Below are 219,908 nucleotides of genomic sequence, written 5' to 3' on the forward strand. Positions count from 1 at the left end.
AAATTTATGACTATGGATTTATAACTCTGCGTATCAGGTTTGGTATAGAAGTGTCACTTGGTATCATGTTGACAGAGAAACTAAACTTGGATGACATACTTTCGTTGTCCAAACCACAAAGAGAGTTTTTGGAATATTCCATGACATTAAAATTGCATGATGTACATTAAATTTAACTGATACACTATACACAATTGTTGTCATTAGACAAGCACTGAAAGAAAGTTGTTTTTTTTTAAAAGGCAAAACCCCATATCCAAGCTCTTTCCCCTGTCAGCAAGAGCAGATACATGCTTTATATTCACTGTTTTAAAAAAAAAAAAAAAGGTCACATTTCTTTGTGCACTTTGGTGTAGCAGGAAACTCCCTCTTATCTGGGCTCCTCCTGACAATAGCAGCGCTGTTTTCCATGTCACTGTGAAGCAAGACCTGCAGACAAACAGCACTGTCGCCATGAGCCATACAGGTAAGCCGTCCCTTTGCATTATTTATTCATTCTTTCATTATTACATAGATTTTTCTTTGGAAGTGCTTTCAGATATGAGTCTTGTTCATTTGTGGTTGTTGCACTGCTCGCAGTGACACTCTGGAGTTTGAGATTTTAAAAACAGGGTAACTTGTAGCTGTATCACTTGGTTGGCACACTTTTCATGTGTCAAATTCATATGTTTTGCCTGTTTTTGTATATTTCAAGGCATTTCACTGCACCCTTTACAAAAAAAACACAAAAAGTTACAACTTTATATGCTACACTGACAGTAACAGCAGAATCATTTTTTCACTTTGTGGACCAGTTGCAAAAGTCTGGAAACTCTTTTGCTATAATTATATGTTATGCAGCCCAACTATGTTTAGGTAGATTAATAATGACAAGGGAAATATGTTGTTTTCCTAAAAAATACTGAATAGTGAAATTACAGAAATGTATTGTTGACTTTCTGGGCATTTTTGAGCAGAGTATGTTTTTCTTTTTGTAGCTGAGGAGCTGTTAATCATTTATGAGACGGAGGCAGAGCAGTGGGCAACCTACCTACAGTCAGTCTTCACTGGACCCATCTCAAAGGATGGGATCTGCTGCTATGACATCGCTACAGTATCCAGCAGGCGGGACGACTTCCTGAGGCTGGCCGGGTATGCCTGCAAACTCCTGATCCTTTCCAAAGGCATGCTGGAGGGTCTATGCCAGATGCAACGCTTCTTCCTGGCCCGCGTGTTGAGTCCTGCAGCTCATGTGGTGGTGCTGCTGTGTGGGGTGGAAAGTCTGACCCCGCTGCTGGAACTGGTGCCTCTGAACGACGACGAGTGTCTGCAGATCTCCAGTGAACAAGATGCTCATGAATACCTGTCTACTGTCACTGATATAGTGAGAAAAGGTATGGCACCGGCTCAGAAATGTTTTTTAATTTGACTTTTCTGGGGACCCCTAAAGACTACCTGTTGATTACATTTTATAATTGGAGTTGGATGACAGTGACTGGCCAATATCTGTTTTTTTTTTTACAAAGTAATGTATCAGTCTCTATTTAACACCATGAACAAAACATGAGAATAAAACAGACAATTTAGTCACAGTGTGCATCCCAGTCTTGCAAACCCAGAACACAATCATTCTCTTCAACATGTCTCTCAGGAGAAATTTGGCCCTGCTGTTCCCCTGCCATAGAGTAAATGCGAGAGCAAAAGAATGCTCATTATTTGTGAGAATGCCTGAGCAGCAGCTTGGAAACCTGTTTACTGATTTTGTTTTTTTCCCTGAGAATTATGTGTGCTAAAGATTGACATTCTATATTTTTTTAGCAACAGCTGCAGAGACATCTCCGGTGAAACTGTGCGAATATCAAGCATGTCCTCATCTGCACTGCCAATTATCCTCTGCCGCCTTCCCTGTTTTTCCTAATTGCACTATTTGTATAAAATCATAATGCGGAGGAGGGGGCTTGTATTTATACAGGTGTGTGTGCAGGAGGAACATCTGATGCAAATAGCCAGTCTTTCCTCTTTGGCCGCCACTGATTACTCATCGCAAGCCATGCAAATTCAAGTGCACTCTGCATCACTTCATTGCACTGATACAGTGAAGTGGTTCAGGCCAGGATCCCACGAACAGTTATATTTTAACCCAGAAGTACCTTTCATTTTCATACAGGACAGTGCTGTTTGTTAGTTGCTAGTAAATGCGACACAGCAAACATGTAGGTGTTGGACGTGGAGTTTTAGTGTACAGCCTAGGTGAAGTCTAATACATTTCTATTTCTATTTGAATCAACAAAGTCAGTAGTCTTCATCCTCTGGAGACCGACCACGCATGTCTATACAAAATTTTATGGCGATGCATCCAATAGTTGTTTCCTGTGCATAATTCAGTATGTAGTTCAATGTCCCATCTTTTATAGGTGCTTCAGCCGCAGCAGCAAATGTCAATCCCTTGACACGTAAATCATCAGGATCAGAGCAAAAGCCGGAACAAATGCAGTCAACTGGAGCCCAGGGTGTCAGATCCAGCATTGTGGTTGTTCCTTCCAGAGTTCCCTGTGGGGTGGGACACACTCATCTTTTCAGTAATAAGTCATTTCTTTTTTTTTTTTCATAAAGCATCCTGTTTACTCTACTGTCTTTTTGGCAGAGATCTGAGGAGGTTTTCATTCTTTTGAAAAATTATACGACTGGCAACGAGTCTGAGGTTGAGTTCGCTGGTGAGAATCAGATGTTAAGAGTGAAGCCTGTCCGCTGGAATGACCAGATCCTCTGTGTCAATGCACCAGGTGAGCAAAAATAATAAATGTTGAATGATTTAAGAAAAAAAATTATAAAATGAAATCGAAGTTGGCCCTGTCCACACAGTTTCTGTATCTTTTCTGTTGTAGATTTTCCAGCTGGGAATGTAAGCATGACTGTGTATAATGATGGAGTGCCTCTGGGCAAGGCACAGTTGCAGTACTACAGCAACATGGAGGAAATCACGTGCCTTCTGTCGAGGGTGGCAGACCCTGTAGACTTCATGTGTCAGGTAGAGCCATTAAATGTGTGTTTCTTTCACAAAATATCCACATTTTAGTTGTATCTCATCTGTATCTCAAGGGGACCTAGTATGCTTTTCCTTATTTTCAGTCCTTTATATAATGTTATAATGTCAGATGTTCATTAAACGTGGCCAAATGTCAAATAATGAGGTAAACATATGTAGAAGTAATCCCTGTGAGCAAAAAGCATTGGCTTCAGACTGCTCTGAATGCTCGGTTTCCAACAGTTTTTTCTACTTTCAGCCTGAGCTGACTTCAACTCATGATGGATTTCTTTATATGGTCATCTGCTCCACGCACAGTGCACAAGTGCACTGCTCCGCTTTTCTAAAATGATGGCATTTTTACATTGTAGTAGTCACGCTCAGCCATGACTCCATTACACAGCACAGCAAAATAAAATAAGTAGTTTACCTGTTGGAGGTGTGCTGGTCATCTGCGGCTCTTCATCAAACACCATCATCACTGTGGCTGTTTCTTCTTGTACTATTCCTTCCTGCATTATTTCTAACCGATCCGCTCCAAATATCTCCATATCTTGTTGTGTTGCCCGTTTTTTAGTGCCGTTAACAAAGCTCTGTAACTTAAGCTCAGAAGCCTTAAGTTTCTGCTTAAGCTCTGACTCTCAGTAACTTAACATGACTCTGATACGTGCTGCCCTTCGGCAGGCTTCAGGAAAGCTTGCCAACCAGAACAGAGTGGGCTCATCGGGAGGGGGGCCTTAAAGAGACAGGAGCTAAGACTGCCTGTTAGAGACAGACGCTGAACTGAGGGGCTGCATAAAGGGCCAATATAAGATGAATAAGTAGTAAATAATTGTTTGAACTATGAATCATATAATATAGAGCTGGAAATAAGCATAATAGGTCCCCTTTAATGAATTGAAGGGGAAATCCATATATGCATAAAGTTCAGTTGATAATCACAGGGAGTGCTACTATTTGTCAAATCTTGCCTCTAAAACTGGGCACATGGAGTTTGAATGACATAGATATTTACTAAAAAGGTGCTAATGATTGCATTATGATAAATGTAGGATCATAGGTGTTTGGAGTTTGACCCTGTTGCTTTGTTTTTTCCTGCTTCTTGACAGTCTCACAATTTTATGAAAGTCCAATACGAAACACTGGAGTACCACTTTAATAATGGGGTTTTATTATACTATTTTGTATGAAATCTTTGTCTTTCTTCCATAAAGTTGGGGGAAATTGAAGCAGCAGGAGATGACATATCATTACATTTAATTCCTAGAATAATCTTTCCCTAAACCTAACCAAGCGGTTACCTAACCCAAACCTAATCAGACCGTAACCACAGCGTTATCACATTCCCTCCAAATTATGTTGCCCTGTCAGTTACTGGTGATAAGGGGGCCAGATGAAAATGCTCTTTTGTGTTGAGTACACATGGTCAAACCACTTATTTGGTCATTTAATTTGGAGGACTTATTGGTCAAGCTCCAAAAACACATGATGCTACATTTCCCATAATGTAACTCAATAGCATCTTTAATGAAACCCCACCTTCTTTCTAAATGCATCCATGTCTTTCAAAACCTAAAACTTGAGTTTGTAATGCAGGTTTTCTGTTGAAATTTTTTAGTTTCAATTGCAAAAATAACCCTGATGACATCATTAGGGTTATACACCTTTCAAAGACAACAAAGCTACAAAGATGTTGATTAATGTTTCTTAACTTTGTTCATTCGATGGAGAATAAAAACAGAGCAGTACATCACATTATGAATTTATTTATAGAGAATGGACAGTAAGTATATTTCGAACTTTGAGCTCTCAACACTTGCAAATATATTCAAATAACTCTAGTCAATCATTGATTTAGTAATGTAGGAAATCCATTTGAATGCTGTGCTGTTCTCTCTCTCTCCTCAATAAAAGTAACTCTTCTGAGGCACTTTGAATGTGTTATGTTACTTAGTGACTCATCGTTATGTAACTCAGTTATAGAAATTAGCCAATTGCCGCTCCAAAACTCTGCTTATAATCGATCCACTTCAAGCCATTAGAAAGATGTGGAAAAACAGAAGATAAATTGAATCAACATATTTCTGCTGATGTTTATGTGTGCCACTATTTACCGTCTCCTCTGTGGAAATAAAGAGACGGCAGGTTTCAGCCTTCTTTCAGACATGAACACTTGATTTAATTAGTTCTCTTTTGCTGAGGAGGCAAACCTGAGCAATGCCAAAAGAGGAATTTGCCAAGAGAGTTTCAAACTGAAACTCTGGACTGGCAAGACTCTTTTGTGTGGCACTGGTAACAATTGCCCATCATACACATACACACGCCTCCTCAACTTAAACTCAAATTGGCCTCTTTATTGTGCTTCTATATACTTCACTTTATAATCCAAACACTCCCACTGTTTTTGTTCATCAAATTCAAAGTTTAGTTAGTAATTTGCTTGTGTTGGTGCTAAAAAAAAGGTTTCTAATTTCTCTTTTGCAGCCACGCCTCGACAAATTATCTCAAATTAGGTTTGCTTCTGTGTCTGGATTGCAGGCGTTTCAGGTGTCCTCTGTGGACAGGTTGGATCAGAAGTTGTCCTCCATGCTGTTGGAGGGAATGCCCACTGGAGGCTTTCGGGGACTCCAGTGTGAAAACACACCTGAAAGAGGTACAGCGTTATACTGCAGGAGTGCTTACTCTGAACTTTACATTGAAAAGCATCTGCTGAGTAATCTTTCTGTAAACCATAAGGGAAAACCCAAATCTGGTGCAACTTTAATTAAATTTTATTTGGACTTTTGCCAGTGTATAAGCAAAGATACCATCTAAAACTATTTGCTGACTGTGGTTTTAATCTCAAATCACTTGTACTGGACAGGAAATCTATAAATGTTGCATTGCAGTATAAATGGACACAAGGAATAACAGTACAGTCCCTAATTATCTGAAAAACATTGCTATAAATATCACATGTTGTAACAGGTGAACATTAATGTAAATGATGCAGACACGCCTTGTTTTAAATATAAGACATCAGCAGTATTTATGCTAATGCCTCACTATAACAGAATATCCATTTTATTCACTCTCTCCCTCTGAGCATGTGTTTATGCAATGATGTGGATTATACATACAGCTCACAGTTGGAATGCGTTCCTGTAGCAAGATGCATATTATCCACCATGAAAAAAACCTTCCATTATTTCTTGGCTCATTATGTGGCAGATTGATGGCTTCATCAGCTACTGAGATTGATCCTTAACTCTGCTAAAAAGGTCACAGGGAAGTGTTTCCATGACAAACAGGTCAATATGTGCCTCTGAGCTGCCTTTCTTCGACTCTCCTGGATGTGTTATATTGCCCACATTGCATCCGGTCAACTTCAGGATGTCACCTGCGAGAGGAAGTAATATAATTGGTGTAATCTAAGAATATTATGTGTACAAATAAGCAGCCGACCATTCAGGTTCAAATGGAATTGTTAGTGCTGTCAATTTTGAAATATCCCTTTTCCCGCCTAATCAAAACTGGCAAATATCCACAGCAGAGCTCCACCATGCAGATATACCATCACTCCTCCACTTTGCTGCCCAGTATGGATTCAAAAGTGTCTCCAGCCTGCTCCTGCAGTGTCCAGGTGCTGAGCGAGCGCTGCACACAGCCAATCGCCACGGACAGACTCCCACCGAGATTGCCAAGAGTCACGGCCATACAGAGCTCCATGTCTTACTGAAGGAAACACTGGTAACTACTTCCTCATTATCTATTTGCAGCTCTCACCCTAGCTACAGTATCTGTTTTGAAGCCGTTCATATCTTGTAGTTGATTTTCACCTTGCTCCAGTTGTAATTCACCTTTAGAATATATTGCTTTAGCTTTATTGACACTCCATACAATGAAGACATTTTTCAAAATGCCAATATCTGATGACAGCTTTTCATGTCCGGTGATTTGTGAGCTAATTAAAACTACCCGAAGACATTATTAGTCCATCAAGAGCTGGCAGAGTGTAATGTCAACTAAATGGAATTCAGTTTCCTTCCTGACAGCTGAGGAAAACAACACAATACACCTTCGCACTTGAGATCTCACAGCCAAGAGATGCAGTGCTGCACTCAAGAATGCTTTTACTAAGGCCAATGTTGTGTGGATTGAGTAGTCCTTTATCAATAATGAACAGAATGGAGAGAATAGAAAGGTGGAAAGCAGAGAGAGTGACCTGTGTGTCAGGGGCAACCTCATTCTCTCCAGACCAGTGTCTTTACATCCAGCTCGTGGCACAGAGAGTGGATAGATGGTAACCCACTTCCTCTCATCCTGAATGAGTTTGGCCCGCGAGGTTCCTAATGGAACACTCCCACAGAGACTAGAAAGGCTGTGTTTGTTCATGCATGCACAATGGCTCTGAGCGCAGGTCGTCTGCATACATTCAGACAATTAATGCAGCCACTGATGTTGAGATTTTCTTGCATAATGGGTGCCATTTTCTCATGTTAATATGGAGAGGCTCTTCCTGTTCAACCTCCAATTTCGCAGCGAAGGTACAGTAACACAAGAGCCTTGCCACTCACTCGCTAATGAGTGGCAATCCAAATGTAATAGATCCTTCGTATGCATGCACATCCCTTTATTTGATAAAGCTGGACGGTACTAGCATCATAATGTTCTTTCCAATGCTAATTTCATTAGGCAGTGAGGACATTATCATTAAAAAAAGACAAGACGTGGTACAGCCAAAATGGCAGGTTGGAAAACACCACGTCCTTTCTGGTGCATCCTGCAAATATTTAATGGAAAAATATTATCTAATATTACAGATTCACACATTGCATGAAACATTTTCACTTGAGCACAATTCCTGTTAATTAAAAAAAGAGATACTTATAGTATTTTAGATCCTTCTTGTATGCATTTGTGATTGACTCGGATTATGCAAAAAAGTCAAGTTAGGCATAGATGACACTGTGTAAGTGTTTAGAAACGTTTCTGCTGTCACTGTTCCTCACCAGTGTTTCAAAAGATATTTAGTTTTTGAAGAGTGTTTCATCTCTTGTACATGACAGCGGTGGTTGTGTTGTTCTGCTGTTTAGGCCTAGGGGTTGTTGCTTATGTCACCTCGCATCTTACTCTGTGTATCTCAAGTATGATATGAACTACTTTATGTACTGATGGAAATTGTAAAATTTGGTTGGTTAATGCACATTACAGAACAACAACAACAAAAACTTACTTACTGACTGTGGTACATCAAGCCATGCAAATAGTCTCAGTTCTTTCTGGTTGACTACTTTCTTTCTAAGAAATAAGCCCTGTATTGACAGTAAGTGTTTTTCAAGGTGACACTGACGGTGGTGGAGGAAGCATTTAGATCTATACTTGAAGATGCTACAATAGATATTTTTGTATTAACACAAGGTCAAACAATTATGTGTAAGAGAAAAAGGGTTGCTTGTAGTGACCAACACACAGAGAATTATTACACAACTGTGCAGTTCCGTGCAACTCAGCAGAGCGTTTCTGCATCTTTCAGCTCGCTGTTTTGGTTTTCCAGTTGACTTTACTATTTTGGTTCAGTCTCACTTCAGACAGCTGTTTTCAGAGAAAATAGCCCAAAAACCCAACTGTATGCTACATGCCCAGCAGCAAACGTCAGACAGACAAAGTCAGCAACTAGCTGAACATAGTGGAGCATTTACCAGCTACGAAGCCCAGAGATTTTCCCTCAGGAGTTATTGTCGAACAATACAGAGCTAAAAGGAGAGTGAATATTGGATTTGTATTCATCAGGTGGACAGAAACACAACTCAAATACTAATGCTACTGTTTGTCTGTAAGCAACAGTTTGCTACAGTAGCAAATTCAACTTAAAAGTGATAAAATGTCAGTGTTGTGTTTATAGCTTTTTTCTTCCATACTCAATTACAAGTAAATGTTGTGCATTCAAAGTGTTACTTACAGTAACTAAAAGCACAAAAGTTCATACAGCAAAATGTACTTCAGTGTGAAAATAGAAGTTCTCACTATGCAGAATGGTCCTTTCAAAGTGTTATATTATTATACATGCATGATATTATTAGATTGTCATCACTGATGCTTTACATAAGCAGCATTTAAGTGTTGTAGAAGGTCAAGGCGGTGTACATTTCAACTACTTTATATACTGTCAAGTAGCAATGCATCATATTTTGTAAATTGATCATATGTTTTGGATATAGATTCTTATTCTGCAGAGTAACTAAAAACTAGAGTATTGTCGTCATATAAATGTAGAGAGGCAGAAGTATAAAGTAGCATAAAATGGAAATGCTCAAATAAAATACAAGTACCTCAAAATTGCTATTGAGTAAATGTTCTTAGTTACTTTCCACCTCTGGATAGTGATTCTGGAAAGAGATGCTGCTGTTGAATTTCTTGAATATCATTTTTCAATGGTGTGAGTACCCCATACAGGCTAAGTGAGAAAATGTAATTTGGGTGAACTGATCCTTTAAAGCTTTTATCAGCTGTTGAATTCCTAATGTGTTACATCAATTTGTAACAGACAGCAGCATGACGCTCATCCATTCACATGAAAATCACGTCTTTTATCTCTCGTCTTCCCTTATAATACTAACAACTTTTAACTTTCTCTGACGCCTCAGATCAACCTATGGAGAATTCCCCCTCAAGGGAAATTTAGACACTCCAACAGCTGTTGCAAATGTATTTACCCCCCTTAGCAACACTGCTAATTGAGAGTGACTGCAGATGGAGCAAGGTTTGTTCAGATTGCTCTGGTGAGTCAAAGTGCTCGCTGTGAGCCTGCAGTGAGTCAACGGAGCTGACTGGGGAGCAGCGGAGTCAAACAGAGGTCTCCCCACAGGGACTTCAACAAGCCTATAGATTTAACATACCAGACAGATTTGACATGCACAAGCAACTGACAATTCTTTGTGGTTTTCTTGGAAGGTAATTAAAACTCAAGCTGACAGCTACAGTAAAAACAACACATATTGTGTTTGTGTGGCGTATTATAGTTAGTGTGTATAGGCGGCATCACTGCGGGGTGGGGTTTTGCTCTTGCTCCTTTTTTTGCACAGCGGTTTCATTAACTCATCGGCAGTGTTTCCCTCTCCTCCAATTAATCAACCCATGATGCATCAGTGATTTGGGCGTCAGTGTAGCAGCGCTCTGTCAATAAATCCAAGATGGATAGGTCCCCTGCTTCATACACAAGCTGAATCACTCACAGGGCATGCGTCAGATCCACTAGTCTGCCCTGGCACCACACTTCTTTGTTAATTAGCTGTGAACTGCTCCAGAGGGGAAAGCTAAATTATTCAAGGAGAGCATAACTAGAATACAAACATAGAAAATGTTCCACTGTTCTACGATGTTTATGTCTTCAGACTGCAATATTGTGCTCGCTCGTGGTAATTACCGATACAAACACACATTGTCCTTATTTGTTAATTCTGGGTCACAAATTTGGCTGAGTTTCACCTGGCAATTAAATGGACTCTGCACTCCTACCAAGATTTCACTGTGTACTCTCAGATGTAGAACAGAGCTCGGTAAATACAAATTAGCTTGCAACTGTAAGGCCCTCCAAACACTACAAAGAGCTATTTGTGTTGCGTGCTGTGTTGGTGTACATTGTATTCCTATCCAAATGCAGGAAAGCCAAATTAGGTGACACCTACACTCTAATCCAGGGATTTTTTGGTCCCACTGACTTGTTTTGCATATATGTTCCAGAGATTTGAATGTTTCGGTTGTCTTCAGGCTGAAAAACAAATGATTTGTATCCCTCAGGTTATATGTGTAATGCAGGATTGCTGAAAAAATTTTACATTTAACCAACCACTGTTATTTGGACAAGACTGAAATATCTCAACTGCTGTTGGATGAATTTCCATTAAATTTTGGATAGACATTCACAGTCCCTAGATTATGAAACCTACTGATTTTGGTGATTCTGTGACTTTACTTCAAGTGCCACGAGCAGTTCAAAATTTTAATGTGACCAATACTTTAGTTTATGACTAAACACCTGCAAAACTAATGGCATTAGTGCTAATTAGCAAATGTTAGCATGCTGAACTTAGATAAGCAACATGGTAAACATTATACCTGCTAAACAGCAGCATGTTAGCATTGACATCAAGAGCATGTTAGCATGCAGACTTCAGATTCTAGCTCAAAGCACTGCTGTATCTGTGTAGTATAGCCTCACAGAGCTGCTAGCATGGCCGTAGACTCTTGATCTCATCAAAATAGCTGACTGTAATACATGTTTTGTTTCATTTTGAAAGAACTCTATGAAGACAACACTGAATAAATATAGTTTTACAGAAGTGTGAAATGTTCCTTTGCCTGCTGAGCTAACAACTTCTTATTTTCCCCTGCCAAAAGATAAGTTTGACAGATTTTGTCTGCATGGCACTGAAGTTATGGGTTCAGTGTTACACTGCAATCTGCCATGCATCAAACAGCCTTATCCTGGAGCTACTATGTCAAAAGACAGCAAGTATGCTGGTAGTGAGAACCAAGACTAGCCGGCTGGTGAACTGACCACTTCAGCAGCTGAAAACAGATTTACACTCCTTATCATATGCTAAATTCAATTGAGATGTGTCCTCCCTCTAACAAAATCATGCCTGCTGTTTTGTCTGAAGCACTGCTGCTTGGATTGCGGCGGTGAAACTGAATTTCTCTGGAATGCCTGGGGTTCCTGCAGTTTCAGACATCTGTAAAATGATTTAGCGTTCGCGGTTAGTAAATAAATATCTCTCCCCTATCCAGAAATTACCTCTGAAAATACCACACTGTGCTTAAGCACTGCATCTTACTATTATAATTCAATGTTCAAGCTGCAGTGGTAATTAACCCATCCTGTTGGGCCAGTTATCAACCTCTACTGTTAAGTAATGAATTCAAGGCAGACTATAAGTAATTTGCAGTACTAGGAACAGTGTAATATTGTAATTGAGTCATGAGTGGCTGTGTTGCTTGGAAACTGCACACAGAAAGTGGTGGGTTATATCAAGGATATCTTGATCAAAGTGAGCTGTATCTCGTATATTCTGTGAAGATTTATATTATTGACTGGGATTTTTGTTATTGAATACAGAATATATCTTCTTAGATTGACAAAGGATTCAAATGTAATCCTCAGGCATTATCATGTGTATTATGATAACGTCATTTGTTGCCATAATCTGTTTGGATGCCAAACCTACAATAGAGCACAACAGCTGTTTTCACACACACTAAAACACAGTTTATTTGATTTAAAATACACAGAAGTCCATGCAGATTTGAGAAAGTCTTAACACTGTCAAACAGTATTTTTTTGCTGTTCCTTTAGTTTTTTTCTCTGTCAAATTAAACACTCTTAAAATGAATGATGTAACTTTTCAGTTCTTCACATTTCTATCAAAAGTTGAAAATGGCAGTAAATCAATATCTGTATCTCAGTCTAATTACTGACGCAGTCAAAAATATCAAGCCAAGGGTCTTGAATTGCTCACTAAATGATATGTTTGGACTGGAAGGGGAAGATTGTCTGATTTCATAATTACCCTGATCATACCCCTGTCTGTCCCTCAGCATGCTATTAGCAAATAGGCCGACTCCGCAGCTCTGCTGTCAGATAGAAAGCTGCTTTCTTTTAGCCAGTAGGCAGGGTGCACACCTCTTTAATTCCTGTTATAGCCCTAAAATTGCTTTTCCACAGGTGATGTCCTAACAGATGCAGTGAGAAACCTCAATTAATAATCTGGACGTTTGCCACATCTGACGTGAAAACACTGAATATTAAAGCACAGGGCATGAAGGCAGATATCAGCCTGTAAAGTGACAGAGTTTAGAAAGTGATTAGTGGATAGTCATCTTAGCTTCCATTTTTATGCCTTGGAAGTAGGACACAGGTGAGAAAATAAGATGACAGCCAAGGAGAGATTCACAGTCTTACCAAAACCAAGATCTGAGATGCATGAATACTGACACACAGAAATCCACTCTTTGATAGCGAAGCCTCACCATAACAGATTAAACATTGCTTTCCTTGAATTCTGAATTGCATCTATTGAGCAGCTTCTTTGTGATTTTGATGCTGCATAAATAGCATCTCTTCATGCTCTGTTGTTGCAGAATATGTTCAACTCAGATGAGGACAATGGTGATGCCAGTGTATACGAAATGATGTGCACCGCAGGTGAGTGAGGGACTGATGGGAAGTGGAAGGAGGACAAAGGGAAGCCGGTAATGGAATTGTTTTTTCCCCAGCATATCATTATGCTGGGTTGGTTGCTGTTCATTTCCGACCACTGAATATTTTCCTCTTGCTGATGGGAACACCATGTAGCGTTGCTTCCGATTAGCTGTGAAATGACAGTAGAGAAAACAGCATGCAGAACTTTTATCGTGGCACTCAAGCAACGCTGCAGTAAACACTTTCTGCATTAGGGAATCCTTCCACCTCAGACGCACAGAAGGAGCAAGACGGGGAGGAGGAAGAGGATCCCTATGCGCCGCTGGGGGTAAATGATGAATATGACACCATCCTGACCTCCAAAAAAGCAGTTGTTATTGCCAATCGCCCACCAGCACCCACACCTCGGCCTAAGACCAGCCAAACAAAGGAGGATCGAACCCCTTACATCGCCCAAGGTAACTTTTGTGTGGCATCCTTTGCCAACTTTTTCTTTGAAATCACAGATATGACAGAGCTGATTTGGTGTAAAAACAGCAGAGTTATGCACAGTATGCGAAAGGGAGTTTGGGATATCATGTGGGAGGGAGGAAGTGCCTGGAATGTGCATTGCCATTGTCAGTGGAGTGCTGCTGAACAGAGCAGAGAGGCTTTTTTTTTTTTTTTTTGTGAAGCAGTTTGTTTTCATCCCATAAACCACAAAAACATGGTCATTCCCCCATTACAAAACAAACAAAAGCGAGAAGGAGAAAGACCCATTTGCCTGCATCAAGAGCCCACAGTTCCTAACTGTTCAATTTCAGAGGCGTGAATATTTCATGAAGATGAAACCTCCAAAAGTGACTGGTATTATTAAGGCTTATGAATCATTAAAATGGCCGAGACTTCTCCTTCTCAGTTCGCTAATGCAAACACGCACACATGCATCCACAATTAATTTGTTATTTCCACAGACAATATTATACTCGATCCTCGCTAACCATTTCCTATGCATTCAAAACACACAAAAATGAATGTGATTGTGCAACAGGCACCCCCTCTCCATTATGCAGCTTTTTTATTGAGCTTGCTTATATCCAAGTGAGCCAACTTGCTGCCCAGTGGGACTTACAAAGCAAAAAAGAAATTGAGTGCACCAGTGAACTCACCCAATCCACTCTACTCTCTGCATCCCGACCATCTCCTCAGTAACAGAGAGGGAACTACTGGGCTGCCATCTGCAACCAATCTTGGCCAGACCAAGGCCAAGTCAGCCAGAATAAGTCATTACACATGTTTTCCATCGTCCTTGTCCCCAGAGCGCACGAGAGAAAGGAGAGGGATTTTGAGGTTTCCATCTATTGAGACAGTGGAGCTTCAAACCACACAAGGATCACATTTTGCTCCTCATTCCCGCTGCTGCAGTGAGAGATGTGAGAGGAGAGATGAGGCTTGGTGGAGGATTAGGCGAGGAGCCAGTTATTGGAGAACACTGCACAAGTGGAAATAATGAGGAGTTTTTCTTTTGTTAGCAGCAACGTCTCGAGCTCAATGAGACTGAAATGCTGAGATGTGAATGAAATTCTGTCCTGTAGGGAGGAATTACTGGGCATGTAAACTACAATACATACAGAGAGAGCATTGCATGCACTCTACGGCAAGGGAAAGTAATATCTACAGTCACGTGACAGCTCCACAGCAGCACTCCACTCCACAGTATCATTCTGAATTGAGCCATGAAGTGTATTTATGAAGAAGGCAGGAGAGAGCGGCTGTGTTTGAACATGAAGTGGGAAAGAGAGATGCTGTCATGGAAGGAGTAGGCAGAGGTGGGATTATTTTTCAGGGTGTGGATGTTGAATTTTAATCCAGTGTTGGTCACACAGCCGCAGCGCCACCGCCTCTGACAGCAAAACAGTGTAGCCTTTCATTCTGAGCGCTTACTACCAAACCAAAAGCATCATTCAGGATGTGTAATTCAATCCAGAACTGAATATGTGTGTCTCTCTCTAAGAAGAACCAAGATTAATGCTCTGGAACTGGATGCCCCCTATTGTACAGATATTTACTGTAGATTCCATTATATTGGTGTTTTCTGAAACATTAATAGGATTTTTTTTTTTTGCTACTGGCTTTTCACACTAAGTCCACCCAGAGCTTAATGCATTTTAGCATATAGATTTAGCATATAGCACCATCTTGTGGAGGAATTGTTAAAATGCAGGTGTGAAAAACATTTTTAGAAATCTGCAGCAGCAGCTCTGGCTTGCAGCAGAGTTAAAATATTGATTTAATATGATATGCTTGCAGAAAAGTAGCTAGAGGCTAACTTTAACAGAATATACAATAGATAAAATTGAATACTATATTATCATAATAATGACTGTAAGTTCCTCTGTGTTCACAGTGTTCCAGAAGAAGAAGACACAACAGGGTGATGCTGATTTGTATTCACTTCCTACTAAACAAGGTGAGTGTCAGGTAATACAAGACTCAGTGGGAAAAGGGTTGATCAATTAATGTCACACTTAACTAATCCAGAGGTTTAGTATTGCAATACTATGAAGTTGGGGGATTAACAAGAGACAGATAACCAAAAATGGTCAAAGCAGCAGAGGCTGAGATATTCAGACTTTTAGTCTCTAATATAGTTTAAGCTTCCAAAACAGTTCCATTGTGATAGCATGGTGTTTGTCTTATAAGCCACCAGGACAAAAGGAGTTTGTCTTTGTCATTCAGACACTTGCAGTCATCTTTTTTTTTTACTTAGAACAGCAGGAATTTTACTGTGTTGATTATTTCTGCTGATCACACTTTCATGATTTCCATTTGAAATGACCTGCTGGATGCTATTAATTAATTATGGCATACTTAGATAATTTGGTGTTTTGTTACAATAATTAAAACTGCAGTGATCACTGGAGGGAAATGTGTTACTGCAGCAATAATGGGCACACAAATGGTAAAAAAAAGCAATAAAATAATCAACTAGTACATTTAAACACAGTTTGGTGCCAAGATGATTAAAAAGATAAATAAAGGACTGCAAAAGACAGCAAGAAGCAGTGAACTGAGCACCCACAGAGATACAAAGCCATTTGTCTGCTTTGCTGTAGTGTTGGTGACACTGAGTGACAGGTCCATAGATCATCACAGTCACCCAGAAAATTACTTACCATCTTCATGACTCACTGACATTACAGATGTGCTGGGTAAAATCACATTACCAGCCAATCCTCTCTGTGAATGCCATCTGGACTGAGTTTATACCCTGTCTTTTCTTGTTTCCTTCTTATTCAAAGCAGAAATGAACAGTTTAATTTATTATATTACATACGAACTGCAGCTTGTTAACTTGTCACCACATGTGTGATGATTATTTTGTGCTGGCTGGCAGTAAAAATGTATTTCTGTTGGTTTTTTTGCCAAATGTTCTGCTTGCTGGAAGCGGCAGATGTTTTCATTAAGTTGTTGTTCATTGCAGCACGACAGCGAGAAGACAGCGTCTCCTCTACCTATGACACCTTTGTGCCCAACAAGATAGACAGGCTTCAGCAGCTCATTGAGCTCCAGCAGAGAGTGAAGTCAGGCTCGCTCACTGTGGACGAGGCCCTGGAGCGCTTTAGCGACTGGCAGGGAGTTCAGAAGGGCATGGATGCCACCCAACAGGTAGCACTATCATACTATCTGACAGTCACACTAGACCCGACCCTAATAAAAACTATAACCATCTGTTGCTCATGCTATGCCAGTTTGCAATAGAAAGAAGAAAACTAAGAGCCATTTTCTTCAGTGTGAGGACAATGTGACAGTTTAAGGTTCTTCAGTTTGGAGGGAGATAGGTGAAGGGCTATTCACTGCAAATTCACAATGATGTGATTACTTGTCTTACCTTGTCTGCAAATCATGTGAGTGACACACACTTCTTTAGCATTACAAAAAGAGATAATGTGATTGCGGATTAGCAGATGTCAAAATTGACCAGTCACTTGTCAACTCGTGTCTGTCTGTGTCTTTTGCCTTCCAATGACTCAAATGTTGATTTTACTATCGTAACTGATTGATTGATGGAGGCTTATGATTGACTTCAGATCAGACGCATTTTTGTCTCTGAATGGGAAAAAAAAACACAAAACAAAAAACAAAAGTAGGTCACAGAAGCTTACATATTTGAAAAATAAAAGTTATGAATTGTAACAGTTTAATGTGAGGTTAATTTGTAAAACGTAGGCAGTGACATAGAGTGTTTGATAAATGTTGTTAGGACTAAAAAGGACGACACATACAGCAAGTTAAAAGAAGGTTTACTTGATCAATGTTAAAAGCAAAATTGAACTTAAAGTTTATATATACACTAAGGTGCTGATTAGGAGAAATGGGAGACAGGTGTGCAGGCAGGTGATGATGAGGTGATTAGGGAAGAGCTGGAAGGAGATTGAATGAGGAGATATTACAACAGACCAGTACGGGAAATGTCAGAAAAAGTTACAAAAATAAACTGCCTTTCACATAGAATACATTTTGACAAGCACAGGTGTAATTAATCAAATTAATGACGGCTTTTTTTATTTAGCTGCTTCAGTTTGAGGGTCCTGGTATATTGCATGCTGGCTCACTGTCACACTATCATGACTAACTGGGACACTTGAGTAGAACAGAGCCATCGTTAATGATATTAGTAACACCTGTGCTTTTCTTACTATGAGGAGTTAAAATGTCTGCTGTGAAAATGGCCTATACTGCTCAGTGTATACAACAGGTTTACCATGAAGAAGCAGTCTGATTTGAATTTTTTAAAAATATAGATATTACACTATGTTCACAATAACCACATATATAAAGTGAGACTAGTGGAAGTATTCAGATACTTTCATTAAACATATCAATACAACTATCTAAATTACTCCATTGCAAGTGAAAGTCTTGCATTCCAAATTGTATTTAAATGTACTGAGATATTATCACCAAAATGTACTTTAAGTATCAAACATAAACATACTCATGCTGAAAAATGGGTGACAATACAAATCTGAGGGGCTTGGAGTAAATAATGGAGTAGGAAAGAAGAAAAAAAAAAGTTCTGCTACAAAAATTTGTATTGATATTTTTTTTGGTGAAATATTGGATCATTTGACCTCTTTGGATGAGTTATTTAAATGAAACCATCTGATAAGTTTCGAAGGGAAATCCCTCTTTGTTGTAACTGCTAAGAGCTCCTCTTATATGTGACAAGGGGCCCCATCTGACACTCCTTTTATGTACGGGGTCACAAGAGAAAAAACACTGATTTGATCTTTAACAATACAATAAATATTATAAGCTTATCACATGTTTGTTTTAATGCAAATTAACTATAGCTGACAGATAAATGTAGTGAAGTATAAATTACAATATTTCCCTCTGAGATGTAGTGGAGTGGAAGCAGAAAGTAATACTCAAGCAAAGTACCTCAGAATTGTATTTAAGGGCAGTACTTGGCTAAATGCACTTAGTTACATGTACTTTCCACCACTGGATGAGACCCATTAATCAGAGATGTTGGTCTGTTGTGGAGTTGTTTGGCAGCCAGGAGAGAAAATAACAAATGTTGTTGCTTTTTTTGTGTGTGTGAAAGGGAAGATATAACAAAACTGGAACTTTATTCATCATCATCTGTCAATGCTGCATATTTTGATATTATTTGCTGACAGTTTTCCAGTGGACCTCCATGAAGGCGCCATAGATTTATGACCCAACTGCAAAGCCTCAATCTTTTCCTTTTCTCAATCCGCAAACACATAACACAGATTATTAATGGAAATCTCATAATGTGTAAATACATTTTTTTTTTTGCTTTATGTCAGTGTAATATTAATGCACTGATCTTTGTCTCCACAGGAGAAGTTGAGTCAGCTCAGAGCCAGTATCATCAACAACAGAGACGATGATGATAGTGTCTATGGTAAATATTCCTCCATCCCTGAATATGTAGGCTAAACTTTGCTGTCATCACAGAGAAACACCAGAGTTTCCCCAGAAATGTAAGACTTGATATGCATTACAGTTAAACTTACACTGAAACAAGTAGCTGACTTACAAATGACTGTATTAAACTGTATACTGTAAATGGCTTAGCAACTCTTCTCTCCCCTCTAGATAAAATCAACATCGTTCATCACATGCCAAGTGAGTCTTTAAAAACCTATCTCAGTGTGCGCAGAGAAAACCTGTATTTGCATGCCTGTGTAGTTTCTCCAGTCTCAGTTGCAGTGGTGGGGAATTAATCCTTGGGGAAGTGTTGTTTAATCAAATCCCCAGTGCTGTGTTTTGATCTAGTGAGTTTCACTTGCACTAAATGGGAGTCTTTTTTATTTCTTTTACTGAACAATTCTCTGTTCATCTGTGCATATTGGATAATTTCCCTCCAGATACTACAATGAGTGAGAGTCGAAGAGGAAGCCAAGCGGTGGAGTCTGATTTTTACAGCAAACCACTTAAAGGACATCATGTACGTAAGCTTGGCAGAACTGAGTGTGAATGTGTAAAATTTTCATGATACTGTGTATTATTGGAGTTGAAATAGACGTTAAGTTTAAGTCCAATGATAAATACCCCACTGACATGTTTTGCAGTCGAATTTCTTCTGGAAAGCTGAGAAACGATGAACAATTGGTTGGTATGAATCGACTTTTCTGCTGATTTCAACTTTATTTACTGATTTGTACAGTATATTTAATCGAGCTCATGACTTAAGTCACTTTTTCCATATTTGCAGGCTCCACCACTCAACAAGGACTCTGTTCTTCCACCAATCACATCACATTTATTGTTTAAATACACAAATCTGTGCTTTTATTTGTATATTATCTTAGTTTTGTATAATTTAGAGAAGTAAGAAAAGATATGACTGATTTTTTTATATATATCATCCACTGCCTCTTCAGCTCTCTTAAGATATTACTGAAGTAAATTCAGATTTAAGGAAAGATATGATTAGATATAATGTGTAATATTACTTTTGAAAGTGAGTTTAAATGTTCAGTATGATTTTAATCTTAAATTTGTAAAAAACAAAATAAAAAAAGTCTCTCATGAAAGCTTTCCATGTCAAGAGCTACTTTGTTAATTTTGAAAATTAAACAACCAAAATAAAGACTAGTTCTTATGCTAGATTGAGCTCAATGTGACCATCTTTGCAATTAATGTAAACGATTGTTAATGAAGTTTTCACACAGCATAAAATTACAGTAAATCAAAAAGCTGTGATAGGTTTTCATGAGTCGGTATTCCAGAGAAAAGGAATTTCCCAGCAAGTCTTGGCCTGAAAAGCCCATTAACACCTTTGCCTCTAGAGGGCGCTGTATCTCTAGATATACCCAATACACTCTCTGTTTGAAGCAACCAAAGACATCTGGTGAGCACAGAAGCACCTGCTGACCTCCTGATGGCTTGGAGGCAATCTATGGAAAAAAAATGTATCCATACGTGTTTATGACTTTAAACGGGAAGTAAAAACACTTATGCAGCAGGTGTGAACATCAATGAGCTGCTTCGCGCCGTTCCCTACTTTGCCTGCTTGCAAAGAGGAAGCGTGTGTTTAATCTTGGTTTGCATCAGTCAGGACATGTCAGAATGAATCTATAAATGAGGCACAATTCAAATGAAATGGAAATTACATTTCTTTTACAAGAGCTCACCAGGATGAAAAGAAATGTCCGCAGAGTCAGGCGTCTGTGTGTGTGAAAAACAGCTTTACAATAATCCAGTAGATAAAGAAAATAAAAAGGCCTTTAAAAATCACATCCATCGAATTCCTGAATAATAAACATTTATTGTATATACTTGTCAAAACTCTGAATTTGCTGTGATTTACAAAACTATTCAGGACTTGGCACAAATACACACACTCTGTCTCAAACACACACAGATACCAGTTTGTTGGTACAGCCCAGCCTGTGCCTGAATGAATGAATAAGAGCTGCATGGGGAATTCAGTGAATGCATAGCTAAATCCAAGCTCAGTCTTGAAACCCAGGCAGAGGCTGAGCTGTGTGCCAACAAAGCAGCTGGGTACACGCCGGGCACATTTTTCTGTTCAATCATGCTCTTTGTGAATAATATGTATTAATGCCGTCCCTACTTAGACCTGCCAGTTAGCCTTTGGAGATGATCCGGCTTCGGGACCCCATGGCATTTGAGGCATATGTTTGCCTGTCACCTGCTGAGTATATTTCAGTCCGTGCGTCAGGCATGGCCACCGAGATAGGCCTCGATTCATCGTGTATGCAAATATCTGAGCGCCGCCACAAGGAATGATTCCCCAGTCACAGAGAGACAAGCAGATAGAGAACTTCAGTGGCATGTGTCGCCCACACCAAACATGCTTCTATACATATGTGGGCAACACTACATCAAAGACCAGGGATCAAAGATTCACTGCTTTTGAAAACCCCATACTGTATATCCACTGTAAGAAAAAAATATGGAAATGGAAATGATCCAAAGCTCCAATTACGATATAATTCTGTTGACCAAATTGACACTTTCTATCCTGTAAATGTGTCCCTGAATATTTTAATTTTGTGAGACTTCATATTTCTTACATTAATATTTTCTGATTTATATATATATATATATATATATATAATATATATATATATATTCTGAAATTCTTGTTTAAGTAAACCAAGCTTACTACTTTTGGTGATTTAAACCATTGTAGTACTGCAACTTTATCTTAAAAGTCCCCTCCACATGTTTTAAGACATAAAAAAACTGCTTTGAATAAGCGATATGTTTTTTTTCCCCATAATTTAAGTTCAATGATCTATAAAGGAATTCTTGAAATTACATCTATTCCTTCCCCTTATTGAAAAATACTGAATTTATGCATATGCAAATATGTTTCATTTCAAAAGTTGAACTTTTGAATGCAAGATGTCTCTGTTCTCAACATGCACTGGAGGCTTCAAGTTTCCACATCACACATGTGTAAGTTGTGAACTGGACCATGATTGACCTCCAAACTATTTGTGATGTCACAAATCATGCTCGTACATGCCTTAAACTCAGATTTAAGGATAGATTGTACACATTCAGCAGATTAAGTTATAACAGCCTTCTAGTGTCAAACTCTTCACATACATACATCACTCTGCACACTTACATATACTTTAAGTGAGGGATTTTAATACTTTTTACATACAGTATATGAATCAATATGGATGACTCAGTTTGGTGCTGAATTTCTTCAATCACATGAAGTAAATGATCTTTTTAGCCACTTAGAGTCAGTGTAGCAAGCTGTAAACACATATTATCACCTTATAACATTGGCAAATGTGTTGGCAACAAGTTGTTTATTTACACATCCAGCAATTACAGAGCACCATTAGCATTATTTTGTGTTTCTGGAATATTGAATTTAAGACCAATATTCACTCTCCCGTTAGCTGTTTCGGTTTCCACCAACACCTAGGGGACTATCTGGATCTTTAGCTGCTACAAGGTCCACTGTGTTCACCAGCTAGTCGCTACCTAGTCAGCTGTTTAATGCTGAGCAGGCAGTTTATCAGAGCTTTTTTTTTTTTTTTTTGCTGGAAACAGCTGCCTGCTGCATCTGGAAACAATGCTGATGAGAGTGGCCTAAACCGTAAAGTTGCGGGCAGGAAAACCAAAACAATGAGAAAAATGCTAAAAAGCTCTGTAGAACTGAGGGAAACTGCAAAGTTGGGTGATAATTGCCTGTGGGTTCGTCACTAAAAGTAACTCCTCTCACATTATGCCCCAATTGTTAATATAAACACACTGATTAGTGCAGCTTTAAGTTTCCCCTCATGGAAGTTTTATGTATTCACTGTTATTCTGCATGAATTGAAAATGCTGCAAAAATCTTTAGAAACTTCACAATTGGATTTCCTCTTCCTCTCTATTCCAGCAGCAGGCTTGGTCAGATAGTGAAGAGACAGGATTATACAGTCAACGCATCAATAATATTGTTATGACACAGCTCTTAACCGGTGATGGCCTCTACCAATTGAAACATGAAAAGCCAAGCTGTCGCCTCAGTCGTCTGCTGAATCCTTCCGGCATCCCAGCGACACTGCCGGTTCCACGCTGCTGCCAAAACACTCACGAGAGCACAAACACTGGGATAACTTATCAGGGATAAGTTACATAAACACAAGCGTTCAGAACTTCTCCATTATACACCTTGCATGCAACACACACAGAGGGAAAGACACACATGCACACCTCCCCTCCTAGCTAGGTCCTCTCTCCGGCCCCAGGATTAGGGCAGAGGATTGTGCACAGCTGCTCCCCAACATCCCCGATAAAAATCAGGCAATTTCACAGTCAGTGGCATTCTTTCATCCCCTAATCCACACCCTGCATACAGTATAGATGAACCTCACTGCAATGAGAACAAGCTGCTCTGAGCTGACCCCCCCCCAAGTCAATGTGGACACCTTCGATTGGCTATAGAGACATTGAGCAGCTGAACTGTAGGGTGCAGGAGCAAGAGGAGTCAGGTCCAGTACTGCATATTGACCCTCACTTCCGTTGCAGCTCCTAATTAGATGATTTTGTTCTGACCTACAGCCAGTAGTCTTGAAAAAGCAGGGACTGTACTGTAGCTAACAGAGAGGTAAAATAAGGAAACTGAGTATTAGTGCATTTATTCATGTTTTTTTAATTCACAAAATATATTTCAGAACTCATAACCAATGATTGCAAGATATAAACCAATGTAAACCACTTTAAGAATGAGTGAAAAGCACATTGCAACTATACAAACCTCCCACTTGGAGTAAAGACCTTGACAGGAGTAGCCATTGTTTATAAAGACTTTATTTAAAGCATTTCCTTAGTCATGGCAAGCCTTTATTCTTCATAGTTTTTTCCTTTCTCAAGTGATTCACATCGCCCATTTTGTCTAACCCCAACCTCCATTCACAGAGTGATTCTTCACTGAAGTTCAAACAGAGGACAAAAAGGTACTTCAGAGGGAAAAAAGAAGAAAAAAGTATGAATCAAAAGGCAAGGAAATGGTATTCACTGTACAAATGTCGGGGGAATTTCAATGTCCGCTGAGGCACAGTAGAGCTCTGTTTAGCCTCGCAGGCTGTGTGGTGAAAAGAGCAGCAGCCACAGCAGGGTACATCTATTCTGACAAGTCCTTACACATGCTGAAAATGCCTGAGCAAGGTCTATTTGTATAAGAGGCAATAGAGCCAGCTGAAGGATGCTGGAGCTTTAACATGATAACAGGATCATTTTATGGTTTTGCTTTTGGACGATGTGAAATTAATGGGAAAAAAAGGACTGTATCCTGTTTGTGCATTAACAGTTCAGGAAACTCGATTATAGTTTTTGATTAAAAAACAGACTTGTGAAAACAAACTCTTTTTAAGACTTATTTCACCGGAAATAAAGGGGATTTTATCAAACTAGATTTGAAAAAGGACAAAAGTACAGTACAACAGCACAGTGCTCTTCTCAAACTCTGCTGATAAATTATTTTAAATTACTGAGCTGCTGTCCTCTCCCTTCTTTTAATTCTGATTTATGCAGAGAGTTTGTAAGTTTGTCTCAAAGAGGGCGGTCCTATCTACATACATTGCTTTGAAATGGTTAATGGATGTACATTATAATAACAAAGTGATTTCTTTTTGATCTCCAACATGAAATTCTGGTTTCCTTTAACCCTCTTCACAGAGGTCAATGTCAGGTTCAAACTGCACCCTTGAGACTTGCAAGGAACTAGTCTTAGTCAAAGACACCTCATGAAAACATCAGATTATATTATTATTATGGTACTAATTATAAAACAAGCAGCGAAATGGGATTATGTGATGAAAAGAATCCTTTTCAGTCATGCATATGTGATACATTTATTGTGTACATGAAAAGCAGCTCCACTCTGTCTTCTGCGATTCTGGAGCCTCCAATAATCTTTCTAGTCTGTGTGAATTGTGTCTAGATGATGTTACTGTGCTTTAAGCAGGGCAGAAGAATGTGTCTGCCTATAGAAAAATTTGCATTGTTCTTCAGAAAGTTTAAAAGATAAGGCGTGTGTAATTCAAAATGTTTCTTATTGTCAACAAATCTCAATCACAGGCCAAAATATAATCCATCTCTTTATATTTTTCGACTTCCTAAGATCTCTGTGACACTCATTCCTACTGAATGCATAAAAGTTTAAAAACAGGTCATAAATATAATTTTTTCTAAAAAGGCTCAGTAATTCCCTTAAACAGGTGGGCACTGCAGTTTTTAGCAAACTCCCTTTACTCAAACAGGAGTAGATAGTACATTTGTGAGGGACTATTTTCAGCTGTGGATTAATACACATCTGGTGTGTTTGTGAGTATTAATGGCAATAGAATAGTAACAAACTACAGTGCCCCTGTTCATCAAGTATTTGTAACAGTTTTTGGACAACAATGTTACTAGTTTAACTACATTTCTCTGTGGTGTGGTGGTAGCATCATTGTTTTCTGAATCAAATAGCTTTTCAGTAGCAAAGCTCTTTTATTGATCAAGTAGTGTGGTGGTGTCCACACATGCTACATTTTCCCTAGCATTTCTGAAGCTCAAGCACAGCAGATCTTTCTGTTGCGATCTGGAAATAAATCTGCTAAGGATAAGTATGTGCTACCACCATACACGGACAATTGTGTATGTGTAGCTGACAGAGGCACTTCCGTATGACGGTGACATTGCTTACCAATCCCTGGGCTGATGCCTACGCTGACTCTGCTGCAGGGGAATACGGGGTCCATCCAAATACCCACACTTCCATTCTTGAACACTTCAGCATGTGCGCACATACTGTCAGGTAGTAGGCAGGTGTGTCCCACTTTTGAAACATACCAACACACACTACACTTAAATGTGCAGTGTGTAAGGTTTAGTGGCATCTAGTGGTGAGGTTGCAGATTGCAACCAACTGAATAACCCTCCCTCTTCCCATCCAAGCATGTAGGAGAACCTACTGTGGCCATGAAAAAAATGCAAAAGGCCCTCCCCAGAGCCAGTATTTGGTTTGTTCATTCTGGGCTACTGTAGAAGCATGGCGGTGCAACATGGCGGGCTCCATGGAAAAGGATCCGCTTCCTATGAAGATATAAAGGGCTCATTCTAAGCTAATGAAAACACAATGATTCTTATTTACAGGTCATTATACACTAATTAAAACATACTTATGAATATTATATTCCATTACTGCCAAGTCCATTATGCTAGATGCCACTACATTCTACACACTGCACCTTTAACCCACACTGAGGCACAGTTGGCTCTGAATATCAGAGGAAAGGTTTAGATTCCTCTCAAATATTACTTTTGTAGTTTCTAACATTGACCAGTAGACGGTACAACAAAAATGCAACTCTACAAAACCAAAGTATGGTGGTTAGTCAAAATTATTTGCTTGAAATTTATGTAGATATAGCTACCAGTACAGAGTGGGCCTAATAAAAACACTACTTTTTAAACTGCCAATCATATAAAATATAACAACAACAACAATAATGATAATGATAATAATAATAAATATAAAAGTAGCTTTGATGTAGCAAGGCAAGGCAAGTTTATTTGTATAGCACATTTCAACAACAAATCAATTCATTCAAATTATTATATGTTAATATTCAATAAAAGCATTAATACAATGTGCAAAAGAAATACACTATAAAAGGACATTTAAATGCAATTAAAAATAGTTTTTAAAGAGTTAAGAGAATAGAAAATAAAAATAAGCTTAAATATAATAAGAGAGAATAAAAGTTACAGTGCAGTGCAAGAAATTAATCAAAAGCCTAAAATTTGATTTAATCAAAGACAGTGGCAAACAGAAAAGTCTTTGTAATTGACTTAATGTGATGGTTGAAATTCAGGTCTGAGTCCATGACTATGCCAAGATTTCTGGCTTGGTTTGTGGTTTTTAACATTATCGATTGAAGCTGGGAACTGACTTTTAATCATTCTTCCTTGGCTCCATAAACAATTACTTAAGTTTCGTCTTTGTTTAATTGATGAAAATTCTGGCACATCCAATTGTTGATTTGTTCAATGCACTTACTCAGCATTTGTATTGGACCATAGTCCCCTGTTGATATAGTTATATAAATCTATGTGTTGTCTGCATAATTATGGTAACATATTTTGTTGTTTTCCATAATCTGAGCCACTGGGAGTATATAGACCTTGAACAGAAGAGGCTCCAGAATGGAGCCTTGGGGAACTCCGGATGTAATTTTTGTCAACTCAGATTATTTTATTATTAATTACCTATAGACACAAAGTAGTCCCTGTCCTTTAAGTAGGATTCAAACCAGTTTAGAACTGTGCCAGAGAGTCCGACCCAGTTTTCCATTTGGTCTACTAATATATAGTGGTTGATTGTGTTGAATGCAGCACTAAGATCAAATAATACTAAGACTGAAATTATGCCATCCTGACTGGAAGACATCAAAACATTTGTTTAGTGCCAAGAAGTTGTTCAGCTGTTGAAAAACAGCTTTTTCAATGATTTTACTTAAAAACAGGAGGTTTGATATAGGTCTATTATTTTTCATTAGTGAGGTGTCGAGATTGTTTTTTTTTAAGTGGCTTGATGACGGCAGTTTTCAGGGCCTGTGGGAAGAAACCTGAGAGAAGAGATGTGTTGACAATTTGTAGAAGACTTGAGGCCATGCGGTTAGAAACATTTTTGAAAAAGTCTGTTGGCAGAATATCAAGGCAGCAGGAGGAGGATTTCAGATGTTGTATAATGCCCTCCAGGTTTTTATGGTTGATCCGATAAAATTGTGTCATGGTATTTGAATGGATTTTAAGTGGACACAGGAACGACACATATGCTGACTGCTTGTCTAATTTTCAGTGAAGGAGGTAAATTGCAGGCCCTGGTGGATAGAAGTTCATAGGCTACTGACAGAGGAGGGTTTGCTAGCCTGTCAACAGTAGCAAACAAGGCACGTGCATTATTATTGTTTTTGGCAATGATGTCAGAGAAGAAGGACCACCATGCATTTCTCAGTTCCAAATTATAAACGCGATGTTAGATGTCATAATGAACGTGGAGAACTGTTTTTCGTCACTTGCATTCAGCTTTTCAACACTCTCTTTTTTCTATTCCCTCTAGTGTGGCATTTCTCCATGGAGATCTTTTCTTACCAGAGACCGTCTTCACCTTAGTGGGTACAATGGCATCAATAGCATTTGTGATTTTAGAATTTAAATTATCTACAAGTTCATTGACTGAGACCCAAGAGAGAGTGGGGTGTGGAAGGTGTGGAAGAGAAAGCCTGAATAAATTTTTCACCGGTGTTTTCAGTGATGTACCGTTTTGTAATTACCTCTGTTTGAACATTTGTGTGCACAGAGATAGCACTTGCAAAGAAAACACAGGAATGATCAGAGAGAGCAACATCAGTCACCACAACCTTAGAAATGTTCAGACCCCTGGAGATGAAGTCCAGAGTGTGCCCCTTGTTGTGTGTGGGCTCCGTCATATGCTGAGTCAAAGTCAATGCAGATTATAGACAGCAGTTCAGCAAAGTCATCAAAAAGGTTGCACAGTATTTAGGTGGCCTGTAGATGTTTAGGAACATAGCTTGAGAAGAGGAATTCAACTGAAGAGCAACATATTCAAAAGAAGCAAAATTTCCATAAGATATCTGCTTGCATTGGAGAGAATCATTAAATAAAACGGCAACTCCACCTCCTTTCTTATGCACTCTAGCTTCACTCATAAAACTGAAGTTGGGAGGGGTTGACTGGATACTAACAGCTGCACTGTTATCTTGGTCTAACCAAGTTTCAGTTAAAAACATAAAATCAAATTTGTGCTTGATAATAAAATCATTGAGCACATTTTTTTCAGATTTTTCCTGCCAAAGACCTGACGTTTCATAAAGCTAGATTTAGTGCATTAAAAGCATTATCTGACCAGTTTTTTGGGACAGGCTGTGACTGATGAGGGATGGCTGCTAAATTTGATACATTTACAGAATTGTTTGGGTGCTTCCTGTTACTTAACAGATTCACTATTCTTTTTCTATTACCCATCAAGACAGGAATTGAGGAGGCTACTGGCACACCGGGTCCCGACTTTTCCTGGGAATACTCATGAGTGCCATCAGCCTTGTAGCCTGGACCCAGTACATATCAGTTAGAGTCCGCTGTATTTTATATACAAATAACTGGACATGCTGTACTTTTATCACAGCGTTGTAACTGTGATGATTGTGTCAAAGCTGGCTGAGGACTTAAAGCCAATGGTGGAGATGGACGCCAAGGGGGATTTAGGGGAGAGAAAATGGGAGCACGGCTGGGGAGGGGGCGGGGTGTAAGTTTGGTCCCAGTAGTGACCAGCTCTTTCATCTAGTCAGTGAACTCCAAGAGGGGTGAGGAAGGGAAAAGGGTGACTGGAGAGGAGGGTGACATGGATGGGGTTTGAGGGGGTGAAAAGGTGAATCCTCACAGATGGTTGTTGATGAGGGGAGTAGAGAATCTTCCTCTCATTTAAAGCTCTCTTCAGGTGGGGTCTGAGGTGGCTCTCTTTCAAGGTTTCTGCCATGTTGTGTTAGGTCTTCTTGTTTTGATTCCTCTTGTCTCTTTTCCCTGGCAGAGGGAGATGATGGGTGATGCAGGAAGTAAAATAGTTTAGAGAGAAAAAACATTTTTACTCCTGACTTGTTAAGGCAAAGTCCATCTGCCTTAAAAAGCTGTCTGTGGTCCCAGAAAAAGTTGAAATTGTCAATAGGAGTAGTAATAGCAGTAAATGAACTGTACATGCAGTTGAAAGAAATGTGTTCAGTGCCAACAATCTGCTGAATCTCTCAACTCTTCTTCTGACTGGCAGTAGAGGGCCACTGAAAAAACATCTCAGCATTCAAGGAGCCGACTGTGTTCAACAGATCAATAATGTCTTGTTTCAGTACTTCAGACTGTTGTTTCACAACATCATTATCCATATTTGCACCATGAAATTTTCACAGTTGGGTGTACAGTCATGATATGCAGGATTCTTTCTGTCATGTCAGAGACCATATCCTTAGGAAAACAGAATATTTCGGTGTTCGTACTGTACATGCTTCTTACATTATTTACAGCAAAGTTGTCCACAATCAGAGTTTCAAGCCCAGTCGTTAGCTGTCCCTGTAGCCTTTTACTTTCTGTTACTGTCAGTCCTTACCCTACGGTGTGAAGATGAGAGGTTATCCAGGTCATGAGACAGAGAATCAGGGTCCTGCCATAGTGCAAATCTGTTCTCCAGTTGCACACTTGGTTGTTGGGGAGGTTTGTTGCTAATTCTCCCTTTTGCAGCTGTCCACGGCTGTGTCCTACTAAGAACAGGGGTTGAAGAGGCGCTCTGTCTGGATGATAATGCAGGCCAGCCGGTCGCATCACAAATCTCAGGGCACTGGGCTCTGCCTGTTACTCGTCCTCTCATTTCCCAGGGAAATGATTTACTCTTAGGCTTTGCTCCAAGAGAGTTCTAGGGAGGACTACCACTTGTAGATTTATTACCTGGTACACAGACCTCCTGTTTCTTGGTTGTCTTGTTGGTGCTAATTAGCCATGTGTTAGCACTGTTTTGAATCCACAGTAAAGTGATGTTGTTCCCACATATTCCATTCACTTCCACATTCATTTCTAACCACTGAATTTTGGTTTCTAGCACTGTACTCTTCTGTTAAAGTTTGTGGTTTGTCAGTCATCTGTGGAGAAGAGGGGCATCTTGCTGCTGATTAGCTTTAGCTAAGTCCCACGTTTCCAGTCACTGCAGTCAGTTATGGGTGGACCTATATGTAGCTTATAACTTGGCAGTGCAGCTATAGCCTATTTTGTGATTTTATACTATTATCCTCAATCAGAAAGTGGCCCATATTTAACCAATTAACCTGCTTTGTCATTGAGTAGAAAAAGTAAAAGTAGAGTTTGTGGCTAAATATTGTGTTAACTGTGTGGTGACCTGGTTTGACCAGCCTACTGTCTGTTTAACTTGTGTGAAAAGTGAAAAGTGAAAAGTGAAAGTCACCAGTTAACACGGTCACCGGTTTAACCGAAACACTGGCCAGCATGCTAACCTCAGCTAACTGCTTTCAAACTTCGCACTCCGGTGTCACACGCCAACAAACAGCCGCTGGACGATTAAAAACTCTGAATAACAGTTACTATTGAGAACTGAACTGAAGCTCGAGGGTTAAACAAGCTTTTTAGAAACAGAAAGAGATGACAGAAGGATTCGAAAAAGAGTAGAGATATTAACAAGAACTCTTCACTCTAAATCCAGATTCCACAAATGGACAAAAAATATACAAACAAGGCAGGAGTTTTTTTTCCCTCCTTGTCAATTTTATTTTATTTTTTTTCCCCCAGGCCTCGAGGGCCCTTTTACATCGTCAGGCTTAGCCTGTGCATTAAAACTGCTGATTTCTCCTGGTAGGGCCAAATTCCTGGATGGGCAGACACAGCCCCCTGGGGTCCATCCATAACACCAGGACTGAAGTACAGGCTAATGCTGTTGGTAGGCCTTGCTCATGTAATACAGGAGGTCATAAAAATGTTGAAATATGGCAGTAGCCTACTATATCTACAAAAAATGACAGTGCCAGTGATTTAATAGTATCCAGGAGCTACTGCTCGTAATTTCTTGCTGAAAAAAACCCAAACAAGAATATCAGTAAAGAATGTAAGCAGAGGTGAGAGCAAGCAGCAAAGCGTCTGCACTGTAAGAAAGTAGGAAGCAAGTAGCAAACTACTTTTGCCATGTTGCTGTAGCTTAGCTTGCTACATTTCTCTGGGGGATAGCTTCAGTGTAGTGGAGCTTCATTTAATGTACACTTTCCAAGTAGCTTTCCCAACACTGGTAATAAGATACATTATTGTTGGTAATTGTTGGTTTTGGTCTTTCTTTCCCTCTTTTCTTTCATGGGGTTTGTTGACAATAAGAAACATGTAGAATATCTCCAGATATGTGCTTCAAGCACTTGCTAGATATTTCATTGAAAGTCACCAGTTAGTGAAGTACAACTGATTTGTTACCTATAAGGCCTTGTGATTGTTTGTCATTACTATATATGTATTTTTGTATGTGGAAATTCTGGGAAGTAATTACTTTGTCCTATTCACATCTCATAAAACACCTAAGAGGCCTATTGTGCGTCAATATTTACTCAGAAAATGAGCAAACAAATTATTTATACCCACAATTTACTTGTTGTGCTGTCAGGTATTATCACTTTATGTATCAAGAGATCAAAATAGATAGTAAATGTATGTCTCCACATAATCATTTAAACAAACACAAAAGTGAGGGCAGAAGTGGTGCCACAGGTGTTGCATCCATGTAGGGCTTTAAACACAAGAGAGAAAAGCTGCAGCTTGTTCAGATTACCTTCCATCTATCTCTTTAATGATGGAGAAACAGCAGCTACAGTCCTGATTGATGTTGGTGAAGGCCAGCAGCACCAGGATCCTCTCACCACTCCCCGGAGCACACCTCAGCCTGGCATCTGCTAAAGGGCACAGGTACACCGTCCTGTGCCCTTGTCTCGCCCCGGCCTATTTAATCAGAGGCCAAGAGTGACCCCATGGAGCTTGCCAAGGACCCCTGTCTGTGGGCCCCAGGCACCAGACTCAGGGGCCCACACGGGCTCTTCTGCTTTTTGAGGCTTTGGGAAGATTAATAGGCCTCCTCTGTAGAGCGCCTTTGTGAGGCAGCGCCCAGGCGTGTTCAAGCTGTTGGGTTTGCAGGAGACGAAAGGAGCAGTGGCTAATTCCTCTGCAGGTCAGTTTGTCTGTTGCTACTCTGCATTTTCAATGACTCGGAAAGGTCACATCCGCACTGGATAAGCCAATGCAGGAACCTCACAAACAGAACCAACTTAATTTAGACATCTTGACATCAGAATAGTTAGCATTTTTACTTTCTCTGTTAGGGCAAAACTAAGAATTCTCTGCCAGAAAATGTGCCAGAATTTCTTGAATTCATCTTTATCTATGCTGAGATCTCGACCCAAAGCTTGTTTTTGCAGATATTAACCCACCGGTCGATCCTGCAACCACAGCTGAACAATCAAGCACACATCCACACAGAACTGTTTACCACCAGCTTAGTTTGGATTATGGATTAATGGTCAAATGAATGACAACAAACATGCAAATGTACATATCATATTTGCACAGCCGTTTTCAGCAGGGGGTGCTAATCATACGCAAATACGTGGGTCAGCATGGCGAGTGGTGAGCATCACTACAGCTTTGTCTGTTTCACACAAACTTGGGCTGTGCAGAATTTAGACGAGGACGTTTTTCTTCTCACATATTCCCTCACACACCTGCTACAAATACCAAAACCCAAGCCAAGAATTTCTTTCAATGTACTTTGAACTTTGAATTTAACACCAAGAAAAAAAAAATTTAAACTAAAAGTTTCTGGATTTTATGCAAAGGCTTTTGGCCTGAAACCATTTTAATGATTTTTCTTCTCACTTGGTTGCAGGTGAGGGCCTTTGATTCTCATCATGTCACGCCTCCAATAGTGCAGCCACCAATAGCAGTCTCTCTCACCCTCACCCTCACCCTCACCCACACACACACACACACACACATACACACACACACACTTCTGGCTGCTCCAGGTGCCAGGGTGTGAAGGGATCAGCCAATCCCAGTACTCGTCTGAAGCTGGATGGTGGCCATCGTGTTATTAAAAGCTACGGGTGAGCTTTGCTGCTCGCCTCTCCTCAGCACTCCAAACACTTGAAAAAATAACTTATGAAACAACAGTGATGGGTAGCGGGTAAGCTTCCCAGAGGGAAAAAAATAAATGTGAGTTTTCTGTTAGTTGTTTAATAAGCCAATGCACTTAATCACTCTTACTGTGCATTTGCATGAGCTGATAAGGAATCAATTTATGGGTCATCATTACATGATTGATGTCTCCATCTCACTGCTCTCTGTGTCCAATGATAATCTTCCGTGATATTATTTCCATAAACATCATTATCAGATAGAGGCATACTAGCTCCTCACTCAGGACTACTGGGAGAAATGAAGTGCCTTTGATGAGATGAGATCACATTTTAGAGGGAGCTGCCTGCTCTTTGCCTGTAGCCAAAAACAGCCTAATTGTGTTTTGTCCCATATGTGAATTATTATTACGACGATTCATTTACTACACTTCCTTTGCCAATTTCCTAAATTAAAAAAATACCATGTTGAGATTTACAGCGCGCCCCCCCATTTTCAGTGTCGGCTTCCAGCATCACCATGGCAACTTCCAATCAGCAAGGATGGTAGAGCCTGCCGGCCGTGTGTTTGGCGCGAGGCTCTGAGAGGCGCAGGTGGAGCACATATGGAACAATGGCCTAGCGAAAAAAAAAAAGAAACACCCTGCCCGCCTGTATGTGCCAGCAGTGCCCATTTTAATCCCACCGTTACCTTCTAGTGCTCTCTGATGGAGACGTTCTGCTGCAATCACAGCCTCAGACTGCTGCTGGGCCCATGCCAAACTTCACTTGACAAAGCCAGGCCCAGTGTGCTTTTGTAAAACAATGTCTCCAAGACTCGTGGATCCACCATCTCTTGATCATTTAGTGTAATTGTTCCTCGCTGTCCTTCACTGAAACATCTGTGACCTTGGTTCATCTTGGTGCAGAGAGATTTTTCTTCCTGATTCCAGTTCCATGTAGCTTTGTCATGTTTTCGGTAGCTAATCCTCCCTAACAGATGTTTTACTGTATGTTGGTACATTCATGGCCATCCATACATTGAGGCTGGCTGTTAATGACTTTTGTGCCTCATATGGCTAGTAATTGGGGTAGTAATGTTATGGAAATCACTAGCATGTGCAGTAAATAGATCAATCATCCAAGGGGCCTTATCTATCACTGCACATTTAACCAGTCAGCTCCTATGTAGGTTAATTAAGGCACAATGGCCGAGGAGAGGACCTGGCACCCGTCCTGCTTATGTTTAAGCCTTCTCTAGGCCCGCTGGGCTGGAGCTTTCTACAGCCAGATGAAATTTGCCCATTTTATCCGCCCCCATCCCCAGCTGAATACATAAATCATCTGTAAGGGCCTCAGCTTCGACCCTAAATTCCATGAACAATGGCGTTTGTCCGCAAATACCACACATAATTGCTGGATACTCTTCAAAGCAAAAATCGTGTTTCTTTGCACTTATCTAGGGGCATATAGCGCAGATTTTTGTGAGTCACTTCATCTGGTTTTGGAACAAATCAATTTAGATGTTGTGCCACATCCAGCATGGATATTGGGTAACGTGTGCCACCACTGATTTGCTTTTATGTTTGGTCTGAGCTGTGAGATAAGAGTGAATGGCATTTTGTGTGTAGGGGGAGGTTAGTTGGGTAACATAGACAAGTCAAAGTTCAAATAAAGGTATATTTCAGATCAAAACTTCTTATACTGTACTCAGTGTTGGGCAGTATCAACGTATTAACATGATGCAATTAACACGATAATGTGTGTAATGTCTTTTTCCAGCAACGAGTAGTGTAAGGGATTACAATTTGAAATTCAGTGATTACATTGCCTCAGAAATGTTTCACTACTTCAACATTTTGGGCGTCGGCTTGTTGCTGTCTTATCAGGAGTTTGATGGAGGGTTGACATCAATTTCCTCTCTACATGTTAGCTTGGCAGGGGCTGGAGGACTAGGGAAGCCTAAATGAGGAGAAATGCATGCTCCCACGTTTATTAACAAGACGTCTTTTAAGTTAGCTTTTAGCTAGCCATTGGTAGCTTTATCCATATTTGGTTGGTAAGCCTTCAGTCAGGAATCACCAGGTTTTGTTTAGAGTTGAGGGGTGTTTGAACCCTTTGGCTTCATGGTAAAGACAGGACCCCAGGAGTTGGTGAGAGCTGTCACCAAGGCTTATCTAACATTAGCTGTCAATAAATACCTCCAAATCGTAGGCTGGCAGCTTGTTAAACCACAATGTCTCATTTTCTATTTCTATACATGTTAAAAAAAAAGAAGAGGAGGCTTGTGGGTGTGGAGACTTTGGAGTTGTTTACTTTCACAGAGCCTGAGTAACAAAAGCAATGTAACTTATTACTTTGCTGTTGAGTAAATTGATTTAATGGCTTTTTCAGTGAGTAATGTTATACAAATCTTGAGCTCATTAATTCAGAAACTCCAGGAGATATGGTTGTCTTATGCAAAAAGCGTCACATCCTACCTGGACTTTGTGTGTTTTTTGGACTCTGTGACTTTGTGTTCTTTGGGGTTTCCTGTGTTGCACTTCTGTTTAGTCCTTCTGGTCATATGTTTTACTTGTTGTGTTGTGTACTTGGGTTTTTGTTTGTGGGTAGTCTTGGATGGGTTAGTGTAGGTTGCATTGAGAGTTTGTATTTTCTGGGTTTTGGTTTTCTGTTGCTCTGTTTCCCTTGTGTGTTCATATACTCCTCCACACCTGCCCTGCTGTTTTCCCCACACCTGCCCTGTGTTAGCCTCATCAGCCCTGCCCTGCTCCCTGTGTTTCCCCAGCCTATCGGCTCCCTGTCTGTTCACTCTCCTCTCCTTAGTTCTCCACTCATCTCCCCACCTGCACCTCATCTCCTCGTTATTTCAGTTACTTTTTAAGTCCTGGTTTTCTGTTCAGTCTTTGCTGAATCATTTGTTCTGCTTGTTTTGTTCTGCCCTGTTCTGTTCTGTCCTGACCACTGCAAGATTAAAGACAGTTTTTGTCTACCCTGCATTCCGGTCTCTGCATTTGGGTCCGTTCCTGCTACACTTCCACATGACAAAAAGATTTATTGACAAACACAAAGTTGTTCAACCAAGGAGACAACAGTTACAATTCAAAGTACCAGTGTAGACTCAGTGAAATGCCACATCAAGTCTGAAGGAAAAGTGCTGAACCACTCTGTTATTCAGGCGGCGCCCAGGTGACCTTGTCCCTAGTCACAACATCGCTATAAGATTGTTTACTTTAGCGCTAGTCTCTATGGCAGCAATCATAAAGCCATGTCTGCTCGACTGGGAAGAAGACAGCTGTCTGTCCCTTACTGTCTGCTTGTCTAAGGAGCATTTCATACAAGGCACATATATGAAAATAGGAGTGTTTCATATATGACACATGAAAAATCCTTCACAATATGTATGAAATTGTTAAAAAATTGTCAAGTAACTTTCCCAATACTGCTCATGCTTTACATTTAACAACTGCTACTGTGAGTGTCATTGTAGGCCTGTTTAATTAGCAACCAAATCAAAAATGAGAGTCCCGGAAGGTTTCTCACTTCCTCCCTGACCAACTGGATCAACTGATTACAATCATTTCATATTTCCTGTTTAGAAACATTTATTTTTTTAAAAATAACACAGCTAAGATGTGTGGCTTTCTACTAAGAAGCAATTAGAAGGGGTTTCGAGCCAATGCTAGCGTCATCTCAATCTCTTCTCTCACCCTGGGAGGATCAGAGTAGAGGCACCAGGCCGATACAACTCCTCGTGGCCCTCGGCTGTCACTGATAACAACTGTATCTCATTATCCTCCTTGTGGGGGCCACGGAGGTACTGGCGACCATAAACACCATCCTCCTATCCTTTCACAATGGGCTGTTCACCGACAAAAGGCACTCTCGAAAGCTTGAACCCAAGCCAACAACTCTATTCATGTTGCCATGTACGGCAGATGTCTCGGTGAGCCTATGGAAGGTTGCAGATCTATGTTGTTCGTACTGAAAACTGCAACACGAGTCGGTGTCTTGAGGCATCCGCAGTGTGTGAGGAGTAGAGGTATTTTATTTTTTGGTAGGTTTTTCAGTTCATTTAATCAGCAAATGTCTTGTTTGAGTAGGAGTTAAAAGAGGGAATCCAAGACAGTAAAAACCTGAGCGTCGGAAAAAATCAATGTGTCTTTCAGTCTATAATATCCGTGTTTTGGCCGACTCACACACCTTTGGAAGGGCAATGAGTTTATTCTCATCATTAATTATCTTTTTTCTCTGCTTCCCATTGATTTCCTTTGCACTTTAGTTGGTCACTCTGTGGTCAAAGACAAATTGTAAGATCATTACAGATCTTTGATCCCAGCTGAGTGACTAAATATAAATGGAAAAAGAGCTGAAGTGATGAGTCCAACTCCATTAGCTGATTCAGAGAAAATTAATTAACAACAATTTTGATAATTTACCGATCATTAAAGTAATCTGTAAAGAAAATATACCAAATATTTGCTAGTTTCAGCTTCTGATAATTTTCTGCTCTCTCTGTTTGATATTGTTGTGAAGTGAAAATCTTTGATTTTTTTCTACTGTTGGCCAGACAAAACAAGCAATTTGAAGACGTAACCTTTGGTTCAAGGAACTCATGATGGGTATTTCTGAGTGAGTGGTAGAGAGGAAGTTGTATCTGGGGGCCCAAGTCCCTCCAGTGCTTGGCGTTACCTGGAAGCTGCTCGATGTCTTCCCGGATCTTTATATATTTTTGAACCCTAATTTTCATTTTGCGTCTCCATAGTTTAAATTTACTTTAATTGTAATGTCCCTTGGGGAAAATTTGTGATCCGTGGTTTCAGGCTATATAAAGAACATTGACTTTCCTTGACTTGGCTATTTCTCACTATTATGTGATACTTTATAGACTAAACAGATAATTGATTATTATAAAAAAAAAATCAAGAGAATAATCGTAATGGAAATTATTATTATTATTATTATTATTATTATTAGTTTCAACCTAAAAAGCTTTTTTTTGTTGTTGTTGCAAATAGGAAACATGTATATCTGTGATTCTCTATCCATCCATTTATTTTCTTTAAATGCTTATTGCTGCTCTGGGTCACAGGGAGCAGAAATGCTTCCCAGCATGCACTAGGTGACAGACAGAGAAACACTCCGGAGAGTGTGTCAGTCTATTGCAGCGCACATACTGTGTACGTAGAAACACTGCAACACTTCTATTCATCCAAATAAGCAATGTAGAGTCACCAGTTCACCTAATCTGCATATCTTTTGACTGCACCTGGGGGAAACTCACACAGAAACTCACACGTATGTTCTCACATATTGGGAGAAAATGCTAATTCCATACTGTGGTATGTTATGTCTGTAATGTTTAGAAACAAAACAAAGGGAAGGATAATCTACTTGCCATATCAAATGCTAAACTACAAATAATTAGCATCACTTAGTGTTGAATGACAATGTTTTAACCCTCCCAACAGGATATATGACTACAAGCATAAGTGCAACCCTCAATAAGACATTCATATTAAAAAGTAGCACTTTATGAAATTCATAAAACAATAGCATAATAACTTGCACACATTTAAACATCTCTGGCAACAACCTGAGCCATTATTAAAAAAGCGAACAAATCAGTCATTACTGAGTGTGGCACCCCTACTTTCATTAGAAAATCATATAGATTAAATGTTAATCATAGCTAACTCTATACCAGTAGGCTTCTGCCAAGATGACAGATGGACCATTAATGAAAATAACGAGGGGATCTTAGTCTATACACGGATATGGAGATGCAACAACAAGCATAACACCACACTTGGCTTCCAAAAAACTGTTATTTAGACAGAAATAGAGGTAGATAATCAGTATGCACATACAGAATTGCTTCTTTTGCTAAAGTCAAAGAGTATGTGTAAAAAAAAAAAAAAAAAAAAAAAATGGGTGAGATCACTGCATTGTGGATGCAGACGTGTTTTAAAATGTTTTCATAGTGGGCACTGCCACAGGAGACTGAGGGAAATTGGTGGTAACACCTGTCACACACATTCAGCATCAGATATTAGCATCCGTCTCTTTTACTGGTCTGTGAACGATGAATAATTACTCTTGTTTAAAAACCTGCCTATTAGCGCTAACCAGGTTATATTGGACATCTGTCTCAGAAAGCTGACTGATATAATTGGCTGCCATCATATCGTGCTTCACTCTATAGCAAAGCACACTGGCATGACAGGCATTGAGAAGCGTTGTTGCTGTTCACTCCGGCTTCGTGACGTAGCTCCCACATGTCAGTTTCACAAGCGAGTCAAATGAAATTGTACGAGATGAAAGTTGTGGCAAAAACAGAACACATATGTCCATGCGTGGCGCTCTGTGGCATGTTATTGGCACAGTGTTTTCATCAGGTCTGATAACATATGTTTAGAACTCAGGAGGCTTTGGGCAGGAGGGAATAGTGCAGCTTTTGAAGTCAACTGCCGCATTAAGCAGAGAAGCGGCACAGTTGTGTGGAGATGCTCTCTTGTTCAAAGGGATGGAAGGAACCGCTCCGGGGAGCGTCCAACATCAAGAGCTGACCCCGGCACTGTTTCCCGCTACCTTCTGCCATGCGTCCCGCCGCCGTATGCTGTGATTCCCAAAGACCGGCAGGCCTGTGCCATCTGGCCTCACTTCGGATTCCCCGGACACATATTGGGAATCCAAACTATGCCACCTCCCCGTTTCTCCTTTCCCTCTGCGCTCTCTCCCTCTGGGTTGTCTCTGCGCCTCCACTTCATCCCTGCTTGAGTGTTGGCTCAAGTGGAAGGGGTCTGCTCTCCAAGTGATCCCAGTTGCCCTTTTCCTCTTTAATCCCCTTGTGATGGGATCCAGTAGGAGCCCTTTAAATTCAGAGGGAAACGGTCGATAGTTTTTAAGATGAAGGAAAATCCCCTGAGGGTTATCAACCTAGTGTATTCTGTCTCTGTTGTAGGGTGCTTAGTTCATTACATGACCTTCAGACTGCTTTTTTCTGAACTGCTGCTCTTTAAACAAGCTTAAAATTTCACTACACCTCAGCCAGAAAGCAAAGATTCTAATACTTTAACACCTCAGATTAAGAATCATTGGTTTCCTGTTGCAAATCTTTACCCACTTTCCAGTTTTAGAGTGCTGAGTGTGGTGTAGACATGTTTACAGACACACACAAAGAGAGAAGAGGCTCCAGGAAGAGAGCGGCGGTGGGCTGTACAGTATGTTCTGTAGCACTGCCACAGATTTCACACTCTTTTTGTGTGTCTCTTTCTCTTCCTCTCCTCTGGCCGCCGCCTCAGTGGGGAATTCGATTCCCTAATAACTGGGGAATCAAAGTTGGACAGCACCACTGCTGAGCATCATAAAGGAAGCAGTGGAGTGGCTGGCCATTCATTCATCCAGGCCCATTACAATGTATACCAGATGGACACTGCACGTCACCGGGTGACATCTCAAGACAGCCGCGGCCGCCTGCCTGCCCGGCTTGGAAAAGATGAAAGTTATGAGGGAGACGGGAGGTAGGTTGCGTCAAACAGAGACAGATTTGATCAACAACTGCACAGAGATGAAATCAAAGTGGTTGAAGCATGTGGCGTGAGGCATCTGGTATTCTAGCAAACAGAAGCTAGCGTAGCTGCCAACGCTTTCAGGGGAGAGTTGCCTCCCCCGCTCGGCAGCCTCAAGCCAGTGGAAATGCTACTAGGTTGTGTTTTAAATCCACAAGAGGTGTATTATTTGGCTGCATTGTCCTTAGGTTATTTTGGGATTTGGGAGAATTTTTGCACGTGTTAGAGCAAAGTAGAGTGACACAAGACGGACATGTGGCAAAGGTCCTGTACTGGATTCAAACCAGGAATTCATGTTGACAGTACATACCTTTTTAGACCACCAAGTTGCCAGGACACCCCCTGTGCTAAGTTCCTAACAAAACAACTCTAAACAGTAGCTTATTTATTCGAAGTAAATCAATAGCAAAGGTGACATTAGGAATTTGTGCCTGCTGGAAAGACGCCAGTACATCTGCTCAAATCCTGGACCACTTTTCTTATCTGTGGAGCGTGCCAAGATCTGATAACAGATTTTTTAAATGGTCTTTTGGTTTGTTTTACATCAGCAAATATTGCATTTTCATTTGAGATACTGAATTCTTACCAAAAGGAAATTACGGTTCAAGCCATGTATACTAACACATTAAAACAGAGTTGATGTAATGTGGTTTTATGTGCTGTATAACAACATTATGTATGGTGTATCTGTGTACATCTGTACGTCAAGTGTAAAGAACCTGTCAAGCCCTCCTGGCATTGATTTTACATTTCATACTACTTCCTGCATAGAGCACTGTGAGCATCTGATCCTCTAATCTCAGAATGCCAGCTTTCACTCAATGTCATCTGCCAATGAGCTGCAACCAGGCGCCCATCCTGCCTCTGGCACCAGAACTGCACCCATCCAGCTTGTGTGCGCTAATACCCACCGTTGCTAGGCTACAACGAGAGGAATCAAATTTAGGTGGCTTCCACAGCTGCGCTGTACTGTTGTGCACCAACATGGCAATGTTCCCAGTTTGCACCTGGATGGAATGAAACAGGAAGAAGTCTAATCTACTAGGTACAGTAGTGGCTGTCTGTCCTGCGTTTGTCTCGAAAGTATGTGCGAAAACAAGAGGAAATCATATTTCATATTATGGATTTTTTGATTTTTTTTTAGAGCCTCGCACTGTTGACTAGGTAAATGTGTGTTACGTGTTTTACTGACAGCAGGAAGGTCAGTGGGGGGAGCACATGTATTGGGAAAAGTGGGATTATATCTGGAAACTGTTAGCTTCTGGTCTTATGGCAAGACCTTCTTAAAATGGTGCCAAGAGGTGCTTAACTCAGCCATGTAATAAACAGAAACATATGTGTTTTAGCAAAAGTTGGAGGAATCTTGTGATAACACACAAATCTAAAACAGTCAGGATTTCTCTGTGGAGTCACAGCCTTCCTATTTGCAAGCTTTCACTTATCATACTTCACAAACGCTATGATCTGTTCCTCTTTGCATCAGTGAACGCTCTTTGCTTAGATCCCTGAAACAACAGAGTTTTGAGCAATTGGCTGCAAACAGTCTCTCCATCATGCCAAAAGCCATAAAGGGCTTCTCCACAGCTGACTTCCTGCATCTTAGTTTCAATATAATCAGTGAGCCGCGCCGCTCAGACATTGTTAATTTCACAGGGTTCACGCAACTGTATCAACATCTTAACAATCGTGTTTCGAAAGAGTTGTGTGCCAAAGGCTGAATTATTAGATCTTGGAAAACATGCCAGGCTGACATTAACATGACAGTTATGAAACAGTCATCAAAAAGCAGGCCTTAGTTGAAAGGGAGAGGTTAAAAATCTCACATTTCGGGGCTTAGAGAACTGTGAAACCTGGTGAGTATGAAGGATGGAGAAAGTCTTAATATTCCATTCCCAGTATTCCCAATATCTATCTGATGTTTTGTACCCTGAAACTTTCCTGTGGCTCAAAAACTTACAAAATTAAGGAATAACTTGCCATTTTTGGGAAAACACAAGGTGTCACTTCCTGTCCAAGAAATAGTCTGGCACACAACCCTCCGTAAAACCACAAATTGTTGTTTTTACACTTTACATGAACAAACGAGATGTAACATGCTTATTAGTGAGCATTTAAGTGGCTGGTAGGTGGATTTTGTTACCTTCTGAGAGAGCCAGGCTAGCTGTTTCCCCCTGTTGATGGTCTTTATGCTAAGCTAAGCTAACCGTCTGCTGGATTTAGCTTCATATTTAGTTTACAGACATGAGGGTGGTATCAGTCTTCTCTCTGCGAGAAAGGGAATAAGTGTATATCCTAAAATGTCAAACTATAATCTTAACAAAGTGAAGTGCAAAATTGCAATAAATAGATGCCTCTAGATGTACATCTAAACTTAGGAAGTTCAACATAATTTAATTGATGATTAGATGGTCCATCTCTGTCTACAAACCTAAAACTAATTTCCATTAAATTCCTTGTAAAAGCCAACATCACTCAAGGCGCTTGTTTGACTGGAAGAAAGAATGAAAGTGATTGTAATCATTGAGAGTGTATCCCATTTTTTAAAACTTTGCCTTTGCATACGTGGCCACAATTGGTAATCCTTCTATGCGGGACTTCAAAGCTGGACTTAACTGGTGGGTGGAGAGCAATCGTTTAACACAGGCTGTCAATGCACACATACACTTTCATTTGAAAAAGGGCCAAGTTTCTGGACTTTGGGATCCACCCTTCTTGGATAGATGCACATCTCCTCTGGCTGCATTTACTGCACTAACACGCTTTTACCTTCCAAAAACCTGTATTGTGATACCAAATAAGAACAAGTATCTTTTCTGTCATCTCCAATGTTCTTTAGGAGCCGTTTGAAGCATCATATCTGAGGAATATTTTGTGGATTTATCCAAAAGGTGCAAAATAAATCCTTTCCCTCCTCTGGCTCCTCCTTGCCACTGAGAGCCAGAAACAGATGCTGGTGCCACCATGTTGCCAGCTCTCCCAATGGCAGAGAAGATGACAGGAGCTGCCAAAAAATTCAGCCTCCTTCGCTCCTTTATGTGAAATGACTGGAATATTAATGTGGAAATAATACTACTTCTAATAATACTTCAACACCTTTGGCATCATCATCAAATAAATATGAAGCAAGAACACAGGTGCAATTCATTTCCTGTCCTGTGTTTCTTCTCTCCTCACCTCTCCCCTTTTTCCTCGTTTCTTTGCTCCAACGTACTTCCACGTAGAAGATGAGTTGTCGTGACCGAGGAGGAGTAAGTATGAAATTATTTCAGACCTTCGTGTGACCTTTCCTATCATCTGCACTCGTAAGTGGGAGTGGGTTCTTTTTTGGCATTTTGAATGGGATGGGTGAAATGGGCAGGTGAAGGAGAGTTGGCAGAGGGAGGCAGTGGGCTGATAGTGTTTTTTTTTTATCGACGTGGCAAAAACGTGATTTCCATATTCGGGTGTTATGGAATCAGTGCAGTTCTAACCGTAACCTAGAACTTTCTAACTTTCTATTACTTTTAGCCCCAGCTCATTCCGTCTTACTAATGTCTACTAATTTTCTTCATACATTAATACAAACACTCTCTGATTGTAAACCTTATGTACAATCAGAAATCATTACCTCAAGTACTCAACAAGACTCATTTCCAAACAATACAAACATAAATACATTTTTTCAAACAGCAGCACTGTAGCACTGAACATGCGTCTAGCAGCTTGTTTGGGATGCACTTTTAATTTTTGAGGACAACTAGCATCTGGTAGTAATTATTCCTCACTTTTATTCTGCTTTGACATGTGCTAATGAGATTTCATATTTAATCAGAAGAAAATTCATATTTTTTGTCTGCAGTTTAAAATAGGTGTTTTTCTTTTATTCTCTGATTGAAACAATTTTAAACTAACTGTACATCAGCACAACTGTCCCTAGCTCATACAGTTTTACACTAAATTACAGGCTGTTGAAACATAGATATTAACTGAAATAAATGAAACATGACAGCAACTCAGCTTTTGTGGAGTCTAAAGCTGTAACATCACTAACAAATTATTTCCTCATGTTGTACTATTGAAAGACGGAAAGATTGGGAAAGATGCTGAAATGCTGTCGCATATTGTTTTATGGCATGTCTGCAACAAGAGTTAAAAAGAAATCATGTCTATTCATGTCTTTAATTTAATAGTATGACATTTGATGTTGACTACCAATAAAAACAACTCCAACTTAATGAAACTGGCTTTACGAGGATTACTGTAGATAAATAAAATGACATGCATACATTTTAAATATTAAAAAGTACATTTAACTCGACTGAATATTGCTTGCAGGGTGGAAGCATATATTTAGCATACAATGACTACTGTTGGAAGGCTTATGAAATCAAATAGCTATATATTGCCTGAGGGAACTGGCATGTCTGAAGACCTCCAGGATTCTTTTTCTCACACACATACACACACTCGCGCACTCTGTCTCACGCCCCATGTGAACACTCATCTTTAACGAGGGGAGAGCTGAAACCATGCGTGATTGTTTTAGAGAGGCTGCCCTAAAGGCACGTTATCGCTCAATGCGGGGCTGCTTCTCCCAGTCATATGTCCTCTCTTGTTGATTGTGCAGCGTAGATCAGCAGCAACAAAGGCATCATTAGTGGGGCTTTGGTCCCCACCAGGCCCGGGCTAATTATGAATGGGGGGCCCAGTAATAATTCAAGGGCCCATCGGTGCAGCTTGAAACTGAAGAGAGAACTTCACAGATTCAGTGGTGGCGTACTCAGCCCATCTGCCTCCATTTCCCAGCCACCTGCCTGAAGATCTGACCCACGTCAGCCACGAGGATGGAGCACCATTACACATAAGAGAGAGGCAGAGGAAACATATGGGATTTATACATCGCTTTAATTAATGATTTGCAGTGGTCATTAAAAGCTTTGGACAATTACCTGATTAGTCCATGATGGCCTGCCTGGTAAATTGTTTAACAATTGTTAATTTTGTGTTTATCTCAGGTTGTAGAGCTGAATTATCTCCCATCCCTCAGATGCTGGAACTACTGTTCATGCCATCATGGACACACGCATATGTGCAATTAAAATGATAAATTTTATAGAAAAAAAATATAGATAGAATACTTTCTGTATAAATCTGTACTTCCTGTAAACAATATGATAAACAGCTGAAATAAAGATTTTACATAATCTATTCAGCTGTAAATCAGTGGTTTTGAATTGCAGATATGACTGTAGTGCTTGTGTATTTTATGGATTCAAAGAAAAGTGATGATTGTTTCTGCCAGAAGAGGGCAGTATCCATTTTCTTAATCACATCTCAAGTGATTTCCCCCTTGGCCAAAGCAAGCACAAACATTGCTCCAATTCCAAACCCACAAAAGAGGGAATTTGAAAGTAAACAAATGAGCCCGATGGGATGATCAGCATTCTCAGACTCGCAGCATAAACTCTTTTCCCATGGAGCTGGCTCATAATTTCAACACAGACCTCGGATTTATCTCCCAGCGCCTGATTCATTTGGTGACGAAGCTCTAATTTATAACAGCTCTCAGATTTGACATCTTTTTTTTTTTTTTTTGAAATCCAAAGAGGAGTGAGATTAAAATGCAATTTAGGAAGTGGCTGCAGGGCTGTGAGGAGCCACAGTTGCTTGCATTATTTATAGATGCTGAGAGTGTATATTATATATCATTTTACTGCCAGGTCAGATACTCTAGTAAGTTCAACTAATTTGAAATCTGACCCCATATGGACAAACCAGAGCTGTAAAGTATTCATGAAATCATGAGGTGTAGCATAAAGTTGGGTGGCTGGAATGCAAATCAAGGATGTGTTTTTTTCTTCCAGATGCTGATGAATAACATGGTCAAGCACACAGCATGTTCAGTGTTTCTATAGTATGCTGATATAAGACCTGATAAAAACTCAAAATGTTATTTTTTTATAAAGTTATCTTACGCGAAATCTTCCAGAATTATCTGCAACGCCATGTGGTTTGGTGATCATAAGTGCTGATGGGAAGACGTCCAGCTCAGTTTTAACTATATGTTCTAAATCAAACGTGAATATGTTAAGTATTACCAGTCTGTCCAGGTCAGTCATTAATATGCAAGCTCTAATTTGGGCCTCCACATATAGAAGTCCGTTCTGAATAGAGCAGCTAATTTGAAAATAATCTAGAGTGGCACACAGCTTTTGTCGGCGATGACATCACCCAGTGGATTATTCACGCAGCTTGCAAAGAAGGTTTCCCAACGATGGGTTACCAGTTACAAGTGTTGCCTCGGGGCAATGAATCCTTTCTTTTTGTTTTCTTTTCTTTGTTTTTTTTTTTTTTATTATTATTCTTACTCCAAAGCACATGGTCCAAATTTTTCTTAAACTGCTGCTCCACACACACATATTTTACAAGGAGAAGTCGACATTATTGTAAAATTTAAGACTTGAATGCGCACTGTTAAGATGTCATGTTTTGTATAAGACTAGTGGCGACTTTCTGCCTTGAGAGAACGGGTCATATTTGTGGCTTATAATGCAGAGCTGTGGTGAGGATTTGCCTCCTGTCTCAGTTCCAGAAGCAGTGTGGGACTGATTGTGAAGAAAAGGGGAGCTGAACACTGAGTCACAAAAACACAGGCTGGTTTTGATCTGGATTCAATGGCCTGGAATAACTGGCCCCTGAAGAGCTCTTGTGTCAAATGGTATCTGTGACAGGGAACAGAGAAGGGGGATAAACATGCTGCATTTAACATGTGGACATAACACCACCCCCTCACACCATCTGGAAGAAAACAACCTCATCTTCAACCACTATAGACGATCTACAACTGTTACTCACATGGTTTCTTAATTTGCAATAAAGCTGCCGAAGCTACAATGCGAGCGTCAAAATGTTCCCTTTAAACAACAGGCAGGCTAATGTGCTCACAGAGAAGACACATCGACAAGTTGGCTGACTCCCTTCTCCCTTTGAATCATCCTCTGCTTTGTAATGTGAGGGTGTTTGGAGGCAGGTCAAAAGGCCCTTTCAACCCAAGGCCTCACCTACTTCCTAATGAATTCCCAGGGTCCATCAACCTGCAGGCGCTCCCATACAAGCTAACCAATGATTACACCTTGAGGGGGAGAGGGGGCGGGTGGTGGAGGAGGAGAGGCTGGTGAGATAGAGCATCCCCAGTACACACACACAAACACACACACACAACCACCACCACCACTACCATCACCCCCCAGATTGGAGGCAGGTGCAGCAGCAAATCAAGCCTCATTAGCTGCACCTTCTGCTAGCATATACCGCGGACAGATGGAAGCTCGCCCTCACATGTTACCTCACATCAGATGGCAGTTGGAGGAGGGTGGCTAGGGGGTAACAGGGAGGTACACTTGCCCCCTTCTGCCGGCATTACTTCCTCCGAGCTACAAGATGCCCCTAAGCGCAGATCTAGCAACAGAATGCTCCTTAACCTTAATCCTGCTGGCAACTACTAGTTTCCAGAGAATATCTGACATCAGATCAGTTGTAACTTATTCCCAGTCAGGCCTGGCTCTGGTTAGAGAGGTGCATTCCTGGCTCAAGGAGGAATCGAGGACCTGCAGAGGCCCCTATGGCTGCGTTTTTGCCGAATACATGTAAAAAGAGCTTGGAGCATGTGTGCATTAGCGTACGCAGGCACATGATATGCTAAAACACACTATGGGGCCACCAGGTAAGTGGCACAGCCTCAACTGCAGGGTATCACATCGCCCCCTTGTCCTCATGGCTCTGACACAAGATCCTGAGCAGCTAATTGAGGCAACGGTGCAATTCATTGGTGCCGGGCCCAGTGTCAACACCTTCTTCGAGGTAACAGCGGATTTATTCCCATCCCGCTAGGGACGTGGGCACAAAGTGTCAAGGGGAGGCCATGTGCAAATTGATGCTGTCTGTGTGATAAGAAATATTGCACATGTGCTTTTTAACACAGAGAAAGGCTGTCAGAATGGGATGGGTTTAGGATGCTGGAATTTCCTGCTGGGCCCCTAGAGGTGTCGTGGGTCTAATTCAATGAAACATCTGTGAAGAAAGATGCCCACTTGATGAAAGACAGCAGCCAAATGTAACACCAGATTTCCTGAAATATCAGATGAGAGGGTTTTCTGATTTAAAAAGTCCAACAAAGCTGTACAGACAAAGAAAAATAAAAGCATGTTGCCTACAGAAACTCCATCAACAGACATTCCAAGGAGAAAGAAGTCACAGGACATTGATTGGAAAGTCCAGTGCATTAACAGCACAGGTAACTTTTAAGTGCTTTATCCAGATAATGAGGTCAGGCACAATTTTATGACTCAGATAAGTGGTGTTTTGGCAAGTCGTTATATGTAATTAATCAAAAATACATAATCTCAGATTTAGATTCGGGCCTATATGACTACATTTAGGTCTAGGTTGGCAGGGGTGGGGATAGGGAAATTCTTAAAAGGGTGTTGGTGGTGTTGCAGAAAGAATGAGGGCAGTGGTACAATGGGTACTTTGTCTAGACTTGGTAGCTAGCGGAGGGAGGGGTCACTGTGGTGGGAATGGAGCTGCGGCATTAATGGATTGAACTTAAGTACCGGTAGTTGGCTTGGAAGTACTGTACACAGAATCCTCAGGTTTTGGGGTTTTTACTGTAAAAATCACAGTGGGTTATTTATTCCTTAAAATGCTGAGTCTTGTACAGGACAATTGCACTGAAGAATTTTAAAATGTCCTGGCAGCAAATGAGCCTTAAGGCTGTTCTAATCAATATTTTATATAAACAAGGGATCAAATGAGCATGCACAATGTAAATGATGTCATTTGTAGTGACAAACTCACAGAGGAATTATCAGCAACTCTGTAGTTCCCCTCAGCTAAACAGAGCACTTTAGTGTCTTTCAGCTTATTGTTTTGGTTTTATGACCTGCAAATTTACTGTTTATCGTTCATGCTCAGCTTTGCTTTTTAGCAGTAGGAGGCAGAAGTTTTCAGCAAAAATCTTTAATAAATCCAATGTATACTGCCTGCCCAGCACCAAACAGACAAAGACAGATATTTTCCTCAAGCAAAAACAGAGCAAAGAGGCAAGTGAATATTGGACTTACATTCACCAGGTGGGCAGTAACATGACTCCAAATAATGTTGCTTCGTAACTGCTGGATGTGTAAATAAGCAACTGTGCTTTGCTAACATGTGCACAAGTGCAACATATCTGCTAAAAAGGTGATGATATGTCAGTGTTGTTACAACTTGTTCCACTGCCCCCAAGTGGCCAAAAAAATCAGTTAATGCAGGTTAAAGGTATCATGTAAAAAAAAACTGAAATATTTAAATATTTTGTACAAAATGGACATAAACACCAGGAATAATCTGTAAGAAGCTGCAGTAAAAATTGTGAAGGTCGTGTCAGGTTAATTCCACATGGTGCTCATGAATGACAGAAAGCCAAGTTGTTCGACTGGTCTCCTTCGACACTCCTTCCTTCATCTTTTACCAACCAACGATAGATGGGAAAGGATATTAAGGTGGATATTTCAATCGGCATTTAAACATCACATATATTTCATAAATTTAAGTCTTTTTGGAGGCAAAATGTCAAAATCTTTGAGAACACTCACGTTTGTGATGTCAAGTCCTTGTCTAAATGAGCTGCGTCCGTTTCGACATTTTAACAACATTAATTTCAATCAAGCTGCTGAGGAGGTACTTCTGTTTGGCTGGGAGCTAATGAAGAGAAACAGACACACATATGGGACTTTTTGTTTTGTCTCATCCTTCGATCCGCACCCAGATCCACATGCCATATGGGAAAGTGTGGATGAGAAGATCCGAGAGCTCGATGCATGTTCAGTCTCTCTCCGAATGCAGCTGAAAGAATCAAAAAAGTCCCCCTCTCTTGTCTTGCTCACTCCCATGGGCACATGAAAGTCAAGGTTACACTTGCAACCCTTTTAATGACGGTCCCTTTTTGAGGGGTTTTGTTTCATTTAGAGGAAATCTCCATTGTTAATCCATCGCCTGTTGCCAGGTTTGAACATGCAGTGCCATATGTTGTACGCTGCCTCGCTACCTTACTTCTGAACCAAGGATTTCATATTTGTCATTTTGATATGCTTCACAACCAGACAGCCTGTTTCAGGTGAGCTGATGTTCTTTGTTAATGTGAAGTTGCTGACATATATAATTTAAAACCAGAATATACTGTATCCTACTTATTCTTGAAACACTGTCTTGATCCTGAAAGAAAAAGCCTTTTGAAAGGTTTGACTTTCCGGCCCAGTGGTTTCATGGTGTCACTTCTACCAGAAAGGGTTTGATCTGTAACTGCTCACCATGTCTGTAACTAAGAATATTGCATTGTATCAGTCTTACTTACTCAAGTAGAAGTCAAACTGCAGAGGAGAAAATTCTCGCTCAATCACAACGCCATGCTTCAGCCAAGATGAAGTCTGGAAGCCATTAACAGAGAGTATAGCAGGGCTTCAACAGAAAGTACAGTAAATTTTAAGCAGGTGAGGGATTCGAAAGCCATAACGATGTGAATTTTACTCATCAATCTTGTACAGAAAAAAAAAAAAGCTGGAAAAAAGATTTTGTAAGGTCTGCAACTTTATTTTCAGGCTTGGCACTAATTTTTCTTTAATCTCACAAACTGGAAAATATCTTTTGTCACTCTTAAGATGTGAATTGACATCTGCTGCAGGAATTATATCTTATGCAGCAGCAGTAGATTGTAGCAGTGTGTGTGTACGTGTGTGTGTGTGTGTGTGTGTTTGCGGGGGGGGGGGGGGGGTTACATAAGGCAGATGTTTATGGATACCATACTTAAGATACTAACACGACACTGCCTGCATTATATAAATAAAGTAGCCTTCCCCTAAAATAAACAATTATTCCAGCTAGTATTTTCACAGGTGGGAGTGCAATATTACTGTGCCAGAGTCTATACATTGCACCATTCATCACATAATTAGATTTTCATGAAGTGGATTGCCTCCTTATTGGCTGTCACTTCGACTCTATGCTGTCAATGAGAGAAGCCCCTCCTGTGGTCTGCTCCAACGGCCCATCTTTACTTTGCATACCTGCCAACACAGCTATAAAGAAATTACCCTAATCATCATGGTAATTAACATCAATAATTATTGACAGTGCCACAGACGGGAGGGAACGATGGACAAAAGAGTTTGTTTCTTTGTTGAGCACTTTGAAGCCAATTTCCTGGAATAAGCGTTGCTTCCGCTGTTAAAAAATCGAGTGAACGTGTTATATAGATGGAGGTATAGGAGCCAGGTTGACGTCATATACGTGCTAATGTAGAATGCCAACCGGTAACAGCAGGTGACCCCCCAACACACACACACACACACACACACAAACACAAACACTCCAGCAGTGCCAGCCCCCCCCCACCAACCCCCACCACCCTCCTCCATCTCCTCCTTGTTTGCCAGGAGTGCACCTGCAGCTTATTATCCAAGCCTTTAGGTTTATAATGTAGCGCAGGTGCCAAAGTGCCACAGCACCATTGTAACACACAGACGCACACGCACACACATAGAGTCAACAAACATAACAGGCACCAAAATGGGCATACACACTTACAGATGTGCAATGATTAATTAATACTATGGTGGGTAAATCCTAAACATTGTTCCCTCCTGGTGTTGGAAAACACTGGGAGCACATATGGGTAGAGTCAGATTAAAGGAGAACAATTCACATGTGTTGGTAGAGTAGCCTTGAAACAAAATATATGAAATATTGTGACGCTAAAGTTTAGAGATTCAAGTCTCAGATGTGATGTTTTAGTCTTTAAACGGGTAGATTTGCTTTCAGAAAACCATGCTTGTTGTTTTTGTACCCAGATGAGGTCTTTTCATTCTGTATTGTGCAGTCATGAGTATTTTTTGTTTGAAATCTTGTACCTCAGAAATTCATACACAAGAGAAAGAAGCTTGTGTATACTTTACACAAATAAGCCTGCACACCCTGAGGCCATTGTTTATAAAATATCAAATGAGAAGTTATGGTTAATGCTGAATTTGGTGTCATTACACTTTATCTGGTTTTAAGGTCACAGCATAGAATCACTACAGACATTACTATAAACCACTGGAAAACATATACAATACAATATGTTGATCCCTAAAGGAAACCTTGCTTTAATAATAGTGTCGCACAAGCTGCAAAGAAGTGGGTGAGTGAACCTTCCCAAAATGTCTCGTTTTAAAATGACAAATCAAGGCTTTTGTTCTGATGTTGCATTTATGTTTTGTCCAAAAACAGAATGCAACAATGATATTTAGTCAAAAACACATGACAGAAGACACTTGTGACAAGACGACTGTACCATCTACCATAGCGGCCCTGCCCTGGTGCTTTCTACACCTCTGTTGACCAGGGAAGTGTTGTTTTGTTGATTTTCATACCTGAAAGTGTCTGGTGCAGCCCTTGATGTATTTTCATTATGCTAAACTAACAGTAACTATGCAATAATACTGTAGCACAAATAGCAACACTGTTCCTGGTCCACCAAATAAACTGACTTCACAACTAAGCAAATTTTTCATTACAGGCTGCATTATTGTGCAGACAACATCTGTCTTTCACTTCATATCATCTGTTTGTACAGTCTTTACCCTGCTGTACACTAATATTGCATATGTTCAGAGAAATAGACACATACATTGATTTAAAAAAAAAAAACAACTTCGGCATTGTATTTTTACCCACTTTGTTTGGCAATGATTTTGTGCACTGAATTGATGGGAAACCACAGGGAGCCACAGGCGGGCTGAGATACTGACCACAGGCACCCCGATCCAGACTCAGTGACAGACCTTGTGGTGACATCTGCTTTTACTCAGAGAGAGCACTTCAGCACTTAATAAAGCATGTAATCACACTGTTGTAACTTGGGAGCAGACAAAGCAATGCAGGCGCACAGTGAACGCTTCTTACACTGACTTTTCCTTTTTCAGAAATGTCTGTTTCTGCTTATCTGATTTGAGTTCATCAGCAATTGTGTATTAAGACCCAAATGAAGACAAACAGCCAATTGAAGCCTTTATGATTGATTACAGGTCTTTACTGCAGAGGTAAGAAAGCCATTTACAATTAAATACTACTGTAAAGGTGTAGGTTTCTTTCCTACATACACCTGCATGCAATTTTCTACATATAAGTGGACAGGAAAAGGGAAGGAGATGTAGTTAACTTTTTTTTTTTTTAATTTTTTTTTGTAAGCTGCAACCAACAAAAGGGTGCTCTGTGGGCTCCATGACAGCTGGGTTACAGTACTTTTTTTTTCTTTTGTTATCACCCACCACGACATGCTGATGAGGCAGACACACCATGCCACATTGCTGAAATATTTTGTCATCTAAAGATAAAACACTCCCAGGTTGTCTCTCAGGTTTTGCACAGACCAAATTTTAAGACTGCACCAGCTTTGCAGGCTAAACTGAAACGCACTTTGAGTGTGTTCTCTGTATCTCTTCTCATATTTCAGCTAAACTGCCTCCTCGCCAGGGCCAAGGAATGCATCAAGCGCCATAAATCAGGGGCTTGATAGGAACTTGGCAGCTGAACAGCAGTGCAGAGAGCTGTGTTATGTAGCTACAGTACAGTAAAGATGTTTTAAGGTGAACATTACCATCTTGGAGGAAGAGAAAAACGAGGGGGAGGATGGTTTGATTCAGGGGAGTTTTGTCCAAATGACAGAGCAATGAAAGCCCTTTCACCTCCTTCGGCCCTTTGCATTCCTTTACTTGTGAATCACTATGATCACCAGGAGGACTACAGGCCTAAAATCCTGCCTTTAATTTTATGTATACTGTACAGTTTGGACTCAAGAAACAGATTATTTATAGTGAAAAGTGTGTGCAGGTGCTTGAGCTCTATCTTGTGTCTCTTTCATGTCATGGCGAGAAAGAGGGAAAGAGTTCATGTAAAGGAGGCGGCCGGCGCTGTGTGTGCCAGGTTTGTTTGTCACATCTCCGCCTGTCTGCGCCTTATGCAAATGGGCAGGGGGCTGGGAGGGACGGCTCCATGGGAAACTGCTGGTGCTAATCCAGCATGTTGAACAGGGGAGGAGAGGAGTACTTTTCAATAAAGCACCCCCTCCCCTCTGTCAAGTCATACACACACAAACACACACATGTACACACAGACACGCACAGATGAACAGCGTGTTCTCATCCTATGTGCGTGTATGCCTGCGCACAAACATCACAGGCCGAATCAGGGAAAACAAAAAGATGCACACATGAGTTCTCTCCCTCTCTCACACACAAACACTGAACACCTGTTTCTTTTCTGCACATCCAAACAGACATGCTTTAATATGTGAACAAATCCCACGATCTTAAGACCCACTCTCAATCCGCCGGGTGTAATACCAGGGTGCTTTCAATGAGATAACAACAACCCTCAGTGTGATCGGCCTATACTACCACCTAAAGATAGACTAATAACACACTCCAGCCACAGTCCATGACTTAGACTATGAAATTTATGCAAATTTGTGTGGGAATACACAGAGCTGAGGGTACTATTTAAGACTAGTACATTTCAGACAACCCTCTTTTATTCCCTGAGCTCTCTTCAACTACATTTTTGCAAACAAACAGAGGCTGTTGTCTGAGGTCTTGAGTGTCTCTTTATTAAGGCTAAAATTCTTCATCGAAAGAGGGTGTCTCTTGAGAAATATTTTGCCAAAGAAATCTCATTTAGTGCATTTTAGCATTTTAGTGAAGCACACACTAGGTCATCTTTCTTGCAAAGACTTAGATTAGAAGGTTGATACCACTGTTGTGTCTGTACGCTAAATATTAAGCTACAAACAGCAGCCGTTGGGTTAGCATAGCATATAGAATGGAAACACGGGGTACCAGCTAGCTTTCCAAAGGTAAAAAACTTTGCCTACCAGCACCTATAACACGCACTAATTAACTCTTAATAGTTTAGTTTAGTTTAGATTAGTCTCTTTAATCCGTACAACAACAAAATAAGTTGTGGTTTTACAGTGGGTTTCTTGAGTGGGTGAAATTACTTCCTAGAATAACGCTAACGATGTAGCAACTGCACCCAGCCAAGAAATAGTCTGGCACATAATCTCCTGTAAAGTCACAGCTTGTCTTTTTTACACTTAGACAAACGAGATATACCTAACCAGGCTAGCTGTTTCCCTCTTTTTATAGTCTTTATGCTAAGTTAGCTCTTGGTGCTGGCTTCATACTTAAGAGATAGTTATGAGTGTGGTGTCGATCTTCTCATCTAACTCTTACCAAGAAAGCGAATAACTGCACTTCCCAAAATGTCAACAGTAGTATGCTAGCTAACATTAGCCTCAATGGCTAGAATGTTTGCCGTTGCGTGGCAACACCGTCTCCTTGTAGACTTGTCTTTCTCATTGGCTATTGTGGTCCCGCTCGGAAAGCAGTGATTTAATCATCCAGATTTTAACTCCTAAATATCAAACGTTTGAAATTATTGGAGCGGCCCTGATGAGTCTGCAAGCAGTTCTGGAGGTTTAAGATTGGATCTGTAAACCCCTCACATTACCAGATAAAGACCAAGGTCCCATAGCAGATTTCTCCTCCGATTGTCAGGAATAAATAGCCCCCATAAACCCTGGCAAGGAGGAAGGCAGGAGGCTCACAGAGCTCTGAGTAGAGCTGGGTGTACACCACCATGGTGAGAGGTCAAGCCAGGAGGAGGGCTTTATTTTCAAATTCTGGTGTGTGACTTTTTTTGCCTTTTCCAGAAAACTGCCTACCCAAGCTTTAATGTTTGGTTTCCTTTTCGTATTGAAATCATGAGTCCTGCATTGTCTGCGTCAAACACTAACAATATAAATCCTCATTTTAGTCATACACCAATCAAAAATCTCCCCAAATCTGCCTTTATGACTTCCGTCTAGATAAACTGCATTACGCTCACACTTTGATGCCAAAAGACGAAAGGATCAGATTAATTCATTACCTGATTCCAACAGCACACAAGATGAATATTATATGCCTCTCATAAAACTTGGGGATGTGACAGAGTTCTTTGTGCTGGCATTGGCTCGTGTCCAACAGCCCAGTCCAGCTTCTGCACTCACAGGTTTGTGTGAGAGAACTCGCTGTGCTTTCCCTTCCCCATCCTCTCTTTGGTACACAGTCAGACGTACGTTGGAGAACCACAAGGCGCCGTTACCTCTCCTGGATCCATAGGGGTGGAGGAAGGGGGGAAAAAAATGGACAAACACAAAGGCAATCAACAAATCCCCTTTGCTTGAGCCCTGCGAAACATAATAGGGCCAAATCATCATCTATTTAGCTTCATCAAATCACTGACAGCAGGCCTTGATAAAAGAGAGTGGAAAATATGTAGGGTACAAGACGCTGCCAAGACCCTCACCGACTCGAGCCCCCTATTGAAGCCAGATGTTGACTCAACTGGCCAATTTTGATAAATGGCATAATGATTACCATTATAGATCGGGTAATTTTATATCAGCGTGCCACATTGTTGGTCCTCTTTAATGATAGCCAAATGAACTCTGGTTTGTGCCCAAGGCCAGGTGGGCTTTTCTGTGATTGGTGTGAAGCATGCAGTGCCTCGCCTGGCCATTAGGAGGGCGCCCCTGCTGCGGACAGGGCGCCAGGTCTTGTGGGCACCACTGACAGTCCCTGTTGTTGTCATTAAGTGTCCAGCTGAGCCCTGAGCCCATCACGTAGGCCTGTAATGAGACTTAATTGGCACTTTAGCCTGACTTTTGCCTCCTTCAATGTCCTCAATCCCATTAGGAAAGCTTACTAGATCAGAGCTTCATGTACTTGACACAGTGACCCAGATGGATGTTACCTCGCATGACCCTCCGAGGTCCCAGCAGACTGATTCTGCTGTGGTCCAAACACTGTAGTCTGTCTCCCATTCCTCGGGGATTGGCGTATTACAGTAGATTAGCTGGAGTAATACCACAGTGGTGCATGTGGGGTCATGGGATCGCTCCAGGACATGAAAACTAATGTTTGCTCTTAGGGAAAACTGTCACAGACACACTTCTGAGAATCAATGAAATCCAATTAGTTTAATACTTAAATCAAATAGTCGTCTTTCCTCTGATCTGACACTGTCCTTATTCCACCCCTGCGGCAATTACTAAACTTGTTTTCTTCTCTCAGCCTGGTTTTAGAGATTTTCCTGAGAGGTGATCCTGAGTTATTTTGCACTGTAATCCAGATCAGACTGTTTCCCTCGTCTATATAAGGCGCTGTAAGTAAATTATTGGGGTGGTGAGGGGGGTTGAATCTTATATATCTATATATATTCCTTAAAGCAAAACCCTTTCAAGCATTTTTAATATTTTCTTGGATTCTACCCTTGACTTAGAAAAAAAAATCTATTTTATGCATCATATATATATAGATCTGATGATGCTATAGCCTGATATGTATGAGATTAGATGTCTGACTGTCATATCAATTAATGATGCCCGGATCACATGGCCTGGTGTGTTGGAGGCATTTGTTCAAGACAGCCTCCAGAGAGTGCAGTGTTAAATATAAAACTCAAAACTATGTTTGTCATGTAATTTGTTTTTTGGAAAATAATCTCCCAATGGACTGCTCCCCACCACCCCAAAAACTTCCCTTCAGCAAAAAAAAACAAACTACAAAACCATTCACCTTCTCTGACCCCTTCTCCTCCCTAATACTTTTCATGCAGTCCCTAAAAACAAGGGACATTTCAATGCTTTTTGTGTTTCCCCGCAATGTCCAGCCAACTGGCTCAAACACAGAAATCAATCAGATGTGGCAATTTAGCTGTCTATCAATTAACAAACATGGATTGAGTCTGATGTCAGACCTCAAACAGGAACGTTTTTATTTAGGGCAAATTGCAATCACTCAGAGTCAAATCTAATGAAACAAACGAAAAAAAAAAAAAACACAAGAAAAAGCCAAAACACAGAGGTCTTTTTTGTAGCATAGCTCATTTTATTGTTTAAACAGTTTTGCATAGGAAATATATCCACTTCCAGTAATTGACTGCAGTAAAAACAGCTGCTAGCAGTATAGGCTGGATATAACAGGAACAATCACAAAAAGTTGAGCCTTTATTTACACTGATTTTAATCTTGTGGCAATTTTAGCCCCTGCACCAAATGTAACCAGCTTGAAGGCATCGCCTAATGCTCGGCGTTTCTAAAATCAATAAAAGAAGGGATATCAAGGCCTTTGCTATACAGTTCACAATGGACACCTGTGGCTCCTAAACTGTAAATGAAAAGATAAAAAACAAAAAAAAAAAAAAAAAGTTTTCCAAAAAGTCCTCTAAAACGTACATTCAGATACATACATAGACCTTTGCACACACTTGCAGTGTAACTACGATCACTACTGGAGACTGTTTACATATTGTTTTGTTGGTGTTGTTGTTGTTGTTCGTTATATAATTCCACCATGATTTATAAAGTAGAAATGTGTGCGCAGAGGGAAGTAAAAGTGCCACAAGACCCAAAAAGAAATCAGCCCTGCAGAGAAAACTGGTGACTAATCTTAAGAAAAGACATTATTTCATTCTTTCACTGCGCTTAATGTAGCACTGACCCCTCCCCACCCCCCCTTCCCACCTCCCCGCTCCCCCCCTCCCAGAAAAAAAAAAAAGAAAGGAAAAAAAGAAGAATGAACATTTCCTCTCAAATTGTGAGCAAGCTTGATGTGGGCATTGTGTGCTGACATAATTAGAAAATTAATAAATCACACAAAAAAAAAAGCTCCAAAAAACATCAAAGAAGTAATAAAGAGCATATTTCCAGATGAGAATGATGAGCCACATTCTGTTCTGCGTGATGCCGTTTTTCTTGTCACATATGAAAGTAAGTCTATCACATTTTACAATTATATACAACAGACACTTGGACAGCTTGAACAGGCACTGCATTGCTATCTTTTTGTCTTCTTTTGGTGAATGTTACATCCTGTATAAATGCTGGTTTTCATGTTTAATAACAACCTGATGCCAAGTGACTAGCAGCTAGCCAACGTATGGAAGGTGAGTATTGCTCATGTAGGATGAAAAATAAGTCTGAATGTTTCCTTAGTCTGCATGTATATGCCCTCTCAGTCCCAACAGAATGCGTGACATTCAACGTAAAGGAAAATCACACATATTGCATGAGTGCCACAGGTCCTCCTTGCATAAAGTTGTCCTGTTCTCGATGATCGCGGTGATCGATGCAATAATACTTTCTAAAAATAAGGTCGTTGCGAGTGTCAAAATCTGCCTTGAGTAAGGCTTTTGAAGCTGCTGATGGGTGGAACACTGATTAAATTTTTATAAAGTTTCAAGAGCTTTTTGACAGGCTACATTCACACCCCGCGTAGCAACACACAGAACCATGCCCAAATACATTTAGTCTACCTATTATCAGCTGGAAGGTACAGTACCTTGTTGTGAAGCACCTGCAATCAATGTAGTTCTTTTTTTTTTTTTTTTGTAGTGTGAATGAAGGGTTTCCTACATCAAATCAGGCATTGACATCATGTAGAAAGTGCAAAATGAGCGATGCCTTGATGCGTTTACTGATCTTTAAAGAGATTTTTTTTTTAGAGAGTCGCCTGCATATGAACCAAGTAGACAGCTCAAAAAAATGGCCAGCCGAATCAGAAATATGGCGAGACGTAGCACCAGTCGTCTCGCAACATTTCCTCTGAAAAGAAACTAAAAAAAAAAAAACTAAAAAAAAAAACGAAACTATCTGATAGATTCATTGGAGGACGTTTTGTCAGATTTTACCCTGCTTCTCACGTTAGGTCAGGTGCCTTTTCTGGGGCTTTTTCTACTGGTTAAGTGACATCACCTCCCAGCTGCTACAAGAACACACACACACTGATCATGATCTTGTTGGACAAGAATTCACACCCATTTCCAAAAAAAAAAAAAAAAAAAAAAAAGAGATAAATCACATCACACTCGCTATGGCCACACTAATGATAGAACAACAATTCATATATTTATGAAGTGTTTCCCAAATGGAAATATCTAAGCACTAGCCAAGTTCAGAAATAATAATATTAATAACAAAAAAGCCTTCATTGTTGTTGTTTTTTTTATATTTGTGGATCTTTATAGAATATTTCCCCCCTTTTTTTTGACTTTACATACAGGAATACAACAACCGATGAAACACTTTAGATTCTATTAATCGGGGGAAACCTGGAGAGTTCTAACTCAAATCCAGCCTCCAAAAAACAAATAAACAAAACCCAAATTAATTTTTTTTTTCCTAAAATGGAATTGACTCATTTTCCCCAGAAGTGAAGATTTACAAATAAGGGCTTTAGAGAAGAACTCTCGAGAAAGTTTACAGTGTACAAACTCCTGTCCTATGGCAGGCTTTTTATCGATAGAAAGACCCTCATCTTCTCTCACTGTGTAGTGTCAGAGGCACTCTATCACACCCACAAACATCCAGCTCACAAATTCACATACACACACACATGCACGCCCATGCACAAAAACACTCAAGCTGCCAAAGCAGAGTTCAACCCCACAGACTACTGCTATCGACGCAATCAGGATATTTACCTTTATGTACAGTCTCCTATTCAAATAAACACCAACAGCACAGTGACCCTGACACATTTTTTCCTCACACACACACACACACACACACACACCCACTCACACACACACACACACACTTGGGGACAATGCACTTCAGTGGGGTCTCCAATGGCCAAAGGCTGCAAAGCACTTATAGTTTTTTTTCTTTTAAAAGAAAAAAAAAAAAAAAAAAGAATAAAACAAACAAACAAAAAAGACAGAACAGTGCACATAGAACGGGGTGACTTTTCAATTTTTTTTCTGCATAAGAAATCTGGGTGAAGACGGAGAGATTGAGCTTGACTTGAGGATTATTATTTTTTTTAAAAACATTGTCTGCTTCTTGGCCCTCACGCTTACGCCGGAAGAGCTCTCGGTAGTGCCGACTCTCCGAGGGGAAAGATTTCAGGATTCTTTCGCGATTGTAGGGAAAGAGTGCAAAAAGGTGTCCGAGCAACATCCGGGATGCTGCTCTCTCTCTCTGTGTGAGTTTTTACATCAAAAATGGTAAGATGATGACTGATATAAATAATGCCCTGTAATACGCCTGAGAGATTTAGTTTGAGACTAGGTTCAAAACACTGTGAGGGGGAGAAGACGATTGCCTATGTGCTATTTAAGTGCTATATTTTTCTTCTAGTGGATTCTATTTAAGCTTCTACTGGGCCACTGAACTTTTCAGGAGCGACGGTTAGAAAACGACATGCTCCTGTGGTTCAGTATTTAATTCAACATACTCTACGGGGCTCTCTGCTGGGGAAGTATCTCAATAATTGACATATGTGCATATCGTATATACATTTATACAAATCTACTACTTATAAAATACTTTCTAAAGGCTTGCTTGAGCCTGTCGGAAACTGATTTGGACAGGTCTCACTAGCATTAGTCGGTGTGTGATTGTTGCGCAGGTCACAGGCCACTTCATTGATGTGTTTAAGGCATCTACTTGGGAAAATTGCATTCGGTGACGTCGAGAATAGTACGGCATATTTGATAAAAGCACGCAACTTGCTGTTAAGTACGCGGGATTTGCTGGAATCCCACAATACGTCCTCAGTCGCAGCTTTTTAGGGATCTATGACAGAATGGGATTTTACGCAAAATGATTTCTTAAAATGATTGTCATACTCAAGTCAAGCCGTCTCTCATGTGAAAAAATGAGCTCCTTCAAGGTCACATGCTAGCACCCCAGGTGGAAAGTTAAAAGTAAGAGTCACAGTAGACCAATCAGTGACTTTGCAGCCGTAAAAAAGACCAAGGGTGCATTTTTTTTTTTTTATAAGTACTTCTAGAAAAATACCGGCCCTCCCAATAAAACTCCCAAATTCAAAATACACTGGAACATGTTTCACCGTCTTTCGGTAGGCCTATATGCTAAAGAAAGAAAAAAAAAAAAAAAAAAAAAAAAAAAACCTTGTCATACACTGCATAGAAAGCAGTCCCCACTTTGGTCGATAACAAAGGAAAACACCCACAACAACAACAACATCATCAACAACAACAACAACGACAAACAACGATATCAACAAAATAAATGCATTACAATATTGTCTATCTCCAAACTAGCCTCTAATAATTGACACATCTATAAGCACTACCTACATAGGCAAAACTTGGTATTGCATAATTTTCATAATTCTGAATTCCACCCTCCACAATAGTAACTGGAAGATGAACACAATGAGCATTGAAAAATAAGCAAAACAAAAGATGACAGGTTATTAGAAAAACCACCAAAATACTGAGAAAACAAAAAAAAAAAAGAAAAAAAGAAAAAAAAAAAACGCTGGTTGATTACAAACTTTAAAACGGCAACTATACACAGCCTTGATATGCAATGTAACTGTGAGATAGAGTAGTACATGAAGTTAAAAATCAACAATTTCATTCAGAGTACAAAACAATTATTATCATAAAAATGTTATTTTTTTCCTATAATGATAAATGCAGCAAAAACAAGTGTAGTGATGTCTCTATATTCAAAGGCAAGGCACGTAATGTGGACTATATGTCATCGTGCAAATTAAGAGTATTGGAGAGATTTTCCTTGTATAAATATGTCTGGACTGGAGAGGCAATGGCTGTGAACATGCCGTGCACAATTCTAGATTTCAGGGATTTGCCACCACCTGGATTCATAATTTCAGTTTTCAAACTCTTCCACTGCAGAGTTAACCTTGCACAAACTGTAGCTTTACACATAAGCCTACTGTACATTTGCATGAATTGTACATTTCCATGAATTAACACTTTGCATTCCTTTTTTTTTTTTTTTGTAAACATAAGCTTTAGAAGCTGATGGCCAAATGCATTATGCTCTTGATCTTATCGTGAACATTTTCAACTGAAATGCCATTTTTACACACTATGTGCGTCTCATTTCTTTACTTATGTTCGGTTATTTTTCTTTTTTTTTTTTTTATCCCCCCAAAATAAATAAAAAAAAAAAATCTCCCCATTTAAAGTTGGGAAGGGCTCAAAAGAAGTGCTGGTTTTGCTCAGCGCTGCACAGGTAGCTTAGTGCTTTTCTTCAACTGCCTTTCACGCTTGATGTTTTTTCTCATGTGAGGAGACGGATATGTGACTGAAATCAAATTCAAATGTTTCCTTAAACATTTTTTTTTTTTTTTTACCCATAAAACCATTTAATATTTATCCCCCTTCCTTTAGAGTCCTAGGGCTGACAGACTGATAGCTTCCCTTCAAAAATTAAATTGCACTTGCCTCTATCGAGATTTTCTTATTCTCCGTCTTTTTTTTTTTAAAAATCCTTTTGTAAAGGAGTTGCAAATTCTTTAATGAGGGGTCCAATCTCAAGTCTAACATTTAGTGTTTTTTGAAAACCGCATCAAGAGTTCTCAACTCTTACCGTAAGTGTTTACATTAATTCTTGAAGTAAGTAAGCAGTAAAGAATAAACAAAGTCAACACATTTTCTGAACAAAGAGTCGTATCACAGTAAACTGAAATCAAACGGAAGAAGAAACACTCTGAATTCACAATTTTTGTTCCTATGGTGTACACAGTGAATCGTTTGACGTGGGGGAGCCTCTTTTCAAGAGGTTGGAGAGCTTTAGAGTCTCGGAGCCATCCACCAGGCAGAGGTTGTTGATACGCAGACCTCTTCACTTGTGTATATGTGTATGTGTGTTTGTGTGTGTGTGTGTGTGTGTAAATCGTGATTTTACATCTTCCCCCGGTATGGAAAAATAGTAGGAATTGCCGCTAAGAGACTAGAGTGTCATGCAATAAAACATTAAGGCATCTATACATCACAGTAATGGATCGAGAAGTTCTGCAAACACAACAACTGACTGGTGGGTGGTGGATGTGTGGGCTGGGCTGGGCGAGGACACAGCAGACCTGAAGCTTTTTCTTTTTTCTTTCCTCTGAGCCAACCCTCGTCTTCACGGCCAGTGTCCATCGTGGGGAGGGACGGGAAGCGGGGAGGGACATGTGGAAGGGGCGAGATTGAAGGGTTGAGGGGGGGGGGGGGACGAGTGGAGATTGTGCAGCTCGTGCTGCTTTGCTGGTTTCATCCATGGCTGCGGACACCTGCAGTGCTAGCTCTGCACCACCAACACCCCCACCCACCCATCCACCCAGGGGGGGGGGTCATCCGGTCCTCTCTGGGTTCAGTTCCCTGTCTCAGCGGGGACCAGGGGCTCACCAATGATGTTTATGCTGTAGTTCTGGTGGACATTTGTTGGCAGAATCGGAGTCCCGTTCGACACTTGGAATGGAACTAAGCTCGCCCAGGTACCAGGACTGTGGAGAGAGAAGAAGAAGAAGAAGGAAAAAAAAAAACCAGACACAGGGAGACGGAGAGAGAGATTAGTCACATGCCATTAACTTGTTTGTGCAGCATGCAGTCAAAATCAGATTCTTTCTTTCAATTATCCAGAACACTGCTTCGCTAATGACCAGCGTCACTGCTCTGCTGACAGTCATCAAAGTTTAAGGTCTTCTTTTTTTTTTTTCTCTTCGTTTTGTTTTGTTCAGACAGAGATGAAAAAAAAAACCGGCAGCGCTAGCTCATTAATCTAAGCTGAGGTGATTCCACTTGATTCCCAGAGAAGGACATCATGTGAGAGTGCCGTGACGCAGTGCCTCTTCTCTGCATTGACGGCAGTATAGAAAAGCATGAGGGGGGAGAGTGTGATTGGTGGTGGTGGTTGTGGGGGGAGGGGGGAGTTGTGGGTATAAGTGGGGAGGGGGGGGGAGTCCCTACACAAAGCTGTCCCATCCCTATTCATCTCACGCTAATGGCAAAACAACACAGTGATTGTTCCTAGGGAGCAACGGTGCTAACTGAAAACGCAAGTGGGAACAAACAGCATGTTGTTCCCGTGGGGTGCTGCGCTACGTAGATGTCAGATAATTAGCCCCCGTCCCCCCCCCCCCCCCTCCCCATCCCTCCTGCCCGCCCACCCCTTCTCCTCCACAGGCCCCCAGTGTGTACTCATCTAACACCCCCTCCACCTTCCACATCACCCCCACTAAGTCTGAGAATACCTGTGTCGCACGTTTGCTACCCGATTCACCGACAGAAAAAGTTTTACAACATGCTAAAATACAGTGAGGCAGCGGCTAAAACCTGGATGAAGACGACTGAAGATCAGGAAAGAAGGGTGAACAAACAAAGTGTGGAAAAAAAATAAAGCAAGAGGGGGGAAAAAAGTAGACGAGAACAAACGTTTGGGGGAGAAAGGAGAAGATGGATGAGAAAGAGGAGAGTGGCTCAACTCTGAAGATGCTGGTTCGCAGAGGTGGAACACACTTGTTTCTTTGTGAAGCTTCACGATTAGACAACGCTGTCTGCATTCATAAAAGCAACTGATCACCCAGTCTGCATTTTATACAAATCACTAGTCACCACTGACTTTTGCTTTCATTTAAAACAATGGAGGTGCAAATTCAATTCACCTCCCGGCCTAAAAAGAGCCAGACTCTAATACATTGTGGACGAAAGACAGACAGAGATGTATTGAAAATAAAAACATCTTTAGAGATTGTGTTTCAGTGAGCAAAGAGTTAAAAAGAAACCTCAAGGCTAATCCTCTCTAGCAGTTTTTTTCCTGTCCAACCCGTCCTCATGTTATCCTCTCTCCTGCTTTCTTCCCTCCCTCCTTCTCTCTTTCGCCCTGCCAAAAATCATCGGACAGGAAACGGGGGATTAAGTTTTTCCTACCTTGCTGAACAAAGAGCGCACAGAGCGGCCAAGGGCTGCAGCGTTCTCTTTTCCCGTTCTTTCTTTCTTTCTTTCTTTCTCCCTCCCTCCTTCCATCTCTCTGTGTTTCTCTTTCCTTATGAAACTCCTCTCAGGTAATGGCTTACATTAAGGGGGGACCACACAGCTACAAAAGCGGACTCGCGGGCCTTTGTGCGCACTAAACCCAGCAGATCGGTTTTAATCTTGTTAAAAATCGATGGCTGTCAGTCCATATCTGCATCCCATAACCTAAAGCTGAGCTGTGTGGGTCTTTTTATGTAAAGAAAACCTCTCCTATCAGTCTGGATCGCAAAGTGGGGGCCTGAAATCCTCCCATCACTGCTAATTGAGACCTGCAGATTTGCCTTATTAGTAGGACTCAACTTCAAATACAAACTGTGCAGTACTTGAGGGCTCAATCCAGAGCAAGCTAGATCCTTTACCCTGTCTAGCACTTAAATCACATACAGAAAAAGCTGGAAATGCATTTATTTGGCGCCGTGTTACAGGGATTCTGGGTTTTGTTGTTCAAATGTATCAAACATTTCCCTTTCGCTGCAATTTGGAGCCACCAACCTTTAAAATGCCTCTATTTGTCTAAATTTTGTCTCCATATATGTTGTTTCTTCATATTACTGCACTCCAAGCAGCCCTGGACACAAGTAAAACCTGACCTCCACTGATGCATCTCCTTAGGTAACCTTCAAGATGGCTTCCCTCTGCCCTGTCCAGCTCCCAAACCTCACTAATTCTACTCCCTGCAAGCACAGCCTGGGCATACAGCGTGCTTCGTTTAAGGATTAGCTCCCTAAATTAGATTATCTAATGGCATCTTAATGGATTGCTGACCCATTTCCTGCACAATGGCAACATGCGAGTCTGGCAGCCTTTTAATTTGGGGCTAGCACTGAAGAGGCATAGCAGAGCTCTCCGTTAAAGGGCAAGCAAGATAAAAGAGAAATCCGACTGATTCCATCTATACGTTAAAACGGTTTTGCGTGAATAATCCATCAAAGAGAGAGAAAAAAATATAATAGAATTACCATCCCATCCTCAAAACAGAATAAACTAATAACTAAATTCAGTTGGGATCTATTTTATCTGCACTCATTACTGTACACTCGCATGGAGAAAAGAGGTGGAGTTGGCCGGTGTGTGAGTGCTGCAGGGGACATTTTACTCTGCTACCTCCACTGGCCTATTAGGAGGCCTGTTGAAGGGGTTCTGCTGTGTGCATGTGTGTTTGTAACTTCAGCGGGGTGCAAAATGAACTGTACACACACTCACACACACACACACGCACACACACACAAACGTAGATGCACACTACACTTCCAGGGAAAAACTGGAAAAGGGAGACGTAACAGGAAAAGGCTTAGCTCAGCTTGCTTGCTCTGCCATGGTGAAATGGTTCAGGTTTTTTCCCCCAAGAGAGGGAGAGATACAGTGCGGAGGTAAGGGGGAGATGAAGGGGGTGGGGAGGGGGGGGGCTGAAGGTTGGCTTTCTGTTACTTTAAGTTAAAGAGAGTAAAGCATGACTTCAGCATAAAGTAAAACAAAGCTAGGCTTGTTAAAATGTGGAAAGAAAAACACGCTACATGGCTAAAAAAGGTGACCTGAAATGACTTCTTTCATTCTACACAGTTTGCAGACTTCATTTGTGTAATTAGCTCGTAACTTTGTGTTATGAAATGTTGTTTTTGTTGGGTGTGAATCCAAGGAAGGAGGAAGTCTATGTTTCAAAATCGGTTTTTTGCAGCATTTGTCATCTTTCAGTGAAGAATAACAGCAAAGAAACAAATCTGCAAGAAACAAAAGCCCTGAAATTTGTTTCTTTAACTCGATGTGACGAAAAACTGTGGTTTCTACTTTTTCAAGACTAGGATTTCATTTATTTGGATGTGTATTTAAAGAAAATGCAATTCAGAGATCTTCTCTTTGAAGCGCTGATACAATCTTACAAAAAATATCCAGATTGTTACCTAAGAAATTGGGTAAAAGGAGACAAATCAATCCTACAATATCCCTCAGCCGATTCAAGCCTCTCTGAAAGCTCGACAGCAATGATTTAAAAAAGAACTAGTAAGTACTGGGACAGGTGGAAAATAATGCACACAGATGAAGGAACAGAAAGGAAAGGAAAAAACAGGAGAGAGACACAAGGAAATGTGTGTTAGTAAAGTATGACCTCATTCCAAAAGTCCAAAGGGTTAACTCCTGTGACAGACTATCCTACTGCAATAACAGTCACAGCTACTGACCAGATAAATTACATTTATATCGGAATTTTTATGTAAAATATGTGAATTTCTCAAATGTGAGGAGCAGACAATCAAGAAAATCATACATTATATGTCATTACTGATTTTAAATGTGTGTGTGTGTGTGTGTGTGTGTGTGTGTGTGGTGTGAGAGAGACAAAGAGACGGCATGAAAGAATGAAAAGGTTACCTTTGCCAAGTAATCCCCAAAGTGTCGTCAGTGGCACTGGGGCCATAATGCCTGCCGTTTTGAGTCACGCTCCAGTCACACTTCCTCAGCTGTCAATTGAAACCTAGCAGTCAGATCACTGGGCCAAGACAACTTCCACTTCAGATTACACTACAACTCAGAACTGTATACACAAAATGCATGCAGAAGAGCCTAAAGCAAGAGCAGCAGAAATAAAAAAATAAAAAAAAAAGATTCCAAAAATGAGTCCTAATTGTTACTGGCAATATGAAAATGGAATCAGTGTATTCATTATTTGTTGGGGCAGAAAAAATAACAGTTAAATCAAAGCTATGGATAAAATAGACAGAAAGAAAAAGCATGCAATCACAGTTAGTGGTGACAGCTAACCTGGAAGTAAAAAAAAACTGAGTTAGTTAGTTACAAAATGTGAGTGGCATCATATTGGTAGTTCATCTGTGAGGTGGTTACTGCTTTTCTTTTTTTTTTTTTTTTTTTTTTTTTTAGCTGGTTAGCCAATGAAGCCATGCAATCCACTGGATGCATGCACCCTGTCGATAATCATTGCTTCAATGTAAGTGCATCCGATTCAGGACGGAGTACGCATGCCCTCAAGCATGCAGAGTTTTTTTTTTTCATTAGCTAACTGTTTTTATTGATTAGGGGTCAAAATTACAATGGAGTTAAACAGGCACACACACACACACACACGCATACACACACATGCACGCGCGCACAAACCCCCTTTTTCCCCCCTCTTAAGACATGCCAACCTTACATACAGATTACAAATTACTGCGAGAGAGAAAAGCCACACACAAACTGTGTCTCCTTTGCATGCATTATGCGAGTGCACGTGTCTGCAATCCAGCTGAGAGCTATCTCTGCCAATACCAACCTAACCTTGCCCTGTGGTCAACACATTCATTTAGTAATGCATCGGGATAAAACTGCACTGTTAGCACTCTGCGTGCAGTGGCAGACGTTTTGCAGAGGCTCTTAAGAGGGATTTAATCAGATATACGCATACGCTGAATATTCAAAGCCATTTCCAGCGGTCAAGAAATGTGTTCTTTTTCCTCTGAGCACCTGGACGAACACATCAGGAGATGATGATGGTTTCCTACTTAAGCCATACTTAAATTCAGTCATGTGTTTTTATTATGTTCCCTCTTTTTTTTTCTTTTTTATCTTAGAACAAATGTGAAAAATGACCAGAAACGGAATTTCTGGAGCTAATCTTAGAAGCCTTTGAATGACGTAAAACTCATCCATTATATTACAATTCACAATTATTAGTTTTATTTGATCAATTGCTTTGAATAGCTGCTAAATAAAACTCAATAGGCAATTCATCTTGTTCCATCTAGTGTGTTTTCTCTCTGTGTTTATCGCATGTTGGGAGAATGAACCCCCCCATGCCGCTCCCGCACCCTCCAGCATGACAAAAGCTTGGAGAGAATGTGCGGGTTGGGCCAGACGCTCGGTGCCACGGCTCCTCAAGGGGCTCGCCATCTGTCCACTGGCACCGGCACATCAGAGTGGCACAGGCAGCGGGGAAAGGGGGACGGAGCCGGGGAACGTTAGCAAACAGATGCAGGCAGATTGTGGATTAGGATCCTTCCTTAGATAATACCAAATGACATCTGATCACGGATCTTTCCCTGCGGAATGCTAGATGGTGGCATTCCCTCGAGGGGTTAACCAAGGCGAGAGATGAATGGAGGGTTTTCACACATTCGCTGCCTGGGAATCCTAGAGCAGGTGTGGGAGCGTGTGGTGGTGTTGTTTTGTTTTGTTTTGTTTTTTTCATTTTTGAAATCTACTGCGTGTGTGTGTGTGTGTGTGTGTGTGTGTGTGTGTTGTATGACTTCTATTTTAGTGGTGCCACATTTTAAAATAGGCACTCCTCTGAAATGTAAGTTGTTTTAACCTTTATTACCAAGTTATCAGATGACAATCAAGTTATTTTATAGTAATGAAATTATCTAATTATCAGTCATAGTTTGGAATTAACACCGTAGTGGCAGTTTGAACAAGGATCCAGGAGATCTCCAGTATGTTCATGATATATTATTAAAACAAAGACTCCTTTATTCCAAAAATTAAAATGCTTCCTGACTTCTGTTTTTCCTTTTTATTAAAAAAAGAGAAGAAAATCAAAAGGTAGTTCTGACAGCAGCAGATGCAGTGCAAGTCATGGCCGCTATCCATCATACAGACAGACAGACAGACAAAGAACAGTGCACCTCTAAGATCCTGCTCCAATGCTGACCACACTTCAGAAACACAGAACTTCAACTACGGTGACTCTCACGCATCTCTGTAGGCATTTGTGTGTGATGCGTTCCCCTTTTCCTACCCAGCTTTGCGACAAAAACTAAACTAAAAAGTGTCACTAAGCCTCATGGATCCCACACAATAAACATCCCATCACCAGATGAGGACAATGACAGAGCATTCAGTGAAAGTGTTTAGTCCTGAGGGAGTGGCTCGGTGTCTGCCCGCTCTGCGAGGCCAGATCCCGGGCCGTTAAATCATACCACAGAAAACAAAAACAACTGTGACAAGCAGAAGCATGATGAATCAATGTGAAGACTGTTTAGAGTTCCTTAAGCCGACAAGTACATTTATTCATCTGGATGTAGCATGTAATAACCTCCCAGAAAGTTGTCACTGCTTACAAATCTTTCATTCTTATTTCACATTTTAAGCCATGATGTGACTCCAACATGAGCTGATCAAAATAAATTATGTTTGCTGCTGTCATTGCAACATCACAAAAACATGCTTTAGGATAATTCAATTTTGGATAATTACTAATTATCAAATAAAAATAAGAGTAAAATGTTATCTTTTCACTACATCCCCATTCTGTATTTCTTAAGAGGATAGAACTATAAATATCAGGCTGATTTACACTTCAAAATCTGGAACAAAAAGGGCTTATAGCCTCTCGGGGCAAGGCTTTTGGACAAAATTCAGCAGATCAAGCAGCTACGCTCTGACTGCCGCTGTCTTGTGTAGTCACTTTGTGCCCCACTGAAAGAAGTAGCAGGGCTACTAGAAAATGTGGAAGACAAACTGCGCAACATCAGCCAAGTGAATCCTCCTTCTCCTCCTCCTTCTCCTCCCAAGTGAAATAAAAGCGACTGCTGACAAACTCAACATCTTTTTTCTTTCTTCTTCCCTACCCCGATTTTAGGGAAAAACGGGGAGAAAGAAAAGGCAGAGAGACAGAAAAGAAAGAAAGAAATGCAAAGAGAAAGAGGAGCGAGGAAACAGAGGCCAGCTTTGTCATTTTTACTGAACATTAAAAAAAAAAAAAAAAAAAAAAGCGAGCTGAGGAGAAACCTAGCGATCATTATGTAGCCGCGTGCAGATGCATTCAATTAGTTGTGGTTGGAAAAGCCTTGGCCTCAGACCAGCACTTTCAATAAGATGGGGTGGGGGAGAGCACTCTCTCCCGTCCGACAACACCGCAACACTCCTAACCTCACAGACACACACAAACACACACGCGCACACAGACACACACCAGGTCACCACATCTGTCATAGGACCGCTGCTGGGGCAACCGCGTGACGCCAACGCTAAATATTCGGCTTGTGTACTGTAAATGAGAGAGTGTACTGATTACATCTGGTATGTGTGTGTGTGTACAGTGTGTGTGTGTGTGTGTGTGTGTGTGTGTGTGTGTGAGCTCACACAGTAATGTCTGAAGGAAATAGAGTTGAGCACATTACACTCTAAAAGACACCCACATGTCCCATCCATCTTCAGAGTAGTGGCCACACAATGACAGTGAATTTCCTGACACCTTCATTTCTTTCTTTAAAATGACCTACAGAAATAGACGTGTTTTTCTGTTCTACACTGAGAGATTTAAACTCAAACTAACTCATCTTTAACATCAATAATTTAATAGAAAATGCAGTCATTGCTGACATAAAGTTAATTGTTAATTGTTCACTGTTTACATAAAATTTAAAAGAAATGTATAACATTTTTGCTATATAAAATAGATAACACACTCAAATTCAGACATACTGAAGATAGTTAATTGTAGGTCATTCAATGAGCTTTAAAGGGTCTTTCAGAATAAAAATAAAAGCTTTTTTCTCAAAAGTGAATCAAAAGTGTTAGTAACACTAAATTGTGTGCTAAGATTAACACAGCAGTAAGTAGAGAACAGCATGGTATAATTTAAAGGAAAAAGATTTGACTATAAGAAGGACCTGCTATCTTTAGCTGTGTTAAGCCTCAATCCCTTTGAGGTCTGAAAAAAAACTTGATATGTTGTTAATTTTTTATGCCAACAGTGACTGCTATGCCTGACCTCAGCCTACAAGCGCTCAGATCGGATCTAGAAGCGCTCTGATCTGACAAGACAATTTAATGCTTTCTACAAATCAAACTCAAGAGTGCAGGGCAGGGATTTCACATCTGATGTGCGGGGGAGATGTGGGACAGAAAATGAACGGATAAAGAGGAGCAGGTGAGCTGACTGCTGAAGGGGGGGGGAGATCTCACCTGTTGCTGGTGGAGGAAAGCGGGATCTCTGGGGCTCAGGCCTACAAAGCGATTAGCCGTCGGGGTGCCAGGGGCTGAGTAGCCTGGGTAATACACCATCACAAAAACACAAATACATGCTTGCGTTACAATTAGCATTTTGAGAATTTACATGTAGCTGTTGCTTTTATCCACAGTGACTTACACTAAGTGCACTATAAATTGAAAGTCAGTCAACAACATTGCAAACACGATAGTAGGAAGGGGCAGGTGGAGTCCCACAGGGTTATATTTTGGGCCCACTCTAATTCTTCAGTTATACATTTGGACGTTTTGTCAACAAGCATGACAAATTTCCACAAATACAATTTTGCTATTGCCATAATGGTTTTTATTATTTGAAAATCTTTTTATAAATGTTTTAGTTTTAGAATTAATAATAATAACAACGTATCACTGGCTGAAAAATATTGTTTTTGTTGAGTTTAACTTCTCACTGCACTTCAGTGATGTAGAAGTGTACTTAAGGGTGTGTCAGTGCACCGTGACATCAATGTTGGGTGTAGTTACGGGTGCAACAAATCACAGTTTTGACCAGCCAAATAGATGCAAACAGAGTTGCAATAGACTTGAAGCTTTCGATTTGAGAGGGCATGGTAACACTGACATACAGCTTTTCAACTGCTTGTAATTTTTAGTGTTGCAAGCTCAGAACTATGATCGATAATGGGTGTCAGCAATGGGCGGTAGGCACTGGGACTCACCTTCTGTAGATGTGGTGATGGGCTTGGTGTCGGGCATGGAGAGCGAGACGGGTCGCACAGCGCCGTGGTGTGGGGAGGGAGCCAGGACTGGGGTGAAGTGGCCCGGGACCTTTCCTACCACCTGACCACTGCTGTTGGGCTGTAGATGGGGCACAGACAACCAGAAAACATGATTCAAAACAAGTATTTTATTTCAAAGGATCATTTATTTTGCTCAGATTTGAGGGATATTCATGCCAAATATGGGTGGAGGGGTTTAACTCCATTTATGGATTTGATCATCTTTTGCTCTGGTTTGTTTGTTTTTTGCTCAAAAAACAAAACAAAGCAAGAAATCTGAATTAAGGCAAAAAGCAGACAACCATGTGGTAAACAAGCAAATGTAGTTACAGTATCTGCTAAACATGTATATACTGAAACTGCATTTGTTTGTCTACCACCGAAACCTCTTCACCTTTTGAGAGAACCAACAAACTGTGTCCAGTGACTTATGTTTACAAGCTCTTGTTCGCATGTAAATGTGCAGTTGGGCAGATCTCAATAAACCAATACAAGCATGTAACAAACTGCACTTTCCCAAAAAGGTTTGTGCCAAACAAGACGAATGACCTATCACACCCTTCCGTGCCTCCGTTTCCGAAGAACTTAACTCCTCTTAACTGCTCTGTTTGCCCTCACAGACCTAAAATCAACAACAAAAGGTGACTGGACTGCTCACTCTCACATTTAAAGCTCCGCCTGAAGAAAAGATTTTAGTACTTTCAGTCGCTGTGTTGTCACAGTTATTACTAATACTCTGGGGGGGCACAAGCAACAATAGATCCTCAGTCACTGAGGATGGATTTCCTACATGATTTTACACAATGATTTTAATGGCGCTCATAAATGGAATTTAGGAGGACCCGGGCGTGAAAAGACAGAGAGAGCTGCGTAGTGACCTGTTACAATGGTGTGAATGTGCGAGTATAGAGAGCAAGGCAGAGAGACTATATATATAGAGAAAGAAATAAAGGAAGCTAGTGGGAGCTACTCTTTCAGACGGCTGGAGACTGTCTGGGGCGTTCATTTCAGGGCCGCCCTAAGTTCAAAACTCAAACAGGCCTTTTTGGAAAAGAATTGTGTCCACAGGGTTCCCTTCCGATGTGAATAGAATGTTTAATTAGAGTGTAATATAATCTGCGTTAAAGCAAGCATAAAAACATTCTGGCACTCATCCATGGGATTATAAGCGCTGTGTTATTTGCTGAGCCTCCCTCCCTCCCTTCCTCCCCCAACTGGTCTTCTAGCGCTCTCTCTTCCCTACCGGACCCCACCTCACTAGCCCGCCACCCCCTTCCCCCCCACCTCCCCCCCTTCTCTCATTTCTCCAGCACCCCAGCAGAGGGCCAGTTAATTCTGCACAAGAGCCGGGCCCCGGCAACGGCAAATATTTACAACCTTTATCATTCCCCGCGGTTTTTCTCTAGAGTAACAGTACCCCCCTCCCCTCCTTCAGCTCCCCCCCCCCCACCAACCCGCTCCCTGCTCCGGAGATGGAGCCGTCTACGAGGCCTTTGTTTACAGTGAGAACAGCGGGGATATAAAACTCACATAAATATCACACAGCTCTCTCATCTATAGAGACGCCTGCTCTCTCTCTCTCTCTCTCTCTCTCTCCAACACACTGGACACAGTGTGTACACTGAATGTATAAAAGCTATTTGATTTACTACAATGTCTTGATACAGTTTTGTATGTCACGTGTGACTGCAATTCCAATAGTTTGGTTGACTTTTTTATGGAGTTGTCGGAGTGTTTTTTTTTTTTAGCACGCCTACAAACATGAGGCTGGGAGTGTACTATAACCTTTGCCATGAACATTATATCAAACAGACAATATACACTTCTTTGTCACAATAAGTGGTCTGCAAAGTTCAGTCTGGGGTTGCCTGCAAAATGAAAAGTGGTTTAATTTTACAATGATTTAAATCACTGTAAAATATCATACTTAGCTCTCTAGGATGACAATTGTAATTACAGGTTAGTCTCGGACCAGTATGGTCATATAATATAATACAATAATGTCCCCACATAAGGGCAGGCAGCCCAGTACTAAAACAAGAACGATATATCCATTTAGGGGTTCCCAGGACAAAATCCTATCAAATACTGGTCAGCTTAAGGGCTTAATTTGGGGTCTAATTTGGAGTTTGTAATATGATTTTTAAGACTTTCTGGACAGCATTGAGAATGTGCTTTTTTTATAAAGATATCAACATTTCATTCTAACCCTTCCCTTAAGTAATGAGAATGATCAGGAGCAGGTTTTGTATATTAAAGACAAAACAAGCAAAACAGGATGATATTTCTCTACTTGCAAATGCACCAATGAGGCAGTAATGAAATAATGACAAATGCATGCTATAATTTATCTTATCTTTAATCTCTTTAGGTCAGATGGGAGTAGAGCCGAACCAGATAACAAAGACCTACTCGAGGCCATAAAAGCCGTGCCAAACCAGCCTCCAACTTTTGGCCAGCAAACCGACTTGTTTCCTTCTTTAAAAAAAAAAAAGAATAAAAAGGAAGACTGACCTGGCTGCTCTGCGGGCTGGACGGGTCGTATGACGGCACGTAGCTCTTGAGGGGATCAGCAGGGTTGAGGTGGGGCGGGTAGCGGATGGTGGTGTGCGAGAAGTAGGGTGATGGCGCCGGGGGCAAGATAGCCGAGGCTGAGAACTGCAAGGGCGAGTGTGGAGGGGGGCTCCTCGTTGATATAACTGCAAGACACACAGAAGAGAGGAGATAAAGACTTGAGTGTGTGAGAGGGAGTTCAGATAAAGCGATCATCATTGATCGGAGAGGGTAAATTGACTATCGACATAGATTTTTCAACTGTGTTTATGAGGAAAACTGTCGATTAGAGCTCCTGATGTCGCAGGAGAGCTGGTGGAACTCACCACTGTGTCCTACACCTGTTAGGCCTGGGTGATGAGTCTGAGGGAAAGTGCTGAGTCGTGGTGAGGAGTCCTGTGGGGAGGTGGGACTGAACAGCGGCTTCTCTGGCTTCTTCATGGTGGGAGAGGACATGTCTGCTAGTAGGAAAAAAGGCACGCACAAGCACACAAATGCCTTACTAAATCTTCATGATTCTTAAAAGTCATTTATTTTGGCTAATTTGCACAGGACTGAATGGGAGAAAGTGAAGAAAAACAGATTCTTACAGGAAAATGACTTCATTGCTGCACAAGAATAAACATTGCAAGATTAACCTTTTTAAGAATAAACTTTGGGGTTTGTTGCTGAAAATTGATTACAACATCTCCCCATAGCTTAAAGGAATGAAGTGTCAAAATGAAATACGATTCAAATTAACTAGAATTTGATCTGCGTGGGATCAGTATTCTCAGGGGACCTAGTTTTTCAGCAAAATTTTACTTTACAAATTACAGACATGCAAAATGCGCATGAGTCAAAATCTCTGGAATCATTGCTAATCGCTGGACATCCCCAAAAAATAGAAAGTCCTGTGAAAATTCGGCTTTCGACGTGTCTGAGCAGACAATTAAATCCAGTGAACTGACGCTCACTTGTAAAGCAGCCGGTCCCTCAAATAGGATTTAAGAATTTCAAGACCCTCACGTAATCTTAAATAGAATATTAAACTGTAACATCTGCTCTCCTCGGCCTTACACGGTGTCTGACAAGCTACTGTAATTCCCCATGAATAATCCCGAAGGCTCAGCAGAAGACATGAAGTTTGTTTAGAAAATTTGTGCACTTCTTTAAGCTAAAGTATCTGCAAAAAAACTCGTACAAGTCGCTCATTATTGCTGCTCTACACTTTCGTGAGCAACGTTCCGCTGTCACGGCGGTGTGGTTTTCAATTTTCCATGGTAAGACACAGTGTCTGAAGGAAACGTGATAACAAATAGATGCGAGAGGCAATGGCCTATGTCTGCTTCTTCTATGAACATTCATCAAGTGCTTTTCTGGTCTGTCACAGTTTCTTGAGGTGTATAACTTTCAAATCATCCATCTCTTACCACCCCCCCCCAAAAAATAAGCTACACAAACCATGTTTGTTGAGGCATTTCTATAATATTAGTGCCCTCCCTCTCTTTTCCTACAACAGAGAAGGATCCACCCGAGTGACGGGAAGAATCACTCATCTCCAGAGAAGAGAGCGACAAAGGTGGCTGGAATTCAGGGGGATTTCCCAGTCTGAGGTTGCAAAAGGATACAGGCTTAAGTGCTTTCATTTTTTTTTGTCAGAGGCAGAAATACCTTTGAGAAGATTGATATCACTGCTTAATGTTTCCATGTTAAAAAAAAATAAGAGGAACTATTTTCTGCAGTGGAGGTATTCAGCTTTTCCTCTCTTCTGCTAATTAAATCCTTCAGAGAACTGAGTGGACTGCCGCGGGAAATTAATTTGGACAATTAATTACAAGTAATTAAGCACATTAAATAGTTTAAATAAAATACTCCTTGCATTTGGACTAGATTAGCTGTCTTCCGTTATCTGATATCTTTTGTATTAAAAGGGTAAACGTGTACTTATGCATAAAAAAAATCCATAAAAAAATACATTTTTTGAAGTGTACAGTACTTTCCCAGAGAAAAACGAGAGAGAAACAGTTTCTCCCGCTACATGGTGGTTTTGTCGAACGACATCCATGTGCGAGAAATGACCGCTTGGCACTTGGGAGGCCTCATATGGGTTTAATATCACCCCACTTCTCATTTATTCTCTCCTGACAGAATAATGGCTGTCTTTGGAGAGTTTCCTACCCACTGCTTTCCCTTTCTCCTCGCCCCGAGTGTCTAAGTTTACGCAGAGCAATACTCTCAGACCTTGTGCAAAGGGATGGTCTGAAATTTCATGTACCCACATTGGGCTGTGGTTAAATCCCACCAGTGCTGTGTCTCCTCTGCATCATCTGATGTTTTTCTCTCTCAGCCTTCCTACTTATTATGTTAGAATTTCAAAACAATACATAAGGAGATTGGACAGGAAAACAAAAAGAGGAGGTGTACAGAGTTAAAACAGAAGTTAAAACCATAATAGGCTTCGCTGAGGAAAAGGTGGGACATTTTATTTCCAATCATTTTGTCTGTGAGACAAATCGTTTCCTACGACCTCTGTTAGTTAAATCCAGAGGCAGTGCGGGCGCCAGAGTGTGGAAAGAAGTCAGCGGAGAGTGAGAATGATCCGGAAACACGGGACAGTGAGGCCTTAATTAAAAGGGGCGACGGGCTCTGCTCTGCACCAGGAGACAACGTAATGAGACATGCAAGCTGTCCCGTGAGGGTCTCGCTTTCTCTCTCACACTGAAACGAGCATACACGAGAGCACGCTCGTTTTTCCCTGTTACACACATCTCTACTTTTTCAATAAGCCACAAGTGTGAGATTATTGGGCGAATTTATTTTTTTAATTCCCTCCTAAACAGTCCTCCATAATACAGCTGGCACATGATCGTTAAAACTCTACTGATGGGGAATTTCTCTCAAGTTCAGCCAAGATGTATGTCCCGATTTCCTGGTGAGAGATTTGCCCTGCAGGTCTAATAGCTCTACATGAGGTTTATAAACAGGAATCCTATCAGAACCACAATTCGGAAGGTATTTTTGTTGTCTGTATGAGTAGAAAATGAGATTTCTACCATGTAAAAATGTAAATTTGTTACTATAATTTTCCTTGTATGGAAGATAAACTCATTATGAAGTTATACGTAATGTCAATAACCAGATTATCCTTGTTTTTTTTAGATACCACGTCGTGAATTTCAGCTGGAACAGTTTGTTCTTATAACGGACAGTCTGGATTTCGGAATCCCATGTTTCCTTTGTGTAGGCGACAGGTGTGAGAGAATACAGATTTACATTCAGACAGCGGTTCAAATGGGTTTAAACATTTATATGACTGACGATGCCTGAGGCTATCTCTGTCATGGTATGTATTTTAAGAGGGTTGAACAGGTTCATGGTCAAAGAAACCAGATGCAGTTCATCCGCAATGGGTGGCGGCATTGAACGGGTGGCGGCACTGAAGTACTTAGTAGTTTATGACAAGCTTGAGAGTTAAAGAGAGTTCAACTGCCGTCTCAAAAAAAAAAACGCGGGGAATTCACTTTAATCAAATCTGTTTCCATGCGATGAGGATGGAAGAGGATGAAAGAGTTACGCTCTCCTATCTTTCACCGAATTACGTCAACATTCTCCCCGTGCAAGTCTGTGGCTTTCAGTGTTTGTGTAACTGTATGAACGTGACGCAGGGTGTTACTGACAAAGTGCATCCATGCCTGACAAACCTCCCATAGATAAATAAAGGAGGTCAAATTAAAACAGGAAAATCACCTCCGTCTCTATCGTGCCAGTTTGCCCGACTGCTGGCTGGTGAGCTGGGTGACGAGTAGAAGTCGGGTCCGGTCGGGCTGGTGTCCATGTTCTCCTCCATGTTGACGGTTTTGGGCCTTTTGCTTTGGGACATGAAGAATTGTATTTTAGTATCATGACTTTCAAGGTGGCTAGATTGAGAGAGCACAGGTTTGGAGCAGTCAGAGTGGATGTTTAGCACTGATTATCTTGGACTGTGTGAGGATTTAGTTACAAAAATTGACGATAAGATCTGATAAAAAATGTATATAAACATAAAAAGAAGGTCTTGCACACAGGGCATGCACTGCCCCTGACTAATCCTCGCTGAGAAATTTTTGTATTAATAACAATATTACAAAAGAAAACAATGTGACTGATCTGATGTTACTATAGAAGCACTTTTCCCTCCAACTTTATCCTGTTTTTCTGCCGCAACTTACGCTGACCTGCCGGGAGGGGAGGACAGGGAGCGATGCAGCCCCACGCTGGAGTTCAGGTCGTGATAGTAAGGTTGGCTGGGCATATCTGCCATGGAGAAGTTTACCGCCGCACCGTGGGTGATGGGCACTGTAGAGGACACAGAGAAAACAAAGAGAGACGGTTATACGCTGCAATCACAGCAAAAGACAGAGCTCAATGTCAGCAGTGTTGTCTGATTGTGCACTGCGTCTTTCCATCCATCTAGAGACGCGCAATTAATTGTACGATAGCTTGACTGACTGTTATTGACGCTTTGCGTTTAGAGGGCCTGTGTATCAAATTAAACGCTCCCTACTCACAGGTTAACTGTCTGACCATCATAGGCATTTCTGCCTGGCACTCTAATTAACAAGTCACTGATTCCCACATGGTTATTTCTGCAGGCAGGAACATTTTCAAGCAACCTGCAACTGCACTTTCAATGTAATAATGACTCTTCTTTGGTGATTTCTGATTTGCTGAGGTGATATTTCCTCAATAGTAGTATGCATTATTTTTATTTCTTGCTTTAAATGGCTTTAATTCAATGCCTTTTGGTGCAAGATAGAATAATTTATTATGTCTTAAATTTGTACGAGCTCCGTATCTAAAGCAAAGCTCAGTAAACTTTAAACTTAATCCAAAAGCATCTAAATTTTCTTCACTTCTCTGTGGTTCAGTGTAGCACTAGCAGTTTCCTCACAAAGTGATTTATAGTGGAAAAGGTGTTGTTTTCCTCACTGCGGTCAAGGTGAGGGATATTGTTTCAAAGGAGGACGGGCTAGTGTTTACAGAACAAAAGGAGTTCACCACCCATCCTCACACTCTCTCTCTCTCACACACTCCCTCTGTCTCTCTCTCTCTCTCTCTCTTCAGTGTGTGGCCCGCGAGGCAGCCTGCAGCTCAAGCGGTTGGTTGGTTTGGAGTCGATGAGAGGAAGGAGTGTGTGGCGCCGTCTGTTGTGGTCTGAGGTTCACCACTGGCACGATCCCTCCGCCAGCCTCCGCCCTGGCAGCCCACTGTAGCCCTGGCAAAGGCCCCTACCCGCTGCTACCCATACTGAGCTGTCTGTGGAGGAATGCATCCGGCCCGCGGACGCTGAATACAAGTCCATTGTTTTTTTTTATTTCATTCATGGCTGAGGATACCCCCAACCATCTCCCTCTCTGCTGGTTTCTCTCTTTCTCTCTTCTTGGCTCGGCACGTTATTTGTGATGCCACTTGGCCGCCCTGCCAATCATCTCATTTAATAACATGGGCTTTGACTTCTAAGTTGAAAAAAAAACAACAACGGCGAATTAAACAATGATGCTGCAAAATATATAATCATTTTCCACACATTGCTTCTTCCAGCAGCTTTGAATAGATGTTACTTGTTTTTCTTGTACGTATGGATTACAGAAAATGTACTACCTTCATAAATTCATATCCACGGTTTCATTTGCTTTCGCCTGCCCACATTTTCTGTTGACAAAATATCTTTACACTCGCAGTCTAGGCTCCTGTTGCATTAATGAGAGTCCTCGTCGAAATGCTGGATTGCAAGTCAGCCTTGAACTCCGCAGCTCCCTTTGATGGACTTCAAAGAATGTCTCGACAGCCTGGAGAGTCGGGAGAGAAGCGCGATGACGGACGAGCGGCTGCTTAGATATCTTCCCAGGGAGTGACCGGCTGAGTGAGTGACAATTCCTGCGCGTCCGTCGACCTTTTTAAAATTCCAGCTCGAGTTCAGTGGGCTTTAGTGAAACCAGGCTCGGTCACATGAGAGCAAACACACCAGCGCAGCGGCCATCTGGTCAGGGGGCAAATTAAACACTAAACAAAAACACAATCTTTCAAAGGTTGTTTAGTCTCTGAGCAGTGAACTGAATAAGTTCTGCCTTTCAAAGCGTGATGTATGAGACGAGTAAGACAGCCTGGTCCATGCTTCTACACTGTGAGCACTTTGATACAGCAGGTAAACAAGGTCGGCATTAAAATACTATTTGTTGTTTCTAATTTATTCACATGAAATTATCCTTATTAGCATCACTTCAAGGCCAAAATAAGTTGAGACTATTTTTCTGACAGTTTAAAGAATTTTAACACATATAAAACTGCAACTAACAATTATTTTTATTATCGATTAATCTGTCAATTATTTGATTAGATGTTTCGTCCATAAAATGTCAGAAAATGGTGAAAAATGTCAGTCACCATTTCCTAAAATGATAAATCAGTTATAAAAAATAGTTTTAATAAAAGAAAATTGATACATTTTCTGTCAAACGACGTTACAATCAAGAGACACATGTTTTATGTTGTTTACTCTCTTGTTTGACGGAACCGGGTTCAAATGAAACCCCGTCTAGACCTCGTTCCGACTCAGAATCAGCTAGTCGTGGACTTGACTTTAACCGCGTTCCTCGCTGTCAGTCTAAACACGGCGCTGGAATTGACTGTAACATCCCACAACACACAGACGGAACAGGTATGTTGCTTTTAAACACGGGTTGTTGGGGGGTTGACTGGAGTCTACGTTCCCTCCTGAGCTACAGTGTCAGCTCAGAGGCAGTAAAGGTAAACGGTGCCTCGGGGTAACCTTCTCTATCAGAAGCAGAGGAGCTCCTGGAAGAACAACCGTCAACGGCTTTGTGGAGGGCAGACATGTCTATACAAATGCGCGCAGGCTCATACAGACATCTGTGCTTGACTGTTTCTCTTATTGCAAAGCAGACTGGCCAAACTGGATTTACCGCACTACAGTTGTATGGTGGATTTCAGTAAATATACAGATGTTGGGATTCGTAGAAAAGCGGAAAGTTACAGAATTGTTTGTGACAGTTGCAAGTAAATGCACGTTTATTCTTCTGAATCAGAGAATCTGTTGTTCAAAGACCTGAGGGCGAAACACAACCATGTTTTCGGTTATTCTACCTGTCCGACCTCTCTGCAGGACTGTGTGGGCATGTACAGACTGACATCTCTCTGACACTCCTGATAACTTAGTTGCACCTGTTATGGCAGGAAAACTAACACCTTCACCATTTTTTTTTTACGTACACAGACTTTGGAGTCCTTGTGTGATTCCCAGCATAGGCCCGCCCCACCCCCCTTCAACCTGAGCAGAGGTCTAACCACTGATAGGTGAAAGAGTGTTTACAAGTGCACATAAATAAAGATAAAACAGTTACAGTATGTACTTACTTCTGGACACTCGCACCAGTTCTGAAACACTGAAGACTCCTGATTTGATGAAGCTGTCTTCCAAGTAGACTGTAGATACAAGAACAGATAGATACTCATTAGCAAAAAAAATCTCTCTATATATATATCATCACTGTAATTGTGATTTTCAACTTAACACATTAGAAATGACTGTTATTTACTAGATACAGTTACAGTTTACAGTGGACTCATTCAAGCTCCTCCAATCTCTCTTTTAATGTATCTTATTTTATATTTAGAAGAGAACATGAGATGCAGAAAGAAAATAGTATGCCAAGGATGAGGTCACAAATACAGAGGTACAGATCATAAGACGGGGATATAACGTAGAGAAAAATACTTAAAAAAAGCACATCCGGTATCTTTCACCTTTGTCTTTCTGTTGTTGAAGCATCTTTATTTTGTCTTATTTCCACAAGATTTAAGCTGTGGATCGTTGACTTGAAAATGAGCGTATCATGTAAAAAGGAACCAGCGGTTATAGTGTTTATTTTCCAGGTGTAGTGTTTAAACTAACAGCTTTTTTTGCAGTTACAGTTAAGAGTGACAGGACAAACGTGTGAGGAGGAGGCTCATACTCCTGCTGCCGTTAGGACAACAAATGAGCCTGTGCTGAACTCAGTGTGTTTGATCAAATACACCAGTAAAAACTCCAAAACTGTCAATATTGACAGTGCTGTGCATAGATACAGTATCGCAGCTAGAAATATCCACCTTAGAAAGTCATTTCCAGTAGTATTGATATTAAGATTATTTGGGAACTGTAAGATTTGCTCACTCTTTCCAATGTAAATAAACTGTTTTAAGACTTGTTTGAAATCATGACGCTGCTCTGCAAACAGACCGTTTTGACACAGCCAAATTTTTTTCCCCCCCTGTTCTTAAAAAAAAAAACCTTTAGACTGAACGTTACAACAGATGATTTATTATAATGTATATTTTTTGCAGTGTTGAAACATCCGGTGCGTTCTGTACAGTGTATGACCTGCCCGGGACTTGGCAACACTAATCAGAGGCCGTCAGTCAAGTAAAACAGCCAGACAAGTTATTGACACCCAAATGACTCTGGCTTGACTTTGATGCCATGCCAAGGGCACTCGGGCCGTGCCAGAAAGATAGGCGGGCGGCTCCATTGGCACCTACAAAGCCTAATGCCTCCAGTGAGCCTACGGCTTTTGCGGGGAACTGTGCCACTGCCGAGGGCCTCCCAGGCCTGAGTCATTGGCTCACTAGCATGTTTTCCTTGGCACCCGTATCGGCAGAACCTGCTCTTGAGGTAGAAAACTAATTATACTTCTCAAACTATTTTCATTCCAACATTGTGACGACACAGCGCAGGTCAGTCCAGGGGAACAACAGCGCTGTCAGAGAATAAGACTCTCCACACCTCTGCTTTGCTGGCGCACCTTGACTCACTCAGCTACCAGCCAAAAGGTGCAATCTGCATTTTCACTCCAGGTCTTTAGTGTCTCTGTCGACTTTTTTTTTCTTACATTGTGTTTGACGCTGCCACTGCGATGATGACAATTCAAATTTTATGAGCTAATCAAATTTTATTCCTGCACAGTCCATGCAAAGTTAAAAACTACGGCCTCAGCTAGCAGATGTCATACAGAAGTGGAATAATAAACGTGTCTAGCTTGTATTGATAGTCCCTTTTTATGCAGCTGAAGTACTGAGGTATTCACTTTTTAAAAATCGAATTAAGCTCAACATCCCGTGTTTTTGTCCCCTGCTTTTTACGTATTTGTCAGCGGATCACGTGGGACAAAAAAAACTTTCTTTCTTTTTTTACAGTGAAGGCATTACAGTATAGCCTGAATGTCACAGAGTTCACTGCAGATCAACACTATTTAAACTAGGTAAATTATGGTGTACATAAGCCGCTGTACAGTGGGCGAGCAGCAGGCGAACAATAGAGTGATGACAGGAGGGAGGAGGGAGGATGACTGGTACTGTACATACCTGGAAGAGGGTTCTTGCCTGGCTCATTGTTACTGGGACTTCCTGACTGCTGCGAGTCTGCGAACACACAGAGAGAGGGGAGGGGGAGGGTGGGGGCCTTAGTACAGCAAGAGCACAACAACATACCATCTTACTGTAACGCTGCTTTCTTGTCAGTATTGATAATTCCCATAATACTCTGTAACTTAGATAAAAAAAGAAAGTAAATCAAAACTTTTTACTTTTACAGGCACTTATTTACCCTGACTCATTGTTTGTCTCACACCTTTAGCCTTCCCCAGTTAACTCCTGTCAGGACACTCGACATGACAAAGTGCATTTCAGGACCCACGTATTTCCTTCCTGGGTGCCTAAATGTTCTCCTTATCTACCGGTCAAGGAGAGCGTACCTGCTATGCATTAAACAAGACAGTTTTGTTTGAACAACATTATCATTAATGGGAGAGAGCGAACCCAAGGTAAAAGCTGCATCTGACACAGGATAGCCTAAAAGTTTTTTAGCGGCAGACCGCTGTGTAATTTTTCAAAGGGGCTGGGGGAGTGTTGAGGGGGTGGGGGGTACAGAATGTGTTCGGTCCTGCTGTGCAAGGTACGAGCACAGAACAAAACGTGGAGAGAGGAGAGAGGAGGGGCGGGGAAATACAAGGAAACATGAGTGGAATTCTTTCCACCGGCAGGCTTCAGTATGAGACGGCCCGGGCTGACGTCTTTTACCTCCAAGCCTCACTAGGAGGGAAATCTATCATTCCTCAGCTATGGTTGATCACTAACAACTTTTTTTTTTTTTTTTTAACATCATGCAACACGGACTGTTGTGAAACATCAAAATAAACGGTAGAAATCACTGTCAGATTTTAATCCGAGCATACAGTTTTGGAACATATGTTTTGGTGCGTGTTAGAAAGAGAAAAAAACACAACTTAGCAAGGCCTTGCAACTGTACATGCTGCAACACTGCAACTGCTGCCGTGCCAAGCAGTGAGCGGCAGCGTCTGAGTGGACCCCCATAATGATTCAAACGGGCCCGAGCCCACACATGCCCTGAGACAGAAAGAGCCCAATGAGAACCAGCAGGGAGATTATCATCTACGCCTTTAACAAGAGAAAGCCGAGACAAGAAGCGAGAGACAGTGAACTCAGATACCCTCGCCTTGCAACAACACCCCTTTTCCTGCCGCAGCTCTCATGAGCTGTGTTACAGAGGCAACGCGGAGAGGGAAAGAGAAGGAAAGGGGGGGGGGGGTGGGTGGGAAGGGGGGGGGGGGGGGGGGAGAGAGAGAGAAAAGAAAAAAAGTTGAAAGATTTATCCCTTTCTTGTTCTCTCTCTGTGTCTCTCTCCCTCTCTCTCTTGTTCCCCCTCTCCTAAATTTGACTATTAAACAGCACTGCAAAAACAGAATGTTCTTGGCCGAAGCTCAACAATGACAAAGTAGGGAGGGAAGAGGACCATACGTTAAGCAGAAAAAAAAAAAATCCCCTCTTTCAGTATGCTTGGCCCTAAAAATGTACGAGCAACACGCAAGTTACGGTCTTATAGTATATCTCTGTTCTGCTTCCCAAAAATGTAAAAACATAAGCTTGACTTATGTTTTCTCATCATGTAGTCCTACAGGTTTAGGAGGCTCTCTATTAAATCTCTCCTATTCATGCACAGAACAGTTTGAAGATATTTGAAGCAGTTAGGGCTGTAACTAACAATTATTTTCATTGCTGATTGCTTCTGACTGACTGAAATGCCAAAAAATAATGAAAAAAAAAATGCCAATTACAGTTACACAGAACTTGAGATGTTGTCTTCAAATTTCAAAATTGCTTCTTTCAGCTTAGAAACAGTCCGTAAACCCCAAATATATTCAACTTATAAAACGTAGATATAGAACGGAGAAAAGCGGCAAATCTTTCATCTTTAAAATTTTTAGCGTTTGTCTTCACCTGGACAAAGAATCAATTATCAAATTTGCTGCAGATTAAGTGTCTATTAATCGTTTCAATACTAAAATCCGCATTTTACTATAAGTTGAACCCTCAGCAAAATATAAGTTTCCTTTTCCATGCACCAAATGGCAGTGAGTCCCTTTAGTTGCCCCCTACACACACACACACACACACACACACACACTTACACATAAACAGAGTGTGTTAAGCAGCTTTTGTGGGCGAGTGGAGGTTTGTGTGGATTTGGCACAGCACATGTCCATAAAGTGATTGCGGGGAGCTCAGTGGCCTTGTCTCCCCGTCTTCCCCCCCCCTCCTCCCCTCCCTGCCACTTTCAGAATCATCCATCAGTCTAGTTACAACTGCCAACTCTACGCTCACTCCCTGAGAACTGCTGAGAGGGGAAGAACGGGCAGGGGGAGTGAAAAGAGCACCGGAGTAGAGATGAGGTAAACATTGAAAAAAAAAAAGGCGCTGAGGGGAGGAAAAGGAGCGAGGAGGTGGAGGTGGGAGAGGTGTGCCGATTCATTTAGATCGGATCACAGTTTTGTGTTTTTGTTTCTTTTTTTTTTTTTCTTCGTCTTCCAGGGCTGAACAGGCAACCATGACAAAAAGAGCAGATGGTCGTGGCAATTAGAGATCCCAGGCAGCATCTTCCAGCATGAGGCCTCACTGTAGCACCAGGAGAGACCACCTGGATGACTCAAGGTGGGATGCAAGCATATGGCGCATCTGCCAGGCCTGCACCGGAGCTGGAAACACCTCCCCTATTGCATTACATTTTACCTTTGACCCAAGAAGGGCAGCTTCAGGCTCCTTCTTCCAGGGTGATTATATTGTTTAGAACAGCGCATATTTGTCAGGCTGTAGGTGTGCTGGTTTTATCTAGTAAACAGTTTATTTACAATCCAGCCCATTTTGTCACTCAACAGGTATCTAAATACAGCTTATTTTTATTTTTTAAAACAGATAACTCTGGACTATAAAAGGTTGGATATGAGTGTTGGTATTTTACAGTGAATTTTTAAAAAAATATAAGTTCAGAAAGTGGTTGAAACAGAAGTGAGATGTTAGGGGCTTGGGTCTGGTATCTGCATCTACAGTGCATTCAGAAAGTATCATCTATCTACTCTCTATACCCCATAATGATAAAGTGAACATTTTTGCAATTTTATTCCAAAACTGATCATTTCACATTGACATAAGTATTCAGAGCCTTTGCTATGACACTTAAATGTTTAGCTCAAGTGTCTCCCATTTCTCTTGATCATCTTTGAGATGTTTCTACACCTTGATTGGAGTCCACCTGCGGTAAATTCAATTGATTGGACATGATTTGGAAAGGCACACACCTGTCTATATGAGGTCTCACAGCTGACAACGCGTATCAGAGCAAAAACCAAGCCATGAGGTCAAAGGAACTGCCTGCGGAGCTCAGAGACAGGATTGTGTCGAGACATCTAGTGTATTTCTACTGCATTTAAGGTTCCCGAGAGCACAGTGGCCTCCGTAATTCTTAAATGGAAGAAGTCTGGAGCAACAAGGATTTGTCTCTGGTCTGATGAAACAAGGATTGAACTGTTTTGCCTCAATTCTAAGTGTCATATCTGGAAGAAACCAGGCACCGCTCATCACCTGTCCAATACCGTCCCAACAGTGAAGCATGATGGTGGCAGCATCATGCAGGGACTGGGAGACTGGTCAAGGTTGAGGGGAAAGCTGAATGAAGCAAAGTACAGAGATATCCTTAAAGAAAAGTGGGTCCAGAGTGCTCAGGACCTGCCCAGGACCGGGCTGAAGGTTCACCTTCCAACAGGATGATAATTACTAAAAACACAGCCAGGACAAGGCTTCGGGACAACTCTATGAATGTCCTCGAGTGGCCCAGCCAGAGCCCTGACTTGAACCCAATCGAACATCTCTGGAAAGGCCTGAAATAAATAAATTTGCAAAAATTTTGAAAATTCGGTTTGTCATTATGGGGTATTGAGTGTAAGCTGATGAGGGGAAAAAATGAATTTAAGCGAGTTTTTAGCATAAGGCTGCAACATAAACTGTGAAAAAAGTGCAGGGGTCTGAATACTTATTGAATGCACTAAAAGGTGTCCTGTGCAGAGGCCCGTCCAATCCGATAGTCTTCAAATAAACAGTAGTGTAACCTGTAAATAAACAGTTGTGGTCGAGGAGGCTGGGCTTTGCCCTGGGAGCTTGGCAGGGCTTGATCACAGGGCCAGACACCACACACACACACACACACACACACACATAAACACGCACGTACACACACACAGCCCTTTTCCAAAAACAACATTTCTTGGCACCCTCCGTCCCTGCCACTTGTTTAAATAAACAAACCAGTTCATGAAGGAAGTGAAAAAACAGTACCACGTATGAATCAGATTATCTACTGTTACTCAGCAAAAAAAAAAAAAAAGCAGGGGAAAAAAAGTAGCAGAGGGGGCTTGTGGGTATTTTGGATGTGTCCATGAGTTCTTACACCTTCTTGTCCGGTGGGATACTTATCATACCACTGTAACGATTAGGGCAATTAGGGGTAATGGCAACAGAAATCTGGCTCGGCAAGAAAGTTTCTCAGTGCTTGTGAGGTTTCTCCACGCCCAAGTCTGTTACTCGCCTGGATTTTATAATCACTAAAACACTCACACACACTCTCCCTAACCCACCCTCTCATTTTTTGGCATGATACCCATTCTGTTCCCACTAAATTGCGGAACACACATGCACATACACACACAGTGTGGATTAAATTAGCCACATAGTTTGGGAAACTTTTTTTTTTTTTTTTTTTTTGACAGCGGCGGTGCACGTTTACTAGCCCGCAAACACTTGCAGACACGTACAGATATCCTCCACAAAAAAACAGTGCGCACGCGCGACACGCACACCCTGCAGATGCATACCGCTGTCGACATTTCAGGAGGAGAAGCCTGTCTGGCAGCCATTTTATGCCGAGCGGGGTTCTGTGCACATGTATAGCACTCTGGCTGCCAGAGGCATGGGTCCCGAGCCAAGACGCATTTCAGCAGCCTGGGGAGGCGAGGGGAGGGGAGTGTGGAGGAGAGGTGGAGAGGGGTGGACTCCCGGAGAAGTAGGGAAACAGAGAGAGGGAGAGGGGCAGAAAATATCAACCTAATTACGGAGCAGCTCCGATGCGTAATGTTTCGACAATACAGCTGCTCCTGAGTAAATATTTGATGTGGCCGAGCTCAGTGTCCTCCTGCTTTTCTTTCCTGTTCTGCTGCAGGAGACTCCAGTTGGTCCTTCCTTGAAAATGCACAGCCGAAATATGTGTGTGTGTGTGTGTGTGTGTGTGTGTGTGTGAGTGTGTTTGTGTGAGCACCACGGGGTCATGCAAGTCTTGACAGTATACATAAATGACTGTACATGCATTGGTATGTAATGTGTGTGTGTCCGCGTCCTCCCCGCTCCTGGTTTCTATCATTCACAGCTTTGTCGATGACCTCACACTACTCGGGCTGGCTTCCAGCAGCCAGCAGAACCTGCTCTCTTCTCCAAATCTCTTTCTTTCTTGTCCTCGCTATCTGTCTATCTCTGTCCCTGTGCCTGCAACAGTATCCGTCCTCTATTGTATCTTTTCATACCCGCCTCTGTGTATATCTACTATTCGGTGTATCCGTGGCGATATCTTATCCAGTGAAAAGTGCACACTGTATCTATTTTCAAATTTCTTGATTTTTTTTTTTCTTATTTCTTTGCCAATATCTCGCCTTTCTTTCGCTTTCCTCCTGCTTTTTCTTTTAACGTTTCCATCTGTGTTGGCGCTCCCCCCCCTTTTGCCACCTATTTTAATGCCCTCTCTCTCCCTCTCTCTCTCTTTTTTATCTCTTTGTCTCTCTATCTCTCTCCTCTCTCCCTCCCTCACGCTTTGTTGTCTAAACAAAGTGGCCTTTATCAGGATGAGCCGCAACCCAAACAAGCCAAACAAAAGATATGGGCGAGGAAATCTGCCCGCAGAAGAGGGAGGATCTTATCGTGCCAGCCATTGTGTGCCAGCCTGCCAACTGGCGATGCCCCCCGCCGCCGACCCCCTCCTCACACACACACACACACACACACAGAGCAAATTCTAGCATCTCAGGCCCCCCCACCCTCCACCCCCTTCCACCCGGACTCATGCATGGCATTCTGCAAAGGGCTGGCACCTGACCTGGCCTAAAGGAGAGTGATATTGACGCCGTGAGTGAAAGGAAGACAAATGCTGCAGCCAAATGAGGCGCCATCTTGGGGTGTCTCACAGGGAGGATGAGCTCTGACAGAACAGCAAATTAAAAATGTAATAATACAAAATAAGCACCTGGTCTAAGCGTTTACCTGTATGTGGGAGGGCTGGGTGTTGAACTTCAACAGTTTTTGAGTACCAGATATTGAAAAATTGGTCCAAAAATGCTTGGTCATCTTCATTGTCCAGTTTATTAATTCATTGATTAGCTATTTCCTCATTTATATCTGCTCATTTCGGACTGTATTTTATTCTGAAGAGTGGTTGTACGGCTATGTTGTGTTGAGACAAAATGAAATATGTGAATTTGAGAGGTTTGGCTTATTTTGTTAAATAAAAAAGGAGAGTTTCTAGTATTGATACCGAAACTCAGGTACTGTATTTGTACTGGCATCAAAAATGTTCATACGATACCAAACCTGAGTAAGTACTACTTTACAAGTCAGCCACAGAGTCAACATCTTGTCTTATAATGTTTATCCAGATTACTGGACTTTCTAATAATTCACAGCCTCTTTCATGCATTATTGTCGGATTTATAATCAGCGATACCTCTGCACAGACAGAAATGCATTGTATTGTGTTCCCTTTGACAAACTACGACTATGTTCCCCTGATGGTGCCTATACACTGTGTGACACTGTAATGATTATCTCATAATTGGAACAAGGCAAGTATTTCTTATTGGCTTGAAGGAGCACCTGGTAATCCAGATAGCTACCCTATCAAATGACTGCCTCTGATGGGGAATGCAGGTACAGTAGGATGAGTTACACACACATGCACACACACACACATACACACACAGACGAAAGAGAGAGAGAGAAAGGCACACAGAAAGTGAGAGGGGCAAAGTTGAAACGTCTGTGAGAACAATGACATTTTGCCTTCTTTTCTCTAAGACAGACACCACAGACTTGTTCAATAGAGCAGAAGGGGAGACACACACACACATACACACACACACACACACACACACACACACACAGTAGGACTGTCAGGGTTTTGAGACTTATGGAATCAAGTGGGATCCCAGCCCAGACAGGAACAATGAGAAGCCATATAGTGTGTGTGTTTGACTGTGTGTGACCCAGCTCACTTGTATCTTTCTGTGTAAGTGTACATCTCTCGATGCGAGCGTGCACATGTCTGCCGCCGCCTAAGTGTGTATGGGCGTGCGCGCGTGCGTGGATCATCAGTGTGTGTTTGTTTCTAATCGGTGCATACTAATGCCGGTGAAGAGCGGGCCCTCTTTCTCTCCACCGAGTCTCTGTGCCTTCTCCTCCGTAAACTCTCACGGCAGTGAAAAGAGGAGAGCATTTTAACCGAGCCGGGAGGACAACAGGCTCCTCATTGAGGTCACCAAACAGTGTGGACGGGGAGGGAACGCATTCAGTGGCGAGTGGGCCTTGAACAAGGGACTGAATGGCCTGACGGATCATTAGCCACACCGGCCCGGGAGAGGAGAAGGAAGAACCTGGCAGGCACAAAGGGATACACAGCCACAAAACCAAGGATGCAGCTGAGGGTTAACCCATCCAAATTCAACTTCCGCACCTTTTAATTTGTGCAATAAAGTTTACCCACCTCCCCGCGGATGCACACATCAAACGCGAGCACGTAAGCAGTCGGCTTGGCGCAGCACACAGCAGCCTCCATTCATGTAGTCATGCTACATGTGCACACACACATTGAGTTCACACACACGCTGACATGCATGCATGCACAAACAGGGGCACACACCCAGCGTCCCGCGGCGAGCTGATCTGTGCTGTACATGTGCGATGCAGTCAGCGGCCGAGCTGCAGACAAACTACACAACACAATGTGACACAGTGGCTCATCTGTCCCATGAAAAATGAGCAAGCTGGCCTCCAGTCAGCACACTGCGCCCCACTTAATGTTTCCACCTCCTCCCACTCTCTCTCTGTTTGTCCTTTTCTCACAATGTGGCCTTTCCTTTCGCTTTTTTATTACATTCCTATTTTTTTTTTCTTTTCCTCTTTCTGTATCCCTTTTTATTCTTTCCATTCTTGTCACTTTCCTCACAGCTAGCAGAGCAAACTTTTTATCTCCTTCGCGGCACCTGGAAGCCTCCATTGCATTAAGTGAAGTTTAGCGGTGAAATTACGTGATTAATTTGGTGGATTTAAATAAATTAGTTGATAGGCAGAAAATGTGATCATTTTGATTATCTTATTTATAGTTTAAGTCATTTATTATGTGAAAAAGGCCAAATGTTTGCTGGTCTCGAATGTGAAGATTTGCAGCTTTTCTCTGTTTTGTAAATTGAATATCTTTTTGGTTTGGGAGTGTTGATTGGTCAGAACAAGCAATTTGAAAGCTCACTTTGGGTTCTGGGAAATTGTGATGGGCATTTTTGACTCTTTTTCTGACATTTTATAAACTAAACAATGAATTGACTAATCAAAAAAAGATGAATTGATAATGAAAATAATTGTTGGTTACAGGCTTAAAACTGTTTACACTTGTAACACGAATTCGATGATTCTCCATAAGTGTGGTCTCATCATTAACAAGTTTAATCAGCATCAAGTCTAGCCTGTGAGAAAAAAGAACTTTGCATCTGTGTTGAAACAATGGGCCCATCAATGGCCAACCTCGGCATCTTTTTGGTATGCACCAAACAAACAATTAGCTTTGTTGCGGCGTAATTGACTGGCAGGACCGGGTGGCATTTACATTCGCCCGCTGTTGCCACCCTGCCATTCAGCGGGCTGGGGTAAAAAAGAATAGGTCCATACGAGGGTGGAAGGTTGGCCACATCTCTGTGGTTCGAAGACACCGCTTTTTTTTTTTTTTTTTTTCTCCACCGTGGCAAACTTCCAAGCAGGAGCGTTTTTTTTTTTTTTTTTTGTTGTTTTTTTTTTTAAATGCACGGCTGTGGAGGAAGGAGGGAAGGGAGGGTGGAGTGAGGACGAGACTATAGATTTAATTATGCATGCGTGTTTTCTCATTCATTGTAGTGGTGGGAAGGGGAGAGGGAGAGGGTAAGGGGTGTGTGGTGGGAGGGTTGGGGGGCGGGGGGGTGGTGGGATGGGGGGGACAGACCAATGACATTCCGTCGTTGTAGTCCTCCTCCTACGCACACACACAAACACACACACACACACACACATACACACACACACAAGGAGCAGTCTGGGAGCGAGCCGCTATGAGGTGACACTCACCGTCTGGAGACTAGCCAAAACAGTCCATTAACTCCTAGCCAGTAGTTAAGAGGAGAAGAAGGAGAAAGGTGGTGGTGGGGAGGGTGGAGAGGAGAAAAGAGGAGGCGGATGAGGGATGGGGAGGGTGTGGGAGGGGGGGGGGGGGGGGGGGGTGTAAGCGGGTGAGGTGGCTAGCCGATGGGTTGGTGGGCGGAGCATGTGAGGGGGGAGAAAAAAAAAAAGGAGAGAGTCTGAAGTCTTTCAGGATGTGAGGGTGGGGGGTATTTCTGCAGTTTTGTAGTTGTGAATGAATCAGCGGGGTGGCTGGTTGAGGGGGGGGTTGTGCACGAGCGTTCACTGTCGGCGATTATGCTCTGTGGAGGCAGCTCTTGAGGAAAAGTAAGACTGCGTGCGTGCGTGTGTGTGTGATGGAGTAGAGGTGGTGGGGTGGGCGGTGGATGCAGCGAAAGAGAGAGGACAAGGGAGATAGATCCAAAACCCCCCAGTCAGGCAGACAGACCTTTGACAGAGGAGCTCTGTGATTCGCCTCTTTCATCTTCAGAACCCCCCTATCCAGTCGGATAATTATGAGACAAATGCACCGGACCCCTGCTGCTTGAGTGGCAATGGGCATGGGAGGCCAGAAACACAGAGAGAGGGTTCAAACCTGCACGTCTCGACTGGTCCGGAGGGAGGGGGGACAGAGGGAATGAGAGATGGAGGGGGGTGTTAAGGGGTCTGGGAAATTCCCCACTCTCCCAAGAGAGGCAAGTTGGCCCACAGATCATAGTTCAGGGACAGCCTGGTTGTGATACTAGCGAGGCTTAACTGGTTTTAGCCGCCAACTTCCTTTCAACCTCCACACATGTACACACACACACACACACACACACACACACACAAGCATGCAGTTTAGAAAATTTTGCATTGTTTGGTTTTCAAACGTACCTTTCTGAAAAACATCTGAAACACACTCCCCGCTTTCTGACTTGCAGCTGGCGGAGTTTTCTCGTGACTGAACCAGTTCACAACATGTTGTTTTATTAATGTATTTGATGGTGCTCTGGTTTGCACTGATAAGGGGGCACAGTTAGGAACTGCAGTGATACCTACATCTTTATCTCACACCAACCACGCTTCTACCCTACCAACACCCTAAAGCAAACATGCATGCAAAATTCAATTATATTTCCCTACAAATTCCACTGAAAATCAATTTGCAAATCTGTAAAACTACTTTGAATTCAGAAGTGATTTATGTGAAAATAGTGTAAAATAAAGAAAAAGAACAAGCAAAATAAGCTCTTATTTTATGTCAATAGTTTTTTTGGGGTTTTGATATTTATAGATGAAAATAACATCTATCAGTTTCAGAAGCAAAGTCACTTGATTTTAACTCAAGCCTGTGTAATGTGTGTCTGTGAGGTCTGTGCCAGTGATGTGTCAGTGATTGTCAGCGCTTACGACGGCGTCGGGCCACAGCCAAGAGGAGTTCCCACTGGCGAGAGCAGCAGGCCGAGCCAGGGCGACTGGGTGCTCCCTCGCAGGGCAAAATGGCTCTCCTCCAGCTGGGCGAGAGGCCACCGAGGATCCCTGCCACCCATTGCCACTGTTTGCACTCCCTGAGCTCTGCCAGGCGAGCAGCGGTAAACGCACACAAACACACGCACACACTCACACACACGCGTACACACACCTTAAAACTGAGGACGTGAAAGGAATTATCCGATCATAGAATGCCACCACATCTAAGACCAGATCTTGGCCCAAAACAGACAAAGAAAACAAAGCGCGCACTCAGTCAGACGATTTTGCTGGCACTGCTCCCCTGGAACGGGACATAGGGTGGAGAAGGGGGGAATCAACCACAGAGTTTAATGTGTCATTACAAGCATAAAAACAGACTACTGACATTGCCAACAGATGTCGAGCCAGTTTATTTTTGCCATTACAACTCCAGTAGGGAATGAAGCGGCAGGTGCAAATGAGCAGTCTTATAGCTTTCGTCTTTACTATCCAGGCTACTGTTGTTGCATCATCATTTCTCCTGATCTGTTTTTCAGACATGCATCATGGGGATAAGGCCGGGTATCGAACCTCAATACTTTTTTGTTTCTGACTCAAATGTTTCTATAGCGCAGTGTCAAAAGTATCAAAAACTGTCTGGTACTGAAAGCTGGCATCGAATCTCTGGTCAGATTTGTAAACTTTTTACATTTTTTATATTTGATCTAACAGTTCCAGGTTCAAATCTAAAATTTGCTGGGTTTTGACTGTTTTATTAAGGCAAAGTTCTCATACGGCTCCTCGTCTTTAGACAACATTTGAGAACTTTGGCTTCTATTGTTGAATTTTTAAAAAGTGTTTTGTAGAAAATACGTCAAAGGCTTCAAAAAAAAGTACTGTTTTGGTATGGCGCCAACAGTCAGGTACTGTTCTGGCGCTTGTATCTCAAAATGATACCCTGCTCTACATGCGGATTAGTGCAACACATGTAAAACAGTACCTTCGGGCAAGGTGCAGGCCAATTTTTTAAGAGTGGTAGTTCTAATAATGCCCACACCTTTCTAGACTTCATACTTCCAATAGTGTAGTAATGACTTGAGGTTTTAACTCTTAAGGTTGTACATTGGTGGGGTTTGTGTTGGTGGTTAAAAAGCCGGCTGCCTGCCGCATGGCCTGTAAAACTCCTCCTTCCCTGTTAATGAGCCTGGAGACGGGGCTTTCGGAGGCCCCCAGTCAGAGCTGGCCTGAATCAAAGCATCCGTGGGGATCGAGGCTCGGGGGCAAGGGGGTTTGTTGAGAGAGTGGGGTTCGGGTGTCTCCACTGGCACAAGACCAGGGAGAGAAGCTATAATGCAACGAGGGAAATTACAGGCGTAATTAACCAAAAACCACTGGTCTTATAAAGAATAGTGTCGGTGGGATCACTGCGTCAAGTAAGTGCTCATCTGGTGAGCCACAGTCAGATCCAGAGCAGTGGTTTAAAAAAACAGCATCATAAAACAGGTTCTCACATAACTCAAGAGGGAGTGACAGTGGCTGTGCCCGCCACAAGGTCAGAGTGTTGGCAGCCATCCAGAGACAGAGGAGCTCCTCTGCTCTTCATGGACCCTCCAACTGTCTGGAGATATCCAGCTAAGAGCAGTTAAGGTGCGAGCCATCTTTGCTCTTTGTGGTTGTAGGTCCCAGATGTACAATTCAAACACAAACATCCAGAGACTCAATACAGTCAACAGCCCGTCACTTACCACAACAAAGCACCATATAATCATGACAAAACATCTTGGTCTTACAGGAGATCAAAATGCAAATCTAATCTCTCAGGTTTAACGGAGTAGTCCCTTTGCCACACCACAAGCGTATGATTTATAAATCATACTTAAGTGCATACTAAGCGAGATCTTCACAGCCAGAAAGAGAGAGAGAACTCTATTCCACATTCCTGGCAAAAAAACAGAGAGCAAATCTGTTCTGTGCTACTAAGGCCTGCTGGGGCAGCCCTCTCTGCCACTGCAGCAATAACAACATGTGGTTTGGCTGCACAGCGCCAGTTTACAGTGGGAAGAGGAGAGGCGCTAAATTAATTTCAGATTCTGTTGTTTGAGAGTCATAAACAATGTAACAGCGGAGCATGGCATTGAGAGAGGAGGCCACAGTGTTTGGTCACATGCTTACAACACATTACATCAGTAGCCTCTCATGGTTTTGGGAATATATCATTATGTACAACACATTGGAAGAGAGCGCACGGTACGGAGGATTGAGATATTACAAATCAAATTTGCATAGCAAACTGTGGTCATATTAAACACACTGTATGAAACACAGGTGTGTAGCAGACACGCAGGCACACATGCTGTGTCCTCAGGCCTGGCAAGCCTGGTCGAGAATGTAAAGGGCCTTTGTTTCAAAATGATTTCTGGTTTATTGCCAAAATGCTAGGATGATGCACTTAACAAAGACATATTCATTATTATTATTTCTCTTTATTAAACAAGGAACATGCACAAAAACACATTCATCTCAAAATGAGAAGAGATTATTTATGTCAGATTTTGGTTTTTAAGCTAATTTCCATCTGCAGTCCCTGGACACGAGAACAATCACCAAATACTAAAAACATTCATTTATATGCAACACCATAGTTTCATAGTCTCTATCACACTGACAATTATACAGACAAATCTACAAGCACACATCAATATATCCGGTACAAATTCCAGTTCATTACAATTAAAAATATGTCGTCAGGCTTCACCTGGCAGGTTTCTGTTTGTTTGCAGGTACATTGAATATGGTGGTTTCGTGATTTCATTCTTGCTCTGATAAGGTTAAGAAGGGAAGGCTTTCTGTTAAAGCGTGTTTAATTCGGGCTGTCCTAGCAGTGCTGTTCTAGCCTTTCCCACGAGGCTCCCAAACCATAATCTCTTGAAATATTTGCACAGATGACGGCAGCGCTCGGCTGTTTTGACATGGAGCGGCATGAGCGAGATCTAGCAGTCACTTTTTCCATCACTTTTCACTTCAGGAACAGGAATTCCCCTTTTGCCGCTATTCCCTGAAACCCGCCCGCACGCCTCCCACCAGCCCGTATAACCCTCCCTGCACCGCTTCCTCCACTTCCTCAGCCTGCTACGATTTGTCCACTCAGGGCCACACCACAGGGGCCTTTACACCCGTCTCACAGCCAGCTCCCATAGCCTTTGCTTTCCACTCATCCAAGCATGTTGTTTTCACTTTATCTGGGATGCCAAAAGTTCATTCACTCTGATCAGGGGTGGGTTGGAGGGCAAACAGGGTTGGGGTAAATGCTGCAGGAGGGAGGTAGAAAAAAAAAAAAAAAAAAAGAGGTAAGTGCCGTTCTGTTCTGGTTCAGCTCAGGAGGGCAAACACAGCGGGGCAAGCAGGGCTGTTGTGTTTGTGTTTCATGTTTCTGGCAGGATCGTCACTGAGCTGCGAGCAACAAACAGTAGAAAAAGTGTCCGCATGGTTCGCATTCTGAGCCCTGACTTGATTCCCTTGTTTATCACAACTGCTCATTCGCAACCCCATAGATACGAGTTCATATACATGTTACACTCTCACACAGATTCTCCATTTTTATCTCTCTTAAACTCTTAGCGATGCCTCCCAGGCGGTCAAATGTTAATAGAAATATAATACTGCTGTCAAATGCATTGATTGAGTTTGCCTCCAGGAGTTTTTCTATTGTCCAAAGTCCTCAAAACTCCATAACTACCCAGTCCTATAAAATGATGTTTTGCTGTGCCCTTTTTATTAACCTTTATTAAGCTAAATATTTATACTGCTGTCATTTCTTGAAAACCGATCACACAGGATACGTATGATTCTAAGTCTGTATATTCTTTCTGCAAAAGCAAAAGCTAAAACAAACACAAGCCACCAATGATACCTTTTGCAACCTGAAATATTCAAGGTTCTCGGTTATTTTACATTAAACTAACATTTAATTTGGTGTGGAATCTTTCCAAAGGCCATAAAAACATAATCTCCTGATACTAGCCACAGTGTTGCATCATGGGAACTGGAAGGAATATCAAAGGGCCACCACTGGAGCAAACTCTATAATCCCCCTCTTGGCAAGCATCTACATATATACATCTCTCCGTGCCTACGTTTTTTTTTGGTTTTTTTTCTCTTGAGGGCCTTTTTGAACGTGCACGTAGAAAACACTATCTCTGACGGCACAACAGGCTTGTAACAGTCGCCGCTCTTGCAAGGTTGGCAGCCCTGCAGAAACACTTCCCATTTGCGGTGCGGGGCTTGGTCCAAGCCACTTGAACTTGGCAGGGCTTACCTGGAACAGCCTACCCGTAGGACTGCCACAGACTCTCCCCCTCAGCCAAGGCAGGAGGCCTCACTGTAAGCCACAACAGCTGATGTCAGCCACACCTCCAGAAAACTGGCTAAAACTGACTTCCAAGTATTTATCAAGGAAGGAGGAAGTGATACGTTTTTATCATCATTTCCCTGCTGAGCTGGTTAAACTGTTTGTTTTTGGTGTGTTTTTTTTTTAAAATTAATTAAAGCACTATTTCATGTGAAGTGTAATAGCTTAGCTGGAACATCAAAACATCAGTGGCAGTATAATGTATCATAACTGCAGGAAAATCTGTTTGTAACAGGTTGGAAAAAAAAGTTGACTAACTGTTGGAGGGCAGTACATACAGTACAGAGGCTACAGTCCTTTTACAAAGGACAGAATTGTGCATACAGGGTGACTTTTTTTTATCAATTGAGAGAGAATTACACAGATCGTATGACACCATATGGAATTCTTTTTACACATAATGTATTTCCTTTGCAGGCGCTGTGAAAGGCAAGGCCTACAGGGAGTCCTCTTTAGGAGGAGGGGGAAAAAAAGCTGTATGTATGGTGAGGAGGGAGGGGGGGGTGGGGGGTCGAGGGGTTTAGTGGGGCGGTCCAAGCACGCTCAGCGAAAATATGCCTCATGCACTCGTTGAACTTGGGGCCTGCGCGGGCTTCTCTCAAGGTTACAGGAGAGGCCTGTGCGGAGAGGAGCAGGAGAAAGAAACCATGCAGCAGCAGTCCACACGCAACAAGGTTTCCACTGGACTCTTTTTTTTTTTTTTTTTTTGCTGTACTCACTTTGAAAAAAATAGTTTATTTTCAGTTCCCCCTGACTGCTTAATTATGTGTAATAATTTAAAAAAAATCTGACATAACACTTGATACATCTAGTTAATATCAACCTCAACCACACATTTAGTCTCTGGCTGTCACTGTGAGTCTTACTGCGAGTGTCTGTTGCTCAGATAACAGAAGCAGCAAGCAATCGCCTTTGACACCAGGTTTCCTTCCCTCCTCGGAGCCTGCCGGGACTCGGGCCATGTATCCGCTGCCGCACCCCTGAGCCCTCGACCACACAAAGGTAGGAAGCGGCCGCCAGAGCAGGGCGCATTGTGATGAGGCCACTAAATCACCTCTCGTTTTATCCGCCGCTATTTACGCACGTTTCGCCAGAGGAAACCATAAAGACAACAAGGCCTAGTAAATACATCTGAAGAGACTCGCTGGAAAGAAGGGAGGACAGGCCATTAGCTAATTGAATGATATAGATAGTTTGGGCTTTTGATGTGATACATGTACGCATAAAGTTTAAGAGAATGATACATACACCCCACCTGCACGGCACAATCTGATGTGATCTAGTACAACAGCACTGCAATAAATACAACTTAACTAGTAAACATTAACTTTTAGATGTTGAAACGGTGTCACAAAGGTGCTGATTCATCCGTATAACGCTTGAGGTCATAGTAGTCAGCATTACACCATGACAAAAAACATATCAAATGTTGAAGCAAAACAGAAAAAGTAACTTTAAAACTATACACAACAGCCTTAAAAAGTCCAATCTCTCTGACACTGTCTCACAAAAGTGTAACAACAGTACATTGCAGTTGAACTGTATTAGATCATACTTTTTATTAAACTGTGGCAACCTTCTTTATGATACAGATAAGATCATTGTACAATCGTTGCAATGCACAGGAATACATACATGCACGCATACATGACGGCAAACAGCATTTAGGACGGTAAAATCAACATGTCAGAGAAGAATGTAAACATAGCGCTGGTGCTGGAGCAACTTGCATTTAACTTCACTCTGACAGAAAGAGGTCAAAGGGCAATAGGTAGTAAACACTCAGCTGAATGAATTGGTCACTTTGCCTTTCCTCAAGAATTAGCAGGCCATTAGCACCTCGTAAAAAGGACCACTTTTCTGCTTTACAACAGATTAGGCCTGCTTTCATACAAACAGCCAAGCAAAGTGATTCAATGCTATCACATGAGAGTATGGAAAACAGAGTTCCAGTATATGTAAAAGGAAAAAAAAAAAAAAAAGCCACAGAGGAATAACATCTACATAGCCTACTTCAATACACAGATATCACTTTGATATGAGTTTATTAAAGGGACAAAAAACATTTCTTCAGAGTCAATCCCAGTTAATTTTCCAAAAGAACAAATTAGCATAAGATGAAGTGGGTCATTCTCTTGTCTTGATTAAAGTAGGCCTCAGCTTTGCCCATGTGGCCAAGAAGCAGACTGCAAGTTCAGCTTTGCGCACTGAAGGCCTTATCGGGGGCTTTTTTTTTCCGTAAACAAGAGGAGGAGGGGAATAAAGTAGCCCCATCGAACATAATAAAGGGAGCATCAAAGCAGCTATAGAGGAGAATCAGTCGGAGTATTAGAAGCCACTTGGGGTTGTCAACGTGATGGCTTAGATGTCACTGGAGAACATCTTCATGGACGTAAAAGCGGGCAAACAAATTAAGAGGGATGAGCCCGCACTTGGTGGATTAGTTTTAGATTTATTGAGGCAACTTAGAGCTAATGCAGAGCAGAGAGAAAACAAGTCTGTCAAAGCTGAAAAGACATCCTCGTGGTTTCAGTGACTAAAGCACCTTTTTCATATTTATTGATAAATTACTGAAGTTTAAGCATGTAACACTATATAAGACTTATCTTATTGTAGAGTTATTTGACTGTGGAGTTCTAGCAAACAGGATCTGGGGTACATTACAAACCGGCTCAACTTGACGGAGTGCCTCTCATTAATGAAGATTACAACCTCATTTCCCTTAGTTAACCTTGGCAAGTGTAGTACAGTGTGTTCTGTAAACTCAGCTGTAAGAGAATGCATGTGTGTGTGTGTACGTGTGTGTGTGTGTGTGTGTGTATAGTGTGTGTGTGTGTGTGTGTGTGTATAGTGTGTCCTGATAGCAGGTTAGGGTAGGATAGCAGTAGCCCTGCGGCAAGCACTCGCTCTCATAAGCACTTCATAAAACATGGGTGTGGTGCAGGTGCTATGTGAGGAGTGAGGAGGAACCTATAGACTAGACTCCAACTGTAAAGGCCGCAGGAGTAGATTTATGTCAACGAGGGACAATTTACAAATGTTTAAACCGAATGGCGGAAGGTGTGGCCTCTAAAATTCATCATTTCTGAGTAAAGATGGGAACAATCTTCCAACAACAGTTTGATGATTTCAGCAGTTGGATTTCATTCCTGGCTGCCGGGACTAATACAGCGCCGTGTCCTGAGCGGCCCAAGATACTCAGCAACCCAAATGTGAGACGATGGGAAACGCACATGCAAGGGTATTTTTAGGCCAGCGTAATTTCCCTGTGACACATTTACTGCGGAGGACCTCAAGAGTGATAACATGCACAAACCGCAGCGTGCGGAGCGGAGTGACAGCAATACTCGGAGCCACAGGAGAGACAGGCCAATTAATGCCATGAAGTCCTCCAAGTGTAGCCCTGTGTATAATCCCACAACCTACTTTATGGGGTACGCTCCCCCGGTTTCGCTGATGTGTGGATCATTAATCACATTTCATATCAAACGTCTATCCCCTGCCACAAACGTTCGGTCCCTAAACTCCGAGCTATGTGTGTCAAATATTCCGTTTCAACAGCAAGCAACTTAAACTTTCCACAATCAGTTATTAACAGAGGAGCTGGTTAAAGTGTATATAATGTATGTTTTTTAAAAAAAATCATCTGAATTTAAGGTGTAATACTTTTCAGCTGAAGTGCCTAAACACTATTTCTGTGCTACCATGTGAAACGACTGAGGAAAAAAAAAACACTTATTAAAAGAGCTCGCCAACGTCATTAAAAGAAGAAAAAGTATGATGGTTTAAACTTCAATTTAACCAATTCCACTTAAATCCGAGCTCTCAAAATTCTCGCTCTGCACGCATAACTGGCACTTGAGACATAAAAAGGCAGCTGCGACGTTTGGTTTACATTATATCTTAGTGGTTGTGGCCAGGGGATAAGCATCAGGAGAGGTTTATCTCTGTCACAGTGCTCTATGGAATATGTAAACACTACGTGTAATCAGTGCTGCAGTGAAATGGAGTGCAGGGGTAAGGGGGGGGGGGGGGGGTGTGGGAAAGTGAAGTGCTTTAGGAATAAGCCGCCATCTTACTCCTTCAGCTCGAGGAAAGATAAGACATTGGAGGCAAAGCTATAGAACCTCTTAGTCTAAATGTTGGTTTTTTACAGTAGATGGGGTGTTTTTTCAGTTAGAAATCCACAGATTTGTTTCCTAATGAACCAAATCAGTGAGTCTTATGCAAGTAGGATTCACAGTGACTGAGGTGTTAACTTTCACTCCGCTGAAGACCTTCACTCTCATCTGTCCTCATCTCTCCCGTCTCTTCTTGGCTTAACTCTGTCAGCATGTCTTTGTCCCCCCCCCCCCTCGCCATCCGCCCTGTGAGGCAGCGCCGCTCCTTTTTTTGTGGAGGACGGGTACTCGTTTTTAGTGGAAGAGCCTCTCTCTCTCCCCGTCTAGAGCCCAAGTTTTTAATATGGTGTCCAATCAAAAGTGATTAAGCATCGCAGAGCACAAACAATGCTGGCCCTTAAATCTCTGTGAACCCTCTTTCACTGGAGCGAATGAAAGAGCACTCTGTCTGCAGCAGCAGATGACAGACGCGCGCTTGAAGATAAGTCTTCTCCATGAGCCCTTATCCCGCAAACACCCACCGTCCGCCCCAAATAAAGAAATAAATAAATAGATTACAAAACGCCACATACAAGAGAATGGGGATCCCACCTTTGCTGTTGGGGTTATAACTCACAAAAGGCATCAATGGGGAAGTGAAGGGTGTATTTTGCCGGTAAATGTTCCCATTTACAGCAAAGTGCCTTGAGATGATACCTAAAACCAGCGGCACCAGAGTGAGAAACCGTCGATCAGCTGAAAGGAATAAAGTCGAGAATAGAAGACAAACACAGGGTCGAACATACGAGCACGTACAAAGACGGCACGGCGAACAAAAAGCCTGTTAACGTACGAGCATGAACGCAACCACCAATAATAAATCACTAATAAAACCAGCTGCCTCAAGTACACTATCTTTCACATGAGAAAGAATTATCCCAAAAACAGTAAACTTGGTGAAATTTCCCACAAATCATCGTCGACTCTCACATAAATTACAATCACAATGCATGATGTACGCTGCATGTAACAAAATACCCTGAACTAATGCATTAGATGCAAGCGGTTCCTACAAGACATTCGGCAGCAGGAAGATTTAAGGAAAGCTGAATACAAGGGGTAGCGAACTAACGCCAAGAGGATACTGTTCTTTTAAAATGCCAAGAGCGAGAGTAGTGTTGCAGCTTACAATGACACAGCGGTTGGACGAATGTTTCATCATTAATATAATATGAACATGAGACAGGGTTGCCTAAATGCGTGTTTTCGGCGCATGTAATGCAATCTTACATCTGGTAAGCTTCCATTTGTAGTTGAAGTGACGGCAGAAAAATACAGTGAGGTTTAAAAAAAGGTTTAAAAACAACTGTTTTAGCTCAGTTCAGCAGACAATCACTCAGAGAAGAACTCAAATTAGATGTGATACTTCATAAAATTCAACAATCTTCTAACTTTTGCTGCCAAATTATTGAAATTATTACAGCATCCAAAAAGGAAGTGTTAGAGATCTATGAGCCTATATGAGGCATTCAATAACAACATACCACATGCAGACACACTTGCAAACTTTAAGCAAAGAGAGGCAGACAAGCATCGTCACCAAGAGGTCATGAGAGGGAGGAGCTGGCGCTATGACAACAAGACATCAGCCGTCTGCAGTCTGCTGCCGTCAACAAGTCAGCGTGAGCACTACCATCTGACTGGGCTTTCCCTAACACTGCCCCCATACACTCAGCCAAAACTAGCTATTGCTGCTGCTGTTACTGGCTCCTGCTTTCAATTTCACTAGAGTGGGCCGAGTAATGGCTTCAGCATTTTGTGGTCTGCTGACACATATGGTCCGTGGAGCGAGCTGGTCCTGTCCCCCCCCAAACCCCCCACTCCCCCCCCATCGATTGTTTTGGGACGTGCATGGAGATGTAGGCAGAGGGAGACAGACACACAGCTCCAGGGGTTGGCTACAGTTATGGGGGTGGGGGTTGGGGTTGGGGGGGGGGTTGGAGGGGGTCGATGGAGGGGTGGTGGGGGGGGGGGCGTGCATGGGTCTTGTTATGACTGCCATGAGAACTGGGCTCCGTCGGGCCAGCACTGTAATCAGTGTGTTACCACAGAGTGTGGACTCAACCAAATAATACTTGTTCATGTGTACCAGCAAGTTTCAGGCCTTTTGGAAATAAAATATGAAGGAGGTGCTTTACTAAAACTCCTGTTATCTTCAAAAAGGGCCCCCAGCTGCACAAGTCTTACACTTTCATTTGATCTGATATCTCTTGTGATACAACTATTTTTTTTTCCATTCACTGCTTGGGTGCAGGGTGAAAAGGATTAAGCATCTTTCTGAAGGATACGCTGGCAGGGATTGAACCCAGAACTTCCAAGTAATGGAGGGAAGCTCACTCATAATTAGGCTAGCCTCCCATTAATCCTGACAGCCCTCAGGAAATAGTGTTTACATTAAAAACAAAAGGATACTTTTTCGACTAGTCATAGGAATGACCACATTAACCTTCTCTTTATCACTTACGTCACCACTAATGCCGTTGCTGGTAGTAGGGCTACTGCTGCAGCTGCCCCTATCTGGCTGCATGACCTAGATTAAAGGTTATTTGCTCAAGTCGCAGAGGCAGCTCCTTCGGCTCGCCCTTGTTGGGTTTCCTTATCTGGGTTTGTCTGGACAAATCTCGGACACAAAGCGCCCATTTTGTGCTCCTCTCTGGAGATCCTGTTACAATGTTCCAGACACGACGCGGTCCACCAGCGGTGCCTCTGGGAGCACAGTGTTTGGTGGGGGCAGTTAGCTGCTTCCTTACTTTAAGCATATGATACATGTGCACTCCTCTTACGTCTCAGAGCGCGCTTTTGTGCCGTGATGGGGTAAAATGATCAGCGAGGGGGTTCAAATGATGTCATGCTGGAAGAATTCAGATATAACAACCTCCCCATCCCCGTTACCAACCAAAGAAAATATACAAGAGAATCCAACAGCATCAGAACTCCCCAATGTGCATGTTCTGATTGTTTCAATAATCGCTTTATTGCTCAAGGACCTTCTGATTTTTACTGCTTGAGATATACCGAATCATTTTCATGTCAATGTCCTGGACAGTTCAAGATGAGGTTCACAATGTGATACAAAAATAACAATCAAAAGTTGAAAAAACGGCTCTTGGACTTTACAGTACAGGAAGACACTTTTGGAGACTACAAGAAAAATAACAAGTTGTTGCCTCTCAGTGGTATTAAAGGAAATAAATACAGCTCTCCACCCAACGACGCACATGCACAGTGAGAGTGGATACAGATGCAAATAAAGGCTTGAGGTTGATCTAGTGGCCTTATTCGTCTTGTGCTCTGGAAGGACAAAGTACAACTGCGGGAGTGAATGCAAGAGGCAGAGAGACGGAGGGAAAATGAGAGAGTGAGAGAGAAAAGAGTAGTGTTAGCTGACCTCATTCTGACAACAAGCCCGGGAAGAGCCTTTCCCTGGAACCGTTTCGCAATAGCACTGTTGTTTATACAGGTGGTGGGTGAGTCGAGCAAGATATGCAGAGAGCATGCATTTTGCAACACCTCATTATGAATACTAAACACATGCAGCATGTCAAATCAGAGAGACACACACATACACAAGCACTTCATCCCCGGGCCCGAAGTGTGGCTTGAGTTTCGTTTTAGTTGTGACATTTGCAGGGAAGGCGTCATTTTGTAGGCTTCAGCCAATTCATCCCTCTCTGTTTGAATTTCAAAGTCAAGTTCCTTTACGCGTTCCAAGGGCTGTCAAACACTACTATCCTCGGGTATCGTCCAGTGAGTGCTCGCCTCCTGGAACGGAGGCCTCTGGTTGGCTCGTGTGTTTGGCTGCGGGGCCGTCTCCGGCAACAACATCCACTTGGCCACAGTTCAGGCCTGTGGAAGGCTACAATAGCCCAAAGGTGGCTGCCCAGACCATTGTTTATGCAACAGCACACTACTGCCAGGTTAAAGGGAAAAGAGTAAGACAGCGGAGAAACATGGAGGGCTCCTGCCTGTAACAGAGTTATGTAGTAGATTTCTTTCACTCTTGCATAAGATATTTTTTTAAGATTATTTTACCATCACAGCATTTAAACTATATTCATAAAATTGCCGCTGATTACAGTTTAACATGTTGCTATGTAATAATAACGCTAATGATAAATATTGTACCATTATATTATAAGTTTGAGCTATGATTAGGCATTGTGTTTGTTTTGTAGAGGAGGTGACACAAATGTTGCAAAGATACAAAATGGAAATCTGGTACCTTAACCATTTAAGCCATTTAACTTTAATGAAATCTTACCCAAACTAAATTGATTTTTACGCTGTTATTTCTGTAACAGCTGAAGCCTGAATACAAACCCATGCATAAGTTAATGTAGCGCCTATCTTATTTTCCTACTAACCAGCGAGGTGAACCAAATCCATTACATCTTTGAGAGATGTGAGAAAAAAAGGATCCACACAACAGCTGTTTGGTAAACATACCAAAGTAATTGTTCCAAATGCCTTACTTTAACACAGATTAAATGCAATTAGAGGCTGTTTATCTAACCACAACAAGTCTCTCTGCCAAGAGAAAAACCTCTGTCATTGTTTCTAGCAGTTCTGCTCAGAGGGATTACAGCTGGGAATAGGATGGCTTTTTTAAAACGTAATTTCCTTATGTACAGGAAGGAACTTTTATACACAAACAAAGCGTATGTTCGTTGCATAGGAAGCACTATAGGGATGGGAAAAAACGATTGGTTGGCTAAGGCAAGGGTCTTCTGAGGTGAATATGAAGAATTTAGGTCAGTGCAGCCGAGACGTTTAACCAGCTCAAGCCGCTGCAGCCCGGGTGGAAATAGCATGGGAGGCCAGGGAGAGGGGAAACCAGTGCGTCACAGCTCCCGGCCTGACTCCAGGCTCCCCCCGACGCAAACAAGAGCCATAACTTCCCTAATGATCCCGGATCATGTACGCCTCACACACGTTCCACCAATAGGGAACGCTTCCTCTTCACCTCTGACCTTAAAGTGGGTGTGCCCACCTTTGACTCCGCATGAAGTTCAGAACATGTAGGCACAGTGCTAGTATGGTGGGATGAATAGTTTGGAAAAAAAAAATCGGGTTTGAATGTCCCATTGTGGAAGAAAGTTTAATCCAAGTACAGTCAAAAGTTTGGACACACCTTCCCATTAGCTTGAATGAGGAAGTGTGTCCAAACTTATGACTTCTCCTGTGTGTACAAAATCTTTTTGCAATCTGGAAAAATCATATTTTAACACTTAACAAATCTCTTAATATCTTTACTATTTGCCAAAACTTGATAATCTAACACTCTCCTCCTTTCATTTTCAGTCTCCTTGTCACACACACTTGCACTGTGGTTCAGAAGTCCAACACACACACACACACACTCACGCACACACACACACACATTGTAAACAGTCTTTATTGAGACGTGAGTGCTTGTATAAACATAGACAAGCCCTATTGAGGGTCCAGGGCTGGGCTGAACAATAAGGGGGGAAAGTTGCTGGACGTTCCTCACAGACGGTGTGTACAAAATCCAATTATCAGAGCCACGGCATTAACATTCCAGCAGTCTGGCAGGTGACGGCTCCGTCTTTTCAGCCCCCCCTCCTACACCGCCAGCATGGGATAGAGTCGCCCGGCAGCACCTCGACAATACACACACACACACGCACACACATGCAGCCCTCTTCAGCTCCCCCCCCACCACCCCACCCCTTCTAAGATCCCCCAAGTATTGAGACATACGTATATAGAGGGAAGAAGGCAAAGAGTGGGGAGGCAGTTGGGGGGAGTGGGGGTCCACCAGCGACACTGGTCTTTTCTTCAGGAGATCAGCGCGACCAGCCTCGCAGGCAGTATCAGTCAATGGGGCATTCTTCTCCTCTCTGTCTCTGGGTGAGAATATGTTGATCGCTGATAACGTTGCTTTGATTGCCATAATGGGGAAACCACTTTTTGTTTTGAGCGTTAGCCTCCACACAGTGTGCGCTTTGTCAGCACCGGGTGATGTTCGTAGCATACAAGATGCCGATTAAGAAAAGGTTTAATGGTAAAACAAAAACAATGTTGTTGTTCTTGGCTACGGGGCGAGCTGATAATGGATTAAAATAAAGTCTGCCCATACAAGTCCTTAAGGGACAAAAAGAAATGCAACTAACCCAGAGACCAGCACACTGCGAGTTTAACCCCGCATGCATGTCAAAACTTACAATACTAAAAATACTTTTTGGAATTTTAGTCTGTTTTGTTTAATTATAACCCCCCCTAACTCCTGTAATTAGCTTCTTCTCACAGCATTAATTCCTCTGGTGTCATCATGCTGAGGCCATCGCGCATCATTAACAGTTGTTCTTTTCTTTGCTTTACTTACAGTACATATAGTCCTTATCACTATGGGATGTGGTGTACGTGATAGGGTGCATGTGATATGCAAACGCCTCTGCTTGGTGTACTGCCCTGTACCCGTGTCAGGTCCTATATATAAACTTACATCTGGGCCCCATTCTGCTCTTTCCATCATATCACCCTGCCTACATAAGACAAGGCTGTAAGTAATACATACAGTACAGGACAGTATGTTTCACTACAGTAAAATAGGGCTGCAACTAATGATAAGTTGCATGACTGATTCATCTGTTGATTATTTTTTGACTAATTTATAATTAAGTCTATAAAATGTATAAGAAAATAGTGAAAAACATCCATCATAATTTCCCAGAACCCCAGAAGACAACTTCAAGTAGCTTATTTTGTTCAAGTAACAGTCCAAAACCCAAAGATTTTGAGTTTATAAATACATAAAAGAGGCAGCAAATCCTCACATCTGAGAAGCTGAAACCACCAAATGTTGGCATTTTTGCTTTTAGTTCAACAATCACTTGATTATAAAAACAAAACTGAAATCATTTCCTGTTGACTGGCTACCATGCCTGTCTAATGGAATGAAAAAGTTAAATGTCATATCTAATCTGCAATCAATGAATTTGTAACACCATTAAGTCTTTTTGGCCCCAGTGTGGCTATGTTTTTTTTTTTAAAATAAAGAAAATAAGAAAAATGCCTCTTAACATTTTTCAGTTTTAACTACTATTGGCTTCACCTGCCCCCTTTTCATAGCTGCATGCCCCCCTCTCTGTCTTTCACTGTCCTCCTCTGCGGTGAGATGTTAGTCAAGTGTCTTGTGCCTTTCTCCACCCTCACCAGAAGGCCTGCGCGCAGTTAATTATTCTTGGATGGCGGATGAAAAAAAGTCAGTTTTTTCTTTCTTTTTTTTTCATTAGCTCAGCAGCGGTTTCCCATTCATAATAGTTGGCACTGGTTTCACGCTGCCTGCCAGAGATCACACCCCAACCATTTTCATTTTCCTTCATCCATTTGTTTCATTCATGTCATAGATTTGGCAGGGGCCCGCATCGTTTTCCTGATGGCCGTCGACCCTTCAACACCCTCCTTTTAAGTCTCAAACTCCCGTTTGTGGCTTTGTTTTGCATCAGAGTAAGGAAAATGTGGAAACAACAATGCATGTTGGTTTGCATCCAAATGACGCAGTCTTGAAAATCACAGTATTTCACTTTTGGAATAATTAATTGTAATTTAAAGCTCAGTATTTCAGCAAGGCCATGTAAAGCACTGCTGACATGCTCTTGGACAGAGGAAGACTTCACAAATTGAAACTTTTCCTGGGAAAGTAAATGGATATTGTTTATGTATGTGAGTAGCTGTGCTAGGATAAATCCCAAGTTGAAAAGAACCATTAAATAAAGAGTGTAGGCTAACACCCTGCCTTCATAAAGTATATTATCCTCTAAGATTGCGGAGGTAGTGAATGCACTCTCCCTCCACACTTTAAGTGCATTACATAGTGCATACAGCTATCTGAGGCCCCAAGAAACAGCAGTTTATCACCATACAACTACTGGAAATATGCCCACTGACAGGAAAGCTATATCACACATACACACACACACACTGAAACACGCTGCTCCCACCCACTGGTTCAGCAACCACTTTGCGAAATCTATCAGCTGCAGCTGCGTGCATGTGTTTAAACGCGAGCGCCCACAAGCAGAATACACGTGAGTTCATATGTGCATGTGAGCATCTGAGTTCAAACACTCGTATGTGCGTGTACAGTAGCCTGCAGATCCCCGAGCTGCAACCCAATCCCAGAGAACTCCAAAGTGACAAATAAAACCCAGGCTCTTTAGCGTCATGAACCAGGATTCCCAACATGGAAACAAACAAGATGGCTACTGTATCTCCAACTCAAGCAGGCCTAGCAGTGTTCTCCAACTCCCATCTGAATGGAGTTAGAGGCTGGCTAGCAGGAGTGCTGTGGAGAAGAGTCTCCTGGGGCAGTTGGCTCAGCAAGCGGGACTAGAGGATGGCTGCACCGTGGATTAGGGCCCCACAGTGGTCCATTGTTAATTGGGCGCCATGTGTGAAAGCTACAGAGAGATTAGTTTGTACAGCTGCTGCCATTTGTCATAACTGCCCTTAACAAGACACACATGGCAACCCAAGTTACAGCCAGAGGTTTTACAGAAAAAGGGAGAAAAAAATGTCTGGTGAGCGTCTAATAGTTTGTGAAACAGACCTGCATAAGCAGATGAAGATGTTCCTGGGAAACACCATGCAGACTCAGCTGGAATCCCGAAAGAGATGATGAGCTTGAGCATTACTCATTTAGCCATCTGTAGGTCAACTAGGGTCATTATCATAACTACTCCAAAAAGCTATGTTAAGTCTGTAGAAACCCCAGAGCACAGGTTGCAAACAATGAGGGAAGATCAGCCATTGCATCATCGCCCTGTTGGGCAAAGCTCAAATTAGAAAGGGTCTGTGTTTTATTAGACAGGCAAGGGTTGGACGCCACAGAGATAACAAGAGGGGTTAGTGACTATTATGGCCCGGTGACCTCTTGTTACCCAAATTTCCTTGGTAATGTAGGCTGCGTCATGAGAGTTATTTTTTGGTAAGAATCCGCAGTGTAATTGTGGGTTGTAGGTTTGCGCACATGTTAGAGGTCTAATTACAATTTTGACATGGTAAATCTGGAACAAGTTTTTAAAGTGCTCTCACTTTAAATTTTTGCCCAACAGACGCTAGAGGACTGTTGTTATTGAGGAGCTGCGGTCCACTGAATCTAAAAGCAGTCTTTTCAGCTGGAGTGCATGTTAGCAATAATCAGACGTGTGTGCAGTAAATAAGTTCATGATTTTCTGCATGCGCATGCATATCAGTGCCAGAGTGTGTCTCCTTGTGTGCATTTTTTGTGTTTGCATATAGAAATTTTTGGAAGGATTTTCTGAAAGTCAGTGCAGTTTAACTACCAGCTGGAGCCTTGTGCCAGTAGAGAGAGCACAGGCCAATTTGAGAAGAATCCAAGCTATCTGGAGCCAGATCATATAGGCTTTCAGAAGGCACCATGGTAACAAGCCCCGTTCCTTCCCAGTAAAAATAACGGGCTTCATTAACCATCCTGTTAGTGCTGCAGGGGGCATTTATCACAGGGTCCAGACAGGACTGGACTCCTAAGACAAGTAGAAGTTGCACAGTGGCCAAATAATTTCATCATTACTAAACTGAGAGCATTTCCAACTGGTTAAAAGATGATCCAACTATCTAAATTCATATCTAATCAAATTTTGAAAAAGTCATGGCAAAAGGGAATACTCTGAATAAATTGTAATTGATAGTTCAGCTTTAAAGCTAAGTCCTTTGCAGAAATTGGCAAAGGCAGAGTTTTGTTTTGGAGTTTCTGATTAAAGTTACAAGTTGTGAATGCTGTACTTTTGCCACATCTAAACTGAATTCTAACATACTTATGTGGATATCTCCAAAGAAAATATGCAGGGAACAGGCATTTATCTATTTTTGTTTTTATTCTGTCTACCAGTTTGTTGTTTTATTACCTTGATGTAAAGAGGCAATGTGAAAACCAACCAACAAGGTGTCCATATTTCCTCTCTTCCTGTCATTACTTCTATATGGCTTACTTTAATCACATACAGCCCCCGCTGCTCAAAGATCCTGTCTTTCATAAAAGTCAGCATGTTTATGTAAGTGCTAAAAATGTAAATGACTTATTTTCCTACTCTCCTTGCCTTTTATGCTGTTCTATAACTTTTCTTGATGTATAGGTCAATAAAAACAAACAACCATATTGAGGGTTTGGGTTGTTTACTACATTGAATATATGGCATCTTCTGCTGATCGAGAGTTGATTTCTAAATTTGGGAGCTTTTCGAGTGAACCTGACATATGTGAGGGAGGAGTGGAGGCTTTTGGCTAGCTTTGACAACTCAATGGGGCGCTGATGAATCCGTCCCAAGCAGGCCATTCCCAAGCCCCAGACGCCATATCCCCTCTTTGACCCACTGCACTGACATTAGAAAGAAATCCTCTGGGGATTCGCCCCCCCACCCCAAACAGCAACATGCCCACCCAAAAGTACATTTTGCACAGCACTGCAATGGCAAGCCTTTCTTTTTCTGTGCCGCTCAGGTCTTGTCGAGCCGTCACAGTGATGGGCTGTACTGTACCGCCAGACAAAAGAAGAGACAACCATCACTCTGGGCCACTGATCGGCCCTGTCTGGACTGAAAAGACTTTGATGGGGCAAAGCAGGGTGGGGGGGTTGAGGGAGGGGGGGCGGGGGGGGGGGGGGTGCACAGAGAAGTTAGTGTCTCCTGGGCAACCACTCTGATTGTCTGTCCCTGTCCAAAGTTCCCCATCACACCCCACCTACTACCCCTTCTCATTTTTTCTTCCCTTCATTGGTTGTTCACAAGGCTCCTTCCTGGGTGAAAGGGATTGGCTTTTGCAAGAAAGTCTCAGTCTGGTACTTGAGGGGTTCTTTTCTCCTTGCTGACTTGAAAAAAATGTGAGGTCAAAAAACATCTTCACATGAATTCTCTATCTAAGACTTTTGTTTCTCCCCTCTCTACATTCTTACTCCTCTTTCCACTACAGACAGTGCTGTCTCACATGACCAGTCTAGCAGGCAGATGGGACGATAGTATGTTTTTCTAGCAGTTATGCTAGTATGATGGCAAAGAAGAGAGGGCAGCCATTGGATGGAGAAGCTCAGGCAGTAGGGAGGGCCTTTGTAAGGCAGGACAGTGAGGTACAGTGTAGTTGCTGGGATAGGGGGTGAATGTACCTATTTGTCTTCATTTGGGAGGACCGGCAGACAGGGTGGGGGTGGGGAATCTATCCGGGAGGAGTGGGAGGTGCCGGTCCTCCAGTCAAGTGGCCTCGGGGGGATTTGAAATGCATTTGGGGTCCTCCCCAAAAGCCTGGGAAAGTGTGGTGAAGCTGAGATCTTAACCATAGACTAATGACACAAACTGCAGTCCTTAACCAAGTGTAGCCACAAACGCAAAACTGAGTCTCCTGCTGAAATAGACAAAAAAAGCACAATGCCTGTGCCTTAGAGTGCCAGAAGAAAGACTTTGCCCCATTTTTTTGACGGATGCATCAGCGCAAACTGTGACACAAGCAAATTAAACACACTGTTGCAGAGCAAAAGAGAGAGTTGTAAATTTTGTTGAGAAAGAAGGCATCCACATTTCTCTGTGGCCTCTGCTCCGAGTTGCCTTGTTTCCATGGAGATTTATGTACACATGGCACACAAAAGAGGGCTAAGGAGGTAACACGGCCTGTTTAAGCCTTGAGGTATTTGCTCGAGCAAAACCCCGCTGCTAATAACACAAGCTTCATACTGAGCCAGGCAACCTGGCTACACTGCACCCAGGTTAGTGTTTGACAAAGAGCAGGAAGGGAAAGAAGGCAGAGGAAAGTCAGATGAAGATCACAAACCACCGAGGATCCCAGAGAGGGACTGAAGTCATTAAGAAAGAAAGAAGGAAAGAAAGTAATCCAGAAAGAAAGAAAAATAAAGAGAGCAAGACGCAAGAAAGAAAACAAAGAAAGCAAGCAAACATACACAACACTGCAAAACATAAATAGCTCCTGGGTTAAGAGAAAAAGGATCGGGAAGACATTTAGTGGGAAGCGGAAATCAATAAGGCAAGCGGTGAAGCTGGGAGGGAGTTCTAAGTGGATTAGATTGAGAGAATGTGTTCGATAGGTTATGGCTCTGAGAGAGAGGTAGCCAGACACCGCAGGCTCTATTGCATACTAATAAGGAAGCCAGAATAGAAGCTAAGCACAGGGTTGTGTGGTTCACTCTGTAGAGTTTTACTATATGCTTCTGGAGTCATCAGTGAAGGTTTTTCCCAGGATTTGGATTTTACTGTCTTGTTGATTTTGCTTTGAATGTTCACCATTAGAATTTATGTCCAAGAATAAAATTCCACTCAACTTCCTAAACACCCATTTCTGAGACTTTTTCCAATACCATCACCACCAGACTTGACAATGAAAGGGAGCTGAATAACTTGACTTAACCCAAAATAGGGAAGACAAACAGTAGTGTCCTTAATGCTGTCTGTTTTACAACAAGTTTTGTTTCACACTTCTGGCATAAACCCAGCCACCCTTTCTCTGGCCGAGCGCCTGGGCCTGGGACAGCTGTCATGGTCGGAGTCTCTGGCTTGAGGGAAAGCCAGAGAGTGAGAAAAGAAAAGAGACTGGGAGAGAGAGGAGTGAGAGAGTCATTTGGCTGGGCTGTGTGCCGCAGGGGTGATTCCTGATGGTAGAGGAGGATAAGGGGATGCAGGGAGGGAGGAATAGATGTTGTGCTTAGTCACAGACCTCCACTGTGACCCAGAAGGTCAGGCCTCCGCTCTGGCCGCCTGACCAAAGCCTCCGAGGCAGCCGGGCGGAAAACAAGATGCAAACAGCGAAGTGAGCAGGCAATGGCCAGTCTTGAAGACAGAGACCAGCCAGGCTACCCAGCCTGAGGGATCAGATAGGGGGGTGAGGAGGTGTGGAGGTGGGGGGGGGGGGGGGGGGGGGGGAGTCAGTGGTGCCTACTCCCCCTCACTTAGGCCAGTGAACCAAGGGACCACCAGCCAGACCAGAAGGAGTGGCGGGGGAGTGGAGACAAACAGTTGCCAAGAGACCACCGGTGATCCTGCGACCGCCGCGGTTTGACCCCGATTGAGGAGGTCAACAAGGGGGGCTTACAAGCAGCTCCCCTACCTCCTCCCCTGACCACCCCCCTCCCTCCCCCCCCCCCCAGGCAAAAAGTCTTCCTCCTCCATGTGCCCTGGGCCTACAACGGCGCGTTTTCACTGATCTGTTTTGCTCAATTAAACTTCAGAGGACACCCTGTCACATCTCTTTGCAAAGGTCATGACCCCAGGGGCAGAGGTTAAGTCTGGCGCTCGTAAAACAAGGTCTCCATTAACATGGCAGCATGTATTCGGAGGTAATCCATCCATTTCCACAAACTATCATGACGGTGTGAAAAAAAAAGTTACGTTACTAGAGGGGGAAAAAAAGTCAAGGTAATGATGTTTTATGATCGTGTTAACTTTCAGCGGCAGAGTAATGGGAAAGCTGCTTGACCTTGACTTCTTTAGTCTCCCACTGGCCTACCTCAGCAATCCTTTTCTGTAACCCGTTATGAGGGAATCCACTGATAACTTTTGGAAATGTTCAGAATTCTTTGGAGTAATTTCTCATTTCTACTACCATCCCCGCTTTATTCCACTTAAAACTACTTCTTGCTGAATTCATTTTATAATTGAGGTATCTTAGGAAAATGAACGTCAGACCATTTCCAGAGTATTTTCCAAGATTCCTTTTAATTCTTCACTTGGATTGCTTGTGTATCTTACTCACATTTCTTTTAAAATTGTTTTATTTGCCTATTTTATTAATTACATACATGTGTAAAGAGAACAAGACATATAAAAACCCAGGGCCAAGTACTTCCAGTGAATACAATTACTACATTCCAACATTTGTTGAGAAAGTAGTGATGAGCACCTTAACAAAACCAAATACAAACGAGCCCTACAGTATTCTAACATGTCCTAACATGACTATTATCTACATGCTCTGTTACGACTATTCCTTCAAGTTGTCAAACTGGATATGCAAAATATGGATCCAGGTGGGGAGAGGCAATGATTTGAAGAAAAAGAAAAAAGAATTGCACTTATTGTTTTATCAGATTAAGATAAAATAGTGCATTGGAGTACAACTGCAGTGTGTGCGTGTGAAAAGCCAGGGCCCTGTATTGAACACAGCCTGCCAGTTGGCACAATGGATGCCACAACCCCCACTCCCAGCCCCCAGCCTACTTCCCAGCGGGCATTCATCTGGGCATGCACATGGGTGCTACAGCCCTGCCTGGCTAAATGCGTCTGTGCCCCAGAACAAGGGGGCTGAGTGCCCTCTCTAAATTCAACCAGCACACTCGCTTGCCAACCCGCCGACCTTTCTCAGGCAGCGACCCACCAGAATCAAAAAACAAATACACGCTGAACTTATTGATTTTTTGACACGAAAAATAACAAGAAAAAAATACGGTTGAGTTAATTATGGCAGCAAAATATTTTAGGGAATACAACAGTGAGCCATTGCCACATAGAAGCACGGAGTACAATATTAAAAGCAGAGTATGGACCCATTTTTTTCTAGCAGTTCGCACAAATACCAGATTCTGTTTCAGACAGAGAGGCGTTTGCTAGTTTCTTTGTATTTGATTGTATGTTTGTTTGTTTCGTGCAGTTGCAGCAGAACAAAGGCAGCGGCTTCCATTCTGCCACTGTCAAAAAACTTTCCAACGTGCCCGCTGCATTGCGGATGCCAACCAACGAATCAAAGGCATGCTGCAAGCAGACAAAGAGGGTTTGATGCCAACCTCCAAACCTCTAACAACCATTACTGGTGATTTGCCTGCCTCCCTGGCACAGTGCAAAACAAAATGGCGCCGTGCCGCACGCTACCACAATATGGCTGCATTGTCTGGAGGTGGGCACTGCTTGGTAACTTGAAGAAAAGGAAAAGCCGCTTTAGCTTGCAAATACGAAAAAGGGAAAAAAAAAAAAAAAAAAAAAGCATAGGCGTCTCTGTGATCCCGGTAAAAGAATGCTATTTTGTATTTGCCAAAGTTTCGACCAACAGAAATTTTGGGGACAACAGTAAATAATCGCATCTGATCCGCAATGCGATGTCGAATCAGAGTGAACTTATTCACCGGCGAACGAGAACATTATGTTCACCTTTTTCAACCACTAAAATGAATCTTCCTGCCGATATGTTGCTCTTTCTCCATAGCGGACATGTTTTTTCCTAAAATAATATCCGGTGAAATACCGTCCATAATGTATAATACAAGCACTTGTTTATAATTCAAATGTTGTATATTATGAAAAAGCAGCACTATAGAGCCATTTTCAAGTTGGTACTGAACAGTTAAAAATGCAGCAGATGTAAACTAGAGAAGCGGTGGCATCCTACAAAAGACACAAAAGAGGGTCTGATGCCAACTCCGGTGCCAGTGGCAACCATTATTGTCTCTGTGCTGTGCCTTCTGCTTTCCCTGGCACTTATCAAACACAAAATGGTGCTCAGGGTTTGATGATAATGAGCTAGCTATACAACCATTTCTCCCTCAACAGCAAAGTATTGGTGGGTATTCGGTGCTGCTGCAATAGATTTAATACAGGGAAATTTCAACAGGGAATAGTATAGAGGGATTCCTATGGTGGGAGAAGAAAGAGTTGGTGTTTCCCTTAAATTCAGCAAAAAAAAAAGAAGAATGGATCAGGTGACCAAATAAGAATAAAATTTTAAATTTATGACATCGATCTAAGCAATGTTTCTAGCAGAGCTTGTGCAATGTCTATTCTTAACTGCTCTTCCCCTCTCTTTAAACTTATCATGGACTATCAGATTCAAAAGTGATGTTTCAGTCATTAAATAGTGGGTGAAAATTCAAAGTTTCTTTCTTCCAATTAACTTTTAGAAGACACTTCAAAACTGCTTTTCAAAAAGAATTTCCTTTAATAAATGTTGGCTTAAATTGTCAATGCTGGAGATCATCTCAAAATGTTTCAGTAAAAGCCATTATTTTATTAGTATGCGACATTCTTTTGGTTGTATATGTCTACAACAACAACAAAAAAAAAAGTCTGAAAAAAAAGAGGTTTTAACACATCCGTTCAAAAAATGTACATGTCAAAACCTATTCCAGTACGTGGCAAAAGAATTTTTCAACCTCGCGTTTCACACTGAAAAAAAAAACACACAGCACACGATTCAGTCTTCACATTGAGCACATCACTGTGTCCGCAAAAGGCTTTCATCTAAAAGAAACCAGCTTTTCAGGAATTAAGAAAAGAAAGTGGTTTCCATTTCAGCTTAAACACGACCACACATTCATCACACACTTGATTTACAGCAGATAAAATATGTCATACAGTATATACTTAAATATTAGCAACTGAAATTTATTGCCAAATATTAAAAAGGCCTAAAGCTTACTCATATCAACAATGCTAAGAAGAGATGTGACTTACTGTCAGCAATATGTTTATATCGGTATTACCTTTATTTAATGGTGGAAATCTCATTTTAAAAACAAAAATGTTCAAATATGATTTTTTAAATTGAGTTTTAAAATTACATCATGTTACATTATGTCATAGGGACTGTGGGGACGAAGGCCACGATTTTTAACATATTAAAAACAACATCTGTTTTTAAAAATGTGGTGATGAATAACACGAAACTGAAAAAAAAGGTTTTACAAGAATCCAGAGTTACTGTTGTATAGACACAGTATTAAACAAATACTGCTGTTGGCTTTGTTTTAATTTAAGCAGTCTTTACTGAAACTTCCTACAAATGTCACTACTTAAGATTTGAACAAATAGAAGAGGTGTGTGTGTGTGTGTGTGTGTTTAGTTACACGTGTCTGTATGGCTGTGTGTGTGTATGAGATAATACACAGCCTGTCCAAATTTTAGTAACTGAATAATCATTGAACATGAGTAGGAGCTGCTGCTGGAATACAGCAATACAAAAACACATTTAAAACATGTCTTAGATTTAATGTTTGATTAGACACTGTATTTTTGTGTAGTAATCTGCTCTACTTGAGACATGTAAATATGTATTCTGTCTGTATACAGTACTGACTATCATATTTCTTCTGTTTATTTGTCTGGCCATCGTAGCGGTGATCTCGGCCAATCTCAGCGAGACTGCCAAAAAGTAACACATGTGACCCTTGACCTTGCCAAGACATCATTCACGCATGCGTGTTAGCTCACACACACAGTAACACAAACACACACAGTATGAGCTTGTCCCTACCTTGGTCCTGGACATAGTATGCTAGAAACAAGTCCAGCTCCTTGACCGATACTGTTATGTGGTGTGGCTGGACACAAAGTGCTGGGTTGGTGCAATGTGGAGACTTGACAAGGCGCTCGCCATCTGTACTTTCCAGAGGGATGCCTTTGAAGAGGATGACCATCACCAGGTCCAGACGCCAAACTTTGTCGGCCTGCCGCAAACAGTCGATCCGGCGGATCTTGCCCTTCTGGTCCGGGTTGGATAGCACACAGCACGGGTGCTTCTTGCCCGTCACACTGAGGACAAAGTCCTCCCGGTACTCCTGCCGAATGTCCTTACGGAGCTTGGCCAGCAGCCTGGATGCCCACTTCTGCTTAACCTCAGGTTTCTCGCTCAGAAGCTCGTCCTTCACCGCGCGCTCCTCATCCTTGGACATCCGCTTCTCGTGCTTCTTGAAGTACTTGCGTTTTCTGGCCTGGAGGTTGAACCATGTGTAGGCAATGGCACGGACGTGAGGAAGAAGTGCCTCGATGAAGGGATGAAATTCATCCTGGAGAATCCAAGGGACACAGTGAGGAAGAGGAGAGAGAGGAGAGAAATGTAATCAGAAACTCACGTTAAGAATCATGGGTTTAGTCAACTGATAATCACAGGCAGAAGGGAAGTTAGACACCAAATAAACCATTCCTCATAATCAGTCAAATACTATCTTATTGGCAGTTAAGTCAAGACATTTCTCTTCACATAACAACACTGATTTTACCATCCTAGATGTATCTGGACATACTGCAGGTATGACAAGGAAATTCCACTGTTTATATCAACTGCCAACACTACAATAGCACCAAGCCCGGTGACTGAATGCACTCGCGTCTCCGCTCTCATTTCCCGAGCATGCTCTGAGCTGGACTCCTGTGCTGCTGCTGCTGCTGCTGCTGCTGCTACAGAGAGCATGCGCCCCTCGCAGTTGCATTTCTCTTATCAAATTATCCACATTCCGATGCGAACTTATGCCATGTTCATGAAGGATGGTGGATAAGCTGGAAGGGCAAAGTGGGATGCAGTTACAATATAGAAAAGTTAAAGAGATTCCCCCCTTTTTTTCTCCCCGGCAAACAGCCTCAATACGCAGGCTGCATGTTTAAAATGGATTAAATACACAGAAAGAGGAGAAAGTCGGCATCTTAAATGAAGCAGTCGTGTGAGAGGTATTTGCAAAAAGGTTGAGTTAGGACTTGATTAGAAGTTCATGCCAAGTGTTGAGGTTAACACACAGAATGATACTTGCCCAGCTTCATTCCAAAAACCTGAGGTTAGCCTTTGATATTGAGACTGTGAATCACTTTGTTCATCTCTTTTAATTACAAAACAATTGCGTAACGTTATTTTTCAAATAACTCATCAGAGATCCAATTTAAATATTTGTGAAAATATTTTCAGCACAAATTTGACTTTTCCATCTAGTTCGTCTGCTGTTGTGTCTTGTATTCAGCATTGTGCCGTTTTACTTTATATCGTAATATCTTTAATTCTCCACTTAAAAATATTGCAAATACGAGTCAAAAAGAGAACGTAAATGTTTATTCATTTTACAATCCGCATTTGACATAATTTATCCTGATATCTTCAAACTAAAAAAAAGCTAAATTCACACATTTCTACAGCAACCCGACAGTTTACTGATCTACAGGCTTTTCCATTAACAATACTCGAGTAATTCTTAAACAAATTGTAATAATCTCTTAGTGTTTGTTCTGTGTTGGTGTAGGAATGTACAGGATAGGGTGCATGATTTAAGAGTAGTCCGAAATTACAGCAGCGGTGACTAAGAAGTGGAAACATTAACTTATCTTTGTTTTAGGTCATTAAAATGTCAGATTTAGACAGTATAAGCAGCTCCTTTGGAGCAGGCTTTTGAAGAGTTTTGCTCTTTTAGTAGGCACGCAGGCACGCCGGCTGTAGGCAACCACAGAAATCCACTCCTTATCTGTGCCTGCCGCTGGTGCTCCTCTGAGAAGCCACATTTCTGCTCTGTACTCTCAGGCCAATAAAACTCTGCTCCAGTACACTAATGTCAAATTATAACCATATCACACATTGTAAATACAACTTTTTTATTCTCTACCGATTCTAGTTTTGAAATGTAGTATATTTACTAAGGATACAACACTTATCTGTAGTCTTTTCGAGAGGTAAAAAAAATAATAATTCAGATCTCCTTTTAATGTCATCCCCTCGCTATAAAGTTGTCAATTAAACTGACAAAAGTAAGCAGTAAATGCTAGTAAATTTGCTCCGAAGCAACTGTCTCTGAAATCCTTCTCACATCTGGTTTCCTGTTTAAAAAACACTTTAAATATTCCGTTAATTTTTTCAACCAGTCTAAAGCCAAATGCTGTAAAGATAAATGACTTGGCCAGGGCCTACGCAGTGCACTTCAGCTGGGGCCATAAAAGCACAATCCTCTTAAGTACAAACTAAACCACATCTCAGTCAATCACTTACTTATGCCAAGTAAAATATAAACAGTAAAACTGAGTCAGCCAAAACAGGCAGCTACTCTGTCCAACCTGAATCAACCTTATCATGCGTTTGATCTTCCTACAGTGAAAGTGGCTTTATCTTCTTCCAGTACACTTCACTAAAGTATAGGGGTTTTGCTCTAAATAAAAAATATACACGTGTAAAAAAAAATATAAACACGCTCCAGCGAGGCTGGGAAGTGTGTGTGAGGTTATTGGAGGACGCAAATAACCTAATTAAACCTGAGAGAAAATGAGAATACCTGTGCCAACTATACGGGATTATCAAGATGACAGTCTATCTTAAAAAATCATCTTTACGCACAACTTTACGCACACAAAGACGCAGAGAGATTGGCACAGTGGCGACTTTTTAAGCGCCTGTAGCGCTATTAAAATGATTTTTCGTTACAGTTTTCATTAGAATCGAAGACCTTAAAAGTAAAAATCACAATAATTGTGGCACAAACGCAAGAAATTTAGAACAAGAACTTAATTTTTAGTTAGTTTTTACGCTGTATTATTCATTCACAAGAAAAAAATGCATTATTGGTATGAATTATAAAAGCATTTCCAACGCAGGGGATGAAACTACACAATCCTGACTCGTACACAGAACTTTCTACCCCCTGACTACAGCCTATAACAGTTTTACTAAAAAATACGAAAAGCATTTTATATGTGTATAAAAAAAGACACAAATACCTGAGTAAGACAAATCGGAGAATACATGACGAGACGGCTACACAGAAAGTGAATGTATTTGGACTGATTCCTTTGATCACTTTATCGCGCCATTCCTGGACCGATGTGCACCGTGCGAGACTGTGGAGCAGCTATCCGCGTAAAACAAAAAGAGGTTATCCAAGAACATCCATGAATTTTTGCGATCCAAAGATTGTCGTGTCCGCAGAGGAAAAAGAAGCTATAGGCAGGAGATTTTTGAGGAGGAGCTGACATGCACGGTAAGCACTTGATGTACTTCTACTCGTAGAGCCGGTGCTGCGTACTCCTCTACTACATGGGCTCTTTGCGCGTGTCGGTGCAGTGATATCTCGTTCATAAAAGCATTGTGGGGAGCTTCAGTGTGTGATGTTCACCCCTGCTTTAACCAAACTTGATATGAAATCGACCGGTGCACCTTCGGTGCTGCGCGATTCCAGCAAATCAGACCCAACTTTTTTTCCTTTTTTTTTTTTTTTTTCACCCACGTAATTACACAGTCACACTCCTCCTCCTCCTCCAAACACACAACCCCTATCCACCATCCAGCACCTTCTCCTCCTCGGCTATGTGAAAACACAGCAGACAATTAATTTAGCCCTCACTCCATCTGAATTGTTTTATGAGCTTCAGAGGACTTTGGACCACAGCTTCAGTCACACAGAAAAGGAAGAGGAACATTTCCCTCCGCAGCTCTGGCACCTTTTTTTTTTAACCCCGCGTCAACAACAAGCGCTAAAACTGCTTTTCCAGTTTTTAGATAATCAAACTCAGTGTCTGCTGCTCACAGTGAAAACAAACTTTTGGTCTTTTTTTTTTTTTTTTTTTTTTTTTTGGTTTGTCAGGCACACAGTTGAACATGAACTCAGGTTAATTACCTTTCAATGTTCTGCTTCTGAAATAAATCTTTATAAATAGAAAATGGCACATATTCAATATTTTCTGAATACAAGGTGTTATTTATCTAATGCTTACCTCTAACTGAAGATAATATATTAATTGTATTGTCTACTGCGGAATAAACCTGTAATAATCTACTAATGACAAGTAAAAAAATATACTTAGTTTGAAACTTTCACACATTAGAGGGAGTTTTGTTTTTTAAATGTATTTTTAAATGTCAGATTATATCATTAGAGGGAGAAATAATTCTGCTGAACACCTGATTCATTTTTTTAATGAAGTTGAAAAAAACTCACAACTAAGCTATATGGTAACATAGTAGCTCTACTGCTGAAAGGACTGGAAGTTAAACATTGTTGCTGCAGTGTGTGTGCGTGTGTGTGTGTGTGTGTGTATGTGTGTGTGTGTGTGTGTGTCCTACAGAGCTGTCAACAGTCCACACAGAGTTCATTTGCCAAATTAAGGGGAATGAGATGTTAACATAGGCTGCCGGAGAATCTGTGCCAGGTTTAGTACAATGTTGGCCCGTCCGCGTACAGGACAGTGTTACAATATCACAAAGAGCGTTATCACAACATTTGAAAGCAATAATAATCCATGTTCACGTACCATTGCACTGTACTGCATGGATTAATAGGGAATCCTGGAGCCTGGTTGACAACACACAAGCCGGTAGCTTCACATTTCTCACGTTCAACTTTGTGCTTTGGAGGGTTTTTCTCTTGCAGTGCTCGCAAAAAAAAAAAAAAAAAAAAAAAAAAAAAAAAGTCAACACCGGAAGACAATTCTTGGCAGATAGCGGTGAAAAGAAGTTAGGAGCACCTCGCGTTTTTTTCTCTTTTTTTCTTGTCTTCCTTCCTCTTCAAGTCTTACTTTTTTGGATCGTTTTTTGGGGTTGTTCAGTGAAGTTGAACGTGATCCAGAAGAGGCTGAGTTTTCGGCACTGGGTTGGTCTCCGCCTTCACTTTCACTGTGTGACTGCCTGCCGCCCTCCGGCTCTCAGCACTGACTGTCAAGTCTGATATCACTTCAACAAGAAGGTTTCCGGCGCCAATTTTCCAAATAAAACCCTTACTGACAAAAAAACTACTCTGGCAATTTCTCTTTTAGCTCAGAGTCAGCGGTGGAAGAAGCTCTCAGATCGTTTATTTCACTTCACTTCTCAGACTTTTTCACGCCTAAACTGACACAAATTAGACCCAAATTTGATACGATTTTTGCTTTGAGATGTTTTATTACAGAAAGTGAATGAAACCCATGACCACAATAGTCATACATTCTGTCATTGTGTTACTTATGGATGAAATTACAGTGAAAATAAATTATCCCCCTTTTTGCCAAGGACCCTCTCAAACTACCTCAAGGACTCCTGGGGGTCCCCAGACCCCACTTTGGGAACCACTGCTTTACTTAAGTAAAAGTAGAATCGCCACAATGTAAAAATACTCCATTATAAGTAAAAGTCCTGCATTTAAAATCCTACTTAAGTAGAAGTATCACCAGCTAAATTTACTTAAAGTATTAAAAGTAAAAGTGCTTGTTTTGCAGAAAATTGGGCTGTGACTATATTAAATGCATTTAATTAAGCACATTATTAATACTGATGAATTACTGCAGAAGCTGTATTTTATTGTTATTTGATCTTCAGGACTTTATAAGAGTCACAAGATGAATCTGAGGACTGTGAGGTGATAATTTGTGCTGGAAGGAAGACAAAACATTCTGATACATACATTTGGATTTTTACGTGGTTTTATTTATTTGAATCGAAGTTTTGTGTGGAAAACAAACTTTATTTGTATGGCACCTTTCATGCAAAGATGCAGCCCAAAGTGCAAAGTTAAGCCAAAAACTAAAATGAAAATAAACAATAAGTGAACAAACTATAATTGATCAAAGATACATTTATTTAAAAAAAAAAAAAAAAAAAAGGTGTTTTCATAGCTTTGTATAAAAGTGTGTCCTTGTCCTATTAAAACTGTCTCATCCACTTTTAATGAAATGAGAGAAATGGCCTTAATGTTTTAAGCTTTGTGACCATTTTTGGTAGGGTAATTAAATTAGCCTTTTAGCCTGATACATAGAATTAACAAAGAGTATTTAATCCTTCAGCTTATCTGAAAATCTAAAAATCACTCAATGGACAGCATATAACTTGTTTTGTAATATCATGCTTTGGTGTATCTTATAGCCTAGCTCCTATAAACTATGTCATGAAGAATGTACATTTTGTTAAAACTGTAAACATAATGTGGAATAACCTGAGTTTATCCTTTATTATACCAAAATCCACATTCTTGAAGCTTAAAACGTGACTCTCATTTTGAAAGCAACACTTCCCATTCCCCGGGTATCATGTGGCTGTTTCTCTGCAGCTTGACGCAGCTCAGTTTTGTAATAGTGTTGGCATTCTGGCCTCTCATTGGCCAGCAGCAGTGGCCCCGGGACTCTGTACCCTGGGCCCCTCACTTCCGCTCCTCTGACGTGCTGTTTGGGGCTGACAGAGCTGCTGCCGGACATTCAGCCTTGTCATGGCGATGTCACTACTGCAGGTGGAAATCACTACACTGTAGTAATTACTGTAGTACTGTGGTAATTATTATTATTATTAGCCTATTATTATCATTACTAGCAGGTTTTTACATGTGACCTACACGGTATGGTAATTACAGCTTTTAAATCCATCCTAATAATCAATCAAATATTAGCAATAAAAATAATATTGGTAGTGATGTTGCTGCTGTTACACAGTAATATAATCTAGGGCTCATTGCCTTCTATATTTGCAGTATCTACATTTAACTGATTCTGTTTAGATCTGACCATATTCATTTACACTATATATATTGCATACCTGCTCACTGTTTATACTGTGTATAACATAAACAGACTATATGCTCTCTCCATCATAGTTACACTACTGACATATCATAGCTTCATTCATTCATAATGTACATTTTGTATACTGATTTGTTTGTTTTGCATATATTTTGCATACCTGCCCCCACTGGGTTATTGATCACTCTTTACATTTGTTTATTTTTTTATATATAGCCTATATACTGTGTCTATATGCACTTTTGCTACTGTTCTGTAGTGTTTTATAATTTGACAGTATTGTAATATATTGGTGGTTATATTTATGGTGGTTGTTCAGTAATAAAAGTAGCTGTGGTGTAATAGTAATAACAATAGTAAGCTTTGCTGTATTAGTCATACTTGTACTGAATAATCACTCATTGGACACTCATTGCTGTGTGCCAGCATAACAACCGCAGACAGTGTGATAGTATGACTTCAATGGGTCGTCTGACAATAGATTTTACTACTGTCTCATCACCATTATCATGACATTAACACACTATTCACATTATCTAGAAATGTCAGTGCTGTAATGTTGTCGCATCGCTTGCGCTCAGTCATCGTTTGTGATTCACTTATCAAAATAATTAAGCTAAGAGCATTCACTTGGAGTGGAAATGGCTATAAATTGCTGAGCAATGATTGTTAAAAGGATAAGTTCAGTCTGATACTGTTGGTGCGTTCATTCACTGCGCAACAGCCTTGAAGCAAAGCTGGCTGGGCTGAATAGATACCATCCTTCTGACTATTAAGCCTATAAAAACACTCTACTAAACAGAAATAGCAAACACACTCAGTACATTTTAGGATGCGTTGTAATTAACATTATGCAATCATTTTTCCATGAATGTTTTATTTTTAGATATGTACTTCTTAGTTACTGTTAAAGAAATATGATAATGATACCATGGAAAGCTAGATCATATCTCACACAGTGACTCTATACTCTCTCTGCATCCATATATTCAGCATTATATCAGTCTGTTGGAGCACATGGCATGAGTTCTTACTGATTCATCCTCCTGAATGTGGACCTACCACCCCCATGTGGCCGCAAACACAACTACTAGTATCTTGTTTGGGACCTACTGGAGAATTAAAACTGAGTGTTAGAGTGCCCTGTAATATAAAAAAGGTTGGGATGTTTTAATGGCAATTAAGCAATTTACAACATAAAATCCTCTGGATACAAGTAATACACAAGCCTCTAATTAAAAACAAAAAGTTTTCTTATCTTATGACATGTTAGAAATATTCCAATCGAACATGAAAATATTAATGCCTGTGGATAAACAAAATGCTATGTGGGGTACAAACACCTTAGCAGACATTTTACTAATATTACTATTTTTACAATTTTACTAATAACATTAACAATGGCTTCATTATATTCAAGTGTCCTGGTAAGACATGATAGTGCGCACACTGAAGCAGCTACATGGAATTCAGCCATCTTTAACTTTATTATTTACACCTGTGCTTTTCTGACTGCGACAAAATGTCCTCCATGAAAAAGGCCTATTCAGTGCCACACACACTTTTCTTTTAATCCCACAGGAATATCTTATTGATTTTTTTTTTCATTATAGATGACTCATTCACAATTATTGTTTTAACACAGTGGCTTGGGGTAAAGATAAAAACATTTCTAGTAATAACAGATCTGCTGAGGATGACTAAGTTCACCTTAAAGCATTATTATTATAATTATTAGTGTTACTTTTGTTCAGTTAAATGTGATGGGGTCTTCCTCTGGGTTAAAGCAAACTATCATTTTTACACCATTAGGGGGCAACACTCCAGTGCTGGTACTGTTTGAGCACCTGTGTCATCAAGTCATTAACTCTTAGTTATTATGTATATAAAAATGTCTTTGACATTAACTTGAAGAGCAAAAATAAAGTCTGATCAGAAAATACAAAGTATGAGTTTGATTCTCAGAATTTAAGTCTACACGATCTAAATAAGCTGCAGTGTACAAATGACCATGGAAGTACCCTGAGTCTGCTACAGAAAAAAATATACTATTAACTATATTAATTTAGATGCCTTTCTCCTCATGTTGTTAACTCATGAACAGTACCTGAGGTACTTCATCGTGTGTGATCAGACTTTACCAATGCCATTTCCTACCATTACCCCATTTCCTATGGGTATTTCATCACAGCTGCAAGCAACTTATCATGACAAGACAGCAGGTCTCAGCTAAATCCTTCAATACTCTAACCTTTAATATGAACTTTTAATTAATGATTTATTCCACGTCATGGTCTGCCCACTGCTTGCTGAAATTGCTCTTAAAATCCCTCCTTAATTGGTAAAAGCACTTAGGTTCAGTCCTTTATGCAAATTGTGGATATTAAGAGTTGAAGCTGATTCTACTTTATTCTAAGTCTTCCTTTTTAGGAAAAATATAAGCACAACTTGTTTGATTTCTTGGATACAAAGCTCACTTATTACATGTGAATGTAAAACAGAGTAGCAGGCAGCACCAGCAGCGTGGCCCGAGTAGAAAGAGTCACTTCTTTCAGCTCATATGCATTGAGACAGACAAACAAACCTCAACTTAAACCCTGGTGATGGAGCACAATAAAAGCTTGCCTGTAGTCAGACAAGTAAATAAATATTCAGAAAGAAATGTCAGCCTGTGTTGCCTCTTCAGCATGGGAAAGGCGCGGGCTGGACAAGGGCTCTTTGTCCGACACTATCAAATTAACACTGCAGAGGGTGCACAGAGAGGTGCACTTGAGGAGCACTCTCACACTGAAGGCAGGCTGAATACTTCCTTTAGTTATTCTTCTAGGCAAAAAAAATAACATTATCTTTTCAAAGCCCATTTAAAGCACATTGTTTACAGTCAAAATGAAGTAACTGGTGTAAGACTGTTCAATAATTGAGGTTACAAATGCTGGCCAAGAGAATTACATCAGCTAAAAAATTAATGTTAGTGCCAAAGATGCTCTCTTAAAACATTTCTTAAATAAACACTGAAGACAATCTTTGTTGCAGGCACTTAGCACATGATAAATTAGAAATACATGAAATAAACAAAGAGTTTTAGGCCATTTCCACAATATCTCTCACTTCTGCAAATGTGGTCAATCCTGGCCTCGGCACACACACACACACACAAAGACTTTAACCAAAATCATTTGCTAAAATAAGACATTTAGGTGAGTCAGACAGGGTTGCATTTGGAGACCAGACATGGATTTTTACATAAGTGCTCCCCCCCAAAAAAAATGTCAGATACCTGAAAGTATTTTTAGACAGAGTATGACAAGAAATACAAGCCTTTTTGAAGTTGATTTTGTTTGACAGTGATGTTGGTAACAAATGTCATTTAAGAGGAAGAAGTCAAGACAAAAGAGCTCCACTTACCATCCACCACGTCCTGGCTGACATGTCATAACAAAGCTGCCATTTAATAGACCTCTCTGTCATTTTTCCAGCCATCACTGTGCTCCCGGCTCTCATCTGACGCAGCCCGGTGGAAGATAAGACACCTAATCAAAGGGGCATCAGTAGAGGCATGCTGTGCCACATTTAGGTCAGTCCTTGACACGTTGCATTGTGGGAAAAAATCAACAACAGCTTGACCAGTGACTTGAACCTGACTGTGGTAATTACAAGAGCCATGACCCTGCAACCCTCACCGCCCCCCTCCTACACTAACCAGCCCCCCACCCCCCACCCCAACCCCCCCACCTTCTCCTCCCTCCCCTCTCCCTCTTATACTTCTTCTACAAAGGCATCGTGCAAGAAATTACACATGACACAGAGATGAATTATGACTACCTGGAAAGAAATTTACTGCAAAAACTACAATAATACAAATCTGTAACGTGATCCTCATCAGAAATAAATTCCCACACCGTAAACGTCTCTTACTTTGAGGTGGTTGAGAACAGGAGCATCAGTCTTGTGTTTCCAAGACAGCGGCAAGCTGATCGTGAGTCAGTGCTGACGTTTGACCTGAAGTCATCTCCCTGTTTCAACCTCATCAACCCTGTTTTTGTTTTTGGAGGGGAAAAAAAACAGCCAGTGCTGGGAATTATCCATTAAAGAGCCGGGGATTGATATCACTGTTTGGCACTGACGTAAAGGTCATTCAAAATACTGAGACTTGTGAGGATTATGTCACTGGAAATGGTTGTTCTCATTCAAAGGTGGTCCAGTCTATTAACAATAAAGCAGTCATGAAGATCAAGTAATCATCAAGAGACCTGTTGCATTAAAGTTCCCCTCAGCATCAGGGCTCTGCACCGTATACTTTGGAGTCGACTGTATTTTGATACACGAATTAAGACGTTTAGTGTGTCCATGTAAATGTTATCTGAATGCCAGTTGAAAAGACCTTTTCTCTCCTGCCACATTCCAGTCCTCCTCGCTGGGGCGGCTCGGTGGCAGCTGGATTTCCCCACAGGGATGGTGGGTGGACTTAGCAACAGTTACTTAGCATTAGTTATGACAAACAAATGAAGTGAAAAAACAACTGTTTGGAAATAAAGACAAGAATTTTACTTGATTATATTGTAGTTTATTTTGCTCATGTAGGATTAAATCTCACAGAAGACAGTTCAAAATTCATTATGAATGGTGATTCATTATAAAATGTGAAAATAATAATTAAGCACCTGCAGTATAGCCAACAAACTATATGTTTGTTTGTCCTACAGCTGATTGCATTCAATACCTGTTCAGGGTTGACCTTTCCAGCACACCTGACTTTAATAAAGCACTAATTAGGAGCCTAATTAGGAGTAGGCCAATTAACTGGTTCTTAAACACAAAGAACAATAAGACACTCAGCAGTCATCATAGGAAGCGAATGTCAGCTCATGGCAGAGAAAAGGCAAACAAATGTTACTCTGAGGGATGAAAGACTACATATGTAAGTAGCACTGTGGCTTATAAATTCAAAAGGAATCTTTAAACTGACTTATAAAGCATTTGGAGTAAGTGTATATCGTTATTTTCAACATCTGAAAAGCAAATTTATTATATTTATTATGCATAAATGGCTTATTTATAATGGCTTTGTGGGCCCTCTTTAACAGTTCAAAACATATTTAATATTGTTTTATTAACTTGATAATACATGGCTTTTTCTAATTGTATGAACATGATTTTGAACTGATGACATGTATCAGAAGTCCGCTACACAAAATTATGTATTAAAACTGTTCTGTAAAACATGGTTTAATGCAATGTATGTTCATATGTGGTGTGTGTGGGTGGTGTTGACAGTATCACATTAGTGTAATCTGAATTTCTGTTATTTGAGTTTTATGAGTTTCATATATTTGTTTATAAGAGGTCTGACAAGGAGTTTGACCTCTATGGGGCCCTCCCTATTGATCCCATACATCAATCAAATATTGTACATTTCTTTGTCTGTGAATGACAAAAGCAATATGTGTTCATATAACTTGTAAAACATGAAATATTTACTTATTTGGTATAAGAACAATGTTGGTCATTTCCATATTTTGCCTCCTTCAGATATGAAAACACATATTTGTTTGTTTGTGGCAAAGGAAAGGGTTACCACTTTTATACATAATAAGATCAGTATAAAAGCAAATGTCAACAGAAAACAGAGTTTAACACAGTTTGAAGAATTTGATCACTTAAATTAAATAAAATAGTTTAGCAGATAAAAAACATTCCTGACATATTATTCAGCTGATACCCAATGTGTGCCTCATGCTTTTGGAGAAAGGAAAACGTTCGCAGGGCCCAGCTCACACACGAGAGCCGTGTGCACCTTATTGATTTTGAGGGTGAAATCGATACATTTCATTGTCTTGATTGGATTAACTGTTTCAAGTTCAACTTTTAATTGGATTTCTACTCTCTACAATGAGAGCTTATTTGAAAATCAATAGGCCAATCAATACCTCTATGTTCAGAAAGTTCAGCTGCGGAGCTAAAAAATGGAGGAACGAATAGCAGACACCTGCCACTGGCAACCCACACACATGACTCGCTGAGGTCTAACAAATGTAATTATACCTTTAGTTTTAATGAAATATAATATGAAAATAATTCTTATTAAGTCAAAATGGAATCAGAGAGTCAGTGAAAAAACTAATTTTAAAGATTTAAACAGCTGATTGGTTTGTAAGTGTCTTTTAAAGGACACAGAAAACTACAAATGGTTGCAAGTCAAATATGTGGGATCTTTACTAAAGCAATACCTCCTTGAAAAAGTTGTCTAAGCAAGGCATAACTGATGTTGGAGAGAATCCTAATCATCATGTCATATAGGATATATGTCCCATATGGACATAAAATGAACATGCAACCAATAATTAATGATCAGATAATAAATTCTATGTTCCGAGACTTAATCCTTGTCTAGGCTTGGCAAAATGGCAGAAGAACACGCCAAGCCACTAACTCCAATCCTAGACAGGTAGACAGCCTTATATCTGAGAGATAACTGTTCCAAGCATAGTTTATGTTTATCAAGCATGTGGCTAATTATTTCTTTTGTTCAGCCAGATGTCATAGACTATAAAACTAGCGGGTGGTCATTTATTTAATTAGTCCAGTTGAGCAACCACTATAAGAGATTAGGAGCACATTTAACCCAGGCTGCCTCTATTATCTAGACTGGATTCAACTTTATCATCCCAAAGCCTAAATTGACAAATTAAATTTCACATCAAGTACAAGTTCAATAAAACTGGTGTTTCTGTTCTTCAGAGGAACTGGCTAGATGTTTTTGAATCATTAGTGACTGATATCAGAAAGGTTCATTTAAATAATAATTTGCACACAGATGAGAAGCCATGTGTCAAAAAGAACAACTGAGGTTTTATTTCAGGACTGTACTGTCTATGTTTTTTTTAAATTTATCTGCACTAATCCACGTTTACTATCTTGAAAGATTTTGTAAAGCACCAACATCAAGATCTGACCCCAGCCATAATCATGCTGCTATGTTTGATCATATTTAATGGAGACTTTGTATTTGAATGATAATCAAATTGGGATTCACGTGTGTCCTTTAGGGACACTTTTGGTAGAGTATCCCAATTAAAGAATGTCAAACTAATTATAATTGCAGGAAAGTAAGGCAACCTATTTGGATTAACATAGGAACATTTTTGAGTTTAGTTTGCCTGTGTAAGAAAATCGTGACACTACAAAAAAAACATTTTGACCTCCATCCTAAGCTGAGCCTACATTAGTCAGGGATACTGAACTCTTCAGGTTTTTGGTTGAATAAGCCCAAGTCATTTGGGGTTGTTGAGGGCAATACAGTATGTTTGTGTGTGTGTGTGTGTTCAGAGCATGTTAAAAACATACAACCATTTCAGACAACACACATAGATTATGTTCACGGCTATGCACACATTACACACGCCTCACTGAGATTTAAGAACTTTTCAGGACAATGGCCATTTGGTATGAGACAATTGAGCTGCTGCTTGTTTTGACACATAGTAATTATACTGAGAGAAACAAACAAAATGAGGCATTAAGGAAACCTGACTTTGATGTTGCTATATACTCTTAGTCTTTCATTTTAAAAAATAATTTTCCTTTGTCTAAAGCGAAGATTGATCTAATCTTATATTAATCTAATAATTAGCCTACATAGTGTATACAATATAGAGTCCTTCCTAAAGATATACACTGAACAAATATGCAATCTGTGTTCATTATATTCTGTATGAACTTCAGTTGCTTCCAAAATGGAGGTCGCTAAACAACACGTTGAAAAAGAAGAAAAGAATCAGCTCAGAATCTAATTTATTAGAATATGAATACCTGTATGATCATTTCAATAACCACAATTATTACAGCATTCTAGTATGATTAATAGACAATTTACCATAGGCTAGACATAAAGAAATTAATAACATATTCATCGTGTATTAACTTAATTCAAAAAACTGTTCCAGTGTTTGAGGTTTCCATGTATATCAAGAATTCCAAAAAATAAAGCTTGAAAACACATTCCAAAACAGAAGAAATGAACAAAGAAAACAAAACAGCAGAAGTCCAAACTGGGAGCCCTGTGGGACGCCAGGTAATGTCTGTAAGGGGAAGTGAGTGAGCACAGCCTCTCTGAAGACCTAACTCTGTTATTATGACATGAGGTGTTAAGGCTGACATGTTGCTGATTGAACACACACAGCAGCTAACAGTAGTGTCAGTTTTGGCTGAGGTTACAGAAGTATTGACATAATGTTCAAGTCCAGGAATCACTTGTTAGTGTGTAATGACTGAAGCCCATCCACTCAGTTTATATACCTCTAAATATATTTCCACTGCTTGCTGCTGTAACAAGGATGGCTTTACTGATACACAATGCTTATTGCTTTCAGAAATTAAAAGACAAACCTGTTAATGTGATTTATCAGTACCCTCCCTTTCTTTTAGTGTCAATCACACACATTCACATAACCCACCAACAAACAAAAAAACAAGTTCACATAAACATCCAAGAACCTGAATCAGAGTTATAAAAAACACTTAGCAAAGTTATCAACAAACACAATCTGATATAAAATATGAATAAAATAAAGGATACACACCAAATAAAACAACAAACTTCAAGTGAAGACGTTCTTTCAAGAGTATCACTAATGCAGCAAAACAGACTGTGTGTTAACGTGAAAATCAGTGCATAATATTAAACCGCTACCTCCAGAAATTTGGTGAAACATGCATTTATTAAGTGCTCGCTGACTATTGCAACATTTCCCCAGGTCTTTGGCTTGTATGGAGACTAATCTGATGATGATGATGTGTGAGAATTGGCAGCAAAAGTAAAACCTGAACAGGCACTTAAAACTACTTGGATACTGTTATATTTCCCCCACATGGCAAGCATTGTTTACGTACACATTAGCTAAGAGATTGCCAAGTATTAAAGACAATGATAACCACGCTATGCTAGTAATGATATTTACTGAATCACCCTCTCCCTCAAGGTCCTGTTAAAGAATTCAATAAAATCTCTAAATAGTATCATAAAATTACAACAAAACCACCATAAATAAATATTCAGTGTTGTGTCCTGTGTGAACTAGCTCACCACAAGTAGACTAACCTGGTAGCGTTTGTATTACTGATCATATTTATAAAGCCACTTGTTCAGACATATTTAAGACCTGACTAAGACTGCTACAGCACTAAAATGATAAGTATAAATCACAAATGATATTGACAGGAGTGTAAAATAGAAGACAATTGTTCAAAAGTCATTTGCACCAACACATTGTAAGTGCTATGGTTGATCCAACTTAAATAAGCTTAAGCTTAACAGACTTATTTAAACCAATGGCTCAACATTTTGGGACATATACTTATTTGCTTTTGTGAGAGTTAGATGAGACAATCGATACCACTCTCATTAGCTTTAGCTTAGCTTAGCATTTAGGTTAGCTTAGAGTTAAGACTGGAAAAAGGGTGAATCTCTGCCAGTTAGTGAAGCTCACTAACTAGAATGTTAGCTGTTTAATCCATATAAAAAAAACAATGTGTAAAGAAAGACAAGTTGCAGTTTTATTGGAGGTTATGTGCTGTAACTATTTCTTGGCCGGGAGCAGTGACCTCTGGTGTAGTCTGCCCTGCACATAATGTGACCACAACTTGTCGTTTTTACATTCCTGTTTTTGTACAAATTAAAAAAAAACAAGATGTAAATGTGTTAATTAGTGAGCTTTACAGGTTCCAGTAGGTGGATTTTGTTAGCTATGCACAGAGCCAGGCTAGCTGTTTCCAGTCTTTATGCTAAACTAAGCTAACAGCTGCTGACTGTAGCCTTGTATTTTAAGGACAGGGTGGTATCGATTTTCACATCTTTGACAAGAAAACTAATAAGCATTTTTCCCAAAATGTCAAACTACTCATTTACGTTGCGCTTTGAGAACAGTATTTGCGACTTGAATCCCTTCAATAAGGATTTCACTACATCTCTGAAGACAGACATGTAGATGAATGAGGTTATGACATTAATTGGCTGTGCAATGTTCGTTATACTCAGAGAAACAACTTGATTATACAGCAAATTTAACTACTACATTTACAGTCTACGGTTGATTGTATAAGCTTGTTTCTAATTTTTAACTACTTTTTTTTTTTATCATGGCACGGTGTAGTGTTAACTGTCTGCTTCCTATTACAAATCTCCGTACCTGGCTGGTCCTCTGTCACACATGTCAGTATTCAAGTTATCAACTTTGTTCTGTGGCCATGCTTGATAAAACATCACTTTACAGATAAAACTTTCACAGAGTAATGCAAGAAAACATTCATGAATCATCATGTGATTACCATTTAAAGGAAAGCAGTTGATGCCTTATCCCTTTGCTTTTCATAGGAAATTTCCGAACTAGTCTTATTTCACTGGAAGATCACCAACCAGAAAACATTAAGCAAAAGCACTGCTCATGCTTGACAAATAAGAAGGACATAGTTAAAAGAAACAAGGCACAAACTTTATACAAAACATTGCCTTTCTAATAGACACACTGGATTTAGCCTAGTTTTGTCTTTAGTTGATTAAAGGTCAGTAGTAAAGGCTCTTTATTAAAGTAACCTGAGAGGGTCCCTTTTGCCAGCTGCTTTCAGGTAAAGACTTCCATCGTTCTGATGCAAATAGCCATCAAAGTGGTTTCCAAATGCTGAGAGTAGCAGTCACAGTGAGTAAAAAAGCAACATCTTCCAATCAGTCACCTAGGCGTTTCTTGACCCTGTTCACTGCCAGTCTGGGCCTTGTAGAGAAAGGCAATAAAAATTATAATAAAAAAAAAAAAAAAAAAACCTTCGAGTGTCCACTGACAAACCAAGACTGCTGCCCAGCTCCCATAGCACAAAAGAGGACAGTGAAGGCGAGCAGATGGATTCTTTAAGTGTGTATACAGTGTTTCATCTGGCTGAACATGGCAGCACCTACCATCTGTGCAGGTAGGAGGTACTGTAGCACTACCAGCCTACACGTGGGTGCGAAAGTGGTGGCTGGCTTGAAGCGCCTGCCTGCTTCGGAGCGGGATCAACCACAGGACTTTCCAGCGAGTGCCACAAACTTCAGCTAGCGCCCACTGCCAGGATCTCTTTGCCCCATAGCTATAAAGAAAAAAGTCAGTCCCACACTCATTTAAACATATATTATGAGAGCATTTTAAAGGAATAGTTCAACATTTTAGGAAATACCCTTATTTGTTTTCTTGCCAACTGTAAGCTGAGAAGATAAGAGACAGTGGTATCAATCTTCTCATCTAACACCTTGCCAGAATGCGAATAAGTGTATTTCCCAAAAATGTTGAACTGTTCCTTTAATACAACTGCAAACTATTTCTGACATTAGCACAGACTTAAGCCCCTTTCACACATGCAGCCTAGGAGTTAAGCAGACTCACATTTCATTTGAGAACTGAGCCATTTTCTCAATGGTGGTAGTATCCTGTTAGTGGGAAAAGGCAAAGGACAATGCAGAATTAGTGGGGTTATTTCACAAAATATTCTCCAACAGGATTATTCAGGACCTTGCTAGAAGAGTCACATGATCAGCCAAAAACATGGTGTGAGCATCATTTATCTGTTTCTCTTTTCTCAAGTAATCTTTTGCTCCTGTTGACAGCTCCGTCTTTACACACCTACTTTCTGAATATCAGCTCGCCTCAGCATGGGGGCTAAAGTAAGTATAGACTTGTTTGACATTAACACTCTGCCAAAGAGTTTGATGGCAGCTTGTAAATTACTTTGATTTTTAATAAAAATCATTTGTAAATAAAATATTTCATGTCAAGACTTTTTTCTTTGTTATGTCATCAAGGATGCTAAGAAGGCAATTCTTGATATCTTACAAGTAGATTTTGCCACTGAAAGCAGGTACAAACACTTGCGTACACACACTCTCTCACACACACACAGTCTGACCTTCGACTCTCTCTCTTGTTTCTTTTCTATTGATCACTGCATTACTGGCATTGATGGTTTTATTTTTGTGTATTATGTCATGTTGGTCTGTCTGAACATTAGTATGCTGCTACCTTGTTTGCTACAGAAGATCCCCTGTATTTTATAGATCTTACTGATGAAATCTTAACTGTTACATTAGCTTGGAAATATCTGCTGCACTCTATTAAGAATCGACATAATTACATGACCGTAACTGTGGCTGTGAATATCATTTGAAACAAGATAATAAGTCTTCTAGTCATGTGTCAGTACTCACAGAGAGGATGCCCGTCATCTGAGTATAAAACAAGCTAGTCATGCCGCCAAACATGACCATACCCATGAGTGCTGACACACGCAGTAAAGCCAGTTCATGGCGTGTTGTAAACTTCTCCTGGCAGCGGAAAAAAGAAAACGGCAAACCATTAGTGTATCCCTATCATCCTTTAATCTTAAAATCTTAAAGCTGTATGGAATGACCTCTTCATGGTAAATTATTGACTTTTATAGTTACAAGTGTTGTAGTTGACTGTTTCAAGGTGTCACAAAGCATTTAGCTTAAAAATGAGAAAAAGAAATGCCTATTCTGATCTACTGTATAGTTGATGAGTGTCAACGTTTTCAGGAAACAGCTGCGCATACGTACATGTCTGAAATACTGTGTGTAAGTTCTAAAACATTATTTCAACTATCATTTTCCTGCAGTGTGTACCTGATCTAGTCCTGTCAGTGGCTGGAAGTAATAGTACTGGCAGAAGTCCAGCACCAGGGTGAACAAACTGAGGACCTGAGCATAGAAGCAGAGCTGCAGGAAGAGCCAGTGGTTGTCTTCTCCCACACAGTTATTGATCCTGGAAGGAAATAAACAGGATCTAGCTAATCATCTTGTATAGTTTTTTATATCAGTGTTGGACTAATACGATCTGGACTGAAGCTGCAGAGAGACAGTCTTTTGTGCAAACAGAACCATATATGTGGTATATTCTCAGCAGAAGTCTGAAAATCCTTATATATTTTTTATGATTTATATAAGATATTTATACAGGATTTATGCCATCATAGATAAACACATACATGCATAATTAATATGAATGCAGGTCAACATTTGTCTGACATACAGGCAAAACTGTGTGTGGAAAATGTCTTGACTTTGTAGTAATATTACATGATAAGCTATGAAAACTGTACCACTGCCAATGAATACAAGCATCAGATTGGCTGTGAACTCAGATTTTGGGTTGGGTAGGTTTCTGACATGTGAGTGTGTGTATACTTACCAAGGACAGTGGTGGTCCATCCTGCGTACACAATGGCCACAACGACTGCAGTGGTGGGACCTTTTAGGTCTCATTAAGTTGCACTTGTTGCACAACTCCCAGTGCTCTCGCTCTGCAACACAGAGATAATAATCAGTAGATTTACACTGATTTTACCGGTAGTACTGGTTAGAGCTAACATGTTTGCACAGTAATATCACATTCAAACCTTTGCTCTATTGAAAGAATGAGAAATAATAACCACAGTGATATTCCTCACTGTAATAAATGTGCTCCAATAATGTAATTTTTGGAACTTTTACTACAAACTTTAGAAGGGGTAGAGAAGAGGAGTTAAGAAGTGAATATAGTGAGGCGGGCTTTTCTGTTTCCATACCAGAGTGAGGTATGTGGGGGTCCACAGGGAGACGACCAGGATCTGCTGTGGAAGCTCTGAACAGGGCTGCTATGCAGAGTGCTGATGCTATGTAATAACCTGAAGAAACACAACATTTAATTCTACTAGTCAGAAATGTCAGTGACTTTTTTTTAGTGATCCCTATCAAACATTTGAGAAATTTAATTTTTGATCTCTGATGTCTCAACAAAGACATTCCTATATTGGAAACAAGGGATACTCACAAACAACTATGGCCCATGGGATGTGTCCTTCATTGTAGTGTGGTAGCAGAACCAGTTTTGGAATAAAGAAAGTGTTGTAGAGCCAGATTCCAAATACCACGCTGATGCACAGCCAGCCCATGGGGTCTACCACAAAGTGCAGTCGAAGCTTCATGGCTGCTGGGACCCTGCGGAGAACTACAGTGTGTTAACCACACAAAACAGATAGAAATCTCCATGTAAGTTTTGATGAAATAGATATCCAGAAAACAGACAGGAGCTGCTGACAAAGTGAACATTTACTCAATCCCCTGCTCTCTCACACATGCTTACAGCCCCCCTCCACTCAAAAATGTTTTGCTTCTTGTTCCTACAGTTCAGTGTGTGAACTTCATTGTGCAGAATCGTGTATGTGCGGTTTGACACTAGAAGGCTGTTTTCACATTCATTGGCTGAAAGAAGATATTTCCTCTGTGCTCAATGAAAATCTCATTTTAAAGAGTGTACCTAGGAGCAGGTATTGTGACATCACAAATAGTTTGGAAGCCAATCCTGGTTCAATATTCAACTTACACAAGTGTGATGTGGATTTTTTAATGAGGTAGAAGGAGTAGATGCCAATTTATGGATTTTAACAAGATAATTGAACTTTCTTGTGGAAAAAAAATATATCAGACATAAATTATCATTCAAAGTAGAGTATTTTATATACATCTTAAAACATGTATGTCAACATAAACTTGACATACAGGTTTAATAGTGCTTGTTGTCCTACCTGTGTGTCAGCCTATGACACCATCATCATCTGAGTAATCATTAGTTTCCAGGTATTAAATTGTTTTTTCCAATAAATTATCAATTACAAAATAATGACATATCCCCTTAGTAACTGCTACATGACAGTAAAAATAGATCTTTATTAAGACTGATCTAAGGCTAATTAGCATGATTGAGGATCTAACAATGAATTGGTTATGAAATGAACACAGGCCTGCTGTACTGGAGCAGGTGTTTGTGAGCATCCTCAACCTTAATTGCCTTTCAGCAGATTCTTCGCATTAGCATTATCTGCTCCAATAACACAAACACACAGTCGAAGACAGCATAAACAGCCTTTCATAACCCTGCTAGCATGTACTGAAAACCTTGTTACAGCAAAGCCTCGCCTTCCCCATCCTTCATACCACTGATAACACACTGACAGCCGTGATGGGCTTGGCACTGTAGCCTGACTGTGTTAGCTCACATTAGCGGGCTAATCACTCGCGTTCATATCCAACTAACACAATTCAGCATCAATCATGATTTCATTACCTAAACTGAAAACATACATACTTTTTTTGATGCTGTCCTATTCAGCGCAAGTGTCAGTGTAGCTACTTCCTCATCCGAGCCTCCGCACAGGACGCCAATTTTTTTTCCTAGGATGGCGAAGTAACGACCCGCCCTCCTCTTCCTCTGATTGACTAGTTCTCGTTACCTTCGTTGGTTGGATTGGTTAGGTGTAAGCATGAGGAGTGAGATTGGTTAGATTTAGGGAAAGAATATCAGGATAAGCCAATCAGAGGCAGAGTAGGGCGGGTCGTGACAGTCTAAGCGCAATCATTGACTACATTCAAATATGGACAATTTCCGGTTGATTTTATTAAAAATCAAGAATGTGAGAAATACGTATCGGTGGGAAAATATTCCAACACATATTGATTTACAATACCCAGCACTCTGAAAGGGCCGCATCTAGCACATTTCGTTATTATTTTAGTTTATTTTTAGTTTTAATTTAAAACTATGTTATGAATGAATGAATGAAATAGATTTATAACACTGTTAAGGACTATAGGACTTTATAACACTGTTAAGGCTTCTTACTGGTTTTAACAGACATTTTAACATCACATCACCCCAATCCTGGCTTCTCTCCATTGGCTCCCTGTGCGTTTTAGAATTGATTTTAAGATTTTACTGATCACTTTTAAAGCACATCTGGGTCTTGCTCCAAGCTACATAACAGATATGTTGACCCTGTATGAGCCAGCCCGCAGCCTTAGATCCTCAGGTGGGGCCCTTCTGGCTGTTCCAAAGTCGAGGCTTAAATCTGAAGGTGACCGTGCTTTTGCCATCAGAGCCCCTCAACTTTGGAACAACCTGCCTGAGGAGATGAGGCTTGCAGAATCAGTAACTTCTTTTAAATCACTTCTTATAACCCATTTCTACAGACTTGCATTTATGTAATGTTGTCTTTCAATCATCTTTCTATTGTCTTTTAATCTTTTTATCATCTCTCTATTGTTTTTCGTCGTCTTCTGCTGCCGTCTTCTTAAGGTCAGACCTGTTATTGCTTTCTGTGTCGTGTCTTTGCTTTGCATTGTACTGCCTTTGTTTTGTCTGTCGAAGCACTTTATAAACTCTGTTTTTAAAGGTGCTTTATAAATAAAGATATTATTATATCTGAGGGGGAATAAATGGCATCAACATACTATTTGTGTTTGTGAAGAACAAATCTGTTATGGTTGCATTGGCAGTTGTGGAATTAAAACTATTAGAATTCACACATTAAACTTTAATTTCTGGTAGGTTTCATTTCAGCACCATGCACCGTTCAAATAGCAACCATAGTTTCATGGTGTGGGAGAAACATGTATAGATGTAACAAGGTTATACTGCAATAATTGGGATTTACAAGAGTCTTGCATTTATTTTGTTATCTACAGCAGATTTGTGAAAATTGTGTAAAAAGTTGCAAATTAAAACTAAAGTCAAAACTTTCATCAGGGGGCCCAATACTTTTTTTTACAGGGCCAGATTTGGCCCAGAGGTCACTATTCTCTTTGAAAACCACAACTCAGTGGAATGCCCTACCTAATGATATGAAGAACTGCAGTTCAATCATCACATTCAAGGCCAAATTAAAAAATCTACTAAAGACCAATCAGCTCTGTGACCACTGAGTCTAAACTTAATCTATGGTCTTATCATTAGCACAGGTAGTCTTGCTTTTAATTTGACAAGTTTACATTATTAATTTCTAATTGACATTGTGGGTGTATGTGATGTGCTGTTGTGTGTAGCTTTGTATTTTGTATTTTGTATGGTGTGTTCTGTGTGTTTTTTGCTTTGTACTGTTTGTTGTTGTGCTGTTGTATGTTTTGATTGGATGTAAATTAGCTTTGAACAAAATCCGGTGCAGTGCATCTTTTATGTTAAAAACTGTACACTGTCCTAATAAATCAATACAATCAATCGATATTTGCCTATCACTGCCTTAAGATCCCTATCATTCCATTTTATGATGCAGGCAACCGACTGTCGAATGTTTTCACATGAGGCTCATATATAAGCCTGATGTTTTGCTACAATTTATTGTTCTAGTTGTCAAAAAAAACAACCCAAAAAAACCTTTGTGGACTTATGTGCTACTTCAGGTTTTTATTTTAACTGCAACATTCTCTGTTTCCTGTTGACTCGTGGTTGTTAGGGGTAACTTCATAAAGCTGTGTGGGGCAGGTAGGCGGTGGACGCAGTGCACCACAGGAAAAGCAGTCTGCTGCCGCCTTCTGGTCAAACATGGTTAACACAAGTGGAGGCAGGCAGTTTTATTCCTCGTGTGCTTTTTAAAAATAAATATTTATCAGTAGACATTCTTACTGATGATGGCGTGAACGTTCACGTCACCATCATTGATTTTAAACCAGTTACTCTCAAATCTTTTCATATCAAGGACGCCCAAATTGATAAGTAATAGGCAATTGAACCTGTAACTGATAAGATTTCGTACCAGTGAAGATATTTGTTGTCAGATATGATTAAGTCTAGAATTCCATCATTACTCATTCTTACACATTCTCTAATTGGGTTAACTTCTACTGAATAAAATATTAGTGAAATTAATCTATCCCCCATTTTGCTGGGGACCCCTTGGACCCCCTCTCAAGGATCCTTGGGGGTCCACAGACCCCCCTTTGAGAACCACTTAATTAAACGATATTCAGTGTATTTCCCCCCCATCGCTTGAATGATTTACACCTTACAACTTACAACATGTGTGACATTAATACAATAACAGAAAACTATTAGGCATAATAATGAAATAAAGATAACATAAAGGACATGACTTCACTTTCAGTTTGTTGATACCGTCAACATGGTAACAGGAAAAAGGGTAAAAGTCAGAATAATAAATAAATAGATAGAAAAATAACTAAACAGAAAAGGTAGGCAATAAAAGCAGATTTCTTCAAAAAAAAAATCTTGAAGCACACTAACTGTTATCGATTTTATTTGTCGTTGTTTTGTTTAGTCTTTTTAATCTATTTTATCTATTTATCTAGTTTTATTTCATTCTATTTTACTACTATTACTGTTATAGCTTTTGAATCTATTTAATCGTTTTTATTTTCTTGCGTGCATGGTTGATTGATTGATTGATGGATGGATGTGCCCATGTTTATAAGTTGTAGACTCAAAATACTTTCCAAATTCAATCATGAAACGTTCAAACGAGAGGCGAGACCTCGATAATTTGGATTGATGGATGTGAAATCTTTCCAGTAAAATGAATAAAAAACAAAACAGTCGGTTGAACTTTCTGTTTTTTCTTTTCATAGTACAGTATTACATCCTTGGCTGTTGAATCCTGATGTCTACTGGCATTCATAAAATAGATAGTAGTAGTAGTTGTGTCTTCTTCATTTAAAAGAAATCACATTTGAGACTTGTTTTTGGTAGGATATAAATATGCACAATTTTGTACTTCTTTCAATTTGTTACAGCATTCGGCACAAATGACGTAATTCAACTTCCGTTAGCATTAGCGGTGTTTGTTGACAGCAACGCCACTTAGCTGAACACTGCTGTATTATTTTCATCGTGTTGTGGAGGCGAAATGGCATCATCCAACTCATACAAACTCAGGTGCTCCATTCCCGGCCATGAAATGGACGTTAGAGGACTTGCAGCTGCTGTTTTTCCAGACGGAGCTTTCGTGTCTGTGTCCAGAGACCGAACCGGAAGGGTCTGGGTACCAAACTCAAGGTAGCTAGCATTAGCCTGCTACTGACTTAACTAATTGCGATGGTTGGCCACGAATTGTTTCATTTTTAAGTAGCTATGATTTTAGACATGTCGTCCAGACTATAATAAAGTAACAGGCCCGATAACTACCCCCACTGAACTTATTTATCAGTTATAAATGCGAATTAGCGGTGGTAGCTGGCTAGTGAGCGAGTTGCTACTCAAATTAGCTTTGTCATTCATTCAACTACAACTCTACACATACACAGCGCGGGTGTTCCAGTACTTACCAAAGTTCACCAGATTTAAAGTGTTTACAGATCATCTGTCTGCTCATTTATTGAGCCTTTTTACATTGTTAGCAGGCACATAATTGTCAACTACTTGCTCCTACATAAGCAACTTGACTTACGATATCTTTTCTTTTCTCTGCCCCCTCTTGACAGCCCTGACAAAGGCTTCACAGAGATGCATTGTATGTCTGGCCACTCTAACTTTGTATCCTGTGTATGCGTAATTGCGCCAAGTGAAACATATCCTCGAGGACTTATTGCCACAGGTGGACATGATAATAATATTTGTGTTTTCACTATGGACCACCCACAACCCCTGTTCACTCTCACAGGTCACAAAAATACAGGTGAGTTGTGCTCTGCAATACATTCTGAGGATGTGTACACACCAATGGTCATCTTATCTGAAGTACTGTTATGTGTGACATTAATGTCAAGTATTCTAAAAGTTTTACTGGCCCAGCTTAAAAATGTTTTATCTCCACAGTTTGCAGTCTGTCTTCTGGGAAGTTTGGGACACTTTTGAGTGGCTCCTGGGACACTACAGCCAAAGTCTGGCTCAATGAGAAGTGCATGATGACATTGCAGGTATGCTGAAGCTCTGATCTCATCCTTTACAAGGTTTCCAAAACAGAAATTGATAGTAGTAGACTGATTTTACGTACTTGACTTATAACATATATAATATTATTTGATGTTGTTTCATGTAGGTAGCCACTGCGAGTGAAAACATGATTGGGCAGTGTGACTTAGCAGAATTTGTGCTTGTTAATATTGTTGCAGGGCCACTCTGCAGCAGTGTGGGCAGTGGCCATCTTACCTGAACAAGGCCTTATGCTGTCTGGATCAGCAGATAAGACCATAAAACTTTGGAAAGCTGGACGATGTGAGAAGACGTTTGAAGGTGAGTGTTTGCGGTTGGTTGACATAAGTGGGGAAAAAAAAAAACAACAAAAAATATGTCTTCGCTTTTTAATTAGACTTGTTTGCACTAAAAAAAGTTACAAACATGCAGACAGGTGTTGACAGCGTGAATAAATGAAATATGTGGAAATTTATTTGGATAATCGACTTAAAAAATCTATACACCTGTGTGATGTCCAGAGGCTTTATATGTTAAAGCTATGAAAACAACACAACCTTTTTTTTCTCTTGCATTGAAGGCCACGAGGACTGTGTAAGGGGACTAGCAGTGATCAGCAGTGCTGAGTTCTTCTCTTGCAGCAATGACACTAGTATCAGAAGGTGGCTGGTGACAGGAGAATGTGTACAGGTGTATTACAGCCACACCAACTACATCTACAACATAGACGTCTTCCCCAATTGCCAAGGTGTGTTCATGAAAACATATGTTCAGAAAATGTAATGCCATTTGTCACATCTGCAAATTTCAAACTGACAGAAAGACAAATGTGTCACAATGGTGCTTCAAAATGCTCCTTAAATTACATTTATTTATTTATAGAACCGACATCCATTTGTTTTCCTGCTGCAGATGGCATTTAGCTGACCACTTTTCCATCACTTTTCTGCTTTTGCCATCAGATTTTGTAAGCACAGGAGAGGACAGGACTTTGAGGATATGGAGGAAGGGAGAGTGCTCTCAGACCATCCGCTTGCCTGCCCAGTCTGTCTGGTGTTGCTGTATTCTACCTAATGGTGATATAGCTGTAGGAGCCAGGTAACGGAACTGCATGCTAATGTGCAGTCTGTCCATAATCATTTCATCATCATCATCATCCTCTCACTCCATTTGTAACACCATGAATATTTAAACACCTTGTTCATTGCTTTCGTTTCCAACATCATTCTTTCACCTCACTCACTCGTTTTTAATGTTGCATTCACACAACATGATGGAGATTCTAAGATGAACAGAGAATAATCAGTAGTTTTGTGGCTAACTCTGATGCTGCTCTTCTGGCTACAGTGATGGCATTATCCGTGTGTTTACGGAAGCTGAGGACCGCATGGCCAGTGCAGAGGACTTACAGGCCTTTGAGGATGAGCTCTCCAAAGCCACCATCGACCCCAAGACAGGCGACCTTGGAGACATCAAAATGGAGGACCTTCCTGGAAGGGAACACCTCAATGAGCCTGGTATTAAATTGTTTCTTATTCATCTTATAATATATGTATGTATTACTATTATGTTCTGATAAGGAGAAAATACCATTTTCTTTCTGGATCAAGATGGTTTTGTTGGCTTATTTCCTCCAGGGAATCGTGACGGACAGACACGGCTGATCAAAGATGGACAGAAGGTGGAGGCATACCAGTGGAGTGTCAGTGACGGCCGCTGGATGAAAATCGGAGATGTGGTTGGAGGCTCAAACCAACAGACCTCTAAGAGTGTGATGTACGAAGGAAAGGTAAGGCCACAAGCTTAGTGATGACGAACTGAACACTGTATGCATGAGAGCAGCTACTTGTGACTCCTGATCTCCCTTCAGGAGTACGACTACGTCTTCACCATCGACGTGAACGAGGGAGGGCCATCCATGAAGCTGCCTTACAATGTGTCAGAGGACCCCTGGCTGACAGCACACAACTTTTTGCAGAAAAATGACCTCAGCCCCATGTTCCTCGACCAGGTTGCCAATTTTATCATAGAGAACACCAAAGGACATGTAGTTGGACCAGCCCAGCCTAGTGGTGGTGACCCATTCACTGGTGAGGCCGAAACATACATACTCGAGCTTGTTGGTTCTCTTTGCAGTAGCAGTTATCAATATCTTGTGGTTATTGTGTGTAAGATCTTAACTCTGTGTTTTTGTCTCTTTATCTAACAGGAGGAGCCCGGTACATCCCCGGGGCCTCTGATGGTAGGTCAGGTGTTGGAGCGGATCCCTTCACAGGTACAGTGTGTTTATTTACCTAAAGATTTTTTTCAATCTGAGCACCACCTGCGATTGCATTTTTCACAGCTGTTTTTTTTTTTCTCTCTCTGTCTCTCTTTCTACAGGCTCTGGTCGTTACATCCCAGGGTCAGGTCCAAACCCAAGTGCTCCTGTAGGTGTGGCAGATCCCTTCACAGGTGAGCCTCTTATATAAAGGAACCACTGAATTTTGGATGACTCCTATGTAAACGAAAGACAAAGCAAAACCAACACACCTGAACAAATGAGATAATGAGGTCCAGGACCAGGGATTCACTTACACTAAGCAGTCCTATATGAATAGGCTAAGTGGAACTTGAATGTTCAGTGGTAGACCAATGTTCTATGTATTTCTCCTGTATGAAAACAGTACAAGGCAATTGTGTTTTGTTTTTAACTCTTTAACTATTGAGCGCTCATTGGATCATACTTCTCCCTACTCGACAGGTGGAGGTGCCTACTCCTCTGCAGCCCTCAGACAGACAACCAACATCTACTTCCCCAAGAGTGATGGTGTGACCTTTGATCAAGCCAATACCTCGCAGATCCTTGGTGAGCTTTTTAAGTATGGGTTTGATGATGTGCCACTACAGTCTAAATAAAGCCATGCTAGTCAGGTATTTGCTTATATTTAGTGGAGCGCAACAAGATTCATCTGAACAAAACATGATTTCACTAGATGAGATGACTTTCTTTTGAAATATATATATTAAAGGCTCAATTAAGAACTTTGTAGCAATTGATAATGTCTGTGTAGATTTACCTCAGTCTGACATGTAGATAGATCTCGAAATGAAGCATAGAAACCTCCCCTAGACATGTTATTGTAAGTTAAAGACGTTTAATAATTAAGCTAAATGGCTTGTTAAAGGACCATTTCACCGATCTTTAACCTTATCTCTTGCTATCCAAATTAGGGATATAATGTGAAAAACGCTTGCAGTTGTTGCAGCGAAAATGGCATCCCAAAATAAGAGGGCAGAGAATGTTATGGACGAGGATACATTTTACAGTGTTTTTGCTGATATTCAGCCATATTCATTCGAACCAGAGTGGGTTTAGAGGTTGGGCATCAGAAGCTCGTGCGCAATGCATCCTTGTATATGTAGGCACTGCCAGCATGGCTTTGCAAGCAGGAAAACTCAGCTTTTCGGTCAATATAGCACGCACTGAGGAATTTATTGCTTCAATTGACTACATTTACCATCAACACTGATTGGACATCCGCATAAAACATGGCAAAATTTCCGATTTAAGTTCTGATATTAAATGTAGCAACACTAAACTGATGCGTCAGACGGTTTGTTACACAGAACCATCATCCTTTTAAACAGTTTGGAAAAGGGCAGGCACTTTCAAAAAATACTAGGCAGGTGATTGGATCAACCATCTGTTTATCACCGTCTATCACGGCTAATTTCAACCAATCAAATCAGCGAACCATATGACGTAGTAGGACAGCGCCAAAGAGGAAACACAACAAGAAGTCGCAGTCTGAAGTCGCAAGTCGGTGTAGCTATGTGTATAACACACTCTCCAGTTCTGATATAACTGATGCTACAGCAGCATCTAAGCTAACCTCTTTAGGAGCTGCCATTGTTGTTTTCGAATGAACAGTCACTTCTTGCTGTTGTCACACCTAAACCACACCCGTAGCTGCCAGTAGTTCCTCATAGAAAGCTGATTGGGCTGAACCACCAGTGGTAACTTGAAGCCTGACAAGATGGATTCTTGTGTGATCTTGTGATCTCGTGAATCCAGCTACCTCGCAAGGTAATAGCAACACTGTTATATACAATGTGAAGAAACCATTCAGTCGTGTAACATGTTTTAATCTAATGATGTAATATTTTGATATGACGTTTCTATTGATACATTACTATTAGTATTGTTATAATTTATAACTTGTTGCACATCATGTAGTAATAATGTGTAGTGTAAAACAATGTAATAGTGGCACAGTAATAATTGGTTTTGAGAGCCTTAAAACTTACAGGCATACTATGCAGGATTTGTCAGCTGAGAGAGAGCGAGCAACAGTGGTCGAGCGAGCTAGATAGTGACTGAAGAGAGGGAGCGGCGCTAGCGACAGCAAAGCAGTGAATCAGATAACTGAAAACATTATTTTCTGATTGTTTCACAGTGGTTACGTTCTAAAGCACGAATAAACACGCTCACATCTCCACACAGCCACGTAGGAAGGTGCCGCATTGCCGGATTTTGTGTGACTGCAGCCGAAACGCATGCTTCATCCCGTCCACTGCAGCCTCTGTGCCCTGCATGTATATGTGTGTGTGTTTGTAGCTCAGCTCTGCCCTCAGTCAAACAGGCACACAGACAGAGAGCAGAGGAGTGAGACGGAGACAGTGAGGTAATCTGGTCGCTATGCTACGAGTCCCGATCCTGTGCTGTTATTGGCTGGGTGCTACACACCCACTGCCCAAAGGTTGATGTCCAGAAACTTTCCAAACACAGCAAAATAATAAGAAAATACAGGCAGAGGGCAGAGTCTCTGTAGAGACATACACTGCCACACACTTCTAGTGGGTCATAAGTGATAATTGAAAGGGATTATTTTTGTATGAGTCTATACATTGTTTTTTTTTGTTTTTTTTAGGAAAATCTTGCATAGTATACTTTTAAACTGTATACATTTTGTTGTAAAAGTAAATACTGTATATTATGTTGTTAAAAAGTCATTGTTTCAAAATCTTCTTTCGCAATTTGTCAAAATTTCCTCACTGTCTGTCTCTCGATTTGTTCTTTTCTCACCAGCCAAGCTGAAGGAGCTGAATGGAGGTGCCCCTCAGGAGCACAAGCTCTCTGAAGAAATTCTGGAAAGCCTCCAGAGGCTGCTGGTGACTGTGTGTGGGCCCAACTCCTCTGAGCCTCCCCCGACCATCCAAGAGATCAACCTGCTCTGGAAGGCCTCTCACTGGCCTGAAGGTACAACAACAACATTCCAACTCAATTTATGAAATATTTTTTTGTCATTTTTTTCATTTTTGTTCATTTCTTCTAAGCAGTTCTCAAAAACAGAAAGATAAAAATGTTTTAAGGTTCACCAGCACGTTACTGGTCACTTACAAAACTCCACCTTCTTTCCTAGACATTGTGTTTCCAGTCCTGGACATTATGAGACTGGCGGTGCGCCACCCTCAGGTTAACGAGACCCTCTGTGGAGAGGCAGAGGGAGTCCAGCTGTGCAACCACCTGCTGAGCATGATGAGGCCTGAGGGCCGTCCTGCCAATCAAATGCTGGCACTTCGGACTCTGTGTAACTGCTTTAGTGGTAGGCATGGCCGAGCACTCCTCATGTCACAGCGTGAAACGGTACTTTCACGTGCTGCTGACCTGGCCACTGTCTGCAATAAGAACATCCACATTGCCCTGGCCACCCTGGTGCTTAACTACGCCAGCTGCCTGCACAGCCAGTCTGATCTCGAGGGCAAGGCCCAGTGCCTGTCTGTGGCCAGTAGAGCTCTGGAGACGGTACAAGACAAGGAAGCTGTGTTTAGGCTGCTGGTGGCCTTGGGAACAACTGTGGCCTCAGACCAGACAGCCCAGGACCTGGCCCGCTCCCTGGGGGTCAACTCTCAGATTTCTAAATACTCATCAGTATCTGATCCATCAAAGGTGGGGGAGTGTTGCCAGCTGGTTTTAAAAGAACTACAATGATGTGAATGATTAGAAAAAAGGAGCACTTCTTTCTTACTATTACCCTGTTCTGCTTAATCAGTTGTGGTGGAGACCAAAAAATAATTGTATGTTCCACAATAAAAAAGGACAAATGAAATCTCTGAATATGCATAGCCTGTGGGTTTTTTTTGTTTTTATTCTACCCCTTTGCAAATCCCCTTGACAAATTTGTTGGGTAAATGTTGGGTGAATGCATGTAAAAATGGCTTGGAAATGTGCATGAAGCATTACACTGTCTGAAGTGAAATCTATGTTTAGCCTTTTAACATGTTTTATATTATATCCTACTGCCATGTTACACTTGAACTCAGAGAAAGCGTACTTCAGTGAAGTAAATTATTACAGTGACTACTAGTGAAATGTAAAAATCCAACTGGAGGGAACCACTCAGGTGTGGGACTTGTGAATGTGATTGCTGAACTTTCTCCAGCTCAGTAGCTGTGGCTGAATTCATCCATGTGTAACCTGTAAATGGATAAAGAGCTCCACACACAATACAGTATTTTTCTTTGTAAAGCTGGTCTTCCAGTGGTTTATTATCTATCAACTATCTTTGTGGGATACTGGAGAAGCTGATACATCAGTACATTACATATTAATACATGAATTTGCCTGTACTTGACTAAGATCCAATAAAACGAGTCACCTTTTTACCTACACAAGGTTGGCTCTGTCTGTCACAAGGTCCTAGCTTACAATAACGCCACGAAAGCTCTCTCTATATTTTTTTAATGGAATAACATAAAACCCACCAGTGTTACCATCAAAGGTGTAATAAAGAAACGCTTTTAAGAGTTCACTTATGGACACGATTTCATACTCTCTCACCGGAAGTACTTGTTAACAACATCCGGGTGGTTATTGGAAAATTTGGCGGTTGGACTTCTGCGGTTCTCGCTCCCGACCGTAAAATAAGTACAACTTATTTGAACAATTCTGAACTTAAACGTGACTAAAAGTGGAACTGGTGTTGTAAGATTTGTAACTGATCACAGGCAGGGCTTATTATGTCGACAGCAGTTTATTAAATGTACGCTGACAAACTCAAAACAAGGTCGGAAGTAAGAGCTAGCAGTAAACTTTGTAGCTAGCCGCCGAAGCTAGCTGGCTAGCTTGTTTGATATTAGCCAGGCTGGGTTTTTGAGCACCGGGCATCCGCTCACTGCTTCTTCCCACTCGGAACAATGGCGAACCCGGCACTGTTACAGAAAAAGAACGGGAAATATCTATGGTTTGCTCTTCTCGGGCTGGGATTTGAGCCAAACACGGCTATAACGTTACTCGTCGGCAAAACCAACCCAAAATACATCAACCTGGGACCGTGAGTCTGTGTTTATCAAGTTCTGAACGTTAACAGATCAATATATTGTAATATTAACAAAGCTTGCCTAAGTGAATTAATCTTTCTTTTAACCCTAACCAAATGTCATTTTGTGGCCAATAGGAATATGTTTGACAAACCAAACAAGGATGCCTTCTACATAGTAACTCATTTTCTTTTGGAGAAACTCAACCCGACACGATTTCATGAGGCATTCAGGTAAAGATAGAGCAATGATTGCCATTCATATAAAACATATGCATTGGATTCATTGTTTAAAGAATGAAATATCTCTGTTTTGGTAGACATTGCTGGCCTGTTTTGACTCCTAAAGAAGATGCTGAGTTCCGAAAAGTTGCCTGCGCTTGGCTGCGAGAAATAATGGTAAGAATGAGAATTTGTAAAGTTGTGTGCCACCTAACACACAAATGGGGAATTATGTCCTCTTTTTATTCCTTCCTGTTTTCCTTTCGTCCTTCTCTCCTCACACACTGTCTGTACACAAACTGTGTAACATAAAACTTTTTTTTTTTAATCTTGTAATTAGCAAATAGATTTAGCAGTTGACTATACTAAATGTGTAAAGTTGAAGTTACATCATCTGTTTTTACTGTGTGTCTTTTAGGATGAAACTGCAAATGCAGGATCCAAAGTGGTCGCATCCTTGTTCCTCTCACCTGGAGGCCACAGGTTTATCAGCTTGATGCTGCATTTGGCCAGTCACGTCATGCTACAGGACATGAAGACATTCACCACAGGTAAGTCTTGATAGATAATCAGATCTCCTTTTTTTCGGTACAAGTAGCCTGTACTCACAATCAATGGGGACTGAGCAATTAATCTTGAATGTTATCATTGCCAGATGACTGCTGGGTTCCTGAGGCTGCAGCGATGCCGGCTTCCTCCCTGGACATGGCAGCAAGGAGTCTGGACCTGATCCAGGCCAGGTTTTTGAAAACTGCGGTAGAGCAGGATCGTTTTCTCCAGGACTACCAGAGACAAGCCCAGTGAGTCCTTGGTGGTCTATTTTAGCAGCAGGACAGAGCTCAATGCTATTCCACATCAATAGAGGCAGGCTGGAAATATGAGCTCTTTACCCTAATGATTACAGTGCAGAGCAGCTCAGGTTTTGACAATGAAATTCAACTTTTGTCACTTAAGTCAACAGAATTAAGTAGCTCTAAGTCAAGCTGTAGAAACAGTGTCACTTTTAAATATAATGTTTACTGCAGATATCTGCTCATTACAATAGTTTTTTAATCTTGAGACACAAGAGCTCCAATAAAAAGCTGTAATCCATTTGAGATACTTAATTGATCTAAGAGGGAAATGTTTTGTCATTCCTTTTCCATACTCACTTAAGACACCTTAACATGTTGAAAATGTGTTTACTAAGGTTTATTTAATAATTCCCACATGTATTTGTTGTGTGGTCTGTTATTTTTAGCGTGTCTTTGTATTATTTCTATTGCTTCTTATTCTTTTGATATAGTGTGGTTATACTGTGTCTTATACCTTGCTGAATATTATTTTCTACCACTGCGGTGAACTAATTTTCTCTGATGCACTGCAGCTTAACTTTATAGCTCTATTAAACACACTACTCTTGATGTTGCATATTACACTGGTTGTTTGTTTCAAGTCCCACCTGTTTGTGTGAACCAGTTGGCAAAGCCGTGATTAACGAGGCCAGTCGGTGGCTGTCGGGGGTGTTCACAATCAATGTAATTAGAGCCATGTGCGCAAACAACTGCATTATGTTGGGGAGTCTAGAGGTTTGCATTTTTAAGCCTGTACTTGCTGGTTATTTTATGGTATTTTCCCTTTGCACAGGTAAGTCGGGTTCTGCTTGGTCATTTCTTTGTTTAAGCTGTTTTCCTCTTTTAAAGGGCCCTGGGAAAGTCCCTGAAAGACATCAGAGCAGACAGTGCCAAGTATGATGAGCTACTCAAGTATGTATGCCTTTTTTTCCCTCCTCAGTATTTCTGATGACTACTCTTAGTCCAGTTTGTTCAATGAATTTGTCTAATTTCTCAGGCGTCACAGTAGTGATTCTGTTCAGGAGGGAGCCTCTTCGGCTGAGAAGACCAAAAAGGTCTGTAATGTTATGTTTCTTAGAACCAACTTACTACAAATTCCTATTTTTATCATTAAAAATGCTTGTTGTAGTCACATAAATGTAAGGATTTTGTAGTTTTCTTTGTCTTCTGTTATAGTAAACTGGAAGTCTTTGGGTTTTGGACTGTTGGTGGACAAAACAAGATGTAATGTGATGAGTTTACTGAAATCCTGTTAAGTTTTCAAAGAGCTCACACAACTACTTGGTTGTCTAAAGGTACGCTCGTTGTGGTCGGCCATTGATGGAATGCTGTCCTCTATCAAAGAGGAGCAGCATTCAATGGAAAGTGTTCTGAAAGGAGACGTGGACCAAAACACTCTTGATGGGACGGACCAGGTCCTCAAAATTCCCCGCTGCCTGCTGGAGAGAATTGAAAAGCTCCCACATCAGGTGAGAGTGAAGATAATGGCGTTGGTTCATTCCTTTTGAATTCATAAATCACCACATTGACCAGTCTCACCATAGCCTGTATTTGTGTCTGCATGTTTTCCAGTTGAGTTCAGGGAATGTGTATGAAGCTGGCCAGCTGAACCTTCTGTGTGTGTTTGAGCTGGTGAACCACGCGCTGCAGCTCCTGAGGGAGGAGCGCTGTCGAGTCTCCCATGCCCCCAGGCCAGAGCTCAATCCTCAAGACCTGCAGGAGAAATGTCAGCAGATGGCCCGTGTGCTGCAGGACCTTAACCTCATCAGGTAGGTGCCTCTGTGTTACATTGATATTTTATGCTTCTCCAGCTATTTGTGGTTTGTAACTTGCTTGCTAGCTGAAATGTGAAGGGTTTAATACTAGTGTATTAACTTGCCACGTTCCATATTTTTCTCCACCAGACAGAAGATTTCCAAGGAAGAAATTCCTGAGGTCAGCAGTGGCATCAGAGAGTTGGAGGCGGAGTGGGACAGGAAGTGGATGGATATACTGAAAGACACACCCCTAGTCTCTTTTCTGAATGAAGATCCTGTGAGTAGTCCCTCAGAGTACAGTCACACATTTTTAAAAAAAGAATCTAAACACGCTATAATATTTCACAGGGGGACAAGACCTATTGAGTTTACTGTATGTCACAATACTGTCTGTTTTCTCCACCATTAACAAGACTGTAAGAATAACCACATTACGAAAACATATTTATCTGTGTAGCTGAAAAGATTGACTGTCTTTTTCTTCTTTTTTTTTAAGGCTCTTGGCTTCCTCTCACCAATGATTCGACTGTCGTTTGAACCGGCAGATGAAGCTAGTTATGGAAGTAGTGTCTTCTCTCAGTATCCTGCTAAACTTCTTGGTGAGCATAGTTGATTATATTACTGTCCATGTATTAAGTTGTATAGGTGCTTTTTGTTCATAATTGTCATTTGTACACTTTCTCAGAGGAGAAGCCTGCAGAGAATAAATCACAGGAAGGCATCAGCTATAAATTGAACCTCAAAAGGTAACGGCAGCATTATTCATGTTCATAATATACTATTTGAAGTGTGTTGGTTGGTGTGTTCGGCTTCTGATGGGAGGCAGATACCTGGGCAGTCCTGAGCTGTGCTCTGTCCGTCACTAGTCCTCCCTACAGCATCCATGCTCTCTGATGACCGCGGCGAATTGAGAGAAATCGCCACGGACAGATACGGAGCAGACATTCTTTATCTCTGCCTGACTTTCATTATCCAGAGTTGTGTATATAAACAGCAAAATTAAGCATAAATACTGTTTTTAGAACAGAAGGGTAAAGTTAAGAAGCACCTAGAGCAGGTGTTTAAACTCCAAAAAAAACAAGACCTTCAGGTAAAAGTACAAAATGTGTACATAGACCATAAACTCTATTTACACATCAAAAGAAATAATGCCGCTTCTCTAAAGTGCTGTGGATTTATCAGTCCTCAGTTTAATTAATTTAAAGCTGTAAGCCACAAAAACAATAGCATCCCTTTGAAGTTACCACCCTGCACTGATCCATCGCTGGCTGTTAATAGCTACATTAAGGTGCTCTCAGTATTGCTTTCACTGTGCCTGAGTTGTATTGCATTGTGACAAAAATACAATGGTGGGGAAAAACACTTTATTGTGCACAGGTACAAAATGTGTTTTTTGTGTTGTTTTAGTTTAAATAACAAATCAAGCTTTTTGTGTTTTGACAGTCCTGGCCCAGCATCAGCTGAGACAACTGAACGTCCTGTTGTCACCACTGAATCATCATCATCACAAGCAAATACCACTGTTGATTGGCTTTTCGACACACCTCCATCCCCTCCTCTGAAGTCTCCATCAGTACCACCTAAGGCTAGTACTGTTTCAGCTTGTTTTTTTTTTTGGGGGGGGGGGTCTTTGAGGTCCCATCAATTGGATTCACTTCACCTTCTAATTGTGCTCACCATCTCCTTTTTTAATAAAGCATGTTTAAAAAATCTGTACTTGTTTTTAGGCCAGTGTGAGGAAGACAGCCCGTGTTTGCCCGAAGGTGGCTCCCACAAGGACCAAGACTCAGAAAATGGACATGGAATGTGATAATCTAAGTGACCAGGTATAGTGACGATTCTGAAACTACCTGAGTCCATCAGTACCTCAACCTCAGGCTGGCATTGTATTTCAGCTTCAGTATTTATTTTATTTTTTATTTTTTTGAAGTCCTGTTAATTGGATTCACTTCACCCTCTAATTTGTGTTCACCAGCTCCCTTTTGATAAATCGTATTTAACAAATCTGTGCTTGTTTTTAGGCCAGTGTGAGGAAGACGGCCCGTGTTTGCCCGAAGGTGACTCCCACGAGGACCAAGACTCAGATATTAGATATGGAATGTGATAACCTAGCAGATCAGGTATAGTGATGATTCTCAAACTAGAGTCACGCAAACTAGGACAAGGATTCTTAAGACACTCAATGTGTGTGTATGTGTGTGTTAGTTTGCAGATGCTGTAACTGCAACCACTCCCACAGAAGGTAGGGTCAAAGGTTTGGACTTGGAGGGTCTTCTCAGCACTCTACAAGGAGATCCTTTCTCTACTAGGAAGCAGCTGCCTCGTACACCTGAGAGTTTGAGTAAGTCATGAGCTGTTGTATTATCAGTCTTCATGTTTTAAAATTTTAAAGTTTTATTGAGAATGTCATGATTAAATCTTATTTCAATTAGTAAATATTTTTTTTTACCCTCTTCCTTAATTTCTCAAGTTCTGGATGTGAAGAACTCCTGGCGAAAGGCAGTTGAGGAAGACAAAGCTGAGAAAATCCGGCGGTTTAACGACAGCCTCACAGGACGGCTCACACCTCTCCAAGAGATTCATAATGTGTTGCAGAGTCCCTCTGCACCCGCCCAGAGTGCCTCCTGCAATCTCACCCCAACTGTCACGAGGCACAGAAGCCCCCCCGTCAGCCAGCAGGGGGTCTTACTCAAGTCCACTTTGTTGTGGGACACCTTCAGCAAGGAGACCCTAGACAGCCCGAGCGGCACGGGCAGCAGCGCCATCCAGTTCAGCCTGGACAACGAAACTCTTCCTGAACTGCCGAGCTGCGACAGTCTGCTGAGCCTCGATGACGAAGATGTGGATGTGAAGAGCGAGGAGGATGATGACGAGCTCCTCATCCCCTCCTTGAAGACTGAGGCGATGCAGTCGCCATTAAGCACACGCCGTCATCATTTGGGTCAGATCCAGCAGGGGTGTGATGTTGGTTCCTTCATGGAAAACATGAAGAGGACACCTGAGTGCCTTTTATTGGATCACAGTGCTCCCAGTTTGGACAGAGACTGGCTAACGGAGCCTGCAAAGTCAGTGGAAGCCACCGACAAGGCCTTCTCACTGGATCTAGACGCACTAGAGACACCTTCACCCCCAAAGAAGCAAGAATACAGCCTCCCCAAACTGATCACATTCTCCCCAATAGATGACATGAAGTGCTAGTGGCATGCATAGAGATCCCTTTTAAGCGATGCCTGCACTGTTAAGGATGTAGTGTTTTCTTTGCCAAATTTTATTGGTTTTAATTTAAAATATTAAGACATGAACTGCTTGAATAAAATTGTAAAATATGGTTTATGTGTACATAATTAACTTTGCTAACTTGAAAGTGTGGTATGTGTGTGTAGGAGAGCGACATCGTACTGTGATTCCTGTTTCTAGGATCTGCTCATTCACTGAGTTCACTGTATTCATGAAAATGCAAGTGCCCTGTTAATATTGACACTGCACTATTAGCATGGCTTCTGTACTAACCACTCAATGTCTTTAATTTGTTTTTGTTAAATGAAAATGTCTTTGTAGGTATGTGACAAGTCTGAGAGGAATAAAGGTCAGTGAGATTGATGAAGGTAGTGGAATTTCTCAGATGTTAGATTAAACATTTGGAAACTGGAACAAAAAACATTGCATGCATGTACTTCAAGGAATCTTGATACAGTATAAATCAACGATTGGACTTGTTTGAACAAATTTAGGGCTGCAGTGGAGATATACAATCAAGTATTTTTTCACATTTTTGATTTTCTTTGTGTTAAATTCAAAATTAAAAGGCCAGCTTGTTTTTATGCATTGATTAGTGCATTTAGTCAAAAATGTGAGCGATTACATAAGAGACAGACTTGGCCTAGGGGCTGACTTATTTTTCCTAAGAGAGCAGCAACAAATATACAAATGAGTTTTTCTCACACCTGTTGCCTTTTTATGTCGGTGTAACTTCTCCCTGTTTAAGATGGGGGGCGTCAGAAACAGCAGAACCATAGAGCAAAAGAAAAATGGGCAAGTCAAGGCAGCTGTGTAAACTCAGAAAAGGCAGGAAGTAAAACCATTGAACTTTCACAATAAAAATGTGAAAATTGAGTGTATAGATCTGAGGAGCTGTAAAACTTGTACTGTGAAAAACACATTTATGAGGGACAATTTAAATTTATTTTCACATAGTTTCCAATCAATACATGGGTGTTGAATATGTCATAAACCAAATAAAATAAAGCAGAATCAAATGTGTAAGTTCTTGACTGTAATGGTTCTCAAACATGTTCACATCAAAGACCCCTAAACTGACACAAATTAGAAAATGTATGAAGCCCATGACCATAGTGAAAATAAATGATTCCCTTTTTTGCTGGGGACCCTTTGGAAACCCCTCAAAGACCCCTGGGGGTCAGCAGATCCCACTTTGAGAACCACTGCCTTATCGTACCAAGAAAACAAATATAGGCAAAACATGTAGGTGTACAGCAAAAAATGAGCCACTGCATTAAATACACGTGTAATCTAATGCAATCCAATACAACCGCTATGTCATAAATTCTACTTTTATGAAACTTATACATTTTCAGTTTTTGTTGACATTGTCAGAAAGATGATAATCCTACTTTATGTTTATTATTCAGGTCACAGTGGGTGGTGGTGGTGTACTGGAGTGCATGATATTGAAAAGGGTTCCTAATATTTTGCCCCCCTCATGTATGTTAATGGAGTGAACAAAATATTTGGAATACTTTTCAATATAATGCAATCAGTACACTTTCACAGTGCAATTGTTACAGCAGCTCAAAATTAGAAGATAGTAAGAGTAAAGTAAGATAAATAAGATAAGATAAAATATAAATAAAAAACTGAAGACCATATATACATATACACACTATAGACAGGAAATTGGATAATTGGAAGGGGCAAATCGAGTAAATGCACTTTTGACCTCTTTTGTCAATACAATGACATTCTGTCCATACATTTGCATTTATGAAGATGAAATGCATCCAATAAAAGTAAAAGATTATTGTGTAAGATTTAGGGGGATCTATTGGCAGAAATTGAATATTATATTCATGAGTATGTATAATCACCTGAAAATAAGAATTGTTGTGTTTTCGTTACCTTAGAATGAGCCCTTTATATCTACATCATGGATGTATAATAAGAGCTGGATAGGGCGCCGCCGCTCAGCCTTGCAGCCAATTTTTCCCCGTGGCTACTCGCGATATTGCAGCAAAAAATCCCCCTGCGGCCCAAAAAGGATTTTCCCCATAGACCACCATTGTAAAAGAGACGCCTATAAAACTGTTGACAGGGCCCCTCGAACTGCAAACAACGTCAATTATGACTCTTTCTGTTATGAACTTTTGATCCATGGGGGTTTTATGTTTGTAAAACTTTAAAATCCCTGACGTCATCACAATGTAAGTCTATGGGCCGAGCGGGAGCTCGCGGGCGGGGCCAGCGGGTGAAACACTACTGCGCATATTCAGTGGGCCGCACAACGCGGAAACAGACCCGGAAGCTAGAAACTTTTTTGGCGTATGCGCCAGGCGAGCAATTCCTATAGGACTGAATGGGCGCCATTTTTAGTCTGATATCCAGCTCTTCTAATACATCCATGATCTACATAGGGAGCGGGTCCTCTTCCATGAAGGCCGCCATGTTGCACCACCATGTTTCTATAGTAGCCTAGAACGGACAAATCAAATACTGGCTCTAGAGGGGGCCTTTCTTGTTTTTCGCAAGTTTCAACCCTATAGGTTGAAAGGGATCTGCAACGTCATCGTCAGGTGCCGCTAAAGTGCCAAGTAACACATTTCCCATAATATACATACAACGTGTTTTTACTGTTTTGAGGTGAATGAGACATACAGAGCCGCAACAGCTTTCTATTCTCTGTGATTCAGTGTTAAATTACCCTTTAATGTTTTCTCAGTAACTACATAAATTGCTTTTTCTCTGAAAATGTATTTGAACGTCAGTGAGGAGTTTTACTTTGAAAAGACGCGCCGGCGCGCGTGCTTGTCAGCGCTCGTGCTCCCCTCTGTCAGTTTGCAAGCAGGGGCCGTAGCCTCTCCTCTTCTCTGGGCGGTTCCAGTCTGTAAAGAGACGTTTAGGAAGAAAGCTCGCCAACAAAACTATCAGCGCAGACACAAACATGGCGCCTGCCTCCGCCGACAACTTCAGGTGAAAGTGTGGTGAAGAAAGTGGCCAGCAAAGTTTCTAAAGGACTGCTTTATTCGCGCACCGTCCTGGTTTAGCACGTTTCCGTTTGCACAAATAGAAATACGGAATATATCAAGCGGGTAAAAACAGCAAGTTGCCTACATGTCAACATTGTCTCTCGCTGCAGTGTAAACAGCTGGTAAGTGCTCATATTTTCGGGTGTGGGGATAGCTGAGACTAAGCTGAGTTTGTTGTAAGTATTATTACATGTAGTTGAACTATTTGAAGGTAACTTTAGCAGCGTAGAAGTGCTGAAAGTACATTTTCCTGGTGTTGCGCTGCTGCGGGGCTTCTACACTTTCCATCGTGTGTGTTATCCAACCACGGAAAGAGAGAGAGAGAGCCACGTATCACTGCACAGGGCTGATCACAGGAGGACATTTCTTTTGTTATATCCGCGATCATGTCGTGTTTCCTGCATGAAAGTTGACCTAGTTATGGGTCGGATGCAACAGTTGGGAATATAACACCACCCCTCCACCCCCACCCCCCCTCCTCTCTCCTCACGGGCCCTCCTTGACGCCAGATAATCAGACTCTGCTCTCCTGGAGCCTGTCTAACCTTGCAGGTGTCTGCTCTCTGCCACACTTGCCAGCTCACAGGCTGGATTTCCTGCTTAAAATCAAAGAAATATATGTAGGAAAAAATGACTCTAGCAGGGGAATTTTGCAGTTTAAAAGAGTCAGAGCTGTGGCCGAGATAAGGAACTGTTAACCTGACTTCCCTTTGGTCATGGTGGTTGCTTTTTATCCAGAGACTTTTCTTTCTGAACTTGCCATGTCTGCATTTGTTTGTGTGACCCCATGCCAAGGAGGACATGGAGTTGTGTAAGATGCCTGTGTTGGTTTGTGGCTGTGTGTGTGTGTGTGTGTGTGTGTGTGTTGGGGGGAGCACAAATGCCATTGAATGCAACGCTAAGGTGCTCACATATCTGTGGCTCAGCACTTGACTGTTTGCCAGCCAGCCAGCAGTAGTCTAACCCCTAAGGGCAGCAGAGTACTCCCTGCTCCGGCTTCCCAACAGCGTTATGGTGATTCATGGCATGCATGTGATGTTCCTGTTATGACAGCCATGACACAAGTCCCAGCAGAGTAGAGGGGTGGCACTTCCTCTTCTGCATTCATATTTTCATTTAGGTGTTCTACCACCTGAGATGTTACAGAATAATCAAGGTTTCTGGAGGGAGAGAATTGTGGGGAATAGCTCTTGCAGAATTGCATCAGCAGCCCAGACGTTTGCTATTAGAAGCACTGAGCCCTTGACATTTGTAAACATAGCAGAAAAATCTCCTTCTTGACCTTGGCTTGACCTGACAGCCGTTTGGGAAAAAAGGGGAGTGGAGCGAATGTAGCCTCCACCTACAGGTGCAAAGTGGGTCATAGCTGCACCATGGCTTTGTGTACATTGAACTTGCACTTTGCCACTGACGCTGGTCGTGCAAAGGCTCTGTCAGGTGAGGAAAGGAAGTGGATTGGTCAAGGCAGTAGCAACAGGCAGATGAAGGACTCTGCAGTTGCCTAGGCAAAAGTCAAATAGGATTTTGACAAGTGTGAGGAAAGCCAGTTATTAATTCTGTGGGACTGTGAGAGGAGTATTTCTTGAAGTAACAAATGTGAGTGTTTCTGACACGTCTGCTATGCTACATTAGTGCAGATCTTTTAGTCCGTTAACTGACATTTCAACTGCTTTCATCACTTATTCCTTCAAAGGACAAAACAACTGCTTTCACCACTTACACATCAACTGACATTTTAACTTCATCTCTCTCTCTTCAACAGACATTTCAGCTCTTTTCAAGCCTTACATTTTCTACTGACACTTCAAACCCTTTCAGGTTTCAGGTTCTCACCTTTTGAACAACAATAATACAAAACATAATACAAACATTTTCTTCAGCTCTTCTAACATCCACCACTTCTACTGTGTAAAATTTACTCCGACTACTTTCAGTGCTTACACTTCAGGTAAATTCATCACCTGCACTTTGACTGACATTTCAACTCCTTTCAGGGCTCGAAGCTCCACTGATTCTTGAATTCTTCTCAGCACTTTATCTTCAACTGATGTTTCACTAAATTTCACTCAGTGCTTACACTTAAATTGACACTTCAGTTTCTTTACTTCTCCAGCACCTCCACGTTATCTGCTATTTCAATTTCAGTATTTGTATTTTAACTGACACTTCAACTGTGTCAACATTTTAACTATTAAAAATGTTTAAACTGTGAATTTTCTCCTTTTCCTCTCCTATTTGTACTTATTAGCTGTATGTTGTTTTTGTCACTGTGAAGGAAGTCTTCCTCTATTATGGGTCAATGTCAGCGACACAATAGCATCCCCACAGCTTGTAGGAGTTAATTGTCTGGCTCAAGGACACTTCAGCAGGATGCTGACTTGCCCAAATAGGGGTTTGAAGCCAGACCGATGCTGATTAGAGCTGCAGCAATTAGTCAATTAATCGATAAATAGATTGACCGAAAATTAAACACCAACTATTTTGATTATCGATCATGAAAATGGATTTCCTGCAGGCAGGCCTGAACTGGTAGCGGGAAGTCGTTGTTTGCATAATCCTGTTTGAATTGATCTAACATAAAAACCATAATAGCTAGAGCATTCATTCTTTTGCAGCTGAATGCTAAGGCTTCTGTGTCATCACATTGGACGCTCATGTTGAAAGTTAATGACTGTTGAAAGTTGGTGACATGGTTGCGCAGTGAAGTGGCACCAGGAGCAGAAAACCGGTCAATAATTTATGTATAATTTTTTTTATTTTAAAAGTGCAAGGTGTGTGGGAGAAATACACCATTCATATGCAAGGCTTGCCGAGGGCCCGTGTGTGTCATTGACAGGAACTGTCATGACGACTACCACAAGTGAACACAGCCCACAAATGAAACTATCAGCAACGCCTTTGCACTCTGCTCAAAAAAATGAACATATCTTAAAAACTAAAAAATGCACATACCAGTAGTTCAAATAACATTAGCTGTGTTGAGAGATATTTTGATCATGTTTCTACATTCAGAATTGTTGTGGATCAATATGTTTTGTGTGTTTCTTTATTCAAATTTGATGAAACGCATGTCAGATATTTGTTTTTTTAAATTTATGACACAGTTTCAGTACTTTTATCAGTTATTATGGTTTATTGACTTACATCACCTTTTAGCTTAGGTTGTGCAGATTTTAGGGAGATGAAGCATTTGTAGATACAAGCAAAAATACCAGTGAAGGCACTGGTGGACCATTTCTATGGCGGAGTTCAAAGGGTTCATGGTTGAATAATTTTTTTGAAGAAAAAATACCAAAATTCTCTGGTTCCAGCTTCTTAAATATGAATATTTTGTGGTTTCTTTCATCCTCCGTGATAGTAGACTGAATATCTTTGTGTTGTGAAACAGTGATAGACATTTTTTTACCATTTTTTCTGAAATTGTACTGACATTACCATGGATGGTAATAGTAATGGTGTTTTTTTTACTTAACATAAATAGTCAGGACACTGAAGGAAATAGTGGTCATAGTGCAGATACAACTGACACTGCAACTGCTTTTATTCCCCTAAAAGACAAAGTGCAACCTGTGAAGCTGTCTGTTAAGACATATTAACACCAGATAGTCATTTCCAACCAAAGAGAAACAACAAGGATCTTGTAATGCAGCCAAAAACCCTCTCAGGTAACCTATTTCCTTCCTTTGTTAGAAGGAAATAGTCAATGCTGCACTCAACTTAGGGGAAACAGTTGCGCTAGTTTCTCTCCTCACCACACCCACCCACCTAAAGTAGTCAGTGAACCTAGAGGAAACACTGATTTAAGTCTTGTTCTTTCAGTAGTACTGGATCTGAGTTGGTGTAGGCCCAGCTAGTTAGTAAGGGCAATGAGTTTGCCCTCTCTCCCTTCGCTTCAGAGTGGAAAGAATGCTCTCTGTCCGCCGGGCTGTCACGCTCCAGGAGGGAGTGAGTCTTGTGACGTTTCTGCTGAGCCTAGACTCTACCACTCTGATCCTCCTCTAGTAGTCCAACCTACCCAAGTTGTTTAGAATTGTAGGAAGTCGTATCTTGACGCAAACTTTAAATAATTTGACTAGATTTCAAATCTTCGTCACTGCCCCTATCTGACCTTCTTTTCTTGTTGGTGGAAAGCATGGCCTACCTGCCGCTGCCGGCTGTGCTGGCAACTGTTGTTTTTGACACAGTTCAGCAAACACTTAAAGTGTGTCACTTTCTTTTGAAAACTACACCTGCCTCTTTAATCACGTGCTCAGCTCTCTTTAGAGTGTGACTTTAGACCCAAAGTCAGTCGGTGAAGGAAAAGTGGAAAGCTAGAGATACCTCTCCTGATTGTTTCTAGTCTCTTTGATGTTTTCTTGACAAAACATTAGATGAGCAACCAGTGCTGTTGGACTGACAATGAATTACAGAGGCAGCATACAAAGAGGAGCAGACAGTTGGGATGAGCCCTCTGTAATAGGCTTTAGTGCGCATCTGTTATAGTGCTGAAACAGTTGGTCCGTTTGTATTAATTTGTATTAAAATATGTCTGAGACTTGCTGGTGACAACTTCTCAAATGTGAAAAAACAACATATTTTTCTGTTTCACATCATTATAAATTGATAACTTTTATAATTTGATATTTTTTGTTATTTCTTTTGGCTTATTTACAAAGTAATAATATTTAGCTTTGGTAAATATGTCATTATTTTTAATGTCATTATACTGTAGATTAAACAATACAAATGTAATTATTTTTCAGAAAATGTATAAATTAATCTGTTAAAAACAATTTGTTGCAGCCATAGTGTATTATTCCTATAGATAATACCTTTATGTTTCTATAATGTGATGTTTTATTGAGTAAAGTTGCACCTTGTAAATATCAGTGCTCAGTATGTCTTCATTATGTTAGTGGCTTTTATTTGAGCAGTTTTATTTTAAATGATAAATGAAGGCTAGATGCTGGTTAATTTGCTGTAGCCGGACTAAAGCTTTGCTAAGATTGAACCAACTGTGCCAGTAATTGAAGCACCAGTTTCAGCTCCGTTAAATTAAACGGATGTGTTGTAGTTTTAAGGGAGATGACAAAAACATTACGCTCAATTATAGCTTAAGATAATCAAACAAAACAACCCATGCCCAAAGGAACAAAATAAAATATCCTGTAGCAAAAACAACAAACATGATCTGGGTTGTGTGTTATCAGTGTGATTTGGCAGCCAGATACCTATTCTGAGAAGTGTAGTAACAACTATCGTCAGTCCCCAAATGAAATTGGATTTTGCGTATTGCCTCTGTATGGAAAAAAAAAAACAGCTGCCAGGGTTAAACAAACAGAATAGAGGAACAGAGTTCACCGTTGGCTTTTCACTTTGTTCAGGCTGTGCACAGCGAGCGAGATGTCGTTAGCATATGGATATGATAATGCCAGGCTCTCACACAGGCTTATCTGGAGCTGAAAAGCTCTAAGATAGACAGTGAATACTCCACCTCTAACACACACTGATCTGCAAATACTGAACAGTTAGCCTAAATATATTTCCTGCCTCTGTCAAGTGCACTTGTGCATATATTTGTCACAATAAACACCAAATTTCCTGTATCATCAACTGAAAAGTTTGGCAGTCACGACACACAGATAAGACTTAATTTGCTGGGGCAGGTATTTACAGACTACAGTTTATGTGCACATATACTATAGCTTGCACCATATCAATCAGACAGCAGCTCAACTGGCTTCAATTTTTAGCTCATCTCCCACGTCTCACCTCAGGAAGAGCACAGAGTGGGTTTTTCTGTGGTTGCCGCCTTGTAAAATGGAGGTTTCGTCACCTCATTGGCACAATGCACTCAGCCTGGCCTCCACCAGCAGCAGCACACTGTGATGACAGGTGGCAGGGAGGGCCACTTTGCTCTTCAGATCCTCCAAAGCAAGAGAAATGAGTGCCACTTGAGCCAGACACTGGTCAGCGGCTGCCACTGGAGCTGAAAGGGCAATGTGTCAGAGGCTATTAGAGCTGAAAAATAATCACCTTCACCAATCTCAGCTCTAACTTTTTTTTGTGCATTGTCATGGGCATAGCTGAGCTGGATGGTTTCAGCAGCCCTGTTACATGAAGTTGAATAAGTGGCACTTTATTTCTTTGCGCAGAAGCTCACATACACGCACACTTGTCACATGTGTCGGGGTGAAGCATCAGCTTGCCCTACTCATTACAACCAATTGTCTTCCCACTCCCTGTTAGTATAATCACCGCATCTGCGCACATCCTGGCCCAGAATATCGATTTTCGGTCTCATTTGCAGTGTGCAAGGTACAGTACATGACAGTTGTGAGTGTCATGCTCAGCTGCTGTTTCAGTCAAGCTGTGGCTCCTGCTGGAATAACTGAGACAGACACAGCACTGTCTGTTGTCCAGCATTACACACACACACACACACACACACACATGCAGGCAGGCTCTTTCACCTCTGGGGAGCAAGCCTCCAGGCTCTTTTGTGTGAAAGAGATGAGATCATTGTGGGGCAGACCATGGGGGGATGGAGTAAGGGGTTTCCACTCTGTATACTTAAATAGAGAAATCTCTGTTTCCATGTTTGTTGCATTCTCTTCATCTTTTTATCCTTTTTTAGCTTTGATTGAATTGAATTTGGCACCTTGGAGAGTAAGGGGAGAGTCAGGTGAATGTCATTAACACCAGGCAAGTGCTAAAAGTGAACAAACATCAGGTTTGGTAGACATTTGAAGAGCAGGACCTCCCCAGTTTTATTTGTGGCAGCCGAAGAGTTTTCCTTTGCCCTCAGGGGTCGTTTGGCTGCATAGCCAACCTTTGGCACATTTGCAAGCAAGTTAAGACCAGTGCTACCGCCGAGGAACAAGACTTTCCAGTGCAGGAAAATCTGAGGCTCGGAGGAATGATCCAGTCAGGATTTTAAGTCTAGTGTGATCACAGATTGAATTTCAATCTATTTCTGTTTTTTTCCTGTTTTTTTTTTTTTTTACATTACATTATTAATAGCTCACAAAGACCTTAAATGCAACAGATTTTCCTCATGTCTAAGTGGTGCCCATGTTACTCTTTAATGCTACATGCTACTCTGAAATGTAAATATGCTCTTCTGTACTGCTAGCTGCTGGTTTCATAAAGAATAGGCTATTGTACTAGAGATGGTGATTCATGACAGCTTATATTCCATTACACCTTCCAAAACTGTTGTCTTACCTTCAAAAATCTGAGTCGTTCTCCCTCCCCTGCAAGCCTCTATGAGCGATCACAGAGCAGCTGGAAAGACCAGATAATATTACAAGTGTCTGTGCATCTCTCTCTCATACCTGCTAAAACTGCCTAATGAGGGATGACATCACATTGTCGCTGACAAATCCATCTGGCATCTAAAGTCGTGTTTTGTTTTGAGAAAAATGTTGCTCTGTTATCACTCCTTCAGGTTTATGGCATGGTCACTGTGTGTGTTACGTTGGCGTGCTGTACATTTTGTCATTTTAAGAATATGTTAGGCCCGCTAGAAATGCCATGTTTTGGCATGTTAGTGGTAAGTTTTACACAATTTGAAATAATTATGTCTAAGGAGATTAATGGACATTTAACCACAGTTGACAATGGAGATTCCTCTATCACTGGGAAGAGTTTGTTTGACTGAGTTTGAGTTATGGCTCTGAGAAGAAGGTGTGTGAGTTTTGAAGCAACTTGTCTCAGTTGGATACAAACCACAGGTTGTGGCCTTGTTTATAGTTAGGTGTGGGCATTGTGGAAAAAAAAATTCTCTTTCACAATATATGTAATAGAGGTGCAACTAATGATTGTTTTCATCGTTGATAAATCTGCTGATTATTTTCTATTTGTCGTTTTGTCTATAAAATGTCAGAAAATGGTGAAAAACGTCGACCACTGTTCGCCAAAGCCCAAAGTGACGTCCTCAAATGTCTTGTTTTATCGATAACCCAAAGATATTTAGTTCACTATCATAGAAGACTAAATAAATCAGAAAACATTCATAATTGAGAAGCTGGAATCAGAGAATGTGGACATTTTCTCTTCAAAAATGACTCAGACAATTTATCGATTATCAAAATAGTTGCAGATTAATTTTCTGTCCATTGACTAATTAACTAATGGTATGTTTATGTCGTAATTTTATATTGCAATATTGATATGCTGTATATCTTTTTATTTTACAGAAATATTTCTGAAAAATTTGATTGGGAAGCTTAATGGGTAAATTAAGCAGATGGAAAGGTCTGTTCCTTTTTGGGAAATCCAGCAAATTAAATACCTTTTTTAAAGATCAAGATACCTCATCACAGTAATGTAAAAATTGTATAAAAGTCCAGTCATCACAAGCAGTAATATGAAATGGATAGATACACACACAGTATGCATGTATGTCAAAATCTCTGAAACAGTTGACAAATTTACATCGTCTCACTGTATCATCGTACTGGACAACCCTAATTTGAGCGTAATCTAGTGCTGAATTAGCAGTGCATAAATAACTGTGTGCTTTATTCATTCAAACCGAAAGTGTACTGGAGACTCTTTCAGGTCTCAGCTAAAAGCATTTATAGACACGAGAAAGCCAGAAACCAGTTTCACAATAACCACTCACAGTATGTGTCCAGTACAGTGTCATAGTATTTTTCTGTCATGGTTCGTAGTGACCCAACTCTCCCAGTATAACCTGGACAAAGAGCGTGACACTCGATCATCGGGGCTCAGGGCTCAGGAGTAACAGAGGAACAGGTTTTCACATGGGAAGGGAGGGGCAGAGCTCAACCTTTAGAGGCAGGGGCTCAAGTTACAACACAAGACTTCATACAGTGGAAATTTAATGGACCAGTTTGTCCGCCAGTTTGACTCTGAGAGTGCATTTATTTTACCATTTGACCCAAGAAGCCTCACCTTTTTTTTGCCTTAAGGTTCAAAAGTTTTCCACCCTGCATGTTGTTGCAAGTGGAGAATATGAAGGGCAGAAAATCCTTAATGTCATGTTCACTTCTATTTAAAATAGTTTTAAGGCTTTTAGTCTAATTCACTGTCAACACCATCACCGTTTATGGCCACTACCCTGTTTTATTTGCCTGCCAGACAGAAAAGTGGACAATAAAACAAGCTTTTTCTGCCATTTTATATACTGTATGTCTAAAACTGAGCGAGCGGACTTTATTCTAACGTCCTCTCAGACAGCAGAGTACGTGTCAGCTATACTAAATGTGCCCTTGAAAGACTTGGAGAGATCATTTTCCTCAGCCAGAGTAACACTACTCGCAGCTCAGGGTCGCGCAGCCTGGCATTGTTGGGGCTCGGTTGCCATGGCGGCGTCAGTGTTTGTCTATCATGGGCTGTCACAAAGAGATATTTGTATGGTTGTGGTGGGATGTGTGGGAGGCAGAGGGGACGGTCACAAATGGTTCACAAATGTGTGTCCGCAGATATGTGCACACACCTCATGTCAGTGGCTATTTGGCCTTGCATGGAAACATGGTTACTCATTTAAGTATCAGTGGTGGTAGTTTGGAGGTTTACGTTTGAACATCGTGCCACCCAGCCTTATGGTAGCCCTGAGTATGGTTTATAGATATCATAAATGGTACGGTCAAAAATAGGTTTTAGTGTTTTATGTCCTGTTCAGTGCCAGTTTCAAATGGTTGCATTTGTGGCAGTTCTCTTTTATTATACCAAATTCATATAGCATGACACATCACAGACTAATCTAACTGCTAATGGCAACCTGTTCACAACAAATCAACAATCACGATGCGTTTGTTCCATCGACTCCGTCTTTGAGTAGAAACAGGAAATTATATGAAATGCATTTTTTCTATGTTCATTGGAAATACCCTGAATATTAATACATCATTCCTAGATATTTAAAAACAGACTGCTAACAGAAGTCATATTATTACGGTGAACTGGTAAATTCACTATACCCTCCACCTGATGCGGAGTTCTGCAGAATCAGGACGGTACTCACATTGAGAGAACGGATGCGAGTAAAATGCACATTTAAGTACTGCTTCTTTCCATGAAAAAGTTTGATGTTGTTGTCCTGTGGTCGGGCTTTTACATCAAAAGAAGTATCTGTGTTGTTGTGTATGTATGGAAGCTGCAGTATGTGTGATGCTAAAGGGGTACACATGAAGCCTAGTTTCTAGTGCTTGATGTTCATTGTAAAGTACATGTTGGTTCATTGGGTTTGTGACTGTTCGTAGAGCAGCGTTCAAAGCTCAGTCAGGACCCCACAGATCTACAAGATACCCTTTTTTTTGTTAACATTGCTTTGTTCCCTGCTGTGACACTTTGTAGTGAACTGTGCCCATGCTGTCGGGTAGCTGTATGACTCACAGGCTTGATGTTTTCATACCAGCATTACCATTTTAGAGAAGATGAATTGTAGCGGCTAATGGTTTTGACAAAGGTTAAAATAGGCTTCGTTACTCAGCAGAGAAGACTGTTGCAAAGAAGCGGTGTTAAAATAAGAAAATACCAAAATACCAAGTGCTATTTGTTTCTGTCTTCTGAGGGAGAAGATGAGGCTATAGACCAACAAAGAATCCTTTGCTGCTGACCTGTGACCCACTACTACATCAAACCTGCTCACACCAAGGCCCAATCTTATATTTCCTATATGATGTAGTCTGCACAGAAAGTACACACAGGTACATTAAAGTCAGCACAACCATTTCAGTTTAGGAAACACATCTCTGAATAAGGCATTTTTAAAAGTTATATACTGTATATATATACAGTGGTAATTACTGTGTATAACTTAAATGTATCAATACAGCAGTTTTAATTGTAACTGGCGGAGTCCACCATTCCCACACAGGATTCAAATTGCCTACCTATGCAGGAGGGTTTCACAGGAAATTATACATGCATGTAATTCAGTGTTAGAAAATGATAATAGAATATTTAGTATTTTTGCTTTAAAAAATTACTTAATAGCCCTACATAGCACATTTTTCTCATCAGTGTCTCTGTTAAATTAATTTTTTAAATTTAAAGTTTTTCAAATATGATGCGATATATTAAGTTATTAACTTAAAGGCTACTGGGTCAGTATTTGTGTGACTGTAACATTTGAGCTTCAGAAAAAAAAAACATTTATCAGTAGCAGGTATCATTCAGATGACTGCCCTTTTGTTACGCACTACCTGATCCATACCCATGTCATGTTTGAACAACTAGACACAGAGATATCATGGCTCATTAGGTTTGATGTAAAAGACTACACACAGGGGTCAGTCCCAAATTTAGAAAACTGGTGCATTAACTGACAAATATACAAAGAAGACCAAACCCTCTTTCCATTGATGTAATGGGACTGCTCAGATCTTCCATTTTCATAGTCATGTTTACAAGCTTTTGACATTAATTCATGCACAGAGTTGGGCTGTTTAAAAAAACACCCTTAAAATCCTAAAGATAAAAGACTCTGATACATGTAAGCAATAAATCATTTACTGTTTTCACTAAGGGCGCACCTGATTCATATGTGGTGAAACAGTATGTCAAACAGGTGTGTTTAGTTTTATGGCGAGTAACAGAGTTTTGTCTCAGCTATAAACAGACGTTAATTCACCCACACACAGAGAAACCATCCAGTCACTGGTTTGACAGCCTGAGTGTATTTACTGGCCAGCCTTCGGTGAGAACACATTTTAACAGTGTGGTTTGTAATAAAGCAAATATAGTCTGAAAACATCATTTTGCTCTTGAATGGTGTCATTACCGGTGAGATGTAACCATGGATACAGTGAAGTAAATCTCTTCAAAGTAAAAGTCTTAACTCAGTATGCCTCTAGATTGCTGTTGTGCATCATCAGAAAATAAGAACTGGGTCCAGTCTGAATTAGCCAGACAGCATTCCTCATTGTGTTGCAAAAAGCCACATCTGGAACCATTTGGGCTCATAAAAGCGTTATTTACAGTAACAAATAAAAACTTTCAGTGACATTCTTCAAAATGGGCAAATATCCTACTTTGTCAAGCAAATTGTGAAACAAAGTGAATTTGTAAGGATGGCTGCAAGTTAGGAAGTGGAATATAAGTACTCACGTCACTCACTGACATGACAAAGCTCCAAGCAGATCCGTCAGGATCAGGGGGAGGAGGGAATGTTTTCCTTGATATTTTTTTTCCACTTCCTTACATGTGATACTTAGTGTATCCTCAGCTGAGCTTTTCCAACTTGCCACACTGCAACAGCTGACCATGTTAAAAGAAAAGTGTTCGTGACCTGTTAATCCATTTACACTGATGCACTTTTATTGCTGCTTTTGTTTGTGGAAGGTCATTTAGCCTCTGCTTGGATAAAACGGAAAATTGTATTGTTTTTGCTGCTGGGGCTTATGTTGATTCAGTTACACTATGCTCTTTGATTTGAGTGTTTTTCCGACATTGTTTTAAAGAGTAATGAAGACATGGGCCTTATTCTGGGCAAATGTCCAACTACCTGGGCTTTAAGGCTGGCAGTACACTTCAAACAAATAAGATTTGGCATGTTCACATAGGCAGAATGCCAAGTTTATGACCAAAAGGCTGTGCCTCATTTAACGCTCAAGCTGATAAGGGTTCTCAAGGTGCTCAAAAAGAATGAAACATTAATTTAATTACTTCACAGACATCATGCCATTGTTGCAGCCTGCATGATATGTAGCAAATGGGGGGGGGGGGGGGTGAAGCACGCTTAAAGTCTAGAAAAATTTTCTGGGAGGGGCAAAATGCACGGAAAGTGAGTCGGCTGTCCCGGCTGTTTGCTGTCTTGCCGTGGCTAAATAATTTTCCTCCCAGGCAGGTCAGTCTGCCTTCCACAGCACAAGCCAGCGGATGTCTCGCTCTGTTGACACAGCCAGTAGACACCAGCATGCACTCCTGCACACGGATACACTGCTGGAACTTACTGAACAACTTTAAAACTGCACATGTATTCTTCTAGATTTTCTTTCTCTTGCAGAGCAACGTTTTAAACCCTGTGGTTGTGCTGGAGTTGTTTAAAAAAAAAAAAAAGAAAAATAGGGAGAGTGGGAGAGCTGTGCATTATTGCATAACAGCAGTCATTCTTTTTATTTTTTGGTGATATTGTGAGATGTAACTTTGCAGATTTGTCTTGTGGCTTCACCATGATGTTATGTCATTTTTCAAACTTTAGTTATTTATCAGTAAAATTCAGTAGAAATGAAAAAAACTATAAGGGACAATATTAATGTGCGCCATGAAGTCCAGGGCTGTCTGTCTGTGCTGTGACGGTTCAAAGAGGCTGCTTTTTTTTTCTCGTTTCTTTTTATTTTCCTCCTGCCACAGCTGACTCACCACTGGAAAAATTGAACTTCCTGTGTAGGTCCCAACAGCTCTTTGAAGGGGACGTGGACGTGTTTGCTTTAAGTTCCTCTTTCTTCTTAGACAAACCATTTGCTCTCTGTCAATTAAGACGTATTTTGCTTTGGCAAAGGAACAGCATTTCTCTGCACCATAAGTGATCAACAGTAGTTTTCAAATATACTGTTGTTCTGTTTTTACATACCACAAAATGCTCCGAAAGGTCTTGTAAACACTTATTAGAAACCTGCATTATTGATGCAAAAATATTCAGTTGAATTTTACATCTGGACTGCATTCTTTTTTTAAAATCTTTTTCTTTATTTCCACAATCCCTTAACTTAACTTTTTCTCCTTCAGTTAGTGATTTCTCAATACATTTGAGCAATTCTTGCTGAGAGATGGAAAAAAAAGGCATAAAGAAACACAGTGTGTGGCTGCAGTGTGTTTTCCATTGTTAACTGATAACTCGAGTCACAAACTGCTAATGAGCTCTAAATATGGTGACATGAGTCAAACATATATTATTAAAGAGGAACTCAAACACATTTGAGAAATAGTTTAAAAAAATATTCAATAGAAAATGATTAAAGGTGCATTTCAGCAGCACCAACCATGAAATTGAGTCAATTTTTTTTGTATTTTTCATCGTTGAAACCAAGTTTGGGCTCATATTTCAAATGGTTTATAGACTTTGGTGTCTGCTTGATTTATGCTCTCAGTGACATTTCTGAGCATTCCTGTGGGCTCGGCGGCTCTCCCTTGGCTCTCTGTATCCACCAGAGCTTTAACTCTCTCTCAACATATTTGGAGCAGTGCAGTGATATACAATGACAAGAGTGTTTTGTGAATGTCAACAGATCGAGTCCCTTCATTACCCCCGTGGTGTTACCCCAGTTTGTTTGCTTTGTTGTGGTGCAGCAGTCTTAAAGGATCCTTTTATTGCCTTGGCCACAGTATTATTTAGCATTCTGTGTATGCTTGCATGTGTAGTCCATCCCACTACCCCAAGTAGGATAGGAGGGCTTTGCTTTCACAAAAAAAAAAAAAAAAATGCAGTGTGCTTTTTGGCTATAGCTTAAATACTGCATCCGTTGTGAGTGTTCAGTAATAGACCGCGCTTTGCAAAAACTGTAGGCAGAGAATATAAACATCTTCTACAAACATGGTATGGAAGGGTTTATCGTCTGAACTACCTAGGTTATGTAAATGTCATTCCAGATTAATTTCATATCTCTATTGTCCTTGCTTCCCAGGTACGTCCAGCCATGATCGAAGACAAGGGTCACCGCGTGACCGACTACTTTGTGGTGGCCGGGCTGACAGAGAAGTCCACGCCCTTGGAGCAGGACCTGTCGGAGACCAAGTCCAGCGGGCCCAAAGCACCCATCACTGACCTGGCCGTTATTAACAAGTCTGCCGGTGAAACAGCGCCCGAGGGCTTCACCTGCATCGAGAACACCTACAGCGGTCAGCCAGCCAACCTTAATCATGGCAGTCTGAAGAGCCCCGAGCTCTTCCTCTGCTACAAAAGAGCTCGAGGGAAGGCTCCTCTCATTGACATCGGGTGAGTCAGCGATTTATTTACGTTGGTGTTTGTAATTTGGAATGTGCATGTTCCAGCAACAGCAAAAGACTCTTTAGAAGTGGTTTAATTTATCAATCATGGAACACCAGTTTTTACATGTTAGTCTGAGTCATTCATTCAGTCAGCAGGAATTTGTCAAACAATAACATGATATTACTCGGGTTGGTCAACCATGTATGAGGGGGGGCCCAAAAGTTCCTGGAATTGTTAAAAAAAATGGATATAAATCTTTCAGTTGTACCTTTCTAATCCCCTTCAAAGTATTCTCCTTGAGATGCGATACACTTGTCACAGCACTTCTCCCATTCCTGGAAATATTTCCTGTAGTCATCTTTTGTCACCGTGTCTGGAGCCTCCTGCATCTCTTCCTGGCAAATCTTCTCCCTTTCAGTCTCAATTTTAGTTTCATCAAGCTTTAGACACATGCTACCTCGTGGCAAATCCAATAACTACGCGCTACTCCTGCGCTAAAGATGGCTTCCACCAATTTTTGGTTCCCCCTCATATTTAAATACTGCCAAAGTATATTTTTGCCTCTTTAACAATGCCAATGGTTCATAAACAAGTTATTGAGCCTTTAGTTATTTGAACTTTAGCCACTGTTAGTCAGTTAACACTGGATTTAGCTTTACTTTAGGCAGTTAACTCCCAAATCTTCTGCTGCTCTTTCTAAGTTATATTCAGAGGCCCTGTGTGTTATTTTGATGGAAACAGGTTGGAAGAAGTAAGAAGTTTCGAGGAAAAATATGTCCTTAAAGTGTCCTTAATTAAAATTAAACTTTACCCATGACAAGAGCTTATTGGGGAAAAAAACTGGTCTAGATCTGTAATGTTAGGTTTGTCAGTGTTGCTTTAGTAACTACACAGTTTTCAAATTCAACGTCACTTCAATAGCATAACAAAACATCTTTTTAGAGATGGAAGGAAATAGGTGTGTAGACCACTTCACTCACTCGCCCCTGTTTCATCAGAGTTTTCCCTCTCAGCCACACCTCTTGGCTCCTATCCATTGATACAAATCTCCTGCTTCACTCTATTATCGTACAAGTTGAATATCAACAGAGAACTCCATCATGATTCCCTTCATCCAGTCAACAAAGCGTAAAAGCTGCCATTCTACTTACTCACCCGCAGAGGTGAGCCCTAAAAATGTATCCTACATTTCACTTTTTATACTGTTGATTGAACACAAATCTCACATCCAGTGATACGATTACCTGAGTTATTCTAGTTGTCCACACACCTTTGTCTTTGTCTAAAACCTAACCTGCTCACAAACTGGAGTTTCCAGTTACATGAGTGTGCTCACTCACTGAAGGATCCCCCCCTCCCTCTGCATAGTCAAACCTTTGACAGACTTAATTAAGCTGCAGTATATAGATGGCAACACATCAGACTGTATTTCATCACTGTATTTCATCGGAATTCAGTTCGCTTCATGTGTTATTAATGTAGTTTTGCACTGTGGAACGACGTAAAAACCCACATGAAACGCCGCAGCCCTCAGTAGTAGAGTATAAACAGAAGATCATATGTCAAATCATGTTTCCTTTAAGAGATTGTGCAATCCTTCTTAGCATGCTAACAGACATATGGGTTGGAGAAAATAAAAGCTACCTTACATTCAGGGATTCACAACCACTGTCAGGCTACAGTAGTTTGTTTTCGGTGGTTGAAAGCACCAAATCAGTGATGCAGTTTAATGAGGCTGAATAACAGATTTCACCAGCTTGTCTTCTTTCCTGTGTTGTTGCAAACAGAGATAATATTAAGAGACTTAACATGTAAAATTCATGACTATGTGGTCTATTATTAATACGTGATATGATAGGACGATTGTGTGTTTTAATAAAAATACCAAATGTAGATGCATTATAGCATTTGTTCACTTCCTCATGGTCATGTTTTGGTTAAACAACAACACAAAAGGTCAGTAAACAGTTTTGGCCACGTTGCAACACTGGAGTTTTCCGCTCCCATCAGCTGATCTCCTTTCCACCTGCTAGTTGTCATCTTTTTTTCTACTGAAAGAATAAACGAAAAACTAGCAACCTGTAAATCATTCATTCTTCCTTCTGCCACCTCTGCTGTCAGTGAGGCCAGCATTCCTAGCCCAGGGCTCCACGCCGTCACGACTCACTGTGCCCATTAGGACTCTGTTTTTGTCGCCTAAATGAGAATTTGCTGGCAACTGTCCTCCTGGCCTCTTTAGGTTTGTCCGGCGCCCTGTTCAGAATAAATGGAATGTTTCAGGGCTATTATACATCTGCAATGGATGCTGTGTAGCCTGCACAAGATTAAAAGATGTGTTTTGGGTTCTGTCTTAGTGTAAAGAGGGCAGCCATCAAAGCTTTTGGCCTCCCACATGGCATTGTCCAGATGGAAAGGGAGGATATGGAGCATGCTGCCATAGAAGCCCTGCAGTCATGCAAAAAAGTCCAACACAGTGGGGCCCTGATTGCTTCCCTAACTGTAGCTTTTAGCAGTGTGACATTCCACAGTGAGAGTGATAAGGAGGCAGGCATGAAACTAAATTATTACATGCAGTGTTTATTTTGAACCAAGTTGAATATGAGAATCTTGATATGTGAGTTTCCTTTTACTGTCTGGGATTCGAATGAGTCAGCTGGTAAATATGTCAGAATCACATCGCTGGACTGTGTGTGCGTGCGTGCGTGCGTGTGTGTGTGTGAGAAAACTCACCGAGGGCTTAAAGAGAAACCTGAGCCATGAGAAGAAAGTCAGTGGTGCTGACCACACACTGATTCATGTTCTAAAACAGGACAACCAGACATTATCTTTGCTGTGGAGCCACAGTTCAGCCTCTTGCTTATTTTTGCTCAACAGATGCACTTTTTTGCCATATTGTCATATAACAGTATTGCACAGCACAATTTTTTTTTGTAAGATTTGTACACCAATGTTGTAAATTTAAATTGCTAAAATGGAATTTGAGAATTTAAGTTTCCTTTTCCCGTATCCCAGGTAATTATTACCTGGATTAAGGGGCTTTGCTCACCTGCCTTTGCTTCAGAGCTTAGACCTGTGTGGACTAGAACGTGCTCCTACATAAAACTCAGACTGTAAAGATTGTTGAGCTCATTACTCGGAAGGTTTTGGTGGACACCTTCACCATCTGGGAAAGTTTTTGTTGGTTTTGTTTTGTTTTTCTGCTCCAGACAGAAATCCCTGCTCAGATTTTTTTGTTATCGATGTCCTCATGTTGTTGCAGTGTAAACTGTTGCATCGTTAATATGTAAGTCATTTGTCTTTTGGCAGCAGAGCTTGTTTAAGAAATGAAAACCATGCCTGACAGCACAACTGATTCCAGGACAGCACTCTCTCTGAGTCAATTAATTAAGTGTCTAAGAGTGCTTTGTTGTATGTGTGGGCATGAGTCATTCCACTGCCAGCTCTTTGCACGGCTCTATCTGCCATCTTAATTTCTACACCATTTTGAACACTCCGAATTTAGCCCTGAAGTTTTCTGTAGGCAAAGAAGAGTTCCTTTACTCTCTGTTTAAATATTTATTTCTCCTCATGACCTCATCTGTACATAATCTCATCCTCATTCTTCATGAAGCCTCAAAATTTCAAGTGCCTAACATTGTTACCGTTTGTTTGTTGTGTTTATCAGTGTGCTGTACGAGGGCAAGGAGCGTCTGATCCAGGGCTGTGAGGTCATCCAGGCCACACCGTACGGCCGCTGCGCAAATGTCAACAACAGCTCTGCCACCTCGCAGCGCATCTTCATCACCTTCCGCCGCGCGCCACCCGTCCAGCCTCAGAATTCCCTGGCGGTGACGGACATTTGTGTCATTGTCACCAGCAAGGGCGAGACACCACCACATACCTTTTGCAAGGTGGACAAGAACCTCAACTGCGGCATGGTAAGTCGGTCTTCTTTTTTCTTCTCGGCTAATACTTTTGCGTTATGAATCCTAAGATAACAAATGTGTGATATGTAACCTTGTTTTGAATCCTGCAGTGGGGCTCCAGCGTGTTTCTGTGTTATAAGAAGTCAGTATCTGCGTCCAATTCTATCAGTTACAAAGCTGGTGAGTAAAAGTCAGATGTTGTTCTAATGGCTTCCTGATTTCCATGCAGATTTTATATTATTTATTCACAATGTTCTTCAACTGTGCTGTGCCTACTGAGCATTGTTTTCTCTTTCTCTCTTAGTCTCCTTTTTAATAATGTTCATTTTATGGCTCACCTTACTTAATGGCACTATTAGTACTTCATTCAGCAGCTTTTTTTTCTCTGTCGCCTTTGAGAGTAATCATATTTGATGCCTCACCTCCTACAATTAGCCTGCCTGGTGCTAGAGTTACTGATAAGAGCAATTAGATTGGTGAATGTGTGATATTTTATTCAAAACAGACTAGTGTTTGAAGCAAAGCAAGGCTTTATTCTGCAACTTAATTATTCAGTATTTTCTATCAGTAAATAGATTCTATGAGTAAATAGCTAAATTATATACACAAATGTCATTGGTATGTAGAAGTCTGCAATTTCCTTGTCTTTACTGGTACTGCACATTGGACTTTAGAGTAATCATTAGTTTGTAGGGCCCAGTTAAGACAGTGAAAACAAGAGTTCAAAAAGGCTGACAGGCAATCATATAGACATATAGACAGTCTGCAATGAGTAAAGTGAAAATGTAGAACAAAAACCAAGACCTCATAATTATGGAAGCCTAGGAAGAGAAAAAATAAAATGTAGGAAAAATAACAAAATTAATGGTAAAACAAAGTCAAAGTTATTAGATAAGTCAAAATAAGAATCTGACCTGAAAGACAGGAAGCATTTTTACTGACTTGCATGCATCATTTTGACTCATCTCATAATTCTGATTTACCATCAGTATTGTATTTCTGTTATTCCTACCATTTCATCTTTTTTTTTTTTTTTTTGTCTTTTCCTGGTAGAAACGGGCCTCCTTGCATGATGAATAATTGTGGTTTAAAATGTTTAGCTAAATAATAAATCCAGATCACAATTCTTAACTTGACAACACAGCCCTTTTACATGATGTGATTCGCTGATATCAAATAATCTGAATCGTTAGAAATGGTGCAGCCTTGTGTGCTGTCGCAATCAGCCTCGATTCCATTTTTTTTTCTGAAAGCTGTAAAGCGAGCGGTACATTTGTTGTGTATCTGTGATCGTGCGGTAGATAGTCATTGCATATTAAAGCCCGCACTGTTGTGTGACATTTTCACTGACTGAATGCTTCCTTAATAGCTTGGCCTTTGGAACGATTCATTGTGTAACACACATTTAATCAGTGTTCATATGAATGTGCACACACACACACCCATGCAGACACACATGTTTGCTTTATCTTTTGGCCGGCCTTTTTCCTGTGAGGCAGATGTTTATTCATCTCAGACAACAGCCCTTCCTGCCACGCCCATTATTTGTGTGTCTCCAGGCTTGTTTGTGTATGCTTGCTTTCACATAAAAATGTGTGTCTTATTAAAACAGCATCTCGCCACACAACAGGCTCGATGTCACATGGATGAGAACAGTTATTTATTAAAAATGAAACCAGAGTATAACAGTCTGATTACTAGGAAAGAAACTGAAATCTGGCTAAAGTAATATTGATCTCCCTTTTCTTAGATCCTTTTTTCCATTTGCAAAATAAAGCATGTCTACTCTGGAAACTAGCAAATTTGACATTTTTGAATAAACTTTGTTTTGCTGTATTAGATTATTCCAAATTTAGATATTTTAGATATGCCTTTATTTCAGAACACATTGGTTTATACTCTTCATTCTCTTGCTCTCCAGGACTCATCTTTCGTTACCCAGAGGAGGACTATGAGTCTTTTCCTCTGTCGGAGTCTGTGCCTCTGTTTTGTTTGCCCATGGGTGCCAAGATCGAATGCTGGGCACCAAACACACGTGACCCTCTGCCTATCTTCTCCACGTTTGTCTTAACCATCTCTTCTGGTGAAAAGGTGAGATGGAGCAACCAAAAGCAAACTGTCACTGATGAAAAGTGAAACAAGGGGTGTATCTGAAAGTCTTTTTTTGTGATGTGGAACTTGAGTCACCTGGAAGCATACTATGTATGTATGTATGTATGTATGTATGCTAGTTTAGCACCATCCTCTTAGCATTACTTCTTATGATTTTTCAATCATGTCTATTGATGACCAAGTGGAGTTTTCTATTAAGACTAAAGTCGAGCAGCATCAGTGGTTAAGTCTGACTCACATGCATATGTCCATGTCTGGTGCTAGGTGTATGGATCAGCCATCCAGTTCTACGAACCGCATCCAGTGGATATGCTGAGTGAGAAGCAGAAGATCCAGCTGGGCCTGCTCACCACGGTGGAGAAGAAGATGATCCCAAACCGGCCCGTAAACACCAATAAATGCATCTGCCTGCTCTCCCGCTGGCCCTTCTTCGAGTCCTTCCGCAAGTTCTTAATGTTCCTCTACAAACTGTCCGTCTCAGGCCCGCACCCACTGCCTATCGAAAAGTAAGAATCAGCTTGCAACCAGACATTTTTTACACCACATTTGTCAGGTACATTGATGCAAAGCGCCATGCAGATCTCAAAACTCGCAAGTCACATTTAAGTATGTCTCTCAACAGGCACATCTCGCACTTCATGCACAATGTGTCATTTCCTTCCCCTCAAAGGCCGAGAATCTTGGTCCAGGTGAGATATAATACATTCTTTCTTTGTTTATAGTTAATCAAAAATATACCTTAACATGTGTATCATTTTGCTGTTATTGATATGAATACTTTTTTTTTTCCAGCTCTCTGCACATGACACGTTGATCCTCTCCCAACCTGTGTGTACACCTTTACCCCTCAGGTACAGTGAGGCTTCATCTTAATCAAATTAATCATAAATCAAGTGAAGTGTAGCTGTCCTTGGGTTCATATTCTTTACTTAATCTATTAGCTGCATAGCTAAGAAAGAAAAAAGAAGCCACTGTATTATGCTAGAAAATAAAATATTATAGTAGGGATTCATTTCATTTTCCTGGCTCACTTACACAAATCACATTCATTCACGTCTGTTTTTCCAGGTCAAAAGCTCACATTGAAAACAGCCTCAGGCGTCATGATTTTTGAGACTTTGTCCACTGCCACATTGCATAATTTTTTAGTGTTTGCACCTGATCTGAGCAGTTCAGACAGCGACTACAGTATCTGGCCTCTTTGTGCCTCTGAAGGTCACCTTATGTTACCTTGAAAACTCACAAAAATGGTGATTGTCAGGCTTTTGTTAAAGCTAACGCAAACTGCTGATTGGTTTTCAACTCAGTGTGACCTACTGCTGCAGCGGCCTTTGTGCTTGTGATTTACAAGGGTTGGACAAAATCACAGAAACACTACATGAAAAAATTAAATAATTAATCCTGGGTCACAATTACAAAGCTATTCATATAGGTCATATCAGCTAAATGACATGGCAGCATAGGCAAACACAAGAAAAGTGCATTAGCAAACAAAAAACAGTGGATCAAGTAGATTGTTGGCAACACTGACCAAATGACACTCAATGGGATATTGTCTTAACAACATTAGACACTACTTTACATCCTCAGAAATGAACAAATTACAATTAACGCCACACAGAATCTCAACAAAGATTTTCCATCATAAGCTTCACAAAGCGAGCCTTACTTGCAGGGTTGCTGCGTTATAATATAAAGTGTTCTACACACATACTGTTATTTTACATATTTCAGTGAGATCCTGATGTTGATATTTAAATGACAAAATAATAAATTAATTCCTGTTAAAAGTTTAAAATGGCACACATACTACATTTTGTTATTTTAGGATCATTATCTGCCATGTTTAGATAAGTTTTGAATTACATTTGCCTGCATTTTTGCCTGGTTGCCTTGTCTCTCTCTTACATAACTCATATCTGATTCCAGTTACAACCTCAGTTATAAATCCTTTAGTCCATCAGTTCACCTTTCTTCCCCATTCCCCTTGTCCCTCAGGGTCTCCTCTATCTTGCTCTGCTTTCTGTTTTGTTTTCCATTCTGTGCCTGAGCTCATCGACGCATTTGTCATTTTCCTGCTCTTCTCCCTGTCAGTGGGGCAGACTACAGCACACTGCTGATGAATCTGGGCTCGGAGAACTGCGCCACAGTGCTGCACTTTGTCCTACTGGAGAGCAAGATCCTGCTGCACTCGCTCCGGCCCGCTGTGCTCACTGGAGTTGCCGAGGCTGTGGTGGCTGTGAGTAGGCTCCACCATACAAGTCTCAAACAGTCATATTCTAAAATATTCAATAGTATTACCAGTAATACTTTTGGCAACATCTGCTGCTGTTTAATCTGCTTAAATTTTCAGTTTAATTAAATTTACTTTATTTTAAACCATGGCTGATAGAAGTGAAAGATAAGATTCAGCCATTACATGAAATATGTTTTTAGTCTGTACATACATTTAAACAAAAGTTCCCCTATTAATTCCTGACATATGATTACATTTAAGATTAGGAACATATGACTAGTATTATAAAATCTTGGCACACACAATAGCATATTTATACTACAGCTATCCTATAGATGAGCAGTATACAGGGGCTTACAGTAAGCCATGAACAGCCAGACCTTCACTTTACTGAACACATGAGACATTTATTTACAGATGTGTTGGCCTGAAAAATTGGTCAAGGCCCAACTGCTTACTTTATGAGCTTTTCTACTTAAGCAGCACTCATGAAAATACTACATTTCTAATCCCTTTCATGTATAAATATCATTGCATCATTCTCATTGGGATTAGCCGGCACTGTAGGGAGGAAAATAGAACCAAATCATCTGCATACATAAATAAAAGCATTAATTATGAGTGTACTAAAAACACAGTCTCTTTTCTAATCATTAAACTGCCCAGACAAGTCATCCATATGCAAGCTAAATTAGAGCCTAACTCCATTAATGACATTAAAAGAGTCAAATACAGCACGATCCCATCTGCCCTGCATAGTCTGAAAGGCATACCAAATCACAGAAAGGATGAATAGATATTTACTCATTTAACCCCTCTTTTTCATGATTGATTTTGATCAAAAGCCTTAAAAGCATTCCAGAGAACGCATGAACTAAACTGCAATGCAAATCACTACTATTATACTATTATATACTATTCATTTAGTTTTCTCTTTTTTTGTTGGTAACTAACAGCATTGAGATCATAGTCAGGTAGAATAACATGAAGTAGAAACACTGTGAAACAAGCGACAGGAAGAGGAAGGAGTTTCTGATGAGCATGCTTTTAGATGTTCAGCAGAAATATTCATCAGAAATTACTATTTTGCTACTCAAATGGCATGTAGCTAATGTATATTAATACTTTTTCTGTAATTATAATTATTAACCTGTAATTATGTCATCATATCTATCTACCATTATATCTACTCTATCATTATATCTCAAATCCAGTGTCCTTGTGAACATGCACTTTTACCTCATCAGCAATTACATCATACTTTATTCAAAAATATTGCAGTTCCAACCTTTGGCTTATTTTTTTTTGCTTGGGAAAGTTGTTGATTCTCCAGCTCTGTGAACATTATTGAACATTACTAACCATGTCCCTTGGATGCACAGGATGTCACAATCGCCTCAAACTGTCACCACTGACACATAACTGTCAATAAGAACATCGTATCTTATGTAAACTTGTTATCCAAATTAAATTTTGGAGTCTGAAATAGAAATTCTCTTGAGCAAAGGAGCCTTTTAAAACATCTTGGGATGTTTTTTAATTTTTCTAGCTCCAGACAGTTAAATGTGAAACCTTTTTATCTTCGTCTTCGTGGTTGTAGTAATCCTACTTCTCTCTCTGGTGTCCCATCAGATGATCTTCCCCTTCCAGTGGCAGTGTCCCTACATCCCCCTGTGCCCGCTCTCTCTAGCAGGCGTCCTCAACGCTCCATGTCCATTTATAGTTGGTGTGGACTCACGCTACTTCGACCTTTACGACCCCCCGCCAGATGTTGTGTGTGTGGACCTGGACACCAACACTATCTACCTGTATGCTATACTTTCATTCTACAACCATGTCACTTCCTGCTTTTTACTGTATATTTACAGCTCTCTTTTGACGTTGAAAAGCTACAGGAGCACGTAGCAGATTTCTTTTGGCAGCCCTCCTATTACTTCCAGCTAAATAACTCTGTGGTATTGTGTGTAACAGGTCTGATGAGAAGAGACACAGCAACTGGAAGAACCTCCCAAAGAAACCCTGCAAGAGCCTCATTAACTCACTAAGCAACTTGCACCACCAGCTGGCGACAGGTACAAACAACATCTCACCTCCTCATGTAGCAAAACAAGGCTTGAGAGAATTACTTCTTTCTAAAAAAGATGAATAAGAATTAACAGGAAATCAACAAAATAACATGAACACCTTACTGCAGTATAATCCAGTTGAATGCAACCAAACCATATGTACTATGTTGTACTACCAATGATGTTAATGACTATATAACTCAATCTTTATTACAGTCTAAAAAATACTTATATAAAATATTATAAGCTTATTCAAGGCAGCATAGCAGGGATATTGTATTGGATTACATTATATTAGAAGATGCCATTATTTTGTCCACCCTTTGTATGTATATAAGGAGCCCCGATACTGACAACATTTTGTAAAAAGTTATCAGACAAGTCAAAATAATAAAGCAATACATCATTAAATAGTATTATTAGTGAAATTGCGTGGGGAAATAAATGTAAAACTGTATACTTTTCCTTAAACCTGCCAATCAGTTGGTAAAGAAGTGTTTTGTTTACCCACAATTCAGTTGCTTAAATAAAATAAAAACTGAATTTATTTTGCTCTGCATGTATCAGTTGAAGAATTCAAATAAGCTTATTGGGATGAATGTAAAAGTTACATTATATTGAATAAATATGTTTTACATAATAAAACAAAATCGATAATTACAAGATAATGAGAGCTAGCTTAACTGAAAACACTGCTAGCTTAAACACTCTTTATGCTAGCTACAGGTAGCTTTGAAGTTGCTATGAAATTACCAGTTAGAGCATGTAATGTTAATCACCCAAACTGTCCTTCATACTGATGTAGCATCATTTTATAAACTATTAACAATAGCTAAAGCATTTTAGCTGGTAAGCTAATACTAACAAAGCTAACCATGCTTCTATCACATTAACATTATCTTTCATCTTATGTCTCTTGTCTTCTTGACACTAGAACTGCCATGGGGTAAAATTTACCTATGGCAGTTTTTCAATTTACGTTACTATGTTTTAATAAAATATCCTTTTCCCTCAGTCTTTGGCTTTTCCTAAAATAATGTTGTGTAGCACCTTCTTTTGTTTAACAGTGAACATGAATCCAGATTAAAAACACAGGCATTTATACCTAAAACCACCACTGGGTAAAATTTACCTGTACATGAAATACATTTATTTCCACACGGTTTATGTTTAAACATTCTAAGTTGCTAGGTAACAGCATTTGTTGGAGTGTGTGATCTGACAGCTATGACAAGTCATAATTAAATTATAAAAAGATCAGAGGAGAATGACCTGCAAAAAACCTTCGCCAAGCACTTGATTTGCAGGAAAGCTGTCTGTGGAAAATGTAAAGGTGCTGAATGTCTGCTCAAAGTGTGTTCATGTATAATCACGTGTTCAAATGAAGATGATTTAGCCTACTCACAAACATTCATTGTGTGTAAAACTTATTTTTAGTTGATTGATTATTCATTCATTTTTCTTTTGCCTTGTTACCGTTTATTGTTTATAGGCTATTCAGCCTAATTTGCCTGTTGCCTTACTCTGTCTTCATGAATGGAACCAAAAAAGAAATATATATTTGCATTATGATGTTATAAATTTAAAATAGGCTTTAATGGTCACTTTAAGTTTCTTGGTGATGTTCTCTTATTCACACATTGTTGAAATGCCTAAATTAATAATTGATTAGGTGAAATTGTGCACTTGACTTGATTGTCATGATTTTGTTGCAACATTAAATCACCCATAAGTGCAGTTGTTGTTTATTATTATTATGGCTCATTATTGTCCATTTGAGGTATTTAGGCTACTTTGGTCATTTAAATAACATGGGTTATCTCATTATGTGATGAATGTTGTTTTATAATAATATCACACCACCCAAATGTGCAAATATCTCCTTCTTATACCCATTTTCAGTGTCATTTTAGATTGATTTATACTGACAGCCATGGAAAGCGATTAGTGCTCTTAAAGATATTTATTTAGATTATAAAACAAGAGGACCAAAACACAAGTGATGATTAACCAAATTCATATTTTGACTTTAGACATTCCTTTGTGAAGACAATGCCTTAATACAATGACAGAGTACATTTTTTTAATGTTAGAAATGCTGTAGCCAGGTGCATGGGTAAATTTTACCCGTTGGCGGTTTTATGTAATATACTGACCCCTGGTGGTTCTAGTGTTAAAGGATCATAATGATGAGGAAAAGGAAATGTTGCATGGGGAAATAGGGCTTATAATGTTAAAAGAAGAACATCAGATTATATTTAAATTGTTCAAATTGACCTTTTTTGCGTTTTAGTTTCAGTGCGTCAAACACCACAGGAAGGCTCAGCAGTGGACATGACCCCCATCGAGGCAGACTTCACGTGGCACAAGAAGAAGACGGCCCTGGAGATGGAAATCCAGGAAGCGTTCCTCCGTTTCATGGCGTCCATCCTGAAGGGCTACCGCTCCTACCTCAAACCCATCACCCAGGCACCATCCGAGAAGGCCACGGCTGCAGACTCCCTATATGACCTGCAAGGTAAACACGAGCGATGCGCTGCTCACTTCTCAAATGTGTGTAAACCTGGAGATAAGAAAACATTTTCATAATAACCAAAGTGATGAGCATGATGTATAAAAACAAGAGAGTCGACATGTAGGTAATGGTTTTGTTTATTGGCAGCCTAATGCTATAGAACAAGGCTTTGTAACCTTTGCATAATTTATGGCCTTATTTCAGCTAATGCTTGATTTTATTGGCATGTCTGTTTTAAGGACCTACTATCACTCAACATAAGTGTTTTTAGAAATCAATCACCTTCCTCATCTGCTATAACAAGGGTACACTAATGCTTTTTGCCGGGAAAATAGATAATAGAGGGGAAAAGGCTCTTAATTTTGTGTATTTTAACACCTCTGTCCATTAGTTTTCAAAGAGGGCCATTCAAGAATAAATGTAAAAATACATTTCCTGAAGGAGAAAACTTAAACCCAACTATATTTTTAAACTTAATTCTCCTTAAAGTGGATTCACAAGATCAAATCCTGTATATTGGTACATGCCAAAATCAACAATGACTGTTTGTGAAACATGGTTTTTAGTGATACCACAACCTCTCCATGCCTTCCTGCAGGGTTTCTTAAAAGCAGAGACCGCGCACACCAGAAGTTCTACTCCCAGCTCACCAAGACCCAGATATTCATCCGCTTCATCGAGGAGTGCACCTTTGTTAGTGACAAGGACACGGGTTTGGCCTTTTTTGACGACTGCGTCGAGAAGGTGATCACCAGCCCAGCGCCAGTCCCATCTTCAATATGTACACGTCGCATGCTGTGTTGTTTTTTGTTTTGTTTTTTCTTTCACCGGGGGTTTCCTTCCATGAACAAGCCTTTGTTTCACGTTGTTTTATTGGCAAAATAACATTCATCCGCTGGGAGACTAAGGAAGCCAAATTTTCCTCTGATTCATTCTGTTCCCTTTGCTCTCTTTCCTCTACTTGCAGCTTTTTCCCTCTGATAAAATCACCGACAAGGGCACCAAGGTAATTGCGTACGCTGTAATTAGATTTCTTCGCACCTTGTTTTTTAATGCTTGCCACTACATTTAAAGGTAAACAAATTAACCGTTTCAACCCTTTTTTATAAATTCTTTCACCAAGGTGCATTAACATTCCTGCTTTTCTTCTATTCTTAAATCCTAATCAAATAATGTACTGCCTAATTAGAGAAGTATAATAGATTGTAAATTTGCTTGTTGTTGTTTACTTTCTGCCATCAGACAGGAAATGGCCTGCACAATACTTGCATGCAGTAGTGTGCTCTTTGTAAAACTCAAGGCATAGTTTTCATTTTCTGGATTTGATCCTCACTGCAGGTTGAAGGAGAGTCGTCCGAGGACACGAGACTGTTGGAGCTGGACGAGTCCCAGAAGAGTGAGCACACCGTCTTTGTCATGCCCCCTGAACCTTCAGCTGAAGACTTATCTGAACCCAGACACACGTACGTTTTTGGGGGTTTTTTAACTGTAGTCAAACAGAAATAAAAAAAAAAAAAGATAATAGCTGTTAATGTTATTTTGTCTTAAAATGTGTGACAACTATCCTTCGTTGGCTTTTTAATTCATTTGTCAGCATTGGGATGCTTTTCTCACAACCTATTTCTCATCCTACAGCTATAAACGTTTCCCCCAGCTGCAGATGGAGCTATTTGACCGTCCCAGGGAGTTACGGCCAGCAATCAGCAGCAGAGCAGCGGGGGCCAGTCTGTCCAGCAGCCCTGCACTACTGGCTAAGAGGACGAAACAGGTGCATACATACATAATCCCATTCAAGGAGCAGTGATACCCCTGTTACTGGTACACAGTGCCTGTAAGGGACTGGGTGTTGCAGCAACCCAAACTTGTGTCAAAAATGAATTTGTCACTCCCTGCATCTTCTGTAAAACTGTTCTAAATGTCTGCTTTATCTGACAGGAAATCAAGCTAGCATACAAGATGGCCAAGCGTTTCTACTCAAACCCTCCGCTGTGGGCCCGTTGCCTGTTCAGTCACTGCTACAGCCTGTGGTTCATCTGCCTGCCAGCAGGTGTACGACTGGCCAAGTCTAAAAGCCGAGCCATGCAACAGGCGTACAACGTCCTCTTAAAGATGAGGACCACTGAGGTGGAGGTGCTGGATGAGGTACGGTCACATTATTTATCACTAATAAATATAATGTTTACCATCATTTTCATGTACAGGCTTTATAGTACTTTTTTTATGGACTGGAAAATGTTCAAATCCAAGACTGATTAATATTTTTAATGTTTTTTTCTTCTCTCTGGCTTTCAGGTGTGTTACAGAGTGGTGATGCAGCTCTGTGGTCTTTGGGGTCTTCCTGTAATGGCTGTGCGAGTCCTGGTTGAGATGAAGAAAGCTGGAGTTCATCCCAACGCCATCACATATGGATACTACAACAAGGTCATATGCCGCCTAACAATTTTGAAATATTTCTAGCTTGCAAAGAGATACCAAAAGCTCAAAAGATCACTTGCACTAGCATTTTCTTAAATATTTCACTTTAAGTATATATTTTTAAGCCACAACAACAGCAATTTGGAGGCTGACATAGTTCAATCTGTTCCCTCTGCAGGCTGTCTTAGAGAGCCCGTGGCCGAGCCGAAACCGCAGCGGCCTCTTTATGTGGACCAAGCTTCGTAATGTGCTGCGTGGAGTGACCCAGTTCAAGCATGCTGTAGACCGTACGTCGTCCAAGAAGGAACCAGCAATTTCTACCACAGGTGGGAATGATACCAGAGAACTAATTGCAGACATGTGTTTGCATAACCAGGGACATTTTTGCACCAGACATGATTTGTTTTTCTCTCATTCTGTCTCCTACTCACTGTATTCTTTCTTTCGGTCTGAAGCTGCATCTATAGGTGGATCATCAGTCACTGATGCTGACCGTTTGAGTCATGGAAGTGCAGACAGCTCAAATGAAGTCAACGGTGAGGAACATAACCTATTTGCCCACAGCCACGACATGGGAGACTCAACAGACAACCACTGTAGTACAGGTACTGACTTCCGAAAGGTACCGCAGGTCTAAAGCTTTAAATCCAGAGTCAGAAAGCACATTGCTTGTATGTTTTTGGGCCATTGCTGAGATCTGGAGATGCTACAACACCAGTCTTGTCAACCTGACTGCAAAGTTGAAAAGGTTGTAAAACAAATCCTCACTTAAACCCATTTATCTAAGCTTAAATCTGTCTGTCAAGCAAAGTCACTGCGTCCCCATATCTCAGCAATGAAGTAGGTGAGTAAAATGTTACCATAACCAGAAGCAAAATTAGACAAAACCATGAAAATAAGACCCACATGGCAAAATGCTGATTTTTCCTTAAAACACATCCTCTTTAAAAATGAGAGCATTTGTTGATGTGAATGTCTGTTTCTGTGATCCACAGGCAGACAGTCTGATCAGGGCTATGGCTCCAAGGATGAGTTACGTCAGGAGCTGCCAGAGCCTTCGCACGCAGTTGTCCTTTCCACTGAAGACAGAAAAAATGTCAAAGCACAAAATAATGGTAAGAAAAACAACTTTCATCTAATGTGTAGCATATAGCAAATAATAACATTTCATCCAGTTCTGCATTTTAGAGTTGTAAGTTGTACCACAAACCAGATTGTCGGTATGTTGATTATGTGCTTTTGTTTTAACCAGGAGGTGACATTTCCAGCTCAGTGGACAGTGCGGTAGCAGTGGCAGAGCCCCCAAGTCCTGTTGATGTGCCCTCGTCTGTTCCTAGTATTGTGAAGCTGTCCACAGGAAGCTTTGATTCTGGCAGGGAAACGGGTGAGGAGGAAGAGTTACAACAATTTTGGCACTTTTATGACTTTTCATAGTGGCTAGTTTTTTCCATTCAAATTAAACTGATCAACTATAAGTTTAATTATTAAAATTGAAATTGGGCAATTCTAACTATATCTGTACATATTCTGCAGGTACAGGAAAGCTGTTCAGGAGGCAAAGCAATAACGATAGTGTGTCTCTACCTGACGATGATGCCCCAGTGGCTTCTGCGGATGGAGCTAACCAGTCTCAACAGCAGCGGCAGAAAGCCTTTGCTGAACGCAGCTGTAGCTTCACCGCTGAAACCCGTGCTGGAATGCTCTTGGAGAAAGGCGTGGACCACATGGCCAGCCAGATGGGTGCCGATGCCCGTATCCTGACTGCAGCACTCTCTGCTGGTCATAGTCCACCACCTAACAGTGTGTCCAAAGCACTTTTTAAAGACCTGGAGGAAGAGCCTGAAAATGATCAGGGCCTCACCCTGGGGAAGCTAACAGAGGAAGCACCAGAAGAAGGAAAGGGACTTGATAAAGGGGTGGAGGGGAATGAGGTAAAAATAGAGAAACGAGAGAGGAAGCACACTGAAACACAGGAGGACGAGTCTGGAGCGCGGGGAGTGGCCCTGGAGAGGGCGGACGTGGAGGCGGGTGCTGACCCACTTTCCCTCCTGGTTTCGGAGAACGAAGAGTCTGCTTCTGTTACCAGCCAGGAGGCGCCACGCTCCATGCCTGCTGTGGTGTCCCGCAACCTGGCTGAGGAAATTGAAATGTACATGAGCCTTCGAACCCCCCTGGGTGCTAAGTCCTCCAGCATGGAGCTCCAGCAGGCTCAGGGAGACTCCACTGACGCCCCACAGCCCAAACAGTCCATTGAGCGGAGGTCCAGCCTCCCTGTGCCTCCTGTTAAAACTCCAACTGGCTCCCCAGGAGACACACCCAAACGCAGCCCCCACACCGTCACTCGCTCCAAGACGTTTGCTGCAAAGACAAAGACACCAGGCAAGACGACGGCTAGCCCGGGTCCTAGATCATCCTCGCTGACAGCGCTGGTCAAGTCCTCCCAGGGAGGGTCATTGGGCTCAGTCATTAACTCCATTTCAGGCATCAAGATGGACACCCTGTTGTCGGGGCCTAAAATCGATGTGCTTAAGTCGAGCATGAAGCAGGCAGCAAATGTAGCCAGCAAAGTGTGGGGGGCAGTGGCTTCAGCGTACTCCTACTCAGATGATGAGGTGAGTATCGTTAAAAGGATTACTCCTCATATTTTTCACTTGTAGTCTTAGCTTCTGCTATAATGCTGATCGATACAACTACATACCTCTACCTCACATACCAAGAGTTGAAAATATAAAACGTATGAGGCATTTTCTTCTGCAGGATGAACAAGGTCAGGGTGGCGGTGGCTTTCCAGCCCATCTGGACGAACACATGCTGGCAGCGCATGACATAGACGAGAGTCCCGAGAGAGGGGCCATCCCAGGGTTGGTGGCCAACGGTCTGAACCAGAGCTGCACCAGCCTGGGCAGCAGCAGTGGCAGCAGCGACACAGGCCGAGGGACACACCACACACGTAAGCACACTCTGGTGTAAATGTGTAAGGAAAGTGGAAGAGAAGGCCATAAAGCATGTGATATCAGCTGTCAAAGTTTGTCTTTGCCTTTGTCTGCAGATCCAACTCCAGGGCGAGCAGGCAGGGGTCCTGACTCTGAGCAAGGCTCCTCACATCACGCTTCCTCCTCAAGCATCTACCAGAACATTGCACTGGAGGTCAGACATGGATGCACAAACACTCTCTTTGCATCTGCTGTGCTTGCACTCCAACATGAACATACAGTTGAGTAACTGACTGCTATATTTTCCTGCTGACAGGTGCTGATGTCCAGTTGTTCTCAGTGCCGCTCCTGTGAAGCGCTGGTGTATGATGAGGAGATCATGGCAGGTTGGACAGCCGACGACTCCAATCTCAACACCAACTGTCCTTTCTGTCGTACAGCCTTCCTTCCCTTGTTGCACGTTGAGTTTCATGACTTGCGTACGATGACCGGGTAAGAATCTGTTGCATCTGTATTTAAACAGACCTGATCATTCTGAGCTGTATCCTTATTTGAAAGTTATGTCGTAAAGATTCAATTTCTGATTTTGATTTAACAGTAAAGATTCTAATATCAATAGTTCCTCTAGAGATTAATTAAAGTCTGCCTTTTTCCCTTTCAGGTTCTATATGAATCCCAGTGCCTCAGGAGACAGTATTCACAGCACCAGTGCCCAGCCCACAGTTAGCAGTTCAGCTGACATTAAGACGCCAGACCTTATCTCTTTCCCTGAAGAGGAAACAAGGGAGACTCCAGATAATTGTGCTGGAACACATAAGAGGTATAAATGATGTACTCATGTAGATCTGGAATCAGTTTGATACTGGATCCGAAAAGCAACAGCCAGGATGATCTTGTCATTTAAAATATATCTGCTCCAAGAATCTGCCTAGTTTCTTCCAGAACCACTGTTTCCTGACTACGTCTTTGCCTGTTGTCTTTTACAGTCTGATTCCAGAGCCAGTACAGTCGGACCCACTGGGTTTACTGGAGCACCAGGCTGCAGGGAAGCAACAGAGATGCAGTGGGACGTCACTGACGCGCAGCAACAGTGTCGGTGGCCCGCTGCAGAGCCTTGACTCCTCCCAGAGACCTGGTCATGGTGTCTCCACTACCAGCCTGCCCTGCAGCCTGCAGGAGGTGTCGGTCAGTGGCCCCAACTGTCCCAAACTATTACTCTTAAATAATCAAGGAAATCCTTTACCTGCAGTGTACTTGCAATTATAAATCTGTCTCTAAATATAGCTTGTTATTAATTTATGTTTGTCAGGATGGAATGGGGACCAAACGTCCAAACCCCAAGCCTGTGTCCGTACCATACCTAAGCCCCTTGGTGCTGCGCAAGGAGCTGGAGACCCTAATGGAGAATGAGGGAGATCAGGTAATTTAGACACACACGCACACACATGTAATCTCATGGTCAGCTTTATAGAAAGCTAGTACACATAATACAACATCCTGACATGTTTGCTTCTCTGTCTTGTCCAACCAGGTGATCTACACCCACAAGTTCCTCAGCCAGCACCCCATCATCTTCTGGAACCTGGTGTGGTATTTCCGCCGCCTTGACCTGCCGACTCACCTACCTGGGCTCATCCTCACCTCTGGACACTGCAACAACGGAGTACAGGTTAGATACCAAACATGTCATCTATCGCTCTTGTCTTTGTCTCTTTCGCTTCACTTAAATAGTACCATGTCCGCAGTAATATAACAAACATGTTTATCTTTGCAGTTGCCCCTGACGTCACTGTCCCAGGACAGTAAGCAGGTATATGTCCAGCTCCTGTGGGACAACATCAACCTGCACAAGGAACCAGAAGAACCCCTCTACCGACTCTGGAGGACCTTTAGTGAGTGTACACACATAGTGTTAGCCATGGTTGACTTCCCTAAACATATTAATAATTAGGATTATACATAGTCATATTAATATTTTAGTACTATATTATTCAAGGGTAAACAAAACTTAATTAACTTGCATTGTTTTCATTGTTGAAGTAAAATTCATATGAGCGTAATTTTGCCATCTGTGCTTTGAAATGTCTGCAAGTTAGTTGATACTGTGTAATAGAGGCATTTTATAGGTATGCATCTCCTTGGTTGTAATGTCGCTGTTGGCCAGAAGAGGTCAGTCAATACAAAGAGGATAAAATAAAAGGCTCTCTGTTGGTGCATGTGTTGTTTTCCAGTGGAAAAGAAGGGGACATTGGCTCCAACAGACCACCAGGAGATTCGTACGCTCCTCAACACAATCGTTCGCAACATCCAGACCAACGATGTCTACGGGCCAATCAACCTGCTGATCCGAGAGATCAAACGGCGTCCGGAGGGGGTCAAACGACAGAGGTTAGCCCTGCTTGTCTTGATGAAAGCACTTTATGCTTCTCTTTATTCATTCCCACAAGTTTTATGTCTCATTTGTATGTTCCTTATTTCTCTCAGGAGTATTTATAGAGAAATATTGTTTCTCTCACTGGTGGCCTTGGGACGGGAGAACATTGACGTAGGTGAGTGAATATGTGAGAGGGCAATCAACCAGTTACATTCCACTGCCTTCATGCACTTTTTAAAGAGCCTGAAGGTTGTGAACAAGGCTGAAATGTTTCTAAATTACATCATAATTGATTCCTTCAATGATTGTCTCATCAAAAAGGTCTTAAAGTCCAAGAATCCAACTTGAAACTACGCTTTGTGACTTTTTTTCCCTCTCTTTATATCTGCAGAGGCATTCGACAGGGAGTATCGCGTGGCCTATGATGAACTTAGCACAGAACAGCTCAAGTCTCTGCACCGCATCGATCGCCCGCCCAGCCCCAGCATCCAGTGGTGCCTTAAATGCTTTGGACCCCCGGTCATCTGACCACCACTCACACACAAAATCTGACGAGTCAAGCGTGACAGTGGGAGGAAAGGGGAGCGTCCAAGATAGATGGTGGGCTGGGAGTGTGAGCAAAATATGATTTAAACACCTCCAAACGCCCAAACATGGTACTTCTTCTCCTTGTCTTGAAGATGCCCTTTGTCTGCTTTTTTTTTTTTTTTTTTACAACCTTATCATGCTCGTCATAGATTTTCCAAGCAGCACCTGCAAGTGGAACTATTTCTGTAAACTGATTGGAAAGCTATAGTGAATCTTTGGGGACTGGTGTGTTTCTTTTACAGATGGTGTATAGAATGATTCTTCACTGTACAGAATGTATTGACTGCTCCTAGACATACAGTATACTGTGTGTTTGTGTGTGTTTGTGTGTGTGTGTGTGCGTGTGTGTGTAATCATGCAGTCAGTTCCCAGTCTTGTAGCCTTTTGCCACTTTGCTTAAATCTGTCCTAACTATCCTTAGATTAGATCAGTCTGAGTGGGTTGAGTAGTGGACCGTGTACAGACCCTGACTGTTCTTTGTGCACTTTCTAAAAAACCCACCACCTGTCTTTTTGTACATATTTTTTACTCGGTGGGGGGATGGGAATCTGAAAACCAGGGTTGCCTATTTTTTAAGGCAACAAGTCTCGACGCCTTTTGTCTTAATGAATGTTCAGGTCTGTTTGTTCTCGTTGTAAATGTGCAAGCACAGAGTGGGGGCCCTCTGTTTTTGTGTAAATATGTGTTGGCAGCACGTGTGTGTAAATGGGAGAGGACCGAGGTCATGGACAATCACTAATAATCACAACATTCCAGACGCCCCGCAATCAAAACAGGTCTTGATCTCAAGTATTGATCTCTGCATGAACACTCAAACGCATATGTTTAAAAGCAGCCATTTGGAGGGAGAGATCCTTTTTACAAATCAATTGGAAGTGAAAATGTGTGCCACACTACTGAAAAGCAGCCATTCCCACACCTTAAAAACAAGACATGTTCTCTTGCAGGGAAAGACGAACCGCAGTCCAACTTGTGTTTTTAATATCTGCATTTTTTTAACAGTAGCATACTGTACACGATCAGCTAATATGCCTTATAGTCGTGGTAAATTAGATCTGTATTTCACATTACTCACAGAATATCACAATGGATTTATGGCATAGAATAAACCAGTAAGGTTTTTTTTTTTTAAATCGGGTGTATTATTTGCTTACAAGATCGCTCTTAAGGTTTACACACAGTAGCTTTGAATAATAGCGGAAGCATTTAGAGCTTTATACTACAAAGGGCTTTTCAGAACTGCTGATCATTGTCAAGGAAGAAGGATTTTGAAAAACATGACATTCCACTTAACAATGAAACAGGAAAAAAAGCAAAGTGCTGTAATGAACTGTTGAGAAATGAGTGGTGATGGTTACGTTGTAGACTTTGGGGAGTGACTTGTACAGATGAGATTGTGTTGTGAAATATTCAATTTGCACTGCTTAGATTAAAACCTAATCTTAACCCAGGGTGAGGATGAGATATGACCACCTCAGAATATTAACAACAAATAGTAGTTTTCCCTCCAAAACAAGAAATTCTCAATTATTTATTTTTGTACTATTGACATTTGGATTGCAGACAGTGTAGTGACGTAGCATTTTTATCACTAACAACCCTTTTAATGTGTCTTAAGGGATTCCACCCTATACTGACTTTGTACATTTGATCTCCTTATTGGCAGAGGATGTACAGAAGAGACTGTTCTTGTTCTTTAACAATACATTTAAGTGATCTCTTGCCGTCCTGTGGAAAGGAATTGAATGTCTACACATAAGTGCGCTGCAATAAATGAGTTTGTGACCTGATTGAAAACTTAATGTGTGTGTCCAATTTTTTTTGGCATCATCTTGAGACTCTTCACTGTCCTTGGGTTGACCGGGTCCAGGGTGTCTTACCTGCTCTTCACCTATGATTGTCGCTTTTAAAGTCACTGCAGGTCTGACAATGAAAAGTCATCATCTAGAACTTTTGACACTGATGTTTTCCAGAATATCCAGGCACATTCAGAGGACTTCATAAATGCAGGGCTCTTTTTTACTTGAGCCTCACTTTCTACATTGATTTTGATGTTGTGAGGCCAACACGTCTTCTTCAGTCAGGAGTGCATGAACACAAGGTCTTGCATCACTTACACTTTTATATGATGGTTGTAGCTTATGACATTGGGGTACTCACTTTTATTGCGTGGACTTTTGTGGTTTCTGTTCAGTGTCACCACACAAAGCAGGAATACCTACCGCAGAGGTCTTTGTTCAGTGCCCTTCCGCCAAGCGACATAGTTCTTGGAGAAGCTCATGACTTGAGTTGCAGGTAAGCGCCTGGATATCTTAATTAAAAGCTGTACGGTCGCAGGTGAGTGTATTTAAAGAACAAGAGTTGTTTCACACACAGCAGACTGAACTGTGTGAGGACAGTGAGGCAAGATGCCGGTGAAGCGGACGAGAAACGCAGGTAAAGCCCAGATGAAGGAGCAGCTGAGCAGAGAGATGCGACAGAGCAAACTGGCGCTCTTCATTCAACATTTTGAGAAAGAAGGTAGCTGAAACTACCAAAAAAAATGTCAAGTTTCACATCCTTTAGTGGCCCTCATCTTTGTCCTGAAGTGCACCGCGTTTTCCTCACACAGCACAGGAGCGTATGAACGAGCTGGAGGGCAAAATGGAGAACATGTTGGCAACAGTAGACAAAGTCTTCAAAGTGGAGCTGATGAAGATGCCTCCTTCGCTTCAGAACACAAGATTAGTGGATTTAATAAGCGGTGAGCCCCCCCTCCTTATTCAACAGGTGATCATTTCCTCGTATGAAGGTGTTTGAGGTTTAAAATTAGTTATTATTGTCGCGGATACACTCATTTGTTAATTGACCTTGTCTGTCAGAGGAAGAAATCTCAGCAAGTGATGTGTCAATTGCCATGAGGGTGAGTTGAGTCAGCAGTTTTATTCGCATCTGCTACAATCTAGAGATGTTTTTTTGAAATAACGGAGATTGTTTTTCCAGAATGAATCCCTGGAGATGCGGCAGCCCCTCAGGGTACCCAGGAAAAGAGGTGATATTACTTCCAGTTAAATTCTGCATAAATAATTTGTTATAAATAAAGATAACTGCTATGCTTTTCATTTTTTTTGTAGTGAAATCAATTGACTCTACTCCGGTTCAGTCCACCCCAGCAGCTCAGAAGTCCTCAGTCAAGACCTCTAAGGTAGGTGATGTATCACAGTGTTTTTTAGTCCTGGTCCTGGCGCATCCCTGTCCTTCCTGCTCCAACACACCTGATTCCAATGAATGAGTCATTATCAGGCTTCTGCAGAGCTTGATGATATCTGATTGTTTGAATCAGGCGTGTTGGAAGAAGGGAAACATAGAAAACATGCAGGGCAGGCGTGCCCCAGGACCCAGAACTGAAAAACACTGATGTAACAGGTATTTTTGCTTTTCAATGTGGGGAAAAAAATGCTTCCATGTGTGATGTGATATTTAGAAGAGGGACCGATGTGCGCACATTCAGGCATATTATTCAGATGCAAGACAAAAAAATTGTTCATTGCAGGGTACAAAGGAGTGAGGTCTGCACACTGTTAAGCTCCCAATGAATTTTATTCTGTTTTTGAGGCAATGTTTCGATCTGTAAGATCTTTCTCAGGCAAATGTGAAAGAGAAACAGGCCTTTCTTGTAGAGGCAGCAATTAGCAATCAAATCATCATCATCATCAATTATCTACTACTATGTGTATTAACTGTAAACAATGAGTCAGATTTTAAGATATAGGCTATTCATTTTTGCAATGACTGTAGATTTAGTGTTTCTTCGTGTATATTTACTTTTCCCTTTTGAGATTTATGATTTATTTATTTTCTATATACTTTTTTCTCTGTTAGATTGTTTGTTTTTTTTAACCTGTTGGGGTGTGATACCCTGATGTTATATTTACACATCAATAGGATTTGAAGGGGCTGGATAGATGCAGCCAGTGAGTGAAATTCATGATGACATGCATTGTTGCATTAAATCTACTACTTGTGGTTTAATCTGAAACTAGAGGATGTTTGTTCTCCACATAGATGTCTGATAGGTTGAATTTGAACAGAAAACTTGAGCATTTTTTATTTAAAAAGGTCATGATTGATACAGTAAATGACCTTTTGGTCTATTTTGCTCAGTGCAGTTATAATGTTTGGTTCTCTCCCTATCTGTGTGGTTTTAATTTGACAGGTTGTTGAGAAGTGGACAGAATCAGAGTGTGTATGTGACTGACTCACAATTCAGAAAATGTGGGGAATCGATAGTCACATCAATAATGCAAACATGCAAGACTGGCACTACTGTGTGAGTCAGCCATAATAACATCTTCATTAGACCAACCTGAGATACATTTTTTTTAGTAGGCAGATCAGCTCATCTTGTGTCTGTATATGTAAAAGGATTTTTTTTTCATTTTGTAAAGTGATCTACCAAAGTGCTCTTTTGTTTTTAGAGAAATCATTTCTGTTTTGTTTTGTTTTTGTTTTTTTTTCCAGGGAGGAAAAGGAACAAAAAGGACCAGAACGTTAGTTGGTAGCAACAGCACTGGAAACGTCAGGTAAGACTGTGTATTATTTATGATGAACTTTATGCAGGTCTTGACATTGCTGTTATTTTTCTGCAGGGGTTCTTCAGTCACTGCCAAAAGGACTCAAAGCTTCTTGTCCAAGACCAATAACGAGGCCACAGCAACCAAACCTAAACTCAGGTTTGTTATTGCCATCAGAGAAAGAAACATGTTGTACTATCAGACTGCTTACACACACCAAGAAAGAGATTTTTAAGATTTTAAAGTACTTGACTGAATTTTTTTTAATGCATTGAATTGCAATGTTGTTTTTGCTGATACTTTTCAGATCTAATGTGTAGTAATTTTAGCCAACTCTAAAAGAAATTGACCTGTTAAATCTCGTGCTTCTCCAGGTCTGTCGTCTCTGCTGGTGATTTGCAGTGTTCACTGGCAGGATCTGCTGCACACATCACTGTAACCACAGCACGGGGACAGGTATTACATTGTTATCCTTGTTATTTAGTACCAGCTTTTGAGGAAGACAAGATTTTATGTGAAGCATGTGGGTTTGTCCTTCAGCTGGAATACCTGGGTCAACCCTGCAAAGTGTTTGAATCCCATCAAGACCCACAAAGACAGTTTCCCCACTGGCATAATTTGTTTCTTAGAATCATGCAAATGTGATGTGGCTCTTTCCTCCTAGACTGTCTGCTTTTCTGACGAGACCAAGGATGAAATAAACTTTGACCTGCTGGATGATGTGGCATGGTGTCAGATTCAGAAGCTCACGGTAATACAAAGCTCACTTTTAAATGTGACTGTAGAGGCTATTTGAAGTATATTGTTAGACGTTTGGAACTCTTCGTCTGGTAAACTCTTCTCCACCAAATGGCATTTTGCATTTTTCAGAGACTGATGGAATATCTGTCAGGGCGAAGCCGCTGCCAGCGATGAGTAATGATGCCCGAATATCCACTGTGACCAGGATTTGTGTTTTGTTCACAATTGTGCTTTGGTTGTCTTAATGTGTTTTAAAATATATAATAAAGCTTATTTTGTCTTGCATGACTATCTGTCAAAATGTCTTACGTATTTGATTTTGTAGTGTCCGACTTTAGCAAGGCAGGCAAGTCAACAATTGATCTCTGTAGCATTACTAATTTGTACATGCAAAATTGGGTTTTCTCCTAATGCAATTCTCTCTCTCTCTATTTCTATCCATCTATAAATAAAGTTGAATCAATTTACTGTGGTTTAGCAGAGAGAAGTGTAAGAGTTTTATCCTGGACATGATTATAATGTGATTAATTCTGTTTGTGGAGCAGAAACTTAATTAAAATGGAGATTGTGTCACATTCATTTTTATGGCTTTTAAAAACAACCGTTAATGTGTCATTTTGTAAGAATCTCAAAGACATTACCTCAAGAGAAAGTACTTTTAAGTGGAGGAATAAAAGACCCAGAAACTGCAAAACACTTGTTCCAGCACATTTTATGTGGAGATTAAAGCAGGATTCTATTCACCACATTGATATGTAAATGTGTTGATTTCCTATCTGCGCACAGAATTAACAAATCTGACATCTTAAGAGATGATTGCAGCAAGAAATAAAAACTTTAAAAAGTACAAAATAGTATCGTTCTTCACATGGAACTATGAGAATTTTAGATTCTTATATGTCCAACATTAGTTTAAAAAAACATAAATCTTTTAGTACAAAGCATTCATAAGTATTGCTACAGAATATATTGATTAAAACACAAAGCTGTGATGGATCACTGTTGCTGTTGAGAATCCAGTGACTCCATCTCGACCTCCTTGGGGACCTCCTGGCACGGCTGGGTGGAGGGAGAGCAGCAGGATGCGGTTTGCGTCTCCTCAGGACTCACCCGGGGGTAGAAGGGACCCACCAGCCAGTTGAGCGGTGTGTTATTGACCAGATAATCCATGACGTGGTCCAGGGAATCTTTCATTTTGCCCAGCTGGACTTTGCTGCTGGTCAACACGCTGTCTGGCAGGTCTCCCAGTACTTTAGCCTTGCTGAAACTGGTATAGACCTGTGTGGCAGAGCGGCCGACGGAGATCACCTCCTGCTGGATGTGGTTGGGGAGGCCCTGCATGCTGGAGACAAGGACTAGGCAGGTGGTCTGGAGCTGATGAGTGAGGGAACGTGCCAGGGCCAATGTGCGAGACTCAATTACCTAGACAGAGGGAAGGAGCAGATTTAAAGGTACTTGTGTGTTTACACTTTACACAATTCAGTCTGTTATCTCATTGCATATTTGACTTGTCCACCTCCTTACCTCTGCCTCATGACTATTCTCTTGGTTTGGACCATTGGACCTCCACGCCACCAAAGAATTCAGCTTGTCATTTACCATCTGGTTAGCCCCGTCAATATTCTTTCTGCCATATTCAATCTGGAAAAACAAACACTTTAAAAGTTAATTGGCTGTCCATGAGCAGTAGAAGAAATAATCTGCTTAACTTGACATTTTAAGACAGCAGTCTAATAAATATTGAGGAATGTGACATTGCATTTTAGCTACTTTCTCATGTTTTACTAGGTAGAATTTGTCCAAGAGCTTTCCAATTTTCATGAAAAAAATGTTGAATTTGTTCCACTATCATTATTATTAATGAATAAGGAGACCCACCAGGTCAACAGTGGAGTTCAGCTCAGAAATGAATTCCAGGCTTCGCTGCTTGCCATCTTTTATTTTGGCCAAGGCCCTGGCGGACGCCCGCTTTCGGAGTTTGGCGGAGAGGGAGCCCAGGCGTACGTAGTAGCTCGGCTCCTTTTTGTCAAAGCCTTGCACGGTTTTCGCCTCCAGCTCTGTCATAAGGGAAGGAAAACAAATAGTCCATTAAAAAAAAATAAAAAAAAGACAGACAACATATGAAAGCCACAACTTTAACTTATGTTCTTGTCAGGGATGCTTTCAATCATGAAAATCCTGACAAATTAAAAACGCTAGTGGAACATGTTCTAGCTGATTTAATCCCTTCTTGTCTGCGATGAATTGCTACAGCATCTTGCATGAGCGCTTTAAAGCCATGAAGAATGCGGTCATTCACAACAACCCACAGTTAACTCTAAACAAAAACTCCTTTAACAGCGGAGAAAAACAGACCACCAATGCAAATTTGGATTCTCAGAAGAGCATAATCCGATAAGTCCTGTTTTCCTGGAAACTGGACCAAATCCATGGTCAACAACGTACTCCAGCTGCTTCTTAATAACTGACCCTTGACACAGTTTGTTATAGAAGATTAATCTTAGTGGCCTTTCTCACTTAATATTTCATACAAACTCTGGCGCATCAAGTCATACAGAATAATCTTTCCGCCTCCTAACCTCTTAAAAAATCTATTGAGTCAAGCTGAAATAGGAAAGCTCAATCATTGGTTGAGGTTTTCACCACACTTGTAAAAATAGGTCATGAGTAGATTTCTGTGATTTCAGGTGTTACACAATGTTTTGGCTCTGAGCCCGCTCACCCAGCTCGTCCTCCGTCAGAGGCAGGTACTGCTCCACCAGGCTCTCAGACGTGGTAAGAGCCGTGTCCACTCCACTGCTCACCATCCGGGCCACACGGCTCTCCAGTACTGTGCTGACACTCCCAGTGACCACAGCTTTGGTTTTCTCCATCCCATCCTGAACCGCACCCCGAGTCTTTTCCACCATGCTGGTCAGGGTGTCTGACACTGTGCCCTTGGCACCAGACACAACGTCTTTAGCGTTGGTTACCACATCCTTGGCGCTGGAAACAATCTGGGCAGGGGCAAAAAAAAACATGGGCAAATAAAGTGAGCTGTCTTTGGAGTGATTGCAGCAAAGGATCAGTTTGAAGTGGGTGAAAAGATAGCAGTTGAGAAAGACGGGACATAGGTCACAGCTCAGCCATCAGGAGATTGGCTCACATTACTGTCTGCTAGGATATTGTGCAATTAGGTTGGTCATGGAACCAGGGCGTACCTGCTCAGAGGGCTGGTGAAGAATGGGCAAGTTTTTCTCAATCTTGTCCAAACCTTTACAAGCCAGGTCATTAGCGATGGCAACTGTGGGCAACAAAACAATAACGCAAATTAGAAAAAACTAGTATTTACTTACTATTTACTTTTTAAAAAGTGAATAAATATTCCTATAATTAAAAAAAACAAATGTATCACAAGTTTTTGGTTTATTCCAGGATGATTATGAGCAAACTGGGTGAAAGATCAAGATGAGTAACAGCTAGTAGCGTGACCTGAACTTCCTGTTTCCAGCTCTGCCTGTGTGACTCAGCTAACTATCACCACAGAGTTTTGTTTTGACATCCCATAAACTTTAAAAGCAAGATGTATGAAATTCAGAGCCAAGGGCGCTTACTCTGAGGCTCCAGCTTGTCAATGATGGGTGAAGCAGTGGTGAGAGCCACAGAGGTGATGGTCCAGACTCCTTGCTCTGCCGCCTCACACACAGACTTGATGTAAGGGTGGGTGCCCTTAGTGTTAGAGTACACGCTGGACACCAAGCCATAGGTGGAGCTCACCAAAGGAAGGCTGGTCACCCTCTCCACCACATTCTGTGAGGAAATACAAAAGGAATGTTAGACTTACTTGAACTTACTTAATGAGAGCTTAACCAACCTATTAGCTCAAATCTTATTCCAACAGCAATAAGGGAGGAAAGATGGTACAGTGTACATACTTTTATACTTTTTACAATTCATTTTCTATGGTGCTTTGCTTAAGTATTACACTGTAGAATATATATATATATATATATATATATATATATATATATATATATATATATAAAGCTATTCCACAGTTAACAAACATTAGCTAAATAACCTTGCATAGGTTTTTCGAACAAACTTACCTGATTTGGGATAACGTCTGCTGCTGCCATGTCTGCTGAAAACACCTGTAGAGATAAGACAATACAACGTTTCTATTATTTTCTAAGAAAACCACGAAAAGCCAGAAAAATAAAGAGGCAAGACTACTTCCTTATTACAGTAGCATGTCTTCAGTAGCTACAAAATGACACAAAACAACTCAACTACAGCTGCCACGTCGTTAAGAAGTATCATTAACTGTGTAGATAAAAGACTCACCGGTTGATTCAGAAGTATCTTAGTCGTCAATGAGCTGACTGATGATGCGTGTGAAGTGACAGCAGCTGTATTTATACTCTATAATTATCGCGAGATGTAGTGCAGGATGTTGACGTAAGCGACAGTCAATGTTTCTAGGGCAAAGGTAAAAGGGGTAAAAGTTTAGTCAGGGGAATTCCTATGAAATGATTACTGATGTCTAAATATTTCTTAACATTTCATAAGCAAGCTTTTCTTCATACACTCAGGCTGTCTGGCCAAGAATAGACTGACAGCATACTTGAAAAAACATAACCCACTATTATATTAACTGTAGCTAACGAACTTTTTCATGTAATAACGAAACTGAAAACAGTGTAAGTGTACACCTACAGGGGGGGCTTTGGGGCAAAAAATGAACTGAAGGCCCCTATTACAAACATATAGCTTTGTAATTATATTTTGCATAGAGCCCAGAGACCAACCAACACTCCCAACCTGGATTACTACCTGGTCCAAGCTTTGTTGTTGTGGCAGTTAAATCTAATCCAAATTTATTAGGGAGTATGCATCATTTAAATGCCAAAAGGAACTGAAATAATAATAAGAAGAAGAAGCATAAGAAATGCTTTATTAATACTGAAGGAAATTTAAATGTCACAATAGCCCCACCCGGGCCACATCACACAAAACAATAGAATAAAATTAAAAAATATCTAACAGGTCTAAAATTTTTCCCCCTCTACGAGTAAACAGAGGATCTGCCCTAAGGTCCTTGTTATTTCAGATGATATAAGCTTGCTTTAGTGCTGCATGTTCCCAAACAAATTTAAAATTAATCAGATTATCAGAACCAAGACTTTTGAGGGCTCCTGCAGCTCTGGGGGAAGTTGCCTCCGTTGCTCAGTTTGTAATCCAGCCCTGAGTACACAGGAAATCATGCAGGCACTGGCTCAGACAGGGCTGATCATATTAGAGGCCACATGATTTACATGCTAGCTTTAAAAGTTTAACATGGTGTTAAGACTGTGAATTCGCTGACTGGTCAGTGATGGTGGTGGTTAATCCAGGACCTACCTGGGTTATTCATTTTTGTCCTAGATAAACTCCTGTTTTTAATGCAGGAGCAATAACCAGTTCCTCAAAATGTGTTATAGAGTCTGTTCATTGCATTATCCATCCAGGTCATACATGCAACACAGTCAAAAATAAGAAATGAATGAGATCTGGATCATCTATTTTCTGCAGGAAAATACATAAAATGACAACACTGCCTTCATGATTTAAACAGTAGGTAATCTGCAGAAAATAATATTTGAGGCTTTGATTGGCACATCATTTTCTGAATAATGTCTTTAAAAAGTTTCCAGTATAAATTTATTGTGGGCTATCGGTTTTAACCACACATGCATGTTTGGTTGAGGAAAACGATGAACATAAAAACAGTTTGAATTCACTGTCAAATATTAATTTGCTCTCCAGGGAAGGAAGCCAGTGTCGCTGTATACTTTCTCTCATGCTATATATAAGAAACATTATATGATTTTGGAAATTAACATAAGAAATCAGGCCAGACTAACACCTTTCTTAATACATTTCTGATGGCCTGAATAGTACCACATGTCAGTGTTTTACCCACAGATGAACAGGTCTGTGTTTGCCAGTAGCTCATCAGAGCCAGATGTGTGGCCCTGTTTCTAATTTGAGAGCAATTCACTATTTTTTATCTGTCAGTGCTCATTTCTATAAAGAATTTCTGTATGTGTTATTTAAAAAAAAAAAAAAAAGGAAATTAAGTGTTAATGCAGTTTCTTTGCATACACTTGGAAACGTTATGAGGAAACGTGGGCTCTAGTCAAAATATTCACTGAACCAATATGGATAACACATTTGGGTCCTGGATCCTGCAGATGAACCCCTTGGGGCCCATTTATCAACCTTTTTGTAACTCAAATAGACCCCATATGAAAATACTGGCAACACTAAACCACAGTTTGATAAGATTCTGTCTGAAGGAAGTCCCTGTAATAAGATGAGTTACTAAAAGAATATATAGTATATAACTAATAAGAAATACACTATGAAGTGAGTGACGATCCACTGACACACTGTATGTAGGCCTACTTACACACACATGCCACGTTGTATTGGACATTGATCTAATCACATTTTATAGTCCACGTCATACTCCTTTAATTGCCTTGATCAGCCTCGTGTGATTTGATGGTGAGCAAAGTACAACCAGTTGATCACAAATGATGACGAAATCTCCTGTAGTATTTCTATTGGGTTTTAAGAGGTGTAACATTTGGCTCATAGTTGTTCTGTGATGTAATACCTTCTAATATGTGTTCTAGACTTAAACGATTACCGTAGCGTCCACACCTTTTAAACATCAAAATGTGGGTAATTTAGTGTTTTTAGGTCCAGTTAGAGCCTGAAGCTGTCCATGTGCATAAAATCATGAGTGTACTAAAACACTTTCAGTACAAACAACCTGTTTACATTTTTTTTTTAAAAAAGAGTCAAATTTAAACTGACAGAATCAGCAAGATACAAAATCTAAACATTTTACTACAAAACATTTTTCCAAAATTGATTTAGTTATTTTGTACCAGCACACTTAAATTAAACCACCCCAGAGCAGTGTGTCCATGTGAATGACTGAGCAGTATTACCCATCTTGTGTAAATAATGTGAACTCTGAATTCAAAGTGACATAATCAGGGTCATTTTGGTTCAGTGTCCTAAATTGAGTTCTCTTAAAACACTGGAAAATCTAAATGTGCAAAATAACAATAGTAAAATTACAAAATGGTAAAGCAGAATGACAATATCATTAATAGACTGCAAACATGCTGTAAATGAAGAAAATTGATATTGATGTGTGTACTGTAAAACGTGTCATTTGATCAGACATTTAAATCAAATATATGGGATAACAATGTACTTGTTTTGATAGTATTACCCTCACCTGGTGACCACATCAGTCATCAGGTACTGTACGCCTTATGTGTATCTTTCTAGCATTTACTGATTTACGCCACTAGATGGCACCAAAGTAGACAAAGTTCTTACTCTTCATAAGTGGTGATAGCCTGTGTCTTCCCCAAATCTTTCCTGTCCGTGCCACCTCTTATAATACAGTTTCAGTTATAATGTTTGGAATTGTGGCCAGTCTGGTTGTACTTATATTACACCCAGTGCTGTTACTGATGATGTTTCCAGTAAGATTATTTTTATATGGTCACATGAGTCACATGCTGGATTTTATGCACAAAATGTGGAGCATGCAAAACACGGTGCCTGGAATATTTAAGTGAAACAAATGGGGAAGTCCTGGTTAAACTCACAACTACATCTAGGTCATTTATTTACCATGAAAATAAAGTATTGACCAACATACAAATATCAAGATATAAAAAAATGGGATACATTTTTTTAAGAATTTGTAAGAATGACACATGCACAATTGGAAATGTATTAGTTTGAGTGAAGCACTAAAGCAACATACATGCAAGGGAACTATAGGTGCATACATACAGGATATAAAATGAGGTTTAGGAGACAATTAGTACATAATGATGAGAGAGACAGAGCCAAGTCTCTACTGCTGTCTCTACTTCCCCTATCCTACAGACAGTCAAGATGAAAAGAGGGATCAATCACGGAATATCTGCCCTCCTGTTTCCCGAGGGGGTCTGCTGGTGTGCAGGTGGCAGCGGGGGGTTGTACAGTCTGGCAGGACCGGAGAGGAGATCCTCACACGGCATCCCTCTATTGTGCCCTCTGAGACGAGCAGGGCTGCGGGCAGCGTGCCAAGGCTCCTGGCTGGGTAACGGATACCTGTGGGCTACTGGGAAAGTGTCACACCTCCGGATCACACACAGTCAGAGGCGCTGCATGAAGAAAGAGCGCAGACAGAAGGAGAAAGAGAGTGGGAGAGTGGCTGTTCTTTCATGCTCTTTAGATCATGAGGAGAAAAAAAAGGGAGAGATGCAAGGGAGAAAGATTTTGACATGTCTTTGGTGCAGAGGTATGCTTTGGTTAACTCTACACTGCTGCCGCCTTAAATACACCTGCTGTCAGACAGTATAGCCCACTAGAGGACTACTACACTGCTGGACTGTCCAACAAACCTATAACAGATACACTACAGATACACTACAGTTAAAATAGATAAAAGTTCTCTTGAAGACCTTCTCTTAAAGACAGCCAGTCTTCTAACACTATGTTTTTAACTTTGCAGATCTTGTGACTGATGCATTTGCACACACAGTAATATAATAAAATAATCGTTCAGGGCCTACAGCATTGATGTCATGATCGCAGCTGTTTGCTAATAGGCACCCATTATTTTTTATCTCTGCGTGTGTTGAGCCAGGTCAAAACAGACCTTTTTGGCTCTGTTTAGAATTAAACATGTTTTATTAAATGAGCTTGATAATAAACTAAGCACTCGGAAAACATGATACAGTATAATTATTGTCGAATTTACCAGAACAACGTGAAGAGGACATTAAATGAGCAGCGCTGCCATTGTCGAGAAACGCCTGGCTGTCATTTTGATCAAGTAGGGGTTGAATAACTATTGGCTGTATTCTTGTTGTTAGAGTGAATTTACACCATAATTTCAACATCTGGGACAAAAATTGCTACGAAATGTTTGTAACCCTGCTGCCAGATTTGGCACCGTTATTTTTTCCCAGCATCAAACCAACCCTGGAGAGGTGGTGCATGGTGCATGCAGAAATGAATTACATCTTAACAAGATGATGGCCATCTTCTTGAAATAACCATTACTTCAGCCTCTAATAAACAACAGATCTACACAGACAATGTGTGTTTAGCAGCGCAGGAACCACAGATTTATAGCAACAATATAGACAAGAAGAGTCTTGTTAAGCAGGGCTCTGTGCACCTGTTGGATGTAATCCTCAAATAATGACTCCGGCTCATTAGCTAAGACATCCAACCGTCCACATTTCCCACTGAGAGGATCAACTCAGAAAATGAGTCAACAGCTATACAAGGTTAAAAGTGTGAGAAAAGGTCAGTATGTGACCAGTTTTACGTTGAAAACGAGATCCTCTGTATTTGTGGGGGACCACACCCTGGCCTCACTTCCACCCTGATGATGATTTTCATTAATGATTTTCTCAGGGAGGAAAAAAAAAAAAAAAAGTCTCATGTTGCGTTGTTGGAAGAGCACTGCGCTGGACGCTGACCTGTGAGGCAGGCACAGATAAAATTGCTAATCCTGTCAATGAGCGCATACTTTGAGCTGGTCAGATGGGAGATGAGACAACGACCGCAGAAGGCTTTCCTTCGTGTGCCTTGGACACCGTCCCACATGACCCTGCCATGTTTCGACAATATCCCGTCACAAGCCATTTTCACAGAGCTGCGCCGCTGGGATTAGCGGGGTGGTTGTTTGTGCTGGCAAAGGGGCAGCAATTCACAGCTATATTTTCTGGGTGATGTTGCTGACAACCAGACCGAGTCCTAGCAATTATGATATAATTAAGAATGATCTAAAACCAAATGTCCAGGCTCTGCTGTCCGAGTCAGTGTTTACAGAAAACAGCTGCTTAAATAGGCACTTAGAAGGAATTAGAATAACATTTTTTATGTCCCAGTGTGTGAGTGTGTCTCTGTCTGTGTGCAAGTGTGCATATATGCGTGGGTTGGCTATTTGGGCACCTACACAGACAATCTCTTTGTTTTGGAAGTGTTCGCTTAAGTCTTCGGGGGCAGACAGGAGCCAAGAACAACGTGGGAAATGGGCCCTTGCTTCATTTCTGCTTTCTCTCTGGGCTTTTCCTTTGCAGTCTCTCTGTCAGATGGACATTCAGCTGGCCTCGAAAACAGTACCTGAGGCGTGCAGAAGTTTGGAGGAACCAAGGGAACGGGGCTTGGACATGAGAGGAGTCGTAATGGGAACCGAGTGGCAGCTGACAGCCCGGCCAAGCTGTCTGTCATTACCCTCTCCTTCTCTGTCTTTCTCTTTCTTTCACACACATACGTAGTCAACAGAAAACATGCACCCAACAAGACCTCTGCACAGGTGGTCTCTATGGGTAGCCAGACTCTGTAGCGCAGTACAAGATGCTGAAATTTGAAACGACCACACTGGCAGGAGCTGACTTCACTGTGAGGTCTGGGCCTGCGATGCTTGTGTATTTCATGGCCCTCAAATGCTTGCCATCCGCATTCAACAATTACTTTTTCTTTCATATTCCAGGAAATAAAGGAGATGAGTCATATGAATTGTGATGCACTGACACAATAGCAAACACACATGTTTGTCGGCCTCATGACCACCTGACAAATTACAATGAGATTCACACAATAGAGGAAGTCGAGGGAGCTAATCAAATGAATGGGGCAATATATAAAAGCTGGGATAAAAAAAAATCTAGCATTAAGACAGGAAGTGAAAGAGAATGTGAAGAACGTCCTCAGGCACGTATTTGCCCAATCCTTGCAGATGAAACTGATCCCAGGGGATGTTCAGTCCTCTATGCCTTAAATAACGCCTCTCCACTGTCCTGCCAGCTACCATCTTGCAGCAGATTTGCTGAAACAATAGACACCCTCATCTACAAAATTAGAGCAATCTTTTATGCTGCTCTCTCTCTTTTTTTTTACCAGCAGCTTCATTATTTTCTCCCGATTTTTGCTGAGCTGTAATATCCATGGAAAATCTGTTGAGGATACATGAGACGCTGTATCTCAGGTTAACTTTGTCATTAGATGACAGGAAATCCTGGATTTGTGTAGTATGATGCCTTAATCTTCTTGCGTGGAACTTGATGCCCAAGTTATTCATCGCTAAATAGTTTAGGCAAATTTATGAATATTCAGCCAACAGCATATTTGCTTTTAACCATGTAATTAGATAGGCTACTTCCCTAAAAAAAAAAAAAAAAAGAAAAGAAAGAATAAATTATACTCTTGGGTTCTCAGACAAGCTGACTGATCATTGGCAACAGTATGAAGAGTGTTTTGCCCAGTGTCTACATTTTTTTGACTGGTGGTTTGTGGCACGGTGCCCTCAGACAGCATGCAGTGGATGTGACATGCCCGGTGGAAGGCGATGCCTGCAGCTGAAACAGATCTGCGCTGACAGACAGACAGACAGGTCACCGTACCCTTAGCAAGCCTGGCATTCCCAGTCGGGATGTGCATCTCCATCACTGAGGTCAGATACATATTAAAGATACATATGAAGCAACTATCAATGAGATACGATACGATCACTGCGATTCGACGCAATGCAAAAGAATGATGCAATTCAATATGGTGCAGAGAGTTTGATTTTATTTCTTGAGCATACAGCACATCATAAATTAACTAAAAAAGTGCCATTTTCACATTGCATATTTGTTTCTCTAGTAACTACTGCAACTCAGTAAGCATCTCATTTCTGCCGTTTCTTTTTGACCTTTAAAAAAAAACACCTTTTCACAAGTCCTTTGTAGTGTAGTGTTCTCTGTCTCCAGTTTACATGCATATGCTCCATGACCCAAACAATTGCTGTCAAAATAGTTTGATAATCTACTTACTGCGACGTGTG

General features: G+C 41.0%; 8 protein-coding genes, 2 long non-coding RNA genes and 1 other non-coding gene across 34 annotated transcripts; 8 read left to right on the top strand and 3 right to left on the bottom strand.

The window, feature by feature from the left end:
* Positions 1-381: 381 nt before the first annotated feature.
* LOC121889293 (B-cell scaffold protein with ankyrin repeats-like) lies at positions 382-20,785 on the top strand. Its single transcript, XM_042401145.1, has 16 exons — positions 382-466; positions 978-1,373; positions 2,394-2,536; positions 2,624-2,762; positions 2,865-3,007; positions 5,543-5,657; positions 6,534-6,733; positions 13,124-13,187; positions 13,439-13,642; positions 15,571-15,633; positions 16,648-16,832; positions 19,041-19,104; positions 19,299-19,328; positions 19,571-19,650; positions 19,775-19,818; positions 19,918-20,785. The coding sequence occupies exons 1-15, from the start codon at positions 454-456 to the stop codon at positions 19,805-19,807; spliced, it is 1,872 nt and encodes a 623-aa protein (XP_042257079.1). The 5' UTR covers positions 382-453; the 3' UTR covers positions 19,808-19,818; positions 19,918-20,785.
* Positions 20,786-39,801: 19,016 nt separating this feature from the next.
* Positions 39,802-46,644, top strand: LOC121888782. 3 transcript variants are annotated; one of them, XR_006093301.1, is made up of 2 exons: positions 39,802-41,409; positions 44,294-46,644. It is a non-coding gene; the product is annotated as an uncharacterized LOC121888782 (long non-coding RNA). The 3 variants fall into 3 exon arrangements; XR_006093303.1 differs by lacking the exon at positions 39,802-41,409 and adding an exon at positions 41,959-42,502; XR_006093302.1 differs by lacking the exon at positions 39,802-41,409 and adding an exon at positions 42,520-43,310.
* Positions 46,645-60,101: 13,457 nt separating this feature from the next.
* On the bottom strand, positions 60,102-128,762 carry LOC121889201 (nuclear factor 1 B-type). 12 transcript variants are annotated; one of them, XM_042400982.1, is made up of 12 exons: positions 128,393-128,762; positions 123,654-124,185; positions 86,991-87,047; positions 85,005-85,073; positions 81,806-81,926; positions 81,339-81,460; positions 77,936-78,067; positions 77,571-77,755; positions 74,997-75,135; positions 74,254-74,336; positions 69,721-69,809; positions 60,102-65,825 (listed from the first exon to the last, which is right to left on the bottom strand). In XM_042400982.1, the coding sequence occupies exons 1-12, from the start codon at positions 128,408-128,410 to the stop codon at positions 65,693-65,695; spliced, it is 1,680 nt and encodes a 559-aa protein (XP_042256916.1). In that variant the 5' UTR covers positions 128,411-128,762; the 3' UTR covers positions 60,102-65,692. The 12 variants fall into 12 exon arrangements, with proteins under 12 accessions (XP_042256916.1, XP_042256915.1, XP_042256914.1 ...); XM_042400981.1 differs by having other exon boundaries at positions 77,936-78,070; positions 81,800-81,926; XM_042400980.1 differs by lacking the exon at positions 128,393-128,762 and adding an exon at positions 126,863-127,280.
* Positions 89,261-93,580, top strand: LOC121889203. Its single transcript, XR_006093462.1, has 3 exons — positions 89,261-89,374; positions 89,514-89,633; positions 92,850-93,580. It is a non-coding gene; the product is annotated as an uncharacterized LOC121889203 (long non-coding RNA).
* Positions 128,763-138,395: 9,633 nt separating the features above from the next.
* On the bottom strand, positions 138,396-149,950 carry zdhhc21 (zinc finger DHHC-type palmitoyltransferase 21). Of its 6 annotated transcripts, XM_042400999.1 has the most exons (9): positions 149,870-149,950; positions 144,469-144,635; positions 144,224-144,322; positions 143,848-143,959; positions 143,283-143,421; positions 142,848-142,964; positions 142,030-142,073; positions 141,567-141,736; positions 138,396-141,384 (listed from the first exon to the last, which is right to left on the bottom strand). In XM_042400999.1, the coding sequence occupies exons 1-8, from the start codon at positions 149,929-149,931 to the stop codon at positions 141,604-141,606; spliced, it is 873 nt and encodes a 290-aa protein (XP_042256933.1). In that variant the 5' UTR covers positions 149,932-149,950; the 3' UTR covers positions 138,396-141,384; positions 141,567-141,603. The 6 variants fall into 6 exon arrangements, with proteins under 6 accessions (XP_042256933.1, XP_042256932.1, XP_042256937.1 ...); XM_042400998.1 differs by having other exon boundaries at positions 138,396-141,736; XM_042401003.1 differs by having other exon boundaries at positions 138,396-141,736; positions 144,469-144,645; positions 149,870-149,937.
* Positions 149,209-156,433, top strand: plaa (phospholipase A2-activating protein). Its single transcript, XM_042400997.1, has 14 exons — positions 149,209-149,478; positions 149,904-150,097; positions 150,238-150,338; positions 150,534-150,654; positions 150,914-151,081; positions 151,296-151,431; positions 151,681-151,850; positions 151,971-152,122; positions 152,204-152,423; positions 152,543-152,608; positions 152,716-152,787; positions 153,077-153,181; positions 155,405-155,575; positions 155,739-156,433. The coding sequence occupies exons 1-14, from the start codon at positions 149,330-149,332 to the stop codon at positions 156,305-156,307; spliced, it is 2,394 nt and encodes a 797-aa protein (XP_042256931.1). The 5' UTR covers positions 149,209-149,329; the 3' UTR covers positions 156,308-156,433.
* A 741-nt stretch (positions 156,434-157,174) lies between these two features.
* On the top strand, positions 157,175-164,046 carry haus6 (HAUS augmin-like complex, subunit 6). 2 transcript variants are annotated; one of them, XM_042401523.1, is made up of 17 exons: positions 157,176-157,649; positions 157,773-157,868; positions 157,955-158,033; positions 158,275-158,407; positions 158,512-158,656; positions 159,539-159,601; positions 159,687-159,744; positions 159,985-160,158; positions 160,262-160,458; positions 160,594-160,723; positions 160,943-161,045; positions 161,132-161,192; positions 161,890-162,031; positions 162,174-162,272; positions 162,468-162,566; positions 162,652-162,787; positions 162,917-164,046. In XM_042401523.1, exons 1-17 carry the CDS (start codon positions 157,513-157,515, stop codon positions 163,642-163,644), a joined length of 2,580 nt encoding a protein of 859 aa, XP_042257457.1. In that variant the 5' UTR covers positions 157,176-157,512; the 3' UTR covers positions 163,645-164,046. The 2 variants fall into 2 exon arrangements, with proteins under 2 accessions (XP_042257458.1, XP_042257457.1); XM_042401524.1 differs by lacking the exon at positions 162,174-162,272 and having other exon boundaries at positions 157,175-157,649.
* On the top strand, positions 161,263-161,393 carry LOC121890179. The gene has a single exon (XR_006093728.1).
* Positions 164,047-166,497: 2,451 nt separating the features above from the next.
* dennd4c (DENN/MADD domain containing 4C) lies at positions 166,498-204,532 on the top strand. Of its 3 annotated transcripts, none has more exons than XM_042400598.1 (34): positions 166,498-166,828; positions 181,282-181,592; positions 185,251-185,503; positions 185,602-185,671; positions 187,413-187,582; positions 187,868-188,109; positions 188,226-188,292; positions 188,396-188,454; positions 189,698-189,842; positions 191,472-191,647; positions 191,811-191,911; positions 194,199-194,423; positions 195,019-195,164; positions 195,388-195,426; positions 195,759-195,883; positions 196,056-196,188; positions 196,356-196,562; positions 196,713-196,841; positions 197,014-197,161; positions 197,291-197,371; positions 197,831-197,950; positions 198,088-198,219; positions 198,369-199,447; positions 199,593-199,785; positions 199,885-199,982; positions 200,085-200,260; positions 200,430-200,588; positions 200,755-200,953; positions 201,078-201,188; positions 201,300-201,437; positions 201,543-201,660; positions 202,000-202,156; positions 202,253-202,317; positions 202,534-204,532. In XM_042400598.1, exons 2-34 carry the CDS (start codon positions 181,294-181,296, stop codon positions 202,668-202,670), a joined length of 5,697 nt encoding a protein of 1,898 aa, XP_042256532.1. In that variant the 5' UTR covers positions 166,498-166,828; positions 181,282-181,293; the 3' UTR covers positions 202,671-204,532. The 3 variants fall into 3 exon arrangements, with proteins under 3 accessions (XP_042256532.1, XP_042256530.1, XP_042256531.1); XM_042400596.1 differs by having other exon boundaries at positions 166,499-166,828; positions 197,291-197,440; XM_042400597.1 differs by lacking the exon at positions 195,388-195,426 and having other exon boundaries at positions 166,499-166,828; positions 197,291-197,440.
* A 554-nt stretch (positions 204,533-205,086) lies between these two features.
* cdca9 (cell division cycle associated 9) lies at positions 205,087-208,312 on the top strand. 3 transcript variants are annotated; one of them, XM_042400601.1, is made up of 10 exons: positions 205,087-205,250; positions 205,342-205,473; positions 205,592-205,632; positions 205,713-205,761; positions 205,844-205,914; positions 207,231-207,259; positions 207,359-207,442; positions 207,658-207,739; positions 207,948-208,034; positions 208,154-208,312. In XM_042400601.1, the coding sequence occupies exons 1-10, from the start codon at positions 205,139-205,141 to the stop codon at positions 208,196-208,198; spliced, it is 732 nt and encodes a 243-aa protein (XP_042256535.1). In that variant the 5' UTR covers positions 205,087-205,138; the 3' UTR covers positions 208,199-208,312. The 3 variants fall into 3 exon arrangements, with proteins under 3 accessions (XP_042256535.1, XP_042256534.1, XP_042256536.1); XM_042400600.1 differs by having other exon boundaries at positions 205,089-205,250; positions 207,231-207,292; XM_042400602.1 differs by having other exon boundaries at positions 205,102-205,166; positions 207,231-207,292.
* A 408-nt stretch (positions 208,313-208,720) lies between these two features.
* On the bottom strand, positions 208,721-212,456 carry plin2 (perilipin 2). Its single transcript, XM_042400599.1, has 8 exons — positions 212,351-212,456; positions 212,113-212,157; positions 211,618-211,813; positions 211,225-211,307; positions 210,747-211,020; positions 209,903-210,081; positions 209,549-209,665; positions 208,721-209,446 (listed from the first exon to the last, which is right to left on the bottom strand). Exons 2-8 carry the CDS (start codon positions 212,140-212,142, stop codon positions 209,021-209,023), a joined length of 1,305 nt encoding a protein of 434 aa, XP_042256533.1. The 5' UTR covers positions 212,143-212,157; positions 212,351-212,456; the 3' UTR covers positions 208,721-209,020.
* Between the last annotated feature and the right edge of the window lie 7,452 nt (positions 212,457-219,908).

Source organism: Thunnus maccoyii, chromosome 22 (assembly GCF_910596095.1).
Source record: "Thunnus maccoyii chromosome 22, fThuMac1.1, whole genome shotgun sequence".
NCBI lineage: Eukaryota > Metazoa > Chordata > Actinopteri > Scombriformes > Scombridae > Thunnus > Thunnus maccoyii.

What these genes read in the sequence shown, in the direction of transcription:
- haus6 (XM_042401523.1), top strand. Translation starts at nt 157,513, where the DNA reads ATGGCGAACCCGGCACTGTTACAGAAAAAGAACGGGAAATATCTATGG. An exon ending in CTTTTCTGAATGAAGATCCT is followed by an intron (nt 160,724 to 160,942) that starts GTGAGTAGTCCC and finishes TTTTTTTTTAAG; the next exon opens with GCTCTTGGCTTCCTCTCACC. An exon ending in TCGTACACCTGAGAGTTTGA is followed by an intron (nt 162,788 to 162,916) that starts GTAAGTCATGAG and finishes TAATTTCTCAAG; the next exon opens with TTCTGGATGTGAAGAACTCC.
- plin2 (XM_042400599.1), bottom strand. Translation starts at nt 212,142, where the DNA reads ATGGCAGCAGCAGACGTTATCCCAAATCAG. An exon ending in CAGACGTTATCCCAAATCAG is followed by an intron (nt 211,814 to 212,112) that starts GTAAGTTTGTTC and finishes ATTTCCTCACAG; the next exon opens with AATGTGGTGGAGAGGGTGAC. An exon ending in TCTGACGGAGGACGAGCTGG is followed by an intron (nt 210,082 to 210,746) that starts GTGAGCGGGCTC and finishes CCCTTATGACAG; the next exon opens with AGCTGGAGGCGAAAACCGTG.
- plaa (XM_042400997.1), top strand. Translation starts at nt 149,330, where the DNA reads ATGGCATCATCCAACTCATACAAACTCAGGTGCTCCATTCCCGGCCAT. An exon ending in GATATAGCTGTAGGAGCCAG is followed by an intron (nt 151,432 to 151,680) that starts GTAACGGAACTG and finishes TTCTGGCTACAG; the next exon opens with TGATGGCATTATCCGTGTGT. An exon ending in TGGAGCGGATCCCTTCACAG is followed by an intron (nt 152,609 to 152,715) that starts GTACAGTGTGTT and finishes CTCTTTCTACAG; the next exon opens with GCTCTGGTCGTTACATCCCA.
- zdhhc21 (XM_042400999.1), bottom strand. Translation starts at nt 149,931, where the DNA reads ATGCATCTCTGTGAAGCCTTTGTCAGGGCTGTCAAGAGGGGGCAGAGA. An exon ending in CCCATGGGCCATAGTTGTTT is followed by an intron (nt 144,323 to 144,468) that starts GTGAGTATCCCT and finishes GTGTTTCTTCAG; the next exon opens with GTTATTACATAGCATCAGCA. An exon ending in CACTGACAGGACTAGATCAG is followed by an intron (nt 142,965 to 143,282) that starts GTACACACTGCA and finishes TTCCGCTGCCAG; the next exon opens with GAGAAGTTTACAACACGCCA.
- LOC121889293 (XM_042401145.1), top strand. An exon ending in CGAAATGATGTGCACCGCAG is followed by an intron (nt 13,188 to 13,438) that starts GTGAGTGAGGGA and finishes TTTCTGCATTAG; the next exon opens with GGAATCCTTCCACCTCAGAC. An exon ending in AACCCCTTACATCGCCCAAG is followed by an intron (nt 13,643 to 15,570) that starts GTAACTTTTGTG and finishes CTGTGTTCACAG; the next exon opens with TGTTCCAGAAGAAGAAGACA.
- LOC121889201 (XM_042400977.1), bottom strand. Translation starts at nt 126,889, where the DNA reads ATGTATTCTCCGATTTGTCTTACTCAG. An exon ending in CTCCGATTTGTCTTACTCAG is followed by an intron (nt 124,186 to 126,862) that starts GTATTTGTGTCT and finishes TGGATTCTCCAG; the next exon opens with GATGAATTTCATCCCTTCAT. An exon ending in ATACTATGTCCAGGACCAAG is followed by an intron (nt 87,048 to 123,653) that starts GTAGGGACAAGC and finishes GTGTGTTCGCAG; the next exon opens with ACTCGCAGCAGTCAGGAAGT.
- cdca9 (XM_042400600.1), top strand. Translation starts at nt 205,139, where the DNA reads ATGCCGGTGAAGCGGACGAGAAACGCAGGTAAAGCCCAGATGAAGGAG. An exon ending in TCAACATTTTGAGAAAGAAG is followed by an intron (nt 205,251 to 205,341) that starts GTAGCTGAAACT and finishes TTCCTCACACAG; the next exon opens with CACAGGAGCGTATGAACGAG. An exon ending in CAGGGTACCCAGGAAAAGAG is followed by an intron (nt 205,762 to 205,843) that starts GTGATATTACTT and finishes TTTTTTTTGTAG; the next exon opens with TGAAATCAATTGACTCTACT.
- dennd4c (XM_042400596.1), top strand. Translation starts at nt 181,294, where the DNA reads ATGATCGAAGACAAGGGTCACCGCGTGACCGACTACTTTGTGGTGGCC. An exon ending in TGGCTAAGAGGACGAAACAG is followed by an intron (nt 196,189 to 196,355) that starts GTGCATACATAC and finishes TTTATCTGACAG; the next exon opens with GAAATCAAGCTAGCATACAA. An exon ending in CATATGGATACTACAACAAG is followed by an intron (nt 196,842 to 197,013) that starts GTCATATGCCGC and finishes TTCCCTCTGCAG; the next exon opens with GCTGTCTTAGAGAGCCCGTG.